Source organism: Phodopus roborovskii, unplaced genomic scaffold (genome assembly GCF_943737965.1).
Source record: "Phodopus roborovskii unplaced genomic scaffold, PHOROB, whole genome shotgun sequence".
Lineage (NCBI taxonomy): Eukaryota > Metazoa > Chordata > Mammalia > Rodentia > Cricetidae > Phodopus > Phodopus roborovskii.
This window is the reverse complement of record NW_026126558.1, coordinates 4659583-4947940: the sequence shown is the minus strand read 5'-3', so window position 1 is coordinate 4947940 and position 288358 is coordinate 4659583. Positions and strand designations below refer to the sequence as shown.

The 288358-nt window shown below is 46.7% G+C and overlaps 2 protein-coding genes and 2 pseudogenes across 2 annotated transcripts; 3 read left to right on the top strand and 1 right to left on the bottom strand.

Annotated features, from left to right (window-relative positions):
• Nucleotides 1–40696: 40696 nt before the first annotated feature.
• LOC127234696 (claudin-7-like) lies at nt 40697–41223 on the top strand (annotated as a pseudogene).
• A 69054-nt stretch (nt 41224–110277) lies between these two features.
• On the top strand, nt 110278–234701 carry Galnt2 (polypeptide N-acetylgalactosaminyltransferase 2). Its single transcript, XM_051201836.1, has 16 exons — nt 110278–110496; nt 176585–176678; nt 186592–186745; nt 208781–208879; nt 209107–209174; nt 209391–209456; nt 215569–215690; nt 217494–217581; nt 219298–219385; nt 219827–219930; nt 222792–222918; nt 225222–225314; nt 225502–225585; nt 226640–226766; nt 229749–229868; nt 232190–234701. Exons 1-16 carry the CDS (start codon nt 110374–110376, stop codon nt 232343–232345), a joined length of 1713 nt encoding a protein of 570 aa, XP_051057793.1. The 5' UTR covers nt 110278–110373; the 3' UTR covers nt 232346–234701.
• Nucleotides 234702–244462: 9761 nt separating this feature from the next.
• On the top strand, nt 244463–245768 carry LOC127234741 (Krueppel-like factor 3; annotated as a pseudogene).
• A 17541-nt stretch (nt 245769–263309) lies between these two features.
• Nucleotides 263310–278480, bottom strand: Pgbd5 (piggyBac transposable element derived 5). The gene is made up of 6 exons (XM_051201437.1): nt 278044–278480; nt 273673–273807; nt 268649–268829; nt 266940–267137; nt 265200–265305; nt 263310–263684 (listed from the first exon to the last, which is right to left on the bottom strand). The coding sequence occupies exons 1-6, from the start codon at nt 278455–278457 to the stop codon at nt 263489–263491; spliced, it is 1230 nt and encodes a 409-aa protein (XP_051057394.1). The 5' UTR covers nt 278458–278480; the 3' UTR covers nt 263310–263488.
• Between the last annotated feature and the right edge of the window lie 9878 nt (nt 278481–288358).

The window sequence follows — 288358 nt, the reverse complement described above, 5'->3', positions numbered from 1 at the left end:
AGCAGGTTCCTAGTCCCAAGAATGCCTCTGGATGCTCTTTTGTCCCCGTGCTCCAAGCAAGAGAGCTCCAGACCTAGTTCCTCAGACCTAGTTCCCCCAGGTAATGACTGCCTCTGTCCTCACCCCAATGGGCGTGGTCAGTGCCACAGGTGCGGACAAAGCGAATATCTTACTACAATCCGTGCTATATCTGGTGTCAGAAGTGGGATCTAGATTTTCACAGGATCTGGGGAATTAGGTTTCACCCAGGTGGCTGTGCTGCTTCCTCCCCTCCCCTCACCCCAGCTATTCGGCAATCACTACACAGAGGTCAACTTTGGGTGTCATTCTGAGTTACCATCTATCATGCCTTTTGGGCCAGCAAACCCCAGGAATCCACTTACCTCCACTTCCCCCGTGCTGGGATTACCAGTGTGCACCACACCCAACTTTTATATGGGTTTTGGGGATGGAACTCATCTCTGCTCATGTTTGTGTGGCAAGTATTTTATTGCCTGAACTATCTCCTCAGTTCCAAACCAATCAAAGAGTTAATCAATTAATTTTGTCAGAGCCCTTATGATTTGATCACTTCCAAATAGTATCACCTCAGAACCTTGTACCCATGAGCCTTTGAGGGGACATTTCATATCCAATCCATAGCTCCACTCAGAAAAGTTGGCCACTTCTCTCATTTGTCACCATAAATAATATTCTGCAATAAGTTGCTTTGCAGGAAGTTTCTATTAGTAGCTCTGGAGTGAAGATTTGTGTCTCAGGGAGCCTCACAGTAGTGGGATTCACAGACTTGAGAGGCATGGGAAGGTTCTTCTCCAGTAGCTGTGAAAGAAGCAAAGCAATCATCTTCTCCAGGTGGACCCAAGTCCACTCCTGCATTTAATATTTCTTCTTTCAAGTCAACCTAGCAGCTACCATCAACAGGTTGGCTAGTGCAGCTTTGCTGATTATTTCTGGGATGACTGATCTCACACACACACACACACACACACACACACACACACACACACACACACGTAAATGCATATATGTTTGCCTGTACATATGCACATATTTGTTTGCCTGTACATATGTACACATGGGGCTATCCAAGTGGGCTCCATTGTCTGGCCAGCAAGCTCCAGGGACTTTCCTGTCTCTGTTCTCCTAGTGTTACTGTTATAAATACAGACTACCATTCTGGGGTTTTTACATGGTGAACTAAAAGGGAGGCAAGTGTTTTACTGACTAAGCCATTTCTCAGCATGGAGTGTGTTTTATCCATATAATACATGCCAGCACTTCTCTGTGGGAAAAAAAATCACAGAAGGGGCCGCAGTAGGAGTCACAGATCTTGTTCAGATTGTGTCCATCTGAGAGCCCCTAGAGAACAAGGTCCCAGTCACATCAGGGCTGGAGTTGTGCAGGCAGAGGAGGGCCCAGGTGAACAGCCTGGTGATATAAGCAGGCTGTTGTGGAAGATTATTTAACTAGGCAAAGATGTGTTACATTTGTTTGTGCTGCAGAATATTACTTTAACTGTGTAAAGGTGTGTTACTTTTGTTTATGCCGCATTTGTTTAACTATGTAAAGCTGTGTTGCATTTGTTTCACCTTGCCTGCCTAAGGCACCTGACTGGCCTAATAAAGAGTGGACAGCCAATAGTCAGGCAGGAGAAAGGATAGGTGGGGGTGGCGGACAGAGAATAAATAGGAGAAGGAATCTAAAGGAGAGAGAGAAGAATGAGAGAAGAAAAGAGAAGAGAACAAAGGAAACACCCGGGGCAAGAAGCCAGATCAGCCACTAGTCAGCCAGACATCCAGAAGCCGTGAAAGGAAGATGTACAAAAGTAAGAAAGGAAATAAGCCATGAGGCAAAAAGTAAATAAAAAAAAAAAAAGGTTAATTTAGGTTAAAGAGCTAGCCAGAAACATGGCCTAAGCTGGGCCAAGCATTCAAAACTAACAATATGTCTCTGGGTCATGGTTTGGGAGATGGTTGGTGCCCAAAAAAGAAAAAGCCTGGTACAGCAGCCTGGTATGGGCTGGAGGAACAGACTATCTGTGATGGAGACTGATGGCTGTGGAAACCCTGGTTTCTGTGCTTCCTTCTCCCACTATGGTACACTCTCCGATGCTGCTGCAATAGCCTTTGCTGGCCTTGCAGCTTGTGGGAGTCAGAGTGGGGCTGGCAGGAGAAAGGGAGAAGGGGATTACAAGTCTGACATGTATACAACACACTGAGTGCAGAAATATATCTAGTTCAGGTTGCTATACAGTGACATTGGTACCCAAGACAGCATCTGCAGCCCTTTAATATGATTCCTCATGTTGAGGTGACCCCCAACCATAAAATTATTTCATTGCTACTTCATAATCGCAATTGTGCTACTGTTATGAATCGTAATGTAATGAGACAGACTTGCTGAGGGACCCTACCATCACCTGAGTTTTCAACAGAGCAAATGCTTAACAAATGTTTGTAAATGGGAAAGCAAGTCTGGGAAGGCCTGGGGACCAGGCCTGACATGCCTGGCACTGTCCTCGGTGGGAAAATGTGAAATGAGACAGCCTGTCAGAGCTCACTGGTGTCCCTTTATCAGTGGCAATGGATGAAGACATGGATCCACAGTGCTGCTCCTCTCAAGTAAGCACTTTTTGCTCCCCAAAAAGCCTCCAAAGAAAATTTCAGGATGAGTCGGCATGAAACAGAGCAGGTGCTTGTTAAAAGCACTTTTAACATAGATTGAACTCAGGTATAAATGGGGATAGAGGTGCACAGGGAAAGAGTAAGACTCCCTTGGGAGAGTTCTGTCTTATTGTCTTCATGACAGTGTGCCCCCTGGAGGCAGCATTATGGCATCCTCAAACACAGACACTGTGACTTCTCACAGCCTCTGTCTGGGGAGGGGACTATGGGACCAGGCCTGCTTGGGAAGGCGGCAGAGGCTGGACTGGGGTCTGTAGAAAGGGCTAAGGGAGGGCCTGGTGGTTTGTGGGCCAGTTCTGGGGTCTTGACCATCCTGCTGTGTCTTTCTATCCCGAAGACAGTTGGCTCATGTCCAGCTACACACACACACACACACACACACACACACACACACTCTGGAGGGCAACATATAAAAAAAAAACTACCTGACCTTTATGTACCTCAAGCTGGCATCTCATTTGAGTACCTTCTGTGCCTGTAACTGACTGTTGATCTCTTCCAAACTTCATTTGTGTGTGTGTGTGTGTGTGTGTGTGTATGTGCACGTGTGTGTGCATCCATCCATCCATGCATGTGAAGGCCAGAGATGATGTTCTTTAGGAAATGTCTATCTTGTTTTCTAAGGCTAGGGTCTCTTACTGGGACCTAGGGCTCTCTGATCATTAGGCTGTTTGACTAGAAGAGCCCTGGGGATCCACTTGTCTCTACCTTCCCAGCACTGGAATTAGAAATTCCTGCTACTGTGCCTAGGCCTTGTATGTACTGGGGATTGAACTTAGGTCTTCATGCTTGCATGACAACCACTTCACCAACTGAGCTATGTCCCTAGACCCCCCAACTCTGTCTTTGAATGGAGATGACTGGGTTGCATCTAGAAAGCACCAACATGAAGATCTATCACCAACTCAGACCACCAGGCAGAGGACTCTGGGTACACAGAGAAACAGGAGCAGGGACTGAGAGAGGGAACAAACCAAGTGACTTCACTTTCAGGCAGAACATGTAGGTGAAGAGGTAATTTCTTAAGAGATTAAGGTAAACCCAACCCTTGTCATGCTAGGAACGTGGTGAAATAATTATGAATATGGCTCAACATAAAACTGTACCTTTCTGACATTATGAAGAGTTTTTTTTTTTCTTTTGAAATTTCTTTGCATAATTCTCAAATGTGAACTTTGTGGATGATAATGTCATCTTGTACCGTCAAAAGGTTGGACTTAGCATTGACTGTAATTACCTTTTATTTTGGGTTTGGAAATGTTCCCCAAGTAATCTTTGGCACCCTGAAGCTACGGAAGCATGATAGGAAAATCTCTCTGCTGGCTCTCAAGACACATGTGTTCCAGAGAAAAGAGCCTTCTAGGCCTGGATACCCGTGAGCATCAGGAAGTGGCCCCATCTCTCGGTGATGGATCTTTTTAATACTTCTTTTCCTCTCCACCTTTCCATTGTCATAAGACATCAATCACTGGAGTCAAGAGCAGAAATGGTGCCTAAGGCTTCTTGAAGACGTGACAGTGTTGCTGCCAGCTCTCTAGACAGAGGCTTGAAAACAGGGTGCAGTTACCAGGAGCCTGGTATTAAAGAGCAGGCCGACCCAGGCCCCGCCCACTCTTCCCCTCCTGCGGGCTCCTCTTCTGGCTTGTAACTGTGTCTCAGTTGCCCAGTGGGAGCCCGGTTCCAGGAACCTCGGCTAGTGGGTCACTACCAAAGCCGAGGAGGAAAGAGGACTTTCTCCATTGTGTGGCTTGCAAGGGTCACGTGGCCATAATGGAAAGCTGAGTCTGATTTCTCAGGTGCAAAACATACGCTCAGCTGAAAACATGCTTAGGCCCTAAAACCACCAAAGGACTTGCTGGGACACCACACACCCCAGTGACCTGTAGACCTCAAGATGTGTATCTGAGCATCTCCCACAACTGCATCAGCTTCCCAGGATGCTCTGCTTTAGTGTGAGGTTGTATTTCTGAATAGCAATCAGGAAACAGCTGAAAAATGATTGTTATACAACTGTGATGAGACAGAACTGATTCCTGGGCTCAGATTCTGTACAACACCAACATTAACAGGAAAACTGCCTTCTATATGTGATTATTGTTACTGAGACAGGCTCCTGATAAGTTGCCCAGGCTGACCTTGAACTCACTCTGTAGCCCAGGCTGGCCCTAAACTTCCCATCCTCCTGCCTCAGTCTCCTAAGTAGCTGGGATTACAGGCCTGTACCAGCAGGCTTGGCTTGTATATCACTATAGCTTGCTAGCAACTTTTGAGAAACCGCTTTGTCAAGATGTAATCACCCCACACGGCTCCCCTCTTTATAGTGAGCACTGTAGGGGTTTGTGTGGATTTCCAGAGTTCCACTTTTAGAACACTATTTTTTCCTCACCAAAAAGAAAGTATCTTTTAACATCTATGTCTATTATCCACTTACATACCACATCCCCTTCCTCAGAGTCCCCAACCTGCTTTCTGTCACCCATTCTAGACGTTGTACATTAATGAAAACCACATGTGGCATGTGGGCTGACTTCTTTATTAATGTAGGTGACATTCACCCAAGTTATAGTGTGAATATATACCTCCTTTTTTACAGATCAATAATATTCCATTAAATCGGTTTACTTTGATTTATTTATCCACTCATTACTAGAACATTTGGGCCCCCTGAAGTCATGTTCTGAACTATGGGTGCCCAGCCTGTGGTGTTATTTAAAGGCTGGGGGGCCTTTAGGAGGCATAAGGTCTCTAGAGCGTGGTGGCCTTTGAAGATGACACCAGTCCCTGGTCTGATCTGTTTTCTGTCTCCATGGCAGCTGTCATCTCATGCTGTCACCACTTCAGATGGAGCCGCTCTGCCCACTTTCCCCACTGATGGGAGATGTCATTCTATATATGTTTCTCATACTCGTTAATGAATAAAGCACTGTTGGCCAATAGGAGAGGAAGATAGGAGGAACTAGGACACAAGTAGGAAAGAGGAAGTAGTAAGGAGGAGTCAAGATGGAGAGTCTGGAGAAAACAGAATGCCGGCCGGCTCCCCGGTAAGACCATGTGGAAATACTAGATTAATAGAAATGGGTTAATACTTAAGACAGAGCTAGCTGATAAGAAACTAGTACCTGGCCAATAGCATTATATCTAATACAGATATTGTATTGGGGCTGGTGCGGCGGCGGGACAAGACCGGCCAGGCTGGCGGAAAAACAATACTCCTTACACCCCACCTAGATGGCTCTGAGATCTCTTTAAACATGAGCAATACAAAAACAAAAGCAAAAACAAGACAAACAAGCACCCCCCTGTTACGAGTAGTTTTCCCCTCCTCTGGTCTGGGCCCACCGCGGCGCCAGCCCCAAATAACACACTGAGACTCTGTATTTGATATTATGCTGTTGGCCAGGTACTAGTTTCTTATCCGCTAGCTCTGTCTTAATTATTAACCCATTTCTATTAATCTAAGTATTTCCACGTGGTCTCATCTTACCGGAGAGTCTGCTCTTCCCTGTCTCTCCATGTTGACTCCTCCTTACTACTTCCTTGAATCCTCCTTGTCCCGATTATCTTGCTTTCCTATTGGCCAACAGTGCTTTATTCATTAACCAGTATGAGAAACATATTTACAGAATGACATCTCCCATCACCCCCCAAAGAAAACAAAAAACAAAAAAACAACAAACAAAAAAAACCCTGGTTCTGCCGGGTACTTTGGTCACAGCAATACAAAAGTAATGCATGAGGCCTTCACGGGAGAAGAGAGTTATTCTCCAGAAGGCTGACTGGGAACAGTGTTTTTTTTTTTTTTTCTGTGGGGGAAGAAGCTGTTGAAACTTCAGTCAGGTCCTTCTTTAGGCTGAGCAGGGCTTGCAGTTTCCAGCTTTGCATCTGTGTCTCTGGAGGAAAATGGAAGTATGGTTCACTCCCTATCCAGTAACATCAACCCATCCCACGTGCTGCAAACACATGCTACCCAGACACTTCACTGCTCCTCTCGGACCCACCCAACCCTCCTGCTCTCCATGAACATAGCTCACAGTCAACTCTTTGTTGCTTGAATATTCAATATGAGCTCATACTCAAAGGAAGTCTTCAATATCAAAGACAGATATAAATGAAAATAAATAGGAAAAAGGAGACCAGAGGAAACAGATAATGTAGGAAGTAGACACTGGAAAACAACACACCCTATTAATAGCTTCAGGGAATGTGAGAGACTGCTTAGAAATTAAAGCTAGGACATGAAAAGTAGAATGTGGACGTAAGATCTTCATCAGTAGGAGGGAGTCACACAGAGGGGGTGTTCCAAAGAAATATGTGACAACTGGAAAAAGATTAGAGACATTCTGGTGAAGAGAGTTGACAGAAAAGCAGAGAGTCCCAGGCACCAAAGGAAAAGGAGGGGTGAGGAACTGGAAGAGGATGTGGAGAAGTTGGAAGAGAGGAAATGATCACAGCCCACTCAGGGTGCTCAAAGAAACTTACCAGATTTGAATAGGGCAAATGTTTGGGTTGAGAGCAGGCAGGTTAGGCCAGGCAGTAGTGCCATATGCCTTTAATTTGAGTACTTGGGAGGCAGAGGCAGGTGAATATCTGTGACTTTGAGGCCAGCCTGGTCTACAAATAGGGTTCCAGGACAGCCAGGGATACACAGAGAAACCCTGTCTGGAAGGAAGGAAGGAAGGAAGGAAGGAAGGAAGGAAGGAAGGAAGGAAGCAGGCAGTCAGCCAGTTAGTCTGGCCACAATGAAGAATTAAAGAAACAAGTCACATCTTCATTCCAGATTCCTGGGAGTTCAGAGATAACTTCTAAGTGTGTGTATGCACGCACATGTCATATAATGAAATTTAAAACAGAACAGCATTGGAATTCTTAACAGACAGAACAAAAGATGGAAGATAATGGCACAATACTTTCAATATTCTGAGGAATGATGACTTTCAACCAGAGTTCTACCCTCAGGCAAACTATTAATCAAGAGAAAGGACAGGAGAAAGACATTTTCAGAAAACCAAAGACTCAGATTTGTTTTTATACCTCCTCTGAATGCTTTACCAACAAACTTGCCTCAGCAAAGGGCATAGGGAGGAGGAGGAAGAGGAGGAGAAGGAGGAAGGATCGTGCAACTGTATATTTGTAACAGGTGACTGGGTTCAAGGGGAGGCTAGTACTGGGATAAGCTTCCAGCTTGGCTCAGGTTAAGGACTGGGGAGAAGAGTCTGTTGGCAAAAATAAAGAGAAGGCTGGACATAGTAGCTGCCTTTGATCCTAGTACTTGGGAGGCAGAGGATGTTGGATCTTTATTAGTTTAAGGCTAGCCTGGGCTACATAATAAGATTCCCCCCCCCCATGCATACACAAGGAAGAAGAAAAGGGAGGAACAGGAAGGACAGAGGTGCTGTGTTTGTATACATAATAATGCTGTTGACTTGGGTTCTTTGGAAAGAAAAAACAAACATTAGGATACAGAAAATCTTATAAACAAATGGGCAAAGCAATTAGTGATTCCTACCTCGAGGATAGGGGAGCAGTGTGGTGAGGACAGGAGATGAGCCACAGCCGACCTGCTCAAGGCCAATCACACTTCCTGTTATATTAGTGAGCGTGTGGGACCCTGTGACAGGAGATGTGGATGAAGGTTCACAAGCATGTTTGGTGCCCAGCTAGGACATCGTGGAGAGTGTCTAAACATGACAAGAACAAGGGTGCAAGTGTGACAGAAGCCAGAGGCATTAAAAGGTTGTGTCCCATTGTTCTTGTAAAATGTAACTCAATATCGAACTTTGTCTTGGGATGGCTCATATACTTACAGCCATGCTCCCTCACACCTCCCTGCCCCAATACCACACACAATTAAAAAAAAATCTTTAAAAGTAAGCAAATAAAATAAAAATAAGCCTGTTCCCATGCTTCCTAACCTTGGCTTCACAGTTCACCTGTCTCCACTATCTTGCTTTCTAAGCTTGCACTTATCTTGGTAGAAGACTCATAGTTCCTTTGTCATAGAGTGGCTTTGCACCTCAGCAGACATGCCCACTTTCAAAGAAGTTCAAGGTGACTTTTATTTCTGGGAGCTTAAGAAATCAACTATATAGAAGTAGACCGGCAAGAAAGGAGAGAGGGAAACAGGGATGGGCTGAGTATGATCCAAGTGCTTAGCACCATATGTGAGAAAACCATAATGTTCTAGTTATACACACCAACCAAAAGTTCAAAACTAATCAATTACTTATCTGCTGCGCCTTTTTGGGCGAGGTGTGTAGACTGTCTGACCACCCCTGCTATAAACCAGATGTAAAAAACTCTCCAAGTAAAACAACTTCTTTGAAGGTTTTGGGAATTGCAGTTGGGGAACACAGGTCTGACAAACTCCATCAGGATCTCAAGGAGTCAGGAGCCAGAGGAGGTGCTGACTGGTCAGAAGGAAGGAGCCTTTAGAGGTAGCTAAAGAAGGATGTTTGAACACAATGCAAATGTTCTTAAAACCCGTCTGACAACCTCTGATCCACCCTGGAGCCTCTGAGCAAGATTGAATTGTCCAGTCTCTGGGCCTTCCAAATGCCTGTGGTCAAGGGTGGAGGTAGCCAAAGTCCATAGGGGACAGCAGCTGGAATGTGCCAGAGTCCTTTCCTTGGTGTTTCCAAATGCATTTTGAAAGTTCTTGACATGGCTGCCTCAGTCAGTGATCTCTCTGCTTTCACATTCTTTAGCATTAAACACCAAGGGGGCCATTAAGCAAAAGAAGCAAATGGCCCCACCCTCTGCAGACCTAGGAGGAGGCTTGTTCTTCCAGGGGAGATATGTCCCTGTCCAGTGGGTTCTACCTCATGGTTGCCTCCACTCGGCCATCAGCACGCTTGATTTCTTATGAAGTCTAAGCCCGGTTTGCTAGTGATGGTGTCAGTGTGTGGAAGAGATAGAGGTTCCTGGACTGGGCATTGTTTGGAGTGACTAGGAACCTGTCTGTTCCCTCCCTGCCTAGTTTTCTTGTGTATATACAGGATGCTCAGTACCAGTTTTAGAATTCTGGTGATGGTGGCATGAGATCTGCTTGTGGGAAGAGCACAACACCTTCTGGTCATTGTGTGATTTACACTCTACCCTTGTATTAAGTTTATATGGCTGTGGTAAAATACTGACCAAAAGCAACTTGTGGAGGAAAGGGTTTATTCCAGCTTACAGTTGTAGTTCATCATGAAGGGAAGCCAGGGCAGGAGCTCAAGGCAGGAACCTAAATGCAGGAATTGCAGTAGAGACCATGGAGGAGTGCTGCTCAATGGCTTGCTCCTCATAATTTGCTCACCCTGCTTTTCTTATACAACTCAAGATCGTTTGCTGAGGTTGGCATCAACCCCTAGTGAGTCAGGCCCTCCCACATCGGTCATTAACCAAGAAAATTCATTACATACTTTCCTACAGACAATCTGATGAAGGCATCCTCAATTGAGGTTTCTTTCCCCAGATAACTGTAGTTTGTGTCAAGTTGATAAAAAAAACCAATCAGGACAACCCTCAAGGCTCCCAGTCTGACTTCCAATGAAATTATGCTTTGACATGGCCCAGTTGGACCTGATACCTGCTGGCCCACCAACCCTGTCATCATCATGGCTGGTCCAGGACCCTGGTCTCCTGAGGTTCTAGCTGATGGGCATCCAGCTATGTTCCCAACTCATCAGCTGCCTGAAGACATTTGTGGTGCTCCCATGTTATTCATCACACCTCTGTCTGCTCTTGATCAGTGTTCCTCCCCCAACTCTCTGCTTTGTTTGTCACACCCCTCCCCCCCCTCCTGCTCAATACCCTTTACCTTTTTAGCATCTTATTGCAGTGAACACAGTGCCTGCTGGCTACTTCCCTGTGCCTCTGTGTGGTATCTCCACTGGGTTCTTTATAAATTCTCAGTACATGTAGGGATTCCAGACATTCTAAGTATCTGGTGCCACTCCTCAACCCACTCTCCTGAGGAAGTATCAGGGATAACCCAAGAAGGGGTGACACAGAGAGCTGCAGAGAGAACCCCATTCATGTGCCCAGCTGTGAGTTTGGGGACCGAAGTGGTGGCTTGGAAATGCAAACAGAAAGAACATCAGTGGAGAAAGTGTACCTGTACTGCCAATACTGTCACACTTGTGTCTAAAAGAGACATTTGTATTCCTGCTTTTGGATTGAAACAATGGACCTCTAGGTATTAGAATTCCCCAGGAATCTTATCCTGGGGATAAGGTAAAGTTCAGGGTCCTGTGCCAGCCAGGAAAAAAACAAAACAAAACAAAACAAAAAACAAAAAAACTTGTCTCCCAGGAAATGTTTCACAGAATTTTGACACCTTGTCAACCACCTTGTAGGACAGACTGGAGCTGCAATGATGGATAAGACACCACCTTGAGTAGACTGCTTAGATATGCATGCCCCTGACCCTCTATTTCAACCTAAATCTCATGTCAGGACCCTGTGGGGGTGGCCAGACCTCTTTGTTTCTCTTCACAATGTGGCTACATCGAATAAGTTTCTTTTCTCTGTTTTTCACTATTGCTTGTCTTTTTAATTGGTGCGCTGATAGTAGGTGGCCAAGCCACCCTTGTTGTGGTCTCCACAGCCCAGGCTCTGATACTAAAATCTCCAGTAAAGAAAGGAGTTGCTGGCTTGCATGAGGACCCAAGCTTCTCTGCTTGGCTAGACTTATCCAGGTTCCTAGACCTTCTCCAAGCCCCAGCTGTATTCTCCAGGTAAAACTGGAGCCAGCAATCACTGCAGGGTGAGGGTTTAGTCAGAGCCCTCCCTGGCATCTGGTTCCCTTTCACATGTCATCTCTACATCTGATCAGTTCCTCACCCCTCCTCAGGTGATTTCTACTTATTCTGCCTGCATCCAACAAGAACTCTGCTGGGTGGGGCTAGACAGATGATTTGATGGAGGAGCTGGATTTGATTCTGAACATGGCTCACAACCATCTAAAATGCCAGGCCTAGGAGATCCAATGCCCTTTCTGGCTTTCTTGGAGATCAGGCATGAAAATGGTGCACAGACACACACAAGCAAAACACCATGTGCATAAAAAGAAAAAGAACCTTGCTGGTCAATGTAGCAATGTCCTACCTGGCACTGCATGTCCATCCTCAGACCCCATGGACTCTGGGTGTAAATCTGAGCTTGCCCAGCTGTGCTCAGCTGAGCCTCCATTGTTCTAATTCTGGTGAGGCCCATTGCACTAAAGTGACTCTAAGTGGAATCCTCCTCATCCTGCTTAACACGTCATCCCCAGATAATTCTTCCCTTACACCAGGTTTCTTATAGACACTAGCCTGCACAGTGGTGGCAACATGGAGAACGGACACCTACAAACCAGTTGGCTGATGTCCAACCTGACATTTCCCATTGTACCTCCAGTTGGTGTAGACCTGAGTGTTATGGGCTTGGTTCCACAGACTGTCCATTTTGGATGTCAATTGCAAACTCCAGTCCCCTACACTGCTGCCATGCTGTCTATAAGTCCTATAACAGCATTGGGGAGATGGCTCAGTGGGTAAAATACCTGCTGTACAAGCATAGAGACCTGACTGTGGACCCCCAGAATCAATTTAAAAGCTGGGCAAGGCAGCATGAGTCTATAACTCCATCATCAAGGGTTGAGAACAGAGACAGGAGAATCCCAAGGGTGGGCTGACCAGATAGTCTAGCTATGGGTTCAGTGAGAGACCCTGTTTCAAAAAACTCAAAAAAAAAAAAAAAACCATCTTGAAATAAGGTAGAGAAGCAATTGAGGAAAGACAGTCAATATGTCAACTTCTGACCTCCACATATACTTGTACCCTTGGACACATACCACATATAACACACACACACACACACACACACACACACACACACACACGCATGCACACATACATGGACACATAACAATTGAAACATTACTTTTAAAAACCCTCAATATTTTCTCTACCTTCTATTAGAGCAGCTCACAGAAAAGCATTTTTCTCCACTCCTGGTTTAATTGTCAGGTAGCTGAAGACACAGGGTGAGGTCTATGGGACCTGAGTCTAGGAAGTTCCCTCAGGGCCAGGGTGATTACCCTACTGGCAGGTGACAGAATTCTTAACCCAGGTATTAATCAGCCTTCTCCCCACATCCAAGTTTCTATAGAGCTCAACCCACTTTCATCTCACTCAATTTCTGGGCATTCTTGCCCTGCTCAACCCCCTTCTGGCACACTTAGGGTCCCCACCTAAATTGCCACCCTGACAAAGACTGAAGAGAACCTCATCATGGGAAAAGTGCAAGCTTTAAGAAGGTTCTGTGCCAAAAACTGGGGATAATGACTAGATGGACACCTTACTTCATAGTGCCACAGAGTGCTCTGCTTCTCTCCTTCTCTTCCTTTCCCTCCTCTAGTTTTTTATTTTTGCTTCTATTCTTCCAGATCCTCATAGCTGGCCACACCAGGGATCCAGACAATCCTGAGGCAGGAGGTAGGTCTTCCCTCTGCAATGGTGGGTCTTAGCCTTAAGTACTCCTCTAGAACTGGTCTCCAACAGGATCATACCAGCCTCATCTTACTGCCAACCAGGCCCAGACAGAAACAAAGATTCAAGGCACAATATCCCATTGGTTTGTGCTCACTGGGCTTGGGGTAGGGGAATGCAGCAGTTGGCCTGACTCTGGTAGCAGAGGCTGCAGGGTGGGGTCCTGTTGCTCAGCCTGTTACTCATGGCTTTCCCCAGGAGAGAATAGATTAGGAACCAGGGGGCCAATGACCAAACATCTTCACAAGCCAACACTGCCCCAGACCAGCATGGGTTTAGCTTTACCTGAGGCTCAGTTGAGGGAGAGGGTGCTATTGTCAAGCAATGGGTTTCCATGATTTGTAGGAAGAGCAGAGCACAGCATGGGAACATGTGTGCCATAGGGAAAGAGGCAGAGGCAAAGGCAAGATCTTTAAAAATTTGTATTTATTTATTTTTTACATTACAATCCCAGTTCCTCCTCCCTCCTCTCCTCCTGCTCCCCCTCACCTCCCATCCCTCCTAGGAAGTCTACTATGTCTGTCCCATTATCTTGTTGAGGCAGGACCAAGTAACCTCTCCACCCCCACATCCCTGTATCTTGGCTGGGCAAGGTATCTCAAAGGGAAGATTTTTAATGGTAAAAGGAGGAGGCTGGTGTGGATATTTGAACAGCAGTCCTTGGCAGGAGGGATTGATAACAATGGTGGTGTTGGCCTCAGGCTGAGCAGCCCAGTGCTGTTATCTGAATGAGGCCCTGTGTGGGCTATAGTTCTAGCTGTCTCAGTGGTCACCATGGGGCTATCATCACACATGAGACACCTTTGGCTATGACTGAGCTGCTGCACAGATAATTGAGTGCTAGAAAGAAGTGTGCAACTGGGTGGCTCTAGGTTTGGCCTGTTGGAACTGGTGTCATATTGCCTGTGTCCTCAGATTAACCCATACTTCTGCCCTCACCAAAGAGCACAAACAATGGGGAGCCGTTGGAAGTTATTGCCCAGGGGCTCTTGGTCTCTGGGATGGCACCAGCACTGTTCTCTCAGACAGTGTAGGGTACCTACAGCAGAAGCCTTCCCCTGACTTCGGCCTGTGGGTGGCTTTCTTGCCTGTGAGGGTTTGGCTGCCCTTTTGGCCCTCCTACAAGTGAGCCAGAGGTACCTTTTGAGTTGAACCCCTGAGATATCCTCTTGGCTACAGTTGTCAGTTCCTGGGCTCAGCAGAGTGAGAGGTCGTTACAGGCCTTGACCTTGACCTGTGCTACTGGCTCAGCTGCTACACTGAGTGCTGACTTAGTGAGTGGTGCTGTCACTGCTGTCAGTTCCATATGAGTCATGGAAACCATCATTAATGACATTGTGTCTCTGGTGAGCTTCCCTGGGCTATCTATCAGGGAAACTGGGAATTAGGTTGAATAAGAGACTAGATGCAGCTATGTTTCTTTAAGCTGTAAATCAGAATGACTGTCAGGGTTCGTGTGATAAAGGGTTTCCTTGTTGAAGTCCTGGGAGAGAAGGGATTTTATCCTCTCCAGCTATGCTGCCGCACACGTGGGTGACGATCTGCTTTCCGGAACGCAGTGGCCTTATCGGGAATGTACTGAATCAGCGTGAAGTGTAATAGAAATCTGCGGACTGATTGATTTAACCTCCTACCCATCAGCTTCCTCTGGCTATGACAGAACTTACTGGAAGCAAGTCTGATGGTGGCCTGCCAAGTAGACAGTGGAGTCCTGGCCCTGTGCAGCTCTTCCATCCATTGGGCTGTTTTGGGTTTGTATCCTGCAGTTGTAAGCTGGGCATGGTGATGAATGCCTGCGATCCCAGCACTGGAGGGGAAGGGGTAGCAAGATCTGTCTCAGAACCAAACAACAAGCCAGGTAGTGGTGGCACAACAAATCTCCAAAGTCATCGCATGACACTTCCATGAGCCCTGTGAGTCTCTGGCCCACTGTGCTGCACATATCCTAAATCCAGACAGACTCCATCCAGGCTCTCCAAGGTCATTCGGAACGGCAAAATGTCTCAACAACTCTCTGGTCTCCATAGTCACTGTCACGAGATGGTCTCTGATAGCAGAAAGTAGCCCCACTCTTCACCTTCCCTGCTATAGAATCTCAGTTTCCAAATAAGACTCAAGCTGGGACCCCTCTTTGCCAGACTCCTTCAAACTTCTCCTTGCTGGTATAACTACTTCAGAGCTATCTGAAATCTGTATGAAGTCTTATTTCCTCAGATCCCAAACTAAGTGCATTTACACTTGGTGTTGTTGTTATTATTGATTGGCAGAGCCATTATAATTGATTAACAGGTGGATGATCACTCATACCCAGCCCAGGACTCTACTGGTTTTAAAACGGGAAGACCTGTACTTTGAACAATCTCTTCATTATAGAAAGACAGAGACTCTAGTCACCTTCCCATTAGGACAGAAGCCCCTTGAGAGTCAAAGCCAAGTTCCAGAGTCTGGGTCCCTAGAGACAATTGTCCATTCTACTGACATCCATTCTATCTTGGATAAGGTCACAGCCTGCCAAGTCCATCCTGTTTTCAAAACATGCTTGATCTGTAAAAACCTGAAGGTGAAGCTGAGGTCCTTAGGCCGTCTGTCCTTGCAGATATGAACAGAAGGAAACTGTTGCTGAGGTAGTAAAGCCAAGTGGTCCAGGCCTAGAGCTGGCTCCTACAGGGGACCAGTGCCGGCCAGCTGCTGCAGACAGCGGGCGCAGGATGCAGCAAGTAGCACAGAGTGGGAGCTGCTGTACGGCAGACTCCTGGGTGCTGGTGCTCTGTTCCCACTTGGCACATGAGGGAGAGGAGAACTAAGGCCTCTGGATTTTTAACGATTCGTGTCACTTTAAGTGGATGTTTTCAGACAGCATCAGGGAAACCATGACATCTGACAAGTGGGGGGATTGGATGCTTCCAGACACTCGCTGTCTCTGTATATCTGTAGTGACCATACACTTACGTTCAAAACCACAATCAATTTAAATGCAGACACAACACTTATAAGTTGCTTTAATTTCTGGGTCTTTGCAATTTACTTCATATGAACAAAATCACAAGAATGTATATACACATATATATGGGTTTACATTTAACATCTCACACACACACACACACACACACACACACACACCACACACACACACACCATATAATATACTTCTTCCAGCAAAACTATAGTCCTAAATGTCCCCAACCAGTTGTGCCAACTGGGAGCCAGGTATCAAATTCATAAGCCTATGTGGGGTAGGTGGAAGGAGGTATTCTCATTCAAGCCACCACACCTGCTAAAAATACATACATACATACAGTATATCCTCTTGCCTCTGCTTCCTTGAGTGCTGGAGTTACCCATGATTACTTACGATTACATTCTTTATCAGACTTTTCGTTTCTATGTATACCCATTTGTTTCTGGAGATGTAACCCTGGGCTTCACCCATGTCAGGCAAGCACTGTGCTATTGAGCTCTCCCAGCTATCCTTTTTATTGGAGAGACAGGTTGACAATCCATAGGAGAAGCAGAGTGTTCTGTGGTGTCTCTGTAGCAGTCAGAGCCTGTTACTACCTCAAATACCAGGGACTGTTTAGTGGCAGTAGCCTCTAAACGCATAGCTCAGAGGGCTTTTGGCCTGCGACCTCCCACCATCTCCACTCACTGTGTTTACAGTCATTCTCATGGCATCAGCAGCTCTGATTCTCCCCCCCCCCCCAGGAAGGAGGTATGAGGAACAGATGATGGCAGAAGCAACCATAATAAGCCCCAGTCAGGCTGCTATTGGGATTTCATGCATGAGTAGCATTCATTTTCCTCTTCAAATCTTGAATTCCTTCTGGAAGCTTCAGGCTTCTGCCTTTGCCACTCAGGCTCCCTAATGCCTGAACAGGGCATTTGTTGGGGGGAGTCTGTTATCAGAGCAAAACAAACACCTTCTGCCTCCAGTTTGCCTGCTTCAGCACACAAAGATGTCTGCGAGGCTTTCCAGGCTGCAGGTGAAAGGTTCTGGCTTCCGGGTTAGAAGCTGTGCTCCCTCCACCCCCAGTTAGCTGCCTGCTGTATTTAGGTCTATGTTCTCCATTTTATAGACAATGAAAACAAGATCCTTTCCCTGAATGTATAAGGTCATCTCAGCTTCCATTCCAGCTATAATCAAAACAGAAGTCCTACAGTATAGAGATATGGGATAAGGGGGAACATGTGAGGGCTCTGTCAATGACACAGGACTTCTGCCCGTGAGGACTCAGCTCTCCTTCCTACCTCCAGATAATGATTTGAACATGAAAAGTACTCCTCACTTTGTGTGTTTGAACTTTGGTCCTCTACTGGTTGGACTTTGCGGGCCATCTGGGATATTAGTCCTAATTAGTGTAAGCTATTCGACTCAGGCCTTGAAGGTTATATCCACTTTTGGTTTTAGTCTAGCTCTCTGCGCCCAGATCCATCAATATTGGAGAAGCAGTAGCTTCATGCTTGACTGCCATGCTTTCCCTGACCTGATAGACTATATCTCCCCTGAACCTGGACCCAGAATAAGTCCACACTCACTTGTTTCTGCCAGGTGTTTTGTTATAGTCATCACTAGTGAGAAAACTCACTGAATTCACCTCCCCAGAGATGAGCCTAGTGTGTCTGCTGTCTTCCAGTCCTTCTGAGATTCTTTCTTATGGTCCTTAGATGCAGATGTCACACTTCTTCCCAGACAATAATGACTGTATCTCTATTACCTCTTACAGCAAAAGCACCTGGGAGAAATCCATCTATTCTCATTGGTGCCTGACTGTGGGCTTTCAGGATGGGATGATGATATAGACCTTTAATTCAGAGACTTGATATTCCAGGTTTCATCTTTGGGCACAAGCCCAGGCCAAGTAGGTGATTTGAGTACTTTTTGACAAATACTGCCTGGAATGTGCTTTCTCACATCCTGAAACAGGCATAAAGACAAGATACTTAGGGAGGTGGGAATTAGGATAAAGGAGCTAAATTATCCCAAATGGGGGTCAGGATGCCCAAACTGAGGAGGAATAAAACATAAAGTAACTGAAGAGATGATATCCAAATAAGGTCATGAACAAGGAATACTAAATTACATTTTACTTCTTGTTCTCTAAGAATTGGAAAGGTTCTCTCATATATACCTTTTCTTAACAACAATGAGCCACAAGGATTTCAGAACCAGTCCGCTAAAGCTATAGTCTCCCAATAGCACAGCATTTGGGGCATACAGAGCTACGGCATCACCATCCTCATAGCCAGCTAGGGCAAGAGCACATGCACTGTGAGGGGGTGGTTCTTTCCTCCAGGTTGGCCCAAGCCATCTTCATCTTGAATCAGAACAGCTGTAATCAGTCACCAAGACCTTCACAGCCATTCTCATGAAGGCCTTTCCTTCCCGGAGGCTCTCTAAAAAGGCACCAGTTGGCTGGGGTGGGACTCTTTGGTGATGTAGGGGCTTTTTAGTTGCCCAGGGAAGTCTTCAATGGGGCATTTTTTTTTTCATGAGCTGGTCACATGAGCGGGACTCTTGGTTTAGCTGCCTGTCAATTTCAATTGCACAGGCAACTTCCCGTTGATGTATGCAGCTGCCTCTGAGTGACCTGTCTTCCTGGATATCACCCCAAATCAACTCATTGGTTCACCACACTGGACTTGGGCAAAATGGTTTTCGTTTGTGTTTGTTTATTTTGTCTATTGGTGCCATCTCTGTCTTGGGATGAATAAACATAAGCAAGTACCTCTTGAAGTCTCCCTGGTATTATTGATCACTATGAAGGAATTGTTGTCATTCCTTCCAAAGTTAGCATAGATGTTGTGACTGTCATGCAGGTTTCAGTGTTCACATAACAGAATGCATTGCAGAATGACACACTGTGGCCCCAAATGGACAACTGACATAGAATTGGCCAGCTCTGTGAGGACTTCAGAGTAATAAGCATGTCATGTGAGGAAAACACTTGACCTGGTGTCACCCCACCCCCACCCCTCACAAATCTTTTGCTCCTTTGGGGACAATGCATCTGCCTCTTTGAAACAGGCACAGAAGTTTCCTTGACAGCTCTCAGGTGTGAGCCACAGCTCTGGACTCTCCAACTTGTATCGTCTTCGTACATTCATCTAAATGACTTTCCTAACAAAGCTGGTTATCTTTCCAAGAGCGATTCAGGAGCTGGCTGTCGGGTTAATGAGGTTATGTATGCACAGATCGAATAAAGAGGATTCTTTACATACGGATATTAACCTTCCGTGTTTTCTCAGGTGGGGAAGCTCACATACTGATGATTGCTATTTTATTCCTTTTATTTTTCTACAATGGACATATTTTATAAAGTGTGCACAGTGCACACACATTAAATATTAATAAGAAGGGAATTATTAGACTAGGCTGAGAGTGAGGTAAGGCACAGTAGGCATAGGACCTGGGGAGGAAACAATGGGCCAAAGACATGGGGGATGAATTGGATCTCCTCTTTCAGGTAACATAATTTGGCTCCATTGTGTTTCCGCATTAGGAGGTTGGCTGACAATGGTGGAGATAATTATAACAATTTGTGGTTCTTCTTTTGCATGCTGTAGTTTCATTATTCTCTGTGCATTGTGCATCTTCTGACATTGTGCTACTGAAATCCTGGTAGATGCATCTTTAATTTTAGCTGTAACCTACACAGGGCCCCAACACATCATTTTCAAGTTGTCAGCCTATGTTAAAATGAGACCTTTCTACCCCACTCCACTGAAAGCCATGCAGTACTATAGTGGTTGTAGGCAGGGCTCATCTGTTGGGACCAGAAGAAACAAACAAGCATCCACAAGACACAGTTACACTTGCTGCCTCTGCCCCATCTCTTGATACCCATCTTCCTCTGGGCTTTGTCTCCCTTTGTGGCTTAGAGACACAATTCTTTCAGTTTTTACACACCTTGGAGTTATTACCTCTAGCACTGATGTGTCTCCAGCAGCTGGGTGTTAGAAGTGTGGTATGTGAAGGGAAGAGGGAGTGATGGAAACCGTGGTGTGGGAAGATAGACCGATGGGGTCAGTTGCCTCTCTCTAGCCTTCTCTAGAAGTGCTCAGCATGTGATACTCTGTGAGGAGGAGGAGGATGGTCCCCAGCATTCTAAGCAGCCACACTGTAGTGCTCCACAGGTCTCTGCCCTGGAAACTCTCTGGAGAGGCTGCAGCATATATTCTGTCATGGTGATGACCAGTTTACTGCTCAGTTCTCCCTCCTCGCTTCTGCCTGTTGTATTCCTCTTCCTCAATATTTATTTTCTTTCCTTTCATGGAAGAAATTCTTTAAAAAAATAAATATGGATATGCTGTGAAAGACTTGAAGCTTCACACCATTGGGTAACAGGTGTGCAGAGCCCTGAGATGCCTCCCTTTATAATTATATCCTTACTTCCTCATGGAACAAGCTTGTTTCCCAGAGAAGAATGAGTTATAGTCACTCAATGTCTACTTAATTTCATCTTTACAGAGCCCCCAGTACCTCAGGAAATAAGGACAGTGGCTTCCATCACAGGCTCCAGCACTTGGAGGTAGCGAATGGTCAAGAATGGGTTGCTGGACATCACCCCTGCTTGTCATGGGGATGAGGTCGGGATGTACAGGCTAGGGTGGGTGTAACCGTGTGTGGCTACCCATGGAAGCTTTCCTTACAGAATGCCTTTGTCCCAGCTGTGCTCAGCCTTGGCAGTGAGAAGCAGCTGCTTTGCTGCAGGAATCTTTGGAAGGCATGGGAAAGACTCCCTCCACTCAGTCTTTTAACACCCACTTAAGCCAGTGAGAGGAAACTGGCTAACTGCTCCATCACTTTTCATTTCTTCAGATGCCATTTGTGTATGGGATGTAGGATGCTGGAATGCTTTGCCCCAACACAGTCCCTGTCCAAGTAGCTGTAACCAAGCCTTGCCTTGTCTACTGGGGCTGGACCCAGCACAGTGATCTCCAGCCCTGTTTGCAGGCTTGTGTTAACTTTAAAACTCACAAGCTCCTCATTCTATTCAATGACAGAACTGAATGTAACAGAGATCTCCCTAAAGCACGTCAAGTTAATTGATGCACATAGGATGTGGCTGGAACAGACCTCAGCCCAGCTCTGCCATAGTCAGTGGGCAAAAAATGTCCTGGATCCAACAGTCTAGAAGCAGTTGCTGATGGTACCCTATTGTTTTGGGAAAAGTCTTCAATCTTTGTTTTTAGCCCAGAAATGGTAATTTTAGTGATGGCAGTGGAAAGCATCTTTAGTAAATTTTACATGGCAAAAGGAGAAAATTATATTTTCCTCCAATTTTAAGAAAAAAAAATCTCAGTTAACCCCATTTGGCTCCCTAGGCTGGAATTATAGGTGTAGACCACCATGCCTGGGCTTCCACATGGGTAGTGGGTATTGAGCATAAGTCCTTGTGCTTACAAGGCAAGTACTGTGCCAATCGAGGATTCTCCCCTTCCTAAGCCAGTGGGTCTCCTGACTGTTTGGAACTTGATTGACATAGGAGTGGTTGCTAGAGCATCACAGGCTCCAAATGCAGCAAACTGTGCCTTAGGATACTCCTGCAGCCCTGGAGGTGCATTGCTAATACAAAGCACCAATCTCCATTTTCATGCACAAGATGCAGAGTCTGCAATGCCAATTCCTAAGTCACAACACATCTGCTTCCTTCCCTGGCATCTACTCATGCTCCATGCAGATTACTCTTTCCCTTTTAACAGAGCCCATTTATCTAGAAGTGTTAAGTATAACCGAGAACATATTATTATTTTGCTGGCATAAGTACTAGAAAAGTGGGACCCCTTGTTGTATGCATGCTGCCAGACAAGGCCAGCAACTCATAGTAGATGTGGAAGCCAAGCCTGGTATGGCATGGGTTTAAGGGACATGCAAAGCCACTAAATTCTTATGTGTCCAGTACAAAGCCTGCAGCCTGAGATTTTGGCCTAAAATATATAGTTTAAAAAATGTTTTTCATCTTTCACAGGAGATGTGAATAAATAGATGGGCTATGCTTTTCCCTCAGCCACCCCAGTGTCCCTTAAGCAACTATTTCAGGTGTTACCCTGGCAGGACCAAGCCATTAATTATGGCACTGGAGCACCAGGTGCCTGGGTATGTAATTTTGAGCTGTTAAGTGAAATTCCATAGAAAGTACCCTGTGAGCTGGAAATGATGTGTTACTGGAGAGTGTGGATACAGCCTCTGATGCATGAGCCATGACCACTGCTGAATGCTGGTTGCCAGCACTGAGTGTCTGAATAAGAATTCACCTTGTGTTCCTGGCTAGGTTTCTAGGCAGCAAGTTAGTCACACCCCTGTGTCTATTAGGGGAGCCTGGGCCTTCAGGAAGACAGAACAACTGGGGTTTCCCCATTCATCCTTGAGCAAGCCTTGGAGGTAAGAGATTAATTAAAATTGCAACTGACCCAGTGCTGGGTACAGAAGGGTGGCTTGGGGCTTGACATTTCCCACGGGGAGTGTAGGGCTAAAAGGAGATGGAGACAACAAGGTGGTGGGATCCATCAGTCCAAAGCAAAGAGAAGAAGCAAGCCTAGCTCATGGATTTGACAGAGGAGAGATTTAGGGGCCAGCAGCAGTGTCCTCAGGGTCACCCAGCTCCACTACCATTAGTTAGATTATGGCAGGGTCCTATAAATAGCTGTCAGGGTGACATTGTCAGAGGCATGCTCCTCAGAAACTCTATGAAGGACACTGGAGAGCCTTGGAAAGTACATTTGCATTCTGGGCAGGAATAGAATGTTCGCTATGGAAAATAAAGATTTTTATGTATTCATACAGATTATCCTATAAATAAAGTTTACATCCACCTTCTGGGGTCCAGGCCCCCAGCTCTGTTGGCACCCCATCTGCCTGTTGCTTATTAACAGTGCTGAGAAACAGCTGCTGCTCCCCTGAAATATTGCCCTTGTCTGTCTCGGTCCTGGTGCAGGGTGCAGGGCTCCTTACTGAGAAATGATGGCTGCCCATTAGTGCGCTACTAAGAGTCTTATGCTGGCTCTGCATGCCTCCCTGAAGTGTTTCTCGGAAATTAGATTTCAGGAGAACAAAATCACAGAGGGCTTGGAGTCTGCAGGAGGCGGGGATCCCTCTTTGTTTCTCATTTGCCCAGTAATTAATTTCTTCCCGGGCGCAATTTGAAGGAAGAGATTGTGTTCATTAATTTATCGTCCACCTGTTCCTGGGATTGTTTTGATCGCTTTTCAACAGGAGACCTTAAGTCCAGAAGGGAAGCTTAATACTGTTCTGAGAGCTGGCAATGCAGTGCGAGGAACTGTGTTACAACTGTGATTTTATGTCACAGACACAAAGGACCCAGGACAGGCATAGTCAGTCCTCCAGGTCCCTGGGGGCAGCTCTGTTGGAGGACCTCTGCTGGTGATTCTGGACAGCACAGGTCTCTTGTCTACCCCCTTCATTGTTGCTAGGGCGGCTCATGAGTCTTCTCTGCCTGGAATGTGTCTGCAGTAGCTGGGCAATGCACTCAAAGAAATGTGGCAAATTGAATTATCTGAGACAAATGCAGAGGGCTTGAACCACCCCCGCAAGTGAAACCTCACCAGTACCTTGTTTTCAACCATTTGTTATTTTTTATTTAGACACAGGAATTACAGCTTGCTAGTGTTCAGAAAATTATATTTAACCCTCATTTTAGATTCAATCTGAATCAATTTAATGAAATGTGAATAGCTCTTTGGGCTTACTGAAGGAAAGGAAAGAAATCTAAACCAGGAAGAAATGCACCTGGTGGTTCTCTGGGCCAAGTGGATGTCGCATTAGGCTGCTATTCGGTGACAGTGCTGTTTCCCTCCACTGTGTAGATGAAGAACATTTCAAACCCCATGAAAGCAGGCCTAGGGGATTCAGAGACCCTGGTATTCTGTTGTTTGGTGCTTTGTTTTACAGGAATCCGAAGGTCAGGCACGGTGCCATTCTTGAAGACTTCATGGCAAGCAGATGGCAGCCTCCCCTCTTGCAGTCTCTGGTCTAGTGGGACAGGCTGACCTTGACCAAGTTATCACAACAGAAATGAAGTTACAGTGAGAGGTGAGAAGGCTTTACTGAGTAAAACCTAGAAACATGGGCAGCATGATTTGGTCATAGGGTGTCAGGAATACCCTCCAGGTAAGAGCAGCATGTGTGAAGGCCATATGGCCAGCTAGAAAGACTGTGACATTAAGGCTGACTTAGTTAGGGTTTCTATTGCTGTGAAGAGACACTATAACAACTCTTATAAAGGAAAACATTCCATTGTGGCTGGCTTACAGTTTTAGAGGTTTAGTACATTATCATCACGGTGGGCATGGTGGCATGCAGGCATGCATGGTGCTGGAGAGGTAGCTGAGAGTTCTACATCTTGATCCATAGGCAGCAGCAGGAGACTATGTACCACACTGGGTGTAGCTTGAACATATAAGACCTCAAAGCACACCTCCACCGTGACATACTTCCTCCAACAAGGACACACCTACTTCCACAAGGCCACACCTCCTAATAGTGCCACTCACTTTGGGCCAAGCATTCAAACATATGAGTCTATGGAGGCCATTCCTATTCAAACCACCACAAAGGACAACATTTCTAAGATGAAGATTGGATGAGCATGCCATTAAAACCCAAAGAGGGCTAAGCATGGTGCTTCATGCCTATAATCCAGCACTTAGGAGACAGAGGCAGGAGAATTGCTGAGAGTTCCAGGCTCATCTGGGCCACAGAGTGAGTTCATTACTAGCCTGGAGTACATACAATGTGAGAACCCTTTTCAAAGCTAAACAAAACAAAACAAAAACCAAATCCAAGGAGGTGAATAGTTCAAGAAGGATGGGGTATTCAACACAGCCCTGACTTCTCTGGGCTTATTGTTGTTCAGAGCCTCCTGGCTCTAATCCTAGATACCAGGGTTTTAGTGTCCCACATGTAAGATGTGGATGGTACCTGTGCCTCCAGAGGGCTTTAGGGAGGAATGATGATCAGATGCTTAGAAGGCAGTACACAGGATACAACACCAATCTCCATTGTTCTTCGTGTCACTTGGTATTTAATGAGACCAGTCCTCAACAGGATATCTAATGGGAGTAGCCCTCAGCAAGTTATCTCTAAGCTCGCTGATGTTCTTAGTTTTCTGGGAATCTTTCCTGAGATCTCCATGGTAACTCTCACCCTGTACAGGCAATATCCATTATGGGTGCAGGGCTCAGTGTCATTGACGGGGAGGAAGGACTCAGAGGACAAGTTGAGGAGAGGGTATGGGAGCCCTCAGAAAGGGAGGGGAGGAAGATAGAGAGGAGCTAGAGCACTCTGATTCCCAAAGCCGGAGATAGAGGGAGTGGGACCCACTGGGAGGGCAGATATTGACAGTATCTCACAGGGGAGGATGGAGGGTACCTATGGACTTGCTGGTGGTGCAGGACCCTTACAAACCAAAAAGGAGGATGACAGAGCCTGAGCCAGACCCACAGGAAGCAGTTCTACTTCAGTGTGCCAGGAGGACACATGGAAATGGAGGGAATAAATTCACTTGTAGTGCCTCCCAAGTATTCTCTTGATGCTCCAGGTCATGGGACACTGAACACCTATTCAGATAGGTTCTGCCTTGCAGACAGCCTCTGCAGAATAGCTCTGGAGACAGGGCAGAGGAAAAGGATGGAGATGTGTGCAGTGAGCCAGCAAGTAACAGGCTAAAACAGAATTGAACTAAGGTTGGGGGGCTGGAAGAGATGTATAGGCTGAAATGCAAACACCTGTGGGAAGAAGGCAACAGGGTACTCAGAGCCAGTGAGGACAGAAACCCCCAGGAGGCACCCACATTGGGGTTCCTACACCCAAAGAGTCAGAACCAGCTCTCTGGGGCTCTGCAGAATGTCCTTTCATGATGTCTTCCTTAAGACAAAATCAAAGATGTGACTGAACCATGGGGAGGGCAAGGGGCAGTGTATTTGGTGGGATCAGGGAGGTGCAGTTCTTAGTGGTCTGTCCACTAACAAACATTTGGTGGAGTACTTGGGGCTCTTGTCTTCCTTGAACTGTGGTATTCTGCCACATTCTGCAAGAACTCTGCCACTGAGTCATATTCCTAGCCCTTTTCAATTTTATTTTGAAACAGGGCTTCAGTATGAAGTCTGGACTGGCTTTGAACTTTCACTCCCCCTGTCTCAGCCTCCTAAGCAGATGAAATTGTAGGCATTCCCCACTATATGCTGCTGGGGCAGTGGGAAATCTTGAGCTATATGCAGCATTGAAAGTAGCTGGCATTTGAGGTGGGCAAAGATCTTTGGACCCAGCCTGAAAGTTCAAAGTCCAAATCTGCTTTTATCTTGCTCTCTGGTGGGCACTCTAGATTCTAATGGTTACTTTTCTCATTGCTGTGGCAAAATGCCTGACCCCTCACCCCAAACAAAATAGCTTAAGGAAGAAAAGGTTATTTTGGTTTAAGGGAATCCAGTCCACAGTGGGGAAGGCATGTCAGCAGTCAGGTAAGGCAAGGCTGCAGGATCAGGACACTGGTTTGTCACATTGCATGTACATTCAGGAAGCAGACAGTGGATGGAAAATAGGGCCAGGCTATCAAACCCAAGCCTCATCACTAGTCACCCAGTTCCTCCAGCAAAGTCCCGCATCCCAGAGGTTCTACAGCCTTCCCAAAGGGCACCACGAAACAGGGATCAAGTGTTCAAATACACGAGCCAGTGAGGGACATTTAACATCCACCACAATACCCTCCCGCAGGATCACAGGACACTATGTGGCCTGGTCATAAAGAATCTGACCCTCACTGGAAAGCCAGGAACAGGCTTGGGTAAAGGCACAGCCTTGGCCTTGAGGCCTAGGAGGAATTCGGGAAGAGAAGGATGTGAAGAAAGTGTCTGAGGTGGAAATTCAAGTGATTCTTCTCAGAATGCAGACCAGCTCATCTTGGCAAGACAGTCTGTAATAGAATCAGGAGCCAAGACTGAGAAACAAGTTTGTGCTAAAACATGGCTGGCTTGAAACCAGATTGTGGTGGGGCCTCTAGCTGGGCTCTGCAGGCCTTCCTGAGCAAAGAGCATTATTGTGGGCAGAGTGCACACACAGGACACTGGGTACAGCAGGTAGGACCCGCTGCCTCTCTTCCCTTCTCCATGTGCTCCTGAGATGTATAGTCAAGAACACTCAAGAAAGCCCTCACATGCCCTGTGCCTCTTTTCCAGGCCCAGGCCACACAGGCCATCGCTTTGGCTTTAACTGTATTCCCTGCCCTTACTTTCCTTCGTTAATTAGTAATGCCAAAGATATTTTCTCCCAAGAATGAGTTATCCTGTGTTCATTTGTCACAGAGCTACATAAACCAGTCTGAAATAGAAGTCATGTTCCCATTTTGCCGAAGAACAAAGGGTGGATGGGTAGGTCACTCATGGTTGTGACTGGTGATGCCAGATGCTTTACCCCAAACAACAAACAGATGTGACCCAGAGAACAAGGGAGAGTTTCTTCTAGGCTGTCACTCATTGCTTGTAGTTCTTCCCACACAGTTGTGACTAACTTTCTGCTTAGTTGAATGTTTCAGCCAACGTTACAGGGAGATGGTCTGGTTCCAAGCTTAAGAGGTTTAAGTAGATCTGTTCCTGCCTTAAAGGTACGTTAGTTTTGAAATTAAGGACACGACTCCAGGTTCAAGGTGACAGCAGAAGGAGTAAGTAATGGAATGCCACCTTTCAAGTCTCACTCATTTTAGACACATTCTAATTAACTCTGCCAGGAAAATAATTGGCCTCGATTGGGTGGATCTGATTGAAGATCTAAATAACCTCACTGAGCAGTGTTTAGACTCCAGCTTCTGGTGCCGGGTGCAGTTATTATGTGGCCTGCATGTTAATTGCATGCTAAGTAAGGGAAAAAAAATAACACCCAGGTGTGTCCGCATGATGCCAACTCTCTCTTAATCTCCTCGTAAAGTGGTGCATGGGGAGCTTCTAGAAAGTTCACTTTGCACGGGCAGTTTCTCAAAAGCTCATTTGAAGGTGATTATTGGACCCTGCATTATTTCCCCGGGTTAGTGTCAACTCCCCTAGCCACAGCAGCATTAACAGTAGCGTGTCTAAGCACAGCTACAGTGAGCAAGTCAGCAGAACAAGTCAGTTATGGGTCTGTGCGATGGTTTTGCTTAGTTTATGAGAAAGGAAGAGAAGGAGAAGAGGCTGCTTCTGAGACAGCGGCTGTTACAGTTGAGTACAGAAAGTCCCCTACCTCCTCATGTATTTTAACACTTGGTACCCAGTAAGTGGCCCTGGTTTGAGAGGTTATGGATCCCTTAGGAAGTAAGGTCCAGCTGGAGGAAGTGTGTCAGAGGAGGAGTGTCTTGAGATTTTATGGTCTGGAGACCACTTCTTGTCCACTCTCTTCTTCCTGGTCCATGGAAATCTGAGCAGTCCCAACCACATGCATCCCTCATCATGATGGATTGTATCCTCTCAAACCAGGAGCCAAAATAAACCCTTTCTCCTCGAGTTGCTTCTGTCAAGCATTTTAAAAGTCATAGCAATGAGAAAATAACTAATATAGATTCCCTATAGGAATAGCTAGATGAACATCTGGCTGAGGATGGTGGCTAGGAAAGATCTTTCCTGAACTGCTTAGCAGGGGAAGCAGCAAGTGCTGTTGACTTAGAAGAGTACGGATGGGATCACCGTCAGCCATTGGTGATTGAGGAGAAACATGCAGACAAAGGTGGGAAGGAAGAGGAGGGAGTCAGAAGATGAAGCTGAATCCAGGATGGAGAGTGGTGATTGTGTTCAGCTAAGAGCTGGCTTAGGGACTCTGGAGACAACAGTAGAACCTTTAGGGCAGTGGACCCACAGGCAATGAATGGTATTGAATGAGCATCCGACCTGGCAGGATGGGACTCAGAGGTAGTAAGGAAAATCCCATGGTCTGTGGATTTAGGAGCCATCTTGGCTTCCTTATAAGGTCTTCCCCTTGGTCGGTTTTCAGCATCATTTTGCTCCAGTGACTCCTCTTATGACCCTTTTCCTTTCCCTTCATTTCCTGATGCCCTGGCTCCTCTGATTCCTGTCTGTCACTCCCAGCCATCACTGCAATCTCTCACCATGGCTCTCCTTGGTCCAGCAGACAGAAGTTACACATTTTGAGAGAGCGAGATGGGCTTTGGGGGCAATGTGCTTTGAAGAAGTATAAAAGCTGAAAAAGTATGCGTACATCATGGAAGATGTTGAATTAGCTGGCTCATGGCCCAAAGCAGGGGCCACAGAGGCATGGCTGGGATGTCTACCCACTTTGCCTGGGAAACCAGCCCTTCTAGAAGAGGAAGCAGAAGCATTTGCAAGGACTAAGGATTGTTCACTATAATGTTTCAGCAGGGATGTAGGCACAGGGAAGCTCTGGGGTCAGCCGGCTGTTCCCAGTCCAGAAACTCCTCTTTGCATCTTCCAGCATGTGTAGGGACAGTTGGCCTGAGGCAGACCACACCCTGGCCCACCAGAAGCACATACAATGCCATAGGGAAAGACCATACCAATGAGCCCCAGTGTATCTATGAAACTTTCATCCAATGCCCAGTATGTAATTTTAATTAAATATGACATAATTCAAGGAGAGACCAGCACATTTAAAAAACAAACAAACTGGCAGTAGAAGCAGACCCAAAAGTGATCAGCTAGTGAAATAATGTAGCATGACCTTCAAACTATGTTTGATATGGTCAAGAAAATTCAAGTCTGGGATTTTTAACAGAGAGTTGGGTGTTTTTAAAAAGAAGACAGGTATGTGCTGGCTTCGGCAGCACACACACTAAAAAGAAGGAAGGTACACAGAAGTCCTGGAACTGAAAAGCAGTGACAAATCAATTACTCTAAGGTTTGATTTTACAGTGAACTAGAGTTTCAAAAAGGCTTGGTGAATTAGAAATGGGTCCCTAGATTTAAAAAACAAAATTATTTATTTGTGTGTGTGTGTGTGTGTGTGTGTGTGTGTGTGTATGTGTGTAAGTCGGAGGATAACTTGTAGGGGTAGATTCTCTTACAAGATTCCATCTTGTAAGTTCCAGGGTTTAAATTCAGGCCGCCAGTCTTGGTAGCAAGGGCCTTCACCTGCTGAGCCTTCTTGCCTGCCTGGGTCCTTGAATTTTTACAAAGATGTTAAAGAAACTTAATAGAATAATTCACAACATCTTTTAACATTTTTCATCATACATTTATAACATACACAAAAATGGCTTTAAAAAATATAGACCTAAATGGAAAAGCTAGAACTACAGAATTTCTACAAATAATATGATTGTGTAGGTAAATAAATGATTTAAATCTATAGGTTATTGCTGTTAATTGTCAATTATCAGATAAAAACAGAAAATATAGCAATGTTTATATTCCCATAGCAGAAATAAACATAAAATAAACTTTAAAAGTAGATATTGAGAACAGTAGTGTATAAAATCAGAAAGGACCAAGTCTAATGACATATTTAGTTCAAGGCAATGAAATAATATTGAGAGAAAAAGTCAAACCTAAATAAATAGGGAGTGTACATCGACCGTGGGCTGAAAATATCAAGAGAAAGACCAAGCTGAAGGGGAAACTTGGTAATGATATTATCTTCTGATAATAGGGATGAAATTGATTGGAAGATTTAATAAAGTTCTAGTCAGACTCCCTGCAGATCCCTACAGGTTTATATTCGCGTGAAAATTGATAAACTGATTCTAAAGTTCACAGGGATATACAATTTCCAGGTATCCAAGGAAACACAATGCCGGAACTGACCTCATAAGATGCCAAGACTTTCTTACAAAGCCAGGATGTGACAGTGAGACAAGAATAGGCTGGGTGGGGATTTATTTAGAGATGTTGTTCATTATTTGCTGCATAGAGAAGGGAGAATGGCTGCTTTCAAGTGACAAGCCACTTATATACTCAAATGACGCTAAAGGAATGAGACTCTCCCTCCTATCAAGTACAAATAATTACAGATTAGAGCATGAGAGTTTAAAACACATACTAGCCTTTCATTGTGATCCCTCTAAAACCACCAGTCCAAATATATATATATCTTCCTACCTTTTAAGTGATTCTCTCAAATATTTTGATCATGGCCACACAAAAGTAATGAATGTGGGAGACATATACAAAGTAGGGAGAAAATGAGAAGATGGATGTTAAAGAAAGAGGGGAAAGGACAGTAAAAGAGGAAGGAAAGGATGCCTATAGCATGACACTGATCATCCCCAAGGTCAAAGAGTGTGAAAGAGTGTGAAAGGAGATAAGAACTCTCACCAGGCATGCTGCAGCCAGTTCTACCCTCCCTGATCTTCAGGGAGCATGTTCTCACCAAACCTGCTCCACAGGAGAGGCTGTGCATCTCTCAAGGCAGTAAATACTTTATAAGCAACCAGGAAGTTTGAGATTAGAGAGCTGAATCCATCAGGTTCTATTGAAGAATCTGTGCTAGGTGCTAATGTCCCACTCTAGTGATACTCCACAAAGTTCAAGAGCTAATCATTGAAGTCAGGCGGCACAAATGGGAAGTGGAAGCCAGTGGAGTTCCGGATCAGTGGAGCTGTTACCTAAGAAGTGTTTTGAACAAGAGAGAGTTCATGTAATGAGAGCAGTGAAGCCCTGGAATTTTCACTATGGGCTCAAGGTGGAATAGTAATGCAGCTTGCCTAGTAACATTCCCAGGAAACTGTATTCTTCTCCCTGCTCTTCTCTCCCTCCCTCCCTCCCTCCCTCCCTCCCTCTCTCTCTCTCTCTCTCTCTCTCTCTCTCTCTCTCTCTCTTTCTCTCTCTGACAAAATTTTCTTTCTTTAAATTCCAATTTTCATTTCCCTCCTATTTTGTGCTTATTGCCTACATTGGTTGCTTTTGCTTTCCTGTGCCTAAAACACCCTAACAAACAATTTAAAAAGAGGTAAACTTAATTTTGATCAGTGTTTCAGGGTGCTCAGTCCACAGTACTTGGCCTCATGCATGTGGGTGGAACATCATGGTAACAGAAGTGAGTGGAAGAGGAGGCTGTTCACACCCAGGCAAACAGGAAGCAGAGTGGAGCAGTCAAATCACTGCAGTCAGCAAACAGAGAGGAACAGCTCATAAAATGGTGGAGAGCAAACAGAATAGAACAACAGTTCACAACATTGCATGTAAGAAACAGAGCAGCATAGTAATGGTGGACAGAAAACAATGAAGCCAAAATAAAAAGAGGCCATAGCAACTAGGTATGACCCCCCCCCCAGGAGGTGCTACTTTTGACCTAGCTCCCCCAGTGTCCCAGCTTCTCTAAGGGGACCATGAAGCCGGAATAGCTGTTTGACAAAGTTCCAGCAAAGCTGAACCAGATGTTGTAACCTTTGACCTGATGTCCTTTACTTTTGGTTTGAATCCCTGTGTGTTACACTACTGGGGGGCTATTAGCACAATGATTCACCCATATCTTTTTTGAGAAAATTGCTTTTGTATCTCCCTGAAGAAGTCCTGAATGACTTTCAGGGAAGTCACCTTAGTTGACCCTGCTTGGGAGTCTTCTCTATGCCCCTACTTCCACGAGTCCACCACCTCCTAATGATTTGTTGGGATTTTGACCATCAATGGGTCAAACCATTCATTAGGTCAGATCTCTGATGACTTGACTCTGGAAAACCCTCACAGGAATGCCCAACTTTACTAATCTCTTATCTGTCAGTTGAATCAAGTCAACTACCAAGATTAACCACACATCTCCTGGTTCCTAATTTACCTCTGCGTTTGTGGTTCTTTCTCTTTGAAGTGGTTAGTTTCTAATTTCTAGACTCCTTTTCATCTTTATCTGACTCTTACTTTGTCTGAACACTTTCCTTTGGTCTCTTATTTGTTCCTGATTTCTCACCGGAACTTTCTTTTGTGGCTTTTCTCTATCTGCCACTTTCTATTTCCCACTTCCAGTCTTCTTAGGACCCAGAGTGATCAGGAGGTGACAGCAGAATCACCACCCACCTCGTTCTGATTTTTCTCACGTTCATAGACATGTTAACTCCTAAAATCACCTCTAACCCCCCCCCCAATCCTTCTGACAGGCACGTGTTATTAAAAGGAGGGTTCGGGTACCCATGAGTGGGGTGATGTCATGAAATCATCTAGGGAGCTAGCACCACACATCAGTGAGACAGATGCTGTCCCTGTAAATGTGGCATTTCATAGCTGTTAGATTTTGTGTACAATAACAGCCTGAGCTCACACAGGCTTATCGGCTACTGAACCATTATATCCAGGTGACATCTCAAGACAGAATATATGGAATGAAATAGAAAGAAAAAAAGAAAACAAGAAACCACATGTTCAGTGTGGCAGGCAAAAAATGCCCTCTACATCTATTTTTCTATCTCACAAAGTCCAGATTATAACATAAGTTACCTTTTTCCATCAAAATATTCATATGCCTTTCTCGTGTTGATAAAAAAAATAACACAGATCCAATTTCAGGATGGCTCATTAAAACAATTTTTAAAATCACTTAAGCAATTAGCTGAGAAGAGATCTTTTGAGTTAACGGCATGCCTGAACAATTTATGAGCCGGCTGAGTCTTGATTAAATTAATCAATCAAGAGTTAACTGTTTTAGCTGCTAGCTTCACCCTGCATGGCTGCTCTTGGGTGAAATCACCAGTGTTTTGCTCTGATAGTCAGAAGTAAAGCAGGTCAGAGACATGCCCTGATGCCGGCTGCAATGAGTGGTCACTCGAAGAGCTCCAAGAGAACAGGGATTTAATACTCAGGGAGAGACAGGATCAGGACAGGCATTTGGGTAGACATGATGGGGATAGATAGGAGGCAGTGATGGCAAGTGAAGGAGGAAGGATGTCAACACCAATGGGTGCCACCTTCATGAACAGTGGGTACCAAGTACTAGGCACTTTGCACATACTGTACAGTCATAGGTCTCAATTGTCCTGATGACCAACTAACTACTAATAAATCTACTGGAGGCATCATATTTCTCAGAATACTTTCTGAGTGGCCCCTCAAGGTCATATATAGAAATCCTAACCTTCTATGTCTTCTCTCTGACAATTACACCCCTTGCACACCCTGCAGGTTTTACAAATGAGACAATGGACTAACTTGGAACTTGTGTGGGGTCAGAGAGCTGAACATAGCCTGACTGGACACCGGTGTGGGCCACCAGTATCTCTCCTCATTCTCCAGGATGTAGGGTGACTAGTGAGGGCACCTACCACTCTCATGGCCTACTCAGCACCAGCTCAGTGTATAGCCACAGAGTGACCACTCAGAGCCAGTCTTCCAGTATTGACCCCTGGAATAATTGCAGTGAGAATTTTCAATGCTCTGCATCTGCTTCTGGAATTTTCTGTCTGGTATGGGCAAGTCACTTACCTTGCTTGAGCTTCAGACTTCTCCAGAAGGGAGTCTATGGACTGATATGGGTGAGGTGATGAGAGGTAGGGTAGGCAGAGCTGCAGTTGTAGGAGTCTCTCAGTCAAAGGTGGGTTTATTGCTGTAATTGGAGTGAAGGTCCTACTTGTCCCCTTCAAAGTCATATATAGGAATTCTAAGCCCAGTACCTCATAATGTAACTCTATTTGGAAACAGGTCTTTGAAGACTGTTCTAGTTTCTTTTCTGTTGCTGTGATAAAACTCCAACTTAGGGGAGAAGCAGACTTATTTGGCTTACACTTCCAGGTAACAGCCTGGAAGGGATCAGGAAGGCATGAAGGCAGGACTCCAAGCAGGAGCTTGGAACAGAAACCATGGAAGAGTACTGGTGCTAGCTCTCACTGACTCATTCACTGGCTTGTGATTACCTAGCTTTCTTATACAGCCGGGGACCATCTGCCTAGGGATAGTATTACCCACAGTGAGTTGGGCCCTCCGGTATCAGTTAAGACATTACGGACCAACTTGATAAATACAATTACCCAACTAAGAGGTTTTTGGGTTTTTTTTTTTTTTTTTTTTTTTTTGGTGATTTTTAGGACACAATAGGTTGACAGTTCATGTTAATTAGGACAGAGACATAATTAAAGTGAAATGTTTGTCACCATGGTTTTGAGTATTTTCCTCTCCCTCTATCCAAATTCATATACTGACATCTAATCTCCAGTGTGTTAGAGTAGGCCTTGGGGTCACGAGAGCTCACCATCACCAATGGGATTCATAGCCATACAAAAGAGACTCAACAGATGTTAGATATGTCACTTTTGCCACCTGTGGCTGTTAACTACCCCTGACACCAGACTATCAGTCTATCAGACTACTGAAGCAGGTTCCTGTAACGGGTTGCAGGGACAGGGAGAAGGCATCATCCATGAATCAAAAGAGTGAGTCCTGACTAGATATCTACCTGTGCCCTGACCTCAGTCATCCAGTCTCTTGAACTTAAGAAACAGATGTTATTTCTAGGTTTGTCATAGACGCCAGGGCAGTGGAACAGGGCTGTAAGCCAGCCTGATTCCAATCCTTATAAAAAGAGATAAGGATATAGACACCCAGAGGGAGACCATGAGGGCACAGGATGAGGATGGGTCTGTGGGAAAGCCAACCTGACTTAAGCCTTAACCTCAGACACATAGTCTCCCAGACTAGAAGCTTATTTTTGGTGTTCAAGTCTCCTAGATGGTGTTTTGTTCTGGGAGAGCTCACAGACATAAAACTAACAGAAAGCAGCAAAGTCACTTCATTTCGCATGTCTTTTTTGGTCCTCCTTTCTGTAGTGAATCCCATCAGAGAGGGTTAGTCTCGGAGTGTCAGGATGCTTATGGCTGTGGAGCCTTAGCATTACCCACAGGCCGGTGTTTCACACCGTCTATAAACAGCTGAAAGTAAGGTGCAGGTACTGGGAACCTTAACAACTCAGCCTTGGATCAGGAGAGTGCTTGCCTCTCACCCTGAGGGAAGTCATGTCTGCCAGCAGAGACACCCTCCTCTGACCACAGTTCTTGCTGCCCCCACCCCACCCTTGTACCTGTGAGTCCCCAATAAACTGTTTGCCTCTGTCTTTGGTCTCACAGTGTCTTGGGTCGAGTCCTCAACATGGACTGGATTGTTCTGTGCCTAAAGCAGCTTCCTGTGCCTTGCTCTTAACCGCCTCCTTCACAAATATAGGTTCTGTAAACAGAAGCCTGGACCATGAAGAGCATCTTCCCGATGGATAACACCCAGTAGTTAATACTTCTTCACAGTTTTTAGAGAAATATGCTTAAAGCAGGGGCTTCCCTCCCATCTAGTTGCAAGGATCTGACTCCCACCATTGTTTCTTTCTGTCTCTAGAAATGAGGTTCCCATTTTCTTGAATTCTGTGGAAAGTTTCTTTTGCATCTTTCTCTCCAGACACATTAGTGTATTCCAGATACTTGACACTATTTATCTCTTTTTGAAAATGACAACTGGAAGTGCAGAGATGCCTCCCCTATTTCCCCAAGACTGATGAATAGTATCCATTCACAATGAAGATCGAAAAGAACAAGGTCCCGGTGACTGACTCCCTTGCACCTGAACAATTTCTTCTTTGGATAAAAATATAAGTGTGTCCATAGCAGTATGAGAAGTTATATTTTTAAATGTACTAATATTCTTCACGTGGTAGCACATACCTTTAATCTCAGAACTCCTTAAAAAGAGACAGGTGGATCGCTGTGAGAGTAGCTTTGGACACCTCATGTTTACCCAACAGCATCCTGATTGCACTGGGAGGCCTCATTCAAAGATTGGTCCTCACTATACAGGGCAGTTATCTAGATTAAGCACCCCCATGATGTTTGCATACTGTCAAAGTTACCTAATGACAGTTCTCAGGATGTATCCTGCTATGGGGTATATATGACTGTGACACAAAGCTAGAACCTGCCTAGACAGTATAAAGACCCCCAAATCCTTTAGAGACGCATCCAGAGGACAGGACATTTCCACTGACAAATAGTCAGGAGGCCCAGAGAGCACCTTGATGTTCCACTCATGTGTAGCTTGAAATCAGCTCCAGGTGGAGCCAGTTCTTAGGAGCCTTGTTCTATAGTCCATTTTACTCCAGTGAGTTCTCAGCAAGGTATGTGGGAACTCAGAGGTCAGCCTTTACTCACTAAGTGCTTTGGTTCTAATAAAAACCAAAGCATAAAGAGAGGTAGCAGGGGGAGAACCTTGGCTGCAGTGATAGGTGAATATTTTATTTATGGGGCTGTGTTCCCCGAAGGTGCTATGGCTGCCGCATAATAAAATACATGCTATGAATACCAAAATAGCAATTTAATAAGGCCACCCCATAAAGCTGTAAGAGAGATGGATGAATCAGGAGGGGACAGGGTTATTTATAAATGTGGGCAGACACTGGAGCAAATGGATTCTTTCCTGTGTGTATTTGCATCATGCACATTGTATGCTGATGCTCATGCATGTGTGTGTACATGCATGTAGATGTGTTTGTGATAAGAGGGACTTACAGACACAGAGTCAGCCCCAGGTTTGAGGGGGAGACATGATCTCCAGGTCTCCCTGCCTCTTGTATCCAGCACTGTGTCGCACACAGGGTAGTGCAGAACAGCAGTGGGTATCAACAGGAGCAGAGATTGTTGTCTCATCCTTTCAGAAAAGCCATGGGGGGGGGGGGACATGGACCAGGAACCTTAAACATGTTTGTGCTGGGTTGAAGTCATTTCCTCCCAAGGTAATTTATCCTAGGAAAACAGCCTAAAGAATAAACCACTATTTCCGTACAATTTCTACATCCCTCCAGATAACTTATTAGATGTGAATGTTACTAGCAACCTAAATTTCTAATAAAAGAATCATGATAGTCAACCATTGTATGAATTAGTGTAGTTCCCAAAGGCTCCTTACAGAGAGCTTTTAAAACCAGGAAATTCTTAGGAAATGGGTTTTCAAAGGGTAATCTTGAGGAATTCTTTCTAGGCACAGTCATGCAGCTCTGTTGTAGGGTGCATGTAAACGAACCCCCTAGTACCACAGACGGGGTGGATTTGTGTACATTGCAATTCCAGAGCTTGTAAATAGAGGCTGGAAGATCGGAATGCAGGTCATCCACGTCCTAGTGAGTTTGAGATCAGCCTGAGCTACATAAGACTTGTGACAATACAATAAAATCGGGTCACTCATTCTCAGGGAGCCCTTCTCTCTGTAGGTGTGACAAGAATGAGGACAGCCAGGTCACACAGACTTTCTGTCTCAGTTATTGTCACGGTGCCTTAAGAAAAGACTTGAAGGGGGTAGAGGGAGGCTGGAGAGATGGCTCCATGGTGGAGAGCACTTGGTGAGTGATAATGATTACTGGAGTGTGAGTTCCAGGACCTACAGAACAAGCCAGGCCTCCTGCCCACTCCATAACCTCAGCTCCGAGAGGCTGGAGACAGGAAAATCACTGGGGCTTGCTTCCTCCCAGGCTAGCTGAGAAAACTCAAGCTTTATGCTCTGAGAGAGATCCTGCCTCAAAGAATAGATCAGAAGTGATGGAAGAGGATATTTGGTGCTCTCTCTGGTCTCAAAGACCTAAACCTACTCACACATGCGCACACAAAAACACATAATTAAAACAACTCTTTTAAAAACATGTTTAGGGTGTACAAATTAAAATATATGTGTTAAAAGAAGACTGAAATTCAGTAATCTAAATTAGATGAAAACACTCCTCATTTGGTGGCTAGCTCTGAGATGCAAATAGCTTGCTTTATCTATTTCCTGACTTTTCTAAATGTGGTTCAGCAAATTCCTTTCTTTTAAGGACAACATGGTAGTCCTTTAAAGTCTTGATAGTGCTCGGTGTGGAGGAGGTGAGGGTTATCCTTCCAGTCTTGCTGCCATGGCCCCTTCTTCCATGTCATTCCCCTGCGATGCTGTGCACACAGCACCAGGACCCAGCTAGGGAAGTCAGGATGGCATAGTGCCCTGCCTATGAGAGTCAGAGGCCAGGCAGGTCCACACAGGCCAGGCCAGGCTCAAATGGCAGTTGCTATGGCTTTGTTGTGTATGTAAATTTAGAAGTGCTTGCTGGTGGGGCATTTTTTGTTTTTGTTTGTTTATGTTGAGAAGAGTGAAAAACCAAAAAGGTTGCTACAAAAACAAACAAACAAACAAAAAAACAAGTTGCACATTTCCATCCAGCAAGACAGCTGGTGATAAGCGTAATGCACACAAACTGAGTGCCAATGTTTAGGAGGGCCAAATTGCTGATTACCTGGAGCCCGGGAAATCCAAGTCACTGTACAGGCCTCAATGTCTGTCTCATGAGCTCATGTTGCTTTAAGAGAAGTCTGTAAATTGCCAGTGTGATATGGCCACGGGAGATGCATTTAAGTAGCAAGATTTTCATTTAGGCCTGATAACTGGTCTTCTAATTTAATTTTACTGTTTGCAATTCTCAGCTTTCTCAGTTACATTTGTAAAAACAAAACTATGGAGGTTTGTGTTGCTTGACAGAAGGAAAATTTGCAAACAGATAAATGTTACCAGTGCTTAATGGTGTCACCAAATCCTTCAAGCAGAAGATAATTGGATTTGTCATGGACTTCACATATTTTTTTCAAGCCGAGTGTTTGGAAGTTCATTCAGTCAAGGTTGCAGCTGCTGTTGACCTTATTGCAGATACTATTGCAAATTCAGTTAAAGTTCAGTATTAGGAATGGAGTATTCTTTTCTGTTCCTGATTTTCATTGGGACCGAATTAAACCATGCCCATACACATGCTAGTCAAGTGCTCTACCACCGAGCCACACCCAAGTTCTTGATTTTGAAGTGATGATGTATATACAGATACCAATCTGACAAGGCACAGAATTGTCTTAGAATATTCCCACTAAGAAAACAACAGAAACTACATTTGGCTTTGATTTTGGTTTATGTATATTGCATAATTAGATTTTTAAAAGCAGTGTCAATCAAATAACAGTGATCAGCATCTGATATTCTAAGCATCAAAGTAGACTATAAAGTGCAGAGTTTCAGGACTGGGGAAATAACTTAGCAGTTAAAAGCATGCACTGCTTTTGCAGAGAACCAGAGCACAGTTCTGAGCACCCCTATGGGGCAGTTCACACCACTTGTCACTCCAGCTCAGGGACTCTAATGCCCTCTTGCGGACTTTTTAGACAGCCACACACATGTGGCATACACATAGAGATACTAACATACATACATGCATGTATACATACATATAGAATTGAGCACCTGCCAACTCACCACCCACCTCTGTCTGCCACACACCACAGCCTGGGATTGAAGGATGGAAGCACACCCCATAATTTCTGGGGGCCATGCCCTAATGGCCCTCCACTTCCCTGGGTAGTCTCTGAGCCTTCCAAGATTGCTTTTATCTAGAATCTGTGAGAATGTCACTCCACTGGAGGGAATGATTTGTGTTTACTTCAGTTGAGATTTGTAGTTATCCAACCAAAAACATTTTGTTTTGACTCTGGGTGACTTAAATCTCCAGCCAAATCCTCTTGTGTTGCTCCCCAGATTTTGTTTTACTGTCGGGTTACCTTCCCAGAGCATCCCACCTTTTCTGAGATGGAAATGGCCAATTCGGGTCTGTAACTACTGGGCTTTTGGATGGCCATGCTTGGCTGGGTAGACCTGATGGTGAGTACTGCCATCCCAAAGTGGCAGATGAACTCAGATGCAGGTGACAACATCATCACAGCCATGTAAGGGGCTCTGGACGGAGTATGTCATGAAGAGTACTGGCTTGATGAACAACAAAATCTAGGACTCAGTGCTTGTTCTGAGCATCTAAGGCCACTAGAGCTCTAACGGTGGTGTCCCTGGTTTTGGCCTTCTTGGCCATGTTTGTCACCACGATGGGCATGAAGTGCACATGCTATGGGGGAGATGACAAAGTGAAAAGGCTATATGCCATGGCTGGAGGCATCGTTTTCATAGTAACAGATCTTACTGCCTTGGTAGCACTCTCCTTGTCTGGTCATCAGATTGTCACAGACTTTTATAACCCCTTGGTACCCATGAATATTAAGTACAAGTTTGGTCCTGCCATATATATTGATTGGGCAGGGTCTACTCTATACCATGAAGCCTGCTCCTGAATACGTGTGAATATGGGTGCTCAGCCCGTGAGCAAGGTGTGGGACAAAGGCCCCTGGTCACTCCATCCCTGAATACCACCCTTGTGGTGATGGTGGGGGGGGTTGGGTGAAGAAGACAAAAGGTGGGGAGGGTGTGCTCTTTGTACAATAACAAAAATTAAATTTTGGAGAAAAATTAATCTTTTAAAATTAAATGTTTGGAAGTTGACATGGATACAGCAGGACAGTATGGGATTTCTCTGCTTCCTGGCCAATACTGGTCATATATTAAAAATACACAAGCCTTTGTAGAGTTATTTTTGAGTTAACCAATGCATTCAATAGTGATGTGTAAGTAAATCCTCTAAATTCTGGAGAGGATTTTTTTCCTAAACCATGTATAAATCTTTAATCCTGAGAAGCAGTGCATCACACCACACACTCACACACACACACTTTCTTTTAGAATTTTTGACACTTCCAGGGAATTGAATTTATTCAAAGAAAGTCTTGCAAATAAGGAAACAACAAATTTATCTCTCTACTGAAGTGAAGAAAGCATGAAATAAAATGTAAAAGGACTGCACACAACTTAGGACTGCACACAGCTTTAGTCTAGAAGCTCTGCTAAATGGGCTTTGAAATATTCTGAGTCTTTGTATAGCACTCCGAATTTAACCAATTTTATTTTACTGGAGTAGTGTGAAATTGAGAAAGGTTATGCTTTTGTAACATCTAAATTTGGCAAAACACTTTAACACATAGTAGAGGTAACTTACTTGGCAACTTTTGTCTTGCAAAAATCCTGTTGAAGAAAGACACTGTGATTAGGCAGTCCCTGCTTGGATATTTAAGCTGAAACATTTATACACTCTGCCATGGAGCCTGTCCTCCACGTGGCACAATGCCATCTGAGTCGCTTGGTGCCCTGTGCCTGTGCAGAGAGCATTTTCTTAAACACTTTAGCTTCTAGGTGTGACTCAGTATAGAACATGTGGTTGACACATGGACCCTGGGTTCAGGTCCTTGAATAACAAATAAACAAATGTCTATAGAAGAATGCCAAAGATGCCAATGATTTCAAATTGAACTCCAAATGGAAGTCTGAAGATCACAGACAATTCTGTGAAAACATTTAATGTAGGAAGACCACACAGAAGAAAACCCCCAAATCCGTCTTCAGAAAAGTGACAGCACATACAGGTATATCTTTATTTTAGAGAGATAAAACAAACAGGTCTAAATATGTGAATGTGTAACAATAGTAACTATTATTTTTTATTGTCTAGTCAACATAAAGGAGTGCTTTTGAAATTTGGCTGCAGTATGCCTAGATATCTGCTCTTCTTAAAGAAGACTTCTTTAAGACAGCCTGGGCATGGTGGTGGAAACCTTTAATCCCAGCGTTTGGGAGGCATAGACAGGTGTATCTCTCTGAGCTTAAGGCCAGCTTGGTCTACAAAGAAAGTTCCAGGACAGCCAGGACTGTTACACAGAGAAACTCTGTCTCAACCCCTCCCCCAAAGTTCTAAAGACAGAAGTGCATTCTTGATCCATCAATAGAAGAATATCAATTTTCAGTCAATCATCACTAATTTTGAATTAGTTACTGTATGCATTGCTTTTCCTGTTGCTGAGTCAAAAGACCCAACAGATCTGACAAAAGCAACTTAAGGAAGGAAGGAAGGTTTATTTTGGCTCACAGTTTGTGAGTGAGTGCAGTCCATGCAAGGAAGGCGTGGCCACAGGAGCATGAAGCTGCCAGTCACAGTCAGGAAGCAGAGAGATGGATGCTGGTGTTCAGCTCTTTCTCCTGTTTATGCAGTCTGGTGCTCCAGACCATGGGACAGTGCTGCCCGCAGTTAGAGTGGGTCTTCCCACCTCAGTTAACCTGATCTGGAAACTCCTGTACATCTATGCCCAGTGTTGTATCTCCTAGGTAATTTTAAATCCTATCATGATTTCATGAAGATTAACCATCACAGAGGCTGGGAAATGTGTGGTTTAGTGGGTAGGAGCACTTGCTGTACAAGGATGAGGACCTGTGTTCAAATCTCAAGCACCAACATAAAAAGCTTTTCATGGCTCTATGAGTCTTCAGACACATCCAGTAGCCTTGGGGAAGCAGAAATAGGCAGATCCCGAGAGCTTGCTGGCCAGCCAGCCTAAGCCCAAATGGCAGGCTTCCAATACAGGGTGTTGTTCTTTAGCTACAGTTATTAAGAATATACGGTGGAGAAAGGGGTGGGGGTGAGTGATCCTGGGTGAGAGTCCCAAGAGAGTGGGGTCCCAAGGTAAGGGACCACGTGGGAGAGCATAGCAGGTTCCATAGCAGGTGAGGGTGACCGAGGTGCGAGGGAATAACTCACATGGCAGATAGAGCTTAAATGAGGAGTTTATTTAGAAAGGGGAGTGAGGGAGAAGGGAAGAGACATAGAGGCACGGGGAACAGAAGAGGAGAGAGGGGAGGGGGGGAGAAAGGAAGAGGGGGTAGCTGGTGGCCAACCAAAAGCAGGAGAGAGAGAGAGCAAAAGAGAAAGCAAAAGAGAGCGTAAGTGGGCAGGGGTCTGACTTTTAAAGCGGTCCTTTACACCTCCCTGCAGACTAGTACTCATGGAACCCTGGGCTGACCAGAGTACTGCCTAAGTGCATTCTGCCAGGTGACAGGGGCAGGCCAGGGTGATGCCTGAATCCTTACACAGGCAATAGGGTAGGAAGCAGTAGAGAAGACACACAATGCCCTGCTCTGGGTTCCATATGCTCGCATGCATGTAACAGGCACGCGCGCGCGCACACACACACGCACACACACGCGCGCACACACACACATACACACACACACATTCCAACCACATACTGTCCCCCATTTTTTGTTTGTTTGTTTTTCGAGACAGGGTTTCTCTGTGGCTTTGGAGCCTGTCCTGGAACTAGCTCTTGTAGACCAGGCTGGCCTCGAAACGCACAGAGGTCCGCCTGCCTCTGCTTCCCGTGTACTGGGATTAAAGGCGTGCACCACCAACGCCTGGCTATACCCCAATTTTTTAAAACCAGTTTTAAGTGATTGTGATTTACTGTCGCAATCATATGGATTTAGCAGGTAAATTGTGTGGTTATGCGTCCACTTAGTCCTCTGCCATCGTCATTACTTCCACATTTGCACTCCAACATGTTCTGGAATCCTGAGCTGTGTGTTAGTTCTGCTTTCTCCAATGAGCAGCCGGCTGCAGCAGTCCAGGGTGAGCCCAGTCAGTCTTGTGGTATAGAATGATAAGCTTTATGCGTGCCCCCTCCCTTTATTTTAAACTTTCTGAGCACAGGAATACAACGTGTTCGTTCTCCCTCCTTCCCTCTCTCCCCCTCTCTGCCTCCCTCCCTCCCTCCTTCCTTCATTAATCTATTTGTTCATTCATTCATCACTTTCCTACTTGCAGATGTTAAGGGTCCTGGGGAAACTGAGCCAGAGAGTCTGTGCTTGAAACTCAGGTTGCTTAGTGGCTACAGGCTGAGTGGGGTAGTGCACACTGGCACTTTCTTCTCTGTTCCCCTCATCCTGCCTACTGCTGCTTGTTCACAGCAGGGCTCCAGCTCTGTCCTTTGGTGCCCCTTCTAAGGCAATACACTGTCAACTTTAGATGCTGAGAAGCTGGTGTGGCCACCAGGTACCCTGCCCACCTCTACCCTTGGTGGGGCTATTTCTCACAAGCTAGAGTATTGATTCTCACATCCCAGAGTGGGACAGAAGCATGATGCATTTGCTGCCTGCCCTGGGCACATCCTGAAGAAAGGCAGACTCCTTCTTCTTCATCTAAGCACACAGCATTGTCCCCCAACCTTGCTACCCACAAGGCTGCACCAACCTAGCTGCTTTCTTCTACTCAAATAGAGGCTTCTCTGTCTTCACTGAAGGCCCGAAATGCTGATTCCTAAGTCCACTTTTCCCAGAAGGTTGGTGTTCTGCTGTTTCACGATTGTCAATATCATCTTGGGAAACATGCAAAACCCTGCAATGCTGGCCACTAAAAATGTAAATTAAATGCATAAAAAAATCTGTGTTAGGCATTTTAAGAGAAAGGGGAGAGGGAAACCGGAATATAGAGACTACCCAGCACTGACTCTGTATATCCCACCGGAAGAGGTGGTAAAGATGGGGCTGGCAAGGAGTTGGAGTTTGCCTTCACTTCTTACTCAGAGAGACTGGGTTCCATGGCCTCACATGCACTTTACCCCCTGAGAAGGAGCAGTGAATGAGAACACCTTGCCACATGCAGGTATAGCCCTATGTGTGCACTAACCTGCAGTTTCCTTTGTATAATTCCCAGGCTACGGAGCAGCCTCAGCCCAGGGCAGGGGTTTCTGTTCTGATGTGCTGATTCTCTATGGAGAGGCATGTAAATAGCATGGTGGGTGTTGAGGAGACAACATCAACCCAAATCCAACGCCAAGTATAAACCCAGCCCAAGCCCAACTGCAATCCTGAACTCAAGCTCAAGCACATGGGTAAGTTACAGTCTGAAGCAGCCCCAAGCTCTGCAGCCACCCCAGGATCAGCAGCTGGTTTCATTCCTTTCTTCCTGTTCTCTGACTTGAAGTTATTTTTAAAAATCCTTCCTTTGATTTTATTGATCATTTTTTAAATGTCACCCACCAATGCTCTGCCTGGCCATTTCCTAAGCACATATCCCCTGCTAGCCCCATCTTTTTTTGGCAGCAGCGTTGACTAGCCAATATCTTGCACTCACATGAAAGGAAAGTGGGGTGGGGTTTAGCTGATGCACGCAGCTAGGACACAGAGAAGCCTGGAGTGTCTCAGGTGGTCTGGCTTCCCAGCCCTGGCTCCTGAGCTCTCTGCTACAATGCCTACATGTGTGAGAAGACAGATGTCACTGACTCCAGGGTCTCCAGAAGAATATAATAAATGAGCAAATTAAAGTGGCACCAGGGACAGCACGTGTATCATTTTGTATCACAGGATGCTCTGAAATATGTGCTTGATTGCAATGTGAGCAGAAGACACAGTGGTCCAGGCTTCTTGGTAACCAAGACAGGAAATCCTGCCCTACAGTCTGAATCACTATGATACCTGAGCCATATTTTTAATGAGGTTTTAAATTATTTGACTGATATTGTGTATGTGTGTGTTGCGGCTTGTGAGTGCCATGGCGTTAGAAGACTGCTTTCAGGAGTCAATTCTCAGCTCCCACCTTGGCGAGGCCCGGCGCCTCTTACTTCCGCTACTGTGCTGTGTACTCCAGGCTTCTGGGTGACTTTCCTGTCTCCACCTTCCATCTCACAGGAGGAGGTGGCAGCACAGATGAGGATATGTGCTTGACAGTTTCCGTGGAACTCGGTGGCTAGACTTCTTCCCTGCCATCCTCGGAAGGAAGTAAAGCAATCATTTCTTCCTTTTCACTCACTCAATAAGGCACGTTGTTATGTTATGAGAGCCTTGTCAGGACTTCTGGAAGCCTCCATCTAGAACTCTGAGTTCATTTCTTTTTCTTTTTCTTTTTCTGGAGTCTTCTTTTGTATCTGCTGACTTCCACTTACTCCTTTTTATTCTGTCATGTTATAGCTGAGTTTGGAGACTTAGTTTACTCATTTGTATTTTTAAATCAATATGTAGTTTTCTGCTCTAAACAATATCAAGAAATAGATTTTCCTTTTGGCAAAGAGAGCAAAATGTGATTTGTTTGGAGCCTGGCAAGCTCTGTGTATTTGACTATAAAGAATAACATCAATGGTGTCCCCCACTAATAACCTGTCTCTTGTGGAATGCAGGGCTTTTGATAAATTAATGATCTTGCATGACAGACTAATTAAATTGCCATCCTGAGCTTACAGAAAGGCAGGTTTTTCCAAATGCCTTCGATATGCTCTGCAGTTCTTAAAAATCATCAATTTCTCTTTCGTCTTTCCCTTTTTTTTTTTTAAGAAAAAGCAAACTCGGAGCCCTCATACTTCGGAAGATGAATGCGGACTGTGCATAATAGCTAGCCTCACTGAACAGCAAGGAGGTTCTGTGGTGTTCTTCCTTGGTTAAGAAGTTATCACTGCTCCTGGCAGCCTCCCAGGACAGGGAGCAAAACAAAAAGACAGGAGGATAGAGAGAAGACCACTAGCCTTTACTGGACAGGTGCCTTGTCCCAGCCTTCAAGTGAGTACCTTGAAGGATCCCCCAAACTTTTGTCATGCTGGACACAGATGCCCCCAAATAGCAATACAGTGGCCTCAGCACCCTGTCTTTCACTGTCACAGAATAGTGGTCCATCACCAGCTAGCCTCTTATCAAGCTGACTCCCTGAAGAACGCAGAGTCCATCGGGAGAAGTGGAACATCTCCTGAGGACACACTTGACTTAGAAATGAGGTGTTAGTAAGTATTCAGAAAAACAGGCATTACAACGCATTATCATTACCACTTCTATTTAGTCAATACGAAAGCACCCCATAGGTTCCAACATGTTCCAAGCATGCTGGGAATCTGGGGACACTGAGCAGTGCTGGTGTTTGCCTTGATACTGTGGGGTCCCCAATCACAAATATGGGAAGGTCATGGCATCTATATCAGTCTTCCCTGAGGTGTGTGGGTGGGGGTGCATACTTTTTGGGTTTATAGTTGGTAAAAGCTCATACAATAGTCAAGAGTCACCATTCCCACCATATGAAGAGAGTGTGCCTGTCATGTATGTCCACTAAGGGAATGGTTTGGCCTTATGATGAAGACTTCCCAAGTGCAATGGGTTGCAGGGTATGGGCTGGCCTGCAGGTACTGTGAACTTTTCAAATACCAAGGATAGATACAGAAGGAACCAGGGTACCCTCTGTATGTTGGAACCCATGAGGAACAGGAGCAGAATCCTGGGCTCTTGGGGAGAAAAGGGAACAATTAAACCTCAGCAGGCCAGAGTGAAGAGTTATGGAAACCAGAGCTCAGTGCTGAGAAACAGACAGCCTGGAACTAGAATCCCTAGGAGTTCCCCAGCTAAGATACTGTGTTGTGCCCAGGATCCTTAGGCTTCCCTGAAATGTCAGGCTGCTTGCCTGAACCCCACAGGGGACCCCAGTTCATGCATTTACCCCTATAAATTTAGATGTCAGTCCTGGCTCATATGCAGATCTTGGGATTCATGTGGCTATGCCTGTCAGTTCAGCCAAAACAACAGCTGGTGGTAGAACTGAATTGGCCTTTTGGCCACGTGACAAAGCTAATTATGGCTGTAGACAGGCCAATTATGTGTTATCGACAAAACCTGTAATGAACTCTCCAATTGTCTGTGTTTGGTAGAATTCCAAGTCATGTTACCTAACTTTTCTCAGCTCCATTTCTTTTTGTAGATCTGGAGAGAGAAATGAAAAGTGTCTGGTGTGATAGGAAGAGTGCATGGGGATGTCTCCTCAGTGTCTGATTGGATAACAGAGCACTGATAACCCAAGTGTGCATCTCAAGGATTAAACAAGGTTCAGTGCCTTTAGATGCAGCAACAAGATGCAAGCGGTGTGTGTGCATGTGTGTGTGTGTGTGCATGTGTGTGTGTGTGTGCATATGTGTGTGTGCATGTGGGTGTGTGTGCATGTGTGTGTGAGAGAGAGAGAGAATGTACTCACATGTATATATGTGTTGTGCACACATGTGCATGCAGTGTATTCATGTGTTCATGCTGTTTTTGTGCAAGTGTAGCTCATGTTTTTAGCTGGAGGCCAGAAGTTGACACCAGATGTCTTTCTCAGTTGCTTGGTGCCTTATTTTCTTCAGGATGTTTTACTGACTTTGGAGCTCATTGGCTCAGCTAGGCTTGCTGGCCAGTGAGCTCCAGAGGCCAGGTCATGGATGAGCACCACCACACCTAGCTTTTCCATGGTGTTCTGGTTAGTTTTTATTGCCAGCTGTCCTGTGTACTTTCCCCGGCTCAGGTGGTGTCCTGCAGGTCTTATTTGCAGCTCTGTCACCCTATTCTGTGTCTGTCCCAACATGGGCTTGTCTCTTCTGTGTTCCTCTTCTTACATGGACAGAACTTTGTGGCTCCATCCTAACCCAATGTTACCCTATTCTGACTGATTACATCTATAAATGTAACAGGACATAATGCTGTTTCTGCTGAAAGTGCTGACTTCTCATATTGATGTTGGATGATATCTAAGACAGAATGAAAGCTTGGCGCTTGGTGCCTTCATTCTGACTTCTTTCTGCCTTAAACTCTGGGTCAGATTGCTGTTCAATTTTGCACTTAAACATGGTGATCACACCATCTCTAGACAAACAGTCTTTTTCTAAAGCTGGGACCCCTGAACCCCATTCAAGGCTAATGTCACCAAGATAGGGGTAGCTCTTTTTTAAGATTCTAAGTACAGTGAACCTCTCAGGCTGATCACCTCATAAGAGGACTGCTCTCTAACTGAAATCTACTGGCCCACAATAGAAACCGAGACTGTCCCCTAAGCAGGAACAGCTGGAGATATAGCTCTACCACTAAGCTATATCCCAAGCATTTTCTTTTCCAAGTCATGGTTTCTCTGTGTACCTGTCCTGGAATTCACTCTGTAGACCAGGCTGGCCTCAAACTCACAGAGACCTGCCTGCCTCTGTCTCCTGAGTGCTGGGATTAAAGGCATGCACAACCCACCTGGCTTTATTTATTTTCTTTAATGTCTCCTTAAGTTGTTTGAACTTACAGGCTTTGAACTTACAATCCTCCTGCCTCCTGAGATACAAGCATGTGCCACTAGGGCTTGCAGCTTATTTTCAGGATACTACAGAGCCAGTGTCTCAGGGAAGGCATGTGGGAAACAGTTCTTCTCAGAATGGTGGAAACCCTTTTCCCTGTCCCTCTTAGGTTGTCCACCTAAGGATGCTAGAGACAGGTTACCTTACCCAAGGCAATACTAGACATCCCACTACTGGGGCACCAAAGGGCTCAGGACAGATTGTTCCCAAATGCTTGCTCAGGGGTGTCTGAGGTACTGCATTCAGAAATCTATCTGCTTCAAAAGCCTCAGCTTTCACTCCAGGGCCTTTTCATAAAGTCATTCTTTTTTTTCCCCCAGTGGAGTAATAGATGAAATCTCAGCTCTGTGGCTTTGAGCACTGTGACCACAAACAGAGAATAGAGAAGAGTTGAGAGGGAAAGATGCAGAGGGCAGCCTCACCAAGAAGCTGCCATGACGCAGAGGGCAGAGCCTCTGTGTCCCATGAACACAGGGCTAGAGCACAAGGTGCTTTGCGCAGGAGTGCAGAGACCCGAGGCAGTGGGAACATCAAATCTGCAGAGGAACTCATCATTGTAAGGCTGTTAAAAAAAATTCTTGTCAGCGCTGTGCAATGTTGGGCTTACAGAGTCAAAACCTCACTGCAGGACCTCTGTAGGACCTCTTCAAGGCTCTGGGCATAACTCCAGCTTCTCCACAGGGCATTCTTTTTCCTAAAAACCCATTTGGATCTTCCATATCCAGGTATTTGTTTTTAGGAAGTTGTTTTCTTGACAGCAACTTTCTTATGTTTTCTTATGAACCATCCCTCCTGTCTCTCTTTTCCTTCCAGGCCTCCATGTTTCCTACCATTTAGGCTACGTGCTGTGTGCACACGTTTTGTATATGCACCCTGTGCATGTGTTCTGGGAACTGGTACTGGTAGCACATCTGTGTGTGCAGATGGCCGTGTGACAGCAGTGCTGGAGACTGTTTCTGTTGGCACTGAACACTCTTTAGGGCTGCAATACTGCTTGGTGTATTTTCTTCCAACTCAAGAAAACCCAGCCAGGTTGCACAACACTTTCAGCCACTTTCCCAGAGCAGCATAAGCTGATTCCAGCCATGCTGGAAATGGCTCAGCACACAATTAAGGTGCTTTTTTTTCCAGGTGCCTAAATGTCTTCCTCTCTAGACAATGCCTTGGAAATGGACCAGAAGCCAAGAGAGTAATAAAGGAAATGGATCCCTAGTGTGAGTCACATTCTGAAGATGCTTTCACATATGTGTGGCATCAAGAGAAAACAGAGTCTCACTTCTTCACCCAGCCCTTTTGTTGCCCTTTAGAGGCTGGAAGGAGGTAGGACAGGCACGTGACACCAATGCCCACCATTGGGCCATGCCAACTGTAGTGGCCATCCATCAACAAAGGTCCACTAAAATGCTCTTTATCACAGGGCATCACTCAGAACATGAAAGCTGATGAGGGTGTGCAGGAGAGGTAATTTCAAGTGTACATCTGCGTTCACAAGCTCCTGCCTCTCTGACTGTTACTGTTGTGCTAATGGGAGCATTCAGCCCATACATCTAGAGTTAATCAGCTCTCTCATCACAACCCACCTCCACATATCTCTGAGTGTTACTGCCATGCTGGGAGCTGACTGGGAAAGAAGCCTTGCTTTTGGGTTTAGCTTCTGACTCTGATTGGAAAACACAGCCGGCATGAAAAACAAGAATGTCAGGCTGGGGAAGTGGCTCAGGCTTCAAGACCACTTGTATAAGCACAAGTACCTGAGTTCAAATCCTTAGCACCAGGTAAAAAGCCAGGTGTGGTTATGTGTGCATCTGTAAGCTCATTGCTAGGAAGAGGCTCTTGGGGATGGGAGGATTGCTGAAGTGTGCTGGCTGCCAGCTTTAGCCCTGAGAGATCATATCTCAAGGGAATAAAGTGGAGAATGATAGAGCAGGACACCAAACATTCTCTCTGGTCTCTGCACAGGCACACACACACACACACACACACACACACACACACACACACACACACACACACACACAGTGTCCTGAAGGAGCTGGAGAGATGGCTCAGTGGTTAAGAATACATATTACTCTCACAGAGGACCCAAGTTTGGTTCCCGGTATTCTGTTTGGGCAGCTCACAACTTCCTAAAATTCCAGCTTCAAGGGATCTTATGCCTTCGTAGGCACCTGCACTCATGTGCACACACACACACACACACACACACACACACACACACACAATAAATTTTTAAAAAGTGCAGTACAATATGTGTACAGGATGGGGCCTCTTTTCCCAACCTCCATCTGAACATTTTGAATTGAACCCATGTACTTTCTGATATTGGTAATGTGAGCTATGTCTACTGCATCTTTATGGTTATCCAAGCAAGGGTCAATAGGCCACTACAATAAACCTCAAAGTCAGAGCACATGAAGGTGTGGGGTGTTCCTACTATTTGGTGTAGCCACATCTCTTACTTCACTATGCAAGTTCCAAATACTGCTTTGTCTGCCACCCAAATTAAATAACCCAGGAAATTAGGCCAATCAACTTAATTAACTGATGTTATTGTGCACTCAGGTGTCCCAGACACCCTAGTGAAGCATTTTGCATTTCATAATAGGATGAAGAAAAAGCAATGGATCTGTGCAGGTAGCTCCTGCAGTGTAACAGCTTCACTTCAGGGTATCCACCTAGTAGACCTTTTCCTATATAAAGACAGCAAGCGATGGATGGTGTATGGGAGTGATGTTAGTGGACCCTGCACTGCATCCTGAGAAGGGTGTGTTGGGTGTGAAAGGCTTGCTCGGACAGACTCTCATCAGGTCTGGAGGCATGGCTGCTAGGAAGAATCAAGATCCAGGACCAGAGCACAGAGATGCTAGGAGCCCTTCCAGCTCCCTGTAACCAGGCACAAACCCCTGCAAAGACCTCTAGCTACCTAAGGCTGTCACAGTCCCTGGACATGTGCATACTGACATTCACTATTCTGTCTGGCCATGAAGCGCATCTGAGTAGGAGAGTTCCATACAAGCCTCCCTGAAAGTCCCCTATTCCCTGAGTTCTAACAGTGCTTCTGCTTCTATATTGTGTTAAAATGTGCTTTAATGTCTGCTCTTAGAAACAGCAAGTCCCTTAAGGAGAGGGCAATTTGCATGCATCTGCATATTTGATACTCAGCTTGTGGGTACTGGAAACTTCACCAAACTATACCTACATGGAGTTCTTGTTGAAAGATTCAATCCAGCTTGGTAACGGACGCAGCCATCTTTATCTTTGTTGAAGCCTCTTGGACAAGCAATGAGTGAATAGCACACTGCTCTTCCACAAGGGCAGGGTATCCCAGGACAGATAGCACCTGCCCAGCACCCTGCTGCTGGTTTGGGGTTATTTATCTTCTGCTGGGATGTAAATCCAGGACATAGCCTGGCTTGTCTCCTGCTCTCAGTACCCAAAGCAGTGTGTGAAGGGCCAGATGAATACATAAATAGGAATTTCTTTTCATAGACAAACATTTGCCCATAATAGCTAGACTTGACTGCCAGCATCTGTGTCAGGAGTTGAAGACCCAAAGAAAAGGAAGATGTGACCTTTGTCCTTGAGGGTGTCACTGTCTAGGGTTAGGGAAGAGCAAACATAACAAATACATGGAGAAATAAATATGGACAGAGAAGTACCTTCCTACTGTAGAGGTTCAGAGAGTAGAAACAAGTTCCTCTGGCCCTGGGCAGGCTGGGCCAGGCAGGAAAACATCTGGGTGAGTAGTAATCCATGGTAGCCAATTGTCTGGTCCTTTCCCAGCTCATCTTTCCTACTGCCTAGGGCTGAGTTCACCCTGTACAGAGATTTGTCTTGCACTGTTATCAAAGGGGCCATGAAGATCTAAGAATCTGAGTTGTGTCACTCCTGTGCAGCAGAGACACAGGGTTCTGTCCTATATGTTCTTCTCTGAGGTCAAGGCCGGGATGACCCTGTTGGTGTACAATCTCCCTTCCTGGGTATTAAGAGCAGAGTCAAATCTGCAGAAACCAATCACACTGGTTGCTGGTCTCTGAGAAGCCACTGAATATGGATTCCTCTCCCTTGGTCCAATCATCCTCAGACATATCACAGCAATGCATTGTTAGTTTTGCATGGACTTTTTATCCAATCATGCTGGTGTCTGACCTTGACTGCCAACGATACCAACATACCAGTACACAGAGTTAAGCTCTACTGGGCCACACCAAACCTATTCCTGGAGAAAAAAGAAGGTCTAAGAAGCTGTAACTTGGATAGTTTCTCGGCACACAGGAATTCAGGAAGAACACAGATTAGTTCCCATGAGTAGGGACACCAGAATAAACAAAACACAACAATGAAATCCTTCATCAGTGGGACAAAGACAGCCATAGAAGATGCTCTTCCAAGCCCACTCAGAAGCCAACAGGGGAAGCAAGACTCAAAGGTCTAAGTGCTTTGCCTTTGAGACTGAGCTAAGTCTACAACCTTTAAAGCAATATCACTACTACAGTAAAAATATGGATTGTTGTCACTAGTTCTCTGGTAGCATTCAAGGAACTGCCCTGTATGGTCTTTTCTGGGACTCCAGCCTTACTGGTTCCCCTCTGACAGCTGCCTTCTCCTTGTGGGAAAACAGCACACATTCTGTTGCACAATGTCTTTGCTATGTCCTGGTGGGTGTTGGCTCCGTCCTGTCTTTGATAATGAGAAAGAGTTCCTCCAGTAGCACTTAAGGCCATGCAGCAACCTGTACTTCTGGGTCTGTGCCGAGGCAGCTCCTTGTACATTTCTCCCTAGTTATGAGTCTGTTTCCTTGACCCTAAGAGGACTGCATAGCTGCAAATTCCTCCCTGACACCCCTCCATCCTCTCTGTATCAGTCATCCTTTCCCTTGCTGAGACAAAGTAACTGACAAGAAGCCACTTCAAGAAGGAAGGGCTTATTTTGTATCACAGTTTGAGGGGACAGTCTCATGAAAGGAAGTCATGGTCTCAGCAGCATGAGGCAGCTGCCCACACTTCATCCACAGTCAGAAAGAAGAGAGAGATGGATGCTGGTGCCCAGATCACTTTCTCCTTTTTTTTAATTCCCAAATCATTGAAGAGTGCCTAATACATTTGGAGTGATCTTCCCACTCAATATAATCTAGAAATTACTTCAAAGATATGCCCAGAGGTTTGTCTTTTAGGTGATTCTAAACCCTGTCAAGATGACAATATTAACCACTACAACCCCAGCTCAGTACAAGGGTTTAGGCGTGTTGACTACCAGGGCTGATGTTTACCAGACCATGTGATACTACTGCCCAGGAGGCTGTCAGGTGCCAGGGGAGATGGGACTCACTCCAGAAAGTGCTGCTCCAAGTACTGTGGTCCAGCTCTCTTGGGTTTTCTCTGTCTTCTCCAGATATACTCCAGATATAAGCACTGAAAGCATGCATTATTAATATTCCAGGGCTCCACTTCAGCACACGAAGCAGCAGTTCCAAACAGCTCAGTACCTGAGACCCACAATTCATCATTCTAATTCACTCTGTTCAATTATTCATATCTTGCAACAGTGTGTCCCCAGAGTGGCAAGTGAGCTCAGAAGACACCTCACAGGATCTGAAAGACAGGAAAGGAATCCAAGCATAGGAATGAGGGGTCTGGAACAATCTGACAGGATTCCACAGGTAGTACTGGGCTCATTGTCTGGTGCCTTGTGGTGGAGGAGAGGCCACTAGCTGCTGCTTTATTCTCATCACAGGAATTCTCATCACACCAATCTAGGGTTCTTCTGGCCATTTGGGAATGAATTCTGAGGATGTTTCTGCATATTTGTTCATCATATAGGGTGTGTCACACATTGTTTTTGACACAAAAGGTAAGAAATGGACAGCTCTCCACCTAGAGTCTGGCTGGGAAGTCAGAGCAGAAGAGTACTGCCCAGCATGGCAGGTAAAGCTGAGAAGAGTCATGTGGGGTGAGGACCTATTGGCCCCACCTCCTGGAGAGTGAGCACTTTCAGGGTCTAGAAGGGGAACTTCTCATCTGGATCTGGCTGTAACTGTTCACTGGACAAGGTGAGGAATGGTGTCATCGAAGTTTAAAGATATGGAAATACAGCTTCCAGGGGTCTCCATTTTGGATTGCAGCATATCTGTGGGATTGCATTGAGCTAATTTTCCCATCACAATTTTATAGGCAAATCCTGAGAACTAAAGTGAACTGCTAGAGTATTGGCTATGCTCATTAAAGATTTTTTTGTAATAGGAAAACATCAGAGGCAACCTACATGTTAAGCAACAGGAAGAAAATTAAGTAAATGAAGCAATCCATGCATCCGGTGAGAAAGAAAATAGCATCAAAAATAACATTAAACTGTTTGTTCTGTTTATTTGGCAGCTCTGTTGAGTCCAAGGAATGCATCATTGAACAAAAAATGAGCAAAGCCTGGGACTTCTGTTCTACTGGAGGAGTGAGCCAGTTACTGGGTCATATGTGTCGCATCTTCAGACAAGAAGGATGCTCACAGTGTCAAGAGTCAGGGATGGCTCTGCAGGGGCAGAATATGTGCAATGACCTAAACAAAGATTTATCAGTTTAGAGGGGACAGCAGGAAACAAGGTCTCAAGGTTGGAGTTTGACCAAAAGGGACCATGGCAAGTGTTAGTTGTCTGTTGCTGTGACAAAATATCCTACAAGAAGCAACTTCAGGAAGGAAGGGTTCATTTTGGCTCACAGTTTGACAATGTAGTTCATCATGGTGGGACAAGCATGGTGGCACAGGATCTTGAAGAGGCTGATCACATCATATCCAAAGTCAGGAAAGAAGGCAAAGATCTAGCCATTGGACAGGTAGCAGTCTCTTTGTCATAGAGACGATTTTGCTATCCCTGATCCTGACTGACTGCTCTCGACATAGTCCTGACCCATAGAGACGTCTCCCTGAAGGAAGAGAGATGCCATCCCAGAAATTCATCAAAGAAAGTACTTCAGGGCCTTCAGAAGTGACAGAAGACCCAGTACCTGAAACGTTGTAGGAATTTCAGGGAAGATGACCCAAGCCAGCTAAAGGGCTGCCTCCTTCTGTGGGAAGGTCAGCCTTGACTGGTACATGTGAGTGCAAAGCTCCAGGACCCCTGTGCAGAACCACTACCATCCAGTTTGAGTTTCATTCCTTTACCAAACCCAGGAGTGTGAAATGCTACATGGGACTCAGCATTTTTGGTTTAAGATCCTAATCCCTGGTCCCACCAAGAACATTGTCAGAGGCTCGATTTCTCAGAGACCATGTGCTGAGGGGGCCTTATATGTGAGGTGTGCTCCAGAAGAGCCTAGGGCTCAACAGGATGTGTGGGAAGGAGATAGGATTGGGAAGTGTGATCAATGAATCCATAACTCAGTTGAAGACCTCCAGAGAGGCCCATCAGACCTACCTGGCCATGTTGTGCCCCTGTGGAAGGTCTTGGGTTTCACACTGAATCAGTGACCACCTGAGGGTTGACCAGAAGGAGTGTGCCCTTGAGCATGGTAGCTATAGGGGCTGAAGGCTGCAGACACCTGATAATGGCAATAACCTTTCCTGCAACAAGGACCTGAGCTATGTCACAGTGTCTACCACACAGGCATGTAGTGCACATATGTGGGAGAGTGACAGATGCTTTGGAAATCTCATTTTAACCAGAATTCCCATATTGGGGGCAAGTCAGGGAATCCAGTAACTTGCCTACCACAGTGGCCACATAAATCCTTTTCCTAAACCCAAAGAAACCTCCAGTCTCAGAAAGTGTTCTGTGTTCCCAGCTAGATACACAGTTCTCTGAGTGCCTTTGGACTGGGGACCATTAGTCAACCAAACCAGCCTGGGAATTCCATATGAAAGAAAGAACAAACTCTGAAGCTATAGCAAAATACATGTTGGTCTTTGGTTGCCTGTACTTTTTTGTTCTGTCCCCCAGTTGGCAAGGGAAGACTCTGGCAAACCCGGAGAACATTCTAGAAGGTTGTAGTATATGAATGACGTTGACTTCTTCGGTCCTTTTGGACTCATAGATTCAGAAGTAGGAATGGGGAATGTCAAGCAAGGTTTGGGCAGTGTTGAAGAATAGTTCAGAGGCTGTAGTTGCCATGCTCAGGACAATTGTCAGACACTAGATCAAGGGCAAGTGTGTGTTAGGCCCTGTGGTGTTGGTCTCTGGAAATGACTGCCTGCCAGAAAGCCCTGGATGATGGACTTTGCCAAGGGCAGCGGGGTCCTGTGTGGTTAGGTGAGGACAAAGGGTTGACAGAGGAAAAAGCAAGCACATTTTCTAGGCAGAAGAATAATTGGTAGCAGCAGTGATCAATACCAAGCCACAAGGCCAGCTCTGAAGTCTGGAAGAGTCTCCTTCCAGCAATTTATAATGCTTCTCCCAAGGGTGTCTGCTCCCTCATGAGCCCCCACTCTGGGACTCCATCAAAGGGATGTGGCAGTGATGGATCCACCTCAAATACCTCCCTCCAAATGACAAGCCTGTCCCATAGTCAGCTCCACAGGGCATCTGTTTCCAAATGGCTCTGCTGGGTCACAGCAGTGCCTACAGGTTTGTCATTGAACGCACGGTATGAGCATACACCAGCACAATGCATCCTGTGAGTTCATCATGTGTTCATTTGCAGCTTGTTCCCCTCTGGGCACCTGGTTCCGGTTTCTAGCCCACAAATGGTTAATGACTTAGGGGGAGCTGTGTATACCTTGAACAGCCCTCTTCCCACCCAAGGAAGGGGGTGCCAGCGCTGTAGTTCCAAGTCCAACCTCACTTGCCTTTACAAACTATCTTCCTCCTCTCCTCTTCTCCTCCTCAGCTACCTGCAGGAAATGAGAAACTCAGAGTACGGTGTACATGGTGACCAGTGGGTTTCTAGGGGAGCTCAAGCAGGCACTCAGCCCTAAACTAATCATAGGAGGGGAGGGACAATATGCATTGGGCTGACAAAAATCTGACCGCTGTACACAGCCCACTGCAGACCCAGGTATGGATCAGGGACTGGAGCTAAAGCTGATACTGTTTTTAAAACCTGCATCAAGAAAAGGAATACAAAAAAACAACCTTCTGTTTACACTTGGACACTTTGTCAGAGCCTCTCCCTCAGTGCAGGAGAGGCCTGAAGGCTGAGTGTCATTAGCTTTGTAGAAACTTCAGCTTGTATTGATGGGCCCCACTTGGCAATCAAGAAGACTTGGGTGGGGGAGGGTAAGAGAGATGCCATTTATTTACTTAGAATGTTCCACAGCCAGGCGTACCCCTCCCTCTTGATCCTTATACGCAAGTGCCTGTGAGGAAAGAGACTTCTATGTCTCCCTTCTGGCAACACCAGTGACTCAGTGCATGAAGCCTGAGCTGGATTTTAGCCCTGATTCACCCACCACCATGTCTCTGCTCAATCACACTCATGTCCTTTTACTTCACACTGGCATCGTCCCCTGCAACACCTCCCAAGGCTGGGGCTCTAGCCAGTTTCCTTCAAGAGGCTTTCTCTGACCTGCCTACGCCACCATCATCATGATTTCAGTGTGTCCTCATAGATGCTGTCGTCCCACTCTCATGTGATACCACCATTATTTAAGTCACTGTCTGCCTCCCACACTTGGGCTCATTCATACCTCCCGTGCTGAGTGTGTTTTCTGAACCAGGCATTTCAAGGACTTTATGCAATGATGTACATAGATTGGAAGAGAGCCCTAGAGAGGGCTATTTACACATGCCTTGTCCATCAGCAAGAGCTCTAGGCCCAAGTGAGTCTGAAGCTGTGGCAAGGGCATCAGTGAGCAAGGAAGACAGAGTCGGTGGTGACAGACATGAGTAGTTGTCACTTGCCACTTCACGTGGCCTGTGTGTGCAATATGTTGTTTGGCAGCATGAGCTCCTGCAGGCAGTGGCTAGATCTCACAGTCTTGCCTGTGTATTCTTCTGTGAATAGCACTGGCCTGCCATACAGCATTGGGTAAATATTTGCGGCTCACTTGGTTTCTGTGACTCAAGTGAGTAATACCCTTTTGCCTTATAAAGTTGACAGTCGCTTTGTCCATCTTCCCAGCTTCAAGCAGCTTCTCAAGATAAGTCACTTTGGCTGTAAGCATAGACACCACGGCAATCAGAACTCCATTTCACTGCAAGCTCTTCACTGCAAATCTTCCTAAATGAGCAATGGTAACTGCCAGATCACTGAAGCCTTCCTGGCTGAGCTTACCTTCTGGCCTCTGCTCTAACTCATCAATGACACAGGTAAAATTTGAGTCTCAGAGATACAGACATTTTACAGCTTGTGTAACCTACAAGTTAGGATGTAAAATGGAAAGGATTTGGAATGAAATTTAGAGGAAATGGACAAGCACATTCATCCAACAGCATAGCACCAGAGAGATCAAACATTCATAAAGACTCAGAGGGCTTCTGAATGGGTTCTTGGAATGTCACATGACAAGGATGTTGAGCTGGTGAGCTTCATGCATCACTCAGAAATGGTCCATTCAGTTCATGTAGTAAGACTCTTAGAGCACCAGGTGCTACCTTCTCTGCACAGTAGCAGCTAGCTCAACCTTCTACTACATCCTAGGACACCAGCCATGCATCTTTCTCAAGTCTCTGTCTTCTCCCTTAGATCTTTTCCAGCATCACAATGGCCAACCACCTGCTGAGTTTGGCACTGATCACATTCTAGCCACAGCCAGGCAGTAGGCTAGGTCTTCTTCATCTTTTTGGAACCCCCTACTGCAACTGGACAATGCTGAGGAAGCAAGAAAACACATTTCCTGTGTCCTGATGCAAGCTCCTGGAGCACAGAGCCCACACCAGAAGCGAAATGCACCACATGACAGAGAGGTTCAAGGTCTCCCTCCCACCGCCCAGGCTGTTCCGATAGCCCCTCAAGGAGAAAAGATGGAAGCCCAGTCCTCTCTTCTAGCTCCATAGAGCACCTTGGGTGTCACCTGAGAGGTCTTCCTCCTTGGGTCCTTCCTGCTGGAGGGCCTCAGGACACCTGGTGCTGGTAGGCCCTCAGACTGCCTTTGTGAGCTCCACCCACTGGCCTCTCTGGAGGGATTTCTTTCTGACCCATACCTTGGCAAGCTGCTGGTTCTAGCTCTTCAGACTTTGCCTCCCAAACACCCACCAACCATGCAGGAGAGTCTTGCTTTGTGGATATTATTATTATTTCTTTAAAAATTAATGAAAATAAGTTGGGCATTGGTGGCACATGTCTTTAATCCTAGCACTCAGGAGGCAGATCTCTGTGAGTTCCAGGCCTACAGAGTGAGTTCCAGGACAGGCTCCAAAGCTATAAAGAAACCCTGTCTCGAAAAAAAAAATTATGAAAATAAAATATTGTTATTTTGAAACAAGGTCTCATGTAGTCAAAGTCGAATTAGAACTGTCTTGTAGTAAAGGATGATCTTGAATTTCAAGTCTGCCTGCCTCTACCTCCCGAGTGCTGGAATTATAACATTACCACCATACCTAACTTTATTGTGTAGCCCAGACTGACCTGTCTTTCACGGCACTCTTCTGAGCTCAGCCTCAGATGTGCTGGGTTATAGAGTATGCTACCATGCTTGGCCTTTTGGCATATGTAAGTAGTGTTTAGCATCTCTTGGGCCTCTGGAGGTAGAGAGGCCGAGCTGTTAAGTAAATCTGCCACAGAAAGGGTTTCTAGGATGGTTCGTGGCTGCTCCCCTGAGGGCTGTGCCACAGTTGCTTAGCATCCTGCCTCTCTCAGTACCAGTTTCTATTTCCCATCAGCACTAGCAGCTGTCATCGAGGACTCCAGGCTCCCCCAGAAGCGATTCCAGGTTTTCAAACCAACTGGAACCTCTGAGACTCCGGAGAGCCATGGCTTTTGTCATCTGTGAGTTACTATCTCATTCTTGCCCTCACTACTTTACCTGGCCTCCTCTGGGGTCCCAAGCAGACAGTCTTTTCTTATGGATCTCACAGCGTAGCTTTGTCTCTGTTAGTTACTCCTACAGAACTTTTCAGAATCAACCTCCTCTATAGAACAAAGAGTGCTGCTTAGCAAGGACTCCTTGTTGTCTGTACCTCCAGGACCACTGTACTGCCTCCACTGGCCCATCTGTAGTACAACCTGGCAAGAGGACCTGACTCAATGAGTGTGTGGCTAGACTAGAAACGCATATGAAGTCCTTCAACTGAGACTCCAAATGATCCTCAGAGGACCGTCACTGTCGCCTCCACAGCTGAGGACCATCATTGCCTGGTTCTATCCTGGGATCACCACTCATATAGCTTTGCTTCCACCCAGCAAGGCAAGGCCAGCAAGCACTTGCAAGCAGCACTACCAGAGAGAAGGTTGCTCGACTGTCACTTGAGATGGTGTGAGACAGCACGACACTCTGAGCTCCTCCAACATTATAAATACAGTGTCTGATTTCCTGGCATCCCCCCCCCCATGTGTTCTCTTATTCATTTTACCTATTAAGTTCTAAAAGAATTAGATGCACAAAATATATCCCGGAGCTCACATATCACAAGAAAAACCCATTTTTAGAGGGATTCATTTTCTGATATTAATACAAATGTCAATAAATAATGAAATAGCGTTTGGCACTTGGGAAGCTGTTCTTTTGGCCTCATGGGGTTTATAAGCATTAGCTGTACCTCCAAGCCAGCAAGTCATTGTCTCTGAGCTGCCAAGATGTCTCAAAACACACACCAGGAGCCTTGCTGTCCTTTGTTGTTATTTTTTTTTTTTAACCAAGAAAGGAGAATTCTTTCTTGGCTGTTGCATATATTCAATAGTATTAAATATTCAAAAGTTGACTATCTTTTAATCTTTAGTTTCCCTAAGAAGGAAATTTTAGCTAAATCTCAGCCAGAGAAGTCTGACCCCAGAGACCTTGCTTCCTTGGAGTTGGGGAATATCTTATTCTGCTTTCATGGCCAAGAGACCAAAAGCCATCTACCACAAAGGAAGCAGTGTCCTCAGAACCATCAGCTGCCCTCAGAACACTGGCTTCCACCCACTCGGTGACTGAGCCTCTAAACATGGCATGTGTGATCACAGGGCTAGTGTTCTGACTTAGTTCCACATTAATTTTTGTTTGTTTGTTTGTTTTATTTTTTATTATTTTTTCTTATTTTACATATTGATCCCAGTTCCCTCTCCCTCCTTCTCTCCCATATCCCCCTACCCCCCTATCATCCCACCCCCGGAACTGCACAGGGAGGGTGATGCCTTCCAGGAGGGATCATCAAAATCTGTCAAGTCATTTTGGAGTAGGGTCTAGGCCCTCCCCTGTATCTCTAGGCTAAGGGAGTATCCCTCCATGGGGATTGCGCTTCCAAAGTCCTTTCGTGCACCAGGCACACATCCTGGTTCCACTGTCAGAGGTCCCTTAGACTGCCCAGGCCTTCTAACTGAGACCTACGTTCAGGGGGTCTGAGTCAGTATAATGCTGGTTTCCCGGCAATCAGTCTGGGCCCTGTTAATTTCTTTGACTTTAGGTTTGAGTAGCCATATGAGGAAGGTAGCCCCCATGCTCTCAGAAAGAAGCAATTTTTGGAAATAATAGGAATCACAGCCACCAGTAAACTGGTTCTGTATCCCTGTTGTAAAACTCTAAAGCAGGAAATGAAAAAGGTGAAAACAGAGCTCAGAGTGTTTTCCCCATTTTCCGTTTCCACATATATTGTGTGTAGTATTTGTGCACATGTGCATGTGTATGTGTGAATACAAGCACATGGGTGGGTACACAAGCATGTGGAGGCATGAGGTTGATGTTGGAAATCATCTCATCATCTCCCATTGCTCTTCTGCCTTATTCAATGAGACAAGAGTTTCTCAATCAAACCCAGAGCTCAAGTTAGTTTAGAAATTGGCCTGAGGGAGAAAAGGACCTGTTATACCTCAAGGAACCCTTTGGGGAGATGCACAGGACTCACATTCAGTGGTTAAAAATAGGCAAACCAGGATGGTGGCAAAGTTCCTTAAATCTAAAGGAATGTTAAACAAAGAGGCAAAACAGGGCCGTCTTGCTGCAAAGTCTTATTAAATCTGGGAGTCTGCTCCCTATGGAGGATCAGGTTCCAATAAGACATCCATGCAACACTTCCCACCACTGAAAAATCTCTAAGCTCAGAAAAGGTTGTTTGGTTCAACTTTTGTGTTCTTGAAGGCTGGCCTTTAAAAAAGAGCTTCTTAGATCTTTTAAACAGAAACATCTGATGACACTAGAAAAATCTTCAGAACCATCTGGTTTGGGAAAGTCTGGGTTTGCAGTGTTAGCACACTAAGGTTGTGTCCAGGATGATGGAGGTTGCAGTGTTAGCATACTGAAGTTGTGTCCAGGATGGTGGGGTTGCAGTGTTAGCATACTGAAGTTGTGTCCAGGATGATGGGCTGTGCTTCAAGCAGGTCCCTGCAGCTCCAAGAACCCCAGTGTAGACTCACTCCTTCACCAGGCTACTCCACCCTGGGATATTTTTCAATGTGGAATATGCCACCAAATTCCAATACTTAAGTTGTGGGTCACAATCCCATATTTTCATATGGCAAGTGGTGGGGTCAGGAGTGTCATAAAAAATGTGGCTACTTTAAATAAGGTTTCTGAATGCACAAGGACCAAAAATCAATTTGAAAATCAAAGGTGCTAATGAACTCCACTGTTGCCTTGAGTCAAAGCCTGGGACAGCTTGGCCGTCCCAACACCTGAGCAGCCTTCATTCTGAACATGTAATTTGCACTGAGTGCTTTATGCCCTGCAACGTCAATGAAAGCTGCATAAAAGACTTCAGCTCAGACTCAAAACTACTTTGTGTTATGAATTGCAGTAGGCTTATTTATTGATTTCTTTCCCTTTTGAGACAAGGACTTGTATAGCCAACTACACACATTCACTGTGAAGTTGAGAATGATTTTGAACTCCTGATCTTCATGATTTCCTCTCTTTTTTGTTGTTTTATTTTGATTTGATTTTCAAGATAGGGTTTCTCTGTGCAGCTCTGGCTGTCCTGGAACTTGCTCTGTAGGCCATGCTGGCCTCAAACTCACAGAAATTCCCTTGCCTCTGCCTCCTGAATGCTGGGTTAAAGGCATGTGCTATCACCTCCCAGCTTTGACTTCATATCTTAAGTGCTAGAAAAACAGGTGTGTGCCAACATGCCTGGCTGAACTGTAGTGTTGTACAAAGTTTTTGCTCGTATAGAAACATAATGGCTTAATTACAGAAAACAAAGACCCTCATTTCTCATTATGTAAGCATCAAATTAATAAATTTCTACATTAAAAATGTTTGATTTTAAAAATTGCCATTTAAGTTGCTGGCTAGAGTTTCATAAAAAAATCGTTAAATTAATTCTGGCTAGGAATTAGAACAGAATTTTCCAATTTCTGAAATGGCCCTAAATATAATTTTGTCATTTTACATTATATATTTTTGCCAAGTGGCATTTTCAACATCGACAATTACAAAATTAAAGTATCAATAAACTGAAAAACATTAAAGATTCTAGGTCCTACAGTGTCAAATATTCAGTCAAAATGTGTGTGTGTGTGTGCAGTAAGCTTGTGCACAATGACACACATGTGGTCCCGTGACATCTTGCAGGAGTCAGCTCTCCCCTTTCACCGCGTGATGTGGGTCCCAAGGACTGAACTCAGGTTGTCAGCTTGGTGACAAGCACCTTTACCTACTGAATCTCTTTACCTGCCTTCAGTCAAGACTGAAGTCTTCATATACAAATAAACAAGCTGGTCCACAGAGTGAGTTCCAGGAAAACCAGGACTGTTTCACAGAGAAATCTTGTCTTGAAAAACCTAAATAAATAAGCACAGTCAACTCAATAGTCTGCAAGCTGGCTTTCTTTAAGACATGGCAAAATTGCTGATCAGTCAGTGGTGGCACTCACCTTTAATCCCAGCACTCGAGGCAGAGGCAGTCGCATCTCTGAGTTCAAGGCCAGCCTGGTCTACAGAGCTAGTTCCAGGACAGCCAGGACTACACAGAGAAACCTTGTCTCTCAAAAAAAAAAAAAAAAAGACAAAAAAGAAAAAAAAGAAAAAAAGAAAGAAAAATAAAAAAGACATGGTAAAACTATGTATGGACCAAAGCATACATTTTTCATGAGTTATCAGTGACTAGAATGTGTATTTTATACACATATACATCCAGGGTCATTTCTTGGGAGATAAGAGGTCACTGATGGAAAAGGCTTGAAAAGCTCTGCTGTGACTCCACTAACAAGAGTCCACTGATTTTGAGTTCACTGCTCATTTGTTGGTCAGCTGGACACATAAGCATGAAATCCTACATGACAACCCACAGAAAGTGGCCAGAGATGGTAGGGCCAGGGAAGAAAGAGAGGGTTGAGGCAGTTAGAAGCAGAAAGTCTCTCCTATTTGGAAGAAAACAACCCTGTCAATGTATGCTTCCATTCAACACAGACCCAGAATTGCCCACCCCAGAAACAGGTAGCACAGAACAGAGCAGAAAGCAGAACAGGGGACCAGGTGGACAGGAGGCCTGCTTGGCCCAGCTTAATCCTACAGCCCTTCTGCCCACAATATAATCCAAGGAGGAACGGGGGCATATGCCTGAAGAAGCAGAGACTAACTATGCTGGCTATGACTGTGGGAGGGAGTGTGATAGAAACAGGTGAGAGATAACTAAAGCTGTTTCTTCACAGGTAACTGTTTAGCAAGCTCTGATGCTGTGATGTGGCTGCACACCTCTGAATATACTAACACTTGGCCTTGTATATCTTAAGGAGGTAAATTTTATGGTTTCTGAATTATATCTCAATTGCATTGTTGTAAAAAAAACTGCTACTGGCAATGTAAAGATAACAATAAGAGCAGGTAATGCAACTGTTATAAAACAAAAAACACACTGGGGAAAGGGGAGATGGCTCAGCTGGTAAAGTACTTGCCATGCACTCATGGAGACCTGAGTTTGGATCCCCAGCATCCTCATGAAAAACTGAGTGCAGCAGCACATCCCTAAACCCAGTGCTGTGACACAGAGTCAGAAGGATCCCCTGGGCTCACTGTCAACCAGTCTAGCCAAATTGGTGAGCTCCAGGTTCAATGAGAGATCCCAGGTAACAATAGTTGTAATCAAAATACATTTTATAAATTTATGAAATTGTCAAAGAATAGATAAAAACATAAAAAGTAAGGTAGAGAGCAATTGAGAAAGACACCCAACATTGACATCTGCTGCCACACACGTGTATATACATACAAACACAGGTGAATACATACAACACACACATACACACACACACACACACACACACACACACACACACACACGAATGAGAGGGAGGAGGGAGAGAAAGAGGAAGGGAGGGAGAGATAGAGAGAGAGCTCCCTACAGAGTCCTAAGTGACCAAACAAAATAGAAACTAGTGTAGCCAGCATTCAGCATTTGGTGTGAAAATGGAGTTGGAGGTGATGTGCATTCATGTCTGTTTATATGTGCACAGGTGGATCCTAGATGAATACCTTAGAATCCAACATGAGGGTGGATGGTTGGTGTCACAGTTAGCTTCAGCTGCTAACTTGACACAAACCTAGAGGTACTTAGGAAAGGGAGCCTTAACTGAAGAATTGCCTTCACCATATTGAACTGTGACATGTTTGTGGGCATTTGTGTGTGTGTGTTTTTAAATTAAACTTTTAATTTTATTTTACAGTATGGGCATTTTCTTAATTGCTAATTGATATAGCCAACGGGGAGGTACCATTCCTAGAAGGTGGGCCTGGGCTGTATAAGCAGGTCATGGTGGCACACACCTTTAATCCCAGCACTTGGAAGGCAGAGGCAGGCAGATCTTTGTGAGTTCAAGGCCAGTCTGTTCTACAAAGAGAGTTCTAGGACAGCCAAGGCTGTTTGTCAAAAAGCCAAAAACCAAAAGTAAGAAAAAGTAGATGAATGTGAACCAGGGAGTAAGCCAGTGAGCAGAGTTTCTCCACGACTTCAGCTCCTGCCTCCAGGTTCCTGCTTGGAACCACTGCCTTGGCTTCCTTCGATGATGGACTGGGATGCCAAAGTATAAACCAAGTAAACCTTTCATTTCCCAAGTTGCTTGTGGTTGGTGTTTTATCACAGCAACAGAAAATAGCTAGGGCAGATGCAGAGGAAGGTGGTAGGTGGGGATGGGCCATCAGATGTCTTCTTGGTCTCTTTGTTAGACCACTTTGACTTTGAGCCACATGTGTATTTACCATCTAGTAAGAGACACAGTAAACACACAACAGATTACATTTTTGCATGTTCTGATTCTGACTTGGTTACTGAGGTCTTTAAAAAAAAAATCTCATTTTTTACTTCTCTGGATTTCAGTTTTCTCTTCTATGCAAAATATCCCTTTGATTTCTAGGTCATCGCAAGTCATTTATGTGTGAACATGAACATATGTGCATGCAGATACAAACATGCAGATATGTAAGGCATTCATATACATTTTAAATAAAGAAAATCACAATTAATTGGTCTGCATGCCAGCCTGCATTTTTCTAGTTTTATCTGCCTCACTATTCACAGCAGCCATACTCTATTCCTGAATTGCATGTCTTGTATCTAACAGGGCTGGAAGTCCCTGGCAAATGTGACCCATAATCCACTTCAGGAGATGTTCCCACCATGTGCCCATGGAGGTAGAGAGGGGCATGAACGACAGAGACATGTCTGGTACTAGAGATAAAGGAAGTGAAAATGGAAAATGGAAGAAGAGTGAGGGGTGATGGAAACAGCGTGGTGACTCTGTAGGAGGATTGTATGATGAGACAGTGATGAGCTAACCACTTGTGCCATCGCCTCAGGTGGGTAAGAGCCACAGCAGGAAGCTGTACTGTGCTGTGTGAGGAAAGGCATACTCAGTGTGGATGTGGCAGCATCAGCATGCTTGCTTTCGGATGCTGGGAAGGCCACCACAGAGGTAGACATACTGAGTCTTTCCCAGAAAGGCATGCTGGCCCCCAGTGGCTGGAGGGGTGACCTACTGTAGGTAAGGAGCTGCCTGGCCACTAAGGTGTCAGGATGGCCCAGCATACTACTAGTTCCTGGCATGGGTATTTCTGCTTTTCAGTGGAAGCATGTTGCATCAATGTCTTCTGTCTAGGATGCTGGACAGTAGTGTCCACACCCAAAGGAGCTCATGACAGCAGCTTTCCAGGCCATACTTCAGACACTGAGTTAGCAGGTCGTAGCCAGAATTCAAGCTCCTGAAAGGCCAGATGACTGTCACAGCAGCCTACAGATGACATTTGGGAACCACTTAGATAAATTACCTTAAATGGTTCTTTTAAAGGCTTTGTTCTGCCTAGCATTTTCTGCCCTGAGGAGAGGTAAATTATAGTAATCCATTCTGGTTCTTTCCGAGACAGGAAAGGTCTTGTATCTATAACCTTTACTCATCTTGGTAACATTTCTCCTGGAGTTCCATATTCACCACTGGAGTACTCAATCACAGAGAATGTGAGGCTGTTGGGAGAGCATTCTCATTGCCCGAAAGACAGCTCTGACATAGTGCCAGAGCTCAGGTGGACTGGTGCCCTACCCCCTGAGGGATATGGTGTTCCTTGTGTGGATAAAAAGAGAAATGCACCATAATGGGACAGAAGGGGCCACAGGCCTTGTTGACCCGAGTTTCATTTTCCATTAGTGGGGGTCCAGGGTGAATTCTCAAATACATTTTAGTCAATCCTGAAATTACAGCAATAGTCATTTAGGAGCAGCCCCCTCTGGGTGAAGGGTACAATGGTTCCATGTGTATGCTGCAAATGTGTGTCCACACATGCACACATGTGCACATATAAGCATGTGTTACTAATAAGTCTGAGGCACATATATAAATATAGGTTTGAGTACTTGTTTTCCTCATCCTTAGAGACCCATAACTTTTTTTCCCATTTTTCTGATACCCAAAGTGAGGCTGTGAGAATGGTGTTGTCTTCAAGCAGAGCTTGGAGCAGACAAACAACACTCTATGCTTGCTAGATCCTGATGGGAAATGTCATTATGTATATATGTTTCTCATACTGGTTAATGTTGGCCAATAGGAAAGGAAGATAGGAGAGACTAGGAGACAAGGAGGAAAGAGGAAGGAGGAAGGAGGAGTCAAGATGGAAAGTCTGGAAAGAGCAGTATGGCAGCCGGCTCCCGGTAAGAAGACCATGTGGAAATACATAGATTAACACAAATGGGTTAATACTTAAGACAGAGCTAGCCAATAAGAAACTAATAACTGGCCAACAGTATTATATCAAATACAGAGTCTCTGTGCGTTATTTGGGGCTGGCGCGGCGGCGGGACAAGACCAGCGGGGAAGGGAAATAAAACCTGCCTTCTTCCTCAGACCTTTGCTGTCTCCAGGTCCTCATGGCAGACTGTGGCTAGAACTCAGTGTAAAATCAAAGTTAGTGCACACCTTACTTGTGTCCCGGCGCACATGCTGTCACAGGCTGCACCTGTAGCGCTCCTTGCATCAAGGCTGCTGCCTGAATGGCCCGAGCCATGCCTAAAGCTGCTGTGCCCTTTGCAGCCCCCAACACTGGACCATCTCCTTCCTGCCTTGTGTTGGCTTCATCTTCCTCTCTTTAGGTCCATCATGTGCTTTCACCTCCTCATCTTCCATCTGCTTCCTGGTCCCAGCCTAGTTGGATAAAGGATAATGTTTCCAACTCCTTCCTCCTGTTCCTAGTGAGCTGTGCCCCAGCCTCTTGTTGGACCTGCAAAGTCATAGCCCTACTTCATAGAAAAATCTTGGGCTTTTGGAAGGCCTGTCCTCCATCACCCTCTTCCTCTTCTCTCCCTCTCCTTTCCCCTCATGCTGTAACTCAGGCTTGCTTAAAACTCACTATGTAACTCTGGAGGACCTCACATTCAAAGCAATCCTCCTGCCTCAGCCATCCAAGTGCCAGAATTACCAGTGTGCAGCCCCACACCCAACACCAATCTCTTTCATGGGGTTCTGCCTTCATAATCTAAACCCTCTCAATACAATCACCTGGGGATCCAGCTCAACATACAAAGTCAAACTGCATAAACACCTAAGTCATAGTATGGGTTCCAGTAATTACATCCAGGTAATTTGGAATAATTTTTGCCTAAGGTCCATAACTTCAATTCCAATTCCAGAATCCTTTCTGCCACATATCATAATATAGAGCAGTTCTAAGCGCTAGAAAGTGAATATCATTGAGGAGCCTCTCTGTCTGTCACAACCCTCACTGTGCAAAGCTGTATCTGAGAGGAGAGTTGCTTCAGTGTTAGAATACGACTCTATAACATGAAGTAATGGGAATGGTCCAAGCTCATGTCAGAAGGACAGTTTACAAGCTATGGCTTACATGATGGGGTACATTAGGCAGCTATTAAAAGAATAGGGCAGGGCCAATGAGGTAGCTCAGCAGATAAGGATGCTTGCTACTAAGTCTCATGACCTGAGTTCAATTCTCAGAACCTACATGATGGAAGAGAGACTTGACTCCCACAAGTTGTCCTCTGACCTCCATACACATCATAGTGGATATGTAACCACACACACACACACACACACACACACACACACACACACACACACACACACACTTTAAAAATAAATTAAAAAGGAGCATAGTTATGTATGAGTGGAAAGAATGCATGCAAAAAAGTATAAATGCTATGTATCTAAAGAAAGACTACAGATTCATGTTATAGATAGCACAGTCTGTGCATGTGGGCATATTTATAAGTGCTGTGTTTATTTTCTATTTGCCATTATATTGCCTCAGTACAGGAGACCTATAATGAAACAGGTTTATTTTATTTTATTTGCATGATTTTGGAGGTCAGAGTTGAGGAGCTGAATATGGAGGTGGTTTTATGCTGGCAGAGTCCAGAGATGATACAGGATGTCACAGGGTAGGAGAAAGCACTGGAGAGTGTCCCTGGGTCCTGCTCTCTCCTCTGAAGCTACTAGGATTCGGGTGTGTTGTTCAACTGGAAAGCCTTTGCCCACCCCACCCCCCCATCAGCTCCCAGGTGCTCTCCAGATGAAATCTCCACCTCTTAGTGCCTGACAGTGGGGTTCAATGTCAACACAGGAAGCCCCAGACACCCAAACTGCAGCAAATGAACACAGAGTTTCAGAAAGAGACACAGCTGCCATTGTGGACAGTTGCTATCTGGAGGGTAGGTGACTCTGAAGGACAGAGTACTAGAATGAGGTAGCCCACAGAAACCCTGGGGTGGGCTGGCCACCCTCTTCCCCTCCCGGCCATATCCTTAGGAACAGAGTCCCCTGTGCCTTAGTCTCTCCCTCTTCCTGCCCCAAATGTTCTCTTCTGTAGATGCAATGGTGATTCTGCTCATATGACAACCCTTCTCAGGCTGCTGGAAGTGAAGCTGTAGTCCCCAAGCAAGATCCCCCAGCCTTGTGTGTAGTGGTTCTTCTGTGTTGTCATCAATGGAAGCAGCCATCTAGTGGAGCAGTATGCCTAAGCCTCCAGTGTTAGACTACGACTTTATAACATGAAGTAATGGGATGACAATTGCTGGGACCCAGGGCTTATACACTCAAACTCAGGTGTGAGAGTTAGAGCTGCTTCTACCAGGCTTTGATCCTGCCTCTCATCTGTGCCTGTGAAATGGCAAAACTAATTTTCACCAGTTGTCCCAGGAGCCCTGAGTCACTTTGGGTAGGAGCCATTTTCCGGGCTCAGCCTCACAGAAACACAAGACTTTTCAGAGGAGTTGTGACCAGCTGCCAAGACAAGCTCTGGGCCAGGGTTCTGGAAAAGGAAAATTTAGACCTCCCCATGACTAACCAAACCGGAAGCCGAGGAAGGAAATAGTGAATTTGTACTAAATCTCTACACTTGGAGCCGACAGCGTGCTCCTGTATTCTCTGCACTGCTTTGGGCAGGCAGTCGGGGAATAGAGCCTGAAGAATTTCTCCTCTTCCTAGCTCCTGCTTTCTTACTTTTCCCCTAAAGGTCAAACACATTGGTCAAACCTCCTCCAGAAATATCCGCCTTCCACTTGGTGTCTGAAATGCCATTGCCAAAAATGAGAAAAGCTGTGGACAGTGGGATCCTGATGGCAGTCCGCCCACACAGATCCTGTCTTGTCTTACAGAAGCAAATGCTGTGGTTCTCTCCATAGGATATATACTTCCTTGCATTCCATCTTTTGACTACATATATTCATCAGTCCCATGGTAGACTATTTATTGAGAATGAAGTTGGAACAACATGAATGTAAGGGGATATTAACAGCATAATCCTTTCCCTTTTTAGGACAGGGTCTCATTATGTGGCCCAGGCTGATACAGAACTACAAACCTCCTGCCTCCACTTCAAGAGTACTGGGATTACAGACTTGAGCCCACCACACTCAGCAACTTAAAGCTTTATAAATATGCCAATTCAATCACTACCTGACAGGATGTAATCAGTCAGCCGAAGCACAGATCCTGGGGAACCCTGTATCCCAGGCAAGCAAGCAGAGGCTCGGCTTCTATATCTGGATATTAAGTCTTCCACTGTGAACCTGCCTGGCAGAGCTGTTTCCCAGCTAATAGACAGTGTGGTGGTTACAGGATTTAGAATCACCATGGTACCACCTCAGAGAATGTCCATAAAGGTGTTTCCAGAAAGGTTTAACTGAGGATGGAAGACCCATCTTGTCAGGTGGCACCATTCCTGGGCTGGGGTCCTAGTTTGAAAGAAAGGGATAGAGGGAGAACACCAGTATTCAATTCTCTGCATCCTCATTGTAGATGCAATGTGACCAGATGACCTCAAGCTCCTACCTCCAAGCCTTCCCATCATGACTATGTCTTCTCATAGTCTGTGAGCCAGAATAAAACTTGCCTTCCTCAAGTTGCCCTCTTCAAGTGTTTGGTCACAACAACAAGAAAAGTGACCAATACATATGGCTGCAGTGTTTAATTAAGGCCTAGCTCTGCCTTCATGAGCTGACCAAGGACGAGCCCTAACTTTACAGGATCTAAGCCTGTTTCAAACCAACGTCCCTGATCCCAGCTCAGGCAACACAGGATTCATACCCACCTCTGCTGTCAGGTGGCCCTGAAGCTCTCTGACAGATGGTTTGGAAGAGTTAGCACAGCTTCTAAAACTTGAACGCCTAAGGAGCCATTTGAGAAACTGTTTCCACTTGATGGGTAAGCAATGACCAATGCTATTTTTGGTACTCTTTCCAATGTTTGCCTAACATTAGTGAATCACTGCTGTTTATTCTGGGGTTCTGCAGTTGTTTTCTCTGGAATCTCTGGGTTGTGGATTAGATGGAAGGTGACAGGGGCTTGTGTCCAGGGGGTGCCATATGCAACACAGACTGCCAACGCTAGTGGGAAGGCCTCCAGTCTCCGAGTCCTCCTCTACAGAAACTTGTCCACCAAAAAAAGATTCAAGCCCTTACTGGGGAAGCATGTCCAAAGAGCAATGCATCTTCTACTTTGCAATATCCACTTTGCTTTGTCTGGGGAGGTACAATTTATGGTAAAAACACAGGCTTACCTAGAATTGATCTGGCCTTATTCATTTTAGCACCAGGTTGCTTTCTGTCAAATCCTGCATTACCGTTGCTGTGGCCTTCAGCACTCAGTGTCCCTGAGCTCCTTACAAGGCAGGTACTGTGAGTAAACCCACTATCCAGTCTAGGAAACTAATGCTTGATATTGACTTACTCAGAATCCCAGACTTAGAAAATGCATAACAATGATTTGATCCAAGAAGGTAGAATTCTAGAGTGAACATAGCCAGACTTTAGACTAGTTGTGACTATAAATACCCTCTGTGTCTTCTGTTGAGGCTTTTATAACAAAGTCTTGCAAGCCAATGGAACTTGGTCAACAGACATTTCCTCACTGTCCTGGGAGCTGCAAAGGTTGAGAAGGGTTGGCTGCCCTTGTGGGAGGTAGCTGCCTTTTACCTGTTTTCAGACACTGTCTCTGTCCCTACATGTGTATGTTTGTGTTCTGATCTCTTCCAATGAGAACACTAGTCACACTGGATTAGGGGTACCTTAAGGATCTCACACTAACAGATGTGTGCAAAGACCCTGTCTCCAAGTACAGTCATATTCTGAAGTCCTGAAAGTTGAAGTTTCAGCATGTGAACTTTAGTGGGACATAATTCAGCCCATAACATCCATGTCTCAGATGATGAAAATGACCCAAGGGACAGACAAACCACACAGCCTTTGGTCCAGGCACAACCAGTCCAAGGTGTCCACTTTCCACCTCTATCCTGCTGTGCAGACTTTCACAAGGGCCTAGGGCACCCATTCATCCTGAGGCTACAACGCTGGACGTTAGGAAATAGATGAGCAGAGACTCAAGGGTGCAGGAACAGAGTCAGCCTGACATCCCTATCCAGGGCAAGAAAATGAGCCAAGAGCCTCAGGAGATCGTCTGTCTGATCTGAGGCAGGCAGGACAAAGAGAAGGTTCCAGAAGACAAGGTTCTCTGGATCAGATGCCTCTTGGGAAGCCTCTGCACCCTACATCCTTCTGTTCCGCACTCAGTTGAATTGGGGCAAAGGCTCAGAAGTGCCATGTGTAGGTCAGTGTCTGGAATAAGTTATCATTTCATGAGGAGGAAGACCCTGAGCCTGTCATAGGGTTCTGTGAGAACCACTTTTTAAGTTCTGGAATTGACAACTCTTCCCAAGACTCTCAGGAGTAGGAGAAAGGGAAGAAGCAAGGACAGTGACACTCATCTTCAGTCTTGGGTCTTTACTTGAACTGCAGCTGCCCAAGGACCAGGGCCAACACAGGACCCTGAAGCACCATCCAGGCTCTGCTGTGGTCCAATCTCATCAGGGACAGGGCCAAATACCCAGAGGCTTAAAATTCCAGAATGATTTCATCTCTCCAGAGGTTTGTGAAAGCTGAATTTGAAAAGAAATAAAGATGTCACTTCAGAGGAGTTGGGGGTGGGAAGTGGTCCTCAAGGAGGCCCCAGAGGCTGGCTTTACTGTCTCCAGCTTCATGGCTGCGCTGGGGGCTCACACAACTTGGCAATGAACCAGATCATCTGTGTTTCTGGTCCCAGAGCCTCAGAATGGAGCCGCTGCTGCTCCATAAGAAAGATGAGACAGACCAAGAAGCCTACCCCCAAAGACAATGTGGGACCCTGGTGTGTCCCAGACTGGAAAAAATGGGTCCTGGCTTGGGGTGAAGGTGGACTTTAGCCACGTGTGGTGGTGCTATAACTAACTCACAGGGAAGACTTATTTCTGGTCCAGAAAACAAAACTAATACACATGTTCAGCACTGCCCCTGCCCCTAGGACTGGGAGAACTAAGATCAGGTTTGTATGAAGAGCACAAAGTAACCCAGGGCTAGTCCCCTGCTGAGTCCAAGCTGCTCAGGTTACCACTGGCTTGGTATCCTCCAAGAAAGCAGTCAGGCCCCTGGCTTCCCTGGTCTCAAGTTCTAAACAGCTTGCTTGCCTTATGTGTTGGGAAAGTGCAGCTGCAGCAAGAGCAGGCAAGCATTTCCTGCGTTCACCCCATGTGCTCTAAAAGATGCCTTTGAGCGATACAGCAGCGAACCACCACTGCCCACTGCACATGCTGGGCAGGACAGGGCTAACAGGCAGCAGTCTTCCTCTTGCTAAAGCCCTCACAAGATGGGGGCCCTGTATTTACTAGACAAGCTGAGATGCATCTCAGGGTGCAGACTGCAATGTCCCAAACACAAAACACCTGGGAGAGCCTGTAAGGGATCTGAGCTGGGCAGCTGTGCTTTCCAGGTTTTTGTTTGGTTGGTTTCAGGTTTTGTCTGTTAGCAGGGGATATGCACTGCATTATTTTACTCAGATCTTACTTAGTGCACTAAGTAAGTGCAACTCTTGAAGACCCAAATTCCAGGGAAGCCAAGTGGGATGGAAAGAAACCAGTCAAGTTCAGGGTCTTAACAAGATTTGCCATCACTGCAACTGGGACCTCCCATGAGGCAAAAGGTGTAGGAGCCAGACATGGAAAGTTGGGGATGCTGAGGGAAGGTTTGGTTGGGGAGCAGTTAAGTATAGTCATTTGGGGGGAACATGGATGCTTGCCTCAGAGCTAATTCAGCTCTGATATAAGCTAGTGTCATCTGGGAAGAGGGAACCCCAACTGAGGAAATGTCTCCATCAGATTGGCCTGTAGGTAAATCTGTGTGGCATTTTCTTAATAAGGGTTTGATATGGGAGGATCTAGCCCTCTGTGGACAGTACCACCCCTGGGGAGGTGGTCCTAGGTTGTATAGAAAAGCAAGTTGAGCCAGCCATGGGGAGCAAACCTGTAAACAGCGTTCCTCCATGGTATCTGCTTCAGTTCCTGCCTTAGCTTTATCCGATGATGGGACTGTAAACTGTAAAATGAAGCAAACCCTTTGCTCCCCACATTGCTTTCTGTCATGGTGTACCATCACAGTGGTAGAAAGCAATCCAGAGCTTGATGCATTTGGACAAGCACTATACCCGGAGCAGCAGCCCCAGCCCCCCAAGCTGTATTTGCTGAAGATGACCCAGTGGTGAAGGCAGCTGGTCTCCTACCTGCAGTGAAGTCTGGGGGCTTCAAAGAGACCTGAGGGCAACTCTTGAAGACCCAAATTCCAGGGAAGCCAAGTGGAATGGAAAGAAACCAGTCAAGTTCAGGGTCTTAACAAGATTTGCCATCACTGCAACTGGGACCTCCCATGAGGCAAAAGGTGTAGGAGCCAGACATGGAAAGTTGGGGATGCTGAGGGAAGGTTTGGTTGGGGAGCAGTTAAGTATAGTCATTTGGGGGGAACATGGATGCTTGCCTCAGAGCTAATTCAGCTGTTAAAGTGTCTGTTTAATATGCACAAAGCCTTGGGTTCAACCCCCAGTGCTTTGTGAACTAGATGTGGCTGTATATGCCTGTAACTCCAATATTTGGGGAATGGAAGCAGGAAGATCAGAAGTTCAAAGTCATCCTAAGCTTCTCAGTGAGTTCAAAGCTGGCTGGGGCTGCAGGACAAAACACCATTGATAGGCAGCTTAAAGAATACAAGTTTAGCAGGCAGTGGTCGTTCATGCCTTTAACCACAGCATTCAGAAGGCAGAAGCAGGCAGATCTCTGTGAGTTCAAGGCCAACCTGGTATACAGAGCTAGTTCCAGGACTGCCAAGGCTACACAATGAAACCTTATCTTGAAAACAATAAAAAATAAAATAAAATACAAGCTTGAAGCTTGATCTGGTGACCCAAGACTGTAATCCCAGCTACTCAATAGGCAAAGGTGGAAGGATCCTGAGTTCAAGGCCTGCCTGGGATACTTGGTGAGTTTAAGGTTATTCTGGGCAACTTACTGAGACTCTGTTTCAAAACATAAATAAATAAGTAAGTAAGTAAATAAATAAATAAATAAATAAAAAGTGTGTTGGGGTGTAGCTGAGTGGGAGAGCATTCAGCTAGCATGAGCTAGGCCCTGAGTTCAGTCTCTGGTATGGAAAAAGAAAAGAGCAGCTGAATCTTCACAACAGACTGGTGTCCCACTTGGAAGCTAGGCTGGCTCAGCATCTGTGGTTGCTTCCTGCTCTGAGGCAGTGCCTGCATGATGGTTCTCACATGGCAGGAAGAGGGCGGGAGCTCTCTGAGGTCTTCTTTAAGGACACTGGCAAATTCATAAGGCTCCATCCTCAAGGTTGCAGACCACTGCAAAGTCCCTACCTATTCATACTATCACCTTGGAGTGGGCTTTCAGATATGAATTATTGCTGGAGGCGGGCAGTATTCCGTGAATGGTATCTGCCTCCCCCCAGCAGCTCATGAAGGTGACCCTGGCTTCTAGCCCAGGAACTCTCTTGGAGTGCCTTCCCTTCCTAGTAAAGAAGGGCTCTGCTTAATATGCCTTGCTCCCACACCACTGGCACTTGCCTCTTGCTCTTGCTGCTTTGGCTTCTTTCTAGAAGTCCAGATGTGTTCCTCAGAGTCTGCAGCCATCATCTACTCCTACAGACCTATAAAATTCAGGAAGGGTCTGTGAGCTCCAGGCTCTGAAACATGGGCCCTAGGAACTAGTCAGGGTGGCCCATCGGAAGCCAAGATCTGCCTGCCTAAGGACCAGCGGCCAGCCAGTTTTCTCAAATGTAAAATAGGAATCAAGATAGCATCTGCTTAGCGGGATGTTAGGATGAAGAAATAGGTGGTACATGTAAAGCCCAGAATAGTGCCCAATTGCCAGGAAACTGCATCAGCGTTGCTGCCACTGCTGCTTGGAGAAAGCACAGCTCTCAACATGGCTTGCCCATGCTTTATGAGAAAGTGGTACCCAGAATCTGTACACAGAATACCCACATGCTCTTCTGCAGGATGGAGCCAGTCACCGATAGCATCTCCTGTGCCCACTAATAGCTGTTCCTTGAAAATTCTACAATGTGTATACGTCTCTAGTACATAGTGTGACTCAGGACTAACATGAGCCTGGGTATATACTAAACGCAGGAGGTGAGTTCATGTGGATAGTCCATGAGTTTGGGGGATGGGGAGTGCTCAGAGGTGTACCTAATAGATACTGCATGCCAGGGCTCTCTATAGTGACCAAGCCAGGAAGTAAGGTCACCATGTACACACCAGTTGCAAATTACATTTCAATTTATTTATTTATTTTTCTGTTTACAGTACTACAGAGCTGGAGATTGAACCTAGGTTTTTATTATTACCTGACAAACAATTTGCCCCTGGACTATACTCCCCAGCCTCTCTTTTATTTTAAAATAAAGACTTTATTTTAAAGTCTGGATAAGTTATTCAGGCTGGCCTTGAACTTACAATCCTCCTGCTTTAGCCTCCTAAGTAGATTACACTTTGCACCACCAGTCCTGTCTTCAACTTCTTTATTTTAGCTTTATTTGCTCAATTTTAATTTGCAAAAGTAATACAAGCTCATGGTAGAAATTTAAATAGGTTATGATTGACAGATAAAAAGTAAATAACAGACATTCTCTCCCCAGACCTTTACCCCAGCACCAGAGGAACTTCCTTTTTATGACTCTGGTTTTCTTTTAAACATCCCGTGCACATAAAAGCACAGATACTCATTTTTGTTTTACTTGAAATAAATTCTCACCACACATAAGTGCTTTTTCTCCCTCTACAAAACTTGTCCCAGAGACAACAGATAGAGATCTAGATGGTTCCTCTGACAGCCAGCAAGAATCACTGTGTGGTTGCACCACAGTAAGCACAAATGTCTTGCTGACATCAGAGGGCTGTTTCTGGGTCTGCTATTATAAACAACCCTGGGAGGGCCATTGTGATGCATATATGCCTTTTGCTCCTGCAAACACAATCTAACAGAGCAACAGCTTTGGAATCACTTTGTGAGAGCCACATTCCTATAAGATTTTGACAGACATTGCTAAATTGCTCTGCAAACACATTGCATCAATTCATGCTTCCCTCCAACAGGGTGCAAGGGTGTGTGTGGGATTCTTCCTAAGAGCAGTGCTCAGAAGTAGAGGTTTTCAACTTTTCCAGTTGTGAGAAAGAGTTTCTGTCTGGCAGCTGCAATGCTTCATGAGCAAACATTCTTTTAGAGGAAGAGGCCTTGTCTCGTACTGGTCTGAAAGAGTGAAAGAGTTAGAAATTGAAAGGGATTCTCATGACTTAAAAACAGTGGACTCAAAACAGACCTCTTTTTTGATTCTTTGTGTTTTGTTCTCCCTGACTCCCTGATGACTCCCTAGGTCATCAGAAAACTTAGTAAGACACATATTCCTGGACTCTTTTACAGTTTCCTGACCATGGAGTGGGACACCAAGACCTGCAGGTGTCTTGGGTTTGAGTTTTGTTTCCATTGTTTGTTATTGAGACAGGGACTCCAGGAACCCAGTCTCACCTCCAACTCAATATACATGGATGAAGATGACCTTGAACTCCTGATCTACCTGTGGGGATTACAGTGTATATTATCACCCCCAGCTCTTCAGGCTTCTTTGTAGAAGTCCCCAGGGGACACTTGTGGTTAGATTCTTTGGTCTCCAGCTTATCAGCTATCAACCCAACCAGTCTTCATCTGTGAGGGTTACAGGAAAGAGTCTGTGCTATCAAGCTTTCCTAGTCTACTATGGACTTCCAGGATGCTATCTCAGAAAGAGGATATGTGAGCAGGGGCTAGGTAGACCCACCTACCTGAACTTAGCCCAGAGATGACAGGTGCTGAGCTCAGGGTTTCCTGTTCTCCTGGCTGCCTCTTCCTGCAAAGGCAAGCCTCCAGGCTCTAGCTCTGGACAGTTAATGGCTCTCCTCCTCTTTCCTAGGGCACCTGCCTCTGACCCTGGCCTCAGTTTCTGTACCACACTGAACCAAGATCAGCAATGCAAGGGAAAGCCAAGTGTTCTGGTGGTGGGGTGAGGGCTAATTTATCTACACCTAGCAGGGCCCCTTTCTTCCTTATCATCCTTGCCATCTGGTTTGCATCTATCCCATGTAGGCGTGTGATGGGAGATGTCATTCTGTATATGTTTCTCATACTGGTTAATGAATAAAGCACTGTTGGCCAATAGGAAAGGAAGATAGGAGGGACTAGGAGACAAGGAGGAAAGAGGAAGGAGGAAGGAGGAGTAAACATGGAGAGTCTGGAGAGAATAGAACCGCCAGCCGCCTCTCGCTGGTAAGACCACGTGGAAATACATAGAAATGGGTTAATAATTAAGACAGAGCTAGCCGATAAGAAACTAGCACCTGGCCAACAACATCCTATCAAATACAGAGTCTCTGTGCATTATTTGGGGCTGGCATGGCGGCGGGACAAGACCAGGCGGCGGGCGGAAAAACCGTACTCCTTACAGGTGTGAGCTGCAGGCATGGATTGAATCTGCTGTTTATAATTGAGTTCATGTCCCAGTGTATACCTTGTTCAGATGCCAGCATCACCTACAAAAGTCCCCTTCTCTGCTGAGGTCAGTGATGGGGTGATGGGGTGAGCAAGTCCCCGTGAGCTGGGTAGTGGTATACCCCCCTCTCCTGGCTCAGAAAGAAGTCTTTCCCAGAAGTGGCCTGATGACAGGGTAGGGAAACTTTCACAACTGAAACCCTTCTTAAACACTGTTTATAAGTCAGGCCACTTTGACTTTAATAAGCTGAGATCTCTGGTGTTGCATAATCATCCCAAGGAACATCAGCAAGCTCAGCCTATGTATGAAGAGGATTAGGAGGACAAATAGATCAAGTTTAAACTCATAAATGAAGCTTATTTATATATTTTAAAACTTACTTTTGAAACCTCTTTCATTAAATGCACACTGGACACAACCCAAAATTCTGTCTCACTTTAAATATTTATTTTTAGTGTGTGTGTGTGTGTGTGTGTGTGTGTGTGTGTGTGTGTGTGTGTGTATGTGTGTGCCAGGCCCTGAAGGGACCTGAGGTATCAGAACTCCACAGAGCTGGAGTTACAGGTGGTTATGGGCTACCCAGTGTGGGTACTGAGAACTCCATTTGGGTCCTCTGAAAGAAGACCCCACAGTCTTAACTGCTGTGATTGTGGATTTAAATCCAATTCTTCCTAAATCAGGATAACACTCCTGTTTGCCACAATCTGTCATCCTAGGATCTCAACAGAGATTGCTAAATTGCTGTGCAAACACAATGCATCAATTCTAACTTGTCTTTCCTTTAGACTGATATCTTTTTCTCCAAAGGTAAGGCCAGGTTGGCTGCAAACTATCTTCCATCCCACAGCTAGGTGGTTTCCCTTATTTCCTCCATGACCCCCTTCACTACCTTTCCCAGCTGTCCCTTTCAAGGGTGGTCAGGGAAGTGACTATGGTGCCATGGCCTTTGGACTTACCACATTATGTCATTATAGCCTTATTTGGGGAGTGAGAGTTAAAGAAGGTTCCTACGTACCCAAGGCTGGCCTCAAACTGCCTATGTAGCCAAGCATAACTTTCAGTACCTCATCCTGCTGCTTCTGTCTGCCACATGCTGGGATTATAGGAGTGCACCGCCACGCCTGATTTGTGTAGTTCTGATTGAACTCAGGACTTCATGCACACTAGGCAAGCAGCCTACCAACCGAGTCACAGGTCAGCCCTATTATACCTCCCTGAGTTGGAAGACAAGAGCAAGTGTGGAGTGTTAGAGACAGCAAATGAGTGCAGACCCATTTCTCTAGTCACTCCTGGGCACTCCACTGCAGCCTGGGAGCCCAATCTCCCCTCTGATGGACCAGGCTGACTGTAAGAATAGAGATTTGTCTTCCCACCATGCTCCCAGCAGTCACAACCCCTGCCCTGTATCCTTCTTCTCCATCATAGAAATCATCCCCTAATGTAGGAAGCAATTTAGCTGCTCACAAGGCAAACATTCTGGGCCTGTGTCACTTCACACTGTCATGTAAGACTCTTGCCAGCGCACCTTGAATGCTAACAAACATTTGTTCAATGACTGCATGGTGAGAACGCTGCTCAAGCTCTGTCCATGTTTGCTTTACACGAGGAAGATTTTGATCTCTTCATGCCTCTGCTCATGAATGGCCCTTTCCCCCTCCTTTCCTATAGAATTCCTCTGATGGTTGTGGGTTGTGGTTGTTGTTGTTGTTAGTGATGATGGGTTTTGTTTGTTTTCATCAACTTGATAAAGTCTGGTGTCATCTGAGAAGGACCCTCAAATGAGAAAAATGCCTCCATCAGATTGTCTGTAGGCAAGTCTGTGGGACACTTTCTTGATGGATTAATGTAGGAAGGCCTAGCCCACCATGGGCTGTGCTACCCTTGGGCTGGTGGTTCTGGGTTATGTAAGAAAGCAGGCTGAGCAAGCCTTGAAAAGCAAGGCAATAAGCAGCTCCCCTCACTGGCCTCTGTTCAGTTCCTGTTCCAGACTCCTCCTGTCTTGAACTCCTGCCTGGACTTCCCTCCGTGATGGACTATAAACGGTAAACTGAAATGGACCTGCTCCTCCCCAAATTAGCATCAGAAAGCAAATGAAGACACCCCTCTCTGTCTGAGTTCAATTTCTGACTCTTGCAATTCATCTTTTCAGTGAGGTTCCTTAGCAGAAAATTGTTTTCACCTTTATTTGTGTGCAAATAACTTCATTTTCCTCCAATGTGTTGAGACAGGATCTTGCTTTGTATCCTAGAAATACTGGCCCCGCCAACCTCTCCCCCCCCCCCCCCAGTTATCCTCCTGCCTGAGCCTCCAAATGCATGAGCAACCACACAAGCCTGGCTTCCTCTGATTCTTGTATAGTGTTTGCTGGCAAAGGTCACTAGGCTATTAGTTGTTATGAATGGGTTCCGACCCTCCTCTATTGTTATTGAGACCCTGTCCTCGGCCTCACAGGATGTAATTCTGACTTCTTTGATTACTTTAGTTTTGATGTGCTTTATTTTCTTTAGAGAAGATCTATGTAGCCCAGGCTAGCCTCTAACTCTCCACCCTCCCACCTCCACCTCCAAAGTGCTGGGGTTAGAGTATGCCTCACCTCACTTAGCTCACAGTATGAGCTTCTGAGATCATCTTCTTGCTTTAGTAACTTAAATTTGGGGTGTGCTCTGCAGGATCACTGTGCTAGGTCTGTTGGCTTGCTGTTACTAATCCCGTCTGGGTCCCATTGCACTTTGTGAATTTGAGGTTTGTGTCCTATGGCAAGTCTAGAAAATTCTCCGCTTTCAAACACTCATCTTCCCCGTTCTCTCTACTCTCTGCTGGGACTTCTCATTACTGGCAGTACTTGTGTTCCCAAGTCACCCCCACACTGAGTTAGCCCACTGACTCCTACTTCTGGGGAAGCCTGGGGCTAGGGTCTTGCACACTCTACTCACAGCTTTCCCATCTGACTGGTCAGCACCTTACCAGGTCCTATGTATGTTTATGCCTTTGAGTTCATGAGACTGTCAACTCGGGAAGGCTGCAGTCACAGCTAGCAGGGCTGCAATCCCACCTCAGCAAAGTTGGGCCAACGCTGCTTCTCTTCCTCAGGCCCTCACAGCCTCCTGTACTCGGGGACACTAAGCAGTACTTTGGCACCTACTGAGAACACCTTAAACAAGGAGGAAGCTGCAAACACAAAGCATAGATGTGTGAATGCATATGCCAAGCAGCTTGCGGAAAGGACGTGTTTGTTGGCACAGAAAGACAGCACCACTCTGCTGGACATCAGCTGGAACCGACGCCAATTTTCACCATTCAGCACAGGATGAGAGCGACTGCAAACCTGCTGCAAACCTTGGTCTTGGCCGCTATGACTGGATATTAGAATGTAGGAAATGAGAAACCTGTAGGTAATAAAGATTAGCTATAGTCGTTTGTGTATTTGCTTGATGTTTTGTTTTGAGATAAGGTCTCGTGTGTCCCAGACTAGCCTGCAATCAACTAGGTAATTAGTTGAGGCTAGCTTGAGTTTTTGACCCTTCTGCTTCCACCTCACAAGTACAAGGAGTGTAGGTATGTGTCACTAGCCCAGCTTAGCCATTACCTCTGGGTCATCATTGTTTTTAGTTTGTTCTTATTTTTATTTATTAGAAGGTATTTGTTTATTTATTTATCTATTTTACCATAAAGGTCTTGTTACATAGTGTAAGCTAGCCTTGAACCTGAGAGCCTTCCAAATGCTGCAGTGACAGGTATATATCATACCTGGCCTCTGGGAGTCTCTTCCCTTTTGAAAGCTTAGCTGTAGTTTTCATACTTGTTCTGATCACATATCCACATGCATTTCTAAGCAGGCTAGTCTTCATGTTATCCAATCCAGCCTATTGCCAAGAAAGAAAGTCCTTATTGTGATGGTAGGAGAATGAACAAATACTTTGGTAGTTTTAGGTCAGGCTGTCTTAGGCTCACCAGGCATGTTTCTTAGCGGGCAATATAGGACAGCGTCCTGCTAGTTCAGTGGCTCCAGCAGTGAAATAATTGCACAACATGTTATCCCCATGTTTCATCTCTCTCTCAGGCATTCATAGGTGCATGCGCGTGCACACACACACACACACACGTGTGTGTGTGTGTGTGTGTGTGTGTGTGTGTGTGTTTGTGTGTATATGTGTTCACCTATGCAATGTGGAGGCCAGAGATTGGCATCAGGATACCTTCCTGAATTTATTCTTCACCATTCCAGGGAAGTTTGACTAATCACAGGCTTCAGGGAGTTGGAACAGTACCCCTTCTCTGTATAAAGAGCTTAGGGTCCCAGAGGTAGACCAGGGTTATCAGCTGCCTTCTTCTGTAATTCCATTGCTAGAAGCCGGCTTGGCTCTGGGACCTTCCCAGGCTCCTGGGCTCAAGGGCAGCTCTGATCCCAGCACCATGCTGTGCAGAGCCTTTTAATCCACTCTTCAAATGCAGCTGCATTTCTGCAGCCAGCAGCCACTGTGAGCAGATGGGAGGTGTGTCTTCAAAGACAGTGACTCTACACCTCCAAAGAGAAAGTCATGCTTTCACTGAGTGTGCCTCAGTCTGCCCACAGCATGTGGCGCAGGACACTGACTGTTCACTTCTCTCCCCCTCTTTTCTGCCCTTCCAGCTTCTAATCAGAGGCTTCAAGCATGTGCTACACACTCTTGCCTTGAAGGATGTATGATGCTTTTCTCAAGTATTTGACAAAAGGGACGAGAGTTTATTTCCGCTCACAGTTTGAGGGTTCAGTCTACTGTAGCAGAGAAGACTATAGCAATACTTTCTCGTCGGAAACAGCCAGCTCACAAATAATGACACAGAAACTTATTAGTAATTGTAAAAACTCAGCTTTAGCTGAGGCTTGTCCCTAATTAGTTATTGTAATTTAAATTAACCCATACTTTTTAATCTACATTGTGGTGGGTAGTTCATTACCTCATCTCCACACTGCCTATCCTGTTTTCTCCATGTTTGGCTGTCGACTCTGCCTTTCTTCTTCCCAGAGTTGTCTCTCGGCCCTGACATCTCACCTGTACCTCCTGCTTAGCTTTTCCTTACATCAGTCACAGCAATACACCTTCACAAAGTGTACAAATACCCCACACCAGAAGGCATGACAGAAGTCACAGGGCGTCTGCAGTCACAAAGCAGGAAGAATGCTGGTCCCAGCTTGCTTTCTCCTTCTTGTTCAATGACACCAGATCATGGCATGGTGCCATTCCTGCTTAGGGTAGGTCTTTCCACAACTAACTCACTTGAGAAATGTCCTTACAGACACATCCACAGGTATGTCTCTTAGGAGACTGCAGATCCTGCCAAGTTGACAAGCAATAGCAATCATCATAAGGCATTTGCTGCATAAGGCTATCTATCAAGCATGCAATACCTCTGTATGGAGCAGTTTTTAGAATTAATGAGTGAGTGAATGAATGAATGATGGAGACTTGCCTGAAGACCTCCTTCCTCATCTCACAGTTAGAACACACTCACGCCTCCCCCAGGTTTTTACCATCTCTTCACAGTACGGCTAGGCGAACCACCCAGAATGGCCCATGTTCTTGGAGGCTTAGCAGCATGGGGCACCTGTTGTTGATCTGTTTATTCCACTGCTTTCCATGACTGCTCATTGCAAAACCATTCTCCTTTAAGTACCACAAGGAGTGTGTGTGATGCTTTGGTGCTAAAGTGAGCTTAGCCTCACAGTGTTCTCAAGGGATCCCTCGCAACCAAGGGTGATTGGGATTGACTTCCCATTAGCTGTGGGTGAACTGGAGGCTGCTGTATGGAGCTGATGATGAGAACAACCTTCAGAGGCACCCCACCCCCACCCCACCGCCACCATGAGCCAGATGGGAGCAAACAGATAGACACTATGACTGTTCATTGTGTGTCATCTACACTGGAGGTGAGACGTAACTTCTGAGTCTGTCTGTGGGGTCTCTCTGGAGAATCCCCTGAGTTGGAGGACTGAGGGAAGAAGCTTACCCTTATTGCTATGGTAGTCATCTAGTACCCTGGGGCCAAATGGAACAGGAGGGGGGAGGAAAGCAGGTTGAGCACATTTTCTCTGCTGGAGCTGGGACACCTGTCCTTTGTTACTATCAAACTCTGTGCTCCTGGCACAGGTACCACTGGCACCCTGGTCTCCAGCCCCCATATTTTACTGTCTGTTCTCTGGGCTTCCACCCTGAGAATGGCATGGAGGGCCTTCTCAGCCTGCGTCCGTAAGAGCCAGCTCCTCTAAGGGCAACCCTTCTGTGCACATTGGTCTCTCTTGCTGATTGCTTCTCTGGAAAATTTTGAGGAGTGTGGTCACTTGATCCAAGGCCCAACTTTCCCCCAGGATTTCTTACTCTCTTCTTCTGTTAGAGCAGGATCTGGCCAGCAAGTGATGCCCATCTCTCCTTGACAACTGAGCCACAAACAGCATGATCTTTGTCTGCCAAACTAATTCCACCTCCCCTTCTCTCCAAGAGCTTGCTCCCAGCAAGAAGTAATTGTTAGACTCTTGAAACTAGTAATTATTCTAATAAATATACTTTATTCTTGTGTGTGCCTTATGCATGCCTTGCTTTCCATATGTATCAATTATTTGCCTGGATTCAGTTTTAAATTAAATTTATACCATTAGTCAGGTGCAAGGCAGAATAAACTGGCTGCTGTAGGAACACCTTAGATATTGGATGTGAGACAGCTGGAGCATGGATGCAAGGAACTAAGAATAGTGATCCATGCTGAAGATTCCCCATCCCTTTTGTCTGTCGCCATTTGAAAACTGCAACTCAAGAGTGAACCCAAGGCAGGGCTGGAGAGATGGCTCAGAGGTTAAGAGCATTAACTGCTCTTCCAGAGGACCTGAGTTCAATTTCCAGCACCCACATGGCAGCTGACAGCTCAAGTTCCAATGCACATGACATATAATAAATAAATTACATATAAAAAAAGAGTGAACCCAAGAGTCCAGTGCTCTCTTATGAGAGAGTTTTCTTCACTTATCTTTTCTTTAGTTAGTTAAGTTAGAGACAGGGGTCATGTAGCCCAAGCTGACCTCAAACTTTCTGTATAGTTAAGGTTGGCCTTGAACCCCTGACCTTTCTGCCTCCACCTTCCCAGTGCTTGTGACCACACATGTGTGCCACCACTCAGCTTCTTATGATTTAAATGTCTATATTGACTGTCTGATCTTCAGCTGACAGTGCTACTTTGGGAAGTTTGGGGAGCTTTGGAAGGTGTGGCCTCGCTGACGGATGTGACCACTAGTGGTGGGCTTTTGAGGATTGTACATACCCCCTACTTTGCATCAGTTTCTTTCTTACTCTCTGTTTCCTGTCCACTGTGAGAGGAAGGAGCACCTCTACTGAAAAATTTCCCATCATGTTTTGCCCAAGCAGTGGGACCAAGCAACCATAGACTGATCCTTCTGAAATCATGAGCCAGAATAAATCTTCCTCCTTTAAGTTGTTTAAGTTAGGCATTCTGTCACAATGTCAAAAAGGTCACTTATGCCATTCTGACTCCTGTTACCACCTCAGACAGGAAATAATTCCTAATAGCATTAAGGAACCAGAGGGTGTGCCCAACTTTATGTGCAGATTTGAGAGAGAGGACATCTAAATTCAATCACCCTTCCCTAGAGTTTTGGTTAGTTCATCCTATCCCTTCCTCCAACTCTCCCCCTCCCTAGTATCTCCCATTACATAAAGTTGTAGTAACTGGCATTTACTGAGCATAAACTATGCTCCAGTGTAAATTTGCACATGAACTTATACCTCTGGTCTTTCCAACAACCCTGAAGAGCAGGGCCTTTACAGATGAAAAATGTAAGATAAGCAGCTTATCTGAGGTAGGAAAGCGACCAGCTCAGGTCTGGCTGGGAGAGTAAGCACTGTTCCCTCACTCCACCTTGCTGACCTTTGCCTCTTGATGATCCCTGGAACAATTATCATCCTTAAGGGAGCATCTGGATTAGGAAGAAGGCTTTAGGAATACACAGGACTCTAACAAGACAGACTGAAAAAAAAGCACAGGAGAACACGGTGGATATGAGAGGAAGGAGAGGATGTGTGGTGGTTGAGGCAGAAAGGTTGCCAGGAGTTTGAGGCCAGCCTGGGCCTTATAGAGAAAGTTTGTCTCAAAAACAAACAAGCAAACAAACAAAACAAAATAAAAATTCAAACTATCCAACAAACAAAAAGTCAAAGAAGAAGTGAACCATAAAGTTGTATACAGAATGAACTCAAATACCCACAAACCTGGAAGCAAACTCTTAAAGGCCCAAACAGCTACATTTTAAAATCACCAAAGCAGTTCTTGGCTAGTGAGGGTATAGGTAACTTTAGTTTCCTATTGAATATACCTCATTTTGCAAAATTTCAGAGTACACATAAACTGCTTTAAAAAGAGTTTTACTTATTTTTATTGTATGTGTGTGGGTGTTTTGCCTGTATGTGTGTCTGTGCACCATGTGTGTGCAGGTAAGTCCTGCAGAGGCCAGAAGAATCTCTTTGAACTGAAGTTAAAGATGGTTGTGAGCTGCCATGTGGATGCTGGGAATTAAACCCAGGTCCCCTGGATAAACAGCCAGTGCTCTTAATTGCTAAGCCATCTCTCTGGCCCCACATGTTGCTTTTTATATAAGAAAATTCAGGAACTGGCAAATAAATGTGCTTGCCACACAAGCCTGGCTCCCTGAGTTAGATCCCCTGACACATATTAAAGTGGGAGGAAAAAAATCAATTCCACAAAATTGTTCTCTGACTCCACACATGCACTGTCATATGAGCACCCAGCCCCACACCTCTCTCATTCACTCCTTCTCTCTCCCACACACAATAATAATGATAAACAAAATAAAGTGAGAAATGATAAAATTTTAAAATCCCAGATAGGCAGCATTAATAAAGCCACCAGGAGGCGGTCACTATGGCCTTTATGGTCAATATGTTCATATGGTCAATATCCCAGGATGGAGGGTATTTTGTTTTGTATTAATGTTGTCATATGTTAACTATTTAGTTTGTAGGGTAAGTATTTTAGGATTTAAAATAATTTAAAATAAGCTAGGTCAGGTCAGGCCTGATGATACACATTGTAATCCCAGGTACTCAGAGGCTAAGGCAGGAAAATTATAAATTCAAGGCTACAGAGTTATTTCAAACCAGTCTGGGCAACTTAGTGCAAGCCTGTCTCAAAAAAAAAAGTGAAAAGAGGGTTAGGGATGCAGATAAGTGGTACAGTGTTTGCCTGGCATGTAAGCCCTAAGCTTAATATCCAGCACCATGAAATGGATAGATGGGTGGATGGATGCATGGATAGACAGATGGATGGGTGGATGGTGAGGGAATTTTGATCATGCTGTGACACTCTAGACTGTTAAAGTTTACATTGAATCGGGGGAGGGGGGCATAGCTAGTGACTAGCTAGCTGGAATTGACCATAGAGCAATTTGGATAGAGAAGACCCACAGGAAGGAAAGAGGGGAGGACTTGAATTGGACACTTCATTTTGGTTTTGAGCAGAGTGAAGAGACACTTCTCTGGCTGGGCCTCCACTGAAAAACAAAGGTCAGTTAGTCACTAGCTCCACCCCCTGACTCAAGGTAAACTTTATTAACAGTCTGGGAGCATCACAGTGGGATCTAAATTCCCAAAACAGATGAGTGCAATTAATCACACTACATCAAGTAGAGCTAACTTCTCTTTTTCTTTGATAAACTTTTTGAGCACAAGGGCTTCCTCCCCTGCAGGTGGGGATGGAAGGGCCTCCAGCACAGTGGCTGGAAAAGGCAGCTTCTCCAGCCAGGGCATTCTCTGCCCAGGTGGTGGGTATGGCATGGCACCTGCAGCCGTGAAAATGGGAGGGAGAGACTGTGTCTTATTGTAGCTTTCTCCCTGCCTCATAAAGCCCTGTTGTCATGCAGAAACAGTATTAAATTATTAAAGTGTGAGCCTGCAAAGCAAAGGAAAGGGCTTATGGACACCTCTGTGACTATTAAATCCACTTTGCTCTGGGCTGTGACTTTATTTTCTTAAATTCATGGTGACATGCTGCTCTGAATCATGCAGGATAGCAGCTATGCTGCTCTGTGATGTCGTTTTCTGGGTTTCTAAATACCTGGAGTGTGCAGGAGACAGATGGAAGAGGGAGGAGGCTGGGCAGCCCAGAAGCAGCCAGGAGAGCAGGCAATCCTCCGACTGAATTTAGGAAGGTAAAGTGAGAACCTGAGGATGTAGCTTAGGTGGTCGAGTGCTTGCCTAGCATGCACAAAGCCCAGCACCACACAAACCAGGTGAGGTGACACACACTGCAGCCCAGCACTCAGCAAATAAACACAAGAGGGTCAGAAATTCAAGGTCATAGCATGTTTGGGGCCAGCCTGGCCTATGTGAGACACCTTCTCCAAAAAAAGGTCTGTTATGTGTGTACCTTTTAAACTTTTTATTTGTTACAATTGTGAATGCATGTATGATGGTAGGACATGTATATGACAGCAAGGTATAGCAATCAGAGGACAATTTTGTAATCAGATTTCTCTTTCTAATACGGGTTCTGGGACTTGAACTCAGTCAGCTGGCTTGTACTGCCAGTCCTCTGACCCACTGAGCCCTTAGTTTTCTAATTCCTTGTTGATATTTGCTCTTTGGCCCTACTTTTCTAATATACTTTAAATTCTCTAAATGGGGTTTCAAAATCCTATTTTAAAGGTGATGCCCTTGCCCACAAAGGGACTTGCCCAATATGTATCCTTTTAACCTTGGATCAAAACTGTGGGTCACAGTAACTCTCTTCTTTCCAGGTCCTGGGGACCAGCCTTGGGACCTCACACATCCTAGCTGAGTGTTTGCCATTAAACTACATCCCCAGACCTCCTTTTCCTTTATGGTTTTGAGACAGTGTCTCACCAAGTTGCCCAGGCTGGCTTGGAACTCATTCTGATTCCCAGAAGACCTTGAACTTGGGTCCTTCCTGACTTGACCCCCTCCCCTCTAACTGGGGTTACAGGGCTGCAGCTCCAGGTCCACTTCTAATTTCTTTTCTAAGTCTTTGTGTCTTTCTCAGTCTTTGGTCAACAAAAGACAGGCTGTGTTGTGCTATTCTTGGTTGGAATGTTATATAAAAGAAGAGTTGATAGATGGTGTTACTGAAATCATCTGTATGTCACTTACTCTATTGCTTCCAGCTGTGTTAGTCACTGAGACAATGAAGCTTTAACTGTGGCTGCAAACTCTTTTTCCCCTCCCAGGTTTACCACTTTCACTTAAAAAAAAAAAAAAAAAAAAAAAAAAAAAAAAAAAAAACTACAGCTGAGTTATGGCTTCCTCTTGATCCCTTGGCCTCTTTATTATGACAGAGCGACCACTTTTGCTCATTTAGTATTCTTTTGGGTTTTTGTTGTTGCTTGTTTGTTTGTTTATTTGTTGGTTTTCAAGACAGGGTTTCTCGTTGTAGCCCTAGCTGTCCTGGAACTTGCTCTGTAGACCAGGTTGGCCTCAAATTCAGAGATCTGCCTGCCTCTGCCTCCCAAGTGATGGGATTAAAGACAAGTACCACAATTGCCTGGCTATAGTGTATTTTTATTTCAGACATTGTGTTCTCAACTTTCCAAGTTTCATTCAGACCTCATCTCTTTAATTTCATGTCTATGTTTGCCTTCTCTTCTACTTCCTTATACAGTAGACTATATATATTGTATGGATATTGTTATATGTAACAGTGTCTTATTTCCTCATCCCAATTGTTACTGCTCTATTTCGTTGATGTTTTTTGTTCTCCAGATAATGGTTTATGTACTTTTGCTTTTTGTTTGCCTAGTGATTTTTGGTTGTATGGCATATATTGTGAAATTCCTATTTTTGAGGTGTTGGGTTTTTTGATTACCTTTTCAACTATTAGGCTTCCTACTGGCAGGAAATCAAGTTACCCCAAATCAGTTTGCTGCCTCCTAAGTTTCCTGTTAAGTACCTGTGCTTAGCCTTGGGTCTCAGATTGGTTCACACTGACCTCTCCTGAGGACCATGTCTGATGTCCTGGGTGCTACAAGGTTCCTTTGGCTAGTGGGACATAGGTTGCTTCCTCCCACAAATGCTTGGGCTACTGTTTTGCAGAGCGCATCCTAGACTCCATAGTCTTCTATGCACATGAAGATCAGTGTTCATTTAACAACCTGACTGGTTCCTTCTATAGGCTTCCAGAACTATCTGTGGATGCTCTTTGTTGCAGTTGATGCTATTGCTCTTTCAAGATCATGCATTATAGATTCTAGCCACCTTGCCTTCCCTGGTCTGGTTTCTCTTCCTGTCATCAGGACCTCAAGCTGGAGCACCCTATTCTATAGCTGCAAGCTGCCCCAAGTGCCATGCTGGGCAGTTGCAGAGTTGGATCTAGTTTGAGCAGTCTTTCTACTGTTTACCTTCCATTGTCTACCAAAACTTTATATTATGCTTTCATCCAGTTCTTCTATTGTGTGTGGGGAGGTCTACCTCCTGTAGTTCATCATGGGCAGAGGTGAAGTTTACAATACACTGACAACATTTCTTGGCAGAGAAAAAAGCATCTTGAAGGCCAGGCAGAGTTAGGGACTCCTTTACTCATGATGGAAAATATACTTCTCTTGGAGACATAAAGATAGATATGGTGGTATAGTCTATAATCCCAGCATTGGAGAGCTGGGAATTGAAGGGGGTAGGAGAATTGAGTTCAAGGGCAGCCTGAGCTATGTAGGAGGTATTGGAAAAAAATATTGAAGGGCTGAGCATGTGGCTTATGTGATAGAGTACTTGCCCAGCATGCACAAAGCCCTGAGTTCCATCCCCACTACTCCATATACCTGTGTGGTGACTCTTGTGAGTAACCCCAGCATTTGCAGATAGAGGCAGGAACATCAGATGTTCAAGGTCATTCTTGGCTACATGGGAGCTTGAAACATGCCTGACCAGCATAAGAGAGACTCTGCCTCAAAACCAAGCAAACACACACACACACACACACACACACACACACACACCAATCACTCAGGCCTCAGCAAACAAGAGAGATGTCCTCGGAGCCCCAGTTTGGGGTTCTTACAAGCTTTGAGAAGGACTTCCTAGTGACATTTATTCTCTCCATGATATGGGAGGCTGTGCTGCTTGAGAACATTGTGGAAGATGAAAGGTCAGTGGAGGATGCAGGAGTTTGAAAAGAAGGGGACCAGCAGCTCAAACTGCCAGCTGGAGACTTATGAAGACACCAACCAAAACCAAGACTTGAGCAGTATAGTCTGAAATGAAGCACTTGGCCATGCCACCAGGATTCAATACCTAAGCACAGTTGACGTCCTATTTCTGAGTGAAACTGATACCCAGAAAGGAAATGTCACCCGTGAATGGTGCTGTGTCTCCAAACATCCCAGGTCTGGATCTTTCATTCTGTTGCTACCTAAAAGTAAAAAACAAAAAGCTGGGGTGATGCCTCAGATGGTAAAGTACTTGCTGTGCAAATACAGCCTGAGTACAATTCCTGAAGTATAGCAAAACCTTGTCTTAAAGAGGGTAGGGAGTGGGGGCAAGATGGCTCAGCAGGTTGAGGAACCTGCCACCAAGACTGATGACCTGAGATCTATCCCCAAGACCCACAATGGTGGGAGAAGAGAACAGAATCTGACCTCCAAATTCACATGGTGGCAAGTGTGCACTCACAGATATACACTCACACAAAATAAATAATAAACATATGACTTCTGAAAGACTTAAGAAAAGGGGTCAAGGTGTCTATAGTTGGCACAGCACTTGCCTGACAGGAGTATAGTTCTCTCTTCCAGCAGCAGAGCAGTCAGGGCACCCATGCAAAAGCCCAGGGGTGTATACATGGTGTCAGTCACAGCATACACCCAGAGTGCATTGCCCTGGTTACAGATCTGCTACATCTAACTGCACGACAGACACCAGAGATCACAATGTGGTCCAACATTGGAATGCACCCAGGGTGGTGGCCCCTGTGGAATTGTATGGTTTGATGCTGCCAGAGCTGGCTTCATGTGTATTCAAGCCCTGCTCAATGGTGCTTAGACAGCATGAATAGAAATTGCTTAGCCATGTATTTCCCAAAGCACCCATCTTTAAGTGATGTGTGACTTTAATTGGATACATGGAAAGGGGACTAAATCTCACTTTACTATCCAAAGGAAAGAATGGGTTTACCTTTTCTCACTTAATGAGAATGAGCAATGCCACAAGCAGAGGGTACTTGAGGAAGCAGTGAGCATCACAGAAGGTGGACTGCCTACCCTGTGGCATGAACATCTGGGTCAGATGCCACAGTCCCTCTCAGCTTCTGCTAGACAACATCTGTCTTAGTTTGAGTTTTTGTTGTTGTGACAAGACACCATGACCTAAGGAGAACATTTAATTGAGTGGCTTGCTTACAATCTCATAGGTTCAGTCCATTATCATTGTGGCAGGGAACATGGTGGCAAGCAGACAGACATGGTGCTGGCTACATCTTGACCAGAAGGTAGCAGGAAGTTGACTAAGAAGTCACACTGAAGGAAGCTTGAATAAAGAGACCCCAAAGCCCACCCCCACAGTGACACACTTCCTCCAACAAGGCCCCATCTCCTAATAGTACTATTCTCTCTGGGAGCATTTTCTTTTAAACCACCACAACATCTGACTTGGTAGGCCAGCTACTGACTTAAGTCCAGGCCAAATGCAGCATGTGCTAGGAGCAGGGAAACCTTCTTCAATGGGAAATCCCATAGAGAGGCAGGTGGCAGCTTGCCTTATACCTTATCTCCATGGTGTTTATTTACATATGTAGTGGTGGTTGTTGGAGTGATACACAAGTCACAACATGCATGGGTAGGTCAGAAGACAACATGTGAGAGTCGATTCTGTCTTTCCACTATGTGGGTCCTGAAAATCAAATTGACTCAGGTGGTCTTTAACTCACTGAGCCATCTTCACCAAACCTTGGTTTTGTTTTTGAGACAGAGTCTCTTTCATATAGTCCAGACTGACATCCAGATAGTTTTGTCAGGGATGGCCTAGAACTTTTGGACCTCCTGCCTCCATCTGCAGGGTACTGGGATTATATATAGGCTTGTACAATGCTAGAGGTGGAACCTAAAGTTTAGAGTGGGTCAGAAAAAACACTTGACCAACTAAACCATATCCCCAGCCCTTAATGACATTTTAAATTCTCTGTTGACCTTTTTCTTAATTGTCCCTGTCCAGCATTGACACTTATGCATCACCAGAATCTGTTTCTGTACAGGTTTTATCTGTGGCATCAGGAGGTGAGCCCCTAGAGGAAAAGGTATCAAGTGGTACCTTATAAACTTCTCAGGGTTAAGACTCATTTATTTCAAAGTCAACCAGTTAGGAAAAAGGGAGGGGGAGGAGAAAAAGAGCATCAACACCAGTTGTTCTAAGCAGTCTGCCTGCTCATAAACTGCTTGTCAGCATTTCTGTGCACAATGTCTACCTCTGTCAACAGGATTGTTGCATGTGGATTCTGTAGTCTGGGGATTTGCCCTGGGCACCTCAGTCTCCAAATTCTCTATCTTTGGCATGGGCAAAACAATAGTGCAACATCTCAAAGATGTGTATTTCTGGTTCCCAGGCACCTGGCTCCCACATGGTGAATAAATCTGGGAAGATGGACTTAGTCCTTATTGAAGAATAGAGAAGACCCTCCTCCCAGCCCACAATCCCACCCTGCCCACCTGTGTCCACATTTGAAGGGCAGTCTATTTTCTTCACTGATACATTATTGTCTTGTAGAATGAAGTTTATGGCTGACATTGTAGCCCATGTCTGTAATCCCAGTATTTGGGAGGTCCAGGCAGGAGGTTCACCCAAAATTGGATACCAGCTTAGCTGGTATTTAGCTAGCTGAAGGCCAGCCAGGGTTTCCTAGTTCAAAAACAAAACAAAAACAAAACAAACAAACAAAAAAGCTACCTTAAAAAAATCCAAAACCAAACAAAGCAGAATAAAACATGACAGATGCTTAGTAACTGCTCCTGCAGTTATCTGGGTGTTATTTAAGTGGAATGATACTTTGAATCTTTTATCCTTAGCTACTCAAAGAAATGTTTAGAATTGTAACAAATTAAGAGTCTGGGCGAGAGACTAGACTCCAGCCACCCAACAGGCAAGATTCAGCCACCTGTCCAAAATACCAATGAAAGAAACAAGAGCAGAAAATTAATCCCTCTGTGGTAAAGAGTAAACAAATAAAGGTCTGCTGATCCCCAAGTTTGTCTTTGGAGGTACTAGCATGGACTTTAGGTTTAAATAGAGAAAAAATTGAGGTAGGTAGGACAAAAGGTCTGAATAATTAAGCTGTCCTGGTCACAGTATGGTCCCACCTGTTGGGAATCAGCAGTCTGCTGACACCACCCCTGACGATGGACTGGACGCTCATGGCCATGTCATCGATATGGCAGGCTTTACCTGGCTGCCAGAGGACTCAGTTATGCATGCGTAAGCCCCCCCCCCTTTTAAAGCAAGTGCGTTCCCCCTCTTGCCGTCTCTTGCTCCTTCTCTCTGGCCTTCTCTCTCTCTCTCTCTCTCTCTCTTCTCTCTCTCTCTCTCGGTTGGCCACCAGCTATCCCCCTTTCTCTCCCCTCTCTCAATAAACTCCACATGGGCGCTGTCTCAATAAACTCCACATGGGCGCTGAGTCTCGTGTTTGTGTATCATAGGCAATAGTTGTATCAAAAGAACACCACCACCCATCATTATCTCAGCTTTGCTTACAAAAGGCAGAAGGAGGGAATCCTTATTGCTTAAAGGGACAATGGTTCTTAGGAAATGATTACTTCTGCTCCTGGTGAAGCCTCACCCTCACCCTCATAGATAACTGCCCTCATATCAGGGTTACCTATCCTGTACGGCTTTACTGTTTCTAGAATGGGTGACAGGTTTGGGACAATGAGAGATGGCTCTACAGTGAAGACAGAGGGCCAGGCTTCATCCTGTTACTATTTACTCTACGGGCCCAAGTGAGAAGTCAGCTCTGAGTACCTGGTACAGGACTGCCTCCTCTCCATACTACTTTAAACAAACATGCCCAGTAATTACCCCATTAAACTAATCGTGTAATTGCTTTGACATGGCTCTGGATGAGTCCGCTCACCAAGGCTTCTAAGGGGCTCTGGGCTCACTGCCTGTTCGTTGGTTGGAACCAGCTGTGGCACTGCCCATTTTCATGGAGCCCCTCTCTCCAGGGCTCTGCACTGTTACCACTCTGCAGAAGCTAAATGCTTTCTTCATTTGCCTGTAACCATGACCCTCTTATTCTTCCCTCTACTTCAGACTTCTGGACATTATGTCCATGCTGGGCCTGTGTAGGATCTGATGACCGAAGGCCTCTTCCTAATAAAACCCATCTTGTCCAGCATCCTGAAACAATCTGGATCATTTCTTTTTTCTGGTTAAGCAGCTTCTGGGAAAGGTTTCCATCCTGGGAATGAAGACTGTTTGCTAACAGAGGTGCAGTGCTAGTGAGTTTTGGAACTATTCCCCCCACCCTTCCCCCCACCCCCACTTCCCACCCCCCAACCCACAGTACAAGTGAGTCAGAGCAAAGTCTTTGCAGGAGCTGAATTTGATCATCAGCATTTCAAAACAAGAACCCCATAGTGTGTAGTTTTTTTTCTCTTTCATTATTTGGAGACATTCTAGGCCCAGCACAGACCAGTAATAAACACCTGTTAAAATAATTGATTGATTGACAGCCAGCTGGGCCTGCCGGATGTTTCTGTCTGGCCACAATGTCTGAGATTTTTTTTTTTTTTCGTTTTCAGTAAAAACTGTAATTATTTTCTTTGCAAGTATTCACCAGATTCCCTGAATTTGTCCCTTACTTTTTTCTAACTTTTCAGTTTGAAATGCTTAAGGCACAGATAAAAGGCTGAAAGAGTAGAATAAAGATGAGTCCGTTCTGCTGTCTACCTGACTCAACAATAAATGTTTTCCACGTGCATTTTTTCTATTTCTTTCTCTGTTTCTACATAGTATATTCATAATGTTCTCTACAAATGTACTTTTTTGCTGGGTCATTTGAAAGTAAGATGCAGGCGTTAAGACATCTCACTCATAAATATGCCAACACACAGATTCTGAGAATGAGGATATTTTCTGCACAACCACGGTAACATTGACCCAGCCAAGGAATTAATAATCATCTCAAAACATAACCCAATAGCCCTTCACTTATTCTTCCTGTTAGAGAAGTTTGCTTTTGGGTCAGACAGTGACAACCTTATGTTGCGTTCCAGTTCTGGTTCCTACACTCCCCTCAGTGTGTAAGGGTATATCTCAGATTCACATTTTACACAAGCCAGCTATGTTCTGATTCTGGGCTGGCCAAGAGTTGCTCAGACTCATATAAGTAGTTTCCAGAATGGTAGCTCAAAGCTTCCGCAGAGCCTCTTCCCCTCACCCTCCAGGAAGGCTCTGCACTATGAAGAAGCACTGCAAAGAGCAGAGTGGGAGTCCAGGCAAGCCTCCATGAGTCATCCGGAAAGGAGATCCACTTGGAGATGCAGGCTGAATCACTAAAGCAGACTACTGCCTAGACTAGGGCCTCCAGCAGGAAGTTCATCCTGCAAGGGCGGGGCACTATACTGGGGTGGGGAAGGGTAGAAAGTCTTTTGACATTGAGTGAATGTCAGCCCATGGCCAAGGGGGATCTCAGAATACAGAAAAGGAAGACATTGTACAAGTAAAGCATCTTTGAATGTGAACACAAGCAGGGTGTTGCATTGTTGACACCCGGACTTCTAGCACAGTTCACAGTATCCCAGACCTCTGGGCACCATGGAGGCAAAACTGCTGAGTCCCGAACACAGCTGGGATGAGTCTTGGGAAGAGAGTGGCCAAGAAGACCACCCTTCAGGATAGCAAACTTGGCCCTGGGGGAGCAAAAATAACTAGTGAGGACATGGAGGGGACTATAGGCCACCTCCCAGAATCCAGAAAGTTCTGATGGAGTAAATCTGTTCTGTCATGCTCTTAATGACCTGCCCTCTCTTATCAGAATGTTGGTCTCTTGTAGATGGGTGCTCATCTTGTGCCCATTGGCCTGAAGCCCCGGTGACTCAATGAGAAAAGAGCAATTCAGGATTACAAAGACCAGGCGCTGACCACCCAGCTTCCAGCCACATCCTCCCCACAGCCCTGGACTTAGGGAGGCTCCAGGAAGGCCACTGGGAAGACCAGGAAACAAAGCAACTCTCCAGGGTGTGACCAGCCCTCTCTTGGGATTTACATGACACCCTTAATAGCTTGACAGCTCTCAAGTGGGGAGCTGTGTTGCTTCCATGATTCCAGGAGGCTGTAGATCCTGCTGATAAGAGTGTCCCTACCAGAGATAGTTCCAGTCCCAGGGCTCTGAGAATGGGGACCCATGTGGTTTCAGACTTCAGCATGTTGAGTAACTTTTCTCAAAGCTCTTCACAGAGAGTTGGGGTGAAATGAGCAGGATTTAGCATCCTTCATTTTTGCTAAAGAGCAGTTTGTCATGGAAAGTACATATTGCTTCATTGTACAGCTCATTGGCCTTTCTGGGCTCCTCTAGGCACCAGCTCCAGGTCTCTCTGGTCAGAATGCCATGCAGGGTGTTTACTTGCAGCATATATTCTCTGGCTTTATCGCCCCCCAGAACTGATTTCAGGAGGTGGCTTAGCACCACACTGCACTAAAAACATCAGTGGCTACATTATACTGCAAATAGTGCCCAGCATGCGGTGAGCCCATCACTAGTGTCCACAGGTTCAGGGTGATGGAATTTTCTAGCCTAAATCTCTGTGATAAAGTATTTCTCATGTTCACAGCATGCCAGGAAAGTTTCTGAGCAGGCACAGAGAGTGGTCAACACCATACTTGGTGTCATTAAGAGCTAGATATTAAAGGATCCTCCTTGTGAACTCCAGCCATGGTGGTTCTTGGGAGTGTGGTAGAACCTGGGAAGGACTTTTGAATACCTCAACAAAAGCCTCTGTGTATACATGGTTTAGAATCTGAGGGGGAAGAATTCTGATTACCCACTATCAGTGCTTAATATTCTGGTCCTAGATCATAGGGAGATAGCTCAGTCAGTAAGTGTGGAGACTTGAGCTCTAGTCCCAGTATCTAAGTAAAAAGTCAGGAGTTGTGGTGTATCTTTGAAGTACCAGCACTGGGACAATGAAAGCAAGTGGAACCTTTGTGCTTGCTGGCCAGCCAGCCTACCCCACTTGGTGAGTTCCAGGTCCCAGTAAGAGACCTCATCTCAATAAATAAATAAATAAATAAATAAATAAATAAATAAATAAGGTAGATGGAATCTGAGAATGACCTTGAGGTTGAACTTTAGCCTCCACAGGGATTTGTGCATCCACACATTCCTACACCCACAAAATATTCTGTTCTATTTACATAATCATAATTTTATCTACTTCCTCCATGATAGTATTTCAAAAAAAGGGAAAAAAATCAAACAGCCATTATGAAAAGGCGCTGTTGCATATTTATTCAGGGCTCCTCCTGGTTCATATCAGAACCACACTTTTTTCCACTTGTGAATTGCTTCTTATCATCTGAGAGGTTTCTGTGCAAGTCTAGATATAGATACATAAAATAGGTATACAACTCAAACATTTGCTAATAAATCATAATTAAATTTACTTGAAAACAATTATCCAGCTATCTAAAATTTCCATTTATTAAAAACAAAAGAAAACTTTCATACTAATGAGATTAATGCATTAGTTATTTCAAAAAGACTCAATTTTGACAGAATAGTTGATATTTCAGGACATTGAGCATCTTCAGGGTTTTTCCGAGTTGATGAATATTTTGATCTTATGGTAGTCAATACTAAGAACTCTGCTTCACATAAACACATAGTCCAAAATGCTAGAAGTATGTTTGGAGACATTTTAGCAATTGTTGGAAAATCAGTCCTAACCCCAAGCCAAAATTCATTTAACAATTTTTTAAAACTGAAACTCAAGTTAGCCGCTCAAACACTAATTTTTAAGATCAACATTCTAACGTAGCCCAGAGATCACACCAATCTGACACACGCTAAGGAAAGATAGTGGAACATATTTAAAGTCTTTGTCTCTGTAATTAAACCATCATGTTTCTACTGAATCAGAAAAGCATGTACAGAAAACATCTTTCAGGTCTTGGTTGGTGTTGCCTGGCATTACCATTCACAGTACCAGTGCATGGGCTGTATGTCCAGAACCACAGCTGTAGTGGCATTGTCTCACAATGCATCTCCAAAAACACGCCAGATTCATTACATGTTTGATTCTCAGGTTTTGATCATTGTACATTTTGGAAAACTTTCATGGTAGCCAGATTTTTGGTGATCCCTGCATTCATTCTTGATCCACACTTTTAAGACCCCAAGGCTTGGACAACAGTAAGTGGTCAGTGAGCTGGCTGCAACAATACTGGAGCTACATTCATGAGTTCCTAAACACAAAAGGCAGTTCCCATCCAGCTGCTACACAGTCGGGAAGCAAAGCCCTTTGGGCCTCTAGCATGAAAAAAAACCAGTACACGGTAAGTGACAGCTATAGAGCAGGGCCCTGCTGGGGACTAAAGAGCAAAGCAACAGTGCTCACTGCATGACCCATAAAAACGATGGAAAACCACACATGAGAGAATAAATGGGCATCTTCCACTTAGAGGCTATGCATCCTTAACATGATGGTTTCCATCTTATGCATGTTTGAAATGAAGCTAACGGACAGAATTCAGCACACTGTAAGTAAAAATCACTTTTCAAAACAAAATATTAAAGGAAAATTATAACAGTAGTGTGGAAAACCCACACCTTTTACTCAGATGCCCTAAAGCTGAAGTTACAGATGGCAGATGGTTGTGATTTTTTTTTTATTCTTTTTTTTTTTTTTTTTTTTTTTTTTGAGATGGGGCTTTTCTGTGCAGCCAAGGCTGTCCTGGAACTAACTATGTAGATCAGGTTGGCCTCAGACTCATAGAGATCTACCTGCTCCTGCCTCCTGAGTGCTGGGACTAAAGGTGTGCACCACCACTGCCTGGCACAACAAGTGATCCTAATCATCGAGCCAGTTCTCCAGTCCTCTTCATCTTGACTCTTGAGCCAGGTTTTCTCACAGAACCTGGAGACTGGCTAGCCAGCAAGCCCCTGGATTTTTCTTTCTTTTTCCAGTGTTGGCATTATAGCTATGTGCTGCCATGCCAGGCTTTTTGCGTGGATGCTGTGGATCCAAAATGAGGTCCTCATGCTAGTGCACCGAGCATTTTATCCACTGCCTTCTCCACAATCCCTTCCCTGTGTCTGTTGCATTGGTGACACTCCACTCTCTCCTGTGTCAGTGTGCAGTCCCTGAAAGAGACTTTCCCTCTCCCCTATATATTTACCTATTTATGACCAGTATAGACTCAAAGATTTAGATTTTCTTCAATACTTGTTTTGAGGAGCATATCCTAGGTTTAGTGTGTGGGGGGGTGATTGGTGCTGCAAGCTCTCTTCCATATTGTTCTGATGTTGGCATTCTAGCTCCTTTCCTTTTTTTTTTTTTTTTTTTTTTTTTTTCCTGCCCCTTTTGACTTTCTACTATAGCAAGATGTCCCTGGCTCATCCAGTACCCTCTAGGGGTACTCAATTTTCCAAGGAATCAAAGCTCAGAGTGGGGCACAGCATGGTATTGGGACATGGAGCTCTGGGCATGTCTTGGCTTCTTTTCCCGTTGCTGTGATAAAAGACTCTGACAAATGAAACTTAAGGGAGGAAGGGTCTTTTTGCCTCCCAGTTTGGTGTCCATCATGGCAGGGAAACCACGGCAACAGGAACTTAAGGGAGTCAAGAAGTAGAGAGAATCATGCCCATTTTATACATTGTCCAAGATTCCCTGCCCAGGGAACACTAGGCCTACAATCAAGATAGGTCTTAGCACATCAATTAATGTAATGAAGATAATACCTCAGAGTATATGCAGAGGCTGATCTCTGAGGTGATCCTAGAATGTGTCAAGCTGATAATATCAATCATCACAGAATGGGAGGTGTGTTCATTGTTGCTGGCTGCCATGGTCCAAAACCCATCTACAACATTATATAGCACACATTTATATTGCTTGCATATTGAGCATGGGGTGGATGTGTGGACTGAGTTCTTACCCTCATCCTTAGCTTTGCATCTAGTCAGTAGGAACATTCTTTGCCTTTCTCTATTCCATGTTGTACCTTTCTTCTTAAACAATGAAATTCCTAGTTCCCCAAACAGCACCTTTATGATTTGCTGGATGGCATGAAAAATAAGATAATTTCCACACCCATCACACTAGAGAAAAAGACAGTCGAAGGAAGGGTCAACATTCCTTGTAGTTTTTTAAATCTCTAGGCTGAGATGTAAAGACCAAGCACTTTGTTTAAACGTTACAAAAAGGCTGTGCATGGTGGTGCATACCAACAATCCTAGAAGTTAGAAGCTGAGACAGAAAGATCAGGACTGCAGCTCCATAGCAAGAAATAAATAACTGTGACGAACATTCGGTTTTTGGTCTCTTTATGTTCTTCACTGGCAACATAGTTGGGTTCAAAGACGTGGTTTGGGATTTGATTTTTAATCTCTTCCCCACCCATCTCTGTTGCTTTATTTTTGCCTTTTTATAATTCTTTTTGAGACAAGAGTTTATGTAGCCCAGGTTGGCCTTTGTAGCCAAGGATGACCTTGCACTTATGATTTTCCTGCCTCCGCCTCCCAAGAGCTGGGATTACAGGCATGAACCACCACATCTGGTTCATGTGGGGCTCAGATGGAGCTCAGGTCATGTGCTCAAGGTAAGCACGCTATCAACTGAATTCCAGACCCCGCCCTTATTTGTTAGTTTGAATATGTAGATCATTATCAGACTTAGAAAAGGGACAATACGTCTTTCTCAAGGGGTTCTTGTGGCTCATTAATGCTTTTCTTTCTTTTTTAGTGAGATAGGGGTCTCACATAATAGCCCATGCTGGCCTGGCACTCACTATGTAGCCCAGGCTGTCCTCAATCTTCTGCCTTATCTAAGTGCTGAAATTCACAGGCTCTATATGCAGCTTTTGGCTCACCAATTTTAATGTTTTCTGATTTATCATTAGTGTGTGTGTTTTACCCAAACAAGCAGATATATTTATGTTTTCTTATTTTCCTTCATTTTTATATAAAAAGCAGCATATGATAATGCTCTCTGATACTTGTTTTTTCATATCATAGCATGTCCTGGAAATCACTGTGTATCTGTTCACAGAAGTCTGTCTTTTTTTTTTTTTTTTTTTTTTTATAGTCTTGCTGACAGTGTTTTGTCAAGCTTTTGAGTTTTTGCCAGTTTGTAGGGGGATAAATAGTATCTCTGTAGTTTTAATTTGAAAAGGAGTGAAACTTAACATCTTTGCACACACTGATGGGCCTTTCTTGGAACATCTCTAGCAATTGTTTACAGTTTCTCCCATTTATTATATTTTTGGTTGTGAGCCTAGCCTTTAACAGCTGAGCCATCCCTCCAGCCCTCTTCTCGCCTTTCTTAGGGAACCCCCCACTTAGTGTCTAAGTTTTTCACATACCAGGGATATCTTTCCTACGTTTGTGGACATAACTTCCTTCAATTTGTCATTTGTGCGTGTCTTCATTTTTTGTAAGACACAGAGAGCCAAACCTGACCATTTCAATTACTTTTTAAAAATGTGTACGCGAGTGTGGTATACTCACACATGTGTGTGCTTGCAGAGACCAGAGAAGGACATCTAGTGTCCTGCTTTGTCATTCTCTGCCTTATTCCCTTGAGACAGGGTATCTCACTGAACCCAGAGCTAGGTTGGCAGCCAGCACGCCCCAGCAATTCTCCTGTCCCCACAGTACTAGGGGTTATAGTATGTACAGATGTGTGTCACCACACCTGGCTTATGCACTACTGAGATACAGGCAAGCACTTTACTAACATCTCTAGACATTATTATTATTATGATTATTATTATTATGTATATAACCCCTAGAACACTGGGGTTACAGGCTCACATGTCTAAACTGGGCTTTTTCTCTTTTCTTTCTTTTAAAGATTTATATTAGCTGGCTGGTGGTAGCTTATATTTTTAATTCTAGCACTTGCTGGGCAGAGGCCTGAGTTAGAGGCCAGCCTGGTCTACAGAGCTAGTTCCAGGAAAGTCAGGACTACACAGAGAAACCCTGTCTTGAAAAATCAAAAGGATAAAAAGATTTATTTTTTAAAGTGTGTGTGTGTGTGTGTGCAGGTGCCCACAGAGGCATGGGATTCCCTTGAGCTGGGGTTATAGGTGGTTGTGAGCTGCCTAATATGGGAGCTGAGAACCAAACTCTAAACCTCATTAAGAGCAGTACAGGCTCTTAAGCATTGAACCATCCCAACAGCTTGAGTTTTTTTTTTTTTTTTTTTTTTTTTTTTTAATACAGATTTTGGGGATTTGAATTCAGGTCACCATGCTCATACAACTCTTGTGGACTGAATCATCTGTCCAGTCCCAAGTCATTCTTGAGCGAAACTTCTGTAGCATCGTGAGCATTCATTCACATCGCTCTGCAGCTGTCTCTACCATCCATGTCCAGAACTGAAATTCTTTTCCTGTTAAACAGTAACTCCCCTCCCCTACTAGCCCTGACAATCTCCATTCTACCTTTCATTCTGATGAGTTTGACTGCCCTATCAACTCCTATCAATGAAGTCATAGCTCTTCTCCTTTTGTGTCTGCCTTAATGTAATGTCTTCAGGGCCGTCCACACTGTAGTATATAGCAAATGTTCCTTCCCTTTTGAGGGTGAATAGCACTCCACTGTGGGACTATGCCATCCATTGTCTGTTGATGGACACTGGTGTCACTCCTGCCTTTGGCTATTGTAAATAATGCTGCTATGGACATGTGTGTCTTCCTTTTTATTCTTTTAGGTATATACCTAGCAGTGGAATTGCTGGATCATATAATAATTCTAGTTTTAATTTTATGATAAACTGTCTTTTCAATATATAAGGTGTGGTCCCTCCCTCTTTCTGTGCATTACCTCTGATGGGAATATTCAATTGCTGATATTCTTGAGGAAAAGCCCCTGAGTGTGGGGCTTCTGAATCTTTACAGGTCCATACCTGTTCATCTGTAGCCTGCATGCCTGAAGGCTGGGTGCGAGGGCCCCTGGCTGACACTCTTTCCTTGAGTGCTGTGTAAATGCATTTTCTTGTTGCCTTACTTTTTGCATTGTCTTAGGAGGTCTGATGCCTGCCTACATCTTTATATCTTTTTTGCCTTTGAATTATAATTGCATGAGTGTGTGTGTGTGTGTGCACACGCGTGCATGTATGTAGTATACATGTGTGAAGGCCAGAGTTTACATGTTCCTGTTTGGTGGGTGCAGGTGTATACATACAAACATGTATGTGTGGAGGCTGGTTGTTGATTTATGGTGTGGTCCTTGATAGCTCTCCACTTTATATACTGAGACAAGTTCTCTCACTTATTACCCTGAACTTGCTGATTCTCAGCTTATCTAGCTAGCCAGCTTGCCCCAGAGCCTTTCCCCCTGTACCTCCATGCACTGTGTCACAGGCAGGCCACCAAGCCTACCCAGCTTTTTAGGTGGGTTCTGGGGCTCCAAACTGCTGGTTCTCATGCTTGCATGACAAGTGCTTTAACTGCTGAGCCATCTCTCCAGATACACGTCGCGGTCCCCCCCCCTCCCCCAGGCTGGCCTTAATAACAATCCTCCTGGCTCAGCCTCCCCAGTGCTGAGATTACAGTGAACACAATCACCACCAGTCGGCGTGTGTAGGGTGTCATATTAAATACTGATTCCTTTTCCACAATCATAAATATGATTAATTTTTTGTTTTCTTTTTGCAGTGGCTTTTTTTCTGTCTTTCAGCTTTTCAGTCAGAAAGCATTTAAGAACAGGCCTCCGGGTGGAGAGCTCTCTTCTGTCTTCCACTGAGGTGCAATTCTAAGCAGATGATGTCAATGCTGGAGGAGGGGGCTGCTCTTTCAATCCCTCCTCCATCAGGCTTCTGAAGGGCAACAGTTGTTCCCACTTATCTGACTTTTCCCAAGACTCTGGGCTTTTTCAAGTCTGTCATATGTTGTTCAGGGTTTGCAAATCTCTTCCTTGGTCATTTCAGTGTTCAGATTCTCAATCTTGGAATTGGACTTTTCTTTATGGTGGCTATAAGCTTGTCTTCCTTAAGGTCTCAGCAGCAGCAGTGAAGGACATCGCTTGGAATGTGTTGTCTGCTAAAATGGGGTGTCTTCTTGGAACGTGGTGTCTGCTAGAACAGGGTGTCTGCTGTAACAGGGAGTCTGCTGGAACAGGGAGTCTGCTGGAATAGGGTGTCTGATGGAACAAGGTGTTTGATGGAACAAGGAATCTGATGGAACAAGGAGTCTGATGGAACAAGGAGTCTGATAGAATAGGGAGTCTGCTGGAATAGGGAGTCTGCTGGAATAGGGTGTCTGATGGAACAAGGTGTTTGCTGGGACAGGGAGTCTGATGGAACAAGGAGTCTGATAGAATAGGGTGTCTGATGGAACAGGGTGTCTATTGGAATTGAGTGGCTCTTCCTTCTCATTTCCAAGAAGTGTGGAGTTAGGAGAGGCTCAAAATCCTAGTAGCAAAGGTTTGCTTGTGCCTCTGGTTTGTTCAGGATTGGGTACATTACCTCTCAGGCAGTCAGTCCCTGCCACCGGAAGTCTGCACAGATCTCAGAAATATTTGCAATCTTACAAGTACTGGAAAATCTTTTTCAGACACAGGGACTTAGAGAGTCAGAAGGGTATGGACAAGGTTACAGCCACCAGAGAGTTGCTGTCAGAGAACTGACTGCCTGCTCTATTAACTATATTACTCTGCTCACCTCATTCCTTCAAGAAAGCAACCAACAAAAAAAGAAAAGATTTGTCTTTTTAGACAAATTGTCATCCTTCTCCCCTCGTTTTCATGTTTATTTAAAACCACTACTATATTTCTCTTAAGAGCAGGTGGGCTCATCTTCACAAGCAAGTTCCTTGAAATCTACCTTTCCTGTCTTTGTCGTGTTCGGACAGCAGGATGGTTCATGTCTGTCATCCCAAAACTCAGGAGTTTGGTGCAGGAGGAGTATCTGTGAGCTTGAGGCCAGCTAGGGCTAGGTAGTGAGTTCGAGGCCAGTCTGGGTTATAGAAAGAAACCTTGTACTTAAAAAAAAAAAAAAAAAAAAAAAAAAAAGGAAAAATAAAGAAATGAAACTCCAATAACCCACTGCTGCCCAAATAGTAAATACGACAGACGCCAGGCCGAGGCGACCTCTGGAGACGGGACTAGGACCACTCCAAGTCTTGGGGAAACTGCGTGCAAACCTCCGGGACCGCCACCTGCCACTCTCGGGGACGCGCGGTGGGCGGAGAGCCGCTGCCATGGAGACGAATCCCCGCCCCCGATCCCCGCCCCTCGGCGTCGATTGGTCGCCCTTTGCTCCCTGACCTCGCCGCCGGGCCGCCGCTTCCTGCCGGGCGCCGAGCGCCGCCCGCCGCCCGCTGCCGCGTCTTCCCGCGCCGCCGCCCCGCGCTCCGCCCGCTGCGCGCTCCGCCCGCCGCGCCGCCAGCTGCCCGGCGGCCGCCCAGTGCGAGGATGCGGCGGCGCTCGCGGATGCTGCTGTGCTTCGCGCTGCTCTGGGTGCTGGGCATCGCCTACTACATGTACTCGGGGGGCGGCTCCGCTCTGGCTGCGGGCGCGGGCGGCGCCGGCAGGAAGGTGAGTGCCGCGAGGCCTGTGCGCCGACCCGGGCCTGTGGCTGGGAGGCGCCGTGCACGGAGAGTGGTTCCTGGCTCCGCGGGGACCCTGATCCGGACGCGCGAGTCAAGTTTTCTAAGGGCCCTCAGGCCAGGAGTACGAGCCCCGACCCTGCTCCGCTTACCAGGGACTCTGGGTCCAGCGACTTCCCTCCCCGTACAGAGGGCGCGAGCACCCGAGCCACCTACCGTCCTGCGCAAGGATCTTGGGGACTGTTGTCTCGGTGGATCCACTGTGTTCTACTCCCTGCCCCCCTGTCCGTCCAGCTAGCTCCAGGACCCTCATTCCCTGCTCCGGGATCTTGGGGATCGTTGTCACCCGAGACCCTGTGCTCCCTGAGCCACAGTTCACCCTCACTCGAACCCCAACCCTGGACGTCCTGCTCCGGAATCATGGGGATCTGGGTCCCACCAGAACCTCTGTGCTCGAGCGATCAGAGGAGTGATTCCACCAGATGCCCCTCACTCTGCACCCAGAGGACGGACTTCAGTCCTGCCAGACCTCTTCTGCTACTTGCTACACTGCCCACCTCGGCTCTTGGCCCCGCACAGTCCCGCACAGCGGCGGGAACTGCCTAGCCTCTTGCACTTGCATTTCCTAACCCCAAGTCCCTCGTCCTCCGTGTGTGTTTCTGATGGGTTCTGCGCTGAGGGCTGAGTCGTGAGGCCGTGGGGACCACGGGTCGCTTAGAGCTCATAGATCCTGACTTGGCAGTCATCTCGGCTTGGGTACCAGGTGGACATAGAGCGTGATGTCCTTGCCGGTGTGTTGGTGCTGTCTGCTCTGGGCAGCAGGGGCTTGCGATGTTTTACTAGCTAATGAGCTTCAAAGCATAGTTATTTTTTCCAAAGCCCTATAACCCTCCTTGCTTGATGTAGACTGACACAACACCACCGGATAAGACGGGATGGAATAGACCATAGCTGCGGGAGATAGGGTCTTGAGTAGCAACAACTGTCACTTTACCCTTAGTCAGACCCTGAATGTCAAGGGCACTTGGCTGACTCCCCTTTCCTTCTGGTATCTTCAAGTTATTCCCAGCTGCAGGTGTAGAGGGAGGGGCATGGCAGTGTCTTATTCGAGTCTTAGAGGATTTTGTGTTTCGTTTTTATTTGCAGTAGGGAAACTGAAAACTGTTTCTCTGTGCTTGGCTTGTGTGGAGTTGACACTGACTACCAGCTTGGCTTTCTGAATGGTTTGTGTGTTGCCAGCCCTTGCTAGTTTTTAAGTCTAGTATGTGTGGCTGGTGGCAGCATCTCTGAGAAGGTGTGGTTTGTACCAATTTTGCTTCACCAGTAGATGCCCCCCACCTTGGGAATAGCCTGGCTGCTGACAATGCTTTTTCCTATGCACACAAAACAAAGCAAACTGACCAAGGCTTAGATCAGCACAGGTAGGTAGCAAGGCACCTGTGGCATTAGCCTCTTAGGAGTTATTGCCCTACCTCTAGGGGCTTCAGTGGGCAGACTGAAGTGGTCCTCTGGATGCCTCTAAGGCATATGCTTTGGGTTTGAAGAAAGTCCCAGACCTCTTTGTGATCTGATGGAGACCATGCAGAAAAATAAAATAAAATAAAATGGGGGAAATAAACAGTTATACATGGATTGAGGACCTGGGATTCTGTTTTGTCAGTGAGCCATAAAATGTAATCCTGGCTGCAATTACCCTTGTTTAGTGGTCTGCAGGGGGAGGAAGAGGTGTGTAAATGCAGTAGGTTTTGAAATTTCAGTAGTGCTTTCATTAACATAGCAGGGTGGACCCTGATAGAGGCAGAGGATGCCCCCAAAAGCGGAGTGTCATCTTGACTCCCTTAGTGGGGTTAAACACTAGAAGCTCCCCACATATTAGTTCATCTTTATGATAAGAGAAAATGTGTGATTTCTTTAGCTTGTACAACATGGATGTGAAATATGAAGAGTTATTGAAAGCCTGTAGCCCCCCCCCCATGTTAGGCTGGCTGCATTCCTATCTTGTGTTTGGTACCTCTCTTGTTCTGCCTTCAGTTAGTTTCTTCATGCCCTGGTATTTTCTTTCCCATGGAACCCCAGGCCTCAGGATTGTGCTTTGGGGATTGTTTGAGGGCACCCTGTTAGGATTTCTGCTGCTTCAGCGGCCAGGCCAATCTGTGTACTGTGTGCCCTGCCTGCTAAACAACTCCTCTCAGAACCGCTGTTCTCCATTTAGCAAAACCCAAAAAGTCATCTTACCTCAGACTACAGAGTGTGTGAACTAAGGAGTTGAAAACCAACTGTCAGCATTTGCTGGAAAAATGGGGACTTGATACTGTGATTCCGCAATGCTGAGGCCCCACGTTAAAGCAATTTATGCATAATGCTTAAAATTGCATTTCATTTATATAGGTATCTCCCCCTGCCATATTTACTCTTCCCTCCCTAAACTGATGATTTGCACTTCAAGAATGCCTTCCCTTTGAGCATCTTAAATGCTTTAAAATTTTAATCATGTTAAGTTTCCCTGGGGCCCTGGTATGCTGGCAGTGGATAGAGCTGCAGAGGAGAGGAAAGGATTTCTGTTGAAGGGAAGCGGCTTCTGGCTGAAGTATAGACAGGAAGGGTTCCCAATAGGAGAGCAGTGAGCTCAGCAGAGACTTCAGGGCCCCTGCATGGACTGCCTAAGTCTTGAGGTGCCCCACACTCTTCCTGAGAGCTAGTACCTGTGCTGCACACTTGAGCTGGACCTCAGGTGCAGGTGTTTGGTATTTGGGCTCTCACAGGAAACCCCGGAGGAGGGGCATCTCTTAGAACTGGGGAGGGACCTCTGGTGGCTTACTCAGTGGGAGAACAGTAGGATATAAAAATAGAGAAGGAACTTGGGGCTATGCTGCCTTGTGGAGGGTTTCCCATGATAAGCTGGCTTGCTAGTTCATTTGACTGACCTGGAGGGAACCAGTACCATCTTGAGTAGGTAGTTAGACATGCAACCAGGAGGTGGTGGCACAGTGGCCCCTCTGGTGCTGAGTAACATCTTGTTTTCTGCCTTTTGATTAGTGATCCTCCCTTGAACACTGCTCATCTCTGTCTCTCAGTTCTCTTATCATAACATTAGGAGATTAGCATCCTTATACCATGGATTTTACAGAAAGAAAGAAAGCAAGCAGCAGAAAAAAAAATCTCCAACCCCTAAAATGGAGTGAGCCAGAATCCTGTGAGGTCTTTGTTTCTGGCTAACTGTGTGCCCTGATATCTTCCTTGCATACTTCCTGAGGAACAGGTCTGCAGGGTTCCTTATGGGTTTGGTTTGTACTGGAATCTAGGATGCTGTGAATGAGCCATTTATAGGAAAACCCTGGGGACACTCATACCAGCTCTGTACCCAGTTGTGGTGTCATAATAGAGTTCCTGGTAGCCAACTGTCAGCAAAGAAAGTAGGTGAGGTGTGTAGGGTAAAGTCCATGTTGGTGAGAGAGCTGGAGGTGTACCTGAGTTTTGGCAGGATAGGCTCCAAGTTCCCTACTCTTCCCAGATATCTTGTCAGGAAGTATAGCTGTGATATTGAAGGCTAACAAGAGGCTGCCACTCACAGTATTGTGGCCTGTGTCAGCAGGTTACCAAAGATAAGTGTGCAATTTAAGAAAGGCCATTTGCACTAAGTATGATGACATAGGCCTGGCCTCCTAGCATTTGGAAGGTGGAAGCAGGAGGATCTGGAATTCAAGGTCACCTTTTCTTAAGGTATCACATTCAAGTCCAGGCCAGCCTGGACTATATGAGATCTTGCTTCAAAATAGCAATGAGGATTGTAGTGGGGATGGGAAGACTGCCGGGGAAAGCCCAGCAATAGCCTCATCTACACTGCAAGATTAACCTCCTTAAAGAAGATAAAGTCCCCTGTTCCAGAATTCTGTTGTGGCTGCCTAAGGGAGTGCAAACACAATAGAAATAGATTGTGACCCGTAAACACTACAAAGATAATGAGCCATGCCCTAGGCCCTCCAGCAAAAGTGAAAATGAACCTGTTTACCAGTGGCTTGTGGCCATCAGTCTGCTCAGCTTGCAGGGCTAACTGTTGCCTGGTGGAGGGTGGCAAGGCCCTGGGAGCAGTGAGTTTTTCTAAGGCTTTTAACCTGCTGTGGTCTGCTGGAAGAAAGGGAGTGGTGGGGGTCAGTTGTTTGCTGCTCTTTGTATCTAAGGGGTATGTGAGAGGTGGTAGGAAGAACAGTTAGTTCGGGAAGACAGGGATGCTTGTAGCTTAGCTTCTCTGTTGCTGCTGTAGTCTCAGGTTTTTGGGTAGTGTATTTCTTTGAGAGGAACATGATGTCAGCCCAAGGCTGCTGTGATGCCCCTGCCCAGAGTCATGGTCAGAGGTGGCTTCCTGGGCATTGAGTAGAGGCTCAGACAGAGGCCAGGAAGGCTACAAGTGTTTCGGGGGCAGCTTTGGACAGTCACCTGCAGACCCAGCTGGATGCACAGGAAGAAAACTGGGTCTTAGCCAAGCCCACTCCCCTGAGAGCTTGTGGTTTCCTCCCTGTGCAGCTGGAGAGCTCGTCTTGAGGGTGACACTGAGATTTGCTAACTAGGCAGAGGGGAGTCACATATGTAGCCAGGTCATATAGTCGAGGGTTAGGGGGACTCTGGTCTTAAGCATCTAGAGCCCCCCCTCAGACTCTAGTTGCTTGTCTCCCCCTGCCACTGCCCCTTATATTTTTGAGAGAGTCAGTCTCCTTCATGCGCCTCTTTCCACATTCAGCAGCTAAGGGTGCACCCTGTCACCCAGTAGGGCTCCTGTCACTTCCCTGTCATGTCAAAACAGGTGTTGAGTGTTGGTGCCTTCACCGCTGTCCTGTGAAGTCCTGGCCTACACTTGAGTAGAAGTGCTTGTTCCACCCACATGGTCTCAGCTCCTTCCTGGTGGGGTCTCTTCTGATGCAAGAATCCAGTAGTGCTTTCCACAAAGGCTGATCAAGGAGCTTCCAGGACAGGCTGGGCCAGGTAGGCGGCTATCCTAGCTGGATGGCCACTGTTAGTTTGATATAGCAGAGGAGCTCACCACAGCCTCGTCTGACCTGGGCAGAACTTGACCTTGTTTTCTCTGGGTCAGAAGACTCCCTGACTTTTGACCCTGAGCATTATATTCAGGACTAACCCTAGGCTCAGAGGTTCTCCTGGAGTGCATACCTTAGTCTAGAAGGCCTCCATGCTTCTCTCCCCAGACGCTCTAGGCCCATTTCCAAGGTGGGGGTGGGGTATAAGGCTTCAATACCAATCAGCCCACCTTTACTTCTTTAGGTTCCCATGCCTGGAGTGGCTCCGGAGCTGCCCAGCCCTATTCTGACATGGTTTGGGCAGTAAAGCTGACATGTCTATACTGTCCAGTAGTGTAGGCCTAGGGAGTGTGTGTCATGATGAACAGATTGAGTTTCTTAGCATGCTGACTTGTAGACAGCTGTGATTCATCTGGGCTTGATGTGTAGAAAAACAGGCCCTCTTACTTGAACTCTCATTTGTGGACTTGTCTTTTGAGTTTTCTTGGGAGCCATATGTCATTCTGAAGCTGGCTCTGACATAGCTGCAGTGGAGGGCGGCTGTCTGGGGCCAACCCGTACCTGTCCCTGTGACCCAACCTATCCTTGCAGGCTGTCGTCCTAGTGAATGGCCCCTTCCATTTGGTTCCCTCCTCCTAGACGCGCCCAGTGGAGTAAGCAGTCTCCAAGCAGTCTCTTCTAGGCTGCCTTGCTGGTCACCTGGCCCTTTAAGACAGGTAGCTCCTGTCTCTCTCTCGAGGAGGAATGGATGCAAAGGGATGGAACATGGCCATTGGATTGCAGTATCTGTCTTCACAGGGGGCAGTGGTTGCATTGTTTGGGGGGTTTTCACATCCAGCAGGTCTAGCATTGGGGCTGGAGGATTTATCTTCCCAGGGTCCATGCTCTCCATTGTGGGAGGTTCACAGCATTGGCAGCCTCTGCATACTGGGTGCCAGCACCCCTCATAGGTTATATGTACCAGGTGCTGCTAGGGCCTGAGGCAGAGTTAACCCACACGTTGAGGGTGCTATTAGTGTTTTGCTTTTTCTCCCTGCTCCTTCGTGCCTGGGCCTTCTCAGAAGGAAACAACGACTCTCTGAGGTCTATTGGGGGGGGGGCCTCCTTTAGGAAGTACTCAGGTGAGTATTAAGTTTAAAATCTAACAGACACGTGCTTAGCACCTGCTGCACACCATGTATGTCCTTAAAGCTTCTACCATATTACTCAAGAAACCAAAGGATAGGGAAGGCAAGAGGCTGTCCCAGGGTCACAGCTTGTGGGTAGAGACTCACTCAGGTTGTGGTTACACCTGCCTCTGAGGTCTTTCCACTGTAGAATGTGGGGTGACCCCCAGGCTTTCTAGACCCTTTCTTTGATTGTCACTGTCCTTTCCCTTACTGCCGCAGTGACTCTGGGAGGTATCCTGTAGCCTGTTGCTTAGGATTGTTCTAATGGCAGTGGCTGCCCGCTTGCTTTATATTAGGTTTCTTCCATCTACCATTAGATTTACCCCAACCCACAGACTTTGGCCTGACTTGAAGTAGCTATCCTCGATGCTGCAGTGTCCAGGAGAGTGATACCAGGGTCTGTGCCTTTCTTTCTCTCACCAAGTATCTCCCAAGCCTCCCTGGATGCCTAGCACAGCTGTGTCTGCAATCCTCCTGGGAACCCAGCAGACTGTGACACTTCACTCCACTGGGGGCGGGGTGGGGCAGGGCAGACAGCAGACAGTACAACATAAAGGGCAGTGCTGGGACACAGGTGTAGGGGTGTAGGGGCAGAGGACTAGTGGGTCAAGAAGAGAGTGAATCCAACCTCTGGCTTCCTTTGCTCCTGAGGTCCCCAGGTTCCTCAGTCCAGCCTGTCCTCACCTTCTGCTCAGTGAATAGAATGAACCAGTTTCCAGGGGACAGTGCCTATAGTTTGCCAGCAGAGTGGCTCTTCTGTCACAGGGATGCCCTATTCATGCACTTAGTTGAATGCCAAGTTATCTGTCACACCCTGGTCCCCCTTCCCTCCTATGGTTCTCAGTTCTACAACCTATGTTTGGTGTGTGGTAGAGTAGCTAGGCTGTGTTGTAGGATAGTCTCTGGAGTCCTGAGCTAGTCTGTGAGGTGCAGCAGGGCAGGCAGGGAGGCAGTTCATGGTTTAGGTTCTATGAAAGGACATCATGAATTTACAGAGTTGTCCGTACATGTCAGAGTTCAGGGAGTCATCCTTGGGTCATGAGCCCCTATTGTGGCCAAGGGCTTCCAGTACTGCTCCATCCCCAGGAACAGCCAGTGGTGCAGATGGGGTTGTTCATCACTCACAATTGCAAGAGGGCAGAAACCTGTTGGTACCCTGCTTTGGAGAGGTGGCACATGGCAGTGTAGGTTCTGAGATCTGTGGTGTTTGTGGAAAACAAGATGGAGTTGTGGCCTCACTGTCTGAAGTTGCTGAGGAACATCAGCTGGTAAGAACATAACTCTTGCAGGTTTCCCAGGTATCTCTGGGGGGGGGGGGGTTATTTCATGGAGGCTACTGGGTACTTCTAGAGGAAGCAGCAGAGTGGCCTTGTGTCAGCACAGGACAGGTAGTAAGTACCAAGGCCTTCAGGCTCAGAAGTGCTGTGGTGGCTTCTGCCATCTTCCTGGAAGGCCAGCCCAGGTGTGACCTTTGATTCCTTGCTTTGGAAAACTGACAGGCTTCAGATGAAAGATCTTTCTCAGCCAAATCACTTGGGATGGGAGCTTGAGGAGCTCTTGCAAATTAAAGACTTGGATTTGAAACTGCCTATAAATTAAGCTCTCTCTAGGTCTGGGTCGAGTATAGACGCTCACACTGGGAATTTGTGTGGCTGCCTTGGTGCAGAGCTGCTTGGCCCAGCATGGGAGGCCTTGAGGCCTTGCTGTCCTGTTCTGACTGACTGACTGCCTTGGGCTTTCCTGTTGACCCAGGTACTGAACTTTTGCTTTCAGAGGCCACCTCCTCTCTGCCCCTCCCACCCTGCCTTGGCAGTTTGCCTCCCCAGCTCACTTGTAGTCACTAGTTTCCCCTCCATCTGTAATCCTTTTTCATCAATTCAAGGCTCCTTTATTTGTAAAATACTCTTTGGTTTATGTGCCACTAGGAAAGAAAAACTGGCCATTGAGCTGAATAACATGGCTTCTATCAGTTAACGTTTTTATTTTCTACTCACTGAAAAAGTCCTTTCAGACTTAATTAGACATTGATTTTTCTATGTATCACGCTTGCACATAGAGACAGAGGAAAATGTAAGTGAAATATATTGGATAAGGTGTTCCCAAAACTTTTTCTGAGTCCAGCCACTCTAAATCACTTTCTGTCTGCTTTTTTCAGTTGTCCACTGTATCACCAAAATTGTTGGTGACAGTATTTCCCAAGAGGGAACCATAAAAGTGCTAAGGGCTAATGGCTCTGGACCCTTAAGGTAGCTTGGCAGTTGTATAATTAGCCACCCCCAACCCCACACCCCTCCTCTGAATCCTGCTGAATTCTCCATTTCACCATCTGTTCCCATCTCATCCTGATGGGATTTCTAGGGATTATTGCGTTTTGGATTTTCTTTTGAGCTTTTGACATGTCCAGCAGATTGAGATGCTGAGCCTGCAGTGATGCAAGGGGCCCTAACCTGGCTTCCAGAAACTTGGGTGTTTTGGGAGACATACCAATTTCTCAAGTTCAACTGTGGGTAAGGATTAACACAGAATGAACCAGTTAGGGCTCTGTTCTTCCTCACCCATGAGAGCCCAGTTGCTGTCTGGGTTTCTCTCTCACAGAAGAGGCTGATCTACTACAGTCCCAGAATCCTGATAGACTACTTCTTATTTCTGAGAGTAGCTGTGAATATATGCTCATTCAGAAACATTCTGGAGTATTAACCATGTAAGAGGTCACCTTGGGTGCTGTGTTGCAGAGGGGCAATCCTCTTCCCTTACATTTGAGATTTCAGTTACTAAGCAGCTAGCATATTTTGAGGAGTCCCTTCTGTGGTCCAGAAATACTAGTGAGGTTTTTTATCAGGGTTGTTGTAAGGTCCTGACAGAGAAGCATTCACCATTTGTCGACATTTTTTTCCCTGTAAGAATCTCCTGACTGCCTTTGGTACCCTTCTAGGAGCACTTGGTGGCAGAGTGTGGATCAAGGTAGGCACAAGCCAGTGTCATCTAAGCTGCCATCAGCAGCTCACAGCCCCTTAACAAGGCTATTCAATAGTGATTTCTTGATTGCCCTGTATATCTGCGTCAACACCTTGCCTTATCATGGGCAGGAAGCTGGAGTGGGAGAGACTAATAAATATAAATTATTCCTTTTTGTTCCTCCACCAGGATGTTATTGCAGAAGTCCCACATATTATGTTGACTTTGTAACCGGCGATTTTGGCAAGGATGTGATACTGCATATTTTCTGTAAGGTGCAATTCCTGGTGACTTCAATTTATATCAGTCTGTGGCTGCAGTTCCTGAAAGGCCCTGAGCCCTTGCCATTTGTCTTGCTTCTCTTTGGGCCTAGGGCAATACTGGGCTGGGAAGTTTTTCCTTTGTACACATTTAATTTCTAGAAAACCCTAGGATACCAGACTATCCCTCAGGTCATGCAGTAGCAAAGGCAAGCTGTTGTAAGGTCCCAATAGCTGCCTAAAGTAAGGCTTCCAGGAAAGCCAGCACTGGCTGGCTTGTTTTCCAACTGTGTCCCTGAGACATAGGTACAAATAGCATGTCTCCTTGTCTAGGACTCAGAGCCGCAGCTTCAGGCCGGGAGGGTGCTGATTACAGGGCTATTGTGTGTTTATCTGCCATCAAAACTGCTGATATGGATGAGCAGAAAGCCCAGAGGGGGAGGGTATAGGTTTCTGGGTGGTCTGAGGACCAGGCCCAAGGCTGGCAATGTGAAAGGGGTGTGGCTGCAACTGCCCAGGTGTACCATTGAACTCTGAAGCAGGTAAGGGTTGGGTGTCTCATCTCTGATAGAGAGAAACGAGGAACACGTAGTAGGCATTAGGGAATAGTGTGGGGCACCCATCATCTGCCTACGATGGCATGAACTAGTTTATGTCCTTTGTTTTAGAAAAGAATGGATTATCTTCCTTTCCTGGCTTGGTTATGTCATCATTGCAGTAGTGTTTTATTTTAGTGTTTTTCTCCCTAACAGGACATGATGGCACAAAATGTTGTTTGACTATTCTGGTCTCCAACTTGCCAGGATCCATAAGCAGGATCAGTGTGAGACCTGAGAGCAATCCAGTACTTGCAAACAGTGGTTTCCCTGCTATGTGGTCACCAAGGCTTGGGGATCATAATACCAGAGGGTTGCACAGAAACTCTGAAGATCACCCTGGGGGTTTGGGAACAACCTGGATCCTGCACTGGGGTTGGCTCTGGGTTCCTCTGTAGGATTGGTATGATGTGGCAGAGAGGACATAGCAAAGTGCTGAGCCTGGGCCTAAGGCAGGCTGCCTGGATATGAATTTTGGCTTCCTGGGTGGCCCTGTAACTTCCAGCAAGTCACTTAGCCTTTCTGTGTGGTTTCCTCATTTGCCTGTCTCAGCAGTTTCCAGTGAGGAGTGTGTTAGTATGTATAAACTGTCTGGATTGGTCCTGGTGTGCCCACAGCAAATGCTCAGCAGTGTGACGCCTGTTGCTAGTGTTAAGTGGTATGTTAAAGGTGGGAGCAAGATATACCCTGAAGGGAGCCTCTACACAGTGGGAATGTTGTCCCACACAGTGGGTTGTTTTGGAAGAACTCACATGGCAGATCTCTGCACTCTTCCCCCGAGGAAACTCAGTCCAGAGAAGGTAGCAGGCTGGGCAGTGTCCCGTTGTGAGAGCCAATGCACAGACCTCAGCCTTCATACCCAGAGCTGGCTTTCTCGAAGGTTCTTTCCCAATTCTATCCCTTCTCTTCCTCCCTTGTAACTTCTCTTTGAAAATTTGTATCAGGATGTGTGTTTTAATTGTGTGGCTATATAATTAATTTTTAAAACTATTTTTTAATTGGTTATTTCAGCATCTTGAGTTGTTATTATCTGAGTGTTACATGCTACCTGAAACTTTCCCACAAGGTTCTAATTGGTAGACAGACATTCTTTTCATTTCATTAGTTCAGCTTCTCCTTGCCTTTGAAACTGTAGGTGAGAGACACATGCAAGACAGAGTAATAATTGTATTAATACAACCCACCTGCCTGCAAGGACTGGTTCTGTTAATTGGTGCAGAGTTTCCACATTTACGCCTGGATCACAGATGAACAAACTTCACTGTGTAATGATTCCAGCTAAAAAATAATCTAAAATCTGAATGTTGGTGAGTGTCTTAGTTAAGGATTCTATTGCTGTGAAGAGATACCATGACCATGGCAACTCTTTTTTCTTTTTTGAAACGGGATTTTTCTGTAACTGTCCTGGGACTCACTTTGTAGATCAGGCTGACCTTGAACTCATGGCTGGCTTACAGCAACTCTTATAAAGTAAGACATTAAATTGGGGCTGGCTCAGTTTAGAAGTTTAGTCCATTATCGTCTTGGTGGGAATCATGGCAGACAGGGTGCTGGAGAGGAAGCTGAGAGTTCTACATCTTGGTCCTCAGGCTGCGCAGGAGACTGTAACAGTAGCTTGAGCATATAAGACCTCAGAGACCACTTCCACAGTGACACACTTCCTCCAACAAGACCACACCTCCTAATAGTGCCACTCCCTTTGGGTCAAGCATTCACACACATGAGTCTGTGGGGGTCACTCCTATTCAAACCACCATGTGAGGATGCTGGATTTGAGAAAGCCATCATTCAGCCCCGGTGTGACTCTGGATCCCTGTTTGTACTGTTCTTGGTGAAGAGGGGTGTGGGGGGGGCCAGATAGATGGAGGAGGCTTTTTTGCTGCCCTCCTTGTACATGTGTTCCTTCTCCCTTCTGCTGGAAAGGGGCTTTCTGGGAGCAGATGTGGGTGAGTTGTCAGATGAGGAATAGTTTATCTCCCTGGGCTCTCTCTCTCCTTTGGGCCTCTTGGTTTTGTCTTGGATCTAGAAAGATCCCTGTGTTACAAAGAAGCTGTGGTTCTGTGAGGCTGTGTCATTTGTGGGCCCTATTTTAAAGCATTTCCATGATTAAAATGTGATGGTTCCAGGACAATAAAGATCGAAGATCTTTTAGATTAGTAGGTGGCTCTGGTGAGTGGACTGGGTAGTCAGCTTTCCCTTGCTGATCCCGAGGGTTTCAAGGCTGGAGAGTACAAGTGATACTCTCCCACCTTGAGGTTCTCCAAGGGTCCATGACCACCCCTTTGGTGGTCCATTCCTGAGATTCTCTGATGCACCATGCCTGCCCTCACATGGTACCCCTGGGTCCCTGCCTCTAGGTACCTATCCCCCCCCCCAGGTCTTTAATGCATTACACCACCCCTGAGAGCCCAGTGTAGAACTGTCCTTCAAGCATAACAACCATTACCATCTTAGTCTGAGCATCCATGATCGCCTATAAGTACTTGGAAGGAGTTTTAGATAATGACCCACATCTGAGATTCTAGCCACTCCTCCCTACACCTCCCTTCCAGCTGCTGGCTATATGTAATTCTGCCCAAGCTGCATGTGTAACGTTGTAGTCTTGGGGGTGATAGACTAGATTGAGTGTGGAAGGGTAACTGAGCATTAACTCCGTCTGTGTAGGGAAGTTGGCATCCATGTTAAGGTGAGACTTTTTGGTGGTTCTGCTGATTTGGGTGGCACGCATACTCTGTAAGTAAGCTCAATAAACTCCCTTGTTCACCAAGTTTGACTTAGGTGGTCCGGTTACCTTTGGTCTGTTGTCGGTGCCTTGTCTAGGGATACCGATGCCTGTTTACATCTATCTCCCCAAGGAAGTTCATACATCTGTGTGTCCTTCCCCCAACTGATTCTTTTTGTCCCTTCATAGTGTTGAGCTACAGGAGTGTCTGGCTTAGACACCTTCCATATTTTCTGTTTTACTACAGGAAAGTGTGGCAGCTGTCTGTCAAGAGTGGGGCTTTGCACACAGAAGAACAGCTGACAGAGTCTGGAGAGTTGGCTATCCTGACTGACAGTCAGAAGGCCATAGGTGGGAAGGCACAGTGTAAAAGGCCAGTTAGCAGCTGGGCCAGTGGAGCAGGGGAGTGGGCTAAGAGCAGGTGACCTGTGGCCTGTAGAACTAGCAGTGTGTCAAAACCTTTGAAGATTTAGATCCCTACTCCAAGGCATTGTTATGTCCTTCAGAAAGCTGTCATGCTGTTAAGTGATGCTGTGTTGAGGGGGCAATGGCAGTGTGGGCTCACCATCTTTACTCAGTTGCATATGGATTGACCTGTAACTTTGTGACCCAGAGTGGTAGATATCCCTGTAGCCTGTCTGCCTTTCTCAGGTGGTTGGTAGCCCTGATGTCCACCTTCTCCAACCTGCAGAAAGAGGCACTGCCAGTTCCCAGATGCTGTGTGGATGCTGTTGGGTGGGCTGTGTCCTCCTCTCCTGGACACAGTCTGTGGGTTCTAAGTTATTTTACTCTTTATACTGGGATCTGCAGTGTGAGGTGGTCCTCAGTGCTGGCCAGGGTAGGGAGTCAGCGTGTTTGTTTTTGAGCTGAGTCTGACTTCCTCTTCAGGTACAGTGGGTACAAGGTTAGGGAGGCCTGAGGTCTCTTGAAACCCTCCACTGAGGTTGCCCTGACCTGCCTGGGCAGTGTTTGCATTAAGCCATCAGCTCCTGGTGCTTTTGTAGGTGGAGTTGCAATCTGCACCTGAAGGGGGAAGAGATGGCACCAGCCTGCTGAGTTGGGTCAGGGAGTACTGCCAGACACCTGCAGGCTTTTGTTCATTACTTTCAGGGCTGCCTTTCCCTCGGTTTGAGTCTTTGAATTCTTAGTGTCCTGGCTGATCTTATGAAACTGTTGCTGTAACATTGTAAAGCTTTCAAACAGTACAGAGGTGTATTTGTGTGTGTGTGAGTGCGTGCGTGTGTGTGTGTGTGTGTGTGTGTGTGTGTGTGTGTGTAATATTGGGGACACCATGGGAGCCCACATACAGGCTTACCCTTCAGTCAGAACCCCTGAGGGACTGGACTCTTGCTGCTGAGGGGCGGCACCAGCAGCTGGTTTGAAGTTGAACCATTTATGCAAATGTTCGTTGATCTCAGCTACTTCCTTGAGGTGTAAGATGCAGGTCATGGGGGCTCAGAGCTGTTAAAGGACTCACTGGTTGTCACTTTGCAAGCACTTATATGTGCCAAGGACAACCAAGTGTTGAGTGACAAAATTTTTCTTGGGTAGATGCAACACACCTGTCTACTCACCCCAGATAGGGAGCCCCGCAATAGACCAAAGTATAGATACCAGCAGACTCCAACTTGGTGAGCCAATGAGTTTTGTTGCCAATGAGTTTTATTGGGGCTACCTACAGGAGTATGGGTGGGGGGTTACTCACAGGGGCAGAAATGACTCAAAGACAGCTGCATCAGCAAAGCCTACCCTATCACAGGTGACAGCTTATGAAACTGGGAACTTGAAGTGCACTCGGGCATGCTCAGCCGTTACTGCTGTCAGTGAGGGCCTAGTGAATATGGTTAGTTTCAAGACCTTCATATAACTATTTTGAGTTGTTTGCCTTCCTGTTTAAGGAACTTCCTAGATAATGGAGTGTTTCAGTTTTGGAGGAAACTGTTACAGAACACCAAGATACAGAGAAGAGCCCCTGATAAAACCGGTGGGTGGTCTCCCAGCACTCAGGCAATGGATTTCACCTGTGAAGGAAGGGTCCTGGCACCTTGCTGACATCTACCCTTCTCCTGTATGCAGACTCTAAGCCAGTGTTGGTAAAACCCCTTTCAACTAGTGCAGCTCTCCCAAGAGGGCAGGGGTCTGGCCTGCCAAAGCTTGCCTGGTCTCCATACGTTAAGAGTTGCCTCATCTGATGCCTAGTGCCAACTACTGATTTTCCCAAATGGAAGGCATGCCTCATCTGATGCCCTGTACTAACTACTGATTTTCCCAAGTGGAAGGTAAGCAGGGTGGAGAATTTGCCTTTTGGCTGTATTTGAACCCTAAGACCAGTAGGAGCCTCCCATTCTCGCCCGCTGCCCTTCCTTGTTTCTATCTCACTCACCCCTACCTTTTCCTGCACAGCTTGCTCTTCCTTTGGCTCTTTTACTGTTAGTTTCCATGTAGTTTGTGATTCTTCATGTGCATGCACTTAGAAATACCTGGGCAGGGCTTTAAAATATAGTGGCCCAGGACCTACCCTGAGCAATCCAGCAAGTTTGCCTGTGCACGTACACACACCCCATGTTTGGATTCCAGTACTAATGGGTGTGGAGCAGCTGGGATGCATTTCTGTGGCTTCATCTTTGGGGGAGGGCCTGCTCAGATCAGAGTCTTCCTTGTGTGATACTCTTGTGCTGTTGTTACATTGCTGTTTGGTCTTCTGGTTTGGAAGAATTGGTTACTGGCTTCTACAGTCAGAGTTGGGTTCTTATTGCTGGAGTCTTGCTAGCTTCCTTTCCTGGAGCTCCTTCCTGAAGAACTGATACCTCTTCCTCCGTGTCTCAGTGTGCCCTTTATCCTGTTCTGTTCTCAGCCCCAACACACGGGGTCCTGCTGTGACATAAAGCCAGGGCTGCACTAAGCTTTGTCTCAGTACCTCGCCAGCCTCCACTGAAAGGGGCCTTGAGAGAGCAGGACCAGTTAGGTGGGCGGTGAAGACTCTTTAGCGCCTGTCAGCCCTGCTGTAGCCATGCCTCAGATTTTAGTTTTCCCTGCACTAACAGGTGTTGGCATCTCACCCTTAGAGATGCCAGCCTCAGGCAAGGAGCCTCCTGCTCTGTGCTTCTCTGTCCCAAGGGTCCCAACCTTGAGTGTCCCAGCCCTGGGGTAGGGTATGGAGTCTCAGCTTGACCTCCTCCTGGGTTTCCTGAGACTCAGGTAGGGGCTGCTCCTGCAGTTGTGGTTTCCATGACACATGTGAAAGTTACCTGGCTGACAGTGTTACCCAGGTGACCATTTGTACAGAAACCCCTGTGTTGGAGAAACACCTGTGGTTAGATTCTGGCTGATTTGTGTGGCATGCTTTCCACCGCTCTAGCAGACACTAGGTGAATTACACTTATTTAGACTGTGGTTCATGCTTGTGGTTGTGCTTTCTCTTCCTGACAGGACTACTGTCCTGTCATATTCTTTTCTCTCCAGCCATAGTCTTGAGCCTCAGTGAGACTGGGTGACTTCCTGGAAAGGGTCACTACAGATGGCTGCCACCATCCATTCTCTATTGGCTTTCCTTTCAACGTGCAGTGGTTTCAACTGTACCTCCAGAGTCAGTGTCCATTCAGTAACTATAGTAAGCTTCAGATGCTTACACTACACATTTTTGTTTTGTCTTGAGACAGCATTTCTCTGTGTAGCACTTGGCTGTCCTACAATTCACTTTGTAGACCAGGCTGGCCTCGAGCTCAGAGACCCACCTGCCTCTGCCTCTCAAGTGCTGGAATTAAAGGCATGCGCCGCCACCTCCGAGCACACTATAAGTTACTTCTAAAGAGACAGCTTGTTAGGGGAAAAATATGTTTGAGTAAATGGAGTCAGTAAGAGTTTATAAGGCTGAGCCTTCTAAATTGCTCAGTGGGTAAAAACACTGGCTGTGTCTGTTGCTGTGATAAAACACTGTGGGCAGACTTTCTCTGTCCTGCCAGTCAGTGCTGTCTCATCAGCCAGCTCCCAAATAACCACAGAGACTTTATAAATATTAATTGTAAGTGCTTGGCTGATAGCTTAAGCTTGTTACTAACTAGCTCTTACAGCTTATACTAACCAATATTTGTTATCTATGCTCTGCCGTGTGGTTTTACCTTTCTTGAGCATGTTCATCTTGCTCCTCTCCACCCTTCCTGGCGACTCTGCCTGCCCTCTTCTCCTCGTGCTTTTTGTCCACAAATCTTGCCTAACCTTATCCTGCCTAGCTTTTGGCCACTCAGCTCCTTATTAATCAATGAGAGTAATACATATTCACAGTGTACAGAAAGATTGTTCCACAGCAAACCCCTGTACATGTGATGTGGCGTGGCCTGCTGCAGAACGGGACCTTGCTTAACTGGACCTGCAGGGGTTCTTGGGGGCTCTCATTGCTTGGGTGCTGCCTAAGCTGCTTTTGGTTTAAGGAACCATGGCTAGCTGCACGAGCCTTCTCTTCCTAGCACCTGCCACATTAGGTGGAGAGAGAATTTTCTCTTTTAAGAAGGTTCTAATTACTGAGCTGAAATATTAACATGTGCTTATCTGCAGTGATTAGGACCAAAGCAGTCTGGTCATGCAGCTTAGTCTTATCTGCTTAAATGACCGGGAGAGTGTGGACGCACAGCTTATCGGGACCCCAGGACCGGGCAGCTAGAGGAGTGCTGTCAGCCTCCCTCCTCACGCCCTCCCCTCCTCCTGCCCCTTCCCCCCCCCCCACTCCCTCCCTCCTCCTCTTTCCTTCTTCCTCTTTTTTCTTTCATTCTCGCCTCGGGCTTCCTTCCCTGCCCCCTTCCTCCTCCCCACCCCTCCCCCGTTCCTCTTCCTTCCTTGTGTTCTTTTTCCTCCCCCTTCCTTTCTCTTACTTCTCCCTCCTCCTCCCTTCCCTCCCCTCCCCTACCCCACCCACCCTCTTACTCCTTTGTTCTATTCTGGGCTTCTGTCCTCCATTCCCCCTTTCTTCCCCTTCTGTCTTCACCAGGAGCTCTTTCCCCTTCACTGAGCACTGCTCAGAGATAGCTGTGCAGTCAGTCAGTCACTCTGAGAGATCCTGGTGGCTGAACCTAGAAGCACGTTTCTTTCTGAGTCTGATCCACATGGCTCCCCCCCCCCCACCCCCAGCCTCCTGTGAGAAAGGCTGCTTCAGACAGCTGATGAGTGCCAGTGCATCCCACAGTGAGTGCTTCCTTATTGTATCTGATGGTTGTTGAGACACAAACAAATGGCTCCTCCCTCTATCACATTTGCTGTAAGGATTTCAAAATCACACTGAGTGCTGTTAGATAGAGTTCATGGAGAAGGAAGATAGTGGCAGAAAGGGAAAGGGCTTGTTGGGCATTGCAGAATTCTACCCTAGAGTCCCAGATGGCTTCTGTAACAATATTTGCCAAACTGTTACTATTATTTGCTATGCTGGAAATCGTTTAGCCATTGTGTGTATGAAGCAAGCGCTGTAACACCGAGTGACACAAAATAAACTAAAATAAATACACAAAGTAATAAACTAAAATGTCATTTTTTTAAAATTCATGAATGTAGGCCTTTTAGTTTTTTATTTATTTTATTTCCCTAAGGGGGCATACAATGTCTTATAGATGGGCTATATTCCTTTGTTTATGCAGGTGACCCAGCTGTGAACACTAACTAGGGTTGTTTCTTTTTGGCTGTTAAAAGTTTTTATACTTTTCATAGTTTCATATTAAAGTGGAACGTTCTAGGTCCTTACTATCTTGGGAAAATTTAAAGTATCTCTATTTTGGAGAAATACGGTAATATGTACCAAATGTATCAGCATGAAACTGGTTGGTGATATAGAGCAAAGTGTATTCTAAATCTTTAGCTTGGTTTCTGCAACATAGTTAATATAACTAACTATGTATCTGGGTTTCAGGGATTCAGATGAGTTGGTTTGTGTAAAAAGGTGGATATACATGTTTAAAGGTAACCTATATGACTAGGGGACCCTAGGTGACCAAATGACTAATTATGAATATTAACACCAGATAATACATCCTTATTTTTTTTCCGTGTTTCATAAATATTTGCAGTAGAAATTTGGCATGATTTAATTTTTCTAGAAACTTCAAGCACTTTATACTCTATTTATCCCAGGCTTAAACTATCTGGGACTGTGTGTGGAGTGAGGTTTGAAGCTGTGTCTGAATGCTGTGTGTTTTCTAGGAGGAGGGTGGAAGGGCTACTGGTGCCTACTTGGAACTGGCTTTCTTTGCCGGCTGTCTTTCTCCTTTTATGTAACTCTGTCCTTACAAGTATGACATCCATGTCTTTCTTAGACCTCCTATAAACAGGCTCTATAGCTTGTAGGTTTGCCGAATCCATTTCCAGGGTGTGTGTATTGAGCACTGACTCGATGCACATGGCTAACCAAGATGGGAGTCCACTCCAAGACCAATCTGTGAGGCAGGTGAGAGGTTCCAGATATTACGGCGTGGACACCGCCACACTGGGACAATTGTTCTGCCTAGTCTAGATACATAGACTTAAGTTGGAGCTCTTTAGCAGGCTCCCTCAGCCATGGGCTTCGGTTTTTATTGTATTTTATTTTACTTTTACAGTCTTGGCCTTTGGCTGGCCTTAGCCTTCAGAATTGTGTCCAGGTATCTTTGGGAATCTTGCCTTTGCAGGGTAGGGTGGACACTCTGCTCCTCTAATCTCAGACTCTGTCAACATACCAGTGTCCTTCAGGGTCTGATGCCTGCAGGAAGGGCACAGTCAACCCTGCAGTGCTTTTGAGACATCTGCCTTCTAAGAAGCTGCTTTCCCTGGGCTTGGTGTCTTGGGCACTACACAGGTGACCAGTTATCTAATGGTGTATTCCCTCCCTCAGAGGCCTAGTCTCTTCTGCCTAACCCCCTCCCCCATGCTTCCCCATCCTCCCCCATGGATACATTCCCAGATCCTTGCAGTTTGAATTACAAAACCGGGTTGTTCAGTAAATGATTAAAAAGTAAAGAGTCTGGTCCTGGCAGCAGTTTTAATTTTCTATAATTCTAGGCAACTTGCCCAAACACCGTGTTGTCTAGATTTTTGAGTGTATTTAAGTGTTTCTTGAATGGGTCCAAAGAATGTGGGTGGAACTTATGCATGTCTGCAGCAACTATGAGCCTGGTAACTATACTCATGCATGTAGAGGCCCTTAGGCAGTACGGGCAGGGAGGGTGGACTATACATATGTGCACAAGTGTGTGTATGCAGTGTGTTTTACACCTGAGTTCTTGCTATCTTAGGAATGCTCACTGTAATTCTTGCTTGTCCCCCACCCTTTCCTTCCTTGGGGGAACCGAGGTCTCTGGCTTAGTCCAGCTCCTTCTAGATGCCGTGGTTCTGGCCCTCTCGGTAGCATGCCTCCACAGGGGGATTCTCACCTTGAGTATATGTGTTCCAGGGAGTGTTTGTGTAGGCAAGACTTCCAAGCCTGGAGTATCCTGATGTGAAAGACAACTAATGGCATGCCTGTAGTGTCAGGCCTTAGCCAGCTGGTCTCTGGGTCAGAACGCAGTGTTGACAGTATCATCTCAGAGCAAGCTTCTGTAGTGTGTGACAGAGTTTCATGCTACTTGGTGCATGTGGTTATTTTGTGTTTTTCCTGAAAATGTCCTTCTGTTCCTTTGGAGGTCTGCAGTAGACCTCCATTCTCAGCATTTTAGTGCAGTTGAGCCTGGGAGGGTGGATTGGTGTGTGGTGAGAACTGTCCTTGGAGAGATTTTAAGGGCCGCTTTTCTTACCTTCTTTCCTGTCTGTCCCAAAGTGGAGAGGGCCACAATGAAGGCACTACCTCCCAAATCAACCACTCTATTTTCCCAGTACCGCCCCGCTGCTGGCATGGTCCTTCCATGTTGTGTGATGGGTGAAGATAGGTCATGTGTCAGAGCAGCTCACACAGCTCCAAACTTTTTGATCTTTTCCAAGAGGCACTTAACCCCCCCTCTGAAAACAAGCTTGCCCTGTCCTTTTGGACCAGAAACAAGGAGAGCAGATGAAGCTCTATGATGGCCGGTGAGACTTGCTTACTGAGGCGTCTTCAGTGCCTGCTTTGCCTCTGGCTGGTACCTGACATGTTGGCTGCCTGCAGGCCTGGTATACCTGATTCTCTGGAGTGTGGGGGCAGGGCAAGGACAGGGGAGCTCCTGCCAGAGGCAGCCCACAGCTTCAGAGGAGCAAAGTGACTTAGGTCTGAAGTTAGAGGAGAGACAGACCCAAGTGGACAACATTCACCTTCAGTTTCAAGTTCTGGGTACAATTCCTGGGAGGCAGGGTGTGGCAGATGTGGCTCTGTGAGGAGTTTACACTGAAGGGGTCCAGCCTGGGGTCTTAGATTATCACTGTTTGTAAAGTATAGATAGTAATAATTGTTAGACCTGACACAGTGACAAGCATGACAGTGCCTAGTCAGGGCCCCTCCCCCAATCAGTCAGAGCAGCAGACACCCAGAGTGGCAACTCTGGGCTGCCCTGGCTTTTCTTAGAGCAGGCAAACCACACACCTTCCAGCTGGTTCACAGCCACGGGCAGAGATGAAGATTCTGTTGCAAACAGCAGCGTCTGGGGTGGTGGGGGCTGAAAGTCACTGGCTGGCATGACAGAGTGTAGGTGTGAAAACGTCCTTTGAGGGGCAGTGAGAGGGTGGGCCAGAGGAACAAGTAGGGACTGACTACTCAGAAGGCAGATGTGACAATATGTGGGCATGTCATGTTGATCTGAGTCTGACAATGATGGCTTTCCCAAGACTGTATTTAGAGCTGCGCTTCACAAAAGGTGCCTTACACCCAAGTTAGGTTTGCACTTGGAGACCGGGTAAGCACCTTGCCTCCCTCCCAGCCTTGTGCAGGAAAGTGGCTGCTGGCAGAGGCAGCAAGTGTGCGCCTTTGGACTTCAGCGATGGTTCCTTGGATGGCAGGGAGTCTAGAACATGTAGATTTTAATGATGTTCCTGACACCTCTGTGTGGCTCTTCTCCCTTTGCTGTTCAGACCTTGCCTCTGTGGCTCCCTTGCAGCTGTTATGGCAGGCGGTTCATTTCCTGGGAGAATTAGCTAGAGATGAGAACTGAAACGCCTTCCTGCTGAAGGGCTGCTTGCTCTCCCTAGGAAAGTCTGACCCCCAACAAGTTTCCAGCTTTAAAAACACTTTTGTTAGCATATAGTAAGTGTACAGAATAGTGGATGTCCAGCTTTATCCCTTACACCTCAGGTGTTGAAAGAAAAATGTAGACTTCTGGTTGGTTCTGGGCAGACGTGGGCAGCTGCAGCCATCTGCTTCTCTGAGAGGGTTTCTGCTCCTAGGAAGCCGACTGTGGCAGCTTAGACCTATAATTTCTAGCTAGTTGGGAGGCTGAGGCAGGAGGATCACAAGTTCAAGGCTTATCTGGGCTACAGAATGAGTTCAGGTACCTGAATAACTTAGTAAAAGTGAAAACAGGACAGACTGGAGGGGTAGATCTGTGCAGCCTGTGTGTAGCAAGGCTGAGGTTCCAGGTTCGGTTCCAAGTACCATAAGCAAAGTTCTCTAGAACCAAGATGAAACAAAGGCAGAAATGAGAAGGAAGGGCTGGAGAAAGAGGATGAAACTCTGGTAGGCCTAGTGTGTGGCTGCAGGAACGCAAATGGTGGGCAGTTTTAGAAAGCACCCCTCCCCCAGCACATAGTCACTTGGCTCTGATTTGGACCTTGATTTGGAATGACCCTGCTGATTCAGACTAAGTAAGATCTTGGAGTGCTGTTCTCTACTCTGGCCATTTACTCTCAGCAGTTGCTGCCTCCTGGCTGGAGGCTGATATTGATGGTAGTGACTCCAGAGAGCCATACCTTCCCCCTCACTCTGGGTTAGGGTTTTCCACTAGAAAGCCCATATATGTAAAGCCTGGTTACCAAACTGAGGTTGTGCCATGCTTGGCAGACGTGTGCTCCTCCAGCTGCTAATACTGCACCCATCCTTTGGATGCAGACAAAGATCCTAGACCTGCTTGGGTGACAAGGCAGAGGTCACCTGTGGGTGTTACACAGCTGGGTTTCTCTCCTTCCTCTTTAAATGTCAGTGGAAATACTGATTAGAACAGTGGTTCTAAGCCTTCTAATGCTTTGGCCTTTTAATACAGTTCCTCATGTTGTGGTAACCCCTAACCATAACATTATTTTTGTTGCTACTTTATAACTGTAAGTTTGCTCTTATGAATCACAAATAATTTTGGAGGTAGGGGTTGTGACCTTCGGGCTGAGAATCGCTGCTCTAGAAAATAAAAGTCTTATGATAGATGGATGGTGGAGGAAGCTGGAGAACCTATCCCTTTCTGGGATAGGTTGTTAGATCTGACAACCTGGCAGCCTCGGGTGATAGCTGTTATTACAACCGGAAGTTCTTGCTTTTTACTCCTGGGACTCCCCTTACCGTGCTCTGTGTTCCTTAGGACAGGGACACCTTGAGACACCTGTCTCTTCAGGTACAATGTGTGATGTGTATGGTAGGTCAGGAAAGGGAGACGGGGTCAGGAATGCTTTGTGCAACTGCTCACTCTGCTACTGGCCTTTCTTAATTGGTTTCCAAAACCCTATAATGTAGACTCAAGTGAATGGAGGTCTGCCCACATTTCCTGCAGACCCTGGGCTTTCCCTTCTTCTGGTCCCCAGAAGGGTTAGGGCCTGTGTTGTTAGCAATCTTTGGCCTATGGCCACTGGCCTTATTAGGAAGCCACTCTTGATGGCCCTTGGAGCTGGAGACATACCACCCAGGACTCCTCTGTTGAAAGTGTAGATTTGTAAGTATATACTTGGAAAATGAATCATGCCCTGGTGGATCTAGGGCTACACTATCTGTTGATCCTTTTGCCCAGTGGCCCATCTTGAGGTCTGTCTTGGAGCCGGTTGGGGAGGGTAGCCCTGATGCTTTTGGCTATTTAGTGTTGGCTGTTTTAGTTGGCCTGGCTTTTTACAAATAACACTCTAATGCATCAGTCTAGGGGGCATCTTTCAGTAGAGGGTCCAGCAGGAAGCAGTAACTTCCACAGTTCCTTCTGGAAATAGAGGCCCATCCAAGTAGTGAGAGAGTCTCCAAGTCAATGCATAGCATCCCAGCAAGTCTCTGTGAGGTCAGGATCTGAAGTCAGCCTTGTCCCAGGGATAAACGAGGGGAAGCTATCAGAGTGCTGGTTCTCATTGATCCTCTCCAGGCAAGAACAGAGCTTGAGTTCTGGGCTCTGCCCTGGAGCTCCTGCTGGATCTTTCACAAATTCTCAGGAGTATCCCCACCCCACACTTGGGCACCTCTGAAATTGTGATGCCTCTTTCACTGGCTGGTGTTAAGAGGTTTGATGTTTTTACACACTGCTCCAGAAGGTAGTGTTAAGCATCTGTCGGCAGCAATTGCACTGGAGACTCTGAATCCTTCTTCCTTCCCCATCCTCTCTTGCATGGCTGGGAGCAGCCTGAGAGGGAGAGTGGCCGAGTGGCAGCCCTGTCAGTCCCCCCAGGATCTTCACAATTCAGATATTTACCACTGAGCTGCCTAAAGGGGCAACATCTGGCTGATAACTAACTTGTCCATGTGCTCTGTGAACACTGGGTGTCAGTTCCAGAGAAGAGTCAACAGATGTCTGTCCTCTTCTGTCTTTTAATTTCCAGGCCTCTGTCCTTCCACTCTGTCTGCTTCCCTGAGTCTTTGGCCTTCCAGATCTCCCTAGTGGTCATAGTAAACACAGTAAAGATTATTCACTTCTTTAGCCTGCTTGTGGAGCCTGCCTTCTCAAAAGCTTGTGCAATCTGGACACACAATTGGTTGCTTACTCTGAGGTATTATTTCCAGGTTTTGCCCATGGTTTCCTGGATATTGGCTCACAGCTCTAGTCCTTGCTCAGGCCTCATGTTTCTGGACAGCATATCACGTCTCTTATTGAGTCAGCCTATCACTGTGGGAGAGTTACAGGGAGAAAAAGAGATGGGTGGAAACGCTGGGCAGAGTGCCTGCCCTAGAGCTGTGCATCTCTGCACACCTGAGGCTTCGAGTCCTCTAGTGTGCTAGAACTGACAGTGGCTTGGCACATTGCCTGGAAATCCAGCTGCCTGAGAGGGTGAGTTTAGAGCTTTTTGTTTTGTTTAGCTTCAGTCCCCTGTGAAGCAGCAGGTACAGTTCATATCATATGTGTGAGGCACAGGACCATATACTAGCAATGAATAATGCTGGGACATCTGCTGTGTGGTGGACTGGAGCAAAAGTGCCACTGTTGATGTTTTTCTCATTGCTTGGGGCCTGTGGGTGGAACCATAAAGCTGCTCTTACTTGGCTTTTGCTGAGCTCCAGGAGGCAGGCTGCAGGGCAGTGTGGCTGCTGCCACAGTGAGGAATGAGCCTGTCATTTTTCCCTCAGTGGGGCTGGGATGGGTGTCCAGCCTGGATGGTACTACTAAGTCCATTCTGTATGTCATCTCATCTAATTCTAATAACAACACCAGCTAGGCAGTAGTTACTCCATAGTTCCTGTGGTTAGGTAGCACTGAAGGGTTCTGCTGAGAACCAGGGACTAGAGGAGAAAGTAGTTCCTGAAGTAGGGCAAGGCCTGGGTTCTTTGGACCTTCTCAGCAGGAGGCTGTGTCCCTTCAGCATGGTGATGTTGAAAAATGAAGCCTTAGGTCTATAGGGAGGTACCTTGCTTAGCCGGCAGCCAGAGGAAACTCTCCTATAGGAAAACCAGCTGTACAAACAGCCTTGGTGCGTGGAGGGCAAAGACAAGGTCATGTGCGTGTGTGTACACACGTGTGCATGCATGTTTGTGTGTGTGCACGAGCACGTGCCTGTCATTGATTAAAGAAGAATCACAGCACTGACTCCTACACTGCCACGATTAAGAGTGACCTCCATCCCACTTACTGCATAGAGCTTTTGGAGGTTTTTTGTTTTTTTTTTTTTTTTCCTGAGTAATTAAGCTAGCAATCTTCATAGCTGGTGTTCAGTAAACTTGGGGAAGTACAAGGTTGGAGAAGAGAGAAGCAGTCCCTTTGGAGCGCTAGGATAAGACTACAGTCTGGGGGTGGTAATGCCAGGAGCCCTGGTCCTGGGCTCAGCTTTGGTCTCTGAGTTGTCTCTGTTGGTACCCTGTTTGTGCAGGTACAAAGGTGAACATTGGACTGAGAGATGTGATAGGATAATGTATTGTTTAAAAAGACCCATGGTGGAACTCCAGGCTTCCCTGAGTGGGATGCTGACCATGGTCCTTATGGAAGGCTGTGTCAGGCTGTGCCACAGGAACTCAGCTGAACTCTGTGAAATCAGGTACCCCATGAAGTGGCAGGGATTATCTTGAAAGAGTAGTTCCAGCCAGATACTTGAAGATGACAGCCTAGGACATGTTTCTTTTTTGTCTGTGTTCATTTGTGCATGTGCACTTGTGTGTAGAAGCCAGTGGACAGTCTCAGATGTTGTTTCTCTGACGCCATCCACAAGCTCTAGGAATCCGCCTAGTACATGCCAAGGACTTTACTTATTATGTGTATTAAGTATGTGTATGTCCGTATGTGTATGGGTGCCCAAAGAGGTCATAAGAGGGCACTGAATCCCCTGACGCTGAAGTTACTGGTGGTTGTGAGCCACCCAACATAGATGCTGGGAACTGAACTCTAGACCCCTGCAAATGCAGCAAGTGTTCTCAACCTTGAGTCATCTCTGCGGCTCCCAATCCAACTTTTTCACATGGGGGGTTGAACTTGAGTCCTCGAACTTTTGCAACAAGCTCTTTAGAAAGCTCTCTTTCCTTTCTTCCTTGTTTTTGAAAGTGACATCTCTGTGTGCATGGCATGTTTGTGTAGCTCGTTAAATGACGAGATAGATAAGTAATGATAAATGTGTGGAAGTATGTACACAGGATGGGAAGAATGTGTAGGACAGTGTATAAGCTGAGCCATTTGTAGGCTTGTGCACACACACAAGCATGTGCAGTTGCCTGGAACCCACTTCTGTCAGTTCCCCTCTGCTGCTTGAGAGCTTTCTCTTTCACACACTTTGATTACTGTCCCTAGCACAGTTGTCCACCCACTTACTTCTGCCCTGTCTCTCTCCTCAGTGAGTATGGCTGGGTTTGGAGGTTGGCATTTGGAGTAGCAAACTCTCCTTGGGGCTGAACCACTAAGTAGGAAGCTGAATAGTGTGTGGGGTCCATGCCTTCTGTGCCTCTCTGTCTGCTGTCTTGCTCTCTCACTGACTGGGGAGAAGTCCCCTTGAACCCTCCTATAGCCGCTCACAGATTTCTCCCGATTCCTGTAGCACAGGATCCCAACGGGGTATTTGGACAGGGTGGTCCTGCTACTAGAGAGGCTAATGTCTAATTGAATGTGGCCATTTACCGTTATGTAGCTGGGGACCCTACCTTCATCTCTGTGGTGACCGTGCTGCTTGGGGAGTGGGTCTTGAAGTCTGAACTGTCTGGGCTCTGAGCCACATTCCGCTCACTGAAGATGGTTCTCAGTAGCCATGTGCACCATATCCAAAGAACCCATGGCTTACTGCTGAAGATACCTACGATTCTTGTCACTGGGACATCCCTAGAAGCTGCCATACCTAGATCCCAGGTAGCAGAATGTGGTCTCCCATGCTAGAGTGCATGGGAAGAGCTGGCTCTGAGGCAAAGACTAGAGGTGTCTTGACTCTTACTATTCATCCTACCCCAGCACAGGGTCACTGACATCCAGTGGCTCCCAGCAGCTGCTGCCAGTGTTTATCAGCTAGCAGAACATGCTGAGTGACGTCTGCCCTTAGACATCTCTCACACGCAGAGGTGAGTCTGCAGGTATCAGCCCTCATGCCAATGGTGGAAGAGTATGTGTAGACTGGGAATTGGTTGTAGAGAGTCCAAGATACTAGGCTGCTTAGCAGCAGCCAGCTCTCCTCCTCCTCTCCCCCCCCCCCCCAACTTGCTGTGTGTGCTGGTCTAAGTGTTCTGAGATGTTGATTTTACATCTCTGTGCCTCTACACTCTCCATAGAGAACACTGTTTATTTGGTTGGTTTTGTTTTGCTTTTAATGTGTGTGTGCACATGTGCTTATGGCACATGCACATACATGTATGTGCTTAGGTATACACTCATGTGTGACTAGGCAGAGGCCATAAGAAGATATTGGCTCTCTTCCCTATTGCTCTCCACCTTATTTTTTGAGATACAGTCTCTCAATGAACCTGAAGCTTGCTATTTGGGTTAGCTGGCCAATAAGTTTCCATGTGTTTCTACCTTTCAAAGCTGAATTTCTGGGCATGTGCAGTCTTGCCTAGTGTGGGTTCTGAGTATTTGAACTCATGTCTTTCTCCTTGCTTCATAGCAAGCACTTTTGATCCAGGAGGCCATCTTTTCCAGTCTGAGTTTTGGTGTTTTAGACAGGTATCATGTAGCCCAGGTTGGCCTTGGACATGTTATGTAACTGAGGCTGTCCTTGACTTTTGATCCTCCTGCCTCCACCTGTACTGGAATTATGGGAGTGTACCACTACATCTGTCACCAGCGTGAGGACACTTCTAAGGAACCAGAAGGTTACATTTTGTTCTGTCATTGATAGAAATGGCCTTTGCCACACAAAGTGCAAGCAGGAAGTCCCCCAGACATACTGGGCTATGTATTTGTTAACTAGTGGGATGAGACTGGCCTCCCAGAGGAGGGCAGTGATGCCCCAAGAGGCAGGAGGTGTGTGCAGAGTGCTGGAAGGAAAGGGGGTGTGGTTTAGATGCCCATGTCTGTGTGTGGAGGACCGTGGCCACAAGATGGGCCACAGAGAAAGGCCTGGGCATAGGCTGCTGTCATGAAACCTGACTGATGTTGTTATGGCTAGGTTGTCTAGAAAGGAAGGAGGTGCTAGGGCCCACAGAGATGTTTGCTAATGGGGCTGGAGTCCACTTTGGGAGGGAGTTATCAGGGCCAGATGATAATCCTTCAAGTTTATTGGTACTTGCTGCTATTGGGCGCAGGGCCTGTGGTTTTGTTTCTGTGTGCCCTTCCTGTGTGTTATTCATGGGGAAGGGGCCAACTCTGTGTTGTGTGCCCCTGGCCTGCTTGGAGTGACAGTCATATTCTGCAGTTGCAGGGTCAAGGAAGCATGTCTCCTTTTAGCTCACTTGAGCCTACGGGTCACTGAGAAAATATTTTGGTGGTTTTAATTTTTGTGACTCCTTCCTCCCTTCCTGTGTTTTTCCTGTATGTTAGGGGTGAAAAGCATCTCTGTGTCCGGTGTGTGCTCTGGAGAGATTCAAGGCTGCTTTTGTCTAAATCACAATGGCTGTCACTGACACCAAGGGCTGGGAAGCCCAGTGTCATCCTCCAGGGCAGGTCCCAGTCTTGTTCATGCCTGATCTCTACACTACACTGTCCCACATGTAACACTAAGTGGGGCTGACTGGCCTTGAGTGAGGGCCCGGTGAGGTAGTGAGAATACACGTGCCAAGCCCATGCGGAGGCTGTGTGGTCGGTTGTTCACTGTTACTCTCATTTATTCATTTGAGTTTTAGAGTATTTTTATGTTTAGGCCTGACATTCTCATTTAGCTCACTTTTCTGGTATTTTTATTCTCAACATACTTTGCTAGGGACTTTTGTGGCAAGCCAACACTACCAGAGATGTGGTTGCATTGATAATGAATCAAAAGTGATGTCCCTGGACAGCTAGGAAGGACTGCAGAATTCCTGCCAGGCCCTCTTTGAGGACCCTTTGAGGACTCAGGTTCCTTCCAGTAAACACACGATAATACCTACACCTGGCAAAATATAATGGTGTTCACATTTGGCTCATGGGAATGCATACATGTACACATGTGTGTGCTGTACATATTCACAAAAGTGTGTTCACACTAAACGTGCATTTGCATTTAGTTTATGTGGAAATGTGACGTGTATATTTGTGCATGTGCATGGACATGTGTTTGTGAGTGATCACCTGTGGTTCACAGTACATTTATATACATGTATGCAATTTTGTTCAGTACTCTCATTTGTATTTGCACACATGTTCATGTATTTCATGTGTATCTACAGCATATCGCAGTGCATGTTGTGTACATGGGTGTATGCACATGGCACATGTACATGCCTATTTGTGAATGCTCAGATGCATATGTGTTTGTGACATATGTGCATGCATGTACTAACATTCCAGGTGAGCCCCTCCAAGAGATAGCCTGGCCACAGTGTTTATGCAGAAGCTAGAAGCCAGAATGAGCTGACTCTCTCTTGCAGAAATCACCAGGGATCCTTTCAGTTGTAACTCCACATTTCCACTCCATTGAGTCCCAGTGCCTACACTTGAATGGAAATGTTTGCTGTTATGCTTCTCGCTTTGATTAGCTCATTTGATTAAATTAATTGTCAGCTTGCCTGGAACTAAAGCCTCTTAAAATGAAAACTGTTTCACTTGGGAAATTTATGCAAGATGAAGAATGGAAGATTTTCCTGTGGAGGAAGGGACCAGGTCACCTGAATGCAGAATCTGGAGCTCTGGACCAGGAGCTTGCTCCAAGATACACTGCCTGTTCCTGCTCCCCTAAATCAGGATACACAGGCCAGCAAGCTCCTTTGTTCTTTGTTTTAGATGTGTGTCCCTTTAGAGCCTCTTGGTTACAAGTGAAAACCACTGTGGCTTAAGCCACAGAGAAAGTGTTTAGGGAGGAAGAAAGCACGAAAATGGGACCTGGCAATAACCTGGGCCCCCACAGTCATAGTGGCCTGATTCTGTGCACCCAGAACAGGTGGCTCTTCTTTTCTCTCTGGAGGTATTTTCTACTCAGGGACCCCTGAGTGTCTGTTTGTCCCCAGTCCAGCTTCTTAGCCTGGACTGAACTTTCTTGAGGGAGCCCACGAGCCTAATTTAATATGGGCCTCTGTTGTTGGCACGTCTGAAAAGGGGCTATGTGTCATGCCGATGTGGCTCTTGTTAAAGACATGACTTCGATTATCAGGTGGCCTGTGTAGAGAGGGTATCATGTCTGTAGGTTTTATTTTTAGAGTCTCAGATAGGGAAACATTTTGTTCTCTGTGGTGTTTTGTTCTTAGCCTGAATAGCTAGGATATGGTAGAAGGAGAGAAGGAGGGGGCTGGCAGCACAGGTGTTAGGATGCAGGCAGTCAGCTCTGAGAGGTCCCTTTCTGGGCTGGGATTTGCTCTTTCACACATGAGATAAACAGAGGACTTTGAGCTTCTCTGAGGAGTTGAGTGCAGTGCAGTAAGAGTGAAGAAGGGGTCATCTGTGCGTGGAGGCATGCTCTATTGAGATTCCATGAAAGCTTGCCTTTTGTGGGGTACTCAGTGCAGGAAGCTGGTGAAGTCCAGGCTAGCCCTGATCTACTCTGTGGACCAGGATGAAAACTCTGAGTAAGCATCTTTTCCAGAAAGGAGATGTCCTCGTGGACTTTTGAGTGCTCAGGAATCTTGCTGCATTCTGGATTTTCTTCTGAATCCTGCTGCCCCTTCAGCATTAACCAGTGGCCACTCCCAGGGAGCCAGAGTCATGGTATCAGGGTCTCAGCACCTTATGCACACATTGTGAGCATGCTTGCTAAGGTGTTTCTGGCATTTGGAGGTGTCCACCCCACACGGTTGGTCAGAGAGGCAGAGTCCCAAGCCATGGTACAGACCTTGTTGGGATAATTCCTGTGGTGCCCAGAGCAGCCACCCACTCTGAACAGGCAGCAAGATGAGCTTTGTTCTTTCAGCCCTGTTCTTCCCCATGCCCCTCTTCTTTCACAGCTCAATAATCTGGTTTGCAGTGCACTTGCAGCGCTAGGTCTAGGCTGTTTCTGTGACTACAGGCCACAGCTTTCTATGCCCAAGTGTGTGGGGATAAGCTGTGGTCAGCCTTCCTTGGGGCCAAAAAGCCAGAGCAGTGAAGCTGGGCACAGTCCGAATATGAGGTTGGCATGGCATCTCTGTGATGTGTTAAGTAAATGATGGGACAATCCTTACCAGAAGGGTGGAGAGCCAGAAAGGACTTTAGGCTCTGATGATCCCATAGGTGTTTCCCACATCCGTTGTGCAGGACCGAGTTCTTGTCTTCAGAGGCCCAGGGAGTAATGCCCTGGCATGTTATACCTGGTTGGATGGAGGAAGTCACTATCTCTGTGGGGAACTTGGGGAGGACCTCGTATATGATGTGCAGCCTAGAGCATGGAACATACCCATTTCTCATCATATACCCAGAGGCAAGTTGTCCCATGTCATTCTTGGCAGAGTAATGTCAGCATATGCCAGGCATCTGGCTCACAGAGAGAGGCAGTGGGCATGTCAGACATGAGGACCATTAACCTTGGTCTAAGCCTGGATCTGCGTCTCATTTTAAGATAGTCTGGGGTTAACACAGGTTTCTTTTTAGTGCAGCGCTAGTTGAGTTTCAGATGTCTCTGACCTGTTTTACTCTGTCCCTGGCCATCAGGTTCTTGGGCCATGACACTTTGTTAGGCCTCTATTAAGAACAGGTTTCTAGTCAGTTTCCCACCATCCATGCCTGGCTGGGGCAGTTTAGTCTGCCTGTCTTTTGCTGTTGCCTGGTAGCTTCAGAATTGCTCCCTGTGAAGGAATTTTCCCAGATGTAAATTTCTTGGTCATGTTGAGGGCTGCATTGGGTTCATTTCTAGGGTTTTACCCCCCTTGACCTTTCTGTTGCCTTTGAGTGCTGTGAGGCAGGAGAGATTCCTGTTGAACAGGCAGCACAGTGCCATGAACATGAAGAGCGAGCATGTTGAACTGCTAAATGGCCTGGAATGCTGGATCAAGCGTTGAGATTACATTGGTGCCTGATGCTTCTTCCTGTCTGGCCCACAGGCTGACGAGCTCTGATCTTACAGAAGGATTTAGTGCGGTCCTGTAAGAATGGTAAAGATATATGGCATGCACCCTGTGGGAAAGACACACCTATCTTTAGTAGGCTTTTTTTTTTTTTTTTTTTTTTATAAAGCACAGTTTTAGGTCTAGGAAAATCAAGGAGACAGTGTAGCAAATTCTCTACCCCCATCCTCTGCTCTTTTCTGTCTTTAGAGTGCAAGGCCTGACTAGCATTCCCTGTCCACATGTTCTCCCTGTGTCCTCACATGCAAGACCTGGCTCTACAGACAAAGTCCTCATCTCTTGTGAAGATGTCCTCACAGAGATGCTCAAATGCATATAATAGACTTTTGAGTGAATGGTGATGCCTTTCAACCTCCCAGCACTTGGTGGCCAGTCCTGCCCTGTCCTCTGGAGTGGACTCCCAAACTGGGATTTTAGCTGTGCTTTGCTGCGTGTCTGTGACAGGTATGTTAAAGCACTCAGTTCCACTAATGCACCTGCCATATAATGAGTGAGTGCCATACATCATAATGTATCAGTTCACACATGTTGTAAATTTATTTTGAACTTTTCTTAATTCAACATTCATATTAGGCTCCCTCTGTCGTTAATCACAGCCTTAGTCTTCTTTTCCCTCGATACCTGCTGCTTGTTTGCTGGTGGGCTTTTGTGGGTTTTGATTAAGGACCTGGCTTTTGCCCTTTGTGGGTGGCATCCCATGGTGTAGATTTTTGTGGTCTTTGAAACCCTTCCTTTATTTATACAAGTTGGAAGTTGGACTTGATGCTTGTTGAGAATAGAAATTATTTTATTTAAGTCCCCTTTTCCTTTCTGCCTGGTAGGCAGGATTATTTCCTGCAGGCGATGTGTCTCCTTTTGGGTGGGGGCCCCTTGGCATTGTCTGGCTCTCTGTGCTGTGGGCAGTCCTGTGGATGACGGCTGGGGCTCAGGACTTTCAGGCTTTCATCGAGGCGTTGTTTAAACTCTGTCCATAGTTGTTTGGTTTTCCTGCACCTGTGAAGCATGCTGCCGTCCATGGTGTGTTGTGCCGTCCTGTCTCTGAAGGGTGTGAGCACATGGCTGGGTATTTTGCTGTCATTGGTCAATGTTCAGGGCTGTCACTGATTTTGAGTCATTTGTGCTCACTCTGGTCATTGTTGTTCCCAATGTTTGAAGTACCCTGGTCTATGGCACTACATGAGGTGGCCCTGGGTTTGTCTGGTGACCCTCTAGTCCAGAGTTACATCTTTCTGTTCTGTATGACCTTCCTTAATTACAGGATTCCATTGTCCTTTCACAGAGCCCCAATTAAAGTACTGCCACCAGGTGTGGCTGTCATTTGCTGCTACTCTGCCCTTTCCTTTCGGGAGGGTTGGGGAGGGTGGGGGTTGTCAGGTCCAGGTAGCTCATATTGTGTCCTCTGCCTCAGGACCACTCCTGCTGCATAGCATGTGACCTTTACTGAAGCAGATGTTTGTGGAGTGGAAGGCAGTACTAGCTGTTCACACCTTGCCAGCCCATGTCACATGAGACTACAGTTGTGTGAACTGTTCTCCCTGTCTCCCAATGGTGCATGGGTGTCTGTCAGAGCAGGTCAGGCTTTGGCACCAGTGGCTTTCACCTGTGCACAGGGTAGCTAGCTATCACAAAGTCCTTCCTGGAAAGGGCTGGCCTCTGATCCACATTGTGACTCCACCCACTGGAACTCTGTGCTCCAAGGGGGACCCGTGTGCCTCCCTGTGCCACCATGTCTCTGTGCCAGCTGAGCACCAAGCCCTGTGGCTCACAGTCATGAGACCGGCTTGTAGCCAGCCCTTCCATGTTCTCCTCAGGGATCATTCTTTCCAGGGATAGGGTCCCCTGGTCATCCATCACCCATACCAGGCATGCTATACCCAAGTCATCTGATGCTGGCATGGCTTCCACCTGTCAGTTACAGTAAAATTTCCAGTAGCTTCCTCAGCTGTTTCAAAGCTTTTTTTTTTTTTAATCTTATTTTCTGTGTATGTGTATTTTGCCTGCATGTATGTCTACCCTACATGTGTGCCTGTGATGGGAGGAACTTGTTGGGGATACCTAGAACTAGGATTAGATGGTTGGGAGCTGCCATGTAGATGCTGGGAATTGAGGACCTGGGTCCTCGGTAGGAGTAGCCAATGTTCAACCTGAGGTGCCATCTCTTCAGCCCCTTATTATCATTGTATATGTGTGTATGTTATAGTCAGGGACCCACAACATTTGTGTAGAGGTCAGGAGACAAATGTTGTGGAGTGGACCTCCTTCTGCCTTTGCATGGGTTCTAGTACTACACAGCAAGTGCCTTACTGGCTGAGCCATCTTTCTGGCCCTTTCTTTCCTCAGCTTCTTGATAGGCTGGGGGGCTTACAAATGAGTGTGTGACAAAACTGTTCCTGGGGAGCTGCAACATGCATGTCTACTTACTCCACATAGGGAGCCCATAACAGACCAAAGTATGTCAGTGAACCAATGAGTTTTACTGTGGTTACTTACAGGAATGTGGGTGAGGGGTTAAGCACAGGAACAGAAACAATTCAGAAACAGCTGCATCACCAAGGCCTACCCCAGCACAGATGACAACTCACCAAGCTGAGAATCTGGAGCACACTATACAGCCTGCAGGCAGTTCAGCAGGTTGGCCATGTCCTTTCCAGGTGCCTCAGTTGTTGCAAACCTCCTCCAGGCAGGTTAGCTGGCTCCTGCTTTTCCCAGGCAGCTGGGCTGATCCCAGAGTCTTTGCAGCTCAGCTTCCTTCAGTCTGAAGGGGACTTGCAGCTTTTATTGCTTACTCTGTCAGGGAGGGGCCTAGTGAATCTGGTCAGTTTCAGGGACTTCCTGAAAGTATTTTGAGTTTCCCTTTTCGTTTAAATAGATTCCCTAAAGGTTGGAATGTTTCAGTCTAGGAGGAAACTGTTACACAACAGCATCCTGTGTGTATCAAGCTAGAGATAAACCAGTGTATCTCAGGCTGCTTAAGTCCTCTGCTTGCTCTCCAGAGTTGCTGGGGAGCATCCCTTAGACTTAAACCTGGTGTTGTTGCTCTATGTTGTGTCCTCTGTGGCCATCCCCAGAGCCATGAAAAAGAGCCAGTAGTCTCATGGATGTAACCACTTACCTGTGCCCTCCCGAGCACCAGGCCAGCCGTTGCCTTTGCTTCTTTTCTTCCAGAGCTGTGGTCTTCCATGTGCCTGCTGTGTGCTTTCTAGAACCCATGAGTACCCACGGGATTCAAACAGATCCTTGGATTCCACTCAGAACTGTGTGATATAGCACTTGTGGGGCAGCTCCTGGCTTAGAAGAGATGCTGACAGAGCCAAACGTATATAGATAGTCCCATGTGGTCCCACCCGCCTATTGTTGGGCTTCTCCTCTCCAAGTTTGTGCTAACTGTTGCTTCAGTTCTGGAGTCTCCTCCTGTTGGTTTCCATCTTGTTAAGGAAGTGTCAGTGCCGGTACTCAGCCAGGAGTGTACTTGGCAGGAGTGTACTTGACAGGGCTTTGTTTTGCTGTTGCATATTAGTGCCCACACTAGTCCTGGCAGGTGTGTCTTTCAGACTTTCCTGAAGATGGAAGCTGTTCCTTCATGAATCTGTCTGTCCCTCCTCTGGAGGAGAGTTGTGGGTAGATGGTGAGAGCCATCATTTGCAGCAGTCATTGCTTTTATCCAAGGCCCTGTGTGTGGAACTCTTGCTTGGGCCTCATGACAGCTCTAGGAGACCTACCATCAAGAGCTCCACTTGACAAGAACCCCCTAACACCTATTGTGGTGATTTGAATGAAAATGACTCCCATAGGCTCATAGGGAGTGGCACTATTAGGAGGCATGGCCTTGTTGGAGTAGGTGTGGCCTTGTTGAAAGCAAGTATATCACTGGGGGTAGGCTTTGGGGTTTCAGGTGCTCAAGCCAAGGCCAGTCTCTCTGTCTTCTTGCTGCCTGCTAATCCAAATCTAGAACTCTCAGCTACTTCTCCAGCACCATGTCTGTCTGCATGTGACATGCTTCCCTCCATGATGACAGTGAACTAAACGTTTGAACTGTAAGCCAGCTCCAGTGAAATGTTTTCCCTTATAAGAGTTGCCATGATCATGGTACAATAGAAACCCTAACTAAGACACCCATGTTGAGAGGAACTTGCAAAAGCAGGAAAGGGATGCTGAATTCAGAACTAGGTCTGTGATCAAGCACACACCTGAGTTCCTAAGCAGTATGGTGGCCTCGAACAGATTAAATATGGGATTGCAGAGTGCTGTCTGTATTCCTTACAAACCTCTAACCACCCCCCCACCCCTGCTGCCACTGTGGATAGTGGGTGCTTCTCCCAGGCATATTCCATGAATTTGGGGACCAGACCTTCTGTTTTTATTTGGCATAGCGAGCTACATAGTTTTCCCTCAACAGTGTTTGTTCTTCATTGGATTGAGGGTTAGGGGCTGAGTCACAAGTCTGAGGCTGATATACATGGTCCCCTCTGCTCTCCCTGCCAGTCTCTACTCCTTGCTGCTGTTGCCGCCTCTACTATCTAATGTTTCTAGCTGTACTTTTAAAAATTCTTTTCATTTTTTTGAGATTATGTTACATCATTTCCCCCTGTCCTCTCATTCTTCCCAAAGCTTCCCATATACCCCTCCTTGTTCTCTTTCAAATTCATGGTCTCTTTTTTTCATTATTATAGGTAGGTGTGTGTGTGTGTATGTGTGTGTGTGTGTGTGTGTGAGTTCATAAATACATAAATACAACCTGCTCAGTCTGTATTTTGTTACTTGTATACTTGTTTTCAGGGCTGACCATTTGTATTGGATAAGCAGTTGGTGTCTTCTTCCCTGGGGGAGACTTTCACCTGCTTTTAGCATTCTTCAGTTACCTTTAGTTCTTGGTGTAGGGTTGAGCCCTGTGGCCCACCCATCCACTTTTGCATGTCTATTGTTCTTGTTCAGCTCACTTTTAGGCAGCCCTGTTGGTGAGATGTTACTGGTGTAGGTCTCACATTCCTAAGGGACACAATCTCACAGCAAACTTCCTGTTCCTCTGGCTCTTGCAGCGTTTGTGTCCCACTTTTTTGCAATGATCACTGAGCCTTAGGCAGACGTTGTATTGTTGATGCATCCGCTGGGACTGAGCTCTACAACTCTTCCTTTTGATTGCTTGTGGTTTCCTACAAATGGTCTCCATCTGTTGCAAAGAGAAGTTTCCTTGATAAAGGACAAGGACTTCACTTATCTCTGACTACAAGGACAAATATTTAGAATATAGTGAGGGTTTATGCTGGTTTATAAAGTAGTGGGTTCTTTTCCAAGATCCATGACTTCACAAGTTCTGGGTAGCTGGCTAGGTTTCCAGTACCAGGCATGGTTTCTCTCTTGTTGAGCAGGTCTTATTTCCATTTAAAGAGCTGTTGGTCACTATCAGGGCGTTATGTACTACTACTGTATGCTTACGGTTATGGTGTCATGCTAGCTAGTTGTAGTTTGCAGGTGTCATAGCGGGTAGGACGGTGGTTATTTCCCCCTGGAAGCTTGCATTGTGCCTTTTGGTACCCTGAACGGTAGCTGTCAGGGAGGAGACTTTCAAGTTCTAGCTCAGGGGCCTGCAGACCTTGTATCTGAAGTATTTGATGTCTTCTGGGGTACAATAGCGATAGCCAGTAATATTTTTAGGAGTCTTTTGGACAACCCTGACCAATAACTCAAGAGGCCTCGTGCCTGGTGCTGGGGTTTTTATTAGGTGGTTTTTGGCTCTTGGAGGGAGCATTGTCAGCCCAGAAGGGAAAATTTAATTTAAACTATTTTACGTGTTTGTGCGCGTGCGCACACACACACACACACACACACACACACACGCACGCACGCACGCACGCACGCACGCACTCACTCACTCATACTGGGGGGGGCTATATGTGTTATAGGTATTTTTAGGTAACTGGTTAATATTATAATTCCCTATGACCTTTTCACACATCCTTATTGTTATTTTACCTTCCCTCTCCTTTTTCTGTATTTATCTCCCTCCTCCCTAAATAGAGCCGCTCTGTGTTCCCTATTTCCCCCATCAGATCACTTGTACCCCACTGTTCCCCTTTCTGTTGCTCCCTACCTGGCAGTGATTCCTTTTTACTTTCCTGGCTTCAGTAGTTACTCCAGAATATTTGTGTATTCACATCATTTGTAGCTAGGAGCCTCTGATGAGAGAGCATGTGATGCTTGTCTTTCTGAGTCTGAGTTACCTCACTCAATATGATCATATCTGGTTCCATCCACTTACCTACAAAGCTGATGATTTAATTTTTCTTTACTCTAGCTGTACTTCTTAACGATTTTCCTCCCAAGAGTAGGAGGCCTGGAGTCATGGCTGCTCAGTCAGCCTACAGGAATGTATGCACAAGTATGTGGGTGTGTTTTCTTCCAGAGCAGTTTTAAAGGTCTCTGGTATTATTAACATGGATTTGTTATCTGTATTTAGGATGATGCTGATGAATAAGCTGTGAATCCATGGTGTGTGTGTGTGTGTGTGTGTGTGTGTGTGTGTGTTTGTGTGTGTGTGATCCTCACACATGGGATGCATGTTTGTGTCAGTCCCACTCCTGAGTGTTGGCATGTGTTCACAGAGTGCTGGCATCTTGTCTCCATGTAGGCAGTTACTCATAGTCATCTTGGTTGGCTGAGATACCCCATGTCTCTCATCAGTAACAGCTCATTTGGGGTAACATTCATGAGGTATGTCCAGGGACAACTTGTCAGGAGGTGGCTATGAAGTCAGAACATTGGGTCTCATCCCTCTTAGCAGTGTGTGACTTTGGAGAAATGTTGATCTCCAAAGATCCTGTTTGGGAGTCTGACTCTGCCTCTTGCTTGACTGGCATTGTCTATTTTAGAGCAGGTTGGAGTGCTGGTTGTCTGGCTTGTTTACTTCTGTGAATATCTGATCAAAATGAAGCTACCAAGCTTGATTACCCACTGTGTCCATAGCTCTTGGGCAAATGCCAGAAATTTCCAAAAATGAACATACTTTGAGAACAACAGCCGTGATTTTGTCTTTGGGGCCATTCATCTCAGGAGCTTCCACAGCTAATGACACCATTATGGTGCACTGCTTAGGACCCATCACAGCGGGCACGGCTGATGCTCAGGGTTTGAAGATAACTGACTCATAACCATCCTGTCCAAGTGTGTGGCTCACACAGTGAGGCTCAGACATCTGAGCTTTGCAGCTCTCACCTTTGATTTCTGGTCCTGTCTTTTCTTCTTGTTCTCATCAGCATGATTATGCTGGAGCACCTGTGGAGATAAACCTTTACTTTACTCAATAGACCTCTTTTCCTGGTTTTCTGTTGCTCATAGAAGGAAAAAAAATGCATTTATTATAAAGCAATGGGAGGGCTGTGTCCTCCTGTATTATAGGTCATAGACATGCCCCCTCCCCCCACAGATGATCTTGTATCTCAAGCTGATCTTGAATTTGCTATACAGCTAAGGATGACTTTGAACTTTGGTCACTGCCTCCAACTACCAAGTGCTGGAATCACAAGTTTGTGCCACCATGTTCTTTTTATATGGCGCTGGGGATGGAGCCCAGGTCTTCATACATGTTAGGCAAGTGTTCTGCTAACTGGGCCATGTTCCAGTCCCACAGAAGTATTTTAACTGCTATTTTTGGGTTTGTTCTACTTTAGACTTGTGGCCACAGTTTTGTTAAGACTCTTGGCATCTGTAATGCTGAAAATGGTCTGAATACTTACTTGACAGTCATGATATAAAGTGGAACCATCCAGCATTCTGAAAATAGTCATGTGTTTATTCATGGTGAACTCCTTCACACACACACACACACACACACACACCCTGGCCACCCTTTTCACATGGTCCAGTCTTCAGTGATGATATGTAGCTGGCCTGAGAGAATTTCTGCTCACTGTCCTCTGGACTTGTCACAAGCTGCCTGGCTTTAAGCAGCAGAGATTGTTGGATATGACAGCACACACCCTTCATCTCAGCATTTGAGAGGCAAGGGCAGATGGAACTCTGGAGTTTGAGGCTAACCAGGTCTACCTAGCAAGTTCCAGACAAGCTAGTTATATAGTGAGAGCTTACCTAAAACAAACAAACCAAACTAAATAAAACCCAACTAACCAACCAAACAACAACAAGGATTGTCAGTTGAAGTTCATTGGCTGCCAGATGCTTCTTGGTGTTTATTCTATTATTTCTGTTTCTAACTGTGGCATACCCGAGAAGACAGGAAAGTGGAAGGCATCAGCACCTGAGTCTGTGTCTTGGATTATGTATAAATGTTGCTGAACATTTGGCCCCAGCTTTGGTTATTCTAGGCTTATAACAAGCCAGCACATCCCCTTGTCACTAGTGTATGCCTTATGTTATGAAGCAGCAGAAAAAAATGTAAGCAGGACTTCTTCCAAAATCTGCCCATGACATGAGTCATGCTCAGAAGCAGCCTTGGAGGGGAGTGATAGGAGCTGTCCGCAGCTACAGTGCAGAAGAGGCAAGCATGGCCTTCAGAGATTTGAAGAGAGCTGTGTTTTCCCTGAGCTTCACAGTATGCTCAGCTCCTTCAGATCCTCTGAGAAATGGGAGATGTAACCATGAGTCCCCTGCTTTCTCAGCCTGAACTCTTCTGTGGTATAAGCAGTCACAGTGGCGTCAGAGTTGAGTGGTCTACACTCACCTGGGGTTTACTCTGACAGGATGGAGTACAGTCAGTTGGGTCTGGGGATCTAGTTTTATTCCTGAGTACCCAGGTATTTTTTGGGTGGGGGTATTATTTAAGGTTTGGTGAGAGGTGGCTAGACACAGCCTACTGTCCACACTGGGAGATCACTCTTCTGCTGTCTTTGTGTGAACTGCTCTCAGTCAGACTCCTAGATGTTAGCCGAGGAGATTAGAGGGCCAGCTGTAAACTGTGACCAGTTATGTGCTGAGCCAGCATTCTCTGTCCTTAGCAGGTAAGATTTGGCCCAAGTGGTTACGTCTGCTGGCTGCCTGGCAGGCACTGCAGTGTGGGAAAGGTCAGAGCTCAAATGGAGCCTGCAAGCTGCTGAGTGTGGGTCCCTGGCCCATCTGTCATGGAGGAGGGTGTGGCATACAGGAGCAGAAGCAGCTGCAGTAGGTACTGCTTGAGTCCACTTCACAGTTTACAAGTCGCCCTCCTGGGAGTGCCAGTTGGTCTGGCTTGAGTTTGAGAGCATGATGTCTTAAATCAAAGGCAGATGGAATGAGGAGAGAGGAGGGGTTTGCTGTTAGGATCAAGAGCCTTTCAGCCAAGACCATGTGTTCAATAGGGAATGTCAGAAATACTGACAAAGCCTAGAATCTGTAGAGGGCTTGGTCCTTGGAGGTTGTGGGTTTTGATGGGCAGCAAGAGGGTGGTGTTTTAAAGGGCTTGGTAGCTGCCCCGAGCAGGAGAGCATCATCTGATGTGAAGGGTAGCAGACACTCAGCGTGCGGAGCCGGGTGCCCAGTTTCTATCTCAGATAAACTGCTCTCGGCACTTAAATCTGCTCTACTATGTTATGTCTCTAAAATTAGGTGCTACATAGTTTCTGGAAGAGTTTTCATCTTTCTTTCCTGTTTTCCTTCCTGTATCTACTTCCATGTTTCAGGGACCAAACAGACAGGTGCTGTGTGCGATGGTGCCCTCTCTGGTGCTCAACTAGATGGAGGTCACATGTACATACATGCAAACCTTATGAAACAGCTAGACCAGGTTCAGGGTTGGTGTATGAGGTGTTCATTGAGAGCTGAGCAGGAAAACAGCTTGGAGTGTGGACTCCAGAGCCATCTTAGAGGGTAAAGGGCTACAGGGATGGAAGTGTGTTTACTGCTTGGATGGCTGACACCAGGTGACAGCAGGTGGGACACTGAGCTTCGGAGAGGGGTGGATGTGAAGTATAGTCGGGACGGGGAAGATCACTGGAGCATTGTGAGGAGGGCTGGAATGGAGCAACCTTGGAGCCTGCTGAGCAGGGGTCCTAAGGGTGGGAGCTGAGGAGTAAACAGGTTTTGGTGAGAAATGATACTTTAGGAGAATTTGGGATGGTTGAGATAGGAGGAAGAACTCTCCTGCTTGTCATGTTAGGAGTGGTTGACCTCTCAACAGGCATAGTTCAGGCTGCCACCTTGCAGGACAAGGAAGGTAGTTGTTCTCTCTCTAGGCATCAGCACAAGTTATAGTCTGGTACTCTGGCACTCTATGGATCAGCTTGTGCTCCTCCGAACTTGGGATGGGGAGAAAAGTATTTAGGGCTGACCTTGTCCCCACTGCAGTCACAGCTTGATGGTTTAGCCTGACAGGTTCCCAGCCTGGTGATGGGAGTGCAGAGGATAGTCTCTCCCTCTTCAGGATAAATGTTGTGTGGCACTGGAGTCTGGGAACATTTGTTTAAGCTAATGTCTCCTGTTGGTGGTCAAGGCAGGGGTGCAGGCCTCTCCTAATTTATTGGGAAGAAGGTCATTGCAGGGCCCCCCATATCCCACTGTGAGCTCTGTCCAACTGATGTACTGGTGTATCAGCCACCACCTCTCCACACATGCCAGACTCTCCTTATTTGTTTGCTTTGGGAAGGTGTCTTAATAGTTTGATTTAAAATTCATGATGAATGGCGTGCGTATTCGAGCACCTTACGGCGAGTTGTAATGTTCCTAGGTGATGCACTCTGTTTAGAATCCATCAGAAGTATTTGTTTTCTGCCCTGTGTGTGCTGCTGGGTGTGGGAGCCTTTGCAAGGTGTGAATTATTGGCGCTATAACTCATTCCTTGTTACTGCGGTATTGCTTACATGGCATGAAACACGAGTCACGTTGATGAGTTCAGACAAAGCCCCACTTTGCAGTTCCATGCAGCCCCAGCATATGCTGCAGTGGGGAGGAAAGCATGATGGAGAAGATGGCTCACATACATGCACTTTTTCTCATCCTCCCTGGAGCTGCTCATGGCAAATTCATTTGGTATGAAATTGGCCTCTGAGTCCTTTCTAGTGTCTCCGGAGTTAATAGTGTTCTTTTGGCTGCCCAGGGACATCAGTTCTCTACCACAAGTGCTGCTGTTCTCCACAGGCCTCCCAGCCCAGTTCGTATTGAATGCATTTGTGTTTTGTATGCATGCTGCATGTGGAAGCCAGGGTGTAGTTTAGTTTCCTCTACACTAGAGGAACTGGACAGCTTCCACATTGTTTTTTGAAACAGGGTCTCTTGCTGGGACCTGGAGCTTGTCAGTTGGGCTAGGATGATAGGCTGGCAAGGGCCCAGGATTGCCCATCTCCACCTCCCCAGCACTGGGACTGTGTGTGCCACCCAACTGACTTTTTCATGGATGCTGGGGCTCAACCCTTACCACCTGAGCCATCTTCTCAGCTCATGGATGCAGGAGACCTCACACGTGGCTCTGGCTGTAACCTGGGCCTTGATTACTACCATGTTTAAGGGGCAGGCGCAAACAATAATGCTTTGGGCCCCAGGGCTTCCCTAGAACTCTCCCAGACACCAGGGGTGGGCTGGTGGCTGTGAGTCTGTAGAGGTTGTGGAGCCCAGTGATGCACTGTGTCTGTTAAATAAAAGCCCCACTCAGTTCTGTGGTGAGCTGGGCCACTGGTTTCTGGGTTTGCTTTCAGAAACGCAGAAGGAACTCTGAGAAAAGAAGAGAATTGGACAAGGATTCTGGTAGGACTTCAGTCTTTCCCAAGTGCGTTTCTTGAAGTGTCAGAGAAGCCTGAGCTGTGGCTGGGTTGGATTCACACCTGTCCTGTGGGGCTTTCTCTTCTCAGCCCTCCCTTGTCTAGAAGAAGCCCCTCTTCTCTACTGGATCACCAGCCTTCCTGAACCACTGTCCCACACATCTGGCTGGTGACTGAGCAGCACCCAGGGATAGCTAGTCACAATCTGCATGGTCACAATCACCCACCCTGGCATGTTTCCAATGTTTCAGTCAGGAAGGGTCCACAACAGACCCCTTCCTAAAGTCTGCAGCCCATATGAAGCTGTTCTGTTTCCTTTGGTCCTGTGCTTAAGTCCTTGGGGAATGGCAATATTAGGGCGTTGTCACAGCTTCACGATGTGCTCACTGTTCGTTTGTAGTCTGTTTTTAAGCTGGCTCATTTGGAATTAGTGAACTCGTCTCATGCTCAAAATAGATTATGTTGCCAGGAACTAAAGCCAGAATCTGAGTGTGGATATGCTGGGGCTTTAGCTGTTTCTGAAAGCCTATTTCTCCTGTCCTGTTGCCTGCTTACTACGGGGGGGAGAGAACATAGATGTGGAATCTCAGAAAGAAGCCATGAGTCCAGGGGTACTGCAGTGGCCACGTATTTAGCACCAGAAGGTTCCTGAAGGAAGTGAATCGCTTGGTGTCAGAGCCTTGGGTCTAAAGAGGCACAACATTTCTTAGCCCAAGGCTCAGCAGAGAGGTGTTTCTTCTGCAGCCACCTGAGGGCAGATAATACCTGCTTGTTAGTGTTCCGGGGGACAGCAGGGATTACAACCCCAGGATGTGGTCAGAGCGTTGCAAACAGATCTTTATGACCTTTGTGTTAGGTCAGGGCAGGTGATCCTTGAGATCACCTAGTGACTTCTGTCCATCACAGTTGTCTTAGTTACTTTTCTGTTCCTGTGAAGAGGAATAGAACTGTGATAAAGGCAACTTATGAAAGAAGGTATTTAATTTGGGGCTCATGGTTCCAGAAGGTAGCAGAATTCATGTCTTTGTGGCAGGGAGCATGGCAGCAGGCAGGTAGGCATGGCATTAGAGCAGTAGCTGAGAACATAACATGTTGAAACAATAACTAAGAGGCAAAGTGGGGGCTAAGCTAACTGGGAATGGCATGAGCTTTTGAAACCTCAAAGCCCACCTCCAGTGATATATCTCCTCTAACAAGGCCACTCCTAGTCCTTCCCAAACAGTTCCACCAACTGGGAACCAGCCATTCAAATATATATAAGCCTATGGGGCCATTCTTATTCAAACCACCACAACAGCCTGAGGATTGCTTGTATATAAAAGCCTCTCATCTGTCTGGAGATATTTGAATGCCCTCTACCTTTGACTCCACAATAAACCCCAATTCCATCGGCTCAGTAGTTCTCTTGCTCTGGCAATAGCACCTTAATGCCTTGCACATGCCCTTTGTATGCCATGAGGTACGTATTGTCGTTAGTGCCTGTTAGTGCCATTTGGGTTAAAGGACTGCTCCTGCTTCCCCCAGGATCAGCATTTATCAGCCCTGGCAGTTAGTAGCATTCATTTAATACCTGCTTCTGAGTTGCTGCAATGCCATAATTTAAGCTAGAGATGCACTGGGCCCACACTTTGCTGTGAAGGATCTAGAAGCCTGCTGTTTATCCCTATTGTTGGGTAAGGTGCCTTAGGAGACAGCAATTGACACAGCCATTTGGGTTTCACTGGAAAGGCAGCCAGCATGAATCATATGCCTAACTGTATGAGGAAGTCCTGTCCAGAGTAGGATAGGCAGTAGGGTGCTTCATCCAGTATGGTTGTGCCCACAGGGGACTATGGAATTCATTCTTAAGTTGATAGATATGGATGTGTCAGCAATAGTTCCTGTGTGTTCAGAGTCAAGTTTGGTAGACCCTGGTCAAGCTACTTTATGAGTTCATGGGATAGCAACAAAATGGCAGACCAGGCCAGGAGACTCAGGAACCTGGAAGGTTGGGACTCAAAAGTGGGAGAAGGATGAATTCTTGGGTGCTGGGGCTGAACCTCTGGCCACTAGGGCAGGAAGGTAGAGAGCAAGGCCTGGAGAGAGATGCAAGGGCTTAAGTGATCCAAGTGGGTGTTCTGTGGATATCCCTCTTCCCAAGTAGTCACCAGTGCCGCAGAGGGAATAAGGCCCCGGGAAAGCTTGTGGAGATGGGTCTGCATCCCTCCAGCTGTGCCTACTTGTGTATCCCTTTGGGGTTTGGCAGGGCTGAGTCTTGATAACAGTGAGATCTAAGGCCTAAAGAAGGGATTGGTGTAGTGATCCATGTCACAGCTGTCAGCCATCAAGGGGAGTTGGTGTCCTTCCTTAGGACTTCCTTAATCCAAAAGCAGACTGATCCTTCTTTACCCAGCTTGTTTTAAACCCCTTTCCTGTTTGGAGTTGCCAAGCTTTGATGGGGGAGTCAGGCAGAGCTTGTTGGAGACAAGTGGGTACTGGAAGGCTCCTAACTATCTTGCTGTGCTAGGACTCCTAGGAGCCCACTTCTGCTCCATAGAAAATATGCAAAGGCTAATTCTCAGCATTATCAGCAGATGTCCCATTGAGAAGGACCCATTACTCAGGGGTGCCCCATGTCACGTGGGCCACAGGCTTGTTGGCCTTTGTCCCATTATCTCCAAGGGCACTTACATGGGGTTCTCTTTGCTGGGTGGTCATGAGAGAATCTAATCTTTGAGTGTAGATTGGATTGCCCCTCACGGATTCCCCCCCCCCCCCCGTAGTGTCAGGACTGGACAGCTGCTCAGCATCTCACCACAGACTCAGGATGGGCCAGTACTGTGTTGTTATCCAACAGTTATCAGCCCACACTGAGAAGCAAAGAGGGGAGAAAGCAGCATTTGGCTCAGGAGTGAGGCTGTGTGTGGCTCAGCTTTTATTGTCTTTCATTAACAAAAGTAGAGGTGTATGCTTGCCTGAGTTTAGGGAGAAAATGGAAATTTCCTTCTGATGATCTCATTCCTAAGTGCTTAGTTTTAGAATTGCACCCCATTCTGATCCCTCATGAATTCACTTTACCTTTTCTTCCTTGGTTTTTATTTAGAGATGATGTAATAGGAATGTGTAACCACTCGTCACTCGCTTCTTGCCTTCTTTCTGCAACACCGTATGTGGGAGCAGTGCCCAGTGTTTGCTATGCCCCGGCAGTCATTTTCTCTGAGGCACTGTCCCTCATGGTAGAAGGGTCTGTCGATCCCAGGTTCTGGGTATGCATTGAAATGAGGAAATTTGGACGAGATCACCAAGTCAGTTGTTAGTCTGGGGTGTGCTGCTGGTGGTGTGGTGGCCAGCTTCTTTCCCCTCCATGTCTCTCAGATGAGATGTTCACCATGTGGGTCTCTGTCCAGCCTCTGTGTCATACCAGCCGGGATGAGGCCAGGTCCTGCGCAGCATGATACAGATGACATGGACCTCCAGGTCTTTGCCTCCACTGTATATGGAGTGTATGCTCCTACCCTAGAGGAGATGCACCCACTTACTCCATGACCTTTGAGCAGAAGCAGGTCTGCCTTTCCCACCATCACAGCAAAGCTAGGAAAAAACCCACAGGATTCAAGTTACTGAGAACCTGAGGATGACTGAAGTTTCTGGAGAACTGGATTGAGTCATTGTGGAAATAATTGCTCAGTGTGACTCTCGGAAGCCTGTAACTGTTGTGGATTCACAGGCTCATAGCTCTGTACTGGAAGGGTCCACAAAGACATTAGTCTATCATCCCTTAGAGAGCACGTGACTAATCCATCCCAACAGTCCATTCCTCCAGATCTCCATCCATCTTGTAGCTCTCTAGTAGGATTGTGGACTGTGTGCTGAGCAGGGAACAGGGCAATCTAGGGGATCCTTTGCCCACACGTGTAGGCAGTTGTGTGAAAGCAGTCTTTGACAATATTCTGTCAGTAACAGTGTGGAGGGAGCTTCAACTGAGGGCCGTGTGTTTATTTCCCTCCCTCCAAAGTCTGCCTCTGTCATGCAGTTCACAACTGTCACCTCTGGGCAGAGTGCCTGGGTAGCTGTGACTGGACTCTGCCCTTCCAGAAATACTGAGAACATGGTGGCTGTGATTTCCCATGTGAACCACTTCTTGTCTCTAGAAATTTGGAATCAGATCTAGAAGTGAGGGACAGCGCACCTGGGTGTCTTGCAGTGGCCCATTCCCAGGTGAGGGCTTTTCTGTAAATGTGTCACAATTTCATCTTCTTTCTCACTCTGCATACTGCCTGACAAGGGCTACATATCCTCTTTCCGTGCTTCCTTCTCACCCTGTTCCTTAACTATTAGGGGTCAGCCCATGTTCACCCAGCGCTAAGTCATTCAGAATAACAAAATGAGGTGACTTGCAACAGCATGTGCCGTCACACACTGGTACAGTGTCTCCCTGTTTCTAGGACCTCTTTTACCAGAAGATAGTGCTGAAGGGAGATCTGTACACACCTGGGCAGACCACAGGCTGGGCAGGAATGCCTCAGAGTATGGATGGAGAGGCTTCTGACATCACTTCCTGTAATTTCAAAAGCTGCCAATGAACAGAAATTAGGTCACCCCAGGAGACTGGAAGGAGCTGATTTGTCTTAGAAATGTGGGTACCTAATATTACAGCCAGAAGAAGAAACATTATTTAAGGCACACAGATGTAAGCTGTGCTGGCTCTGGTACATCTGGGTCTGGTATACTTCTCTGTGTGTGCACGATTTTTTAAGTTGTGCTAAAGCACACACACCAGCAGACCATCTCAGCTGTCTTTAAGTGCACAGTTGTCTGGCATTGATCACTTTCACTGTGTTACGCTGCCATTACTATGGTCCCTCAGCAGACAGTGCTCATCCTTCATAGCAGTCTGACTGAGCAAGTCTCATAACAGTGGGCACAGCTTCCTTTTCCGAGGTTTGTTTTGCTGACAAGCATCTTTAGGGTTCACCTGTGTGTGTGTGTGTGTGTGTGTGAGAGAGAGAGAGAGAGAGAGAGAGAGACAGAGAGACAGAGAGAGACAGAGAGACAGAGACAGAGAGAGAGAGAGGGTTTGGCCTTGTTTTAGTCATGGCCAATACTGTGCTGTGAAAGTGCACACTTTATTGCATATTTTGATGGATACCAGGCTGCTGGTATAATTCCATTGTAATATAGCTTGGGGTCCTCTTTCAGACACTGTCCATTTCTTCCCATGTTTTCTTGCAGGTGTCATGGTGACTAGTATCAGACTGGGAAGTCCCTGTCACTTTGTTCAACCAGAGGTGAGCTATACTTAGGGGCAGGTGCTGCTGTGGACAGCGGTCCTGGAGGAGAAGTTTCTGCAGACATTCATGTCAGAGAGGGGTGTCTCTTCTCTTCCTGGCCTGTTCTCTTTCATTTACTTGCATCTTGCTTCCAAGACATCACAATAAGAAGGCGTTTGTACTCAGGCGTAGAGATGATTTGCACTCTAGATGCACAGGTATGATTGTAGCCACTTGGATTTGCTGAGGGAAGGTGGCTCAGGCTTTGTAACAGGGAAAAGTAGATATTCTGGGCAGTCAAGTCCTGAACAGATTTGAGGCAAGTTCTGTGGTCATAAATTCTGCACATCCATAGGAATATCTGGGTGAAGAGGCAACTGGCAAGGTACATGGGCCCTGAGAGCTCAGTAAAGGCCTCTTCTCTTCATGACTACATTGCAGCCATATTGGGTTTATGCCACCATGTGCAGCACAGTGTGGTATTCACCCAAAAATCTTTGAGGTGAGCCACTGCTTTCTGGATATAGGCTGTGTGGTTCAGTGGTTAGGGACTGCCAGTCAGCTTTGCTGTTGGCTGCTGAACCTGGGGCAGGTGGGTTAACCTTGATTGACCTCTTCCTGGTGGATGTACAGAGTGAGGCCACTAGTAGGTGTTGGTAGAGATCTAAGATCTGGCTTCCATGGGTGGAGTGCTTTTAACAGGGTATTTTTGTCTGCTTGCTGATCATTTGTGCACACTTTGTGGCTTGACACTTGTGTTCCTGTGGGCCTACCAGAGAGGGCTTGACTTTGTGTTCTTTTTGAAACCAAACATTATAAGTGGGCAGGTTCTGACCTCCTTAGAGTTCCAGGGCAGCAGTTTCAGGAGGACTAATTACTTGCTTGATATCACTTCTCAGAGCCACAGCCAGATATGGGGCTAGATGTCTTCTGATTGATAGAGGACCAGTGGGGCTGTGTCCACATAGAATTTGACTGCTGCATCCAACTGCCACCTGTTGAATATAGCCCTGCCTGGTTAGATCTGGGCTAGGGTGGTGGTCTGTGTCCACCTTGGTGACCCAGGAGGCTCCAGATGATACCATTAAAGGCATGTCAGCACGGGTTACCATGGAGTCAACTTGTTAAAGTACCTTTGTGAAGCAAAGCTGTCCTTAACAGACAGGTAGCCCTGGGAGAATGTGTCACAGAGTTCCCTTGCTTGGCATTGTGCCCACCACACAGACTCCAGGAGCGAGAGTGGAGTCAATAGTTCTTGGATGGCTTCTCTTGTGAGCAGAGGCTGGGAGGGCTCACCCCCCCCCCTCGTCCCTGCCTCCCTTGATTCAGGCATGGCTTCCTGGCTTCATTGCAACTGGTGTTAGCCAGGAACCTCACATGCTTTCCAGACACCTGGGTGCAAAGTTTTCCAGTTGAAAGTTGTGACCCAGTAAGTAGTTGGTGAAACTGCTGTAGAAAACAAATGGTAAGCTCAGAGCACACGGTGTGTGTAGACGTAGGCAGTGCTCTTTGGGCTTCATTCTGTGTGTCAAGTGTTTCTGCATCCCATATGAATCACTGTGAGTCTTGTGAAAAGTCTGAATGGCTCTGTGCCTCGTGCATCTCAAGAGGGGACTAAGGAGATGGGTTGTCAGGGAGCCAAGTCATCAGGTTTGGTCATGTTGGGTCCTGATCTCTCATGTCCTCTGTCTTCTTGGGAGAGAGGGCATTTTCATCCTCTACTCCAGGTATACGCCCAGGAGGGGGCTCTTTGTTCTTCTTGGACCTTCCTCCCCTATCAGGGTTGGCATGTCCCTTCTTCCCCTGTGCCTACCATGTCCACATTGGCCCTGGGGTGGGGAAAAGTTATCCTGTTTTCATTCGTGAAACGTCACAGTATGGACTCTTTCAAATCTCTCTAAATGGGCTAAAATTAAATGATACAATCAAGAGAAGCATGCTGTGCTCAGCCTGGGACAGACACAGCAGAGAGTCTTCATGTCTTCCTTCTCCACAGGGGGTTCCTGTGGCTGTCTTAGGTATGGGTATGTATATAAAGCATACAGGAGCAGTACAGCTTGTAGCTCATCCTTGGACCCACGAGGGCTTGACTTGGCTTGTCCTTTTCCTTTCTTTTTGCAAGCATGTTTCTGCATATCAGAGGAAAACAAAACAGCAAAAACAACACCCGCAGCACTTTCTATATAGAAATAGGCTTTACAGCAAGCAACCTTCCTGTTCTATCCTTTTGAAAAACAATATCCCATTTTGCCTGAAGACACCTTGTGAACCCTCAACCACCAGTCTGAAGTCTGCTTCCAGCCCTCCCCTGCTTGCTTTCATGATTCCACTCTGAAGTCTGTGTCTGAGGTTCCTTTTGTCAGAACCATGAGCTCAGGCTGTCTGGGCTACTCCCCACCCTGGGAGATAGATTACACCCATTGTTCTTGAGGCCTCCTGGCACGGCTGACAGCAGGGTTAGGCAGAGGCCCAGGCTCCCCAGAGGCACTGGTTTGCATTCACTTGGCCTCTGCCTTGAGTCTGGAATTGATACGTTAATAAAAGTCCCTGGTGCCCAGCCCTTCTTACGCACGTATGCAGATTTATTGTGTGGATCTGTCTGCCTGAGTGTCTAACTTATTAAAGACAACAAAATGGGTTCTTTCTCATCCATTATTCTGGGAGAATAATAAGTCTCTGTCAGATTAGCTTCTTGGGACTCAAAGCTGAATAGTAGCTGTCTGTGGAGCTCTTGGGCCAAGAACTCACCTCCTCCTGAAGCCCAAAAGTGTATTCTGAACATTTTAAATACTTTACTGTTCAGTCCTGGCAGAAATCAAGCGGACAGAGACCCTCAGTCACATGGGGCTGTGTTCTTCTCTGTGTGGGACACACTTGCACAGAGGAGCGTGGTCCCCCGAGCTTGCTGGCGTCTGCACCTGCCCTCCCAGGGCTGATCCATAGCCAGAATTGCCAGGCTTTTTAAGATCAAGCTACTGAGGATGGGAAGGAAGCCAAAGCCAAGGGAGGTCCCTGGGACCTTCTTTTCACATAGTTGGTCCCCTCAGGAAAATCTCTGGGGTAGTAAGGATTGTTCTCCCAAATAAAAATGTAGGCTAGAGCCTCAATCCCCAGGGCCTCGGAATGGGGTTATATTTAGTGACAGGGTCTTTGTAGAAGAAATTTAGTTGCAATGAGGTCATCAAGGTGACTCTAAGCCATGTGACTGGTGTCTATAAAAGTGGGGGGACTTAGACACTGAGACATGCACATAGAGGGAGGTGATGAGAAGATATGAGGAATAGGTAGCCACCTGTGGGCTTAGGGACAGGGGCTTGGAGCAGACATCTCAGCTGCCAAAAGAACCAGCTCTGTGAGCCCGGGCCTTGGCTGCCCAGAACTAGGAAAGAAAACTGCTGCTGTTTGAGCCTCCCAGATTAGGGTCCTTTTAAGGCAGCCCAAGATTCAAGTAATATCTTCTGGATAACAAATTAACTTCAAGACATGAACCATGTAGTTATACCATCTGGCATGACTACAGCCTCTACGTGAACCCAAACTAAAAGAGCCTTTGCCAGCGGACCTTTCCTTGTCCTAGCACAGCTTCTGGGCAGGGTCCAGCTCTGTTCAGCTTTGAGTGCGGGTCCTGGGGAGCAAGCTTCTCTAGTGTAGAATCACTCGGCTTTCACTGAGGTTCTGCCTCTGGTGCCTGTCCTGATCCCTTCTCTGGGTCGGGTCCTTGGTAACTGCTGTGCCCATCCTTTAGGAGACAGGCCTCTGATGTCACAGCCACTCACTCCCAGGGATCACTGCAGGTGACCTGTCCATGAACTGAAAATTAGAATATAATCCCCCTGGGAGATTTTCAGGATGATTTAATTCAGAGGTTAAAATAAACAAATTCTCAGTTGTTACCTGTTCTTTAAAAAGACTAGGAATTGGAGGTGTCAGTGTCTAGGAGCATGTATAGCCACACAGAGCTTCCTCTCTGGGGCTGGCAGGACTCTCCCAGATGTGGACAGAGCATGACTTTGTGAGATCTGAAGTTTTTCTATGAAACACCATTTCTGGGGTTTATAACCCCAAATCAGGTTGGCGGTGTCAGGCCACACAGAAGAGCATTCTAGCCCATAGCGAGGCCTGAAGAGATGGCTTAGCTGGTAAACTACCTGCTGCACAGGTGTGAGAAGCTGAGAGAATACTTCCCAGAACTCACATGAAAAGGCTTCGTGTGGTGGCACACGCTTGTAATCCTTCTGATTGCTGGGGTCTGCTGCCAGCTGGACAAGCTCCGAGTCAAGGAGAGACCCTGCCTCCAGGAGTTAGGTAGAAGGACGTGAGGTCGCTCTCTGTCCTCCACATGCAAGCACACACACAAGTAGGGTATACACACCTACTTGTGTCAAAGTGTAGGCAAGGGTCCATTAGAACAAGGTTACCCCAGCTGCCGGTGGGGGAAGGGGTACATAGTGCTTTGGGGTAACCTGAGGGTGCATGGGTGTGACAGTGTGAGTAACCACAGAGGTGGTTGTGATTGTTTCTTGGGGAGGGTTGGCTATTGGCTTGAAATGCAGGGAGGCCTACCCCTTCTCAGGTGGTGTGTGTGACCCGGGGAGTGAGGATGGAGAGTAGAAGGAAGAACTAGCAGGGGCTTGGTTCTGGAGCAGTAGAGAGAAGGGCAGTGTGTGTCACAGCTCTCTTGGCAGTATCTGCTTTCTTGCCCATATTGGGCAGCTGCCAGTGGTTACAGGGTGAGGCCCGCCAAGGTGACCAAGTCATTTTTTCTTTCAGACAGAACCCAGATCAGGTTGTGAACCTGTGCTGTAGGCCTCATACAGGCTCTTCCAAGAAGCCCTTGGTTTGCCACTGCTTACCGATAAAGATGGAGTACCATCAGCCTGTTGGCAAGCCTGCAGGCAAGGGGGATTGTTACACAGGTGAAGGATGAGGAGGATTGGCCTTGGGCTTCAGGCTCGGGAGGCTGTGCTCTCTCCCACAGGTGTCTGGTGAGCCTCAGGGCAGGCCTGTGAGGTTGGCCAGGGGCCTCCTCTGCTTGTGTGTGCTGAGTGGCGGAAGCAGAGCATCCAGAGCACACCTGCTAGTGTCCCTCTGACCTTGTTTGGTCTGGGCAGGTCATGCCCCACACTGTGGCTGCTGCCCCAAGCTGTCACCTGTGAGCTCTTTACTTAAGAGTTACCCATATTCTGTCAACCAGTTGCTCTTCTCTCTGCATTTAATGTCGCCTAACTTCCCATCTTTGAGGCCGAAATGTTCAGTGCTCCTTGAAGCTCACTAGAAGCATCAGGAAAGGGTGGGATTGAGGAATTAATGAGCCCAGGAATTTCCCTGGTTACTCCATGTCTTTAGCTCTTGCTCTGCCTTCCTGCGGTCTGAAGAAGCCAGGGGAGTGTAAGCTGCAGGCTTTCCTGATGGGGGAGAAGGAGACCACTCTGCTCCTCGATTGACCCCTGATCCAGGATATGGGGTACTGTGACCTCAGGGTGCCACCCTGTCTAGTGTCTTTCTGGTTCCTGCTAGACCAGTGGTTTTCAACCTGTGGGTCATGACTCTGTGGGTTGAATGACCTTTTCACAGACTTTACCTAAGACCATCAGAAAACACAGATGTTTACATTGTGATTCATAATAGCAAGTTTACAGTTGGGGATTACCACATTAGGGTCACAACATTAGGAAGGTTGAGAGCCATTGCATAGGTAGAGTGTGGCCAAATGTATCAGTCAGTCTGAGGAGAAAGAGTGAGGCCACCCACTTCACTTACCTGTAGGCAGCTGGCTCCCTTCCCTTCTAGCTAATCCTGAACAGTAACTTAGACACTAGGAAACAGGCAGTGCATTGAACTATGGCCAAGCCAAGTTGGTTGGCTTTTGGTGGGATCCCTAATTGTCAGAGCCTAACTACTGCCCCTGGAAAGGTGGCTGACACAGGGGAGTCTGTCTGAAGATGTCTTTGGAACCCAGTGGTCATCCATGAGGTAACATATGTGTCCTGGGACCACAACTACTCCTAATGGTTCTCCCTAACCTCCTCCCACCAGTGTCCATGCCACAGCAAGGAGTGTTCCTCTTAGTATTGGGTTTCTGCCTTGGGAGTCACAGCACCTGGTACCTGGTGGTTGTAGAAGTTCTATGTGATGACTGTTAGCCCTCATCTACATTTGGTCATGGGATGCAAGCTCAGGGAAGGTGTCAAGGTGGCCAGGACCACACAGCACAGCTTAGACTCTCTGACAGCTCAAGGATAGATTGATGGGAGTCTCTGGCCTCTTCCTCCTAGCTGGTAACATAAGAGATAGAGCATCTACACATAAGAATTGGTGTCAGCCTCTATTTGCACCCTCAATGCCCCCCCCACAACATCCAGAGTAGGGCTGCTGGCTTAAGCTGTGTGGATGGCACTGGCCTTCACTCCAAGCGGGTTGTTTGACAGTCTGGGACCTGCCTCTGCTTGTGGAGCAGCTGTGGTTGGTGACTTCTTGCACAGTCATGTCACACCCATGTCTCAGTTATCTGTGCTGCCCAGCAAACCACCCTAGAAGTGGGTAATGTCAGGTCTCCCTTCATAGCCTTGTGGTTGGTGGTGCCATCCTGCTCCTCATCCAAGATAGCCATACACATCCAAGTACTCTCCAGCTCTTGTGTGGGTCTCACAGCTCTCCATGTGGCAACTTAGTCTGGTGTAGTTGCCAGAGTGCCCAAGAGGCCACATCCAGCTTCTCATAGCAGCTGTGCATGGAAGACAAAGAAACATGGCCATTTTCTAACCCACTGCAGCCCTTACTCCAAATCAGTATTCTTCATGACACATTTCAGAATTTAGGGCCAGGCATCAGATCTTGGGTTGGAGACTTGTAGCTTCATTTGAGCAATAGTATGTGGGTCTGTGGCTTCAGCTCTGTGGGTTTTGTTAACATTCCCCTGCCACCATCATATGTGTCAGCTTCCTTCCTCCAGTGTCACCATAGGTGAAGAACACGAGCCCTGTGGATCTGGGCCTGGGGCGGGAATTTGAGTTCAATTCAAAGCAGAGTGCTATAAAGTAAATCACCCCTGGTGCCTCATGAGGATCAGACATGATAATGTATGGCCACAAGAGGTAGCTTTCAAGGCAGCATTAAGTGGATCACAGAGTTCCAGAGTTGCTGAGAATAATGAAGAGGAGATGGGCAGAGGACCCTGTGCTGCCAGAAGAGCTGTGGCCAGCACATGCCAGGGAACTGACCGTGTTTCTGTTCAACCTAGAACTGTCCCTGTGATGTGACCAGAGCTGGCACCCTGGCCTAGGCAACCTTGATTTTACTATATACTTGTTTGCCCTCAACTCTGTTATTTGAGTCTCAGTTTCCTCCTCTGTTGAATGGGATACGGGTACTACCCCAGAGGTGTGTAAAGATCACACACTGACTAAAGGGCTCACTGAGAGCTTGGTAGTCACAGCAGGTGGAATAGTGCACAGGAAGCAGCTTCAGGGAGACAGTGTTGTCATTCTCTCCAAAACATGGTGGGAGCATCTGGCTCTCTGTGCACATGGTCAGCCTCCTATGGAGACCTCATCATCCAGTGTTCCCCTAACACTTAGCCCAGTAATGACTGGCTGTGTACACACAGGGCACCTGTACCCAACATTACTAAAGTTTAGATTGACAATAGCCATGAGCTCATGGTAATGACTGTGTTCTCACAAGGCTACCTTGGCCTCTCCTTGGCCAGTTTTTTGAAGAATACAAATTTATTATCGGAAGTGGTATTTACCAAAAAGACAGAGACAGACCCAGCATTGCTGAAGTCCAGGCTGCAGGGGTGTCTCTGGATACTTACCTGAATTCTATTGACCTGTGGATTCTGGGCTACTGTGTGGACTACATGTGAGGAGCAGAGGCTGGGCCCATAGCATTTCTGGACACAGCTCTCCAGCCAGGTACTGTTGGCAGCCTTAGACCAGGCCTGGCCAGCTCTTCTGTTGCTTTAGTAATACTGCGTTCCATGTAGATTCATAATTCCACCCGTTACATATTGTGCTGGATTTAAAAATTATTCATGAGAATAATTTAAGAGCATGAAAGAAAGTTGGAGAAGTTGAAACATCACCCAGAATTCTCAGCCAGCAAGAGCTTTCTCTACTTCCCTACGTCTCATTCCAGGCTAGTCCATATGGATGCGTATTTTTAGATGGTTGTTTTATTGTGTACACGAAACTTGGTCTCCTGCTTACCATAAGCATTTTGCATATTTGATGTGGTCTTTATCATTATAATTTTTGATGAATCTATAATATCGTCTTAAGGGGCTGTAACATAAATTAACTGCTTAGAGGAGAATATTTTAAGTTTCTTCTCTGCTTGTATAAGGAATACTGTAGTATTTGTGCATAGAATGTGTTCCGTATTTGGGGTTAGTTCATTGTGGTAACTGCAAAGCCCTTGGGTAGACCTGGTAGGGGGAGTGAGGACCTGCCTCAGGGCTCCCTGGAAGGACCTGGGTCTGTCTTTAGGGTTGGGGTCCCTGGTCGCTCATTAGAAGACATGTGAACACTGCCGAGTAGCCACGTCAGGAAAGCTTGGCACTCGGAGAGGCCAGCCTCTGAACCAGATGTGGTAGATGCTACTCCCACTGGTTATGTTGTGTCAGCCACCTTTCACCACGTGCTTCCTTGTCAGGGAAACGAGGCCAGCAAGCTACAGGCCCATTGGGAATGAAGACTTTGCATTTAGTAAAAAGAAGACCTGACTGGGTGAAGGAAATGGCTGTTAGTTGAGGCTGATAAGAAATTAGGCGTTCAGGCTTCATGTACTGAGAGCAGGCAGTGCTTGTTGTGTAGGGCCTGCCTCAGGCCTGCTTCTGCTCTTGTGTTCCTTGTCTTTCTAGAAGACGCCCGAGGTTACTCTCTCTCCACAGCAAGTGGTTTTAACACATCTCCTCTCCTCTCAGGCCTCTACCTGGCTGCAGAGCATCATGGTATTCATGGCAGCCGCGTGGTGCCAAGTACACATGCACCTTCTCCCCCTTTTAGCTGTGACCCTGCTAGAATATGCTGGCTCTGCTGTCACCATGAGCAGGGTTGGGATGGCCCCTCTGCTCTCTTGACACCGCTGGCTTCTGTCTCCCAGCATCTTAGAACCGATGCTTCCATGGGGAAAGCACCCTCTGAAGAGGCCCAGCTGGGGTCAGCTTGGAACGAGTGGGCATTTGCAAATACCCATCCTTTCTACTCACTGTTGGAATGGCCTCCTGGACTTAACTGTGGGTTTCTGGTCCTGTGGTGATTTGTGAGGAACAAGACAATCTGTGTTCATGTTTGTAACCTTTGACTCCCAGGGCTCCTAGCTCTTCCCGAGTCTCACTTCCTCCCTCACAGATACTCTGTAAGGCCCATACAGTCTGCATCTGGTTCTGATTCGGATCATAGAACTAGCCAGGCAAGGACCATGGTGTAGGAGCCAGTCCCATCACAAGGTGTGGCATAGATGGTGGTGCCTACTGGGGCAAGGCAGCATTGCATTGTGGCCACATGGGACCTGATGAGCCAAGACACAATGGGATGTTTGAGGATGACATGGACAGACAGAATCCTGGTGTGAAATGTGCAGGATAGTGATGCGGAAGGCAGTGGACACAGAAGCCGGGGAGACCTGCTCTCCTGCTCTGCTTCATTCTGCTGCTGCCCTCAGCTTTGGCCATACACTGTCAAATCCTTTCTGAATGCTGAGCCTTTCACCACTTTCCTGTCATCTGTTTGGAAGTTTTACTTTATTTTAAGACGTGATTGACTAATATGAGTCACAGCAGGAAGCATTTGCTAAAATCCCTCCTTTTTATGTGAAAGACATTTTCTAGTCAAGCTTCTGACACGTGTCACATCTGTAATGTAAGAGGATCTGCTATGGCTGGAGTTGGAAGCCCAGAACAAGCAGAATGGAGGCTAAGAAAGGGTTGTCCATACTGCTATATGTGCAGGCTCTCCATTTGCAGGAAAGGAATGGATGCCAAGCCCAGGGCATGCCAGCTCACCCTTGGACTCCATCACCTCAGGGACAAGACTGCAAGCTGACTTGGTTCCCAGACTTCTACTCAGAATCCAGGGTGCGATCACACTGCATGTGAGCCACTTACCTGTGATCACACTGCATGTGAGCCATGTACCTGTGCTGTCCTCACACTGGCCTCTTCTGGGTGTCATTGGCCATGGTTGGGGTGTACCAGTTGCTCTTTTTAGAAAGAGGGTCATAGTGTAAAATAGATCACTCCTAGGCCTTGACCCTTTTGTCTCCTCAGGCTGACCGATCTGTTTTATAGTAGATTAAATAACTCAGCATTTTCCCAAGAGATTTTAGTTTTAGCATCTTTGAAGGGGAATGGGGGCAAGATTGCTTAAAACTGCCATTTAAAATGTTCAGGAAATAAGCAGGTGACAGATACTGGTCTAAGAGCCACTTTCCCTTTATATAAATGAGGTCTGTGTGAGCATTTTACTTTCAATTTTTAAAACTTTAGATTTAGAGAATGTTGTGAATATTATGCAGAATTCCCACATACTCCCCATTCAATTCTTGCATTCATAGGATGCCAATATGAGTATTTTACTCATTAAAATTCTTTTTTATTCAGGTGTCTCTATGCCCAGGTACACACCCAGGTGTGATGACTCATGAGGAGTGTGTGTTTGGACACTGTGTTTGAGGTCATGTTTTCCTTTAGTTTCTAACCCTGACCCCTGGGCTCCTGGGTTCCTAGCATGTCACCCAGAGTCTCCTTCCCTCAGAGATGCTTTTTTAGTACCACTCACAGTCCATAGAACTGCCCAGACAAGGACCATGTTATAGGAGCCAGGCCATGACAAGGCATCGTGTAGTTAGTGCTCCTATTGGGAGCAAGGTGACAAAGGTGGCATTGCAACATGGCCCTGTGGCACCTTGATCCTTGTAGCCAAGGCACAACATCTAACCCGTACACTCCTCTTTACTTCCTTCTGTGTTTTTTCCATTTATTTATTTACTGATTTATGGGTTCCAGTTAAGGATTTTAAAGAATGTCCCTCATGCTGTCTGTTTTTTTTTTTTTCTTCTCATGGGATCATGTACTTGGAAGAGAAGACTGTAGAAGTAAAATGTACATTCTTTTAAAAACAGGGCAAAGTAGGAAAGGGAGAAGTGTAATAAGGAAGCCAGGGCAGGGACTTCAGTGTGGTCTAGGTTGCAGTCACTGAGCCCTATCAGTATATCATTTATGTATTAGGAAACTGAGGCTCAAGGATGCAGCCAGAGTTGCCTGAGGTGACAGATAGACCAGCACAAGTCCGACCTTCCCCAGGTGCCCTTGGCTTGTTGGACCTGGCAGACTGGGGTGCTGGCAGCCATTGCTCTTGCATGTGGCTGAGAGCAGTTAGATAGAAGTTCTTTGGCAGCATCGGTGTGCTGAGCATGCAGGGTACCACGGCAGACTTTGTGTATGTGAGAAAGGTTACAGGGCGGAGCACTGGTTACAGGGTTACTCCAGAGGATTAGCACTCCTCAGCAGCTTTCCTATGAGCACACATCTGAGCTGTCAGTACCGTGAGCATAAGGGTGAAGCAGCACGTCAAGACTGCCTGGGACCCTGGAACCCCAGTCAGGCCCCACCCTCAAGGTGTGCCTGACTAGGACCAGCCACTGGGACTAAGTCTAAGAACTCCGTTTTTCATCTCCCTTCCACTCCTGATTCCTACGTTGTCGTATCTTTTGGCTGTTAGCTGAGTGAAGGTTCTAGGGCTGTCAGTGTGGGCTGGGAAGTTTGTTGTGGACTCTTACCATTCTTTAGATATGTCCCAATGTCATTTCTGCATGGTGGGGCCAGAAGATTCATTACTTTCCATTGTGTGTGGTGCAAAACAGCCTCAGAGACTGAGCAGGGATCTGTGAAGGCATGACTCTGGTGCTGGGCTGCCCCTCAACAGCCAGTGATGGTTAGGAGGGTTGCCCCTTTTCTCAGCCCAGACTATGTTTCCAATTGGCCTTTTACTTATAAGCAAAGCTCAGTCTGCTTTCTAAAGCAGAGGGATCAGTGTGTGCAGAGATTGTGCTGGAAAATCTATAATATACAATGTGGTCCTCCTGCCCAGGGGCCTCTCCTGGACTCTCTGGGTCCCCTTTCTCAGGGGATTAGAAGTACATTGTCCATTTGGTTGGTTGGTTTGGTGCACCATTTGAGAGATTGTAGAAACTTTAGGAAGTGGTAAAGTGAAGCCCTGGGGCGTAAAATCCAGCCTTTGTTCTCTCCGGTGTCTGCTCGCTGGGGAGATCTGAGCAGGCAGCCTTCTGTTCTTGCCTTCGCTAGCCACAAGCTGCCCCAGCCATGCCTTATCCGCCATGATGTACTGTATCCGCTAACACTGTGGGCCAAAGTCTGTCCTCTTCCCCCTAAGTCGCTGCCTGTCAGGTATTTGCTCACAACAAGAAAAATAGCTGGCAGTGAAAGTGAGACCCAGACACAGCGGGCAGCAGGTGCCTCACCTGACTGGGGGACCCTGTGGCTTTCCTCCCCCTTTCATCATGGTAGAGCACCCATCCCAAGGAACTAGAAGTAGATGGCAGTCCCTGAGGTCCTCTGTGTTCTTTGGTGGAAATGCTTGACTGTGGGAGCTGTGGCTTGTGGCTGGGAGCTGGTCTGCCCTGCCTGCCTGGCTTCTGGCAGAATGGCACCTCAGTGGGTAGGGAGCGTCTGAGTTAGGAGAGATGAGCTCCTAGGCTGAGTAAGTGCTCCTTTCAGAATCTGGAAACCTGGCTTTTTATAAACGCAAGTGTTGCTGTTCCGATCTGCCTTGGTGACAACTACCGAATAGTCTCTAAACGATGCTGACAGGTGACATTGAGGAACCCGACATTCAGGAGTATTTTGGGGACTTGTTCTGCGCCTGACCATATGGTCTAGTAGCTGAAACTATTTAACATTGACAAAATGTGTTTCAGGAGGGGAGATTTAAAACAGCCTGTTTATTTTCTCTTTTCTTCTGAGGAATATTTTTATGCCTGTTACAAACACGGCACAAACCATGTGGTTCCTGCTCCCACCTCACGGGCATATACCCATCACTAAGCAGACTCTCTCTTCCTTCCTCATGGCAGGAGAAGCACAGTGCCTGGTCCCCAGCCTGGACACAAGCACCCAGCACAGGCCATTACCACATGGTGGATTAGGACATTTTCATATTTGAATAGTGCTGCTGGTCTAGATGTATTGTTAACGCCTGTAGATGGGGGAGGGGGAGCCTTAAAGTGATCACAGCAGACCGACCAGAGAGGGTGGAATATGTTGTACAACTACATTCATCATCAGGCATTCACCACACTGCCAAGGACACACAAAATGGATGTAAGTGGTTCTTGTGACCACAGAGGACCTGGAGGCCTTACATGTTACAGGCTATACTTGTGAATAAGTAGCTAGTGTGAAAGACCATCAGTGACAGCAAACCTGGGCCATGGGCTCACGGTAGCTCACCTAGCCCCTCACTTTTGAAGTTCAGTGCTAGTGAGACCCCATTAGCACTGGCTGGGCCCTGCTTAGGACCCCAGACTTGGGCTCAGACTCTAAGCTAGGACTGTTACCTGCATCATGTGTTTTGTTCTCTGCATATCTGTCGGTACTGACTCTTCTTGCTCCACTTTGGCCCACCTGTGGCCTCTGCTTTAGGGTAGCATGGATGATATGGATGTCCCTGACCCCCACCCATTTTCCAGGTCCCTCCTTCAGGGCTTCATAGGCACCTTGCTTGCCGACCAGAGCCACCTGCCTCCCTCAGTGGTCCAGGGTGTACAGTTGGACTCCTGGTGCCACCTCTGATCTCTTTTCTCCTAGTGGGAGTTGACCTTCATCTCTGTCCTAGAGTTTCTTGTCCAGTGTGACCTTTCTTTATCCTGCACCTGCATCTTGGCCACTTGGCCTGGCCTCTCCTTTGTCTGCCTTGTCTTCTGCCTCATGTTTGGGGCTGCCGCTACGCCTGACACCCTCCCTATCCCTTCTTCTCTCCTCCTTGAGGTTTCCCTGAAGCCTACCTCTGTACACAGGGCATAACCTTTCCTGAGCCCTCCCAGAATGCTTGCTGGTTCTCTACTCTTGCCCAAGAGTTCATACAGCATGGGGTACCATTTGTGTCTGCTGAACCCACAACTGATAGGCTCAAAGGAGAGAGGGACAGAAGTGTCTGGGAGGCTGAACAACAGCCCAGGAGTCTGAACCTGCTTCCTGTCTCAGTCAATGGGCCTGTCACTGTAGCCATGTGTGTTCTGAGATGTGGGTTCACGAACCATATCTCTTCACTATAGACCATACCCTTCACTATAGTGGTTGAGTTGGTGGATAGAGAAACTACCTCCTTTAGAAGGTGGCACAAAGCCGATAGCTGGTGGCGCACGCCTTTAGTCCCAGCACTCAGGAGGCAGAGGCAGGCAGATCTCTGTGAGTTCAAGGCCAGACTGGTCTACAAAGCCACACAGAGAAACCCTGTCTCAAAAAACAACAATAATAATAAAATAATAGAAGGTGGCATAGTAGGTGCCCTGGCCTGGACTCCAGCCCTCCTGGCTCTGGGTTCAGAGTGTGCCTCAGCTTGGTCTTTGACAATAGGGTTGGTAATGGCTGTATTACAGTATTCTCAGTGTCTGCGTAGATGGTTCCTCTAGGGGGCAGCAGCTCTTCCTGCTCCCTCCCACCCTCCTCTTTCTCCTTCTCACTGTTGGGGATTTTGCATGGAAGTCCACTACAAAGCAATCCTGTTTGACCCCTAGAAAAGTATTTTTGAGTTTTAATGACACGTTCAGAATGAGCCCCCAGTGACCTGTTTTAACTAGAGGGTTAGGGTTTGGGACAGCTCCTTAGCAACTGGGTAACCTCTGTAATTGCTTAAAATCTCCAACTCTGGGAGTCAGACAAATGATGATGAGCAGTGGCCGGTACTCAATGGGTATTCCCTGACAGTGCACAATTTAGTAATCTTTCCCTCTCCTCCCATCCATGCGCCACATTCTTCATACTTGTTGTACTCTGCTTCTCCACCACCTCCAGAATTAGGGTTATGGTAGACAGAGGTTATGGGGAAGGTGTGGTCATGAAGAAGTTAGGGGCTGGGTGGGGAGAAAGTGTATTTTGAAAACCAAAATGCTGATAGTTGACCTGGATGTGTTGATTATGTGACTGCCACAGACAAGGGCTTGATGAAGCCACCAACTCCAGAGACAGCGTCAGCATTCAGTTTTAATTCAGGGTGAAATAGCTTGATTCGGTAGCCAGAGTATTTGAGAGATCAGGTGCCCTGGTGGGAGGGGAAGTATGATTAGTCACAAAAACTGGCAAACCAGCTATGAAATGGAAATGGGCACTTAATTAAAAGATGGCACTGAGCAGCCCTGTAGTGCCGTAGCCGCCTGGTTTAATTTCTAATGGTTCCCTTTACTGCAAAGCCACAGTTGGTTAGCACAGACTGCTGCGTTTCTAGGGTCACTGCATAACCATCACCAGTGGTGGGTTGAAAGTTTATTTATAATCTAATAATCAGAAGAGCCTATTACAAGTATCATTTTAGAATCTTCTGGCTGCAAGAAAATTCATAAACAGGGTCCAGATGCATGTTAAAAACATTTGTTATTATGTGGAGCAGAAAGCACTGGGGGTCGGTGGGGGCTGAGAAGCTGTGTGCTAGGTGGCCAGTTCTGAACATGATTTGGAGGAGGGGGTCAGTGTGTTCTTTGCCCCCACCCCACATGCCCTTCCCATGATAAACCCAGCCATATCACTGCAGTACAGAAGCCTTGGGAGGAAGGAAAGACAGCAGAGGGGAGGGGCCCAGGACAGGATGACTTCCCTTAAATGCAGATTATGGGCAGGGCAAGTAACATTTGGAGAGAGTATGTCTGTTCACCAAGGCCCAAGGAAATCTTCGAGCCAGCATAGCACAGCACAGCAAGCACACAGAGCAGGCCAGTCCAAGGAGTGTGGCTACCTGGATAACAGGCTAGTCTGCCAGGGAGGGTTCCCTCTGCCCAGCATCTTCATCTGCTCTGGAAGTGGCCTTCCACTAGGCTGGGCCCATGGGCCTATTTGGGTTATACACAGAAACACTTTTTATTCACAGAAATCAGATTGAAGTGGGTGGAAAATACATTAAGTTATATGGCTGTAGAGCTGTTATTTAGTTTGATTTAATGTTGATAAATGACAGCCAATTGCTTGCCCATATGGGTGGGATAAATTCCACCAGGGCTTATGTCCTCTGTGAGCTCCTGGTTTACCATCAGTCCTGTGACATATTAGCAGCTCAGAGGGCCCAAGCCTTCGAGATTTCCCAGAGCCTACTCTATTTCCATGACCCCACGTCCATGACAGTGCTGTGCTCAGCACATAGTTGGTGTGGTCCTTACCACAGAGCCTGGGATTCTGAGTCATCTTTCCATTGGTGTGCAGTCAGGTCACAGCCAGAGGGAAGTGCAAGTGTGTTCCTGCAGAGATTGTCCTATGCTGGGAGCACTCCTTGCACACTGTGAGTTCCCCAGGGTGATGGCATCATGAGACACAGCCTCTGAAGTGAGTGAAGGTGAGCCAACAGACTGATAGCTCATCCAGTGTCTTTGTTTCCCCAGGATGACTGGAATGACATCGACTCTGTTAAAAAGAAAGATCCTCACCATAGCAATGGAGATGAGAGAGCACACAGTGTGGAGACCCTCCCTCCAGGTACTGTATCTGGGGTGCCCCCCCCCAATTGTGAATGGACTGAATGTGGTGCTAGAAGCAGTGGCTTGGGGCAGAGAATGAATTTATTAAGCTGCTGGACGCTGCCCAGGAGCACACTTTGGCTTTTCCCATCAGGACATTGGTGGGTGCTCAGCAGAGTTTATTGAAAGAGAAAGAGTAAATTATAAACAGAATCTGAAGTCTTAGTTCATGTAAAAATTTTAGATAGACTTTTAAAAGGAGTTTTAGGTTCATAGCAAAATTACCAAAAGATCCTTAATGTTCCTATGCCGTATATTCACCTTCCCCTCCCATCTATATTCTCACCAGAATGGGACACTGGGAATAAGCCATGACATACACAACACACATACATACATGCGTAATTTATTTTTTTAAACTTATAATTCATTTTACATACCAATCCCAATCTCCCCCCCCCCCCCCAGTTCCTGAGCTCCCCTTGCCACTCACTCCTCAGAGAAGGTAAGGCCTTCCTTGGGGAGTCAACAAAGTCAGGCGTATCAAGTTGAGGCAGGACGAAGTCCCCCAACCCCTCCCCACATCCAAGGCTGAGCGCGGCATGCTCATGCACCTGGGACAGGTCCTGGTGCCACTGCCAACCTCACTTCCCCTGCAGATCAAGCCACATAACTGTAACCCACATACAGAGGGTCTAGTTCAGTCCCGTGCAGGTTTCCCCAACTGTAGATCCATAGTCTATAAGCTCCCACTAGCTCAGGTAAGAGGGCCATGACTTAAATTAATTCAGGGTCACCAAAAGTCCACAGAGAGGGTCATTATTGGTGGTAGAGCATATTCTGTAATGTTTTTATGTTTTTTGTTTTTTAAAGATGCAATTGTGTGTGTGTATGTGTGAGTGTGTGTGTGTGTGTGTGTGTGTGTGTGTGTGTGTGTGTGTGTGTATGTGAACACATGTATGTGGATGCCCATAGAGGCCAGAAGAAGGTGTCAAGTCCTTGGTCTTGTAAGCCACTGGATGTGGGTTTTAGTAACTCAACTTAAGGCTGCTGCAAGAACAAAAAGCACTCTTAACCACTGAGCTGTCTCTCCAGCCCTAACTGGTTAATTTTTGCACTTACCAGTAGTCCATTGCCTAGATATACCACAGTTTAATTTTGCATTCATTTGCTGAATGCTGTCAATTTTTGAATTGCTTGCAAGTTTTGGCAATTGTGAATGAGGCTACTGTATAAATAGTGATAATGCAAAACACAGCTTTTATCCCAAAGGGAATAGGCAGTGGTTGAGTCTAAGTCAAATATGAGTAGCCATGGCCTAAGAACATGGATTTGGGTTGCCCTAAATGACGTGTCCTACCATGGAAGAGATTCTGTGAAAATACAGCAAAGAAAAGATCATGAAACAAGATGTTCACAAGACCCACCAGTGAGGACAGTTGGTAGGCAGGTACAGCAGAACAAGGCATCTCCTGGGGTTTTATGTGCAGTTTTCAGGCACAGGGACTGGTAAGCAGCTGTGAAGGAGACTAAAGACAGCAGGAGATGGTGTTGGCTATGGATCCAAAATTGTGTGTGTTACTTTCTAGAATTTTATTTATGCCACAGCCCCTTTTGAGTTAGTTTTTGTGAGAGATGGAAGGTGCCTGTCTAGGCTCCTGGATTGATTGATTTATGGGTGTCCAGTTGTTAAAGGTTTACTTTTTCACTGGGTAGTGGTGGTGCAAGCCATTAATCCTAGCACTTAGGAGATAGAGGCAGGCTGATTTCTGAGTTTGAAGACTGCGTGGTCTACAGAGCAAGTTCCAGGACAATCAGGCCTACAAAGTGAAACCCTGGCCCAAAAAGAAAAAGAAAGTTCACATGGCATTGAGAGCATGGAGGAAAAGGAAGAAGGCCTTCAGAGAGAAGAAACTGCCAAGCTGTATAACTCCAGTCCAAAACCCAATGAAGGAGTTAAAGGAGGTTGCACGGCCTCCGCTACCATCAAGAAAACTACAAATGTGGGTGTCTTCATAACAAGCCAATTCACATCCAAAGACTAATAGGGGAGTTTGATCAACAGCAGAGTTATGGCACCAGAACTCTGCTTGGACCACAAGATGTGAATAAACTTAAGCTTATTTTTTAAAAAGATGAGTTGTTCTAGATTAGTGGTTCTCAACCTTCCTAATGCTCAGCCTCATCCTGTGGTGACCCCCCAACCATAAATTATTTTTGTTGCTACTTCATAACTATAATTTTGCTACTGCTATGAATTGTAATGTAAATATCTGGCATGTGACCCCTATGAAGGAATCATTCAACCCCCAAAGGGATCATGACCCCATAAATTGAGAACAGCTGCTCTAGATTCTAAAAGATGAAACTTTGCTAGTTGGAAGTTTCAGTATTAATAAACTTGAGTTACTTGTTTCCCCTCTATTTTACTTTGCTTCCCTATATTTTAAAGCTATTTTTTTTTTCTGCCTCTCCCGAATTGTTTGTTAATAGAAGCAGGATTTTAGACATTGGGAAGCCAGTGTCTATGCATAAAATCAAATTTTCCTTGAAAAGTTGTGTTTGTCATTAGAGATGAATTTTTTTAGGTAGGTATCAGGAATGGAAGCTGCATGTGCTTAGAACAAAACAGAACAGTAATGTGCAAGGTGAATGAATTTGGATAAACATAGCCTATTTTCTGACCTTTTAAAATGCAAACTGTTTGCTTTAAATGGTAGAATATTTAGACATTTGCACAAAATAAAAAAAATCAAAACATTGTTTTAGAGGATTAAAAAACAGAAAGTTGTGTGAATATTTGTGTAGTTTTCTGTGCACATACATACAAGCATACATACATATGTACATACGTATGGGCTGCTTGACTCTAGAGTGTTAAATATGCCCTGTGGGTTAAAGCCCCATTTCAATGGCTGCCTTAAGGCATTTATATGGTATGGTTGATCAGTAGCTACACTGTTTCCCGAAGGTGCTAACAGCCATGGGAAGTATGCTGTGGCCTGCCAGCATCAGAATATGTGTGTGTTCAGTTTGTGTGTCTGAGAGCTGATGCGGATGTGGGCTTCCTGAAGGTAAAAAGCTGCTACTGGTGGGTGGGATGCTCAGGTTAAACAACAGATGAGTGTTACTGTAGGCTGTCAGCATTGTTTGTTTGTTTCTGTCAAATTGCTACTTCTGTTGTAGAAGACAAGCATTTCCATTTCAACAGTGTGTCAGCTTTATTAATGTTGGGCAAAACATTGATATGTTATAAAAATGAAACAGATCTATAATTTTGTGGGAAAATGTAAAGTTAGGTAGTTTATATACTGCTATAAAGTATTTTTTGAAGAGAGATTTACAAAGAAGCTATTACCCACATTAGATGTATATTTAAAGATTTGTTTTTAATCCTGGATACCAGGAATATAAAAACAAGTGGATATATTTAACCATAATATTCTATAATTTAGAAAACAGCACAAACTTTAATTTCATGGAGTTTACCTGTTACCACTGATTTAAACTATCAGTTGTCTCCTCATGGGGGAACATAAGTTATGTGTATCATATTTTCAAAATGCTGCTGGTTGAGAAAGGAAGCATTAGGTTTACAAACCTGTTCTGAAGTGTTTGTAAAAATTTTGGTAGTATCTTTAATAAAGATGTTTGTCTCCAGCATCCAAAAAACAAGATGGAAAGAAGGTCACTTTTTCTGTTTCTTCCCTTTGTCAAAAGTCAAACAACTGGGTGTATGTATTTCTGGCTTCTTATTCAGATCAATTGTTCTATTTGTGTATTTTACAAAAACATAGTTATTACAACTTTATAAAAGTCTTAAATTTGGGTGCTGTCAGCCCTCTGACTTCAGTTTTCTCTTTCAGGGTAGCAGTGGCCCCTCTGGGTCTTCTGCTGTTTCATTTGCAATAGAGTCTGTTTGTTGGTGGCCACAAAATAGCTCGCTGAGATTCTGATCGGTATCGGTATCGCGTTGACTCTGTGGGTCAAGCTGAGAGAGCTGACATTTGACAATAGTGTGTTCCCTGCCCACAGACGTAGACTATACGGCCATTTATTCCATTTTTCTCTGCTATCTTTCATCAAAACTTTGTAGTTTTCTTCATATAGTTCTTTTGCATAGTTGGCTAGACTTAAATGTAAGATTCATTTTGGGGGGTGCCAATGACCTTGTGTTTCTGTCTTCAAAACACTGCTTATATGCAACAATGCAGCCTTTCTCTATTAATTAGTCTCATATTTGCAGTCTTGCTGAAATTGCTTTCAGACACTCTGTTTTTGTTCCTTTCATATTTTATACATAGATAAGCATGGCATTTGGCAAAGATGGTTTTATTTCTTTCTAATTCATATAGCTTTTATTCCCTTTTCTTGTCTGTGTTAACTAGAACTTTTGGGGCAGTGTGAAAGGGGATGGCCCTCTTTCCTTGTCTCATCAGTGAGTTGTGTTTCTCATATTTGAGCTATAGATTTGTTTCAGACATTCTTCATCGACTTAGTTCACTAAGAGTGTCTGCCATGGAGTGTTGGGTTTTGTTAGGGACTCTTTCTGCATCATTGGATATGGTCATGTATGTGCTTCATTGATTTTCATTTGTCCATTCAACCTTGAATAACTATTATAAGTCCTACCTTGGAATGGAATTCTTTTTGTACATTCCTAGATTTGATTTGCTAATATTTCACTGAGGATTTTTATATATGTCCATGGAAAATGTATTTTATAGTTTTACTTTCTTCTGTTGTCCTCTGGCTTTGGTGTTAGGTCAATTCATTTCAATTACTGCACGTAATTGCTAGGTGTCCATCACAGAACCAAGGAGCCACCAGGCTCCCAGAACCACTCACTTACACACTGGGAACTGCTGCAGCCCACACTCTCAGCAGAAGTAGGATGTTCACAGTAAGGTGTCTTCTATGTTCTGACCCACTCCCAGTGGGTTCTCCCCTGGGAGCAGGGCCTTCAGAAATACCGGTGGATTGTCATTGTTCTGGGTGGTAGTGACTGAAGTGGGTGGAAGCAGCATTGGGTGAGGATCCTGCAGTAACTGTGACTGCTTCTGCAGAGAAAGGGCTTAGGAGGGAAAATGAACTGCATGCAAGCTAACCTGGGCTACAGAGTGAGACTTTATCCCCCAAACAATCATGCAAACAAACAAAAGAAAATACTGCACAATTCAGAGAAGAGCTTTTGAAGATTCACCCATGAAGATTTGGAGGTGGGCATAAACCTCATGAGTGTAGAGCAGCTGCTCCTGCACACTGCTGTTTGAAACTGCTGGTTTAAGAGCATCGGTAATTCTGAACAAATTCTGTGTGTCTTTCCTGCAATATCTGGTAATTACTTAGATTTATTGATAAATTACTTTTCATTGCTTTGAAGTTCCTGCTTTTTCATCCCTAATAATGAGTTGTTTTAGGATGCTTTTATTTCAAGAGAAGGTTTTCACAGTGCAGTGAGATTTTCTTCCATACCGGATAGCCAGCAATAATATCATTTGCATCCTTCATTGTGGAATAGGGCTTGTTTGCTGCAGTTCCAGCCTTGTCCTGGCCATCTCTTCTGTGCTGGGCACTTGCTAGAGCAAGGACATCATGAGGTTTTTCTTTCAAGCACAGGAATGTTAGGTTCAGTTTGAGATCAACCAAAAAATTCAGGGGCTTCGTGGGCATCGGTGTCTGTCAGTGGGTTGTTGCTCCTTTTTCCATGCGGTCCCAGGAGAAGATGGTTCTCCTCTAGACAAGCATTCCACCCAGGGTGCTGCCATTTGCTTGAGCTGCCTCTGCAGAGGAGTCCATATTTGTGCAGAACTCAGAGCCTCAGAGGCCCTGATTTGCAGGCTCCTGTCTCCCCAACACCTGTGGTGACAGATGGTGCACCCATCCTTAGGAGTATGTGTTAGGTACCCTGCCTTTGCACCCAGAAGCCTCTTAAGAGCATGTGTCTTTCAGTGCTTGGTTTCAGACATGCACCAGGCCATGTAAGTTTTTCAGAAACTCACTATAGATTGATGCAATTATTCTTTTAGGGGTAGAGTTTAATAAAAACAAACAAAAGTTTAAGGACATCTTACATGATTTTAAGTTAAAATGTATTGATGTGAGTCGTGTAAAGGCTGGCACATCCTGATTGAAAAGCTGTGTGGTATTTTCAAGTTCTAGATGAGTTGTGAGAAGCCTGACATCAGCTTTCCTCTGGCCCTGAGGTCACTCAAGCCCTGAGCTGTGTAGGTAGCCTCCCAGAGATTCTGCCCTGTGTGTAGCAGGCCTGTGGGTGCTACTGCCCAAGGTCCGGTGATGTGGGAAGTGTCTTGAACTGAACTGGGAACCCAAGGATTGCTGCCAGAGGAGTGACTTATGAGCCTCACAGGAGGCTGTGGGATAGAGACCTCTCTGGAGCCCAGCCATGTCTAACTAAAATGTTGAGTAGCAGTCCAATGCAGGGCTGACCTACTACAGTCTGAATGTCAGGAGAAGTCTCTGTGGGAAGAAAGTTTAGGAGGATATGGGTAGCCAGAGGCTGGTATAGCTGGTATGTGAGGGTAGGCTGTGACTAGACAGGACAGTGTAGGGTTATGGAATGGCTCAGAAGACAAAAGTGGAGGATGTCATCTTCACAGCACCATCCCTAGGGTCTCCTCTTCAGGGCCCACAGACACATACTTCCTCTCCCAAGGGTATAGTGATCTATGCTCACTGACTCATCCCTCTCCTGGCTGAGTTGTTTCCATGGCTGCAGGCTGGGGGCTGGGACTGTTGGACAAGAAGCACTCATGCCTTCTCTTGCTGTTAGCCCAGCCCTTCCTTCAGCTTGTCTCCACTTGCCTTCAGAGACTGACCAGCCGTGAGTGACAGGAGAGGAAGGCCATCCCTTCTCCATCTCTGGTCTCTGGGGATGACATTAGAAAGGACTGTGTAGGTGGCAGTTGTTTTCACCCTGAAGTGCCTGAGCTTTGGTCGTAGGCTTCTTGTTTTCCTATCTGCCAGTTGGAGGTCTTTCCTGGTCTGCTGGAGCCAGGAAATGAGAGCCAGTGTGAAGCCGAGCTCTTCCAAGTCAGGCCTGAGCTTTGGCTAGTTTTACACTCAGCTTCAGGCAGCTTTATCCAAGATGAGACCACGGTAATGAAGCATTGGTTGGCAGGGATTTGTGACTGGGATGCTGAAAGTGAGAGCCAACAGGTGAGTGGGGCTGTGACCAAGGAATTCTGGGTTCCATCCTATGGGGGAATTGAAGATTGGAGTAACACCAGGGTGAATGGGAACCTGCATGGTCCAGTGCTCCTCAGAGGACATGGTCTTGAAGGTGCCCTTAGACTAGTTATGCACACTTTCTGGAGAGGCAGGGAGCCCTGCGAGACTGCCTGGGGTGTGGGTAAAGACATGCTAGCCCTTTGTGTTCCAGCCCAGTCAATGTGGTCTCAGCATGCACTGCACCGCATAGCTCTGCTGGAAGGCCATGCCTGAGAGAAGTCCACTCCTAAGCAAACCTGCTGATGAATGTTTTCATAGCCCTGCCCAGTGAGCACCTGCTCTGCAGCTAGCTTGGGGTGATGTGCTCTTTGGTTCTCACACTTTATTTTCCTATCATCTTTGGTGATGAAGCTAGCTCCTGCTGCCTCCTGTGAAATGTTGTCTTGGGCTTTTCCATCATCTCAAGGTGGGGGTGTGTGGGAGCAGGGCTCTGACTGGTGACTGGAGACTTTTCCATAAGCCTCCTTCTTAACCTATCACAAAATTGATGTTTTTGGGGGTTCCCCCCAAAAAACTTGTAATTTCCAAAACTGAAATTTTAAGCTGTTAGGAGTGCAGGTGTTTTTGTGACTGTCAGGATTCAGTTCATTTTTCTATCTTGTCTGCCTGTCTGCGAGGGCTGGGCCAGACTCCCGGACAGGCTCAGGTGTGGGCCTCGCTTAGAGGCCATTGGCCAGGATGGAGTGGAGGCCAGCTGGGGCTGGGCCAGGCTAGAACACCTTCACCTGAACTTTCTTTCTCTACCTTCTGCTGCCTCTGCCCCAGAAGTCTCAAGCCTGACAATTCTGTATGGTACAGACCGATTTCTAGGATGTTCTTGAGCCCAGTGTTTCACAGATTATGGGTTTTGAACCATTATTAGATGATGAAGCCAATTTTATGTCACACCCACATGAAAACACTGACTGCACCCATGCCTTCCCTCCAGCGAGGGTGGGTGTTATACTGTCAGGCTCCAGCCATGTGTGTGAAGCCTCTCGACTTCTGATTGTGAAGTGATGTATGTCACAGTTGAACACACCCGCAGCCCCCATGGTGTTTTCACATCCCACCATAATTTCTGAAAAGAAAGGATACTTCAGTCTCCAGCCCTGTGGCTTTGTGCTGGAGAGAGAGTCAACATCAGAGCAAAGTGAGATCTGTGTGTCCAGCTGGAGATGGTCATGGTCAGAGGGAGGAGCTGCTGCAGAGCACTGGTATTTACTGAGGTGTCACAGAGGCCCCTCACCTCAGCTCACATAGGCTTTCTATGGGGCTCTCTTGTCCCCAGGGTTAGATATGGTTCCCTAGTCTGTCTCCATTACCCTCAGAACATGAACACTTCAGTAAGGTTAGGCCTGCCTTGCTCATTTATGCCTATGGATGTAGCATGATACCAGTATGTGACCAGTGCCTCAAAGACACTGAGGCAAGGCTGTGAGGTGCCCTGCAATTTCATAGCCTGACACACCACATAAAACCCTCTCCATGACCACACATCACCCCCAGAGAGGGCTTAGGAGTCTGGACGATAGGGAAGATGCCAACAGGAAGGAGTTGAAGCAAGACTAATAAATGTCTGGGGGTGAGTGTGGACAGGTTATTCTACTGACCTCTCCAGGAAAGGACCTGTATGTGAAGAATGGCTGGATCCTGTCTGTCATAGGGCTGTCTCTGACAGCCATACTCTTCACTTCTCCATAAGGCCAGGCATTCTGACAGCTGCAGAGAGGACCAAGAAGGCCTCACAGGAGGCTCTGGGAATACCCTTTGTTAGGGTGTGGTATTTTCTGCACTGTAGAAATATGTCCCTCTCCCAATGGCCATTGACTCTGCTGACAGTAGTGGGATTCAAAGGGAAGCATGTTTAGGTATATTGGATGCACGGGGAGTTGCAGGAATGAATAGTGAATACCCTTAGCCCAGGGGTATTTAGCAGCTTAGAACCCTCTTCACTGGGAGGAAAGAGGGGAGTGCATGATGATTTTAGTCAGCCCAGATTACACGTAGCAGGACTGGGCATGGCAGCAGGAGGGTCAGGAGGCAAGACCATCTGTAGCTGCCTAGTGACTTTGAGGACAGCCTGAGCTACATGAGATACTGTCTTAAAAACCAACCAACCAAAAGCGCAGACAGCAGCCTGGGTGGTGTGACTCTAGCACCCACCTTCCCTCCTACCACCTGCATCTTAGCCACTGACCTTCTCCTGGAGGCTCAGTCTGGAGGTGGGCTAGAGTGCCTTGACTGTCACCTCTGCTGCTGCTGGGCACTTTCAGTACCATCTCCTGGTGGCTTTGCTCTGGGTGTTGGTTTATTCTTGTGCCTGGTTGCACAGTGGAGTGTTTTATTAATGTATACACACATTGTCTCTCCATTGCCTGCCTGGGATGCTCTGGGGACGTGACCAAAGTCCCCGGCAAGGTGGACAAACAGAAAGAGAAATGGGGCTAGAGTTGCTGGCGATGACTGGCAAGCATTGCTGAAGCCTGAGCGCCAGACCTTTCACTCTTGTCTTGCAAACTGCAGACTCAGCTTCCCATATGACAGTGCTCGGGATGTTTTCAAATGCTTTCTATGATTCAAATTGTCATCCTATGAACAAGCCAACGCCACTGTTTCTTGATTTAGAACTCACTGCTGTCTCTGGCAACACTCCGGTCTTGTATCTACTTGTCCCACACCCTCTGCTCTGCGTTTTCCAGGGAAAGTCCGGTGGCCAGACTTTAACCAGGAGGCATATGTTGGTGGGACAATGGTTCGTTCTGGGCAGGATCCCTATGCACGCAACAAGTTCAACCAAGTGGAGAGTGACAAGCTGCGCATGGACAGAGGCATCCCTGACACCCGGCATGACCAGTAAGTCCCTCCAAGCATGTTGGAAAAGAACTGGAGGATCAGTTCCTTGTGCCACTGGATTTCCTCACCCAGGTAGTGTTGCTGAAGCAGGAAAGATGCTAAAGAGAGGCTTATGCCTCTTGGTAGTCTGCAGAGGCAGCAGGCTATTGACCAGAAGGAGGAGAAAGTTGTATGGGCCTTGTATTTGCTGATCATTTAGTATTTTGAAGCTGCGTTCATAGATATCATTCACAATCTTGGAAGGAATAAAATCTAAACTTTCATTTCCTGGGCCAGCTCTAGTGGGGGGGGGCATCTTGGAAATCAGAGAAGAGCTTGACTAATGGAGTAGGGCTGTCACACGCTCTTCTATTTTCCAGGACTTGGGTGGAGGGTGGGTTGACTCCATCAAGCTCAGCCCAAGGCATCCTCAGACACTGAAGACCAGTCAGCTGCTGCTTACAAGGAAAATGCTATTCACAGCCTTGGACCTCTCCCCTATGCCCCGAAGATTACTGTAAGACCCTTGGCAGAGCACTGTTCACTCTGGCAGCCCATGGTGGGCTGGTTGGGTCACTCCAAAGTGAGGAGCCACTTCTCATACCTCTGAACCCTGAGGGCAGCTGTTGTCCTGAGTAGGTGGATCTTTCTATGAACAAAGTTGCCCCCATAGCCACTCATTTCTTGGGGAGTGGAGCATGCAGTGGATCTCTCATCTGCCAGTAGTCAGACTGTCTAGCTGCATGTTCAGAAGCACTGCCTGGGAGCCATATCTCTGCTTCTGCATGCCAGGCACAGGCATCTGGACAGGATCTGGGACACCCAGGAAAAGGAGCCTATCATCAGGTGGTACCATATTCATTTGGGGCTGAATGAATTCTTCTACCTGGTTGCTATCCAGGTGCCTGTCATCTCTGGACACTCACAGACACATCACAGATGTGCTTTGTTGAGTTCATATCTCCCATCACAGTCGAGAAACTGAAGAGGAAAGCAGAGCAGGGAGGCAGGAAACACACATCTACCTAGAGGACTGGCAGACTTTCTTAGGATTAGGTAGTGGGTACTGCTGGGGGTTCAGCCCTTTCCTTATTAGCCATCTTTGGGTAGTGGTCAGCACTGTTATTCCACAGTTTTGCTGTCCTTTGGGACCAGGGAAGCGCCTGTGGATCTTTTAATATGTGACCCATGTAAGCACACTGAAATACATTCATGGTGTCAACTTCACCCTTCTCCATCCACACCAGGTGACTGTCTTCTTTTCTTTCTTCTTTTAAAGGCGGTTTCATTCAGCTTTCTTTGTTGTACTTCTGGTCATAGCCATCCTGTTTCTAAAACAGGGGCAGCGGGCCTCCGTCCCATTGCCCCTGAGAGCTCTGAGTGGAGTTTTAGACTGTGAAAGCCTTGAGCCCAGAGTCCTATGCAGAGTCATGGGTGTATGTATGTCTGGGGACAGCCCCTTGCTGTTTGCAGATGAGATGGTCCAGAGTGTGTCCCCACTGCTTTTCTCCCAGCTAATAGCACTCGATGTCTAGATGCCTTTCAGGGACCCACTTGAAGGTCTTCAGAAGGCATGATGGGACATGCAACATTTTCTTTATATCCCAGAGAAGAAGCAGGTGGATCAGGACCTGCCACCATAAGGCTGGAAGGGTCAGTGGTTATCAACATGACAGGATTGTACTCACCTTGGAGACAAGGCTTTGGCCATATTTGCAAGGGAGTTTCTAGATTAGGTTAATTGAGGGAAGGTCTCACCTCAGATATGGGCAGCAGTGTCCCATGAGCTGAGATCCCAGACTAAATAGAGAGAAAGCAAGATGAGCACCAGCATTTATCTTTCTTTGCTGCCTGGCAATGTCCTGTGACCAGCAGATGTCATGTTAGGCCATGGTAAAATGCACTGTGAGCCATAATAAACCCTCCTTTCCCTAGGCTATCAGATATTTGGTTACAGAAGTGACAAAAGTAACTAATACAGGGCTTAGCCTCTGGGAATAGAGCCAGCAGAGTTAGGGTAAAAGAGTCACCTGTCCACTTGGGCTGATGGAACTTTAATCTCCATGTGAGTGATCGTTGAGCTTTGTGTCCCCAGCTGTTGCTGAGCTGGTTCTCCCACCAAGATTTCACTGTGGAAAAGGTGTGAATGGGACTTTCAGCCTGGGCTGGGCTTCTCAGCTGTTGCCTCCATTGTGAGCTTCTCAAATCCCCTCAAACTCTATAGACATTAGTTTTCAATATTGGCAATGATTGTTTGTCCAAACTAATCTTTGATTACCCCTTCCAGGATGGGTTGATTGCTGCCTGGCCTCCTTTGCCTGTGTTACAGTGGCCGCTGGGAGCCTTTCCTGTTGGGTAGATTGGGGTAAATTAAATCCTGCACAAACCCTGACAAGCCTGGAAGAGAACTTTGACAACTCTCCTTATGTTGGCCCCAGGAATTCATCTCATGGCATCAGTGGAAAACACCAGGCTTTCTCTTTGGCACCCCCCTAAGGTTTCTGGGAGAGCAGTGATAAACCCGACCCTTTCATGTGAGTGTCTGGCTTCTAACTCTGCAGTATCCTTGTGTGTGGGCTGAAGGCCGACCTCACACAAGAGAAGTAAGTCTCCTGTGGACATGGGGCTGCAAGTGGGACAGGTGAAAGCAGATTCCAGATGTGCTGCCCAGAACCGTATGGCCTGGAGTGATGCCCTTGTTCCTTTCCGTGCTCCCATCTGTGACTTCTGTTCCCTCCCAAGTGATCGTGACTGTGGTTCTTTTAGGTGCTTTTTGTCTCACAGGACCCCATTATCTCAGGCCAGCAGCCAGTGGGAACATGGGTGCTTGTTGGCATGTTGAAGTCCTCAGTCTCTAATGTGTCTGTATTTGGAGATAGGTTCTTTATTATGGTTAAGGTTAAATCAAGTTTGTAAGAATGGGCCCCAGATCCAGTGGGACAGGTATCCCAGTAAGAGGATGGAGGGGAGGAACGAGGTGGGGGAAGACAGAGGGAGGTTGAGGGATTGAGAGTGAGGTCTTCCCCTTGGCCATATGAGGACATGATGGGAAGGTGGCCATCTGCCAGCCCAGAAAGAGGCCATACTGAGTGCCAACCCTTGATCATAGGAAGGTCTGCATGAGATGAACTACCTGGCAGAATAGGAGCAGACAGCAGAGAAGGCCACCTCCATGGGCAGCCAGGGTGGATGTGGCCCAGCAGGTTCCGAATGACTCAGAGAGCACCTTGTCTTTGCATCCCTGAGCCTTCCTCTTCCTCCTATTCCTCAACAATGGGGTATGTATGGGCCAGGCAGGTCTCTTTGCTTGTGGGGCCATTAGAAGTGTTTCTGTGAGGACAGTATGCAGCTTCCAAGCAGAAGTCGGAGTTTTGGGGTGTTTCCTCTCTGCCAGTAGCTCAAGGTCATTTACTTTAAAATCTTTTCTGTTGGGAAACCAACAAGCCTTCATGGATACAGTCAGGGATTCTTTTCCCTGTTGGCCAAGCCCCACCCTTTGTGTTTGTTTCATTAAATCCCATGAAAATGAAGTTGTTTGCTGAAGGCAAATTCCCCCAGCTTTCCTTTGAAATGTGCTTGTGTCTCACACTAAAAGATGGTCTATTAGGGTGTCCTGCTGAGTCCCTCAGAGGGGCATCTGATGAGGGGCTGCCCAGGCTACAAACCTGTTTGTCCAGCAGGCTTTCAATCTAGAATGTCTGTCTCTGCCCAGTTTGCACAGTGTGGTTGCTCAGCTCTGGTGTTTTGAGAACTCTGACTTAAATGGCCACCTTCCAGAAAGACTGGCTGTAAACAGCCCTCACAGATGCCACACTCTTGGGGATGTCACTGGCTTCCATCAGGACATTGCAGGGTAGTTGGGTGTTTGGCTTGTTGGGTCACCAGCAATGACCATATTCTGAGAGGGCCTGGCCAGGATTGGAACTGTGAGGTAGTCATACATACCCCTGACAGTGTTACTCTGGAAAGTAAACACCACTAATGCCAAGAGAAGGCTGTGCCAGGAGCCTGCCAGCACAGAGGGGGGCCTTGGCAAGATGATCTTTATGGGACCTATGATTTTCCATTGTGAGGCGAAAGGCCTGGGTGAGGGCATTCCGGTCCCTAGTGTAGCTGAGGGACCAGAGCACCCCAAGCTTGGTGTTGCAACATATTACTTGTACTTCTGGGTTAGCATCTTTTAGTTGGAGGGGCGTCATCATTGTGGTGGGGCATCACCTGTGTGCTCCCTCCATGTGTCATTAGGCAGCCGGCCTTGCAGGCCCCACAGGCTGTGGGGTGGAGTTTAGCTGAAGCACAATTTGCGTTCAGTCTTGTGTGCCTTAGTTTTCTCCATCAGTGTACACTGGCATGAGGGAGATAGATAGGGCTGTCTGGGGACTTCATATCTAAGTTCCTCAAAGCCTTGGACTCAGAGCTCACCAGGGCAGCAAACTGGAAATAAGCAAGCCCAGGTGTCTCTCCTGTGGAGTGGTTTGGATCAGGCTTGTGTGTTAAAGGCTTGGTCCCTAGTGCAGCTGGGTGGAAACACGGGGAAAGTGACTAGATCTTAAGGACCCTGACTTTGTCCAGGTATCGATTGTGGATGGCTTCACGGTTTGTTGGGCTGTTGGGAAGGAATAGAAACTTGTGAGGTGAGACTCAGTTGAAGAAAGTGTGGCCCTGGAGACTCAGTGTTGCACCAACTCCACATCCCCTCCTTTCCCCATGCTTCACTCAGCTCTCCTCCTGCAGTGCCTTAACTGACCCTCAGCGATAGGCTGGGTGATCATGGACTGAGGCCTCAGGAACTAGGGGTCAAAGTAAACCTTCCCTGACTTTGGGTTTACTTTTATGGGTCTTTTGTCACAGTAACAGATGGCTGACAAATATCACCAGTAAATAGGTTTTGGCCAGCATAGGCAGCTGAGACCCTCAGGATGCCACCCTGAATCTCAGTAGCCCTCATCCCTGGGAAGCCAGCAGGATTATGAAGTTAATTCTATGCCAGTGGTATTCCACAACCGCCAAGCCAGTGTTAAACCCAATGCCCACGAGAGTCCGTGCTCCCAGCTTCCAGGTACCGTCTCTGCGCTCTGCTGCTGGATGCAGTTGCCTTGATGCCATGCTCCAGAATCCTTTATGGTCCTAACTTTAAGCATGAGCCTCTGGCATGTAACCTCCATGTACCTAAAATCAGCAAGCAGTGAATATTGACAGCTGGCAGCTGAACTCCCAAGGGAAGCTGGTTTTTCTGGCTCAGATGGAAGGGTCCCGAGAAGCTGCAGGTGGGTTAGCTATCATTGTCCAGTTCAGGTTCCCCAGGAAGGCAAGGGAAGGGCCTAACATCCAACAGTGTGTTCTTTTAGTTCCCTTTGTGTTGTAGCCACAGACTGCTCTTCTCCTGTATAAGCTCCCTCCCCTTTGGACCCTTTGAGATTTAACAGGCACTGGGGCAAGTACCTGACCCTGGAAATGTGTGGTTTGGGCAGCAGATTTCATTTTGACTGTGCCAGCCTCTCTGAAGGCCTTGAGGGAGTCACCACCCCCAAGATTGTCAGCAGAGTTACAACGCTTATCCCCACATGCATGACTACACATGTGGCTCAGTCTCTCCATCTGTTTTGCTGGGCAGAAATAGGTGATGCTTAATCAGTAATGCAGATTTGGTTCCTTATTCTGTGGTCCTTCCTTTCTTCCTGGAACCTGGGCTTCAAGATAGCCGTGGGTACATTACATCTCCCAGCCCCCAGCCCAGTTCTGCAGCCTAGTGGAACAGCTCATGACTGAGCAGCCATCACTTTCTAAGTTTGCCCAGCACTGGGGACACTTACATGGATTCCTGTGCTTGTTTGTCTGAGATTTGCTGCTGAGTGTTTGTTCTTCCTAGTGGGCCAACACCCTTGCCATATGAGGTCTCTGCATCATTGATTTTGAGTCCTGTACACATCCTGGAACCTTTTATGTGAAGTGGGTAAAGTAGCCTCTTGTTCATGTCTGGACTCCATCTGCTCTAACAAGCTTTGTCTTGTGGCAGGACAATTTAGTCCTTGTGTGTTGGGTGTGCGCTCTGGAGAACTGAGTTTAAGGCCAGTATCACACTGTGTTCCAAGTCCCACCTGCTGTATCCAGTCCACCTGTCCTTCTTCCTGGTGAGTGTTTCTATCTTATCAGCCGGTTAAAGTTCCTACTGTGATAAACTAGCAGAGTCCAAGTTGAGTGAGCATTTGTTACTTCTTAAGCAGCACACCTCCCCACCCCATTGGTTTCTGTACACACACACACACACACACACACACACACACACACACACTCACTCACTCCTTAAGAAGGGTGTGTATATGAGACAGACAGAACTTCTCAGGACATCTTAAATGTCCTTCATTTCAGTAAATACCCTTGAGATTCATCCAGTATTTGTGTTCCTGTCCTCATTCCTTGTACTTCCTCTTCCTGCCTGGCACAGTTGTCCATCTGTATCCCACAAGCATATCACAGTGGCTCCTCTTGGTACCAATTCACTGGCAGTAGATCCTATAGATCTGTCTGAAGACATCTGTTTCACGTTCATTATGAGTTGCCCCCTCTCCCCAATTAAGAGTGCAGAATTCTTGCATGGCAGTTGCTTCTGCAATCTTTCTTTGCCCTTCAGTCATTCTGTCTCCCACTGTTCCTGGTGAAAATTAGCTATGACTTGTTCTTCATGGTCAGTTTGTCTTTGATTACAGTTAGATTTTAAGATATATCTCTGTGTTTGCTTTTTGGTAATTTATAAGAACTTGTGAACATTGTTCTTTGTGACTTAAGTCTATTTTGAGGTTTGAAGAGTTTGAGAGGCTTGAGTGCCTGGAACCTCCCTTCTGCCAGCCTTGTGTGCCCCTTCTCTCCCTGGAAGTCCCTTACCATGTCCTTGTTGGGTATTTCCACTGGCCCTCTGCCCTCTTATGTTCTTATTTTTAGTCCTCTGTCTCCATGTAGGCTGCTTCCTGCTTAATGACTCCTGCATGTCAGTATTATGTCTGCTGAATTTCCACATAGAATTGCTGTGTTCTGGTAGTGAACAGGTGTGGAGATATTTGAAGGCTATCCCTGCTGTTTCTATCTCCCAATGAAGATATTCTTAGCAGATAGGATAGGTAGATCACCTTTGTACCATGCAGAACTGAATCACAGCCTAGGTTCCATTGAACAGGAGAAGTCTGGAAGTTTCTAGGTCTTTCTCTTTCTAGGAAGCAGCCCCTAGGATTCCCACCCTAATTTCAGTCCCTTTGTTTTCAAGTTCTGACTTGAGTTCTGGCTTCCCCAGCCAGGGTACCTCCAAACTTGGGCTGGTTTCCTGTCCACAAGACCATTGCTCTGTTGGACAGATTTTGCCCTGGTGGTTTCACAGGTGAGGGGAGGGCAACAGAAGTGCTGGCCCCATTCTCAGGGTGCATCTGTCCACCTGGCCCACTCTCCAGGTGCATCTGTCCACCTGGCCCCATTCTCAGGGTGCATCTGTCCACCTGGCCCACTCTCCAGGTGCATCTGTCCACCTGGCCACACTCTCCAGGTACATCTGTCCACCTGGCCACACTGTCCAGGTACATCTGTCCACCTGGCCCACTCTCCAGGTGCATCTGTCCACCTGGCCCACTCTCCAGGTGCATCTGTCCACCTGGCCACACTCTCCAGGTACGTCTGTCCACCTGGCCCACTCTCCAGGTGCATCTGTCCACCTGGCCACACTCTCCGGGTACATCTGTCCACCTGGCCACACTCTCCAGGTACATCTGTCCACCTGGCCCACTCTCCAGGTGCATCTGTCCAACTGGCCACACTCTCTGGGTACATCTGTCCACCTGGCCCACTCTCCGGGTGCATCTGTCCACCTGGCCACACTCTCTGGGTGCATCTGTCCACCTGGCCCACTCTCCAGGTACCTCTGTCCACCTGGCCACACTCTCCAGGTACATCTGTCCACCTGGCCACACTCTCTAGGTGCATCTGTCCAACTGGCCCACTCTCCAGGTGCATCTGTCCACCTGGCCACACTCTCAGGATGCATTTGTTCACCTGGCCACACTCTCAGGGTGCACCTGTCCACCTGGCCCCAATCTGGGTGCATCTGATTCTCTGCAGAACTTTCAAGGTAATTTATGCATCTCATCCATACCTTTCTACTTTCCATGAGCACTTTTGCCCCAGAGCAAAGGACTTTATTGTCACTAAATGTAGAGGAATGTTTTATTTGGAATCCTAATCCAGTCTGCAGTTAATGGTTCCTTCATCTTACCCTAAGACTGTCTGTCTCAGATGAGAGTGAATGAGTAAACAGAAGTGTTGTGGACACAGGGAGGGATGATGTGACTTTTGTTAGTATCTGTCACTTGTTAACCTGCGACCAAGGTGGAGATGATCTCTGACCCTTGGTTTTTATCTGCAAAACAGTCACAGTGTAGCTATGACTGTCTCTCAGTACTGTCAATAAGCGTGGACATCTGTGGAAATATGAAAGGCTGTGAACCTCTCACTACTGTGCAGGCGTTGGTCATTGCTGTCCTGAGACCGGCAGCTTGTGTTGTGTGAATCAGCTTGAGCAGACCAAGCTGTGCTCTGGGAAGCTTTGTTCTGGACTCATGTGGCATGCTAAGCTGACCTCGAGGTCAGACCCTGAGTATGCTGTGTTGCTCATGAATATATGGCTCATTCTGCAGCAGAACAGCAGACACACAGTTTGAGGGAACACCTTTGAAACCATGACCCTGCCTACTATGGAGGGAATCAGAGCAGGAAAAACAGACTCAGCAGGATGGCTTGATAAATAAGGTCAATACAAGCTGTTCTCCACTAGCTGCCCACTAGACAGCCTTCACTTCACCATCACCAGAGAAGGGGCAAGTTGATGTTGCTTTGTTCCCAGTACCCCGCAATTGATCCTAGGACCTCACACATGCTAGGCAAGTGCTCCTCAAGGGGATGTCTTTTTAACTTTTTTATTTTGAGACAGGGTTCTCACTTGCCTAGGCTGATTTTGAACTTACTGTATAGAATAGCCTAGGAGGTCCCTGAGCCTAAGTTTGTTCTGCCTCAGCCTCTTATGTAGCTGGATTTAAAGATACATAGCAAGAGGCCCAGCTCATTTGTCTTTGAAATAGAAAAGCTTTGTGTAGTATAGGAAGGTGACAGCATGATATAAGGGTCTTGCCTTCTGGGACAATTGGCCTACATTCCATACTTGGAGGTGGTTTTAGAAGTTACATGTCTTTTGCTGGTGAGCAGTCAAGGACATTGGTTAATGAATGGTACTTGACTATTCTCTATGCAGACCATGTAGTCTTGAGATACTGGGTCTTGGTGATGTAGTCCATGAGTGCCCAGAACCCCTACTTCAGTCTAAAAAAAATTTAGATGAATACAATAACAGCCATTTCCCTTAACTGTATCCGAGAACCCATAGGAAGCTGGAATGCATGTGCATATACATGTGTACTGTGTGCATGAATGTGTGTGCATATGCACATGCCATGGGTACAGGGCAGTGAGACCCAGAGGTACATTGTGAGGATGTTGGCTTGCTCTGCTCACCTAGGCCCCTTTGTGCCAGAGTCACAGAATGCTGGGTGCTGGCCAGGAATAGAAGTGTTTTTCTCTCCGTTCCGGAGGATCACAGGATCAGGGCATATGGGTTTGTTGTCTGGAGAGCTGGTTTCTGCTCCCGGGATGGCACCTTGGGTGCTGTGTGCTCCCGGAGAGAGAAGCGGGAGGTGGAGGGTTACATTATTTCCTGTGAAGTAACGTACGGTGAGGACAGTGGTGACCTGCTCATTTCTCTCACCATAGGTGGCATCTGTACAGTGCAGACACATGGGGCTCGCACTGCTTCTGCATGCAGGGCCCTTCTCGTGTGTTTGGATTGAATCAAAATCCACTATCAAATACGATAAGAGTTACCCACCCATGGCTTTTTTTCCCTTCTTCTTTCTGTTATGATGTAGTTGTAGGTGGAAAGCTGTGGTTCCTTATTAGGTAACAAGAAGAGATGGAATGGTGAGGCTTTATTGGGTCAATGAGAAAAGGAAGGATCTCTCTGGTTTACACAGAACTGCCAATGCCACTTCTAAGGGAAGGCAGAAAGCCTGTGGGTTGGAGGTAACGTTGAGGTCTTCCTTGATAGCTACCTGCTGATAGCCTATTTCTCTGTTCTGGCCACTAGCAAAGTGCCTCAGCCACCCAGGAGTCTGGTTCCTCTGTCATGGCATGCCCCCTGGAGGCTTGCACACAAAAGTGTCCTCAGACAGAGGCTCCGTGTCCCCGCCTGAGGGTTTATATCCTGTCTCATGCTTGGGCTTAGCAGTGTCAATCTAGGGAAGTCAGGATAAGATGACGGCAATGACAGTGCTGGTAACTAGAGTGCTGAAGCCGCCATTGCTGTGGGCCTTATCTCGGGCAGATACGAGCTAGATCTGTCACATTTTGTGTGGAGCAGTCTTGCGTTGCAGCCTCCCCTTGTCCTCCTTTCTTTAAATACTCCTGGTTTCTTAGACTGCTTTTTAAATTATTATTTTGAGAGCATGTTTTTTTTTTTTTTAAGTAGGTGCATCTGTTGTATTTTTAAAAAGCAAAAAGGAAACCATATCAGAAAGCTGAAAGGTACTCACAGTCCCTTAAAGAGTTTTCCTCCAGACTTGTCCCCATCCTCCTGTTGCTCATTGCCAGCAAACTCAGTGCCCACCTGCTGCTGTGCCTCGTGGGAAGCGATTGCTGGGGTCTTTTTGTAGCTGCAGCTTCCGCTCGTTGTGACTTTTCCTCACACAGCTATGCTCATGTAAGTGGCCCTCTGGGGGTGTCTGTGATGTCCATTTCGGCTTTCAATGCTGACTATGTGGGGTGAATATTTTTAACAATGTCTTTTGCTCACTGACTCAGAGGAAGATATCATTTGAAAGGGCAGTGTGTTGCTTGGTTCTGACACAGTCACAGCATTTCTTCTGTCTATGCTGATCAAGGCTGCTGCTTTGAGTTTGAAGAAGGTTCCTAACTCACTTTCTGGGGCCAACACCCTTGCCTCCTTCCTCTTCAGTTTCATGGCTGTTGATAAACTTTGTGAAATGAATGCAGGTCAAAGGCATGCATACATCTCTTTAGGTGCTCAAGAACAGATTCTTTGCAAAGGATGTGTCTCTTGCATGCCACCTGTGAACATCACCCACACCTGTGCTGTTTTTGTCACGCTAACCCTTTGATGACTTCTAAAGGCTCGCCCATGGGTGTTGACATGTGGTGAATTCTTCTGTTCTACCTGAATAGCTCTGGAGATTTGTGTCCTCCCAGCTCGATTGTAAGCCCTCCAGACAGTGCTGAACATACCTGCACTGAGGTCTCTGGCAGCCATGACACCCGTTTCTCACCATGTGTGGAAGTGTGTCTTCCTTCTTTTCCTCTCCCCTTCCTCTCATCCTTGAGAACCAAGCTCACACTTGGCTCAGATTTGCCCACTGTGGAAGGGAAAGCCTGCTCACACCACTCACACCACTGGGTTCCACATAGATTTAACTTTGCCTATGCATTCTAGTGTTTGTGTGTGACCCTCTGCAGAACTGCCCTCTGGCAGTTCAGTTTTTTTTTTTTTTGTTTTTGTTTTGTTTTGTTTTTCACATTTAAACTTTAATTTGTGATAGGTCATTTCACCATCTCAATTATTTTTAAGCCCATTTTAAAATTACCAAAATACTGTTATTTCCACGTGTCTGGAGCACTGCTTTGACTTTCTTTTTTTTTAAGCCAGTGTGTGTTTAGGTAACAGTTTCACAAGTGTATGATTGTTTTTTTTCCTTCCTGTCAGTTTAAACGTAAGTTGTTGGTGGCCATAGCATCATCATCTCTGGCTACCTATAGTTGGGGGTTGTTCCAGATGTTTCACTAAATGCTTGGCACATTTCTCACTTGGTTCCCATAGCAGCCTTAGTGGTAGGTGCTTTCATTATTGTTCTTGCACGGTGTCAGTGAGAAAATTGAGAATCGGAGAGATAGCACACTTCTGGCTAAGCAGGTGGGGGCAGCATGAACATGTCTGCCTGAAGGAGCCATGTCTTAACGTCCCGTGTGTGTGTGTGTGTGTGTGTGTGTGTGTGTGTGTGTGTGTGTGTGTGTGTGTTGTATGTGTGTACGTGTTTGTATGTGCATACAGGTATGCACCTGGGCTCAACTTTTAGTGGCCACAGGTAGGGTGTCTTTCTTAATTGCTCTCCACTTTATTTTTTGAGATGGTGGTCTCACTTAACCTGAAGCTCATTGAGTTGCTTAGGCTAGCTGACTGTTGAGCTCTATGGATCTGCCTGTCTTCCACCCTCTTTCCTCCTGTGCTGGGATTGCCTGCTTCTGACTTTCCCATAGGTTCTGGGCACTGAAGTCCAGTTTTCGTGCTGGTGTGGGAGCACTTTGCTAACTGAGCCATCCTCCCATTCTCCATGTCTCCTCCCTCTACATATTTTCTAGGTATGTTCAACATGTTTTAAAGTACACCGAATTTTTTTCAGAGTCCAAAATAGCCCCGCTGCCTCAGCCTGGCTGATCACACTGGAAACCTGGGTCCTCTGACAGTCTACACTCCCCTCCACCATCACAGGGTTCTGCCTATTTCTAAGAACATCTGTTTAACCTACTGCAGTGTTGTAATATGGCATATGGGAAGGATATATTCATGGGTTATACCGTTATCAACATAAAAATTACCCCTTGTGTAACATTTTCATTTTGCCACTTGATTTAGCTTGCATGGCACTAATAGCCTGCTTTATTTTTCTTTATTTTGCTTTTGCACTGTACTGGGGGTTGAGCCAGGGTTTGCTCATGCTAGGCAAACACTCTACCACCGAGCTATATTCCCAACCCTATTTTTACTTTTAATTTTGAAACAGAGCCCACTAGATTTCCCATTCTGTAGCCCAGTCAGACCTTAAGCTTGCCATTCCTCTGCCTCATCCTTTTCTGTAATGGAGACAGCTGTGTGTCTCACGGGCTCTGCCATTTATTCTTCCTGTGTATTTACGTTTTCTGTTATCTTTCATTTCCAAGCACCATTTTACCTTGAGTTTGTAACTTGATTCTTTTTCTGTTCCTGTAACAAAGTACTGGAGACTGAATAAGTTCTGAAGGTGAAAGTTTATTTGGCCTATGGTTTTGGAGCCTCCAATCCAAGAGCATAGAGGGGCTGCTGCTTGGCCTCTAAGAGCCTTGTGACAGGAGGCAGCCATCATGGAAAAGTAGGCAGGACACCCATGCTTTTGGCCTCTCCCTTCTTTCTTCTAGATATCATGCCCCCCCCCATGTTTTCTTGCCAGTTCAGTCACCGTCTTTAATGCAGATACCATTTTGTTTTACTTGCTGCTCTTTGCTTTACAAATTGATTAACAAAGTTTTGTTTCCGGCTTATAACTCAGTTGCCACTTTTTAGCAAAAGTAGTCGACAAGTATTGGTTTAATGCTGTGAATAAAACTGTGCCTGTTCTTAATGAGGAGCACAAGCTTTTCTCTGTCCCATCCACTTTTTGTATTGTTTGATATCTGTGATTAGATAAATTTTGTGACTTTTTTATGTGTGTGCGTGTTTTTCATGCATGTATGTCTCCACCACTCTAAGAGCAATGCTGCTGGGGCCCCAGCATTCAGAACCCAGGTGGTGGTGGGTTGTGAGCCACCATGTCATTGCTGGGAATTGAACTCTAGTCACCTGGGAAAGCAACCAGTGCTTATAACCACTAGGCCGACTCTCTAGCTGCCTGTAATTATCTTTTAAGAGATTTTTATCTGGGGAATGGAGAGATTTCACACACGTCTCTTGCAGAACACCTAAGTTCAATTCCCAACACCCATATCAGATGTCTTACAAAGGCCTGTAACTCTAGCTCCAGGAGATCTGATGCCCTCTCCTGACCTCTAAGGGCACAGCACATACAAGTAATTTAAATATTTATTTGCACAGTGTTTGTACAGGGAGGTTAGAATGCACTGATGTGAGGTAGTTTTATGCTTCCTCCTGTTGTGTACCCAACTTACTTGATTACATATTTCAATTTTTGAAGTTTGTGTGTATGTGTGTGTGTGTGTGTGTGTGTGTGTGTGCTTGCATGTATGTGTGCATATGCGTGTGTGTGTGTGTGTGTGTGTGTGTGTGTGTGTGCATGCATGTGTAGAAGTTAGAGGACAGCTTGCAGGACTTAGTTCTCTCCTTCCACAGATGGGTCCCAGGAATTGAACTCCAGTTGCCAGGTTTGGTGTTAAATGCCTTTATCTAAGCCATCTCCCTGGCTTGTGCCCTAGGCTCTCTATCTGGTTTAGGCTGGAGCTTCATGTGGGTTTGTAGGATCCTCATCACATCACTGATTTGCTTTAGGAGCCTTTGCTTTCCTGAGGATAGCTTTCCATTGCTTCGTGGAAACACTACATTCATAGTATATAGGACAGATTCACAGAAGCCATGGTTTTCCTTGAATGTAGGGTGTGCATTGTCCACTGTATCATTGTCCCCCAATGAACACTGTTGGGGAATCCTGAAGCCATCCCTACTGCAGGCATTTATGGTATGGGGATACTTGATACAAAAGAGATACTTTATTGCCCTGTTGAGCAAAGAATCTGGAAGTGGCCATCTGAGACTGTCTTGGGGTGGGAGCTCACCAGCTTTCCTTAGCCCTGTCTCAAGCATTTGGTTTCTGCCTCCTCATCTTTGCCTAAGTGGTTGCAAGAGGTTGCCATAGCTCCATACACCATGATCGTTTCCAGACTAGCCACAAAGGGCAGAAGTGGGCTTTTCTTCAGTGGCTCTTCTCTGATGTGGAAGCTGATCTGTCCCAGAAGCCTCCAAGACTTGCTGCTATAGTCCTTGGGCCAGACTTCAGCTGTGGCTGTATATGACCTAGGAAGCAAGTGGCCTTTAGTTCATAGGCTCACCCTCTCACAGGAGCCCACAAGCAGGGGGTGACAGGGATGAGTCTGTCTTGCTGGACAGGCACACCTGCCTGCAGATACACAGAGGCTGCTGGTGTCATGGGTGAAGACCACACAGCAACTGTTGATTTCCAGGAGCCCAGGTCCAGTTTGTTACGTACTTGCCACTTTGTCATCAAAGGAAGGTTGGTCTTCCCCAAGACTCAAAAGAAATGCTGTCTACTCACTGTGAGTGGGTTATGAGAGCTCAGCAGGCCCCAAGCTGTGCTTGAAGAGATGTCCTGTCACAGCATTAGATGCTGACAGCCTTCTGCTCCACCATCATCTCCACACACTCAGCCATTAAACGCCTGTCTGCCCTTCATCTTTGAGAATGGAGGGGCCAGCACAGCCTGCAGTTGCCAGCTGATCTGTTTACCAAGCATGCCAAAACACAGAACATTGAAGCCATCTATGGTCAGGTAGTTCCCAGACCACCTGCTGGGCAGACTCACACTCCTGCCTGTCAGCTCCATATAGGGAAAATAACTGCCATTTCTGAGGCACTGGCATTTGGCATGGAGGAGCCAGGCGTAGGAGGGAAAGTAAGCCACTCACCCAAACAGTCCCTGGGAAGGTTGCCTTGCGCTTAGCCACTTGGAGCCCAGAGGAGTAGAGCAAATGGAGGCAGGGCTGCCTCTGGAAATCAGAACTGGGCCACCCCACATTGTGGAAGCTGAAGTTAGAGGGCATCTACAGCTGAGGACCAAGGTAGGCATCTGGTCAAGCAAGGGGAAGGAATGGATTGTGGCTGCTCTTGGCTGCTCTGCAGTTGAGCTTCCAGAGGAGTGAGTTTAAAGGGCAGTTCTTGCTTTGACTCCCAGAAATGACTCCTGCCGTGAGGGCAAGTGCACACTGCTGGTGAGGTGCACTTGGTGGGACTAAGGGAGCACTCACACAGCTCTGACCAAGGCTGCTATTTTCTCAGCTTCCAATAGCTTTTGACTCTTGAAGATTTTCAGTGAAAATGTAGTGTCTGGAAAACATGAGACAATGGAGAGTATAGGTGATAGCCCTGATGGAAGCCTCTCTCCCTCACACCACAGCTTGGCTTGCTGAGAGCACTGGATGAGGCTCTGCAGGTGCACACTTCCTTCTGTGAGCTGGGGGCCACCTCCCCAGCTGGCCGACCTGAAATGTGTGGAGAATTAGTCTGAGCTGCTGGTCCTGGTGTGTGTGTGTGTGTGTGTGTGTGTTTCTTGTACCCTCAGCTGGTCTACCAGCCCTGGTGTGTGTGTGTGTGTGTGTGTGTGTGTGTGTGTGTGTGTGTGTATACTTCTCTTGTACCCTCAGCTTCCCAAAGGGTGGGAAGCTTTCAGAGGCAGCACAGCCAGTAAGATAGGCTGTGTCTTGTGTCATGAGATGATAAGTGTTGTGGTTTTTAACTTGGCTCTTACTATGTTTGCAGTGTGTGGTGCCAGGCTACAGGACGTGAGAAAGCTGTTTTAGGTTAATAATGGTGACATGAGACAAACAAACCTAGGGTGAATAGGGTTTTATCAGACCTGCTGGCAGCCAGAACTTGAGAAGCTTAATTTCAGAGCAGCCTGCAAAGGTCATTAAATATTTTAGGGTTTGGCTCTCTGGTGTTATAAGACTCAGAAAGGTTTGGGTAGATATCGGGGCTGGCTGGGAGTCAGCTGGTGGCTGGATGCCCTGCCCCTGCTGTTGGGAGGGTCACTAAGAGTGTTTTGATTAAGCAAACATTATATAACAGCTGATTTGGTTCTTTTAACTGTTTTTCCTCTTATGATTCCATTTCTGATTCACAAGTTATCCAATTGCTCACCTAGGCTTCTAGAAGATTCCATAGCAACCATCTTGAAATATGAAAACTGCCTGTGTTGTTTTAATAGGCAGAGTAAAGAGCTTGAGACATGCATCTGGCCCAGGTAGGGATGGGGTGGGACCATTTCCAGCATGCCCACGCTGCACATCTAACTGGTGGCTGGGTCTTCTCTGTGTGTGTGTGTTGACTGTGGTCAGATGCCATGAACAGCATCTCTCCTCGTGTTTCTTAAAAGGAAGTCAGTATGGAGGTCTCACAAAAACTAGTCTGGATGGCCCAGCCACACCACTTCTGGGCATTTACCTAGAGGACATCCAAGTCAAGATCACACAGACACTTGCACATTGGTGTTTACTACACATCTAGTCACAGTGGCCATGTTACAGAGCAGTTCAGGTGTCACCAGGATGGGGAAAGACAAAGAGACTGGGATTGTTTTTCAACCATAAAGAAGGAACAAAGTCACGCCATTTTTAGGAAAATGGGTGCAATGTGGGATAACCATATTAAGTGAATTAAGCCAATCCCAGAAAGACATCACATTTTCTCTCATGTGTGGAGCCTAGACTTCGTATAAATATATAAAATCATATGTGTATGGCATAAAAGTAGAAATGAAACTGTTTAGATTGGAGCAAAGGAGGTTCTTGGGAAGGAAAAGGGTATGTGGGAAACAGGCTCAACACAAATATATGTGTGCAGGAAAACTTACATTTAAAAAAATGAATCTAAGGACAGGTGCTTGAACATAGCCTAGGGTTTTGATTTTTTGTTTGTTTTTGTTTTGCTTGGCTTGCTTATTCATGTCAGGGAAGCTACAGAGCCAAGCACCTGCATTTTACTAAGCTCCATGCACGAGTCTGGTGACCCTGACCTACCCTGTGCCAGCTCCTGAGTGGGGAACAAGTTTCTGGCTCCATATCAGTGGTCAGCTCTGGTTTGGCAAGAGCACTAGCCACACCGCTAGACACTTTGGGGGAACATTGTAGCGATTGCTATGGCAGCCACTGAGATGACAGAGCTGTTGTCCCCTGGCTGAGAGGAACTGACCTAGCACGTTCTGTGGGCAAGACAGGAGCATTCAGGCCTCCAGTGAGCCACTGGCCCTGCTCGCAGCCAGATTCCTAGTGTCAGGGTGGTAACAGCTCTTCCTGCATCCCATATGCAGAGGATCTATTTTTCAGGTCCTCTGATTTTCAAGACTTGTGGCTGTTAGCATGTTGTGGCGATTCGCGTGCTTACAGGTGCTGGGTGAGTGGGAAGGGCAGAAGTCAGAGCAGCATGGGGCTCCCAGCCCCTTTATCTTCCCAGCTTGGCTACAGGAGCAGACCTGAGCTTAGGAGAGAGGCCAACACCTCCCCGCTGTCTTCACAGAGCCTAGGTGGCGCTCCCTGCCCTAATTCCTCTTGGCCAGAGCAGAACTCCTCATGTTTCCAGGTGGGGACTGGATCGATCCAAGTCAACTTTGTTCCTTGTATGGGCAGCCTGGTCTGTTCCTATTCAAGGTGGCAGAACTCGGGGTAAACCTGAAACAGAGGGAGGGGAGGCTGGGAGGGAAAAGGTGAGCAAACTAGAAAAGTGAAAAGAAAATTGCAAGTACATTTCTATGCAAAGAAATGTAAAACTTAAAGGGAATGGGTAATTTTCCAGGAAAATGTAATTACCAAAATCACTCAAGAGAGTGAAGGCACGAGCTGGGCATGGTGGTGCACATTTGCCATCTCAGCACTTCAGGGTGAGAATTAAGAGACCATGTGACCCCAGGTTTGGGGTGGAGTGAAACAGGAACAGAGAGCGAGCGAGTCGGCTGTCAGACGGTGTGCTGTAACGATGTCTCTGACAGGTGAGCAGCAAGGAGTGACTCAGGACGTAGATCGCTGCTGCTCCTTATTCCTGATGGAGAGAAGGGTAGGAAGGGACAGCGTGACCTGAACACAGCAGGGTTGTGTGGCAAAGCTGATATACCCAGGTGGGCAGTGACTGTGTGACCTCCACATCAACTCTGAGCGGTGCAGATTGGTACCGTGTATTGCTCAGGAACATGTATTAGAGTCTTTTATGTATGTGATTTATTGAAAACATACCTAGGAGTGACCAAGCACCTCTCCCTGACAGTGGGAGTTGAGGGGGAAAGGGATGTGAAAGGAGAATAACTATTATCCTGCCATTTCATTTGAAAATTCTGACCCAAATGGCAGCATTGCAGACTGTTAAGACATGACTACAGAGTGAAGGCCTTCATGCTTGTTATTGCCTCTACATTGGCCAATGAACTACATTACAAATGTCTTGTGACACGTGGTGAGGTTGCCTGCCAAGATACCCAAGGGCCCTCATCACCCTGGTGACCTTATTGTAGCCAGAACTGGACCCTCATCTTAGGCATGTGACATGTTCTGGTCAGTTTCTCGCTATGTATCCTCAGCCTCACCCCGGTGATACCCATGAACAGTTCCAGGGTCAGTTAGGCCACCGTATCAAGGTCTGGTCACAGTGACTTGTATTGATCTTTACAAATGACCCAACAGTATTTAGGATCATTCAGTCTGTGAATGTAGCATCAGTCTGTCCCTAAGAGTCAGCTGTAGCTTTGATTTGCTGTTAGAAAAAGTAAAGCAGAGGGGCAAAGACCCAGTATTTGCAAAGGTGAGAGTCATGTCCTGGAGAAGAAGGCTACTTCTAGACCTCTTTCTAGCTAAACTATGGGTCTTTAAAAATCTTTTAATTTTACTTTTTAAATTCCTGTATGTATACTGCATTTATGTGGTTTTCCCCCAGCCTTCTCAAATTATTGGCCCCTTTCTCTTTAATTATTATTGTTACTATTTATGAATATATATATAAATATAACCTGCTGAAGCTCTTTAGTGTTGTTCTAGTGTGTATGTGGTGTGTGTGTGTGTGTGTGTGTGTGTGTGTGTGTGTGTGTGTGTGTGTGTGTATTTTCTCTTTATGTGTCTGGTTTGTCAAGTTGTCATTTTAATGGACAGGAAGCTTCCAGAATGACTATGTCATACCAAGTCTTTGGAGCCTCAAGTGAGTGAAGGCCCAGAGTGGGCTTCTAATGGTGTGGCTCTGGGAAAGGAGAGCCCAGCTGCAGCCTCCTCTTGCTGTCAACTACTCAGTCCCGCATGGCTGGGGAGGAAGCACCCTACAGCTGCCTCCTAACAGCTGCCACCCTGCTTCCCATTGCCTCTGGAGCATCAAGGACTGGCCAGTGGGGCCAAGAAGACTCTAAATGCAAAATTCATAGCTTTCCTTTTTAAAGAGATTCCCCTGGGGCCCCATCTTGGTTGAGTGTGAGGCTTATCTGGATTCGTGCACACACTCCAACCCATGGGGTGTGAGATCTTCAGTTTCTACTTGTTACTCCTCTACCTTAAGATGGGATCCCGCTGAAGCCTCATGATTGCCAAGACTGAGCGCTTGATGCCTTATGAATATGTAGAGGAGTTTTAATAAAATGGTGTGAAGCAGCAGCCCAGCTTGTTCCAGAAGATGCTTCCAGAGCCCCAGGAGACTTCCAAAGGCTCCTGGAAGATGAGCTTCCTGCAGAGAAAAGGAAAATGAGAGAATAGGGCATGATTGGATGGGCCCAGAATCCAGCAGTTTAAGGATGAAAAATGCCACCCCATGTTTCTCAAATTCCCACCCAGGCCTGTAAGCCCCACTGAGTCTCTCAACCCAGATCTGCTGGCTCAGTCATTCCTGCTGGTCTAAGTGAAGGCCTGGCTGCAGAAGGTGATGGGCCTCAAAGCAGTGAGCCCTCCCTCCTGTAGCATTACAGGTTAGCTTCTTGACAGTGACATCATTTGGTAGTTTGTTTACAGTTGAAGCTTTGCAGATCTTTAATATAGCATTAAGCTATTTGCTTGTTCGTGTGTAGACTCATGATAGTAACTATAGAATTCATTCCCCGAGCCCCCCAAATAACTGTTACACATTTTTTTTGTGATTAATTAAAAGGAACTTACTATAATTACTAAAATTAACCAAAGATACCCCTTCTGCAATCCTAGCCTAATTGCTTTGTAATTGCACTGCTTGTCTTGCTTATGCTCAAAATCTGTGGGTCTGAGCTGATTTTGTCAGTCCTGGGGGAGCACATATGTCCTGGTGCTTGCCCTCTCAACGTCTCTGTTGGTGTCAGCAGCTGCTACTCTAGCATCCACCTCATTGCTCAGCGGTTGAATGTTGAGTCATGACTGAGCTCCAGGGTTCTTCCAAAGTCCATCATCTTCTCCTGCTTATTTCCACTCTAGATAGATACTCATTGGAACTGATGATGAAGCTGCCAGGTAAACTGAGTCTTCAGTGTGTGGGGCCATGGGAGGCTCTGCATGGGGGAACCTGGGCCTGGGGCAGGGACTGGATCCCCTTGGGGTTCATAGTTCCTTCCTCAGTTCAGCACCCCCTCTCGCCCTGCTGCACTACTGGGCTCCCTCAGTCTGGAGTCAGTGGCATCACCATTGGCGACTTAGGACTCTGGCTGCACTCAGACACAGTTGACAGTTTCCTGGGGCTCGACAAGCACCCCAGAGGACTGTGTGGAGACTCAGGGACACTGCTCTGTGCTGGCACCCCCAGACTGGCCTGGAAGGAGTCCTCACATGGCTTCTGCTGAGCTGGGTCCTATTGTGCTGGGTATTTGACCTTGTAACACTTGAACATGTCAGCCAAGCCCCAGAAGAGGTGTGTCTTTAAGATTGGCCTTCAGTGACTCACATGTGAGGCATCACAGAGTCAAATGAAGAGGTCCTATGCCACCTGGCATCTTTGCAGGCCTAGGTCCTTAGCCCTTGTGCTTGAGGTCATCCTAATGCGTCTGCCCACCTGCCAGTCCTGTTCCGTGAGCACAGTCACCAGGTTACTTGGAGGAGACTTGGCAGGCAGTGTGAAGGACAGCAGTCAGTGGGTTGTTACCGTGAGAGCCTGTCACCCAAGCAGTACATGCCTGTCACAGGCAGAGCACAAGGTGAGGGAAAAAACAACGGCACCCGTTCCCCAGAAATAACTGCTGAGAACTGAGGCAGGCAGGCGCGTGGCAGGGATGTCTGCCTGAATATGGGAGGATTTCACTGCTTTGGAACACATGTTTGACATGTTAGAGACCTGCTCTGGGTTCATACAGCGTGTAGAGCTCCCTTGTCTGTTGAATCTGCTTGTACCTTCTGCTTCCATGTGCCCCATCTATGCAGAACCTCCCACAGCGGACGGGCTAACACAGTCTTTGGTCTTGGCAGCCCACTCTGCTTGTCAGTCGGGGGTGATCCCTGCCGGTTATGTCCTTTGTTCACAGGATAGCCTTTCTTTTCCCTCAGGTGTCAGCGGAAGCAGTGGCGGGTGGACCTGCCAGCCACCAGTGTGGTGATCACATTTCACAATGAAGCCAGGTCAGCGTTGCTGCGGACAGTGGTCAGGTGAGACCAACAGATAGCTCCAGCACCTCACAGGAAGGGTGGGGTACCTAATGACAGCTGCATCTCAGGCACAGACAGCAGGAGCTGCTGATGAGGTCATCCAGCTGCCAAATGTAGGGCATGGAGTAGCTACTGGCCTCTCTAGCCAAGGCTGGGGGCCACAAGACAGAGGTGGCTGTAAGCAGAGCTCCATCTTTACAAGGCTCTGTCCTTCTTTCTGTTCTCAGTGTCCTTAAGAGGAGTCCACCGCACCTCATCAAGGAGATAATCCTGGTGGATGACTACAGCAATGACCGTGAGTTTCATAGCCTCACCTCTGGCATCAGCCTTCCTGGTTTGGGGTGTCTGGGAGGAGTGACCTAATACAGTATGGAGTGCAGCAGGTACGTGGGGCAGGGAAGAAATGTCCTCCAGAGGCCCCAGGGAAAAGGTGACCGAGTATGTGGCCTTCCAGCTCAGAACCCTGTGTAGACTTGGGGGTCACCATTCCCTGCCTCTTTTCTCTCCTTAGCTGAGGACGGGGCACTGTTGGGAAAAATCGAGAAAGTGAGGGTCCTCAGAAACGACCGACGAGAAGGTAAGAAAGTCCCTTTCTTGTGCCACTTTTGAGATGGTATGTTTTGGTTATGGTTTGTTTTGGCTCCTAGTTCCAAGGGATGCAGTCCATCCTGGTGGCTAGAATGTGTGGCAGCTCGTCACTGTGGTCCCACAGCAAACAGACAGAAAGAAGTGAGCACTCATGCTCAGCCCACTTTCTCCTTACATAGCCAGGACCCAGCCCGTGGAATGGAGCCACCTACTTTTGACCTCAGACACACCCAACGGAGTTTCCATGGTGACTCTTAAGTCGTGTCAGGGTGACACGAGACTCCTTTGTCAGTGCTGTCCACCACCGTTGCTCCAAAGGGAGTCAGAGTGTTCTGAATGACATCTACTGTGGAAGAATGTCATGAGCTTAAAGTCATAAGTCGGTGCACTTACAAAGTGTATGGTGGGGACGTTAATTGGACAGATGACAGCAGAACAGAGGGACCATTCTTGGCTTTGAGGTTGGTAGGTCATGACCTGCTGAAAATCTGCAGTCACCGAGACGCTTAGTGACCTTGGTGCTGAGCAGACAGACCGGTGGGGCTGGAGAGATGGCTCCACAGTTAAGAACCCAAGTCTTCTGCTCTTCCAAAGGACCTGGGTTCAAGTCCCAGCATCCACATGGCAGCTCACAGCTGTCTGTAACTGCCAGTTTGAGGGGATCCAACATCCTATTCAGGTGGTAGGCATATGGTACACAGACATATAAACATACGTTCATGAAGACAAAACTAACTGCCCATGCACATAAAATTAAAATTTAATAAAAACAAGAGGGGCCAAGATAATTTTGGCTTGTAATCTGCAACATTGGAACATCCCATGAAGTTCTGGTCAGTCAGGCAGTCTGCAGGGCTTTGTACACAGACACAGCTTCTTCAGGGATCCCAGTTCCCGCCTGTCCTGGCCCAGTGTAACTAATTCAGGGAGCAGCAGCTGTCTGTTTCTCTCCCTCCACCAGAGCCACCCAGTAGCCCTGTCCCAGCAGATGCAAGAAGAAAAGTCACAGCGTAACTAATTGGAATTGTTTATATGTAAGGCCAAATTTTCAAACCACATTTCTATATACACATTGGGGAAATTAGCTACTGTCTTTCACTCACAGCCAGACAAGTCCCATCAGTCCCTTGACAGCAGAGGTTTAGAAAAAGCATTAAGGCTTAGCCATGAGGAGTCCAGTGTCTCTGTGTTCCAGGCATGTGATTCAAGTTTGACAGCCTGCTGAAGGAGAACCTGCTGAAGGAGACAGAGAGCTGTCATTTCATGTTGATGTGATTTTGCAAATGCCAGCCCTTCACCAGCTGTCAGTCTCATCTGTGTGGGCAGTTATGGAAAGTCTGCCTTCCCACTGCAGGGTCTGGAAACTTCTTGGGGTGACTCAGGTGTGGGACTGTTTTGGGCTAGCCCTCTTTCAGTTTCCAGCAGTCAGGGTGATAGCATTTTGCCAGTCTACTGTACAAGACTGACATGGACCCAGGGGTGGCATTCATATCCCTAATCAGTACAAACTTCCAGGTCCCCATGTGCCGCTACAGGCAAGGCAGGAAGGTATTCTTACAAGGATTTTTTTTTCTCCCTAATTTTATGTGTATGGATGTTTTTCCTACATGTTTGTCTGTGTACCACATGTGAGCTTAGTTAGTGCCTGCAGAGGCCAGAAGAGGGTGTCAGATCCCCTGGAGCTAGACTTACAGACAGTTGTGAGCTACTATGTGGGTACTGTAAATCAAACCCAGGTCCTCTGGAAAAACAGTCAATGCTTTTAACTGCTGAGCCAACTATCCAGCCCAGCAAGGACTTTTTTCTTTAATTTTTAAAGTGTGTGTGTGTGTGTGTGTCTGTGTGTGTGTCTGTGTCTGTACATGTCACATGTGTACTGGTGCCCATGGAGACTAGAAGAAGGCATCAGATCCCCAGGAGCTGGAGTTACAGAAAGCTGGGAGCTGCCTGATGTGGGTGCTAGAAACCAAACTCAGATCCTCTGGAAGAACAGCAAGTGTACTTAACCACTGAATCATCTCTCCAGCCCCCAGAATCTTAAAAAAAAAAAAAAAAAAAAAAAAGCACTTGTTAAACATTCAATATGTGCTCTATGCTGCTAGACATTGGAGGGCACAAGGATAAGTAAGTGAAAGCTATTATTCCTGCCCTTGGGGTGCTTGCATTTTAATTTTGGAAATAAATATGAATGTGAAACTATAATACAGCTTGAAATTGCAGGGCAGCACATTAGTAAGTATATGGAGGGCTTAGTGCACAGTGACATCAGTCAGAAGATGCTCACTCAGCAGACACAAAGGAAATGAGGCTCTGTAGAGAAGAACAGTCTTTGGTTGGGGCCAAAGAATAACCTAGGTAAAAATGAATCTCATGAGGAAGGCACAGAGGCAAGCAACAGAAGGCTCACTGGACTCAAATCAGTGTGGCCAAACCCAAGGTCGCCAGCCCATATCACACAGACAATCTCAAGTCAACCACAGAGTGTCTGATCCCCCAGTTCTTCTCCAAATAACTCTTACCTAAAAAGGGAGGTCGACAAAGGGTCAGAAAAGAAGTGGGAAGAGTAGGGAGGGTAAGGGAAGAAAGTAACTGGTAAAATACCTTAGCTAGCCAGAGTGCTTCGGTCCACTCAGAACAGCGTATCTAATTAGCCCTTGCGTTATTTTAGCTAAGGTTCTTCCCTGATAAGAGCCACACCTTTTTGCCATTTCTGGGACTGTGGGGAGCCAGATCATGACCTGTGTAGACCAGCAGCATGAGTGACAGCTGAGCAGAAAAGCACATGGAGCTCAGGTGCATGAGAAAGCTGTGTGTGTGCATGGATCTCAAGCCCCACATATGAGTCATAGCACAAATGACAGTTAATTAGCAGCTTAGGGTTGGTACCACTGTCCATAAGCCCTGAGAGCCCCGTCTCCCTCCTCTCCTGTCCTGTTCTAAGTACCATTGCTGCCATCTCTCTTCTAGTAAGTTGTAAATCCCATAATGCAGTGTGAGAAATCTCTCCGTTACTGTTTAAAGATATTAAAAAGTATAGAGGTGAACTATGAGGCTCTGCCCCAAGTTTGCTGCTGCCTTCTATATGTTTACACTCTGTCCATGCAGCCCAGACAGTTCCTTTCAGGACTCTCCCATCAGCTTCTCTGAAGAATCTTTCTCCTTTATTATTAAAGGGAGTTTTCTCAGCTAAGAGTTCTGACTTGACTGTGAGTTTCTGTTTCAGCTCCTTAAAGTGTTGTTGCAGGTTCTCTCTGTGTCATTTTCTTTTTTCCCCCCCCCACCGTGTATGTGTGTGTGTGTGTGTGTGAATGTGTGCATGTGTGCATGCGCGCGCGCACCCCCATGTACCTTGAGAGGCCAGAAGAGGACACCAAATTCCCTAGAACTGGAGTTACACATGATTGAAATCTACCTGACATGGGTTCCGAGAACTGAACCCATCTTCTGAAAGAACAGAGAATGCTTTTAACCACTGAGCCGTTTTTCCAAATGTTTTTCTTTCACAAATTGTCATAATACATAGTCATTCCTTGCATATGATAGGTCCTTGGCACCTGCTGCCCTCCTGAGTCTTTATTTGTGTCTCTGCAGTCAGATTTGATGCACCTAGCCCTCGTTTTCTTTATATGTATCCTACTGCAGGTTTGTCAGAATCCTTTGGAATATGTAAGTTGATATTTTCCACAGATTTAGAAAACGATTGGCCATCACATCCTCAGGTGCGATCTGGTGTCATTCATCAACTCCGGCTGAATGTAACTACTTCATATCTCTCATAGTCACTTAAGCCTTTTGTTCCTCATATTTTTGTCTCCAATTTCCTGGGTGATCTATTTCTGTTGACTGTCTTCAAGTTCCCTGGTCCTCCTGCCAGCTCTCTTCTGCCTTGAAGATCATTCAGTGAGATTTTCATTGGAGATAATTTCATTTTTGGAATACCCGTTTAACTCTTCTTACAGTTTCAATTTCTCTTCTGAGATTTCCTACCTGTTCACTCATTAAAGCCATCATTTCCCATGAGTTCTTGAACATAGTAATAGCCATTTTTAAATCCTCGTCTTTGAATTCCAACATCTGAGTCATCTCAGGGTGACTTTCAATTGAGGCTTGTTTTTTCCCCCTTGAGTGTGGTCCACATTCTCTTATTCCTTCTCTTGCCTACTAATGTTTCACTGTATGATGGATGTTCTGAATGATGTATTGGAGGTATTCTGAGTCATTTCACTTTTCTCCAAAGAATATTAGCCTTTGATATTCAGGGAAGCGTAATCACCAGCTGTGCTTTTCACTTCTGAAACAAATACCCAGAAAAAGAAGCTTAAAGGCAGAAAAGGGTTATTTTGGCTCATAGCTTCAGTCTTTCAACCCTTGTCACTTGATCCTGTCATTTGGGCCTGAGGTCAGGTCAGCACCACAGTGTAGAAGACTGTAGTAGAGCAGGGTTTTTACCTCATGGCAGTCAGAAAGAGATATCGTCTGGGAAGACATTTGTATCCTTCTAGTGACCCATTTCCTCCAGCTAGGCCCCATCTACTTAGGCCCCACCTACTTCCCACCATCTCCATTTCCCATAGTGCCACATGGTGAGTTTGACATCCATGGATTGGTCACTGATAAGGCTGGCAGCCTTACAGCCCACTCACCTCTCACCACAGCTGGGGACCAAGGCTTCAACATGTGATCATTTCTGGGGTGCGGGTGAGCTTAATACCCAAGTCATACCCTGGCTGAAGACCTTAGGCTTACACATAATGTAGGTGCTTTTCTGTACTTTTTGTTCAGACAAGTGCATTTTGGGTAGATCCCTTATTCACAAACCCATTGCATTCTAAATGTGATCCTTTTGTAATTTCTGTAGAGGGCAGAGGTGTTTTCCTAACTTTGTTTACTTGGCAAGGTCCAAATTCCAAAACCCTGTGTCCATTGGAGAGAGCAGCTAAGCCCTTGGCTACTCTGTTCTCAAGATACTCTGCTTCTGTGGCTATCAAAGCGAGGAGTTGGCCATAGATTTTAGTGGCTTATCACCAGATTTGGGGCCTTTCTTGTTTTCCTTTCCAGCCACTCTTGCAGTCCTGCACTTGGTTCCCTGACTTCTCAAGCTGGAAGGGCTGCCCTTTAGCAGGTGGGATGGGACTTAGAGAAGTGAGGACAAGCCCCTGTGGACCTGGGTCTCACTCTACAATTCCCACTTTCAAACATTGAGTCCCCTCAAGTTTCTTCCCTGAGTGACTTCTCGGAAGCCCTTTCAAACAGTTTCTACGTGTGTTTAGCTTCCCGGTTAGAGCCATTACCTGAGTGAGGTCATGTGGCTTGGAGTTGGAAGTCTTATCTTTTCCCTGATGTAACATGCAGTTAATGTCTTAGTGTTGCTGTGAAGAGGCAACATGGCCACTGCAATTCTTAAAAAAGGAAAGTATTTAATTGGGGCTGGCTTATAGTTTTATAGGTTTAGTTCATTATCATCATGGCAGGACATGGCAGACACAGTGCTGGAGAAGGAACTAATAGTTCTACATCTGGATCAGCAAGCAGCAGAAGGGGACTATAGTCCACACTGGGTATAGCTTGAGCATATAGAAACCTCAAAGCTCACCTTCCACCAACAAGGCCACGCCTACTCCAACAAGGCCACACCACCTAATAGTGCTACTCACTATGGGCCAAACATTCCAACATACAAGTCTGTGGGAACTATTCCTATTCCAACCACTGTAATAAGATTAATAAAATCCATTTTGCTAGTGTAAAAAGGAACTTAAAGCACTTGTCCTTACTCATCATGAAGAGTCATCCAATCCAGGTGTAGAATGTCATGACAGCAAAATGCTTTCAAATCATACATTGGATATTTTGCCAAGGGCAACTTCCATTATTTGAAGGCCTTGCTTGGGGACAGTAGCCTTAGGAAAGGTCTTTCCCATCATCTGATGAGCTATTGGAAGTCCTGCTGGGTATCTGTCCCAATGACTGCAGAGCAGTGCTGTCACACCCACAGCTGATGTGCAGCTCTTCTGGGACAGGGCATTGGTGCTTCTGGCCATGCCAGGAAGGCTGTCAGGTTGAACTCTTCCCGCTCATGCACTTTGAACTTATCTTCACAGGTCTGATGCGATCTCGAGTCCGAGGTGCCGATGCTGCCCAGGCCAAGGTCCTGACCTTCCTAGACAGTCACTGTGAGTGTAACGAGCGATGGCTGGAACCGCTGCTGGAGCGGGTTGCTGAGGTGAGCCTCGGTCACACAAAGAGTGTGCTGCACATACTGGCTCTGGGTTTTCTTGACACTAGGAAGGATGTTGATGCCCTGCACATTATTTCACGGTGTCCCGTTGATACAGAACAGTCACTTTGCCCAAGGAAGACAGGTTCTCTGAAGCTGGCAGGAGCCTGGGAAGAAGAATTGGCCAATCACAGGGAAGTACCTTCCCTGCTCATATACAGGAATATACGTGGCCAGCAGGGCTGTCCGTTGGTAGGAATGCCATCTGGGGGGATGTCTGGGGAGAGGACTGGGGTGGCTGCAGTAATAGTCCTTGACTCTGGTAAGGACAGGCTACCCACCTGTCCCAGGCCTACCAGGAGAAGCAAACTGGTTACCACAGTGCCCTTGGTGGGTTTGTCAGGTGATCTTTGGCCACACTCGGGCACATTCTGCCTTCTGGAAGCAACATCACTGGTACTGTGTTTAGCCTAGTGTTATTTTTCTTGCCGCATTCTTGTCTTATTGACTTTCTTTCCTGCTGGGGGCAGTGAAGCAAATGTAATGAAAGGATACCGAGAAAGAGCACATTCGGCCTGCCACATAGCACAAGTAGCAAGAGGCAACAAGTCACAAAATACTAAGCGACCAGAAGCTGCTGGAAGCCCTATCTCTGCCCTTCACTGGGCTCAGGTGGCACACTAGGTGCTTTCTTCTCATCTTATAAGTGAGGAAACTGGGTTTCAGGGGACTTGAGTAACATCCAGAACCTCATGGGTGGTGGGGTTGCCTTGTGGGCTCCACTGATCCCTTAGCTGTGTCCTGTCTTACACACCCATCCGTGTGAGACAACCTATCCTAGTGTCCCAACCCCACAGCTTCTTACTCTGTGAGGCCATCACACTAGAAAGCAGAGCTTGGGCTAGCTGCCCTCAGTGTCAGAGATTCGTGGGGTTGCCAGCTCACAGGGGATGTCACAGTCCCGTCTCTCCCCCCATAGCTGAGAAGGGAGTGGGCCAAGATGATGGGTCCTTGTAATGTCTTCTCAGCGGAATGACACTCAGCCCTCCAGGGCCAGCCTGATGACAACACGGTGACAACACGGACTGCTGCTCTGTTTTCCATGGGCCAAAGCTATTTCCCGTTTACCTGCAAGCAGGCAGGGTGGGGCTTCGTGTGCCAAGCTCTGCCAATCCTGTTGCTGAACTTCTTTCTAGTGTTTCTTCAGCTAACAATATCCTCTGTAACTCGGGGACCACACGCCCTCTCTTTTATGAACTGTCAGTGTGAGGCAGAGCTGAGTTTGAAGGTCTGAGGAGGTCAGAAGCCTTGTGTTTGGTCTTAGCAGAGTGGCATGAGAAAAGGGGTCTGTGGAAGGTAGGCGCGTCTTGAAGTTGAGTTAGGCTCTGAAAACTCCAGTCAGTTGCCGTGGAGATGATGACCGCCACCTCTTTTGCCATCTGCACCCAGAAATTGTTCCTGGCTTTGTGTCCTGGGCACTTCAGCCATGAGTTCATTCCTGAGCTACACTGGTTGCAGCCCATGAGAGGGTGGCAGGCAGAGGGTGGCTGAGCTGAGCTCGTGTGACACTGAAGTCTACCCAAGGTTGAAATTTAGGAGTTGTCTCAGGGCCACTGCATAGCCTGGACCTTTAGCTGAGATAAGTGTCCTTTAGCAGAAGTGTCCAGGAATCAGCTGTCCCCTCTCATGCCACCACCCCTACCCATCTTGCGACAGTGATATCTAATGGGAAGGCCTCTTGGGATGATGGTGGCTTTTGCTTTGCTGGGGTCATAACAAGTATTCTTTCCTTCCTTTGTCCCTGCTCAGGACAGGACCCGGGTTGTATCCCCCATTATTGATGTCATTAACATGGACAACTTCCAGTATGTGGGTGCCTCTGCTGACCTCAAGGGTGGTAGGTGTCAGCTGTGATTGCTCTACCTGCTGGCTCGTTCTGTCTGGCTAGGCTCCTGACCACTGCTGTCCTATGGTCATCAGTGACATTAATAGCATTAATAACCTCACAGAAGGGACCGGCCCTGCTTCCCTGGCAGAAACACCAGCCCCACCCACCACCCTGTTATCCCATTCCTGTCTCTCCCAGAGCTAGGGGAATGTGTGCCATTCCTGCAGATGGAAGCAGAGGGGCCTCTGCCACTGACCGGCTGGACTGAGCCTCCAGCACTGCTACCAGCAAGAGGCGGGGCTCGAGAAACTCCATAGAGCTAGGGATTTGCAGGGTGGGCCTGGAACCTGTGTTTGTGTCCTCTGCCTGTTCCAGCCCTTCCTCTTGTAGTCTACATGCCCAGCCAGCTTGCTGCCCTGCCAGCTTGCTGCCCTGGAGTCCTGCCATCTTGCTGCTGGCCCCCTTACTGCCCGCCCACCAGGCACCAAAGCCTTGGATGCTGGCCCTTCCTCCCCAGCCTGCTTCACCACTGGGTGGCCTTTGTTTTTGTGAATGGACCAGCATCTTGTAGGGCCACACAGCCTACAAATGCCACCTTTTGGTCGTCCTCCGGGAACCCAAGAGAAATTTGTCTAAGATTCTCCTTTGCTTCTTAAGAATTGTTGAGGTGCCAGCACTTGCTGGCGGGAGGGAGACTGTGTTAGACCAGACTAAAGTCATTGCTACACACGGATAGAGCAGCTCACGCTGTCCCCAGTCTAGCAGCCCAGTCCCCTCACTCCACAAATAGCAAGGAACAGGGTGGAAAACAGCTCCTCTTCCCCCCCCCCCCACATCCCCACTGTTAGCTAAGCTGGCCTAGAACCCAAGACCCTCTTGCCTTAGCAATCCTCATGAGTGCTGGGATTACAGGCCCACCATCACACCATAGCACTTAGCCTGTAAGATCGTATGTCCCTGGGCCCTGGAAGGTACTGTGCAGGCCGGGAGAGCCATGGGCCCCGCAGATGAGCCATGTGCTAAACTGTGTTTCTGGGAGCCAGTTGTGGTTCATCTAGGTCCCGAGGTCCCCAATCTTGTGTAGGTATAGTGGTATCACACACAGTTCTCATATTTCACACTAGTTCTTTTACATTTTAATGTTAGAAAAGCCAAGCTAGACATGATGACGTATGACTGCAATCCCAGCACTCAGGAGGCGGAGGCAGGACTGCTGCAAGACCAACCTAGGCTGCTAGCAATACCCTATGTCAAAATTGTAAAAAAGGTTAGAGGGGCAGGAAAGATGGTTCAGAGACTAATGAACATGTCCTATACTTCGGAGGATCTGAGTTCAGTTTCTAGCACTCAGATCAACACTCAACTCCAGTTCCAGGGCTCCAACAGTCTCATCTGACTCTGTGGGCACTTACACCCATGTGTACATACCCACACACAGACACATAACCATACATGTAATTTGTTTTTATTGTTGTTGTTTTAAAGAAAACGCAGGCCTGTGTTTGTTTCGGAGTGTTGAGAAGATTTCACTATCCCCATGCCCACCCTGCTACCCATTTCCCTGGCCCACCCCAGGTGTTACCTTCCCTCCTCATCCTTTTCCCTTTGGTTGGTTAGTTGGCAATGAGTCCTATCCACATGCACTCAATGTCAAGCTATGAGGATGGGACAGCCAGGTGTGAGAGACCACATCTTTTCATTGCTATTTCTTCTCTGGGTCGGCAGGTTTTGACTGGAACTTGGTGTTCAAATGGGATTACATGACGCCAGAGCAGAGGAGATCCCGGCAGGGGAACCCGGTTGCCCCTATAAAGTAAGTGCAGCGTACTGCAGGAAGCCCTCCTCAGGGAGAGCCCAGACTCTGGTCCCTGCAGCAGTGTGCTTCCAGGATACTGGGGCTCTGTGCCTCCCACCCTCCGAGTCCCTGGCCTCCCCTTAATGCCACCATGTCTTACAGTGAGGAAATTTTAGGTTCTTTTTCTCAACTTACAAGGCATCTCGGCTGGTTCTGTGCTATCTCCTATCAATGCTGTAGTGTTTTTTGTAGCAGGATGGAACTGTATGCTGTGGCCTTACGTGTTACTTCTGTGGTTATCTCATAAGTTGAGGCACATAAAAGCTGAGGGTCCCAGCCTCTGTGGGACCCCAGGTGGTGACTGAAACCCAGTGGAGAATGAACAATCCCTCAGAGCAGAGGACAGATGCCAGCCTGTGCTGTGAGTCTAACTGTGCCCTTGCTCTCCTCCTCCTGCAGAACCCCTATGATCGCTGGCGGCCTGTTTGTGATGGACAAGCTCTATTTTGAAGAGCTGGGGAAGTACGACATGATGATGGATGTGTGGGGGGGAGAGAACCTGGGTATGTACAACCCTCTGGCCTCAAGTCCACTAATGTCACTGTGGTGAAGTATAGGAGACAAGGTGGCATGTTAGCAGTTAGGAAGCCCCAATGGGCATACCAGCCCCCGAACTTGCATATGTGGGTACACACACTCTGACCACAGGGAGGACAGTAAGATGTATTCCTGGTGTCAGGGTGGAAGAGACTAAAGTTCAGGTCATCCCTGCACAGACACCAGGTTCTGTCCCATCCTTTGTCCTGGGAGTTCAGAATGCATGCCTTCGAAACTGGAGAGAGATGGCTGTTTCCATGGCCAGGGCCATAACATGTGGAATGGTAGTGGGGCAGGGGCCTGATGGGTTAGCCTGCAGTAATCATGCATGTCATATAAATGGGCCCTGAGTTCAGGTCCTTCTCCACTACATTTTTTTTCCCTTTTTTAATGACCCATGGAGATCGTGTTTGCCTGTGAATGGGATGTGGTCACTTTACAGAAAGTGATCTGCATAGGCAGCTGTCTTGACTATCTTGCATGACAGATAAAAAGACTCTAGTCAGCTTGTCTGGGGTTTGTTTCTGTTTTACTTGAAGCCTTTGATCTCAAGTGCTTGTCATTCAGAGATGACTCCCCTCACATTGAAGAGTTTAGTTTCTTTCGTTCTTATGCAGGTGTGCCTGGGAGGAAAGGGGACAAGGAGAGGGAGGGAGAGGGACACCACTGTCACTTTGAGTAGTTTTTCTTGTGACAGAGACTTTGATAGTTTCTGTTGGCTTAAAAGAACCGCTTCAGCTAGCCTGTCGTTGGAATGTGTCTTTTGAAGTTGAAGTTGGTGGAGACATTTCATCTGGTAGAGGACGCCTCTGCCCGGCATGATGAAAAGCTGCTTCCAGCTCTGGCTCTGTGGCGAGGGAAAGGGAGGGGTCATGGGTCAGCCTCTTTCCCGTGCTGCATTGTGATGTTGCTCCTGGGTGGGCTTGGGTGAAGTTTTGTGAGCAAGAAAAGCTTTGAGGTAATGAACCTGAAAGGTCCCTGAGCCTCTTGGCACTATAGGTTCCAGGGACTAGAGTCACCCAATGGGGAAATGTGTCATGAGCTCAGGAGGCCACATCTCAGGGACTTGTATGCTTCTGAGAGCACAGATTGACAGACATACTCAGCCAGCCTCCTGCGTCTCACTCTACAGAGATTACTTTGTATCTAAGGTGACCTGGCCTGGAGCCCAAGAGAGGAAAGCACAGCTTTAGTGGCATAGGCTTCCCTTATATTCTACTTAATAACCTGAGGGGTTGGGGAAGGCAAAACCCTTGAGTGGAAGCCCTTTCCTTCTAGGAGGTCTGGTGTCCTCTGGTCCCTGGCGGGTGCCCTCTAGGAACACTTGGAGGCTGAGCAGAGGGTTTGAGCAGGACTGCCAGGCTTCCGCAGAGCTCTGCTGGGTGCCACACAGACTGCTGGCACCCTACAGTTCATACAGGTTTGATGGCTCTAATGTTGGGAGAAGGAAAGTGAGAAACATCAGAGCCTTGTGTATTCACCTGGTAAGACTGCCTGTCTTCCTGACCCAGAGTTTCTTATGTAGGAAGCAGTTGCAAAAGGGCAAAGGTGGGCTTCAGGACAGAGCTCTCCTTTAGGCAGGGCCAGGTGGTGGTGGGGATGGGTGCTCTGTGCTCCCAGGGCCATAAAGGAGAGGCCTATGGAAGGCATACTCCATGCCCAGGGTCCGCAGGCCAACAGCAGAGTGGGGATGCCCAGGGCTCGTGTGAAATCAGGATTGAAAGGGGCTGCCATGTACTCAGCCTTGAAAGTAGCCTGCCTGACCTCAGGCTGCCCCTTGTTAGCTCAGCAGATGCCCTGCCCAGAAAGCTCGCCTTTGTGTCTTCATTCATAGGAGTTTTCTTCCTGAGATGAGTGCCTTACTCAGTTGTTTTTTTTTTTTTTTTTTTTTTTTTTTTTGATGCTAGAAAAGTTGAGAACAACCCCCTGCATCCATTCAGGTGGGGTTAACCTCACAATGCAAGGGGATTGGTTAATCGAATCTGTTCTTTCCAAGGGAATTACTCCTATGACTTTAGCTCGCCCTCCCTCCTCCCTCCCCTTCCTTGGACTTGAGACAGCACTGACCAAGTGACTCTGCTGTCACGATAGCATGCCAGTCTAGAAGATTTAGCCCTCCACCAACTTTACGGTTTGCAAAGATCCTGCCTCATCTTTTTCTCTGTTCCCTTAGGAGGCTATGCTGGTTCTGTGTATCTCTCGTCATACCAGCCCATGCCAAGGGGTGTGGCCAATGGCTAGAGAGAAGCTCATTCTTACATGGTATCTTTCAGAGTGCCACTTGTTGGTCTTCCTGCTTAAACTTAGTTGTCTTGCTAGGGTTAGGGGACTGTCTCTGGCCTCTGTCTGGGAACTTGGTTGGCACCTGGACCTGCTGATACATGAGGGTAATAGACAAGAATTCTTCCCCCCACTCCAGAAGGAAAGCCCAATGCATCCTGGTACTTGGTCAGTTTGCAGTAAATAGTATGGAGGATCATGGTCTGTGCACTCATCTCCAATTGACAGCTGTGGTGTTACTAGAATGCACATAGTCTTGGTCTGGGAGGCATTTGCTTTCAGACCAAGAATCATCCTTTGGAGATGTCTGGTCCAGTGTTTTCCATGCATGTTCAATTTTGGATGTGCTATGGAGTTGGTCTGCCTGGGATGCATACAGCGTTTCCTCTATAATAGGTTCTAGATCAGGTTCTGGAGAAGCAGCCCCTCATTGATTTCCCTTGGCAATTGAAAGTGGGCTATGGTAGGTTGGCTAGGGCAGGGGTAGCTGTGCCATGGAGGCAGCAGCTATAATAGACTGATGGCTGCCAACTTTTCTTCCTATCAGAGATCTCATTCCGAGTGTGGCAGTGCGGTGGCAGCCTTGAGATCATTCCTTGTAGCCGTGTGGGACATGTGTTCCGGAAACAGCATCCCTACACGTTCCCAGGTGGCAGTGGCACCGTCTTTGCCCGGTAAGTAGTGAGAGGCCAGACCAGCTGTCTGCTGTCTGCTCAGAAGGCACCCTGGAGCTGTGTGGGGACAGTGTCCTTCGACAGGCATGGCCCCCAAGCTAAGGTGCAGGAGCTAGTGTGCAAGAGAGTATTCCAGTGAGAAAATAAACTGTCTCCCAGTGCTCCGTGGAGGTTCAGAAAGGCACCGTGGCAGGGAGGGGTGCAGGTGTGGCCACTAAAGGTGGGGTGACGGGAATTAGCACTGGGACGCCGGGAAAAGACTACCATGCGATGGTCACAAAAACCTATACAAGTATCTCAAAGGGGCAACTGGCTTCGTGCTATATTGCTCTCACAGCACAGATACGAACAGAATTGTGTTCTTCCTTCATGTACTGCAGTAGCAAGTGCTGCTGGCTGAGTCATTATAAAAAGCAGCATTGCTGCCTAAATGTCCTAATGGCAACACATCTGGAGCCAAGGTGTCCACCCCTGCCAAGGGCTGTCCTGGTGCCCCACATAGTGAAGGGCATACCAGAACAGCCCCAGTCTCAAGACAGTACAGCCCCATGGCCTGGCCACTGCTTGAAGCTCCTCCCTCTTGGTGTCATTTCAGTACAACTAAATTTCAGCATGAGTTCTGAAGGAGCAGACATTGAAACCTTATCAGGGGGCAAGTCACACTGAACTCCAGCCAGAAGACATTGTGGCTCATAACTGATTAGTGATTGGCAATAGATGTTAGTAGACAAACAAAAAACTGAAAAGTTGCTTGATCCAACCAGGTTTTTCCTGGGAATCTTTCTTTTCCAGTTCTAACATGGTAGGTAGCACACACCTTTTATCCCAGTGCTCAGAAGGCAGAAGCAGGTGGGTGTCTGTGAGTTTTAAGGCCAGCCAAGGCTTCCTAGTGAGGTTCTCTCTAAACAAACAAAACTGAGTCAGATCTCATGGGGCACAGTGTGAACTTAGACCTTAGGGAGCAGACGGCAAAACCTCTATGCCAGACAAGATATTTCTAATGCTCACCTGGTCAGCACCTTGGGGAAATGCAGTTAGGTAACTGGGACAGGCAGGAGGACAGGGGAACAGGTTTGACAGGTTAAAGACACACAGAGCTCCCTGTGGAGATGGCACAGGAGTCCACCAGGCTACTAAGGTGGTGTGTTCAGATTGTCAGACCCAGGGGAGTTAGTGCTAGAGTCTGCAGGATGCTTCAGAGGGTTCTGTCCACGGGCACTGCCTGTGTTTAGAGACAGAAGCTGGTGGCAGTGTCACGTCACGAGCCTCTCTGCATGGCAGATGGGAAGTGGAAGGCGAATTCTGGGAGCCTCCACCCCTGCCTTTCACCATATTGTGACTCTACCAAAGGATGTGGCCATGGGTTAGGTCAGAGCCTCCTTGATCTAATCATTTCTGCTCCTCACAGACACACCCAGAGACCCAGAGGTGTTTCATCATCTGGGCACTTCTGTGAGTGTGCACTTCAAAACCACTCACTTCAAAGTTAGTTTTTGCACTGTACACTGTGAAATGAGGGCATTTTCACATATATTTCATTTCTGGTTATCGACCTTGAGGTGGATTTCTGGAGTTAGCACCAGGAGTCCGAGGATGGGCACATTTACATCTCAGTGGCAGCAGCCTGGCCCCTCCCCCATCGAGGGACAACAGGAATATTTATCACTTTATGGGGAAGATGGAGGCCCCACATGGAGATGGGTTTAGTAATTACAGCTCAGACAGTGTGACAGGTTCGGCATTTAAAAGGCTTTACTGCAGGGGGAAAGCTTTACCTGCTGGGTGACCACTGCCTACCTGCCATGCTCATTTTGGAAGAGCATGTTAGGCCATGTTTCATCTAGCAGGGAAGGGTCTGCTGGTGCCTGTGCTTACAGTGGCCCTTCCTAAGGGTCATGGCTGCAGGCTTTCTTTACATACTAGAGCTAAGGACAGTGATGTCCCCACTCCTTCATGCTGTCATTTCTAATCTACACATGGCTTCCCACAGCCAAGGTCACTTTCCCAGTGTGCTAGTGTTGCTGCATCCACTCATGCTGGGGCGACTGGGGCCTCCACTCGGGGCTCCTTCTCCATGGCACAGCAGGGCTTTTGTCTCGGTAAGTGTCTACACTGTCCTTGCAGCTTCTGCTTGGAGATACCTTGTGCTGCAGTGATTGATGGTGGTCCCGTGGGCTTAAACAGACCCTGAGCTAGCTGCTGCTACAGCACACCCGTTGGCACCATCCTTATTCACACTTCAGACAGGTGACTCTGGGGAAAGGATGGAGGCTACAGCTCAGGAAAGCTAATTTTGTTTTCAGGAACACCCGCCGGGCAGCTGAGGTCTGGATGGATGAATACAAGAACTTCTACTACGCAGCAGTGCCTTCTGCCCGAAATGTGCCCTATGGAAAGTGAGTGCTATCTGCCTGCTCCATCTAGTGGGTAGGTTGGGAGCATGCGGGGGTAGCTTGCAGTGTCAATAGGGGCCTCTGCTCTTTGCCAGCAAGGCCCTGGTGGGAGGTGAGCAGGCATGGGCACCACCTAGGCCATATTAGTCTCCCCGGCATTCAGAACTGATTGTATCTTCCTTTCCTCCAGTATTCAGAGCAGGCTGGAGCTCAGGAAAAAGCTGGGCTGCAAGCCCTTCAAGTGGTACCTGGACAATGTCTACCCAGAGCTGAGGTAAGTCCTGGGGCCTGAGTACATACTGTGAAGGCTGAGGAACAAAGATGATCAGAGAGGCCATAGAGGCCTCATGCTTCCTGGGAGCTGCTACCAGCGAGAGCACGTGGTCCCACCACCACAGGTCCCCACAGATGCTCTCTTGCTCTTTGGGAGCCTAGGAGAATCACAAAGCACCCCTGATTTGGTTTGTCCCCTATTATTGAGAGGTAGACCAACGAGGCAGAGGCTGTCTCCCCATGAGCACACTGTCTCCAGGACTTAACTCTGCTCCTCTGTCCTCTACCCCCAGTACCCTTCAGCTGTTCCTGCCGTTTTAGTGGGTGTAAGGAAGGGTTAGCAATGATGGTGACCCACCTCCTATTGGAGGGTGAATGACAGAAACGCCCGGCTGAGCTTTGCCTCGACACCGCTCTACCCTGTAAACTGCCAAGGTCTGTGTCCGAATGACTCCAATGTCCCAGTAGAACCAGTGGGCCTCTGGAAACAGGTGCTGCTGGGTCATCTCATCTTCAAGGGTGCGCCCATTTAACCATTGCCACACAGGAGAGCCAGTTAAGGTTTAGAGTATGACCCCTTAATCAGGCAACCACGGTCTCTGGAAGTTAAGGCCAAGGTTTTGTCCCTTTCCTAAATACTCAACACCATTTACCTTATCTATCTGCTTGTGTACTTTGGACCACTTAAATCCTTACAGACAGTAGTGTTCTACTGGGCAAAGTCTCAGTCTGTTGAGAAATACAAAGAACCAGACCTGGTCCCTGTGAGTGGCTTTCTAAGGGACATCCAGCAAACCAACCTGTTAAACTTCTCCCATTCACAGTAGCTTCTGTCATTTTGAGACAGGGGCTTTCATTCTGTAGCCCAGGCTGGCCTCAAACTCTTAGGAACATCCTCCTTCAACCTTCCAAATGTTGGGATTAGAGGCATGTGCCATCATCATGCCTGGCCCACTTACAGTCTTAGGAACCCAGAGGCTGTGGCCATATGTCAGGAGGTGACAAGAAGCCATCCTGTTTCTGCTGCCTCGACTCATACAGTGAATACCTTTCAGGGTTCCAGACCACCAGGACATAGCTTTTGGGGCCTTACAGCAGGGAACCAACTGCCTGGACACATTGGGACACTTTGCTGATGGAGTTGTTGGAATTTATGAGTGTCACAACGCTGGAGGAAACCAGGTAGGTGGACAGAATGCTTGCACCTGCAGGCCCAGAATCCTCAGCTGGAGCCTTGGACTGCTGCAGGTAGCCCCGGCCCTGCCATCAACCTCAGAGATGCTGCAGTATTGGATGAGCACCTTGAGCTGCTCATTTGCTTTGAGCTGTGCTGCAGTGGTGAGGGACACATGGTAGAAGGTGACATCAGCACCTGTTGTTCAGGCTATGGCTTCAGTTGACTCCCTGGCCTCTTCCTACCAGCTCTGTCACCCTGCTGTAGCCACTCCCACAGTACCAAACCTGCATCTGCACCTGTGTTTGTCCCCGATGTGTTCATAAACTGCCTGGTCCCTGCTTGGCCTTTTCAGGTGGAGGACAGTACCTGATGGTGAAGTCCTGCTCTGATCCTTGGCAGGCTTGGTGACTGGCACAGTTTACCACTCAGCCTGGGATGCCTCACCCCACAGACCCAACTGGGGTCCATGAGCCCCCTGCTCAGTGCTATCCATGGACCCAATGCTGTGCTAGAAATGTTCTAGATCTGCAGCCCACAGCTGCCCCTGTACATCTTAAGATGTGCCTACTGTGAACAGAGTCTTCAGTTGTATTTAACTCTACTGAATTTAAATTCAGGCTGTCATGTGTAGCTGGTGGCTAGCACTTCAGTGCTTGGAGGGGACCCAGAGGCAAAGATGATACCAGCAGTCCCTACCTTGATGAAGTCCTCTCTAGGTTAATGGAGAGTGAAGCTTTGTGAGTAAAGTTAAGCTGCATGGCACTTGCAGCATGGTTAGGGCTGTTATTTGCTCCAGCTCAGCCTCAGCAGCACACAGGAAATGAGAGAATTAATGGCCACACTTTTTAAGGATGGCATCTCATAAAAGCATCTCTTAAATGTTTTACAAATTCAGGCTGCTCAAGTACCCAGCACAGAGGTGGCCAGCTCTGCTGCTTGTATAGCCAAATCAGATTTTTGGAGTTCAGTGTATTGCCCTTCTTAAAGCGATGAAGTACCCAACACCCACATGAGATCTTCCCACCCCTCAGTGCTCGGAGGTTCCCGTGACTCCTGATCACAAGTGTGTCTCTAGCTGTTGGCCACATATAGGTGTGGTAGGCATGGAGTGGAGGTGGCATGGGTTCCTGGACTTCCACGTCCTAGAGTATACCAGAGATACCTAGCTGCATCTCCACACCCTGGACAGGTCTGGAACCAGGCACACTGGATAAATAGCAGACGCATTACATAGAAGTTACTTTTCACTGTGGTGGCAAACAGCTGAAGAAAGGGTTTCTTGTGTTCACACCTTGTGTTTGAAAGCAGACAGGAAGTGAGGTCAGACTACAGAAGGGCCTACCCCCAGTGACTCAAAGTCCAGTCTTTTCTGTGACTTACAATGACACAGCAAACATTCCCATTTCAAGGCAGGAATGGAGGCATAGCAAGGAAAGATCAGACCAAAGCCCCAGACCACTCTGCCTCCAGGCTCACTTGCTCTTCTTTCCCCAACCTCTCTGTCCCGAATGCCACCCCCCTCCATCTTCCTCCTCTCTGCACTTCTGCACTTCTATCTTCCCAGTCTCCTCCCCAACACCTTCTGCACTTCTCAAGGAGGCAGGAGACCGCACGGCCCAGTGGAAGCCCTGAAAGATGAGTTCTGTCCCCTTTGGGTTTCAGTGTCTTGCTGCCACCACACTACTTGTACATTGATAGTGAGGCTTCTCTGACTGTTTATCACCCTGTCCTTGTGGCCTCTAAAACAACAGGCAATCTTTGTAGCACTTACGGAATAGGAATACATCATGCACCTTCCATTTTCCCCACTGAGGGACACAGGTCAAGAAGCTCCAGGGCCTGGGCAGCTCAGTATCCCCATGGGATGCGGGGCTGACTGCCACCTCTACTTCAGGATCCTGGAGGCCCTGTGTGGGTGGCTGTACCCTTAAATGGATCAGGCTCTTAAGTGACTTTAGGTAAACCCTACCTTCTGTCCCTACATAGAACCTTCTACACCTAGCCATGGCCACCCATAACTATGTCACTCCCTCTGTCCCCAACCTTCCATGCTTCTATATGATCTTGTTTAGCATTCACAGGGGTGATTGACAGCCTTGCCCTCTGTGTGCATATGCATGTACATGTATTTGAATTGTTAAAAGCATAAGCAAGAATATTTAAATGCATTCTGGCCCAATTTTCTTGTCTGCAAAGTAGACATACAAAACCCTCATGCAGTTTTTATAAAAGTCTTAAGAAAGCTTGGCAAATCGTAAGCATCCAGTTAGAGGGAGCCATGCTATGTGTTGACATGTAGATTGTTCCAGCAGAGTGAGGGGACTTGTGAGGACCGGAAGCAGGTTCCTGAAGACTTCAGCCCTGTAGATATTTGCTAAAAGCTGCAATATATCATTTATAGAGTTCACAATTTCAACCTACACTCATAAATCTGTTTCCAAACCAGAGCCATTCCAAAACAATGTGAGAGGAATTATGGGTGAGAACAGACAGTTGACCCTGATCTCTAGCTTGCACTTGAAACTAAAATATTTAATACGGTTATTCTTGATTACTCTTTGTTAGGTAACTTGGTTTTTTGGGTTTTTTTGTTTTTTTATTTTTTTTTTTTCTTGATGTGGTTCATTTTTGTCACTATAGTAATTCCTTTTCTTGCTGCTCTGACCAAATGCTTGACAGAAACCACTTGAGGGTGGGTTTATTTTGGCTCCTGGGTTAAGAGCACAGTCAGTCCATCATGACAGGGGTGGCTTGCCAGCATGCATGGCTTGTAGCTGAGGCTTTAGGAGTGTGAAATTCACAGCCTCCCAGAACAGAGTCACCAGCTGGGGCCCACATGTTCAAACACATTTGCCACCAAACATAACACTTCCCAAGGCAAGCTTAGCAGCCAAGTGGTTGTAGGGCCGCCCCAAGTCAGTCCTGAGTCAGGTGTCCCAGATGATTGCACTTGGACATGAAGTGTGCCTGACTGTACTCTCTCCCAGGAATGGGCCTTGACAAAGGAGAAGTCGGTGAAGCACATGGACCTGTGCCTTACTGTGGTGGACCGTTCACCTGGCTCACTCATCAGGCTGCAGGGATGCCGGGAGAATGACAGCAGACAGGTACGTCACTCGGGAACAAGGTGGCACGGGTCCCAGGCTTTCATGGTGTTCAGTGACAAGGGCCCCGTGCCTGTCCACCGAACACTTAAGGTCCAGTTGCTGTCTTACGTCACATCCTTCCAGGTTCCTTTCCTAACTCACACCACAGAGCATTTTATGTGAAATTACGTGTTTTTTTTTTTTTAAACGAAAACATTAACTTAACTACTTGTTTTTCCTGCTTCACTTTACAACATGGCTAGCCATATGTAGTAGACATTTTCCTAAAGTCCAGGGCCTCAGCAGCCACAGCAGCTCATCCATAGTGGCCTGGGCTGCATTGCTAAGCATCAGGAGGTGTGTTTATGTCTTACTCGAGATCACAGAGTCTTAACCCTGGTGAGAGATGAGGAGCCTCTCTGTATGTTGCTTCTGACATTGGGTCAGGGCTTACTGGAAGCTGGTCTTGTCTGGTATACTCCATGGGAATTTCTGGGGATTTTGGACACACCACCTTTCTGAACCCTAGGGTGACAACTGACATTAGCACTGGCAGTGCAGGCAAGCCCTTCTGAGTCAACCAGTCTTCCCACAGCCCCTCCCTAGAAGACAGATGAATGGAGAAACTAAGGCATGAGAGCATGCCTCAGCTAAGCCACCTTCCATCCACCTGATTTCACAAAAAGAAGCAGAGACCCACTTTCCCCACCCACCACCTCTAGGGGTAGGGGCACAACCATCATCCAGTTTATGTTTAGATCCAAGGTATCGGAGAAGAGTTTGCAAAGGGTCCTCTCTCCCAAGTCTGTCTCCACAGCACCGCTCTCCCATCTCTGAGTGCCCTGTCCTTGTCTGCAGAACCCCAGCCTACCCTGTGCTCACTCTAAACAGTGGTCTCTGTTGGTACAGTTGTAAGACTTGAGCCATGCCCTATAGGATAAGATTGTGAATGCTGAACAGGGAAAACCACTGTCCTCAGCACCCAGACACCTAGAGCACATCCAGGCTGGCATGGAGGATAGTTTCAGGCCACAGCCCAAGCGCCCTTGAGGTGTCTTTGATATAAGGCAGTGCTAATAAAGTGAGAATTTAATCTGGTCTCCAAAAATTTAAAAAAGAAAGTAAGTCCTTGCTGTAAGAGTCAAGAAAAATACCTGCTCCAATGTCATTCTTGGGGTCTAAGACAGGGAAGGCTCCACTTGGTCCCTCTGGGTGGTGAGTACAGCTCAGGCCTCCACCTGTCGGGTGTGGGAAAATGGCTTCATTAAATCCACCACACTGCTGCATCCCATCAGATAGCGACCAGCGGGGAGGACCAGCTTCCAGAGACATCTGTGACTTCATTGTTTTCTTAGCACCCTGTGTCTAGTTGGCACTTCAACATAGGACAGACAGCCCCCCCTTGCCCCCCCCCCAGGAGCCAGAGTCAGATTCTGTTCACTCCACACTCTTTGTCAGGCAGTGCAAAGGACCTGGCAGATGCCAAGCATGCTTTCCATGACAATGTAGGGGATGTGAGAAAACAGACAGCGTCAAGGACAAGGAGGGAATGAGAAGGTGCAGGTGGCAGAGCCTCTCTCGGGCCGTGAGTGCCCTCAATTCCCACTGTTGGCACAGAATCTGAGTGAGCCGGTGGAAAAATAATCGGCAAGGTCAAGAGAGAGCCACTCACATCACCCATGCTTTGGAGGGTCAGCCTCACGCTATGGGTTGTGCTTTGCTGCTCCCCCCCCCCCTGGGGTGTTGAGAGACAGCTAGCTCCTTGGCATGTCTCAGTGTGGTGCTTTACTGTTTGACCAATGAGAATATTGGGTTTCCAGGCACATGTATGTGTATATGCATTTGCACAGTCGAAAGGGGAGAGGTGGAGAGAGTGAGAAAATGTAATTCCATGGAGTCAGTAGAATTTTCACAAATACTTACTCCAAGGAACTTCAGTGCATGCATAAAAAATTAATTAGGGCCATAGTCCTTGTTGATGAAAGAGGAGCTGTGGGAGAAAAAGAAAAGTGTGTTATTTAAACAAACAAAAATGTTTAAATAGAATGTTTACATTACTTGCTAAACAGTAGGACAAGGGCTCCTCAGATTTATTTGTACCTGGCAGAGTGGGTTGGTGGACTTGCCAGCCATGGTTGGTTCTAGTGTGCTAGCATTCACAGGAGCATTGTTATGGTAACCCGTGCTCCAACAGTGGCACATGAAGAACACAGCATGTGGGTCAGTGGGGCCTCCTGAGCAGAGAAAGACTGTGCAGATAGCAGGTGTATTCCCCAGAGCAGCCCGCAGACCCCACACTGCCTGACACGCCTCTCCCCTGGCCGTGCTCTTGTCTGTTGCAGAAGTGGGAGCAGATCGAGGGCAACTCCAAGCTGCGACACGTGGGCAGCAACCTGTGCCTGGATAGCCGCACAGCCAAGAGCGGAGGCCTGAGTGTGGAGGTGTGTGGCCCGGCCCTGTCACAGCAGTGGAAATTCTCACTCAACCTGCAGCAATAAGAGGGCCCCAAGGGCCCGCCGTCCACCTGCACACCGGCCCAGTTTGGAGATCACCATTATGTTTCTGAAACTTTCCGCAAAACTATATACCTCAGTGTTCCATCATGGTCTGAAAGTCTTAAGTCTCAAGTCTTCAGCGAGGCGTGAGCTGGGCTGACAACTGTGCAGAAGAGGGAATGAGCCCCCGGGGCTCAGGACAGAGGGTCCCTCCCAAGGCTGGCATCCTCTGCCTCCCACCTCCTACTTTCTGCTCACTCCCCAGCAGAGGAACAGCCCAGTGCTGGCCGGAACAAGTGGACAAGCAGTAAACAAGTTTCTATTGAGGACAGAGGACAGAGGGAGCAGGGCAGCTGCCCTCACAGCAAGAACTCAAACATTTCCATTTTGATTTTTTTTACCCATCCAAAATCATGTGTGTGAACCAGGCATGGTGACCAATGCCTGTAATCCCATCACTCAGGAGGCTGAGGCAGGCAAGACCCTGTCTAAGGAAAAACAAGTGATTTCCACAAAGCTGACCTTTCCTTGCAGCTTTCCTTGTTCTCCCCTGCCCTTGTACCTCTGGGCCAGCTGGCCTCCCAGCCACTTCCCTCTTCTACTGACATACTTGCTGTATTTGAATATGAACTTTCCTAGGGTGGGACACTAAGTAGAGATACATATAAAGAGAATGATGGTTGGTTCCCTATGTTTTCCCTACATCATCATCTTGTGAACCCCACAGCGCAGCTCAGCCATGCAGAGGGGCCTGCACTCCCAGAGCCAAAGGTGGCATCACTGTCTCTGGAACCTCACCAGCCAGTCCATGCTGTTCTGCCAGCTGTAGGCAACCCCAAACCACTGGCCCCAGCCCACAAGCATCCATGTTTAACTTCAGTGAGGGAGTTGCGGCTGGGTTAGAAAGTCCACTTTGTGCCCATTGTCATCTGTGAACCTAAATAGGTTACTTCTTTTGGCAAGTTATTACTTTGGGGTTTTCTTTTAAAATTAGATTTCTTTTCTTTAGGAAAACTCAATCCCACAGCTTCTAACTAATGTGAGCCAGCAGGACCCCACTGCCTTGTGACAGACCAGGAACACTGGACAGCTGTCACATGCTATCCCCAAGGTTCATAGTGGTTTGAGACCCTATGTTGGGTCTTTGGCACTAACGGAGCTGCCTGCAGAGCACAGAGGACCTTCAGCATGTGGCGAACCCCATGTTGTCTGCAGCCCTAGTGCAGGCGATACCCCCAGGTATATCCACAGGCTGGTGCAGGAACTGTGGGTAGAGTTAGGACTATGGGGGCCTGTGTATTCACATGGCGGACCCAGGCATGTGTCAGCCACAGAGGTGGCCTGGATGCGTGCCTCATATGGCTGCAGGTGTCACATGCGCACACCTCAGGTGTCCCAGAGATCAGAGAAACCATAGAGTTTCAGGTGGTCAGAGGGCCGGCAAGTGAACACTCTGCTTCCCACCTGCACCAAAAGGGGGCATGGCTAGTTTTCTTCTACTTGGGGTCCATGTGTGTGCACACCATGACCATGGACCCTCTGTGAAGGCCTGGCCAGGTGCTGACCCTCTGTCTTTTTAACCCCTGCCAAGCAGCCAAAAAAAAAAAAAAAAAAAAAAAAATGCATTTCAATAGACAAGGTGCCCTTGTGTCTGGTTAAGTCCACACATGTCCACCTTCCACGGTAGGCTCTTAGGAACGTCACTCACAGGTACAGTGCAAGGCTGTCAAGGACAAGGCAGGAGTTTGCTGGAGTATACAGTCCAAGCATAATCCACGCTGTTAGGCCCTGACACCTCTGCACTACTTTTATCAGAGTGAAAACCACAGATGTGAAGCAACACGGGCTGTTTTTAAGTAGGTGTGTAGGTGGAGCTTCCCACCCGCACCTGCACCCCGCCCCTCCCTGTGCTCTCATCACCCTTGTACCATCTGATTGTCTGGCCACCAGGGTACCACTCAACCCGGCTCTGAACAGAGAGGGACTGGGCAAGGCCCTGCGGTGAGCCATGTTTACATGACCGTGTGCCAAAGTGACTCACCGTGCTTGCATTGTTTTGTAGTCATCGGGGCTATCCCACACTCCCACTCCTGTTTTTAAAACTAAAAACTCCCAGGAGCCCTGGGCACACGCAGGCAAAGGTGGTCGTCTCTGTGGTGGTCCTTGAGTCTCCGTGAAGCTGAAAAATGATGGTATCTGTGAGTATGTTTTGCAAATTCAAAATATAGTTTGGTAATTTTTTTTCCAGTTAATTTTTAAAAAGAACTGCTGTACAGAGCTTGTACTTTGTCCATTTTATAGATGGAAACCATCCTTGAAATTGTTTAACTTAAATAAAGAGAAGATACTTTATAGATAATGCTCAGGCGTCATCTCTCGTGGTCTCTATAAGGTGTGGGACCAGGCAGAAGGCTGGAATCCAGGCTGGCTTCTGGGCCCCTCCACTACCATTTTTCCTCACTCCCCTGAAACACACCTCTAATACTGTGCCTGCTATTATTGTCTGCTTGTTCTCATAATAACAATTGTTAGCGGAATGGAGCAGTTGGGCTCTGACAGTAAAGTGTTCACACTTTACTGATGGCAAGAAAAGGCTGTGATGGGGCGGGCTGGCCTAAAGTTGCCCATTTTCTGTAGTCTGCCTTGGACACTTGACTCACACCCTCTAAGAACCCAAATTTTCATACTTAAGTATTTCAAATGCTCACCAGCCATCTGTGGCTGTACCATCCATCCCAGCCTGGCACATACCTCCTAGCACACCTTTGTATGACTAGCTGTATATTCAGGAACATAAACACTGGCCAGTGGTCTTACAGTTTGTGTCAAGATAAGGCAGTGAAGGACTGAGCAGGAAGTGCTAGAACCTTCTGAGACCACAGAGCGCTTTCACTTCATTATTTGAGACACCAAAAGTTTGGCTCTGTGGCCATCTGAGAGCAAAGGCATTAACTTGGCAATGTCCCAGGACCTTGGAGTATCTGCAGAGACTAAACCACATTTCTAAAAGGCCTCCCATCCCAGGTCTAGCCTGGGTACTAGAAGGATGGCTGCAGGATGGGTATAAGGAGGCCCCAGTTAGCCTTCAAGCCAGACACAGCATTCACCTGTGTTCAGCCTTTCAGGGTATTTCAGTGAGTCCCTGAAAAGGCCTGGTCCTTGGAGGAACATGGAAAAAGTTCTTGGGATCACCACAAGGAGACCTGTGCAATTTGGAGAAACTGACTGTGGTTCTCTGAAGGACATCCCAGAAGTCCCCTTGTTACTTGAGCTGGAGAGTTCTCTTGGAACCATGTCACTAACAAATAGTTCAAATAAATGTGTTCATTATCTTGTATTACAAGAAACCCAAGACACTGGATTTCAGCTCAGTTATGGGCTCAACACTGAACAAGCTGCCTGCTCCCCGCACCCCAGTGCCATGACATAGGACAGACACCTCCAACAGTGAAGCATGCTACTCCTAGATGGGTCCCCTTGCCTAGAGGCAGGATGTAGGGCTCCGAAGCTTGGGAAGCAGATGGACAGCTACCTCCTGTGTGTCCTTGTCGGGATAGAAAAGGGACAGTGCCTGCTGAGCCACTCCAAGCCTGTCAAGCCTACCCTTGTTGGAAGGATTTTGGCCACAGTAGGATGAATGGAGCAATGGCATGGTCTTGAATCTTGGGAGGGTGGCTGCTGGCCTACCAAGCCCCTTCCTTTCCCTGTCCTTGGCTTCCCTGGTACCTGCAGGCAGCTCAGGGCTCCCCTCAGGAGGGTTTCAAATGAAAAAAGCATATTGTAGCAGATCACAAATTAACCAGTTATACCAAGACACTGTTACCAGCTTATAATCAGCTTACTGGGTAAGGGTGTCTCTGCTACTGTGGTTCCAAAGCAGCCATGCACATAAACAGTATCTGGAAATCTGCAATAATGAATGTGATGAAAATAGCTGATTTGAAAAACAAAAGCAGAGATGACGGCCCCTGTCTGCAAGCTTCAGTCATAATAGAACAAAATACTGTTTTTGGCAGAAGTGCCAGTTGGAGTTTTCCTTGTCTGAGCTCCAGAGCTTCCCGTGTAGCTGATGGGACCCTTGCATCTCTCAGCATCCAAGCACTCCCTGTTGGTGAATGGGACTTCCTGTCTCTGCCTTTCAGGGATGGGCTTAATTTTAGATACTCCCTCCCTTGCTTTGATACAAGGATGCTAGATGTGTTCAGCAGACACACAGCCTGTGAGTGGTAGATCAAGTGGGAATATGGTCCTTAATAATAGGTGGCACCATTGGCTCTGGTAGAACAAAAGGTGACTTCTCAGGAGCTAGGACTCTCCCATCTTGTGTGTTGGCACAGTAGCTTTAGGCTCTCTGGCCCCTGGGTTCCAGAACTTTCTCAGAAACCCCTGGTTTCCAGGCCTGTGGACATGAATTAAGTCACATCCTAGGGCTCTTACCTGTAAATAGCCGGTGTGGCCCCGGTGTGGATCTTCTCCATCTCCATAATCAGGTAAGCTGCCTTGCCTGTGTCCCCTCATATGTATGTCTGTCTAGGAAACCCTGACTGGCACCAGTGAATACCCATCTTGTGTTTTTATTGACATATCTGTTAGCAGGTGCTGTAAGCAGAGGGGCAGCTGAGCCAAGGAGAAATGTAAAGAAAGGCCCCTCTGATAACCTCAGACGAAGCAAAGATGGAGCTCAGAGCACATGGCTGAGGGGCCTGCCTTATAGCTACCTCTTTTCTCTCCACCTTGGAACTGCATAGGAAGTGACCTGGGCAAGAGAGAGAACAAGACCCCAGAATAAAGAAAGGAAAAAGACCAAAACCCCACTCTGACACCCAACCCCACCCACACCTCATAATCCTCCCCATGGCCAGCCCTTCCCTACAACTCTAGCAGATTCCATAGGCACAGGTACAGTCAACACCAGTCAGAAGAACAGAACAGAACACTGGATCTAAGCACCCAAACCCCCACAAACCTCAGCTGAGACACCCTACTAGACTTGAAGATCTGCCAATCAGCAGAACCCATGGCCATTTAGGCCTGAAGACAATAAATGAAATAGATAATAAAATAAAATAAAACACCCATCCAACAAAGACAACACACAAATCAATACCCAGAGCTAGAAATCATTCCAAACCTAGATGCACAAAAGCCAATGCAAGAATACATTCAATAACAGAAAGGGCAATGTGGTACCACCAGAACCCAGTGATCCTGCAACAGTTAAGATCTCAATTATTTCAACACAGCTGACACACAAGAAAACGACCTTAAAAATAACATTATGAAGTTGATAGAGGCCCTTAAAGAGGAAATGAAAAATTCTTTTAGAGGAATTTTCAAAGGAAATGATAAAAAAAAAAGGGGGGGGGAAGAAATCAATAAGTCTCTTAAAGAAAACCAAGAAAAAGCCATCAAACAGGTAAAGGAAATAGTTCAAGACTTGAAAACTGAAATAGAAGCAAAAAAGAAAACAAAAACAGAATTTTGGAAATGAAAAATCTGGGCAAGTGAACAATAAATACAGATGTAAGCATAAACAACAGAATACAAGAGATTGAAGGGTGAATTTCAGTATTGAAGATACTCTAGAGGAAATAGATGTGATAACCAAAGAAAATGTTAAATCCAACAAATCCTAAACACAAACATCCAGGAAACCTGGGGCACCCTGAAAAGACCAATCTAAGGATAATAGGAATAGGAGGAGAAGAACACCAGCTCAAATGCACAGAAAACATATTCAACAAAATCATAGAAGAAAACTTTCAACCTAAAGAAGGACATGCCTTTAAAGGTACAAGAAAATTACAGAACACCAAATAGACTGGACCAAAAAAAAAAAAAAAAAAAAAAAAGTTCCCTCGTCACATAATAACCAAAACACTGAAAATACACAATAAGGACAATAAAGAAAGAATACTAAAAGCTGCAAAGGAAAAGTAATATATAAAGGCAGACCTGTCAGAATTACTCCTGACTTCTCAATGGAGACACTAAAAGCCAGAAGGTCCTGGACAGACTTTCTGCAAATATTAAGAGACCGCAGATACCAGCCCACACTACCATATCCAGCAAAGCTTTCAATCACCATAGACAGAAAAAACAAGATATCCATGATAAAACCAGATTTAAACAATACCTATCCACAAATCCAGCCCTATAGAATAGTAGAAGGAAAAATCCAAGTTAAGGAAGTTAGCTGCACCCACCAAAACACAGGCAATTGATAATCTCACAGCAGCAAACCCAAAGAAGGAAAATTCTCTCTCTCTCTCTCTCTCTCTCTCTCTCTCTCTCTCTCTCTCTCTCTCTCTCTCCCTCTCTCTTCCCCTCTCTCTCCCCCTCTCTCTCCAAAAACCAAAAAAAAAAAAAAAAAAAAAAAAAAACCCAGAAATTAACAATCACTGGTCATTAATATCCCTTAATATCAATGGACTCCACCAATAAAACAATAAAAAGCAATAAAAAGACAGGCTAAAAGGATGGATATGAAAACAGAATCCATCCATCTGCATACTCCCCTGTTCCTTATCAGATCACTATGGATTAAGGTTAGAGTTAAACAACACCACAAACTACAAAAAGTCTTAAAAATTCATGAAAACTGAACAATTCTCAACTGAATTACAACTAGGGCAAGAAAGAAATAACAAAATTAAAGATTTCCTAGAATTCAATGAAAATGGATGCACACCATACCCAAACTTACAAAACACACTGAAAGCAGTTCTGAGAGGAAAGTTCATAGGACTAAGTTTCTACACCAAGAATTTGGAGAAATCTCACACTAGCTACATAATAACACACCCAAAAGCTCTAGAACAAAAAGAAGCAAACACATCCAGAAGGAGTAGACAACAGAAAATAATCAAACTCAGGCATAAATGGAGTTCTTAATTGGTAAAAAGCCAGAGTCAGATATAAAGGGAAATGCTGAGAGATCAGAGAGAAGGAGCACGTCACAGCACACCTTACTTACCTCCTTAGCATCTCAACAGACAAGAGAGTGATTTCCTGTTTCTCCCTGCTTACATTCTGTTTCTGCTCTCAGCTACCTCACTTCCAGACAGTCTGTACAGACCTCCAGACCTCTATGGTTAGCTAGTGGCTAGCTCCATTGTCTGACCCACAGACAGGCTTTATTTGTACAAGCAAGATATCAATCACCACATACCCCTTTTTCGTCTAAAATTAAAAAAAAAAAAAAAGCTTATAACTAATGTAAGAAAAACTATATACAATAAGTACAATAACTATATATTATAGCATATGACAAATTCTAAGAAAATACTCCATTATCTGTTCTTTCTTGATAAGTCAAAAAGTCCTGTACCTAATTTACTTTTGATTCTAATTTTCATTATCAAATTATCTTTTAATGTCTTTTAAAACTATTACACTTAACACACCTATAGTGAGTTTCTTTACTGATTCTGGTAAACAAGGAAAACTATAACTATACTATTTAGTCTTCAACTCAGAGAGCCAAGAAGGAAATAATATTAACTGAGTAAACAGGAAATGCGTGCAAATGACTTCCAAAGAATGAGAGAAAAGACAGAAACAGCTGAGACCATGCAGCCTCAGACTGCTACAGCCAGGATTTGACCAGGTTTCTGGGTTTTCTCAGGACCCCGTTGGAATTGACAGCACCCCAAACAGCAGGAAGCAGTTTGGAGAGAACAGTGCCCACATTCCCAAATGTTGTTTGTTTTCATTTAAATGGGGTTGGTTATAGATGGTTCATGATTACAATCCATTTCTTTCTAAAGAGAAAAAAGGAAATATGATATAGAAATGTATGCTTTACATTGGTATGGATTTTGGTTTATTGATACATATTTAAGGTCAATTTTGTTATATGTATATTTCTACTCTTGTTTAGGTATTGTGTTTATACAGCTCATTTGAGAATGTATACTTAAATATAGGTTATAGATAGTCACCTGTAATAGTCAAAACTTATATTAGTTAGGTTTTCTAGATATACAGAGATATTTCAAATGGATAGGTAGTCTTCAAAACCTTTCAAAGACCTACAGAATATGGCATTTAAAATTGTTAGGGTTTTTCATGACAGTAAGACACAACTGTTCCTGACAACACCAATTATGTCAGAAAGGAAATTGAGTTTACCTTCAATGTGGCAGAAATAGCCATTTGGGCAGGAAACCACTCTGGCCTGGACGGTTTAACTGTATGCTATACAAACTGGACATGCAGGACTACAGGAAAGTGACTGCTGAACTTGCCAAAACAAGATGGTACAGTCCTTCAGGGTTCTTGCTTCATGGAAGAGTCTGCCAGACATTGTGCAAGACACAGAGAAAAGTGACTGAGAAACTGCCAATACAGGTGGACAGTTTACAGTTTCCTGCTTTGCTAAAGATGGATGCCCCAACATTACAGAGGAACTTTGGGTGACTGTCCAGGTAGCAAGATGTCTCTGTCAATACTAGAGTTTATATGTCTTTGATGGAATTGAAGATAAATAGTTATAGTTATGGTTTTCCTTAGTTATAATAAAAGATAAGTTACACATAAAACTCTAGACTCACAAAAATAGGACAGATAGAATCTTTTCTTTAAATTTTGCCAAATGTTAATGGACTAAATATTGTTAACTATAGTCCTTGATTGATAACTATTTTGTTATAATTTTACTATTTTAAAGTTAAAACCTTTCTTTTTATTTAGACAGAAAAGAGGGGACGATGGGGGATGTCCTTCTATATATATGTTTCTCTTATTGGTTGATGAATAAAACACTGATTGCCCAGTAGCCAGGCAGAAAGTATATGTAAGGCTGCCAGACAAGAATTCTGGGGAGATGAAGGCAGAGAAAAGCTGCCAGGGAGAAACCATGTAGCAGTCAAAAGGAGTAACATGCTGGAGCATTATGGGTAAGCCACAGCCTTGTGGCAATTCATAGTTTAATAGAAATGGGTTAATAATTAAGAGAAAGCTAATAAGAACCCTGAGCCATTGGCCAAACCGTTTCTAATTAATACAAGTTTCTGTGTGTTTATTTGGGGTTAGACTGTTGTGGGACCAGGTGGGGCTAAAACTTTTTCTACACTCAGAGCTGAAATCAATAAAATAGAAACAAAGAATACAAAGAATCAATGAAACAAAGAGCTGGTTCTTTGAGAAAACCAACAAGATAGACAAACCATCATCCAAACCAACTAAAAGGCAGAGAGAGAGAGAGAGCATCTAAATTAACAAAATCAGAAACAAAAAGGGGAACATAACAAATCCAGAAAAGAAATCCAGAGAATCATTCAGTCATGCTTCAAAAACCTGTAATCAACAAAATTGGTAAATCTTAAAGAAATAAACATCTTTCTTGATAGATGCTACATAATAAAATTAAGTCAAGACCTGATTTTTTTAAATAAAAAAAATCCAAATAGACCTATAACCCCAAGGAAATAGAAGTAATCATTAAAAGTCTTGCAACCAAAAATCCCATGGCCAGATGGATTCAGTGCAGAATTCTACCAAATGTTCAAAGAAGACCTAATACCAATAGTCCTCAAATTGTTCCACACAATAGAAACAGAAGGAACATTACCAAATTCTTTTTAAGAGGCTGCAGTTACCCTGATATCCAAACCACACAAAGACACAACAAAGAAAGAATTACAGACCAATTTCCCTCATGGATATTGATGCAAAAATATTCAATAAAATACTGACAAACCAAATAAAAAAACACATTAAAGAAAAATAAAAACCATCCACCATGATCAAGTAGGCTTCATCCCAGAGATGCAGGGATGGCTCAATATATAAATCTGTCAATGTAATCCACCATATAAACAAACTTGTTGTGGAGTATTCCTTTACACTATGTTAAGGTATGTCACTGTGACTGATTTAATGAAAAGTCAAACTGTCAATAGCTAGGCAGGATTTTCAGGGAGAGAGAACATTGGGAAGAAGCAGCTGCAGAGAAGCCAGACAGATGCAGAATGAGTTAGACACACAAAATACGGTAGAGGTAAAAGCCACGTGGTGGAACACAGATCAACAGAAATACGGGTTAATTTAAGTTATAAGAGCTAGCTAAAAACAAGCTTAAGCTATCATTGAAGCTTTCATAATTAATAAGTATCCTTGGGAGCTGGCTGGCAGAATGGAGAAAGACTCCCTACAAATGGGGTACAATGTGGCAGCATGTATTTCCACATAAGACCTCAGAAAGCTTTAAAAAAAAAAAAAAAAACAAAAGATTCCAAACACACAAACATGGAGTCAAACATGGCTTCCTAGTTGCACAGTCTCTTATGTGGGCTGTGGCACAGAGATGCATCTCCCAGTCTTTGTCTGCTGACTTGAGCCACACGTGCACCATGAGCTAAGCTGGTTTAAGATTTTGCTCATGTAGACAGAAAGATTATAGAAACACAGTAAAGCAGATTCAGATGGAAAAAAACCTCTAAACAGGTTAAAATGTGTTTATCAATGTGCAAAGGCTTAAGAAAAAGAAAAAGCATATAGACAGTCATAAAAATAGCTTAAAAATAATAGTCTTTAAAGAAAGAGTAAGGTAATAAAAAGAAGAATTGGAGTCCAGATGGGAAATACACAGGGAGTCTAGATGCTGTATGTTATTGTGTTGTCTTTAAATTTTTTTGATTGCTGATAAACAAATGATAGCTGCTGGGAAACATTGGATTATGGAAACCACTAAATTAAAACCAACCTCTATATTTTTAAAATGTCTTAACTTCAAAGTAGAAGCCAAAAACTTCATTGTGTCAGGGAAGAGGTTATGCATTTGTTTCCACCAAAAAGAAAGGCTGTGGCTTCATTCAAGGTTAAAGAAGATCAGATTTGACTGGGGAAACCCCCTGAAAATTCTGGCTACAGACATAAAGAAATAAACCTTAAAAAAAAAAAAAAAAAAAAAAAAAAAAACCCTACAAAACAGGTGATGCATATTTTACTTATACAAACATAAAACAAAATTTATCTTTAATTGACTGGTATGCACTGCCTATTCCATACCTGTGTTACTACTGCAGATATGCATGTTACCTTTGAAAGTTTATGTTTTCCGAGCAAGGGGCGCAGACACCAATGAAAATGGGTGGCCCAGGTGATCCAGCCTCTCGGAGACTCTCTGATGTAGTTTCCTCAGAGTGCTGCACCCAGAACAGCATCAAAGTGCTGGCTAAGATAGTCCAGCCTCACAGACTATTCTAGCCAGAACTTTATCATCCCAGTTTTCTCAGGGCCCTTAAAAGATGCCAGTGCCTCCAGACATCAGGAAGCAGTCTAGAGAACACAAAGCCCACATTCTTAAGGGGTGGGTTGGGTGGATTTTGGTCATTCGGTGGGTTATGGATGTTTGCCATTGTTTAGAGTGGTTGGTTACAGATTGTTCATGGTCAGGGAAGATCCTACACAAAAGGATTCTTTGTAATGAGGAAAAGGAAGAGATAGTATAGGAAGGGGTGGAAGGTTCAGTCTAATTTTGAACCACTAGTCTCATATTTTACATTGGTATGTATTTTTGCATATCAATGCCAATTTAAAGTTGTTTTGTTATATTGTATATATGTGTTCCTGTTCTATTTAAGGTATTATACTTATGCAGCTCATTTAAAAATATAAAGTTTTCATCTTGAAAGCTATTTAGAATAACAAAGAAATACAGGTTAATGATCATCTATAGCTATCAACATACCTGCTAGGTACGTTTTCAAGGTCATAGATATTTTGGATAGGTGATCCACTTCAAACACTTCAGAGACCTACAGAATATGAATTTAAAATGTTTTAATAACAAGGCTTTTTCATAACAGTGGCACATCAATCTACTTAGAAAACAGATGATTGGGCAGAGTGAGCAGTGCCGGTGTCATGTAACTGCCTGGAGTTGGTGCCAAGAAGCCAGAGGGGCACCTGGAGCCAAGCAGAGCAGACTCCAAGCGCAGTGTGAGGAACGCCTGCTGAGCCGACACCACTGGTGCCCTGGTGCCTGGTGTGGTCACTGTCCCGGTCCCCGACACTGTTTGGCCCTGAGCACTTGACGTGCCTGCCCGTGAGGTTCCGGATGTTGGGGAACCGGGCCTAGGTTTCCTGGCTGCTGCGCTTGGCACCACACTTGGCAGAGCCAAACATCAGAACACCCTAGACAGCTTAACTAAAAGAATGCTCATGTTTGACCCAGTCCCTGTCAAGCAGGAGACCATGGACCCTGTCTCTGTGCCCTACCCATCGAATTACATAGACTCGATGAAGCCCAACAAATATGGAATCATTTACTCCACACCTATACCTGACAAGTTCTTCCCAACCCCTGAAGGCCTTACTCATGGGATAGAGATGGAGCCCATGGACCTCACTGTGAACAAGCCAGGCTCACCACCCTTGGCTCAAGTTTTCATCGCACCAGAGAGCATCCCCTGTTCTGAGCATGACGCCCTACAGCCAACCCATTAAGAAATACTCACCCCCTTCTCCTGGCATACAACCCCTCGGTCTATGTCTCCCATGATGGCAGCGGTACTGTCCAGACATGGAATCCAGAGCCCTGGCATCCTCCCTGGCATCCAGCCTGTCGTGGTGCAACCTGTCCCTTTATGTACACCAGCGACCTCCAGCAATTACTCATAGTCTCCTTGTCAGAATACATGGACAATTCAAACAGTAGCATGCAAGTAACTGTAACTGAATCATATGAGAAGCGCATATTACAGAAAAAAATTAAAATAGAACCTGGAATTGAACCACAGAGGATAGACTATTGCCCTGAAGAAATGTCACCCCCTTTATGAATTCAGTGGTCCCCCCCAAGCATTGTTGCAAGAAAACCACCCTTCAGTCATAGTGCAGCCTGGGAAGAGGCTTCTACCTGTGGAGTCCCACCCCCCTCACCCGACCCCCACCCCCGCCAAAGGAAGTGGAGGATACACAGATGCGACTATGATGGATGCAACAAGGTCTACACTAAGAGCTCACACTTGAAAGTACACAGAAGAATGCATACAGGAGAAAAGTCCTACAAATGCACCTGGGAAGGCTGCACATGGAAATTTGCTGGGTCTGATGAACTAACAAGACATTTCCAAAAACATCCTGGAATCAAGCCTTTCCAGTGTCCGGACTGTGGCAGAAGCTTCTCTCGCTCCCCATCTTGCCCTACATAGGAAACACCACATGCTAGTCTGAAAGCCTGTCTCCACCTCTGTGACCCCCCCCTTCCTGGTGCTCTGTCTCTTACAGTATGTGTCTCTGTTCCTCTCCTCCTGCCCATTATCTAACTCATTATTACATGTACATTTTAATTTCAATTCAGCTGGTCTGAATCTCTGAATTTATATCATTGAAGACTTCCATATGATCAGTAGTTGATTCTTTAACCCTCCCTTTCCTTACCACGGGTCAGACCTAAAGAATGTGAACATTTCTTTTTCCGGGGATGCTAAGCAAACCCTCTTTACAGATGCATTTAATGTAATGAGAACAAGGGAATATGTATACTAATGACCAATTTGTTGCTTTCTCCATGCATTTCTCACAAGAATGTCAGGGTAAATACATCAGAAATACAGAAAAAAAAAAATGATCGGTATTGAGTCCTGATGGAGAGACAACTCTTCATCAAGGAAATGTCTGCACACACCCCTGCCAGGAACAGCAGGGCTCCTACCCAGCTAGACATCTGTCGAGGATCTCTTCATCACCAAAAAGCTGCTTAGGCCTGCAGGGTGGGTCTCATACACTAGACCTGAATTCCATTAGCTGCCTCTCACATTTGGAAAACATGAGTCCATTTGGTGATGTGTACTTGTACTTCCAGCATTTGAGATGGAGGTGGGAACATCAGGCATCCAGGGTCATCTTTGGCAACATCACAAGTTCCAGAGACCTTGTCTCAAAAAACAAGGGAAAGGAAGGAAGTAGAGAAGCAGGGAACTCACTCAACTGAATGTTTTCATGCCCAATGTGTTGATAGCAAACTGAACCCAAGAAACAGAAGTCACCATGCCTGGGAGTGGAGGAGCATCCTATGCCTTGGAAGTGTTTCTCTGATATGTCGCCGAATCAAACTGTTAAGTCAAGAACCAGATGGGAAGGCTTGCAGACACAGGCTGAATTGCTGGGGTGCAGGCCCAGGGGCAATGTCTGTGGGAATATTGTCTGGATGATGAAAGCCTCCTCGTGAATGTCCCATCTGTCACCCACATGCCCTTGGAAGTGGTCATTGATTGTACTGAGACAGAGGGATCAAATAGTGCCTCTCACACAACACGTATTGCTGTCCCTGGGTGGCAGGCAACCTCACCAGCAGTGACAGCAGACTTCACAATGGCCAAAGATCACAGACCAAACCCGAGTCACGACTCTTCTGTTCACACAGTGCAACTCCTTCCTTTTGGGTTTGTGGCTGCCACTACTACGGTGACCAAGCCCTCAAGGGCACATGCAAGGGCAGCTAAGAGGGAAGACGACATAAGGGATTCAGGCAGCCCACCTACTGCACTATGGTCCCTGTATTGGCACCTACCATAGGCTGCCTTCTGTAAGCGTCCTCACATCCACAAGTAGATAGATGCATTCACTAAAAGCTGTGGGTTTGCTAAGATCAGCTGTTTCAGAGGTGGTGTGATCACACCCCATTTCAGACCTTTTGTGGGATTTCACCCTGAGCTCTCAATATCTTATGAGTTGGGAGCAGCCAAGATTCAGGGGCTGGGTCAGCTTGTAGAGCAGAGAGTGCAGCTGTTGTCCTATACACTTCAGTGTCCCTCGGTGCCCTGGTGGGAGCAGGGGTGGGCTGTCCGGGCATCAGGAAGCATAGCCCTTTACCTGCTTGGCTGAATTCCTGCAAGACAGCCAATGGATGCCCAACCATTCCTTTGTGGCAGGAAGTGCTGTATGGTGAGACAGTTTTCCAAGCGAAGATGGTTTGGGATGTAATGGAGTGGGAGGAACACTGGACTCTGGGCGTGAGCAGTCCTGGGCTCCAGTCCTGACTTCTTTTTCCTAGGAGCTGAGCCACTGACCTGCATAATTGCCACTCATACTTGCAAACTGGAGGCATAGCCTGGCTCCAGGTGAGGTCCTTAGCCTCAACCACTGTCCTTGTGATCATGGCTGAGTTCTTCTGATCACAGGGCTACCACTGCTGCTCCTCTCCTCAGTGAGCTCCCATCAGACCTGGAAGGGCAACATACTACCCCTCCTCCTTCCCAGGTCCAGCTTTCTTTCGTGCTCACTGTGCTTTTCCTCTACTGGAAAATATAGTATAGGACCTCTCTCCTCTTAATTGTTCCCACCAGTGAGTACCTCACAAACCTAGACATCGGTGCCATCCATGTGAAGGACTGTAGGACTCCACCGCCTTTCCCATTCCTGCCCTGTCATCCCTGCATTAGTCCCAGTGACTTTATTGTTGCTGACCTCACGTTGGACTGTGTTTCCCATAGAACCAGCTGCTCCCAGTCCAACCCCCCCCCCAGTTCACCACATTGATTGCAGTTTACACTATTTTGCCTGTTTTGTGATAACTTGAGACTCTGCTTCCCTCTTCTGGACACACTGGGAACAACATCATCCAAAGGTGGGCACATTTCCCAGTAAAGGGGAAAAAAAAAAAAAAAAAGCTAGGTTTGGGAGATCCTTGGATCCAGTAAGATCAGGTTGTTAGATTTGCCGCTGTTTTGCTACTGTGACACTGTCAAAGTCAGACAGCAGACCCTAAACCTGTCCCTCTCTCAGCCCTGATTCAGGCCACCCATACCAGGGCAACAGTCTCAGACTTTTACATGCTCCATACTATTCTGTCCTCACAGGCCAGTCTTGATTTGACCTGGATGACTCCTTTTCCAGCTCTTCAGAATTCTGCTTGGCTGCATGGGAACATGAAGAACCCTCCCTCAGTGGCCACACCCTCCCCTTAGCACCTGGTCCAGACACCAGGGTTACTGTGGGCTTCTTCAGGGTCTAGTGCTACCTCGCTTTTCAGAGAGCTAACAGGCACAGACTGTGTTCTTTTGCACTGCTTAACTGTCTCAAATACTTTGGGGTCAAGTGCCCCCCAGTGGTGAAGCTTGGAGATGTTGGCCCCACATTTGCCTGTGTCAGAAAAAGTTTGCTGCAGGGACAAAGTTACATAGCTTTTAAAGAAGCACCCCTCTCCTGATCCCTGCCCTGTTACAGAACCCTGTCCCAGTGACAGTGAGTGACAGCCCACGTGCCCCAAGCCTCTGCTATTATCACTCTGGCAATCAAGAGATCTGGTTTTCTGTTCTCTAGTGATCAGAAGTTCATGCCTGGGATTTGGTGGTACTCTGTGGCAGGTTTTTGTTTTGTTTAGTAGTCTGCTTATTGCTGCTATCCTTGCTCAGATCAGTCATGACTGAATATTCTCATGAGCTCTAGCTCTACTGTGAATGTGGTTTGTACCTGCCCCCAGGCTCTAGATGCTGAGATTCTGTTTTGGAGAATGGGTCTTACTCTGTAGCCAAGTCTGACCTGGATAGTCCAGGCTGTCCCCAAACTCACAGCAAAGTAAAGTCCCTTACATATATGCACATACCTGTACACACACACACACACACAGGTTACATGTATGTCCTACTGTCTTGCTGTGTGTTGAAATCCAGTCCCCACTGTGAAGCATTAAGAAGATGGGCCTTTAGTCTGACTGTAGTCGTGTTTGGAGACATGGCTCTGGAAGGGGGGTTTCGATTAGGAAAATTCATCAGTGTGGTGGTGTTCCTGGTGGCTTTTATGAAAAGGAGAGAAAGACTGGCTATGGGACACACAGACACATGCTTGTCTCCATGTGATGGCTGGACCACTCTGGGATGCTGTCAGCAACATGTATGTGATGGGAAATGAATAGCTGGGTCCTCTGGAAGAGCAGCCATTTTCCAGCCCCGGGCTGGATATTTTACAGAGTCATTGAGGCCTGCCTTCCCTCTACTGGTCCTGTTTAAGATACTCACCCCCATGCCTTCCAGCCATTTCTCCTCACAATGACCTGAGATCTAGGTACCATCACCTCAGGGAACCTGCTGTCACTTTCCCTGTCTACCTGTTGTGCTGTCAAGGGAAGGGAAGGGGTGATGACTTGAAAAGGGGCAAAGTTTGGGGGGTCTTGATCCAAGAGAGGCCTCTTATGAGACGGGCTCCAGCACAGGGGGCAGCGGCCCACTTCTTGGGAGAGTAGCATGCGACTCTCTGCTGGGCCTATGCAGAGCTCAGGTCCCTTCTTTCCTCTGGAGGAAAGACCAGAAAGTTGAGAGGGTTCCCAAGTCTCTTCTTAGGTGCCCCGCAGAGGAACAGGTCATCTGCATGTTGGAACAAAGTTTTCATGGGGACTTGACCAGTCCATGAAGTCCTGGGAGGGTAGGGCAATCCAAGGCCTTACAAATTGGATAGCTTCTCTAAAAACAATAGTGGGCTTGTCTCTCTTGGCTGCAGTGTTGAATTGAGACAAGGTCATGATGTCCCGTCTGGGCAGCACTTTAATTATTAAGAAGAAAATCATTAGTGAGAAATAATTGTCTAAACATCTAGTGCAATTAAACCTAGTATCTGGTGTATGATTCCCCTTGGACTGTTGAAGAAGCATACCAATCATTTTCGCCTTTGTTTAGACATTCCTGCTGGGCATTTATGATCTGTCAGTGGCCAAATGAATCACTTTTTATTCTACTGTCAAGTCCATTTGAGGGCCTATTCCTCCTCACCTGGGCTTAAGAGGACCATCTGGCTTCTCTAGCTCTCCATTTATGTTTTTCCATCAAGGTGAGGTCAAGTCAAAGGCTTTGCTTGAACATGGCTTCACTTTAAAGCAGCAAGGTCATTTTCCTCTATATTGACTGTTCCATTTGTAGACTAGACCCTGCTTAGTGTTCACTGGATGGGGGCTCTGTGGCCTTCACAAACAAAGAGAACAATAATTACAGACCTTTTGAGAGATGCTGCACAGTCCTGTGGTATTTCCTTGACCTTAGAGGGCAAGGTGGAAAATATCCTCCCCTCTAATCCCTCTGACCACATTAGTATAGCCTCCAAGTATGGTTATAGGAGACTCATACTTTAACTTCTGTGTAACATTTACATAAAGCTTAGGCAGAAACCACACTTACATGATTAGTCATCCATGTTTTCATTTCAGCAAGTCCTTGTAATTGTTACAGAGAATTGCCCAAAGAGAATTGCCCAAGAACTCCATAGATCTAAGCTCGGAATTGATAGTAGTGTTTGCAACTTTGATCTTTTACATGGGTTATGTTAATTTGCTTAAGCTTATGTAAACTTTGTAACTTGTTTAAGCTTTAATTCTTTTCCATTCTGGAAAAACATCTAGCGATCTTATAAGACATCATAACATTAATAACTCAACAGCCAGCAAGCCTAGTTTCAATGATCTTTTGTAAGCTGGCACAATGGATATCACAAAAATGGCCACTGTTTAGCTTGGAAGACAGTGCAGCCCAACATCACCTTAATAAAAGTTGAGTAGTAACTCACACACAATAGTACCTGTGTGCACATGGTTAAACTATGGGACCTGTTAAGTTCCCAGATAAATCTTACAGAAAACCCAAGACAGTCTTTATATGGTACACGGTGTGACTGCCCTTTCAATATCAAATGAATGAAAGCAGCAGACAGAGATCTATGGCATGAGATAAGTAATAGCCACGATGCTTTTCCTCTTTGGCTGCAGGTAGGTAGCTCAGTGTTGAAAGAGGCAAGGATATGGTATCCCACATTTTCCTTATCAACAAGAAAACAGTAATGATAAGTAGATGTCTAAATAACTTCTCATACCTATCATCCCCCTGGACTATTTCCCTCTGTCACCCCTTTTCTTCCTGTCACAGGAAGGCAAACAGCCTGATTCAGCAAGGGGAGCTTTGGAGGACATTTTATAACAAATGCTTAAGTCAGAAAGCCAAATCCTGTCTCCAAAGCCTGCTTCTCAGGGAGCTCAAACAAAGAACGACGATTGATGGGAAAGGTATTTGTTCCTCTATAAAACTGAATCTAGTAGTTTAACTCAACAGGGGACTTTCTGTGGTTCAGGTGACAGCTGGCTGGACCCAAAGCACCTGCCCCATAACCAGTATAGGTGTCCAGATGACTGAAACAGGAACAAGATTTTAATACCCTCTGTTTTCCTTTAGGCTCTGCCCAAACTTCTAAGCTGTATAAGCTGTCTTAGTTAGGGTTTCTGTGGCTGTGATGACATACCACAACCAAAAGCAACCTGGGGAGGAAAGGGTTTATTTTAGCTTCCTTGTCCTGATCGAAAGCCATTACAGAGTCAGACAAGAATTCAAGGCAGGAAACTGGAGACAGAAACTGAAGTGGAGACTACATAGGGGTGGAGGTCCCCATAGTTTGCTCAGCCTGTTTTCTTATACTATCCAAGACTACCTACCCTGGGTGGTATTGCCCCCCCCCCAGTGAGCTGGATCCTCCAGAACCAATCACTAAATGAAGACAATACCCCACAGATTGCCTACAGGCTAATCTTATAGAGAAGCATTTTCTTAACTAAGAGTCCCTTTTCCCAAATGACTATCTTGTGTCAAGTTGACAATAAAAACTAGCTAGAATAAGATCATAGATGAGTTCAGTGAGCTCCCATGATCAAGGAGGACTGAGCTGACAGAGTATCTGCCTTTATCAGTGTCTAACTTGAGACCCTCTGTGACTAGGCTGAGTGTGACTGTTCTGGGTAGTAATGACAGCTTGACACAAGCAAAAGTCATTTGAGAGAAAGAAAACTCAGTTGGGGGGAAAATGCCTTCATAAGACTGACCTGTAGGGCATTTTCTTAATTAGTGATTGATAGGGAGGGCCCAGTCCATCATGGGTGATGCCATCCCTGGGCTGGTGGTCCTGGGTTCTATAAGAAAGCAGGCTGAGCAAACATGAGGAGCAAGCCAGGAAGCAGCACTCCTCCACAGCTTCTGCATCAGCTCCTGCCTCCAAGTTCCTGCCCTGCCTGAGTTCCTGCCCCTATTTCCTTCTTGATAATGAACAATGTTATGAAGTGTGAGCAAAATAAAGGCTCTTCCCCAAGTTGCTTTTGGGGAAGCAACAAAAACCCTAACTTAGACAGTAGCCAACTACTTAGAAACCTGTACTCACAATCAATTTGCATGTGCCTGTAAATGAAGGCAGACAGCCTAAAAAACTCAATACCCTCTTTTTCTGTAGGCTCTGCTAAACAAAGTTCTGTGAACACAGGAGGTCAGAATTCTCCCATCACCTCCCACAAGGGAATCTGCCTGTGGGATGTTGGGACCACACAATTCTATTTGAGTGTCTGGGGGTCCAAGTCTGCCCATCATATGAGAAATCAGCTTTGTAGTGACTTTGGAGCAGTCTTGGAACCAGTTTGCACCATTTGCCATAAGACAGAGGAGGAATTAGTGTTGACTTTTTGCTGCCTGCATTCCCTTGTCCACCTGGGGAGGCCTTCCCAGCCTGTCAGCAGTGGGGAGCTAGAGCCCTTTCCAGTGCATGCTGGGGAGATGGATTTTCCACACCCACCCATGGCTCAGATCCCGCCACCTCCCTCTATCTGTCTTTCTTAGAGCCATGTCACTGCCCTTATCCTTGGCCACTGAGACTCAGGACCAGGTCCCCTACAATTCTGTTTGTATTCAAGATATTTGATGCCACCAGCCCTCAAAATACTTTATTTTCCAGAAGAGCCACTCTCTATGTGAACCACATCAGCTCCAAAACACACCAGAAGCCCCATTTACTGAGTTCACTAACAACATGATCTGTGATGGGACTGCTCTGCTCCACCCTCCTATCACCCCAAACCCCAAGGTTAAGACATCACACAGTTCACAGACAATCAGACACAGAAAGAAGGCAAGTGGGCACCAGCTCATTAGCCACAGTCCTATGTGTTATATAGCCATAAATGACCAAGGGTCTACTATGCATGAATAGCATCTTCTAAGAATCCCAGAATTTGTGCTCTGCTTCATTCTGGGAACCAACCATTTACCAATTTGGAAATTTCCCATGTCAGTCGTTTACAGAAATCCCAGAAAAACAGAATTGCTAGCCCATTCTCAGCCACAGCCACCAGGCAGTGTTGGTCCTTCCTTATAGGTTGGCCTCTGGAGCCTTTCACATTCCTATCTGGCCCCAGATGTATAGGCTAGGGGCATTTTGAGGCAAAAATCCTGCTTAAGAAAGCTTCACACAGGAGACTTGGTCCCAAACCTAGTGTTAGCCAACTGAAATAGGTTACATCCAGTTCATGGGTCCTTTCAGGCTGGTCACAAGGTTTCAGACATGTGCTGGCCTTGCATTCAGTCACTGCTACTTGCCAGGTACTCTCCCCATTTTTTTCCAAAAGAAACTGGCTATTCAATCTGTCTTCCCTATTATAGCTCACAACATGACATCAGGCAAAGGGGTCAAAGTTCCAACAAGTAGTACCTGTAACATAGAAGCAGTCACAGAGAAAGAGGATTCTTATTCCAGGAGAGGTCTGAAGCCATTGCTGTTGGGGCAGTTGGAATATAAAAGGGAAAGTGGTAATATAGTCCTAAGGGTTGAAGGCTTCACACTGCAGGTGGTAGACATCTGCTAGGACACTCGACCACAAAGATAACAATATTGTCCAACCTCTAGAAATCCCCTGGTTGTATGTCCAGGCTAATGGGGCATTCATTGTCTGAGGTGGAAAGGTAGAGCTAGAGACTTTATCCCACCTTTAACCATGGAAGTAAGTGTGAAGCTGGGGAGAATCTCCCCATGTCCTGAGAACAGGGCTGACCCAGTCCTTAGCCTGGCCCTACAGCAGTGAGTGTTCCCCGCTATCCTTACTTATGCATCCCTCTGAGGCCTTGGAGGCCTTCCATGAGGCGCTTCCTTCATTGGCGACATGTGGGCCTGCAACTGTCTTAAGCCTCACAGGCTAGAAATGAGTCCATTTAGTCCTCAATCCACACCAGGTTCTGCTCCCAGCTGTGGCAACTTTCTATGTTGTTGGTTTTCATGTAATCTGGTTTATATTAGGCCAAGCTCAGGTGCCTAAAATACCAGGTGTTTCTTCTAAAAGAAGACCTACAGATTGAAGAGACCCCAGTGGGTAAGGACAGTCTAGGGGAGCTGCCAATGACTACCCATCTGTAAGACAAAAGATACATTGGAGAGTCTTTTAGTCTGTGTCTCCCTCAACAGTGTGTCATCTGGTAGGCAGTTTAGTTGCTTCTTTACAAACGTGGGCATGGGTACATGATTGGATTGTTTATTCTTGTAGATTGACTCTTCAATACCCTATGACCTTAAAATTCCCAGTCTCAGAAAAATCCACCGTTAAATAAAATCTGGAGTCAACGTTCCTTTTGACCCCTTCGCACATTCATAATCTGGAAGCAAGCATATGCAACCAGTGTGAATAATTTGCCACATGGAGCCACAGGTGCCTCTAATCCAGAGAGTACGGAATGCAACTGGAAAGTAAAAACAATATGGGAAGTGGGGTACAGAGCAAAAGCGGGCAGCAAGGGGGGAAAGAATATTCTATCCCAACCATAGAAAACCAAGCGAAGAGATGGCAGGCAGAAAGAGCAGACTCAGACCTGGCGGAGCCCTCATTTGCAGCCTGGCACTCAAGCAGGCTGACCCTTCTCGGCCTCTACCTTTTACTGGTAGCAGCTCATCGACAGCACCTGGCCCAGGGCTACTGCTAATTCACATGAGCTTCCAAAGGCTAGCTATTTAGGCTATAGGCTGGGGAAATTTCTTTAGCTGCATGAACAGACTGTTGCAGGCCTGGGGATGGAACCCAGGGCAAGCCTTCTACCACTGAGCCTCCACTGCAGCCCTGCAGCCCACACCTTGCACTCACCCATCAGCTTGGAGACCTCCAGAGCCTACTGGCTGTTTACTAGGCCAGCAGAGAGTGTTGCATATACAACAGGGGCAGGGACACAGGGGAGCCTAGGATAGGGGAAGGGTGTATTATGAAGGTGTCCGCCTGCCACCCCAGCGGTATTTATGTTGACACTGGACAAACCGCCCCTCAGAGGTATAGCCCCCAAAGAAGCACTAGCCATCCAGCTCACTCAGAACCTCCAGCGTTTAAACTCTGGGCACTCTCCCTCCTAACTCAAAGTGGGTTTTCTTTCACTTTCTATTACTTTCTTTCCACCAGAAAACTTGAAGGCCTAAGTGCTAGAATGTCTCAAGAGGAAACTCCCCAGGTGCCTGCACTTTGCTATTCACAGCCCAGGGGCCCACCAGCCCAGTGTGGGGTGAGGAAGCAACTGGACAGCAAGGGCCATTCCCTATGGCCATTTCACAGGTGTATCAAGTGCTGTCCTCTCCCTCCCTTTCTCCTTGGGAAGGCAATCAGTTCCTTGAGGTCCCTTTTACAGTATCTCTTGGCCTAGGAGTCCTGGCATAAGCCTCCTCCCTAGTTCTTTCAGGAGAAATCTGCCAGCCAATTCCATCCAATCATGAAATCAAAGTGCCCACCCAACTGAAGCCTGCTCCCTTACTCACAGTGGAGGTGGGGGCTACCAGGTCCCCACCACACCGGGTGTGGGGGTGTCCCCTTGTTCAGAAGGAGCCCTTACCTGATTGTAGCACCATGTCCAAGTCCTTCTTGATTTTTAGTCAGGTAGACGTCTCAAATCCAAACAAGAGAAGCCAGAAAAATGTGAAGAGGGTGCTGATGGTCTTCTTGGGGGAGGGGAGCAGTGAATTCATTCCCTGGGATGGACAAAGAACTGGCCATCCGGAAAAGACTAGAGACCAAACCACAGAGAAGGGGAAAGTAACAGCTTCATTCCTTCAAGCTAGGAGAAGCAGGCTGGGAGTCCGCCCTGGCCTGGGCAGTTTATAAAACTCCTGGGTCTTCCTCTTGCTCCTATTGGTCCTGTTTAGATACACGCCCCCATTCCATCTCCTCGCAATGTCTTCTGGGATCAAGAAGCTCTCCAAGAGCCCAATTCCTTTCCTTGTCTACCTATATCCCCCTAACTCCTTCAAACAGGAATTCTGGGGAAGGATAGTAAAAGGTGGAGACAGCAAAGAAGACAACTGCAAAGGTGTGGACAGGGCCATAAAGCGATCAAGAATGGGAGTTGAAGAAAGTCACCATTTTATTAAAAAGTTACTGTATCAGGATACACAGAAAGCAGTGAAGGTAAATTCTGCTCTTACTGGGAGATTTATTTGAAAATTTAAAGGGTGTTTAGGAACTATCTTTGGCCAGTAGAAAAACCTCAAGCATTGTTATAATGTGTTGCAAAATGTATTTTACATCTTTTTTTGTTTGTTTTGTTTTTTTAGACAAAGTTTCTCTGTGTAGCTTTTGGAGCCTGTCCTGTAACTCACTCTGTAGGTCAGGCTCCATCTGCTTGCCTCTGCCTCCCAAGTGCTGGGACTAAAGACATGTGCCACTATCGCCCTGCACAAAATAATGTTTTAATGCTGGAGCTCAATAGACAGTTCATCGGTTAAGAGCACCTGCTTTTGCAGAGGACCCAGGTTCAATACCCAGCAGTTTGCAACTATTTGTAATTCCAGCACTAGGAGATACAATGTCTTCTTCTGGCCTCAGTGTGTACTGGCACACAACACATACATACATACACACACACACACACACACACACACACACACACACACACTCACAAATTACCATTAAAATAAATGTTTTAATGTCCTATTTTGTGTTGAAAGACATGGGCCTCTCAGAATCTTGTAGGTTTATGTGCAAGAGGTAAGAATTATTTCCCTGCATGTGGTTATGTGTCTGTTGCCAGCAGAGGTGGATAGTTGAATTGGAGTTAGAAAAGGTTGGTTGTGAGCTGCCATATGGGTGTTGGGACCTAAGCCCAGATCCTCTTAGAGCAACAGTGCTCTTAACCATGCAGCCATCTCTTCAGTCCCCCTTAAAATCTTTTGTTCTCTTGTAACAAAGTACAAAAACAGAACCCTGGAAAATGAAAGCATCCTCTTCATATCCATTGTCAACACAACAGTTCCCAAGACATGATCATCGAGAACATCCAGCAAGGCCAAAGCCACATCCTGCATCGTTTTATTATTTGACCTTCAGTCAAAGAGGTCTCCTCTGGGCAGACTTTGTAAGCAGGATTTCTCGAAGAGAAGGTTTTATGCAAGCCCTCAGATCACCGGCGATTGGCCAAGTGACTCGGGAACCTGGACACTGGGCACTGCCCTTTGCATAGGGCTCCCTCTCACGTCTCCTTTGCTCACACACCACCTTTGGGTCTCTTCTGACTGCTATTCACCCAATTCTAGATTTCCCTAGGGGCAGAGGATGTAAAGGCTGGCAGGTCAGTGGTGGAGAGAGCTGTTGGCTAATGAGTATAGGAAGAAAGGAAGAGGAGACAAGGAAGATACAGAGACCAGAAGCTGAATGGGATAGCAAGGGACCCTGGCCCATTTTCTCTTCATCTCCCATAGCCATGGGTGGGGTTCCTGAGCTTGGCCTAACCCCAGATATACTGGTCAACATATCTGAGAAACCCACTTAAAGGAAGAGAGGGTCACTTTAGCTCATGGTTTAGTCCATTGCTTTCCGGCCTGTGGCATGGCAGAAACACATGATGGAAGGATGTGACTTAATGGTGATCAAGAGGCAGAGGGTGAGGGATTGGGGGAACAAGGTAAAGTGTTTAAAGGCATGTCCCCAGTGACCTCTAACCATGCCCCACTCAGCTGTGAACTCATCAACCCCTTAAGTCATTGCTCAGTTTAGTGTCTTCATGGTTCAATCACCTCCTAATAGCACCACCTCTGGGGGACCAGGCCTTCAGTACATCTGTCCCCAATGACATTTTATATCCAAACTGTAATAGCAGCTGTATTCACTACCTCTGGGGGACTCAGTCTTCAATCCACCCATTCCTAAGGACAGTTTGTATCTAAACTGTAATAGCAGCTATGTGCACCAGCAAACTTGGTGCCTTGTGTGAGCACATTTCCCGTGTCCTCAGAATAGAAACCAGAAGAGTGGGAAACACAATAGATGTGACTATCTTTTAGTTTGGGGCTGTAAAACTCTGTTGAAGAAACAAACATGACTCAGGATAGACTGAGTGCCCTAGGTCACTATTTGTGATTTGAGCTCTTCCTGTGAGCCCAGAGCTAAGGTGTAGCTTCCTGGATGTGTGTTTTCCTTGAAGGTCAGCACTTCAAACAGGTGTCCTGTTCAGACCTGCAGGTGGGCTTAGAGCCCCTGCCATCATGGGGTGCCAGCACTTGAGAGCAACTTTCAGGACCAGCTGCCCCTGGCAGGTTGTCCCCAGCCTCTGGAAGTGCCCTGCCTCCATCTAGCCAACACTGAATGTTGGACATTTCTACCCCTGCATGCTGGAGGCTGCCTCTCAGTGACATATACCCATCAGACCCCATCCAGTCCTGGAACCACGCAAATCTAATGCTGTTGTGGAATATTATTTTATCTGGGCAAAGATGTGTTACATTTGCTTATGCTGCAGAATATGAGTTTAGCGATGTAAAGGTGCATTACTTTTGTTCATGCTGCATTTATTTAATTATGTAAAGAGGTGTTGTATTTGTTTCACCTTGCCTCCACAGGCACCTGATTGGTCCAATAAAGAACTGAATGGCCAGCAGCTAGGCAGGCAAAGGATAGGCTGGCAGAGAGAGAGAGAATAAATAGGAGGAGGAATTTAAGCTCAAAAGTGAACAATGAATTATAGGCTGGTGATCCTTTAGACCTAGATCAAAGGATCACCAGCCTATAATTCACACCACCAGAGGAACTAGGATACAAGGTGTATTCTAAGAGATTCATATAAAGTCCCTCACAGAACTGGGAAGGGACAAGTCCCCCAGAGCTCAGGGGAAGTGGGGGGGGGGAGGCGGCGAATGGAGAGAGAAGTAGGAGAAAACGAGGGGGAGGAAAGGAAAACATGTGCGACCAGGAAGATTGAGCCTGGTTAGGAATAGAAGACAGGAAAGAGAGAGACAGAGACAGAGACAGAGAGAGAGAACATAAAAAAGGGAGCCAATATTGGTTTGAAGATAAAATTGAACACAAAGAAAGGTCTAGAGAACTACAAGACTGCTGCCAACTAACAATTTGAGCTTCCGTGGAAAGGCTATCATAAATGCCCTTCCCGGAGAGTGAGATCAACAACTAACTTCTCCATGGAGCCCTCAACTAATGCCTGTTGGAAACAGGAGCAAACACCCATACATAAACACTGAGTAGAACTAGAACCCAGATGCAGATGGAGAGGACAAGACCAGGCGGCAGAAACACATAGAGACAGCTTACCTGAACAAGGAGGAGCTAACGGCCACTAGACTGATAGCTGGGAAGCCAGCATGGGACTGACTCATGCCCCCCTGAATATGGGTCTCAGCCAGAAGGACTGAGCAGTCTAAGGGACCTCAGACAGTGGAGCCAGGATGTATCCCTGGTGTACAAAAGGACTTTGCGAACACATTCCCCATGGTGGGATAACTGCCTTGGTCTAGAGACAGGAGAGAAGCCCTAGTCTCTACTTCACAGGACCTGTCAGATCTATATGACCCCAACTGGATGGCATTCCCCTACATATGGAATTGGGGTGGGGGGATGGGAGGGGAGGGTGGTTAGAGTGCATGTGAGAGGACAGAGAGGGTAAAAGGGAGGGAAGGAGAGAGGGAAGGAGGGAAGGAGGGACAGAGGGACGGAGGGAGGGAGAGGGAACTGGGATCGACATGTAAAATAATAAATTAAATTAAAAAAATGCTTTGACTCCAAAATTTAAGTTCAAGGACAAGTTACTGGGGAAAAGGATTTCTATTTTTGTTTCCACAGAAAATGAAAAGCTGTGGATTCCTTCCAGACTAATGTGGTTTGATCAAGCCAGACCGCCTGAAACAGAGTACCAGGTGATCCAACATTCAAAACAGCTAGACAAAGCAGCCTGACAGACTACAGCCAGGATATCTGCAGCGTCTTAGGATCTCCATGACAGCGCCCCCTATCAGCAGGAAGTAGTTTGGAAAGAACAACGCCCAAATTCCCAAATATTGTCTATAAATGTTTGTTTTCATTTAAATGGACTTGGTTATATAAAATAAATTAAAATAAAAGGTAAAAAGGGGGAGGGGGGAAGAAGGGAACGAGAGGCGGCAAAGAGGGACACGCCCGCCAAGAAGCCAGGGAGCTGCCATCCAGCCAGACATCCAGAAGCAATGACAGCGAGGCAAGCAAAAGAAAGGGAGTGAGCCCTGAGGCAAAAGATAGACGAACAGGTTAATTTAAGTTAAAAGAGCTAGGAAAAAAAAAAAAAGTTCTTAAGTCAAGCATTCAAAACTACTAAGAAGTCTGTGTGTTGTGATTTGGGAGCTGGTCAGTGGTCCAAAAGAAAAAGCCTGGCACATAATACATTTTCAAAAATGACCAAGACACTCAGAGGTCAATGTCCAGACCCACCTGAATACACGTCACCCTCAGTTCTTTAACCCCTCCCTTCCTTGTGGCTTTGATGTGGACCTCCCCTCCTGGCCCTATGGGAACCCTTGCTGGTCACTGGCTCTAGTTGTGGGTGAGGTCAGGACCCGATGCCTTGTTTGACTGCTAGGATCCCAGAGAACATGTTTAAGTGGACATGGTCCTCCTATGGATTTGGATGTTATTTGGCACTGGGGCATGATAGCAAAATGATGGGGAAAATAAAAAAGCCTCAAATGAAAATCCTGGCACAGCCTTTAACCCCAGATCCTCAATGTATACCTAAAAATGCATGGAATTGAATGCATCCATCTTCATACCCTGCCTCCAGGTGAACTTTTATAATAGTTTATTTCTAATTATGTGTATATGAGTGAGTGTGTGTGTGTGTGTGTGTGTGTGTGTGTGTGTGTGTGTGTGTGTATGGGAATGTGTATGTTTGAGTGCAGGTTTCTGCAGAATCCAGAATGAGGGTGTGGGGTGCCTGAAGCCATCCCAAGTCACACCTGTGGAGGCAAGGCCCAAGGCTGAAGACTTTCTAACCCCATACCACATGCCATTCTGGCCTTCATGAAATTAAGAAAAGCTCTTCAATGCACTCATGCCTCACAGGCCCCAATGCCCCCTGCCTAGCTGCCATCTTCCCACTATTTAGAGAAAACAAGTATCAACAGAGCCACAAACAGCACCTCCACCCTGGGTGGCTCCAGCACTTCACAGGAGGAAACCTGTAGAACAGCGCCACCTGCTGGTCTCAAGTAAAACTATAGTCAGGGGAGACTCAGCAGGGATTATGTTTCTGAGACCCAGGACCATCCATGGGTGCTGGAATTACACACTATGTTTCTTCCTTTACTTACACTCTTGTGATAAAGTTTAATTAGGTAGAGTAAGAAGTTAACCATAAAACACATCTGTTGCAATGTGCTATAATAAAAGTTTATAACTTATGGATTGTTTATTTCTGGAATTTTCCATTTAATAGTTTTGGATCACAGTTGACCTCAGGCAACCAAGACTAAAAATAATGGGAATGGGGGGAGGTAGACAACTACACTGAGAATATACTACTGTGAATATGTATATTCACACATCAATTCCTAACTGATTTCTTTTTATAAACTGTTCAGTGCTTCAAGATTCCAAGGACTGTTCAGCTCACACATACCTGGCCACACAATGGGAAAGCAAGGTCAAAGGACCTTTGAAACAAAGCCACAAACTAACAGCCAACATCTAAATAGACTTTTATTTTTATTTTTATTGTTTGGACAGAAAAGAAAAAGTCATTGGCCTCCGTTAGTCTCCCTAAGTGTTGGAAACACCTGAACTCAGAAAAAGTGGACCTTGTAGAAAAGCATCACAAATTAAAAATATATTTCTCCATGTGGTAAAAGTGCTTTCAATCCGATTAAGGGTACAGCAAAAGTTATCTTAAACACAATCTGATACCGGGCCCACGATTCGTGGCATCGCAGGTCCCACCACAAGTGAGGGTACTTGTGGAGAGAGGGAGGACACAGAAGTGGCAAGGTGTGAGGGGCATACTGCCAGCCACACCTCAGCTCACTGAATGAATGAGGAAGAGTGTCCCAAAGCCCCCGCAGAGGACACTGTATCTGAAGAAATTAGGTGGCTGTGGAAATCAGATGAAGGGGCTGCAGAGTGCAGAAATCACTTGTTTCCATCTGTGGGGACAGTGGGTTCAGCTCGGGGCTGAGGCTCCATGGGATGTGCCAGCCTCTGACAGGAAGGGCCTGGGTCTACGGGTTCCACATGCCTTCCTGCCAGCTGCTGCCTGGCCCTGCTGTGGGAAGTCTCCAACCCCAGGTCAAGTCACCAGGTGGTTTCCTAGCCAGGGTCTCCCAACCCAGCTGTACCTTTCTGGGGGACCACCACACACGGAGAAATGATGGTGAAGGATTTTGTTTTCACAATGCTACATATTTCTCAAAACAAGTAATTCTGCCAACAATGACATGGTGACAAAGTGCACAGCCTGCAGGCTCCCCAGGCCTTGGGAGGTGTGGCCACATCTGGCCCTTCCTACACAGCCACAGGCCAGGCACAGAACTGTGATCATGCAGGAAACTGAGGGTGTGTGGGGTGAGAGGAGGGGACACATCTTGTCACAGTAGACCTTAAGCAACAGTAGGAAAATAACCTGAAGATATATTGAAAAATAAAAAAACAGCATCCTCTTCACTGTGAACCTGTCAGTTCCCTCTCGGCTGGCCCTGCCTTCCACCAGCCCCATGGAGGATGCAGCAGGAACACCCTGTTTGTAGTCGGCAAGCTGCAACCACTCTTGTCTCATCGACTCTGAGTTTTAATGGCACCACATTGCATTTCTTCTTTCAAGAGAGCTGTCTAAGGTGATCACACACATCCCTAGGTGCTGAGTGGTGGCACTGAGTGGTCCATTGTAAGCTTGCCTGGTCTGAACTTGAGCCTGTCATAATCTCTCAAGCTCTTGAAAGTAGAGCATGGTCCACCGGTCCTATTGCTGGTACCTTCCGAGGACACAGCCCCTTCAGTCACCTGTATCAGGCTCTGAGGAGCCCCCTCTTTTGGAGGGGGTGCTGAAAGCAGACCCTCTGGCCACGTGTGGGCCCTCCAATAAGCAGGCAGGTGACAGGCTCCCTCCTTGTCCCTGCCACCCCTGGGCCAGCACAGTCTCAGTGGGCTGGTGATGCATCCTCCAGGCCCAGCAGCTCCCTGACAAGCCTCTCTCCAAACTGTGCCCGGCTGTACCTCTTCACGTGGTAGGCATCTGACATTTTGTACAGGATGTAGGCATTGTTGACGGCAATGCTGATGGCAAACCAGAACACTTGCTGCCACGTCTTGTTTGGCTTGTGAGAGATAAAATACCTGGGGACAGAGGGGAGGTACAAGGTTGTGTAGTTATTTCCTGAGGTTTAAGTACTCCCTGGTGGAGGGAAGCTCTTTAAGACTCAGGAAGCAAATGAAACCCACAAAGCACAGGAAGAAACAAACCCCACAAGGCTGAGGGAGCTCTTGGAACTCGGGGGTGGAACACTACATCAGCCCTGGCAAATGCTGGGAAGGGAAGACTCTCCAACCAGCTGAGGGAGCGCCAAGAATACAGGTTTTGTGAGCTGTCACCCATGCTCCTCTTAAGTGACCATGCTGAATTCACTGGTTCACTAGGTTAGACTTGGGCGGAACTATTTCTTTAATCTGTCACTAGTGCCCAATCTGGGTTGGACAGTTGTTTGTCCCCCTCTCCTCAGAAAAGTCACACAGCAGGCAAGCTGGTAACAGCTCCCGGGGAAGAAGAGCCCAGACTCTGCCTTGTCTGCAGACTCCCATTCGGCCCATCCACTCCTAAACTACTTGATCCCTCAGCTCCAGCCCCTGTGGTGTGCTCTCTCTTTCCCAGACGTGTTTCCATTATCCATTTGTCCTTCCTTGGGGAAGATGCAGGACCCTGGGACTGGTCCTGAGGACACTATGCCCAGAACCCTATCATAGGATTATCTTTTCCTGTATATTTTCTCTGCATCCTGGCCATATCATGTCTGAAGACCACCAGAGTATCTAGAGTAGGACATTACCCCTGTGTCCACTAATCCACCACCGTCTTTGAAACACTGTGACACTGATGTGGCAAGTGTCCTATCAAGGCAGAAGAGGTGGCTTCTCACAGGAAGGTTAGATGCTCCAGAGAAGACACAGGTCTTGCTCTCTCCTCCTGACCAGGTCACAGGCCAAATAATGGAGGTTGTCCAAAGGCAGCCAAGCTGGTGCTCAGCTACCTGGCCAGCTGCAGTAGCTTTGTCTCAGGTAGGAAGACTGTGATGGAAGCATCCATGTGCTCAACAGCGTCCTATGGTTATCAGGACACCTAGCAGGCTGGCTCTGTGTATATGTAAGCCACACAAATCTACTGTACATACTGCGTGTGCCTTCTGTACACTGTATGTGCACAGCACAAGCCCACACCTGATCTCGGGCATCCTTGTGTAAAGGAACCAAAGACTCAGAAGAAGGCCTTGAGCTGACTCCTGGCATTGTGGACAGATGGGAGGGGGGCAGGATGGACAGTGTCCAGAGGATGGAGGCTGAACTGTGTGCCAAGATGCCCATCAATGGGGTACGAGCAGGGAAAGGGTCCTCAAGTGGGGCTGGAGGCCTGGGGTGTGAGTGCAGCGCAGAGGTCTCTAGAGGTGAGGTGGGTAACATATGTAGGCCACCTGGGGCCAGGATGAGAGCCAGGGACTACTTCATAGGTCCCTGTGCTCCAATCTTAAGTCCTTCAACATGTCTGGGCCACCACTATCCTCCCAACACACCACTGTGCTGGCGTCGCTGCCCCTCCCCACACCCCGCCACAGGGCTGCACGCGGTTGCCCACACACTCACTTGCTATATTTGTCATCATATCTACAGATATAGCTGAGATGAGCAGCAAAGGCCTCCACAGCCAGCGGGCAGGGGATCTCCCCACTCCTCCTCTTGATGATGACACCTGTGGGGGAGACAAGAGCTCAGTCCCCTTCCAGGCACTGCACCACTTCCCAATGTCCCTGGCTGCCCAGTTCCTTGGGAAGGGGTGGGGTGGGGTGGGGAGTGGACTGGCACCATGCACCAGGTGCTTCAGCAGAGAGGGATGAGGGGCACTGAAGGCAGCAAGGGCGAAGGCATCTGCCACCAAGACTCGGTAGCTTCATGGGGCACAGGGACAAGGACACGCACAGGCAACTCTAAGAGGCACATACAGACTACTGCCAGGACAGGCCTGAGTGGAACTGAGGGCAGGCGGGGCTCCCTCTTGCTCCCCATACTGGCTGACTTGGTCAAGGGCTGCTGGGAGGGGAAGAGTGGCAGATTCTCCTTCCCCTTACAGTAGGTGGGATCATGTCGCCGAGAAACAAGGAGGATACCCCTTGCACACCCGGTCAACCCCCTCTCACCTCTCCCTTCTCACCTCCCAACGGCCTCTCCTAGGGCCCCGGGATGGAAACCTTCCCCGCTTTGTTGCCCACACACTGTCACATCTGCCCCAGAATGTTTTCTCTACACATACAAAGGGGATGCAGCCAATGTGCCTCCAAAGTCATGGCACAGTTCACAGCCAGCAGAGCCTGGGGACCAAAAGGAAACCCACAGGACCTCACCCTTCCATCGCACCCAATGGCTGCTATATGATGCCTGTCCCCTGGCCTGCCTGTGCACTGTCCGCCTAGTCCCTATGGGACACAGGGACAAAGGTGGAGGTGGCCTTCCTAGCACCACATGCACTGGGCAAGCTTGGGGTTTCCCACTGTGCTGGCTAGTTTTAGGTGACATAATAGAAACACTCATTATATGGAGAACATAAACATATGCACAATTCCAGAGAAGCACATGTGGACCACACATCTAAATGACCACACATACATTGTACATATATACATATGTATGTATATGTGTGTATGTATATATATATGTACATGTATACATATATATACATACCCACACATACATACATACCCACACATACATACATACATACATACATCATACATACATACATACATATCTCGGATGCCACACCACAGGAACCCGCATGTCACACACCCAGCATGCACACAGGAATGTAAACTGCTCGTGTGCATACCATACTGGAAGCATCTCTACAGATTCTTTTGCAACCTCTCAATTTTTTTTTCTCAGCAGTTTAACACTGTCGTAACTGTCAGTTACTTTGAATACAGACTCTAGGCTAATTAAGTCCCTCTGTTCTGAATCGATTTTAAGTCCCCAGAGAATTAGTGAGGAAAACAGCGGGCCGCCTGGCAGCCAGGATTACACAGGCACTTTGCTTCCAGGAGTCTGTGATGATAAAATGATCCACAAATCTCTCACCCAGAATGTGGCCCATCACTATGTTCTAAACAACAGAATCATCACACCCTAACAAGCGGGTGAGGCCACAAAGCCACTTGTCAATCAAATTCTCCCAGCTTGCTAAGGCAAGCTAAGGACTTCATGAGGCTCTTCCCTGCCCCTTCCCAGGACAGGACAACAAACTACTAGTGACACAGATAGCATAAGGGTCCTCCAGGCTTGTGACCTGGATGCCCTTCACTTCTTATACCCACACTCACACCCCCAACTCACCTTGCTGCACAGGGGAGTAGGCGTTGGTCAGGAAGCGGAAGTGCCCCTTGTTGTACCAGCAGATCAGAGACATGTTCCCCTTTGTCCTGATCTGGTGCTGGCCCCGGGCAAGTGGGGTGGTAGGGTTTGTCAACATGGATGGAGGGAGGCCCGTGCAGTCACTTTTCCTAGAGCTCAGTAAGCCACAGCAGTAGATTCCTGGCAGAAAAGATGCAAAATCTCACATGTGCCACTGTCAGGGTGCCCAATCCACAACCCACGGAAGGAGAAACTGGTGAGAGCAGAACCTCCAGGAGCAGCTGCTGAGGCCTTTCCCTCTCTGCCCCACCCCTCCTAAGAACTCACCCTAAAGTCATTAAGGCCACGACTAATGTAAGCGATGGATAAATGCAACAATATGGCCCAACAATGCAGCCAGAGTCCTTGGGAGGGACATACAATGTAGACAAAGCACATGGTACTCAATTGCAAAGAGCTAAGTAACTCTAGATGCTTCCAAAATTCACAGTGGTGTTATTTTTATATTACCTAACCTTAGAAAAAGACAAAATCCCATACCCAATCACTCTCTTCCAGCCAGAGTTCTTTCCCAACTCCTAGCTTGCTGAGCCAGGGAATGCCTTTACCTTTAGATCTCAGAAGCAACACTGGCCCCAAAGGTTCAGGCCATGCTCTGGTATCATCACTCATGCTGCTTTGCACATCTGGCACAGGACACACACACACACACACACACACACACAGAGAGAGAGAGAGAGAGAGAGAGAGAGAGAGAGAGTCCAACTCCTAGTGCTGATAGTAAATCTAGTAGTAGACCATCACATACATATGCACATGCCATCAAAGGTTACACCTCTATGTATATGCCTCTGCAGACATACGGGCTCAGGCAGTAGGCTAGCTCTCCACTATGCTTCACGGAGAGCCTTATCTCCTCCTAAAGCAGCTGTGTCATGTGTTCTAGAATCAGTTCCTGCAGCTTTCCTTCCCTCCTCAGTCTGATCTCTTGCAGAGCTTGTGCTACAGATGAGTTCTGAGCCTGCCTGCACCACCCTGTGCAGAAGGTCATCCTTACCTAGCCTGCAATGCACAGAGGTAGGATGCTCCCTCACTTCAATGCAGCTTCCAAGGCCCAGGATGTAAGCTGCTTAATTCCTCCACAATGTAGGAGGGTTCAGTTTTAAGGCCTGATGTCCACTGTGTGGCAGAGCAAAATGCCTCAATTCTAATAGCTTCTGCCTACAAGTGATACTTTCTGAACAGCTTAGCATTTAGGTCTTCATTTTTACATCCAGCTTCTGTCAAAGCCATGGGAGACTTATCCAGTCTGCTAAGAACAAACAGAACCTCCTGCCCCAAGAAGCCCATGGGATTGTTCCTGATCACACAGGTCTCTGCCAGATGGGAAGGAGACTCACTAGTGATGGTAGCTACTTCTCGAACTTTGCAGACCCTTCTTATTAGGGCTTTTCCTTTAGGCCTTTGATGGCCAGAACCACACAGCAACAGACACACACGAATACCCAGAAGACTGGCAGAGCTCTGTGCCAACGCTGTCTCTAGATGGTGAGTCCAGGACTCACACACCTTAAGGTCACCAGAACCCAGACACAGGGCCACTGAGACACTTGTACAGCCTACACTGGCCACTCCTGTCCTCTTCATTTGTGTTCAGCACTTCCCCGTGCTGGGATGGCCACGGGACAAACCTTGCTTCTCAAATTCTTCAAACAGTGTGAGGCTAGTGATGCTGGGCCCTGTGAAGATGATATAATTCTTCCCAGCCGCATTCCGGCACAGACTCCGGGCAACCATGCTGTGGAGCTGTGGCTTGTTTTTCAGAGCATCCAGGCCATCTGGGCCACCGCCTTCCTTCAGGTGGACATAGATCTTGAATGGAAATACACAGAGGTCAGAGAGCCAAGGGCAACATGGACCATAGCCTGAAACATGGGGTCAGAGAACATGGGGAAAGCACTCCATTGTCTCATCAACTTCATGCAGTCCTAGGTCACCACCACGGCAACCCAAACCCTGAGCAGCTGGTGTGGTTTAGCCTGGAGGCTTCTGTTTGGAAAAGTCTAGGTGGGAAAGAAGCAGTTACAGATGGTAAAACTGGTAGTCAAAAGTGATGCAAACCTGCTTCTAAGTTTCCAAACATAAAAACAAAACAAACAAACAAACAAACAACCCCCCCCCAAAAACAAACCCAGAAGCCAGGGTCACTTGAAGGGCTAGGCATGTTCTTATATGGGTACTGCCCACTGGGTAAAATGCCTAGTCAGCTCAAAGATAGGCAGAACAGGCCTCATCTGTTTCACTGTCCCAGAGACACAATGGAGGTCAGACACACTCAAGGGGCAGGTAAGCAAAGGGCTGCTGAGCTTAGGCGGCAGTCTCTAACACGCAAACCACACCAGCTCCATGACTGCCACCAAAGGAGTGGATGTGGGAAGAGGAAGGAGTTGATGTAGGGTACTGACTAGTTCCTTCCCCTAAGTATGACAGATGTTCTTGGGGAGGAGGGCTGCTTGGAGACTTCTGTAGACAGATGCTCAGCAGATACCACCACTCTCCTATGCCTGCCCTGCCCTGCAGAGTACACTGACATTGGAGCAATCTGACCATGGCAGAACTGCTCTCTGAGAAACACCCAGAAGGAGCATGTGGAAGGCCCAGCTACCATGTCAGGACCCATCCTGTCTGATGAGTTTGGAGGTCATCTACCAAGTACAAGTGTTCTTGATGAGAACAGAGAGCATGAAGGCCCAGCTCTGTGTTTAGGTCAATGCACAGGAATGTGACTTAGCAAGAAAGCCCTCAAAGGAGTGAGCAACACTTCACCAGGAAGCAGTGCGGAATAACAGAGCCTCTGGGTTCAGCAATGGTCAGGAAGTTAGTGTGTCCTGGCCTGCCATGGATCTTCTGTAATACACAGCTGTTCTGACTCTATACGCATCCATACTTAGCTTCAGAAACACTATTTTCCAGGGTTTTAAAAAAAGTACTGCATGCACCACAGGTGTATGGGTTGGCACCCAACACTATAGGAGGGGAGGGAGCCTGTGCATGGCATGGGTGGCTCTTGTGTTCATGGACCACACAAGGCTGAAGTCAAAACATCAGCTGGTATGTTTCTACCCAGTGCTCAAGAGCCTCCGGCACAATGAGACTGAGAATGTCCATCACTCTGGGAGCCATGAGGATTGTCTATGTCTCTACCTGTCCAGCTTCAGTCAGGCTGGTTTATATGGACATGTTGACTACATACTCAAATGGCTACTTCTGCAGGTGGTTAGAATGTAAAATGTTCTCCACATTTGTGTGTTTGGACAGTTGGTCCTCAACTGGTGGTACTGTTCTGAGAGGCTACAGAGCCTTTTGGAGGTGGGGTCTTCTTGAAGGGTGTGGTATGCTGGCCTGGAGTATTATGCACTGGTCTCTGTTTTCTATTGAGCTCTCTGCTTCCTGACTGTCAACACAATGTCCCACAAACACAGGCCTGAGCTGCTCCTGCTGCTACTGTGTCTGCTAGCATTGAACTAGCAGAAATATCTCCCAAGCTGCTTCCTGTCGTGCATTTGGTCTTAGTGACAAGAAAAGTGACTAGTAGAGACAACAGTAAGCATTTCCTAGGGCTGGGGTTAAGAGCACTAGTTGCTCTTATGTTTGGTCTCAGCACTCACATGGTGGCTCATGACAGTCTGTAATCATTCCAGGGTATCCAATAGTTTCTTCTGGCCTCCACAGGCACCAGGCACACATGTGGTGCACATACACTCACATAGGCAAAACTCATATATATTCTACTGGAGTTACAGATGTTCTGGGTTTTGGGTGGAGGGGTGCTGAAGATAAAACTAAATTAGGAGGAGACACTAATTATAAAGACCTCCACCAGCACTGATAGGTGCAGCTGGAAACTGGTGTGTTCTGGGACACAAGTTTGTGGTCACTGGTGTGTACTGCCTTGTGTACAGGTTTGGAGATGACCAGGACTCAAAGCTAGGCCAGGAGCTTGCCCTCCTGGGACTGGCAATTTCCCCAAACACCAGCAATGGGCAGCTTGGAGTTTTTCCTTGGCTTGGGACACACATTTGCAAGACCATCTCAAACTGCCCAGCACTTTGCCCACATGGGCAAGTCCAGGTACTCTTCTCAAGGTGCAGCCATGGTGCAACAAGGACTTCTGCTGAGCCAACAGCCTTCCCTTCCCTGTCAAGAAATCTGGAAGCAGCCCTAGAAAGGTGCCAGAGACTCCCAAGTGCAGAACTCACTACTATACAATAATAAGTTCTATAGTGTAAAAATGAAATGTATTAGTTTATTTATTGCATGTATGTGTGTGTGTGTGTGTATGTGTGTATGTATATATGTATACACACACACACATATATATATGCCTACCTGTAAACATGCCACTGTACACCATGGTGAGTATGTGGAAGTCAGAGGACAACAGGGGGGATTAGTTTCCATCATGTGGGACCCAGGGATCAAACTCAATTGCCAGGCTTGGCAGCAAGCACCTCTACTCATTGATCCATCTCACAGAACCTCTAAACTTGTTGAGAGATATAGTCTCACTCTGTAGCCCAGGCTGGTCTGGAACTCAACAGCATTCCTCTGGCTTCTCCCTCTGACTCCTTCAAATAACATGAGGGCCATGGTGGCAACTGATCTGGCCACTGAGTTATACCAGCTGACATTTCACTCACTGTCACTGGAGTCTGGTGTACTGAGTTCTCTAGAAAAATGATCCAGAAGCCCCCTTACACTTACTGGCATGACTATCTCTTCTTCAGAATGGGATAGCACTGGGGTCCCCTGCTGGTAGTAGTACAGACTGTATCTGTGGACGTGAAACTGGTGCATCTCATCAGCATCTGTGTGAGGAGCTGGGGGAGGGGTATGCATGATGCAGTCATGGGCAAACTGCACAAAAGTGCATAACTGGTACTTACAGGAAAGACACAGGTGAGATGGTGGAGGTGTCTGGAGATACTGGAGACACAGAGTGTGGGTGCTAGAGCGGCGGCATGGCTGCATCACACACAGCTTGTGCAGTTGTGAGCACGCAGACTGCATGCTTGGAGCCCCACTTTCCTGGCTCATGAGAATGATTTGTTGCATGCAGCCTACAAGTGCACTGTGAAGTCATTTTTTCTTTTTTTATTTATGTTTTTAGACAGGGTATTTCATGTATGACCGCCTGGCTTTGATCTTGTATGTAGCAGAAGACGATCTTGAACTTCTGATCCTTATGCCTCAGGCATGAACTAGCATCCCTGGCTATGAGGTGCTAGGGATCAAATCCAGGGCTTTGTGCATGCCAGGAAAGTGCTCTACCAAGTTACATCCCCAAAGTACTTTTTTAAATTCAGTCATCACCACTATCCTAGGATTGATGCATGGCCCCCAGCGACATTTTAAGATGGTACTATTCTCTCTTGTCACATGCCCTGACTACAAAATTTGCAGTTTGAGATATGCCAACAAAATGAGCTCAAACCTCCCTTCTTCACAGCTTCCCAGGGAGATTCCTTCTTAGCACAGATCTTAGCAACCCAGCATTCAACTCTATTTCTCTTTCCTTATCAGTTCAAGAACTTATCACCTGCGTCTAGAAGATGCACTCTGTCACACATTTTTGACAAATCTGAGTGGTCAGCGTCATGACTCTTTTGTTTGAGGGTTACTATAAGGAAACATGGCTCATTTGGGGCACAGGCACTGTGATCTGATAGGGACAACAGCAAGGTGGCTTATGGGAAGGTGGAGTACACAGAGTGGATATTACAGAGTGGATATGCCAGGCAAACGGATGACTCACTTCTCAGGGTAGACCTCAGATTCTATCTCCCTACTCAAGAAAGGCACAGAACTTAAGAGCCGGTTATTTCTAGAGTGTTTTGCATGATATTTTCATGCAAAATCCATTGCAGGTGGACTTGAAATTGTGGGCTGGTCATGTAAATGTGAACAGAGAGAACACAGAGCAAGTAACAGCACTTGAGACATCTGTAAGGTTGGAGGTAGCAACAAGGCAGTGACTAACCGGCAGCAGACAGTCGAGGCCAGCACTTTGTTGATGGACCCAGAGATAGAATGGGGTTCCAACCACCTCTAATGGCCTGAATAATACATGATAATCTCCATATCTGAGCTAGGGGACATGCATGGGCACGTGGGCCCTCTACTGGCTCAGCCCACAACAGTCAAGGACTAACCAATCTCAAAGCAATGATTCCAGCCCTTGTGCAGTCTCCGCCATGCCCCAGATGAACTCTAGACAAGGAAGTCTGATGGCTTTACCTCCTGGAAATCCTCCAGCTCTCAGGGGCTTTCTTTCTTTTCCTTACCCTCTCACCTTTACCTAATTCTTATTCCACTGAGACAAACTCAAAGCCAGTCTCCCTGGCCACCTTTGGTGCCTCTGAGTGTCTGGCACCATTCATTGGTTCTTGGGTCATGTCAAAAACCCTACATGGCAGGGGTGGAGTCAGGTATGACGCTGTCCTCTCCAAGGACCAGCTACCCCACACCAGACAAAGTGAGACTAGACTGGCCTCTGCCAGAGTGCTGGGCCAAATGTGACATACAGTGAGAAGAGAGTGAACTAAGTAGTCTTGTGATACTCCACTTCATCCTTTGCATCTCCCCAATGCCTGCATATCCCCAGAAGCACCCATTTCTGGTGCCTTTCACCCCATCAACAATGGCCCTGGCTCACCTGGATGATGAAGCCTGTCGAAGAGCACTGGCGGACCCACAGGCTGAATTTCCGCTTTTTCCTCTTCCGCAGCTCACGCTCCGTGCATGTGGCGATGAACACGGGGTCCTCATCAATCAGGGGTTCATGTAGCACCTTTGGGGGAAAAAAGGAAGTTCTCACAGAGCAGTACAAGCTCCGCTCTCAGCAACACCTTCAACACTATGTGACCATGACTAAGCTGCCTGACTTCTCTGACCTGGAGTCTCTTTACCTGTGAAGAGTTAGTGTAATTACACTGCTCTAGGGAGGGCTCAGCTAAGCATGGGAACACTCACCACATCCTGACGCACAGCTGGTGTTCCTTTAGCAGAGATGACCTTGGCTCTTGCTAGCCTCTTTACATAGTCCCACACTGGTTTTTCCTGTAGTCTTCACTGGCATGAGACAACAAACTCAGAGCCACCATTCCAGGCCCCTTTGGTGACTCTGAATGTCTGGAACCCTAGGTCCTTGGGTCATGTCAAAACTCTACATCACTGGGATGGAACCAGCTATGACTGTTGCCTGTATCAGTGATCTATAATAGCTAGCCTAGAGTCTCCAGGCCCAACTTGTGTCAATGTGTGTGAAGGTGTAAGTGTGTGTGTATGTGGGGGGTATATGTGCACATGAGTGAAGGTGTATGTGGAATACTATTTTAAGATGTGTTACATTTATTTATGCTATAGAATATTTGTTTAATGATGCAAAGATGTGTTGCACTCTTTTATGCTGCATTTATTTAACTCTGTGAAGTTAACTCTGTGTGTTACTCTGTCTAAAACACCTGATTGGTCTAATAAAGAGCAGAATAGCCAACAACAAGGCAGGAGAGATTTAGGCAGGGCTTCCAGAAAGACAGAATAAATATGAGCAGAAATCTAGGGAAGGGATCTATCTAGGATCGAGAGAGGAGAGGAGGACACCAGGGGCCAGCCACGTAGCCACACATCCAGCCACAGAGTAAGAAGGAAAGAAAGGTATGTAGACTAGAGAAAGGTAAAAGCCCAGAGGCAAAAGGTAGATAGGATAATTTAAGAAAAGTGGGCTAGAAATAAGCCAAGCTATGGTGGGGCAATCATAAATAAGTCTCTGTGTATTTATTTGGGAGCTGGGTGGCAGGACCCAAAGAATAAAAACAAACAAACAAACAAACAAACAAAACATTTCCAAAGGTGTCTACAGGGCCCAGAGGTATCTGATTCCCTGGGGCTGGAGGAACAAGAGGTTGTGAGCTGTCCAATATAATCGCTCTGAACTGAACCTGGATCCTCTGCAAGAATAGTGAGCATTCTTAGCCACTGAGCCATCTCTCCAGCTCCACACCCCCTAAGCAATTACTGACTGTATTTCACCTATGTCAACTTCTTGATGACATTATTCTATGACCTTTTCAAAGACAGAACAATAAAATAAAAAGACTTCAAGTTGGTCTGTCAAACTAAAATGCTTGGGAAACTTTTGAGAACATTGTGACAATACAGTATACACTGCAATTCTCTCCCCAGTTCTATCCCACAATTTTGAATGAGAGTGCATATCTGCATTTAAAAAAGATAATGTGCATACACACTGATTTCCACACTGCACACAATGCTATAGATGGAGGAGCATCAAACCACAGCCTATTTTTGTAAACAAAATTTACTGGAATAATCCCCTGTTCTCATCCACTGCAGCTTCAGGGCCACATGAAAGAAGGGACAAGACCCAATAGAGACCACATAGCATCTAAAATAGCCTTTGGCCACGTGCAGAAACAGTTTGTAGGATCTCAGCTCCTAGAGACAGTGGTCAAATGTGTCTCTCTCCACAGCTTTGAATCAGCTCAGAACATGAGGTCCTCCCAAAGAGCCATATCAGTCCATGGCCTGCATGGGCACTCTAGAAGGTAAGCTCTGTGCTTGTGACCCAGAATTCCTTTGGTAACAGTGCCTTTGGTTCTATTTCTAAAATGCATCAGCCTCAGAACTTTATAGATGGTTCCTCTTGCAGAGGGCCCATATTTGGTTTCCAGCATCCCCATGGAGGCTCACAACCTTGTGGAATTCCAGTTCTAAGGGATCAAATGCCCTCTTCTGATCTCTGTGGGTACTGCACACTTATACACATGCAGGCAAAACACTCATATACATAAAATAAAAATAGATATTTATTTTAAAATATCAGTCACACCTCACTGGTATGCACTGCCACACTCTGTCCCTTGGGGTTTTACTGTTGGGAATCTTGAAGGTGAGTTCAGGATGTGCCCCTGCCTCTGCTTGGTATGGGAACAGACAAGTTGGCCTGCCTGTGCTGCAGCCCAGACCTTCATGCCCAGTTCCTCACAGTCCCTGACTCCTTGCAGCTTATGAAACATTCAAAGTCCCACGTGGAACTCTCTAGCAAAAATGAAATATCTAAGGAGGTCATAGGAACAGGGAAGGTGGCATTGAGGTATCCCCAGGTCCCTGCTCTTGCCCTGCCCATCTCCTTGTCTAGACCATGCATCTGTTGTTTCTCAGCCACCCAAGTGTCCTCCTCCTCAGTGAGCCAGGGAGTGCATCTCCACATGATGTTCAAACACATTTATAAGCGAATCCCAGCAGGGCAAGCAAGAATCTCCGAGTCTCACTCCTCCTCTGGGGAAAACAGCATCATCTCTGTCATACCTTGCTATCCTTGAGTCCCCTCTGTGCAACAAGCTACTTGTGTGTGCCAGGTAGCAGGTATGGTAGACAAAACATCTCTTATTTGCATAATCCCTCTCCAGGGATATTTCTCTGATTAATCTGACTCCAGTTTTGACGAAAGTAACACCTATTTTGTACTTTTATATGAACACACACAAAAATGGCTTCTTTGTTTGCTGGCAGATTCCGGGGTCTTCAGAGGACTCTGTAAAACCTTTTGCAAAGGGTAACATTAGGGAGTACAGTAGTCCTCAAGATTCCACACTGAGAGTTTGTGTGTGTGTGTGTGTGTGTGTGTGTGTGTGTGTGTGTGTGTGTCTTGCACACATGTTCCTGAGCATCTGTGTGTTCAGGGCAGTCATGATGGTGGTGGTGGTACAGGGGAGCTGGCTCTGGGTCACTCCTGGGAACCAGAGAAAGTCTGACCCCATGTCTGACAAGGTTGTGGGGGAAAGCATCGTTTCAACAGGAAAAAGGCAGACAAGTTCCCAGGCAAGATTGTAGCTTGCCATCCCCTCCCACCACCCCACCTCTGGTCTTACAAGGTGGCTGGCAAGTTCTAGAACACTAGGGAAATCTGTGCAGAGTGTTCAGAAGTCCATGGATCGGAGACATGATAATATCTCCCACAAAAGTTCTGACATTTCCAGTTGTGCAGAATAAAGGAACATTACAGACCCTGGCAGAAGCAAACATTGGGAGTGGGAGACTAGCAGGAGCTTCTTAAAAGATGGTCATGGGCATAAAAAATGGTGCATCTGTGTAACCAGATATCTCCATAGAGAGCACTCATCTTACTTATGAAGGCACACAACTTCTTAATTTGAGTTAGAGAGCTTTACATATATCAGCTACCTCCTCAATGTGCCAAATCAACGGAGCAATTCTGAGGAAAGTCTAAGAGTCTGACACTAGACTGTGTGACAACATGACAGCGCCAAGTACAGTGGTCATGGAAGGTAGGGTGGACCAGGAGCCAAGAGCCACTAGAGCACTGGCCTCCTGGAGCAGGTTAAGGACATCTGGAAGGAGTTAGGGGGCTGTGCCAGAGGTGCTTGGGTCACCAGACCCTAGGGAAGGCTCCAAGCTCTGCCCTGAGTAACCAGGTGGACCTTTGCATGGAAGAAGTCCCAATGACCAAAGAGCAGCCACAATTCCAGCTCACTCCCTCACTGTCCAGCATACTACCAGGTCTGTGCCCCTCAATGAAATGACAGGGATCCTGAGGCTAGACTGTGTAAAGCCTGGCAGGAAGAGCCATGGAACAGGAGTGGGTGGAAAGATCTGTACCTCTGAACAAACTGTTGAATTCCAACTGTCTGGGGGTTGAGTTCTAGCCCCTACTATCCCTTACTAACATGTTTGGATCATAAAATCAACAGTATGTTAGTGGCTTTAAAAAGACTTGTGCAAGTCACTGGAAAAAGTATGGCTGGACAGGACAAAGGACATCCTAAACCCTGTGCCTAGCCAAGAGAAGTCTCAGGGTATTTAATGGCACCTATCTTTCTCTCTGTGTCTCTTTCTCTTTCTCTTCTGTCTGTCTATCTGTCTGTCTCTCTCACGCACGCCCGCACGCGCGTGCGCACACACACACACACACACACTGGCCTCACCTGGGTCTGAGATGGCGTGCACACACACACACACACACACACACACACACAGGCCTCACCTGGGTCTGAGATGGCCTGAAGGCAGCATCAAAGCCACTCTGCAGGGAGTCAAGGAAGGGCTGGACCTTGTAGAGCCCATGTGTGGTCTGGCTGGACCGGAAGGCCACGACATGGAAGTACTTGAGGATCTTCTCGAAGCGGGCCTGGCTCATGACGAGGGCGAGGCTCCGGTTGCTATAGAAGCCTCCACTCCAAATGCTGAGTACTGACTCACAGTGTGAGACGCTGGTAGAGATCACATAGCCCAGGAAGGCCTTCATCTCGGTCAATGTCACCTCCACCCAGGCAGCATCACTGCCAAAGCGTTCCTGGAACTTCCTGGCATACATGTTGGTCTGTACCACCATGTTCTTGAGCACGTTGTCTGGAACAAAAAGCTGGAAGAAGTCCACTGCACTAGCGCTGGAGGGCATCTTTCTGGTTGGACCTAAAACCCAAAGAGAGGCCAAATGTTCACTCCCAAAGCCACTACTACCCGACAGGGGCCAGATCCTCTTGGCCTTGGGCCTCAGGCCAGCATCCCTGTCTAGCCTCCCTTTCCTTCTGAATCTGACACCTTGCCCAACTGGAGGTCATGACCTAGCTCTCCTATCCCCTGAGCTTCTTGTCACTCAGATGCTCTTGTCTTGTCTCCCAGGTGACATCTCTCTATCTCCCAGGACACGCCCCTCATTCCCACCTTCTTCCAAATCTGTCTCCCACAGCCCAAGCCCTGTTGCCAGACCCATCACATGTAGGCTGTCCCCACATACACCCTATAAGACATCAGTGGCAATACCCTTTCAAGAATCTAGCCAAACAAGAGTCCTGCCAAATGTGGCCCACCCAGTAAAGACATATCTGAGGAGAGACATGGACTAGAGGAGGCATACACAACTCCACCATCACTCTCCAGCATGCACTGTGTAAGGTAAGGGGACTCTGTAGCTCTACAATGCTTCAGTTGCAGCCAGTGGACAGCAAACTTTATTAACACAATTCTTAACTATTGGTGGATTAATTCAAAGAAGTAATGCATGACAGTTTCACCACAGGGAGACAGGTCTCATAAATTTTAACTGGCGTGCACATGTACACACACACACACACACACACACACACACACACACACACACACACACACCAAGACTCAACTTACTATAACATTCTTACCACAAACCAAAAACATCTTAAGTGGAAAATACATGTGCCACCCTAACCAGATTGCTCTAATTCAGTCATAGCACACTGTAGAGTATTGGCTGCTCCCCTCACAATGGCAACTGACCCAGAGCCAAAGCTCAACATCACTATTCCAAACCTCAGGAGAATTATCAGCTGACATACAACCAGAGAAAAGATCCAAGTATAAAATGCAAATATGGTTCCTACTCAAATACACCACTGTTTTTGAATTACCCTAAAGTAAAGAACTCTCTGTCTCTGTCTCAAAGACAGAAGTTTGGGGTTTTTGTTGTTGTTTTGTTTTTCTTTTTGGTAGCCTTGGCTGTCCTGGAACTTGCTCTGCATATCAAGCTGTCCTTGAACTCAGAGACCCACCTTCCTCTACCACCTGAGTGCTGGGATTCAAGTCATACACCACCACTGCCCTGCTTAAGTCAATTCTTAAACTGAAGCGCCCCTCCCTCCCTCCCTCCCTCTCTCTCTCTCTCTCTCTCTCTCTCTCTCTCTGTGTGTGTGTGTGTGTGTGTATGTGAGTGTGCATGTATTTGTATGATTAAGGGTTCTATTAAGCAGGCTCGAAGCAGCATGCTCAGATTTGTAGGAGCCAAGCTTTCTTCTGCATCTGTGTAACAAGTTTTAATAAAAACTATGTGTATTCTCCAACATTCCAAAGGTCTTCATTTCCCACCAACTTGTATGGTCTGTGAAAAAGGAAACTGTTCACAGCGAAATGAAGACAGATAAAGCCAACGAGATAGCTGGGTTTTTGAACAGTAGCCAGATTCAGGGATGCAACTATTGACATTTTGTTTCCATGGACATGGCTGGGTGTCATGTGTGTCTGCCTGTTTGCATGTATGTGGGGACATGCAGGGGTGCATATACTCCTGTGCATATGTACATGCATAAGGAAGCCCAAGGTTGAAATTGTGAACCTTCTTCAATCATTCATTTCCATCTTATTCATTGAGACAGACTTTCTCAATCAATCCCAGAGCTCACCGATATGGATCCAAACTCTAATCTTCATGCTTGCATAGTAAACACTTGAACCATTGAACCACATTCCTAGCCCGATTCCTTAAAAGTCAGTTCACTGTACATCAGATTTGCCCCCTTGCTCCCAGCTTTAGTTTTCTCTTTGTAGAATGGACTGAGTGAAATTGAAAGACTCTCTATAAAGTAAGATGAACAAGGCCACATACCAGATTCCCAGCACAGCACTGGCAGGAGGAGACAAACCTAAGGCTTGGCAGCTTTTCTGGGACACCAATAGGAAATCACCGAGGGCTTTTAAAAGCAAATCCTGCTTTCAGTTCACTTAGACAGCAGGGTAGCCACCATATTCACTGGCCTCAGCAACACTGTAAAAAGGTGCCCAGCTGGTACCAGTGCACCACACTGACCCAGGAGGCAGTCCAGTTGGCATGGGAATACAGAAACACAGGGCTATTTACTGGTGTTCCATAACTGCCCTGGTGAACACCTCAGTATTTCAGTAGGCTGGCAGCCTCCTGTGGGTGGAGCCATAAATTATTCAGAATGGCGTTCAGAAAGGGGCAAAACCAGCACTGTAAGTGCTGCATCATGCTGACTGAGAGGCGTGGAATTTTCTCTTCCCAGGGCAATCTCCCTCCCCATATGCATGCCATTTCTAGATGGATTCTCAAGGCTTCCTGCAGCCTGCTTCACAAACACACTGTAAAGAGCTGGCTTCCCTGACAGATTGACAAGCTCCCTTGTTGATCTTTCTTAGTTTCTATGATCACTGCCACTTAGAATATGGTGACCCCGGTTGGTTGTCACGAAAAAGGTGAGTAGTTTGATGCAGCTCCTACCTCCAGCCTCACAATAAGGCCACTTAGCTTTCTGCATGGCCCATATAACTTGATGTCAGTCCCAAGGGGCACCACCCCCATACAGAGAGAATGTCTGAAGTAGGACATAGTCCGTGCTCTCCAGGTGACTTAGAGATGGCTTTGTATCTCTGCATGGGACTTTGCCTACTGTCTGTGGAGATTACTAAGGAAGCCACATGCCCCCAATGGGAAAGGCAACCATGTATCTCTCTCCTCCATGACACCCTCTTGCTGTGGGGTGAAAATAGTAAAGACACCTAGCAGGTAACTAAAGGAAGCAGAGGCCTTATGTGGTAACTGCAGGGAGGTGGTGGGAGATCTGGAAGAAGCATCACTTGTCATCGGGGTCTAGTGAGAGTGGAGGTCTAAGTCCAGGGTAAAAGTTCCCACCACAGGTCACCGTGTTAAGGTCCTGCCTTTACCACGCAGTTCCCTGAACACTGCTTCCTTCCCCTCCCTCTGCCAATAGCCTACTGAACTCAGAACTCCTGATGGAGTGTCTTCCATTCAACTCCACAGACTTCCCTCTTTGCGCAGGTCCCAGGATCTGCTCAGACATGGCTGCCTGTGCCACCCACTTTCTGACTTCTATTGAAGCAAGAAGGCCAAGATCATGTCTGTCATATTCTTTCTGCCCTCCAAGCTTAGGATGCGGTGGGCTCAACACTTTGGAGATTGACAAAGGGGAGAATGGGCGCCACACTCCACGAGATGCAAAGGACATCTTTGCTGAGTTCAGAGGGAAGAGCAGGGTGCTTTGTGACAGGTTGTGTCAGCCATGTCCACCATACCTTTAAGGGTGCCTTGGAGGACTGTCAGTGTATGTGAGGGAGACACCTGAAAAGTCAGGGTGTATTTGTCAGGAAGTGGTAAATGCACAGCCTGCTTGGAGGCAACAATGAGTCCAGCCTTGCTCCCAGTCCCCCAACCTCCTTTCTCCAGCTGGGGGAAAGCCCCTGGGGAACTACTCCTGGCTTTCTTAACTCCCCTCTGCCTTCCTTCCATCTCAAGCACTAAGCCAAAAACTAGGTATTACAAACTTTATAGACCCCAAGTAGGAGGAGAGCCACACAGCCTCACACAGGCAGGGCCAACCTTGGCTGCAAGTGACTTACTGGGTTGCTCATTCTTCATTCATGCTACAGATGGGTGCCAATAAACATCCCAAAGGTACAACAAGTCCCAGCTCCACTCACGTGTGTCTTGCATTTCCAGAGCAGCCAGGCTGCCTGGGGTAGAGATGGCCATCTGAATGTGATTTGGTAGATACTGTCAGCAGCTTTGTGGCACAGATAAAGGTCAATTCGTATTTGAAATGCTGAGTTTAAAAGCCTGGAATCGTTTTTCATGTAAGTTCAAAACCATAACTAGAATGTCCCATATCACCACAAACTGCCTCTCTGGAGACACTGGGAATCTCATTTGGTGAAGGGGGATGCAGAGGCCTGCAGCTCACCACGTGCCTATAATCACAGCACTTGGGAAACAGACAGGTGGGCTACTGCAAGTTCAAGGCTACCTAATTTATATATCAAGTTCTAGGCCAGCATGTGCTTTCCAGAGTGAAACCCTGTCAAGAAAAGGAGAGGAAGGGGGAAGGAAATGGAGGGGAAAGGAAAAGGCAGAGGTGTTCCTTAGGAAATGATGAGGAGTAGAGGAAGGCAACAGCACAGTTGGTAGTTTCAGGATTCAGTCTGGGACCAGGACCAGCTGAAACAGGAGGAACCCTCAGATAGAGGAGAGCAGAGAGAATGTGCTGTGCCCGTGTGCCTCTATGAAGAAGCCATGTGTGCACTTGGTCTAGGTCTCAGTCTCTGAAACCCTGGCTTCAAATCTTTGTTCTTATTTCAAATGAACTTAACCAGAGGGTCACAGGGGTTCCCAGGACAGACTGGACACAGAAAAGACGTTTCTACTCTCATAACCCTGCTCCAGCATTTAAAAATAACTGGGGGTCCAAAAAAACAATCAAAGAGGGAGTAGCCCAGGCTGGTCGTGACCTCTGGAGAAGCCAGAGGCTCTACAACCTTGAGGAACAGGTCTGGTTCTTCCAATCCAAACAAAAGGGTAATGCTACGACCTTCAACTTAGGCCAGACTCCCCCCCCCCCCCCCCTTTAAACATAGCTCCTTAGCAACAGCAAGACTGAGGAAGATGGGATGATGGTGATAATGATGTCACTGGCAACCACATGGAGTAACAGACAGGTATGGATGCAACTCCTCCTCTACCTGACCTACGCTCCCTGTCCATCATGGGAGCTGGCTCTTCCTGGCCTCCCCCTCCCCCCCCCGTGTGTGTGTGTGTGTGTGTGTGTGTGTGTGTGTGTGTGTGTGAGATGGAGATAGTACCAGACTTCCTTCCCAGATGGACCCACTTGGACACCTGACAAGTGGCTGCCTCTCCTTCTCCTTGCAGCTAGAAAGCACTGAAGGTACAACCTATCACAGCTCATATAGACCCATGGTCCTTCATGGACACACAGCCCAGCTCATAGGACCCACAGAGATCTTTGCCCCACCGCCAGGCCCTCTGCTTGCTTTGACTTTGGGTATGTATGCACTGGGGCAAAAAGTTATAGGACAGCTGGGGTCAATGGCAGTGAGAGATTGGTCCCTGGATTCCCATGTCCTCCTCATCACACTGCTGTCCCAGAAAAGCATGCAGGCTGGAGCTGCTTCTCCCTGGGTGCTAATTATATCCCTCCCATCCCCTGTGCACCCACCCACGCCCTGCTGGAGAGAAGAGAAGGAGGAAAATGAGAAAGGGGAGTTGGGGTACAGAAACTGATCCCAAGATGACCACGGCATTGCTCAGAAGCACAAGAATGACAAGACACAAACTTCAGTGTCCCCATTTGACAGTGAGCACTGGGACAGAGCAGCAGACCCAGGAGAGCAACAGGGCGAAGGCCTGAAGAGACGCAGGTAGGGCAGTCAGGACAGCTGAGACTGTAGGGATCCAGCTTGTTGTCTTCTATCTACATTTCTACATACAAGAGTGGCTCCAAAAGCATTGCCAAGGGAACACTTCACATGTTTATCTATCAATATAAGAATGTCAAATTCACTCCATTTAACATACACCCAGCATTTGCCATGCTTTTACATGTAGAGGTGTGTTCTGTCTGCTTCACAGATGATAATTTATTTGTTCCTGGATACCAGTTCCAATCTGTTCTGTTAGTAACCCCATTGACCCCAAGGGGAGACTAAGTCACAGAGGGATTGTTGTTTAAAGGGCATTTCCACAGTCATGCATCTAGTAGTAGTTGTAGTGGTCAGTCTTCACCGTCGACTTGCCTGGATTAAAATCAATGGAAATGCTCCTTGGAGTATCCTTGGGGCTATTCCTAGACAGATTAACTGAGATGGGGACCATCCCCATCTGGCTAGGGTACCAGAATGCACAAAGGAGAAAGTGACCATCAACATTCATCACACTTCCCTTCCTTACTGGAGACACAGTGTGACCAGCAGCCTCATGCCTCTGTGGCTTCCCCTTCACAGTGGATCGCCTACTTCTGAACAGTGAGCCAAAACAAACCATTCTAATTAAAGCTGCTCCTATCAGGTATTTATCAAGGTAACATGAAAATTGACTAATAACACAGGGTTAGAACCGGAAAAAGCCAACAGCCTGGTTCTGAGGAACGCACCCCTTCACCTCTCCAGCTGGGTCCATTTTATCAGAAGAGTCCCCTATACCGAAGGCCTTCAACACAACCTCAACATAATACAGCTCACAACTACATGTAGAAAACCAACACTCTGAAGGCCATTATCGGCTGAGATCTGGCCTCATGTTTTAGTAATATAACCCACAGGCATAAGACAAACATGCCCAATGAATATAGAATACAGAGTGACATGTCCCCTAATGCAACTAAGGCTTCCTCTTCCCTTTTGAGTGTGGATGGAGCTGGACACTCAGCCCTGTCCAGGGCACAGTAACCACACACTTCAAAAGCGAGACTTACACAGAAGCTTCTAAGTACAATGACATTCATACAGCAAGCAGCCCCTGTGATTTTGTTGGTTTTGAGACAGAATTTCATATATCCCAGGCTGTCCTTGAACTCACTATGTAGCTGAAGATGACCTTGAACTTCTGATTCTCTTGCCTCCACACCCTAAGTGCTGAAATTACAGGCATGTACCACCATGTCTGGTGTATGTGGTGCTGGGAGTTAACCCCAGGGGATTCATGCATACTTGGCAAGCACTCTACCAACCGAGCTATATCCCAAGTCTGCCGAAATATTTTTAAACTGCAATTTAAGCTTTCCAGCACAAAAGCTCCTCTAATTGCCCCATCTTGTGGCAACAGCTATTCTTTTCTAAGCTTCAAATTATGAGCTCTTACAAAGACAAAAGCAGAGACAGGATAAAGTCCCTGGTGAGGACAGCCCCCGGGTGGCGCTTTTATTTGGGATGCAGACGTTCTTGAGAACCAACTCAGACCAGTAGAAGGACAGCCAGATGGAACCTAAACTCAACACAATTCAGTCTTTTTTTTTTTTTTTTTTTTTTTTGAGGAACCAAATTGACCATTACTCATACCCTCTACATGCATGCCACTACTTAGAAGAACACAGGATTGGGGCTGGAGAGATGGTTCAATGATTAAGAGTACTGGCTGCTTTTCGGAGGTTCTGGGTTCAATTCCCAGCACCCACATGGCAGCTCACCACCATCTGTAACTGCAACTCCAGGAGTTCTGACACCTTCAAACAGACACACATGCAAACAAACACCAATGCACATAAAATTAAAAAGCAAAATAAATAATTTTAAAAAACAAAGCAAAATGAAATCCGTTAAAAAAAAAAAAAAAAAAAAAAAAAACGAAAAACACAGGATTACAGACTCAGGGCAAGCATTTTGCTCCCAGTGAGTGAACTTGCTCAACTTTCACATCCCTTGATGAGGAAGCTGCAAGGTGGTAACTTCAACTCCAGAAGGGCTTTACTTGTGTGACTGGTGTGTGGGACACTGGCCTTAATTCAAACTAGGTGTACCAGAAGGGCAGTTAGTGACTGTGACAGCTTATCACATTCCTGAGGAAACTTTCCAGGTGAGGGCCAGCCACAGGGCTCAGACACACTGTCCCACATCATCCCCTGAGGGATGTGCCAAAGTCTATGCCCAGGCCAACTCCTTTCCCAGTGACACTATCCTTCCACTCTGGAGCCAGCAAAACCTATAAAGAGCTACTCAAGTGGGCATGAGGGAAGGGAGGATGCAGACAAAGGTTCCTACAGACAAGACATCTACTCTGCAGAGCAGTGTTGAGAGGTTTGTGCTCTCTTACAGTGAGTACAGCAGGACCTTCCAGAGCATGTCCCAGGACTCCAAAGACAACTGCATTCCTGTAAGATTGGGGAACAACCAACTGGAGGTGAGAGATGGAAAATCTGGGGCCTTGTACTCAGCATGCACCTTCTGCCAGCCTCAGCATCCAGGATGAACTTCACTAGGGGTGGCTGGAGTGGTTTTATGCTGTTGGTTTCTCTGGTTCCCATTCTTATTAGAGCCAATCTCAACCTAGAAAGACGCCAATCCATATTTCACCCTGCTGATCTCATACACAAGCATACACACATCTAGCATGTGACCAAAAATGAAGGCAACTGGAGGTACAGAACACTATGAGCCAGCCATAGCAAACTCAAGATCTTTCCCTCTGAGGCAGGGCAGAAAGATCTGGGATGACACGGGGAGAAAAGGCTGAGAGAAGGAAGGCTCTGGGACCTGGTCTGCTTTTACTGATGAAAATGGGCAGTCTTCAGATACTACTGACAAGGACTCACTGAGAAAATGTGTGTTTTCTGAAAGACATCTTATCAAAGACAAGTTGTGCTTATTTAAGGCCAGATGAAGCATTCCCCAAGACACTTCAATTAAGACTGTCAAAGGACTGTAGTTAATCAAGTCTGTGGTTACTTATGGATACACTATTGCTAGCATTCCAATCTCACAGATATAGAAGATACCTTATAACTCTAACTCACAATTTTGTTTACTGAGAAAAACTCTAAAGCTTGTTATAAATTACACTCTCTGGGCCATGTTAGAAAGAAATAAGGTGGTTTCTTAGCAACCTTCAGAGATCTAACTTGAGAGCCACAGATCCCACATATATGTGCAGAGGAATCGGACTCTCCAGAGCCCACACTTATCAAATCAGATGGCTTCGCTGTCTGAGAGAACTTTCCTTTTTTCTTTTCAACAAACCCAACGCTGCTTTATATTTGGCTCACTCTGAAATTGTCTAAGCCACGAATCCCAGTTTTGGCTGAGTGGAGATCTCTGAAGAGAACTTCCTGGGCTGCTGCTGCTGTGGTGCGGTGCTGTGTTGCTTTCCCTGGTGACATTACCGCCATCCACCCTCATTCCCTTAGACCTAGAGGGTCCTCCTTTGTGTGCACAAATACAAAGGACACGAGACACATCTCTCGAAGGAAAGCCCTGTGAATGGAAGTAGACAATGGGGACATGACACTTCTGTCCCTTCCTAGTCACCAGCATGCTCTCTAAAGAGGCCTTAACAGCCTGGCAGTCAATGGTCTCGGAGATGGGAGGGGTCTGGCCTCTTACCCCATGTGCCCTGGTGCAGGTGAACTCACTTGACAAGAGCCGGTCAGCACAAAAGTGCCTCTTAATAGATTCCCACCATGGCCACCTGAGGTGTCAGCAATGACATTTCAAGGCCTGCAGCAGGTGGCCTTGCTCTCCCCAATCTTCATCTCGGCCATCTGATGGTACAGCACCCCCTCCCCTTACAGTACCCCATTGCTCCAAGTAAAACTCTGCCAAGTTGTTGGCTGAAAATGAAGCTCAACAGATGAAGTCTAGAGGGAAGGGATTTATTTTATTGTATTTTATTTTTGGTTTGTCGAGCAGGGTTTCTCTATGGCTTTGGAAGCTGTTCTGGAACTTGCTCTTATAGACCAGGCTGGCCTTGAACTCACAGAAATCCACCTGCCTCTGTCTCCTGAGTGCTGGGATTAAAGACTTGTGCCAGCACAGCCCAATGGGGATTTATTTTGACAATGGTTTCCAGGCACAAATGGCTTCATCTAAAGGTGGGCTGGGAACATAGTGGCTATGAGGTAAGGAGGGCAATGAATGTACAGTGCTGTGATGGGTGCCCAGATGCTTATGGACATGTCCCCACAGCTGTTTCCCAAATCAGCCTTGCCTCCCCTCTTCAGACACACACTCCAGGGATGACCAGGATTGGACTTGGCACACCATGGTGAAATAGGTTGACTACGATGCAGAGATGG

Excerpts from the sequence above, each read along its gene's own strand:
- Galnt2 (XM_051201836.1), top strand. The coding sequence starts at position 110,374 with ATGCGGCGGCGCTCGCGGATGCTGCTGTGCTTCGCGCTGCTCTGGGTG. Across the intron at positions 217,582-219,297 it reads CTCTGCTGACCTCAAGGGTG|GTTTTGACTGGAACTTGGTG; the intron begins GTAGGTGTCAGC and ends CTGGGTCGGCAG. Across the intron at positions 219,386-219,826 it reads AACCCGGTTGCCCCTATAAA|AACCCCTATGATCGCTGGCG; the intron begins GTAAGTGCAGCG and ends CTCCTCCTGCAG.
- Pgbd5 (XM_051201437.1), bottom strand. The coding sequence starts at position 278,457 with ATGCCCTCCAGCGCTAGTGCAGTGGACTTCTTCCAGCTTTTTGTTCCA. Across the intron at positions 268,830-273,672 it reads CGACAGGCTTCATCATCCAG|ATCTATGTCCACCTGAAGGA; the intron begins GTGAGCCAGGGC and ends TTTCCATTCAAG. Across the intron at positions 267,138-268,648 it reads TGAAGAATTTGAGAAGCAAG|GAATCTACTGCTGTGGCTTA; the intron begins GTTTGTCCCGTG and ends CTTTTCTGCCAG.